Source organism: Girardinichthys multiradiatus, chromosome 22 (assembly GCF_021462225.1).
Source record: "Girardinichthys multiradiatus isolate DD_20200921_A chromosome 22, DD_fGirMul_XY1, whole genome shotgun sequence".
Taxonomy (NCBI): domain Eukaryota; kingdom Metazoa; phylum Chordata; class Actinopteri; order Cyprinodontiformes; family Goodeidae; genus Girardinichthys; species Girardinichthys multiradiatus.
In genome coordinates this window covers 20,080,729-20,344,843 of record NC_061814.1, presented here as the reverse complement: position 1 = coordinate 20,344,843, position 264,115 = coordinate 20,080,729, and the positions used below count along the sequence as shown (strand labels likewise).

The 264,115-nt window shown below is 39.4% G+C and overlaps 7 protein-coding genes and 1 long non-coding RNA gene across 11 annotated transcripts; 5 read left to right on the top strand and 3 right to left on the bottom strand.

Moving 5' to 3' along the window:
- Window positions 1–4,675: 4,675 nt before the first annotated feature.
- Window positions 4,676–14,484, bottom strand: LOC124859383 (indoleamine 2,3-dioxygenase 2-like). The gene is made up of 10 exons (XM_047352136.1): window positions 14,315–14,484; window positions 12,843–12,938; window positions 12,576–12,695; window positions 11,840–11,958; window positions 10,259–10,273; window positions 10,059–10,158; window positions 5,875–5,992; window positions 5,716–5,767; window positions 5,330–5,478; window positions 4,676–5,159 (listed from the first exon to the last, which is right to left on the bottom strand). Exons 1-10 carry the CDS (start codon window positions 14,402–14,404, stop codon window positions 4,789–4,791), a joined length of 1,230 nt encoding a protein of 409 aa, XP_047208092.1. The 5' UTR covers window positions 14,405–14,484; the 3' UTR covers window positions 4,676–4,788.
- Window positions 14,485–48,525: 34,041 nt separating this feature from the next.
- On the top strand, window positions 48,526–68,179 carry LOC124859351 ((E2-independent) E3 ubiquitin-conjugating enzyme FATS-like). Of its 2 annotated transcripts, XM_047352097.1 has the most exons (8): window positions 48,526–48,745; window positions 49,053–49,128; window positions 54,390–55,407; window positions 56,771–56,922; window positions 59,115–59,295; window positions 61,388–61,451; window positions 61,990–62,089; window positions 64,975–68,179. In XM_047352097.1, exons 3-8 carry the CDS (start codon window positions 54,687–54,689, stop codon window positions 65,002–65,004), a joined length of 1,248 nt encoding a protein of 415 aa, XP_047208053.1. In that variant the 5' UTR covers window positions 48,526–48,745; window positions 49,053–49,128; window positions 54,390–54,686; the 3' UTR covers window positions 65,005–68,179. The 2 variants fall into 2 exon arrangements, with proteins under 2 accessions (XP_047208053.1, XP_047208054.1); XM_047352098.1 differs by lacking the exons at window positions 48,526–48,745; window positions 49,053–49,128; window positions 54,390–55,407; window positions 56,771–56,922 and adding an exon at window positions 56,930–57,104.
- Window positions 68,180–70,394: 2,215 nt separating this feature from the next.
- adam12b (ADAM metallopeptidase domain 12b) lies at window positions 70,395–214,581 on the top strand. The gene is given in 24 exon segments (XM_047350627.1): window positions 70,395–70,772; window positions 70,775–70,904; window positions 95,003–95,124; window positions 101,754–101,827; window positions 146,618–146,696; window positions 149,922–149,998; window positions 150,750–150,939; window positions 154,772–154,837; window positions 155,621–155,692; window positions 156,115–156,284; window positions 158,915–158,999; window positions 161,346–161,494; window positions 183,111–183,288; window positions 185,841–185,930; window positions 187,147–187,342; window positions 187,424–187,532; window positions 187,855–188,053; window positions 192,993–193,070; window positions 195,188–195,296; window positions 195,540–195,726; window positions 197,372–197,480; window positions 198,925–199,179; window positions 210,047–210,222; window positions 213,100–214,581. Coding segments are annotated over 24 exon segments (3,192 nt in total). The 5' UTR covers window positions 70,395–70,529; the 3' UTR covers window positions 213,149–214,581.
- Window positions 163,508–164,656, bottom strand: LOC124858576. Its single transcript, XR_007035876.1, has 2 exons — window positions 164,412–164,656; window positions 163,508–163,802 (listed from the first exon to the last, which is right to left on the bottom strand). It is a non-coding gene; the product is annotated as an uncharacterized LOC124858576 (long non-coding RNA).
- A 1,418-nt stretch (window positions 214,582–215,999) lies between the features above and the next one.
- dhx32b (DEAH (Asp-Glu-Ala-His) box polypeptide 32b) lies at window positions 216,000–227,710 on the top strand. The gene is made up of 11 exons (XM_047351761.1): window positions 216,000–216,645; window positions 216,805–216,998; window positions 217,901–218,276; window positions 218,353–218,589; window positions 218,829–218,922; window positions 220,435–220,584; window positions 221,306–221,497; window positions 222,757–222,897; window positions 223,007–223,197; window positions 224,595–224,785; window positions 225,314–227,710. Exons 1-11 carry the CDS (start codon window positions 216,364–216,366, stop codon window positions 225,474–225,476), a joined length of 2,211 nt encoding a protein of 736 aa, XP_047207717.1. The 5' UTR covers window positions 216,000–216,363; the 3' UTR covers window positions 225,477–227,710.
- Window positions 227,711–229,039: 1,329 nt separating this feature from the next.
- Window positions 229,040–245,947, bottom strand: edrf1 (erythroid differentiation regulatory factor 1). Of its 3 annotated transcripts, XM_047351759.1 has the most exons (26): window positions 245,822–245,947; window positions 245,409–245,563; window positions 244,682–244,890; window positions 241,983–242,049; window positions 241,779–241,904; window positions 241,563–241,687; window positions 240,392–240,539; window positions 239,721–239,822; window positions 239,488–239,609; window positions 235,458–235,569; window positions 235,162–235,309; window positions 234,951–235,062; window positions 234,578–234,689; window positions 234,130–234,417; window positions 233,965–234,036; window positions 233,720–233,861; window positions 233,436–233,627; window positions 232,984–233,184; window positions 232,630–232,848; window positions 232,255–232,481; window positions 232,001–232,159; window positions 230,847–230,996; window positions 230,472–230,625; window positions 230,240–230,355; window positions 229,990–230,162; window positions 229,040–229,893 (listed from the first exon to the last, which is right to left on the bottom strand). In XM_047351759.1, exons 2-26 carry the CDS (start codon window positions 245,544–245,546, stop codon window positions 229,764–229,766), a joined length of 3,744 nt encoding a protein of 1,247 aa, XP_047207715.1. In that variant the 5' UTR covers window positions 245,547–245,563; window positions 245,822–245,947; the 3' UTR covers window positions 229,040–229,763. The 3 variants fall into 3 exon arrangements, with proteins under 3 accessions (XP_047207715.1, XP_047207716.1, XP_047207714.1); XM_047351760.1 differs by having other exon boundaries at window positions 229,990–230,159; window positions 245,409–245,937; XM_047351758.1 differs by having other exon boundaries at window positions 245,409–245,934.
- Window positions 245,948–246,652: 705 nt separating this feature from the next.
- Window positions 246,653–253,011, top strand: si:ch1073-143l10.2 (uncharacterized protein LOC565165 homolog). The gene is made up of 7 exons (XM_047351017.1): window positions 246,653–246,851; window positions 246,929–246,992; window positions 247,081–247,165; window positions 247,906–247,979; window positions 249,088–249,339; window positions 249,447–249,568; window positions 252,854–253,011. The coding sequence occupies exons 1-7, from the start codon at window positions 246,764–246,766 to the stop codon at window positions 252,934–252,936; spliced, it is 768 nt and encodes a 255-aa protein (XP_047206973.1). The 5' UTR covers window positions 246,653–246,763; the 3' UTR covers window positions 252,937–253,011.
- A 2,506-nt stretch (window positions 253,012–255,517) lies between these two features.
- On the top strand, window positions 255,518–256,611 carry tex36 (testis expressed 36). The gene is made up of 4 exons (XM_047351018.1): window positions 255,518–255,678; window positions 255,764–255,904; window positions 256,043–256,117; window positions 256,212–256,611. The coding sequence occupies exons 1-4, from the start codon at window positions 255,628–255,630 to the stop codon at window positions 256,530–256,532; spliced, it is 588 nt and encodes a 195-aa protein (XP_047206974.1). The 5' UTR covers window positions 255,518–255,627; the 3' UTR covers window positions 256,533–256,611.
- The last annotated feature ends 7,504 nt before the right edge of the window (window positions 256,612–264,115 follow it).

Sequence of the window (264,115 nt, the reverse complement as noted above, 5' to 3'; positions counted from 1 at the left end):
ACTCTTAACCTTAGCCATCTAGTGAATAAAGTAAACATTTGGAAAAAATACCATGGTTAAATTACCCCAAAATATAACTTTTTTAACCAAGAGCAAAATGCTGTGTTTGGATGAAAACTAACACTGCACATCACGCTGAACACATGCTTCCTCACCTTGAAACATGGTGGTGGCAGGAACATGCTAATGGGATGCTTTTCATCAGCAAGGAAACAATGCTGATGGGAGGATGACTGGAGCTAAACAGGAAAATACTGAAAGAAATTTAGGCTGCAAAACACTGAACACTGGGGCGGAGGTTAAAATTCGAGGAGAAACATGTAAACTTTAATCCAATTAAGCATCCTAGAAACACTCTCCATTCAATACAACTTAGTTTGAGCCATTTTGCAAATATACGTTGGACAAAGATTTCAGTGTATAGTTTTACAAAGCTAGTTGAGACATACCCTGGAAGACTTGTTGTGTAATTTTCAATGTAATTAGTTGCACAAAGTATTCACTCAAGAAGGGTGAATTTAAAAGCTCATCAAATTTTCAGATTTAAATCTGTGAACATTTTGAAAACCATCTATCATTTTTGTTCCATTCTAGTGATGTACCACTGTCTATATATAAATAACCACTCCACCACTAGTCTGGGGCTTAAGCTACAGTATATTCACATTATCAGTCTTTTGTGCTTTAAGTGAAATGGAGCTGGACCATGACAAGGGCTTAGCAGTTCTTCCCTCCCTGCTCTCTTCAAATGTGATTAATCTTCAATAGAGAGAAGAGACACAACCTTCAAGTATTGGAGGGGAGCAGCAGTTCCAGTCCATCAAACTGAGTGACCCCATCCAGCATCTATTCGTCGCCCTTATCACGACTGCTGTATCTCTCTTTCATTCTCCTCAGGATATTGCTTTAGCTTTTATTTTAACATTGTCTTCTTTCATTTTCCAACTTTCACTCTTTGCTCTTTTAAAATTGTTGGTTCTTTCACCATTTCACTTTCTTCCTAATGCAGTACAGACATTTTATCATTGTATGCAGTGTTGTCTATATCTAACAGGGACTTTCAAACAAAAAATTAAGTACAAATTTATGAGTCACAAAATACATTATCAGCAGTAGCTATTAAAATTCTGCACACCTGTTTTCTAATGCTTTGTTTTTGTGATGTAAAAAATTATGACTTGATTATTGAAACTTGGTCCATCTTGAAAAAGGTTAGTTCCACTTTTCTGTGAATGTTCTGTGAAGTTATTATCGGTAATAGTTCCCTTAGAAAGATGTCATATAACCATAAGGTTGTTGGAAAAGTACATAGGTCCTTGGACTGGTTGAAAGCTAACACCTAATCAGATGCACACCATCTTATTTAGCACTTTAAAATAACTCAAACTGAGACCATTGTTTCATGATTCTGCCCGCTGTATTAATCCTCCAAATCTGCTGCGACTCATCAGCACATTCAAGTTCTACTGAGAACTTTTGTATTTTGTATTTCGTGTGCTTTCCCTGCCTGATAGTTGTTTGACAATGATCCCCACGGACTTATGAGACAGATTGATGCATGAGTTTTTCTACCTCGCTAGCCTCCATCATTCAGAGGATTGAATAACTTTTTCAACAGCCTTACAATAATATCTATCAACTACAGGTAAGGGAACCATTAATTATCATAATAATTTCAAAATCTGTCTTCAAAAATCCACAGCAAACATTTTAATGTTACAATTATCCTATATAATTAAGTGAAAAACATTTATTAGAGGAACAAATGTGAAAAATAAAAAAACTCAACCTTGTTAAATAGGTAAACTCTTAAATAAATACTTTGTGGAAATGTTCTCCCTCCATAATCTCACCCCTGCCACGACAACCGTCATGTGATTTGCCAAAACCAACAGTCCTAGTACAACTTTGCTGAAAAGTTGTTCATTTGCGTACTTTAGTAAAAGTTATAGTTTGAGAGTTTACAAAGGTTTTAAAATAATGTTAAAAAGTATCAGTCAGCAGAAGGTTACAAAAACATTCACGGCATTACGTGTACAGTGTGACACAGTAAGGGCATTAACCATTAACATTACACAATATAAGACCTCACAAAAACTGGCCATTTCGACTAAATAAAATAAAAAGATAAGACTGATAGTGGTCAGGGAAGCCACAAAGAGGCCGACAGCAGCAGTACATGAAGTACAGGAATTTATGACAAGTACTTATGTTCAACAGTCTTTTATATTTTCTGGCTGGGTTGCAAAACAGAGTTCCTTTCTACTGAGGAAAACATCCAGGCCTGGCTAAAATCCCCCTAAGTCTTGTGGTCTGATGGAAAAAAAAAAACTTTTGGGCCATAAATCCACAATGCTTGACACAAAGGAACACAGCACATCCCAAAAATAAAACCTTACTGGTGGTGGCAGTGTCATGCTCTGCGGTTACTTTTTTTCAGATGGAACTGAGGCCTTTAAACTTGCAAGATACACATCACATAAGGTAGAAAAAGCTTTGAAATGATTTATCATGGTCTCTTTTTTGTATCGTAAAACCTTGGTATTTTAAGACAGATTTGTAAGAGACAGATTTTGAGAGCTACTGTACATAAAAACCTACCCCATGATATCAATGAATCTGAAGGGGGAAGAAACATGTGAGTCTGATAGATTTGTTAAAACACAAGAATAAAATAAATTGCAACAGCAACATTTTACTCCTTGAATGTCTGTTCTGTCACATCACTTGATCATAAATATAATTTAACTACAGAACACAGAGAAAGGCTGTTAAATTTATTTAGAAGAGTTAGGGGAAATTTGCTTTCAAAATAGTATGTAATCCATGAGTCTCTCTGTTTCTGAGGTTTATATTATGTCTGTTGGAGTGGATTAGCTTGAAAAACATAGCAGCAGCTAAAGTCAAGCACAAACAGTGATGACATGATGTAACCTAACTGTCTGTCAGGCTTACGGTTGCTAAATGAGAAGTTCATCTGTTCAGTTCCTCTTCTAGAACCTCACAGTTAATACAGTTTATTCTAACGCTCAAAAACTCCTACTGCATTGCAGCGCATGATGAGTTTACTGAGGCAAGAATTGACAAATACAACTGTCATATTTGAAAATTCCTGCAAATACAGGTCCTTCTCAAAATATTAGCATATTGTGATAAAGTTCATTATTTTCCATAATGTCATGAGGAAAATTTAACATTCATATATTTTAGATTCATTGCACACTAACTGAAATATTTCAGGTCTTTTATTGTCTTAATACGGATGATTTTGGCATACAGCTCATGAAAACCCAAAATTCCTATCTCACAAAATTAGCATATTTCATCCGACCAATAAAAGAAAAGTGTTTTTAATACAAAAAACGTCAACCTTCAAATAATCATGTACAGTTATGCACTCAATACTTGGTCGGGAATCCTTTTGCAGAAATGACTGCTTCAATGCGGCGTGGCATGGAGGCAATCAGCCTGTGGCACTGCTGAGGTCTTATGGAGGCCCAGGATGCTTCGATAGCGGCCTTTAGCTCATCCAGAGTGTTGGTTCTTGAGTCTCTCAACGTTCTCTTCACAATATCCCACAGATTCTCTATGGGGTTCAGGTCAGGAGAGTTGGCAGGCCAATTGAGCACAGTGATACCATGGTCAGTAAACCATTTACCAGTGGTTTTGGCACTGTGAGCAGGTGCCAGGTCCTGCTGAAAAATGAAATCTTCATCTCCATAAAACATTTCAGCAGATGGAAGCATGAAGTGCTCCAAAATCTCCTGATAGCTAGCTGCATTGACCCTGCCCTTGATAAAACACAGTGGACCAACACCAGCAGCTGACACGGCACCCCAGACCATCACTGACTGTGGGTACTTGACACTGGACTTCTGGCATTTTGGCATTTCCTTCTCCCCAGTCTTCCTCCAGACTCTGGCACCTTGATTTCTGAATGACATGCAGAATTTGCTTTCATCCGAAAAAAGTACTTTGGACCACTGAGCAACAGTCCAGTGCTGCTTCTCTGTAGCCCAGGTCTGGGGAATGCGGCACCTGTAGCCCATTTCCTGCACATGCCTGTGCACGGTGGCTCTGGATGTTTCTACTCCAGACTCAGTCCACTGCTTCCGCAGGTCCCCCAAGGTCTGGAATTGGCCCTTCTCCACAATCTTCCTCAGGGTCCGGTCACCTCTTCTCGTTGTGCAGCGTTTTCTGCCACACTTTTTCCTTCCCACAGACTTCCCACTGAGGTGCCTTGATACAGCACTCTGGGAACAGTCTATTCGTTCAGAAATTTCTTTCTGTGTCTTACCCTCTTGCTTGAGGGTGTCAATAGTGGCCTTCTGGACAGCAGTCAGGTCGGCAGTCTTACCCATGATTGGGGTTTTGAGTGATGAACCAGGCTGGGAGTTTTAAAGGCCTCAGGAATCTTTTGCAGGTGTTTAGAGTTAACTCATTGATTCAGATGATTAGGTTCATAGCTCATTTAGAGACCCTTTTAATGATATGCTAATTTTGTGAGATAGGAATTTTGGGTTTTCATGAGCTGTATGCCAAAATCATCCGTATTAAGACAATACAAGACCTGAAATATTTCAGTTAGTGTGCAATGAATCTAAAATATATGAATGTTAAATTTTCATCATGACATTATGGAAAATAATGAACTTTATCACAATATGCTAATATTTTGAGAAGGACCTGTAATTGTAAATACACATTTTTAGTCAACATTTCATAAATACAGTTTATAAAAATATTTTAGCATTGTCTGCACAACACAGTACAATATAAATAATTTACTTATGTTTCTCTTGATGTTGTGGGCTTTTCTAAGATCAGTGCTTTCTGGGTGGTGTTACGAACACTCTTGAGGAAAACCATGAGATTCGAGCCACCAGTTCCAGTGGTGTTGAGGGCAGTACCCACCCCACTGAGAGGGCAGCCCATGGATCTGGCACGGTTACCAGGCACAATGACATACTTGGCCACAGTATTGAGGTGATAGCTCCGTAAATCCACCAGCGCAGAGACGCAGGAGTTGTAGCCCTGGCAGAGGTCAGAGCTGGAGCAAGTCGTAATAAAATCTCGTAGCGATGGACAGACAGACAGAGTTTCAATCAGGTGACGGTGGGCAGGGGGCATGTAATCTCTCATGCGTGTCAGGAAGGCTCCTAGATAGGACGAATCAATGAAAACAACAGAGAGGAAACAGAAAGAATGAAAATAACAGCCTCTCTTGGAGCCATTCCTCACCTGGGAGATCAACTGACTACACAAAAGGCAATATTGATTCATGAAAGGCATCTAAGCAGGTTAAAAGTGGATGGAAATGCATCTTTACCTGTCTCACCCTCATGTTGGATGCATAGCAAAGCATCAAAGCATTGAATGGCTGAGCTCTGAGCTGCACTTCCACCTGACAGCAAAATTGGGTCATTGCTAACGCCTTCATACAGCAGCCCTCTTGGAAGCATGGGGTTATCTCGCCAACTAAAAAGTATTAACGTTTATTGAAAAGTGTGCTGTCAAGATGTCAAGATCCAGCTTATTCAATGTGGAATTAGAGGAGTTCTTTTTCTATTTAAAGACAGTGAAGCAACTGAAATGAGCACATCTGCAGAACTGAATTAAAAGGCAATATCTTAAGAGATCTGTACCAGATGAGAAAAAATGAAAAATCATTAATAACTTGAGTATTTAGGACATTGGAACAGTTTCAAAACTTACCCTGAGACAAAAATTCTAAATGTTCCATGAAATGCGTTTGGCTCCACTTGACCTGGATCGAGCACAAATCAAATCTTTTTAATTAGCCTCAATTTTGCCGCCTTCATAAAAGGCATATTTTTTTTTATTCATACTGAGGTAGCTTTAACTGTAAATTACTGTGCATGAGTTGGAAGGTTTCCTTCATCTTCTTCAAAGACTGTGTTACTTTGATTAGACCTTTCTGTATACCAATTAGGTCTGAGATTTTTATGGCGTGCATCACCTCCAGGGCCCCCTGGTTAAAGTTGAAAGTTTAGAAATTAGCTGGTATGTTACAGGAGAAAACAACACAGACACTGCAATGGAAGATAAAAAGAAAAGGAAAAGATAAAATTGAAACCAGATTTTAAATACACTGCATACAAAAAACAACCTTTTGTTCTGTATTAAATTATTAAGACATTAAATTAACCTGACCTCTTTTAGGTCAATATAGATTTTCAAAATCATTTCTATTTCTGAAAAAACATTTTTTTGTTCTTTTTTTAAAGTCAGAGGGTTCCGTACAATAAAATTAGTATGCCTTGAAACCATTTGGAAAAGCCCAGATGATGACATCATGGCTTTAAAAGCTTCTGTTGCCATTTTACAACATTTGAATTAAATTACATTGAGATATACCTGTGGATGTATTTTGTGTTATGATTCTGGCACGTCTGTTCTACCCTGTCTCCCTGGCTGCAATCAGCAGATGAAATGCACCTGGTGGCTGCTGCTGTGCAGTGCAATCTGTGGCATGCCATACACCTGTGTCTTCCCTGATATATACTGACTCTGACAAGCAGACGGTGCCAGATTTTCGAAAGCCATTCGTGTGAGTAGATATCTAGCGTTCCTGTCTGTCTGATCATTGTTCTTGACCTTGCCTTGCTTTTTGGATTTATGCCTCTCTGCCTGCTCCCTGTCGGACTGTTTGGATTCTGGTTTTGACCCTGTTTCCTGCATCTGGTTTATGCCTCTGCCTGCCCCTTGCCTGACGCCTCTTGTTCCGATCGTTGACCCTGTTTCTGTCCTCGGATTATTGAGCCAGCCTAGCCATTGGATTATTCAGCCTGGAGTCACTTCTTACCTGTGCTGTGGAGATCACTGCCTGCCGCCCACTGAGGTTTCCCCTCTGGGTTTCAAAGTTCTACTCAAGACAAAAGCAGTGATTCCTGGAAGCTGTGAGGAGTGTTACCTGTGTGACGTTTTCCTGTGGCTGAATAAACCTTTTAAACTTTCAGTACTGTGTCTGGCTAAATCTTGGGTCTGCCTTTTTCTGATCCGTAGCAGAAAAATCTGGCCAAAAAATGGATCCATCGCCAGCACAGCAGAGGCGCACTCACATTGATGAGACCTTTTTCCGGTTGAGATCCAGCATGGAGGAAATATTTTCCACATTACGTTCTGGCAATCTTGTCTCCGAGCCGCCACCGTCACAAAGGGAGCCACGCCTATCTCCGCCTGAGATGTTCAGGGGAGACCCAGACCAGTGTCGAGCTTTCCTAACTCAGTGTGAAATTCATTTTGAGCTTCAGCCATCATCCTTTCCCACTGAACGTTCTAAGGTGGCTTTTGTTATATCTCTGCTGGCAGGAAGGGCGAAGCAGTGGGGGACTGCTGAATGGCAGAACAGGTCTGCATCTTGTACCTTCTATGAAACTTTTTCCAAGGAACTCATTCGAGTTTTTAACCCTGTTCTTTCAAGTCGTGAAGCCGCAAGAGGCTTACTGTCCCTCAAACAGGGTGATCAGTCTGTCTCATCTTATATAATTGACTTTCATTTGTTGGCCGCAGATAGCCGTTGGAATGAGGCAGCACAGATGGATGCATTTATGCAAGGACTAAACGCAGACATCAAGGATGAGTTAGCAACCCGTGACTACCCCTCTTCCTTGAAACAACTCGAGGACCTGGCTGCTCGCATTGACATTCGGCTGGCAGAGAGAGGGAGGTGGAAGCGACATGAGGAGGGTCGCTCCACATTAACTCAGGGTCCTGCACTTTGGCATGAGAGAAGGAGTCAGTCACCTCTCACTGAGGAAAATGAGGATTGTGAGCCCATGCAATTGGGCAGAACCAAGATTACCCCTGAAGAGAAGGATTGTCGGAGAAGATCCAAGCTCTGTTTTTATTGTGCAGAGAAGGGACATTTAGCACTCAGGTGTCCATTAAAAAGGACAGGCTCAGCAGAGGAAGGGAGTTTTCTACTGAGCCGAAGTCAGCTAACTGCCTCCTCCTTCTTGTTTCCTGCTCATTTTCAAACCTCTTCCATGTCTTTCCAGGGGGCCGTGTTTATTGATTCAGGAGCAGACACTGAATTCATGGATGAAGCATTCGCCATTAAGAACAACATAAAGCTCATTCCGTCAGCTGACACACGTAAAGTGCTAGCATTGGATGGTCACAGCATGAACAATTCACACCTCAGGATGGAGGAAATTACCTTAACAGTTGGAGGTAATCATCAAGAGAATGTAACCTTCATGATCATAAATTCACCTGAACTTCCTGTTGTCCTAGGGGCCTCCTGGTTGCAGAAACATCTCTCATGCTCATGTCTAGTTCTCAAACCAAGTCTTGTTTTTTTGATCATGCCATGCCTGTCTTGCCTGCCCGTTTGTTTTGTTCCTGCCTCCTGAGTGTGAGTTTTTGTTATTAAACCTTTTTTTCACTCACCATCACGCTGCCTGCTCGTCTGCATTCTGAGGTCCTATATCAAGTAAATCATAACATTTTGATTCAAGACCTCAAATCTACTGCAACTGTTTGTGACATCACGGGAAAATAAAAGAAATGAAACAACATAAATGGAAGAGATTGTGTTTCAACCCCAGAAAAAGACAAAGGACCTTGTAAAGATGCTGGCTGAAGCTAGTAAGAGGGTGTCATTATCTACAGTGAAGCAAGTCTTATGCTGACTTGAGCTGAAATGCCATTCAGTGAGGAAGAAGCCATTACACCAAAAGTGAAATAAAAAGCCGAAATTACGGACAAAGACTTTTAGTTTCGGAGACATTTTCTGTGGTCTACTACAAGCTAACATTAAAGTGTGTGGCCATAAGATCTGGCTCTACATTTAGAGGAAAATAGGGGAAGTCAGAATACCATTCTAACATTAAAAGTATGGGCTTGGCAACATCATTATGTGTGGGTGCTTTGCTGAAAATGAGACTAGTGCACGTCAGGAGAAAAGAACCATCATGTAGAAAAATTGACCAGGAAGAACATTAGCCAGGAAGTTAAACCTTGAGCAGAAACGGCTGTTCCAATAGACAATGACTCCAAGCATGACAGCAAATTAGCAACAATGTGGCATAAGGACCACAAGGTCTTGAAGTGGCCATCACAAAGCCCTGATCTCAATTCTATAGAAGAAGGGCTGACAGGGCTAAAAAGGTGTGTGTGAGCAAATCAAAATAATCTACAAACCTGGCCCTATTCACAGGGCAACAGTAGAGAAGTGAAGATGATGCAATTCCCCCACCACAGCCGAGTAGGCGGTATGCTCTACATCCTGCTTAGAGAAGCAGGAATTAGAGTGGAGAACCATCTTTCGATGGTTCTCCACTCTAATAAAATGGGAGAAAAAAGGAGCACTTTGTTGCAAAATCATCATTCGATTCAAATGTCAGCCATTGTTATTGTTGATATCTTTGTCTTCTGTGGGTTTTAATGGCAGCCATTATGTTGTGCGCATGCTCATTGATTTTGACTGATTTTAGTCATACTGCGCATGAGCCAGGGCCTCCCCATAAGAAAGAGTTTCCCCATCTACTCGACAACAACCAGGACATTTTCAAATTGTTCTCAAATTGTGCCATTTTCAAAAAGTGGCACAATTTTGTTGTGTAAACAAACAGTAGAAACGCAACTAAACTGTTCCATTTTCCACAGAAAACACTGTTGTGTGTATGGACCTCAGTTACACCAGTTCTGTCAAGTAGAATGGAACAAAAGTCCAGTAAACAATTGTAAAAGGGCTTATGGAAGGATACCCCAAAGGTTCGAACCAATCATTCAGCTTAAAATCAGATGCTGCCAAATAGTAAAGAAATGTATGTTGAATTCTGAATTTAAAGAACGCTAGAAAAGTAAAAATTATTTCAACTTCTGGCTGAAGCAAATAGAAATAATTCTGATAATCATAACTAACTTAAAGAAGGCAACATTTAGTCTGATTTAATATCAAACAATGAGAAATAATTTAAGCTTTCTTTTAAATGGTGTATGGAAATATCTGGTTTCAACTGCAGATGGGTCAGGCTACGTTTCTATAAATTCATAAAGGAAAAAAGGAAGACTGACAGGAAAACACTGACCTTTAATCCTGAACTGGCAGCCATCTCCACCAGCAATGACACCAAAAAAAATCCTTTGCAACTCTCCCCTCCAGGAAAGGAAAAAATCAAGTCCATGTTCCTGTTTTAAAAAAATAATATTGACTCAAAATATCATATGAAATGATCAGCAAATGAAAATCACAAGTGCAACATAAAAGCATGAAAATTGTTAGACTTACCCAATTTCCATATCCCTAAAACAAAAGTGAAAGGTCATTGAAACATTTTTTCAGGTGGACTTTTTCTGTTGTGCAAAATGTTATTAGGGATGTCCCAACATGGTCCCAAGTACTGCCTCTTACAAACACAAAATTATAGTTATTGCACGTTATTTTTCTGCTCAAATCTGGGTTCCCTGCTTTGGCTTTTTCATCATTTACAAGGACATTCAGAGAAAGAGAGAAAAGGAAAAAGAAAGAAAGGCTAAACTTCCTAACATATGTGTCATGTGACCAGCTATGCCTGATATGCTCAGACATCCACAGACAGTTGTCGCTGTAGGTGAGAGATATGCAATTTATTATGTTTTACGTAATTCAAAACAAAGGACGCTGTTTCTGAAGCAGGAGAACAACCTTTTCTATAAGTTTGTTCTACACCAGAATAAACTGAAACCATATTGAAAATAATTTCCTGGCTGAATTGTCAAGTAATAACAAAACAGAGATTAAACATGATAACACACATTGTGTGCATTTTAGATAACACATTGTCAGAACATTATGGTAGCTTTCTTAACTGATAAAACCTGTGCTGAAGCAACACATTAAGGGGGGCGTGCAGAAACACCAGCTGGAACAAAATCCAACACTGTATTTACAAAAGTATTGGGTTACTCATTTAAATAATTGAATTAATGTGTTTTAACCATTACAACAGCCAAAGGTGCATAAAATCCAGCACCCAGACACATTTGAGAAAGAATAAGTCGCTCTCAGGGGCTCAATAGATTCCAGCGCGGGACCATTTTAGTATGCTTACCTGTGAAATACTGTATGTCCAGTCACAAAATTTCTTCACCATATATATTCAGCTGTTAGCGGTATCATAACAAAGTGGAAGTGACTGCAAACAACAATGATCTAATAGACGTGTCTGGGGTAGGCAGCTGTCAGGACAACAGCACTTGTTTGACTGGATTGTGTAAAGTGTGAAGTTTGGTCCAGAGTGTGGCTGTTTTCAGGGTTGGGCTTAAACCCTTAGTTCTAGTGAAATAAACTCTTTATGCTGCACCATGCCAAGACATCTTGGACTGTTTTCTGATATTTTTTATAGTTTAGGGATGGCACATTCCCTTTCTAACATGACCGCACAGCTGTGCAAAGCAAGGGTCATAAAGGCATGATCAACAAGTTCGGTGTGGAAAAACTTGCGCTAGTTCTTGTCTGACCTCACAAATGTGGTTTTGGAAGACTAGTCACAAATTCCCTTAAACACACTGTTAATTCTTGTTTAAAATGTCCCCTAAAAAAGTTGAATCTCATTTCGCTGCAAATGGTAATCTGACATTATATCTAATTCTTTGGACTGAGTATGGAACGTCACTCAAGCTTGCATGTGTGTATTGCTGTCAAGGAAAGAAGGAATAGAAAGAATTGGAAAAAATGCTGTACCTGATACATCACTGGTTGGTGATGTAAGTGTAATACCGATGTTTTATCATTCTGCAAAAATTCCTAGTTGGGACATCCCTGATAATTACAATACATTTTCTAAGAGTACAAATTTGTGGTTAAACATGTAAAAAAGATATTACTCACCCTGTGGGATCCTTTAATTTCCAGTTGGCTAAAACTGAATCTGCATAGGTCAGGATGGGTGGAAGGCCAAGCCTGCGTGATATTAGCCAGTATGGCCAGGCCAGGGCTTTGGGGAGAATCTGCCAAACAATGATTATACTAAACTTCAGTCAAAAGGCTAACTTACAAAACTGCATTTGTCTGAGGATCCTCAGTAGTTCCTTTTAGTTGAATCACAACCAATCTATACAAAGATATCCAAGAAGCACAACGAATCTGACCCTGATGACCCCTGTGATTTTTTTTCTCACTATGACCTAGTTTAAGTTTTCACTTTTACCAAAATATTACATATTTAACCACAATGCATAAACAAAATTTGACATTTATCTTCAAAGATTGTTTCACTTCTTCATCCTCTTGATCTCCTTTGTGAAGAAATCCTCAAGTCAACTGTTCTGCTTTCACTTTGTACAAATAATAAATTTTTGGCTTTTTGAGAAGTTAAAATAACATAGCATGCGTTCAAGAAAACACACCTATACAATAATGTGCACTGTAAGTCACAAACAGTCTAAATGTTAACATTGTCACAGAATTTAGCATTTTGACTTTAAAGCAATCCCCTTAATAGCCCACGCAGAAATTTTAGCTGGGACATAAATGTATGGCTGTTAGCCATTTTTCAACCTCTCATGGCACCAGTAAAGGAACTATAGCATTTCCACTATTTTTCTTGAGTGCAGTGGGGCTTTACCTGCGCAGGCTCATGTTGTCCCTCCTGCCATACATATCCCATACTGATGAACCCCAGGGCAAGGTGGGCCAGCCTGAGCTCTCGGTGGTTACTTAAAAGATGGGGACTTAAAACCGGCATCTGAATGCAGATCAGATTTAAAGGTATAACTACTCATTTGCAACAGTAAACACTGTATTTATTTATTTTTAAGGCTTATATTTTACAAAAGAATCAGTCTTTTGGAAACCTCGTAACTCTAATTAAAACAGCTTTCCTCACTCTTACCTTATGAACAAGATCTCGGAGTTTACGTGACTCAATCAAATGTGTCAGGTTATTTGCCAAGTCCAACCACACCTGATAATAATCTGGTAGGTGAGTCTGAAAGATGATAAGAATAAAATGAGTTGCTCATTGATTTCTTTTTGTTTGTGACTGGATGTTCATGTAGATTAGCTATATCATCAGTTCATGCTCGCCATGGTGTCTGACCTGCTTGTCAAGGAATGATTGGTGCTATCAGTCACAGACAGAAAACAGATTAATAGAAGTAAAAAACATACATTTTTAAGCAGGAAATCAACCAACTAAGAGACAGGGGGATGTCCAGTACATACAACTCTATAATCTAATGATATGCTTTTACTTAGTCTTTAGGAAAGGAAAGGACATTAGTTTAATTTAAGTAAAAGAAAGAGAGTTAAAATCATTAATCAGTCATTTTAACTATCTTCAGTACAGTGCCTTTTACAAATATTAATACCCTTACCACTTTTTTACAATTTATATTATTTTATTGAGATTTTGAGTAATAGATCAACACAATTGTGAAACAGAAGGTGAAAGAAATCTGAAAAGTGTGATGTACACATATATTTAGCCCTCCAGAGTAAAGATTTTGTGCTGCAGTCACAGCTGCAAATCTTTTGTGGTATGTCTCTAGATGGAATTTATCACCAATTCCTCTTTGCAAGATAGCTTAAACTTAGTCTAATTGCATAGACAGTCTCAATGACCTTAAACGTTCAAGTCGTGCCACGGGTTCTGGATTTAGGCCTGGGCTTTGACTGGGCCATTCCAACACATGAATATACTTTGATCTATACCATTCCGTTTTGTCTCTGGTACTATGTTCAGGTGCTTCGCAACATGTGACAACACCATATGACATTTGGCTGCACTGCATTTTGTTCAGAGGTATCAGAGTAAAGGGAAATAGAAATTCATCCAACATTAGTTGAGATTTTTCAATGTAGAAATTTAAAAACACATGTATTCCTTTCCTTTCACAATCATGCACTACTTGGTGTTGTTTCTTTTTTTATAAAATCCAGACACTGAAGTTTGTGGTTGTAACTTAAAAAAGTTAAAAGAGCATGAGTACTTTTATGACCACTGTAACTTCAGGGTAGAAACAAAAATGTTCAAATTGGACAGTTTGATTAAAATGAGCAAATTTTTGTGCATTACTGGCCGGACCCAGTCATGTGAAAGGTTCAATAGAGGCTAGAAGCAACAGGCTTCCATCAGATCAATACCCTTCTTTAACATTTCACAAGAACAGGCAAACTTATCTGTTTCAGGCTGCAGGAATTACATGTGCTGCTGACCAAACCCTTAGACTGAGGTGCCAGAAGGAAAATTTGGGCTAAATATTTTATAAAAATAGCCCTGCTTCTTAACGGTTGCTAATATTGTTATTCTTAGAGCATTTGCTGAATATCATTTCAATAAGAAAAGATGACAAGAAATCTTACCAGTGGCTCTTCAAGAATAAATCCGAGCTCTTCAGATATATCAAATGCATCAAAGTCCACCTGCAGTGTTTCTCTGTAGTTTGTCTCCATATGCTCTACCGAGTACTCCACTGAAGTAGGTTGGCTTTAAAAAAAAAAGTCCCTCTGTGAGTGTGACTCAAAGATATCAATTGTTAAAGTTGCTCTGAGCTTGCTTCCACTACCTTTGTCACATCCCTTTTTATCACACTCTCTCTACCGCAAAGAGCCAATCAGATTTCTTGTGCAGTAATGTCAGGAGTTTACAGAGCAAAAAGCAGAAACTCCGTTTTGTGATGTCAGCAGAATACGTTCCCATTTCACAGTAGCTGATTGAAGAACAGCAATTACTGTGAAATAGCAGAAAATGTTTAGATTGAAAGCATTTACTAAAAAAAAATGCATCACATGTATTTGTGATGGGTGATTAACCTTGGAGCGGCAAGTGATTAATACACTTTTAAAGTTTAGTGTGAGACCTCTTTGCACTAACTATACAGTTATTTCAGTTTTCAAACATTTTTACACATTCATTCATTCATTCATGTTCTATACCGCTTGTTCCACAGTGGGTCACGGGGGAGCTGGTGCCCATCTCCAGCAGTCTACAGGCAAGAGGCAGGGTAGACCCTGGACACGTCGCCAATCCATCGTGGGGACACAGAGACATATAGGACAAACAACCATGCACACACCCATACACACCTAAAGGCAATTTAGAGAGACCAATTTACCTAACGGTCATGTGGAAGAAGCCGGAATACTCGGTGAGAACCCACGCATGCACGGGGATAACATGCAAACATGGCTGCACAGTGGCGTGGCTGCACGGTGGCGCAGTTGGTAGCACTGTTGCCTTGCAGCAAGAAGATCCTCAGTATGACTCGCAGCCGGGGGTCTTTCTGCATGGAGGTTACATGCTTTCCCAGTGCAGGCGTGTTTTTTTTTTTACATTTTTACAGATTTCATTCAATTTCAGAGTAATTTATTATTTGGCTGTGTATAGAAATCACAATAATTCTGTTAAAAGGTTCAAATTTGAAAAGTGTTATTATAACAAAGTAAAGAAACCCCACCAATAAAATGGTAAGCCATGTAAAATCATAATGCAGGGTCAGTTGATGATGCTGCTTACATGCTGCAGAAAGGTCACCAACGTTCTGCAGAGTCAACAGCTCCAAACTTTATGTGGTATTCAATTACTTCTTAATCTAAATGCTTCCACACACCAAGACATTTTGTACAACCTCAGGCTCTCCACCTTGTGGGAAGAGTTTCTAGATGGTCCTTCCTAAATGTCCACCAGCGCACAAGGCAAGGTCCATAAAAAAATAGATCAGCAAGTTTGGCATGGACGAACTTTACCGGCCTGCACTGATTGAATTATAGCGTACACTGTGAACCAGGTCTTCTCATCCAACAACACTACCTGACCTCACAAATGCTCTCCTGGAAGAATGGCAAAAAAATGCTCTTAAACCTTGTGGAAAGCTTTCCCAGAAGAGTTGAAGCTCTCATAACTACAACGGGTGGGCTGATATCATATCAAACCTCATGGGTTAGGAATGGGATGTCACTCAAACTGAACTGTGTGGGGACAGAAAAGCAAATACAGGTCCTTCTCAAAATATTAGCATATTGTGATAAAGTTCATTATTTTCCATAATGTCATGATGAAAATTTAACATTCATATATTTTAGATTCATTGCACACTAACTGAAATATTTCAGGTCTTTTATTGTCTTAATACGGATGATTTTGGCATACAACTCATGAAAACCCAAAATTCCTATCTCACAAAATTAGCATATCATTAAAAGGGTCTCTAAACGAGCTATGAACCTAATCATCTGAATCAACAAGTTAACTCTAAACAAATGCAAAAGATTCCTGAGGCCTTTAAAACTCCCAGCCTGGTTCATCACTCAAAACCCCAATCATGGGTAAGACTGCCGACCTGACTGCTGTCCAGAAGGCCACTATTGACACCCTCAAGCAAGAGGGTAAGACACAGAAAGAAATTTCTGAACGAATAGGCTGTTCCCAGAGTGCTGTATCAAGGCACCTCAGTGGGAAGTCTGTGGGAAGGAAAAAGTGTGGCAGAAAACGCTGCACAACGAGAAGAGGTGACCGGACCCTGAGGAAGATTGTGGAGAAGGGCCGATTCCAGACCTTGGGGGACCTGCGGAAGCAGTGGACTGAGTGTGGAGTAGAAACATCCAGAGCCACCGTGCACAGGCGTGTGCAGGAAATGGGCTACAGGTGCCGCATTCCCCAGGTCAAGACACTTTTGAACCAGAAACAGCGGCAGAAGTGCCTGACCTGGGCTACAGAGAAGCAGCACTGGACTGTTGCTCAGTGGTCCAAAGTACTTTTTTCGGATGAAAGCAAATTCTGCATGTCATTCGGAAATCAAGGTGCCAGAGTCTGGAGGAAGACTGGGGAGAAGGAAATGCCAAAATGCCAGAAGTCCAGTGTCAAGTACCCACAGTCAGTGATGGTCTGGGGTGCCGTGTCAGCTGCTGGTGTTGGTCCACTGTGTTTTATCAAGGGCAGGGTCAATGCAGCTAGCTATCAGGAGATTTTGGAGCACTTCATGCTTCCATCTGCTGAAAAGCTTTATGGAGATGAAGATTTCATTTTTCAGCACGATTTGGCACCTGCTCACAGTGCCAAAACCACTGGTAAATGGTTTACTGACCATGGTATCACTGTGCTCAATTGGCCTGCCAACTCTCCTGACCTGAACCCCATAGAGAATCTGTGGGATATTGTGAAGAGAACGTTGAGAGACTCAAGACCCAACACTCTGGATGAGCTAAAGGCCGCTATCGAAGCATCCTGGGCCTCCATAAGACCTCAGCAGTGCCACAGGCTGATTGGCTCCATGCCACGCCGCATTGAAGCAGTCATTTCTGCAAAAGGATTCCCGACCAAGTATTGAGTGCATAACTGTACATGATTATTTGAAGGTTGACGTTTTTTGTATTAAAAACACTTTTCTTTTATTGGTCGGATGAAATATGCTACTTTTGTGAGATAGGAATTTTGGGTTTTCATGAGCTGTATGCCAAAATCATCCGTATTAAGACAATAAAAGACCTGAAATATTTCAGTTAGTGTACAATGAATCTAAAATATATGAATGTTAAATTTTTATCATTACATTATGGAAAATAATGAACTTTATCACAATATGCTAATATTTTGAGAAGGACCTGTACTGTGTGCAGTATAGTTTATTTAAAACATTATGTTAAATTATGTATATTTATTTAATGGTATTTTGGGTTGGGATTAACATCGGAAGTGAACTCCAGGATCTGCTTGATTGGAGTCAAGATTTAATTCAGCTTTATTTGCCAGTTATTTTTGGGACACAGTTTAGTGTTCTAGTGAGGTTGGGCCCTGTTTCAGCATTCAGTGAGTGAAAAGGACAGTACACCCTAGATATGTCATCAGTCAATTAAAAGTCTATTGGAGAGACACACAAGACAGGCAAACATACCAACCCTTACAACCAGTTTAGAATTGCCAGGTAACCTAACGTGCATGTTTCTGGAGTGAGGAAGGAAACCAGAGTACTTAGAAAATAAACCTACAAGGAGAGAACATGCTAACTCCATACAGAAATATTTGTATTGAGAATCAGACGTGACCTTTAGCTGTAAGGCAACACTGCAAACTACCACACCAGCATGTAGACCTATTATTGCAAACAAGCTGAAACAATTCACTATATTTCAATTTTGAACTTGGCTTAGGTCTCATTTTGTTCTGACAGAATATGACTTATTTGTTTATTACCATATTTTGTTATGATTTGGGTTTGTTTGGCTTGTTTGGTTTTGGGTTTTTTCTTTATGTTTTTCACAGTTAAGGTTTTGAATCTTTCTTCTGTTTAACATTATTATTATTCTTGATAGATTTTTTTCATGTTTCTGTTAGTTTTTTCTGGACATGCTTTAGTTTTTTCATCTCGTTCATATTTTGTCAAGTTTGATTTTCGGATCTGGTTATGCTTTTGTTTCATGTTTTTCTAGTTTCTGTTAGTTTGTGTTCTATTTCATCCCTACTGACCGCCAGAGGCGGTGCTTCAAGCACTGAATGATCATTCTTGCGCATGCGCAGGTCGAGAAATTAATAACAACATGGTCACATGTGACCTACCGGTGGCTCACGTGAGTCTATATAGTCACATGACCCTGGGAGCCCAGTCCCTTCTTTCTTCTCACGCGCAGGTTGATGAATGCAGGTGTTGACTTATGTTTGTAAGTTCCTCGTTCCTCTTGCTGCTTGCTGCTGGGAGCCTCGTGATTGTTTGTGGTCGGAGCTGCGGATGATTCTGCCCTCCAGAGGCTGCGCAAGCTGCCTTTTCTTCCAGGGTTCCTGGTAAGTTTGTTCGGCTCGCTGGTAGCGTTTTCTACTCGTGCTGAGTCCGTTCATTCAATTATACATTGCTATTCCTGATTGTCTGACTCGCCGTTAGCATTTTCTGCTCGTGCTGAGTCTAATTACTTTCTTCAGCAGTGATTGCTGCTCGCTTTGATTTGGCTCGCCAGTGGCATTTTCTGCTCGTGCTGAGTCCGTTTACTTTCGGCAGTAGTTTACTGCTCGCTTTTGTTTATTCCTGTTTGTCTGACCAGCCGGTGGCGCTTCTGCTCGTGCTGAGTCCTACGGCTTGTTGCTGTAACAGGGTCTTGACGGCGTTTTTTCTGCCCGTTCGACCCCATCTGTCCACTGGGTCATGGACAATCTTTGTTGTGCATCCTGTTCGGCTCCCCTACTGCCGGGGGATGGTCATGACATGTGCTCTCCCTGCCTTGGTGTTGACCATGTCAGGGAGGTGCTTTCACATCACGCCTGCTCTAATTTCAGCGTTCTGCCCCGAGCGGTGCGGTTGGCCCGGCTGTCCTCGGTGGAGCAGCCTGTTGACTGGACGGTCTCTGTCAAGCAGGATCCGTTGCCGCTTGGACAGGGTGCGGCCTCCACAAAACGGTCTGCTGAGGATGTGCCCTTGGCGTCTGGGAGGAGAGCCAAGCGGTAAGGGTCCCCGGGACTGTTCTCTAGAGTGGACCAACTTTCTACGGAGCTGGCCCAGATGAAGGCCCTCCTTCAGTCTCTCCGGGGGGATGGTGACCGCAGTGAGTCTTCCCCTCCTGAACAGGCCGGGTCCTCGCATTGCGAGGATGATGTTATTTCGGTTGCGGCTTCGGGCACCCTCTTTCGAGAGGCCTTTCTGGAATTGGGCTCCCGGACCTCAGGTTCGGGCTCCGGTGCCTCCCTGGGAGGTGCGAGGAAACCGGTGTCTGCAGCTATTAAAATGGCTCTGGGCCGTTTGCAGTTGGACGTTCCCCTGGCCCAGCCTGCTCCATCTAGCGCCTTCTTTAGGCGCCGTGATGCCAAGGCTGCCTTTGTTGTTCCTTCCTCAGCAGAATACGTCCAGGAGCTGCATGCTTGCTGGATGGACACAAGGGCCTTTTCCCGCCCGACAGCGGATGGCAGGACCCTGGCTGCCATGCACGAGGCACCCAAGTTCGGGTTGGGCTGCATGCCCCCTGTCTGTCATTGCCTCCCTCATTGTTCCTCCCGATGAGGCGTTGAGGACTAATGCCCGTTGCCCATGGCCGTGATGCCGTGTCACGGATGATTTGCTGTGTAGGGCCTACGACTCAGGTGCCTGGAAGGGCCGCATAGGGAACTCACTCTCCCATCTGATGTTGGGCCTCTCCTCTTCATTGGAGTCGGTTCCCTTGGACCAGTCAACTCAGGGCTTGTTGGACGCCTCTGTGCAGGCCTTCGCCCTGATGACGTGTGAGCTTGGACACACGCTCTCTACATTGGTCCATGCTCGGCGCCAGGTGTGGCTGGCGCAATCGCCGCTGACCGAGCCTTGCAGGAGAACGCTGAGGGCTCTTCCTGTGGTTCCGGGGGAACTCTTCGGTTCCGCCGCGCTGGAGGCCTTGGAGTGTACAGCCCAGGCCTCAAGAACACGGCAGCAGCAGGCGGGTCTCCATAGACCTCCCTGCCGGCCAGTTGCTGCTGGGGCAGCTAAGGACTCGTTCCGAGGTTCCCTCCCCCCCTCCTGTCCCTTTCTTGGGGTCCACAAGCACGGCTCCTAGACCGAGATCGACTAGGGCCCAAGGGGACCATGGTGGGGCCCAGGGTTTGCGCCCAGTTCGGTCTGCTGATCCCGGTCGGTGTTTCTCCAGGCCCTCCCGGGGCCAGGGGGCCCGCCGGTGATGTTCTGGAGCCGGTGGTGGGGTTTGTCTCCCCGGGCCAGCTCAGTTATTGGGCTGTTCACACCCCGGACTCGTGGGTGTTGTCCACTCTGTCCCAGGGATATCGTCTTCAGTTCTGCCGCCGGCCTCCTACCCCCAGCCGGGCCAAGATGACGGTCATCTGCGACCCGATGAAGGCTCGGGCCCTGGACCGGGAGATCTGCACCTTGCTGGCCAAGGGTGCGATTGTTCCGGTGGACACCCTGCGGGATCCCGGGGGATTTTATTCAGTTTATTTTCTGGTTCCCAAGAAGACCGGCGGTCTTCGTCCAATTCTGGACCAAGCACCTTTGCCAGGTTTTACAGGGTGAACGTTGCCGCGCCGCATCCTCTGCAGGGAATACTGGAGCAACCGCCTTCTGCGTCCCGCTGAGGTTAGTGGTGTTGCATCATCCAATGCTTGAAGCACCGCCTCTGGAGGTCAGTAGGGATGTTTTACAAATATATCTGTAAAGAATGAAAATGCCTAGGAAAAACTGCTAAAGCTAGCAATATTTAAACTTCAGAAAATTAGAAACCCAGCTGGGCGTGATCCACAGAAAGGAAACCACCAAGACCTCCAACGCCGAGTCCCAGTAGAAACAGCCTGCCTGACTGCCTTAGAGCAATCTTTGCTGTATCAGCATGACTGTTAAAGCAGAAGGTTGAATATTTATCACGATAGAGTGAGGTACAAAACCACATAAAAGACATGCGAGTTGTTTCATCCATCCAATTTCTATAACTGATTCTACAGGGTCATGGGGGAGCTGTTGCTTATTGGGCAAGACGTGTGGTACATCCTGGACATGTCACCAGTCCATCGCAGGGCAACAAAGAGACACACGGGACAAACAACCACACACACTCATACCCAGGAGTTGAACCCAGGACTTTCTTGCTGCAGGGCAACAGTGCCACCAACTGCACCATCGGGCAGCCGCAAGTTGTTTCCATTAAAGTAAAATACCTTAGCTCAGACCACAGAAAGGGCTTCTTACCTTCCCTTGTTCTCTTGTGGTGCTGAAAGCTGACGTATCATCTCTCCTTTTTTATTTTCCTCCTTTCTTAGATTGAAGTTAAATATTAAAATAAAAAGTAGGCAACAAAGCCACTTGCTTTAGGCTTCTGAGAGTCTAAAAAACAAAAACTAATTTAACTTTTTTTTATTCCCAAGCAGTTTAGTATAATTTTTAATGTTATTTTCCTACTTTAAATTTCTGGGTAACTGAGTAGCTTATAGTGAGGGAGACCACTAGGGGACTCCCCTTACACCCAGACTACAGGATATGTTTTACAGTTTTTGGTGTGTTCTGTTAATCTGAGTTGGAGATGAGTAAACGAGGTGATTGGATTGAGCTCCTGTGTCATCTTCCTTTCTCCTGTACAATTCATTTGTGCAGAACTTTTTTTGTTTGTCATTTTATGTTCATTTCTTTTGTGCTAGTCATTTAGCAGTGGATAAAAATCAACTAATTTGACTTTTAATTGCATTGATTACTAGTTTGCATTGATTATTCTTAAACATTTTAGTTCAAGCATTAATTTAAATTGATTCTAAATAAGATTAAACCCTGTTTGTGTTTGGGATTTAATTTGTGCTTGTACTCTGATAATTCCTGGGTTGCTAATTATTGTCACTCGGGTCTCTCGATATTAGTTCATTTCTTTGTAGTGGTTTCAAATTTCCTGTGTTCTGCTGTTTGAGCATTTTAGCTTTGGCTCATAGTTTCTTTTGTGTTTTTGTTCAGTCTCCCCTTCTCTCCCTTCTCAGTACTCTCCTTCAGCTGTTCAGCCTTACACTGATTAGACTCACCTGGTTTCAATGCCACTCTTCACTCCTCAGGATTAAAGCTCCTTGATTTACATTGTTCTGCTGGTTTATTCCATTACGTTTACCCATGTTTCATGCCCTGTTCTCCCTGTGACATTTAATGATAAAACAAAGTTTTCCTTTGTTTTATCATTAAATACTTATCTACACTTTACTGTGTCTGGTCTGCCTGGGTCCTCCAACAAACCCTATACTCGTACTCGTACTTGTCGTCTTCCGCTTATCCGGGACCGGGTCGCGGGGGCAGCAGACTCAGCAGAGACACCCAGACGTCCCTCTCCCCAGACACCTCCTCCAGCTTCTCCGGAGGGAGCCCAAGGCGTTCCCAGGCCAGCCGAGAGACATAGTCCCTCCAGCATGTCCTGGGGCGTTCCCTGGGCCTCCTCACCCTATCTCTAAGGGAGTGCCCGGCCACCCTACAGAGGAAGCTCATTTCAGACGCTTGTATCCAGGATCTCGTTCTTTCGGTCATGACCCAAAGTTCATGGCCATAGGTGAGGGTACGAACGTAGACCGACTGGTAAATCGAGAGCTTTGCTTTTCGGCTCAGCTCTCTCTTCACCACAACAGACTGGCACAGTGCCCCCATTACTGCAGCAGCTGCACCGATCCGTCTGTCGATCTCCCACTCCATTCTTCCCTCACTCGTGAACAAGACCCCGAGATATTTGAACTCCTCCACTTGAGGCAGGAACTCCCCTCCAACCTGAAGAGGACAAGCCACCCTTTTCCGGTCGAGAACCATGGCCTCTGACTTGGAGGAGCTGATCTTCATCCTAGCCGTTTCACACTCAGCTGCAACCGCCCCAGTGTATGCTGTAGGTACTGGCTAGAGGGTGCCAGCAGGACCATGTCATTTGTGAAAAGAAGAGATGAAATCCACTGGTCCCCAAACCAGACCCCCTCCGGCCCTTGGCTGGTCCAGTGTTCCACGGCCGGGACGAAAACCACACTGCTCCCCCTGAAGCCGAGATTCGACTATCGGCCGGACTCTCCAATACCCTGGCGTAGGCCTTACCAGGGAGGCTGAGGAGTGTGATCCCCCTGTAGTTGGAACACACCCTCCGTTCACCCTTCTTATAAAGGGGGACCACCACCCCAGTATGCCAGTCCAGAGGCACTGTCCCCGACCGGCACGCATTGTTGAAGAGGCGTGTCAACCATAACAGCCCCACAACATCCAGAGAGTTGAGGTACTCAAGGCGGATCTCATCCAACCCCGAAGCTTTTTAACCACCTCGGTGACTTTAGCCTGGGTGATGAAAGAGTCCAACCCCAGGTCAGAGACCTGTCCCCAACCCAAAGGCGCAGGGATGCGACCCTCTCATCCACTGGGGTAAACCCCACCAGGAGACAGCTGAGCTGGGGGGCAACAAACCACATACTTTGACAGTTTATTCTTTTATCATGTAGCTAAATGATGAAGTTCTAATATTCTATACATTAGTTAAATAAAGCACCCTGTAAGGTGTAAAAAGAGGTCTTAAGATGATGATTACATTTTTGATGTTACAGCAGCAATGTTACTGAGTTATTGTTTGTTATCTGCATGTCCAGTACACTTGAATATGTTCATTTCACTGTTCTCTGTAGTTGTAACTTTTGGTCACCAGAGGTTATGCCTGGTTCACATGGCAAGGTTTTAAAAGTGTCAGTTGATTTTCAAAACCTGGGAGACCCCACATGTGATAATAAAAAGTTGTAGATATAGTAAGTTTGGTTCCATAGTGTGTTGTGTATAGCCACATGGCAAGCACAACACACCACACACAAAACGATTTCCCTCGTGAACATTCAGATGTCAGACAGGATATCTCGCAAACCCTCCGAGATCAAACGTGAGTTCAGAGTAATTCCCCTCAGGGATTCCGTCGCCTCGCTTTCTGATCAGCTACACGTCACATTCAACAGGCTGCATGCTCGTTTGTCTTCGGGGAACACCCCACAGGGTACGATATCAGGCTAAGACAATCCAACATGTTGAATATCCCTGATTTGAGGTCGAAGCACTCCCGACATCCTTCCAAGCAGACTAGATCACTTTTAACACACAGCTGGAATATCATAAGATTATCTTTGGAGCCATCACGACGATCAGGCAGAAGGGGCAGATAGGGTCAAAAATAGACATAAAAATCCTGCCGTGTGAAGCAGGCATTAATGTTTGACTGCAGTTTCCCCAAGACTTAGCTGAATGCGTCTCTTGACTTCCTGTTTTCTATGCTTGGACATCAACGTTGATTTTCTAGGGTAGGTGATATTTTTAGACAAGAAATCAGTAAATATGTACCGTAGATATCTTGTTGAAATAGGTTGGCACATTTCCACTGAAGTGTTTAGCAGTCAGTATTTTAACAAGATGGTGTATTTCTTAAATGGATGGTGCAGAAGACCTGCATGTGCAGCACAGGTCAGCCAGTTCCTGCATGAGGGATTGTTGCAAAGTCAACGCAGTGACTGTCCACTGTCTCTACATGCTCATCCGGGAGGAGGGAATGCTGCAAGTCACTGACTGGATGCAATCTGCTGGGTTTCCTTAGATAGAAAAACTTTTTATCCAATTTGAATAAAAAGCTAACTCCGACTGCACTGTTCAATTGTTAGGATTTCTGGGAGTGTATGTACCTGACTGTTGTGAAGTGCCTTGAGACAACATGTGTTGTGAATTGGCGCTATATAAATAAAACTGAATTTAATTGAATGTAGTTGTGTAATCATCTGTCTCTTCCAGGTTGAGCTGTGATATTGCTGCTGAATGTACGTGTTTATAAAATAATGCATGTAACATTTCCACACGTCCTAAATGAGTCCTGTGTAATTTAGATCTTTCTATTTTGCTATGTATAGCCAGAGGCCGCTGCTGTATATCTTTTATTTCATTTTTTGTATTTCTGTTGTGCATTCTTCGTTTATAATTCTTGTTCTGTAAATTTTCCACAGTTTATCTTTTATGCCAAAGTTCAGTACAAGTCCATATTCTGGTTGTAAGTAAAGAGTTAAAGGGCATTTCTGTTTATTCTGTCTTTGCTGACAGTGAAAGATTGCACATTACAAACCCCATCCTGTGAGGCTAACCCACTTCCTCGACTACTATTATGTGATAGAGAGCTCTCTGAGAAAAAGATTCATGCTTCAGATATGTTTTTACAACAAGTTATGCAGCAGAATGATGAAAATTGAAATAATTTAAAGTAACTTACTTTTGCTTATTTTACTAAAGGAATCAAAATGCCTTATAAAAGAATGAGAAACACTAGCAGATGTTAACAAGTAAAGTACAGTTAAAGGAATAAGCTTCTCATCTGTTAACCAACAGTCTTTTGCAGGAACAACCTGTTAAGCTGAAAGTTGCTCCTCCGGCCCATAAATGTCTTTATATAGTCTAAGCTGACAATAGGCTGAAAACAATCATTTAGTTAAAATATAGTGTTGCCTGAGGAATAATCTGCATCTGAGGTTTCTCAGCTGTCACAGCTGTGTTTTTAATTTCGGGACAAAATAAACATGTAAAATTATGCCAGACTGTGTATTTTACTGTATGACATTCATTGGGTATGCTCAGATTAGTGTGGGTCTGTTTGGCCTGCTGATATTGTGGAGCAGTCTTGTTTTACAATGGAAAATAGAAATATCCCTTTGAAAACAAATGTGTGATGTCTAAAAAATACCCTGCAGCAAACTGATTTATTTTTGTTTTAAACATTACCCTGAACATAACAGAAAACCATTTTAACACACTGTGGTTAATCTAGTATATGTATTAATGGTTTGTTGCAAAGCAACCCAAAACTTATTGTGCATCTGCTCGCATAAAAGCAAAACATTCTACACAGCACTTTCTGATGGAAACTGTGTGCATGCATCCCTGTAACAGTGATGCCTTGTGTCTTTTTACACACAGACTTTTGTCACCCCAACACAAGTGATGTGTACGCATAGCAAATGGTGCAATGAAATGTATACGAATGATGGCCCCTGAGGCCATGAATAAATCATACACCTTCACAGTCAGGGAGTCTATCTAAACATTTCCCCCTCTCGATGATGGAATACACGGTGGGTATGCAAATTGTCATGCATTCACTGTATTAGTGGGTGTATGCGCATGCACCCAAATTAGACTGCTTTGTTGTTCCAGCTCCTGCTAATTGATTTAGGTTGGTTTAAACCGCAGCTCCTGTTCCAGCCCTCTTCCCAACACCAATTATCCTGCTCTCTGACACGTGGGCTGCAGATGGCTGTCCTGTCGAACAGCGCCAGGACAGGGGTAAGTGTTTCCTTGTGAATTATTGTCACAGTTTGCCACATGACATGTTCACTGTAATAAATCTCGCTCAGTTGGAACATGAGCTCTCCTGAAGAAAGGCCAGAAGTGTCGTGCATACACAAGAGGGATTTTCCACAGTCCTGCACAGAAAACAATAAAACCTCTGCCAACCAGCAGACAGTTGTGGTTAGGTGGAATTTAAGTCAGTGGTTTGTGTGAAAAAATTATGTTGCAATGGCTTAGAGGAAAAGGTTTTACAGTCATTGTATAGAATCAATCTGTAAAAACATATTAAACCAAAAGGACATTTACCTGTCATATATAGGGTGTCATTCAAATGCTTTTTTACACCCAATCAAGCCTTTATATCACAGCTGTGAAACCAAAGGAACAGATGGTCGTGTTACTGCCTGTTTGCCATGTTAGACTGCACTTTTAGCGATCCATTAATTTGTTCAAGCAATCGAGATTAGTAGATTCCAATCATAGCTGTAACAAAAGAGAATGTTTTACAGTTTCGAGTGATAAACAGGAGAGGAACAGGGGTGTTAGTATGATGCTGTCTTTGAGGACGAGACAATCACAGATCGTAAACTGTAATCCTGTATAAGCAGGAGATCGAGCTCACAAAACAAGATAATAGATGATTTTGGGTTCATGAGGATGAGATGAGACTTTATAAGTATTTTGTTTGCAGAAATAGAGTAACGGTTTCATAAAATGCAATCTGTAATCACCATAGAATATTTCATTTCAGGATAACTTGGCTATTTATTCTGGTTTTAATGCTTGTCTAACTCTGTGCTATGCAAATTTCTTCCAATGATGTAATTTAATATTTGAAGACAGGAGAGGATAGAAAGATGCATATAATTTCAAATGCTAATTTTCGAAATAGTTTGCATATAGTTTATTTCTATTTTTTTCGCTTTTAGAGTTTTCAATTAATCTGTTTAGCAGGATGATTTAAATCTAATCTCAGTGACTATTTGTGACTGTTTTGAATCTGCTTGCCTATTGCCAGCAGGTGCACTGTATATAAGGAGGTTCTGTCAACTAACTCTACGCTTACTGACAGATCGCATTTCCTAGTGACTTTTGTCACTATCTGCCTGCTTAGCAGTACAGGTCCACTGATGCTGTGTGTACATTCTGTACATTGCACATAAGCTGTGGATGCCTGTCTGCTTAATCCAGCTAGTTTGTGCACTTAGAAGCTTCTTGTTTGTGGCGTCTTGCTGGTGCTGGGGTGTGAAAATTACCACTCTTCCTCAGAAGAGCATAATACAACAGAAGAGTAGAAATTACTGGCGTGTTGTCACTGTTGCTGCTGGCTCAAAAAATGCTCCTCTCCTGTCCAGGTGCAGTAATCCAGCGTGCCTGATGGTGTAGATCAGGGGTGCTCATTAAGTCGATCGCAATCTACTGGTCGATCGCGGAGGCAGTACTGGTCGATTGCAGTGTGACGTTAAAAAAAATATTTGTCAGCCTATCAAACATCCCGTCACTTGAGTGACATAAAGGGCAACCATTCAGATGACAACTGAATTTTGAGCTTTAGGTCACCGCTCATGTGTAAACGACGGCGCTATCGCAGCAAAACAAGCTAGTTAGAGAATTACCTTCAGATTTTAAGTCCTTGCTAAAACATATAATGATCAAAATGACTGAGAAAGCTGGACCAAGTAAGAAGGCAAAACATATCACTTTCATACGGAATGGGAGGTGGACCTTTTTTTCACAATGTCATTTTCGAAGTGCGTTTGCCTCATCTGCCAGTCTACCATCGCAATACCAAAGAAGGGAAATGTGGAGCGGCATTTTCGAACTGTTCATGGAAAATACGACATCGACTTTCCTCCAAAAAGCCAGCTGAGAAAGAGAAAGGTGGAGCAATTAAAATCCTAGTTGTCCGGACAGCAGTCATTTTTCACTCAACAAATTTCAAAAGCGAAAGCCACCACCAAAGCATCGTTCCGGGTGAGTCACGCCATCATTAAAAACAATAAGTCCTTCCAAGACGGAGAGATGGTAAAAGAAGCATTCGTTGAAGCAGCTGACTCATTGTTCCGAGACTTTAAAAATAAGGCAGAGATATTATCTTCAATCAAAGCTCTTCATCTGTCAAGACATACAGTTACACGGCGCTGTGAAGCCATGGCTGAGGATTTAACCCAGCAAATGTGGAAGGACATCAGAGATTGTGAGTGTTTCTACCTGCAGTTGGATGAATCTACAGATGTGAGTGACACAGCCCAGATATGCATTTTAATTTGTATGGTGTTTAGTGATCTTAGTGCAAAAGAGGAGCTATTGACAGCACTTCCCATGAAAGAACAGACGCGAGGAGAGGACATTTTTCAGATGTTTAAAAACTTTATAGAGAAAACTCAGTCCCCAGTGTACAAATTGGTGTCTATCACCACAGATGGAGCACCTGCAATGGTTGGACGTGTTAATGGATTTATTGCAAAGTGCAGGCAGGACGATGCGTTCCCAGATTTCTTGAATTACCATTACATAATCCAACAACAAGCGTTATGCGCTAAAATGCTCAACATGAAAGAGATCATGGATGTGGCAACGAAGATCGCCTGTTCTATTCGAGCCAGATCTCTTCAAAGACGGTTATTCCGTGCACATCTGGAGAAGGCTGACTGCAACCACTCTGAGTTGTTGCTACGTACTGATGTGAAATGGCTTAGTCGTGGGAAATTCCTCCAAAGATTTCAAGAACTCTGTCCGGAGATTAAAGGGTTTTTCCGTGTATCTGGACATGCAAAATACAAGCAACTAAATGATGGTCAATGGCTGGTGGACTTGGCATTTTTAACCGATCTGACAAACTTGTTGAATGACCCTAACCTTGAGCTGCAAGGAAAAGACAAAACAATGACCAATATGATTAGCTCAGTTAACACTTTCAAATGAAAGATGCAACATTTAGCCTCAAAGCTGCAGCGCCATGATTTGGAAAATTTCCAGAACCTGGCATCAGAGCTAGAGACGCAAGGGAAGGCCCGTGAGCATCTTGACAGTGCAAGCTACTTGGAGCAGATGAACAATTGTCTGTCAGAGTTTGACAAACGCTTTCAAGACTTTTCTTTGCTTGAGCCAGTCGCTACATTCATGTGCTATCCTTTTCAGGAAGATGCTGAGGTTGATTCACTCGCATCAAACATTGCAGCACTGTTTCACTTGAACTCTTCTGGAGTGGAAGATGAGATTTGACTCTACAAACTGACACTGAACTGAAGTCGAGAGCTCATGGACAGTTCTGGAACTTACTCACAGAGGAAAAGTACCCCAACATGAGGAAATGTGCTACGTCCTTGACTGCATTATTTGGCTCCACTTATTTATGTGAGTCAGCCTTTTCCTACATGAAGATCATTAAGTCCAAATACCGTTCCACCATGACTGATGAACATTTGAAAATGTGCTTGAGGCTGGCTGTCAGCAGCTACTGTCCGGACTATGCATCCCTGGCTGATTCAATTCAGTGCAAGTCATCAAAGTAAACTCAGGTAATTACAAAAAATGTAAATAATTATTTATTATGTGTGTTGTGCAATATTGGCTTATTCAGTAAGGCAAGGTACATCAACATACATTGTACATACAAAGAATCCTTAATAAATTTGAAAATAGTTATATGTTTTGCATTTTTGTAGTGGGTAGGTTGATCATTTTGACTTGGTTGTTTTATAAGTAGCTCGCATGCTGAAAAAGTGTGAGCACCCCTCGTGTAGATGCTTCAGCTCTGCAGTCTTGTTTCTCTGTTTTGTTTATGTTTTCTTTTGTGCTGCTTTACTTTTCTTATTTGTTTGGTATTTTTTGGATCAGCTTTGCGCACCCTTTGCCACTTGTGGAGCTAACATGTCTGGCTCCTCATCAGTGGTGCCCCCAGGGGAGGAGCATATGTGGTCATTAAAAATCTTGGGGTGGCACACCAGAATCAAAACCAATGACTGACTTTGTAAAATGCTGTAATGTTGTACTATTAATAGGAACTATTAAAAACTATCATAGACCATTTGTCTGTTGTTTTGTTTTTACAAATTTATATTTCAGACTGACTAGAAAATAACATTTAAAGATTCACAGCCTACATGTAGCCCTTGACATACAAAAATCTCAGAAAAGAGTCTCTGATGGGTGCAGCTGTTTATTTCTCCTTTTAAGAGCATCAAGAACAATCCTTAAATTATTGGAACACTTCCAAGCACAGTGAAAACTAAAAAATAAACATATATAGATACTCATACAGTGTTTGATAAACAAGGTTTTAAGCATAACTAAATACACTGACTGTAACAGTGATTTCTTAGATTGACAAGGTTACTATCGTGGCAGGCCAGGTGATGTTTACTGTTTTTTTTTAATAAGCAGATTCAGGTATACAGGTAAGAGTGTTTGTACTTGTACTCGTCGCCTTCTGCTTATCCGGGACCGGGTCGCGGGGGCAGCAGACTCAGCAGAGACACCCAGACGTCCCTCCCCCAGAAACCTCCTCCAGCTTCTCCAGGGGGAGCCCAAGGCGTTCCCAGGCCAGCCGAGAGACATAGTCCCTCCAGCGTGTCCTGGGCCGTCCCCTGGGCCCCCTCCTGGTGGGATGTGCTTGGAACACCTCCCAAGGAAGGCGTCCGAGAAGCATCCAGTATAGATGCACGAGCCACCTCAACTGGCTCCTCTCGGTGTAGAGGAGAAGTGGCTCTACTCCGAGCCCCTCCCGGATGGCCGCGTTCCGCACCCTATCTCTAAGGTAGTGCCCGGCCACCCTACGGAGGAAGCTCATTTCAGCCGCTTGTATCAGGGATCTCATTCTTTCGGTCATGACCCAAAGTTCATGGCTATAGGTGAGGGTAGGAACATAGATCAGGAGCTTCGCTTTTCGGCTCAGCTCTCTCTTCACCACAACGGACCGGCACAGTGCACCCATTACTGCAGCAGCCGCACCAATCTGTCTGTCGATCTCCGGCTCCATTCATCCCTCACTCATGAACAAGACCCCGAGATACTTGAACTTCTCCACTTGAGGCAGGAACTCCCCTCCAACCTGAACAGGACAAGCCACCCTTTTCCGGTCGAGTACTGATAGGTATTATTTAATCAACTCAGAGGTAAGGAAAGACACAGAGTCAGTTTTACTTGCAAGGGTAGCTGTGCACTACAGACTACGAAGTATTAGCCCCCTCTCTCTTTATTTATACATGCTTGGTCACACACAGTTCAAACATCATTTAGAGTGGGGGTGTGTGTGTGTGTGTGTGTGTGGGGTCAGAAAGGTTAGGGTTCATGTGTCTTGATTTTAGAGAAAGGAGTGAGGATTGGTGCCAGTCCCTAGATGTTGCTGATAATAGCATAACTCACCCTTCTCTCTTATCTCTTTGTCTATGACATGTGGGGGAAGAAAGCACTTAGAGCAGACACAAGTGATAAACAATGTAAAAAGTCGTAAAACCCTAACAGTTCCCCCCTGTTTTATCACGAATAAGTCATGAGTAAATACATGTAAAATGAAACACTCTGTGTAAGCACAAACCCACAGGACGGAAAACAGATTATTTTGTGGGAAACACTTACACGGTCCCTCCGCCAGGCGACCACCAATCATGGCAGAGTAAAACAATAATAAAGCAAAGAAACAAAATGTAAGAATAAAAAGTAAAAGAATTAAAACAAGCCTTGTTCATATCATCATTGCACTTTTTCTCACTTCACTTAAACAGCAACTTCTTTCAATTTTCTGCTATAAGGTCATTTTATGAAGTACAATTATAAATACACTCAGGCATGGAAGATATATTCAATTACAACATGTCATAATCATCTGCTTTTGGGTTTAGTGTGGTGTCAACATTTACACACAGTATTTAAAGAGTATATGGGTGTTATCACCACTTAAAAGAGTTTGTGCTTTATGACCCTAGACCGTTCTCGGGTTCAGAGGTGAGAAGGTTACCTAGGAACAACATCTGCTCTTCCAAAGGCATCACCCTAACAAATGGCCTTAACCATTAAACTTCTGATAATGGCTTTTACAGCTTCCTCCACTAAAAGATGTTCAGGGGAGTGAGGTAACCCAATGGTCATACACTTTGGAACACTTAATGAAATAATTTCCATTACAACTCCTTCCTTCTGATACTGAAAGCAAACAGTTTTTTTCTCAAAGAAAACAAATTATTACAATGGCGGAAATGAACACATTTCAAATTTGGGCCATAATGATAGATATCAAGCAATAAACATGAAAGTTAGATAAAAGCATCCAAGATTTCCTCCTCAGAGTCAGTTTCGCTGTCAAAGTGGGAGAAAAGAATTTGGCTGACCCTCGCTGTCCAGGCAAAGGAGCGCCTAGTAGCCACCAAATATTAAGAAATTAAGGAAAATAAGCATCATGGCACATGTTTGACTGTCTCTCTGTTGCAGACGTCGCCAGTCCATCATCCAGAGAAAGGTTATGTGCAAATGTGTAGAGGTCTTCTATGTGTGTCTCACTGTGGTGTGTGTGCAGTGAGGCAAATGACCTTATGATTTCTAACTTTCAAGCAATGCGATGGCCTTAAGTAGATTCTGAAATAACGTTGCACTGCCCAAGGGATTATTGTGCCCTTGTAAGAACAGTGTTTTTCAACCACCTCTTCAATCACTCGCCAGTGATCAGCTTACAGTTCTTTGTCTTGTGGTGGTCCGCTGTTCTCAAACCTTTCAAGCCGTGGATGATCCAGCTGGAAGATGACTTGTCCTGGAAACCAGATGAAGCTGGAGGAGCTGGAGCTTTCCTGCAGCTTTCCTGGGTGACTAGTAGGATCTGATATGGGCCATTCCAGCCCTGGACTTCCTGTGTTCTCTCCTAAATTCTCTGAGCAGAATCCAGTCGCCAAGAATAAAGGACCGGAGGGTGGAAGTGGCTGTTTCTGGTAATGCAGCCGTCACCGTCTGTGAAACTTGAGAAAACACAGTGGACAGGTTTTGACAGTAACAACATCCTATCTTCACACAAAGATGTGGAAAAAAATTGATCTTGGAAATATCTCCATGTTACTTTATTCTGACATTCCCCCCTGTTGGCGCAGGGTCCAACCCCTGCGACAATCCAGCAAAAGGTTTAAACAAGAATGTTCTTGTAACCAAGATCACATTAGATAGAACCAAAGAAATGAATTCTGACATAACTATGTGTCACTATGAATTTAACAAAAGCAGCATAAAGAAAATCCAGATGGTTTTAACTGTAACTCAGTTCCATTAACAACAAAACACAAACTTCAGTTGTCGTACAGTTCATCAATATTTCACTTAGAAATAAGTCACATATCATCCTGATTTGTCTTGTATGAAGAAAAGTTTTAGATTAATGGACATCTAATGTAATTCAGATGCATAAACCCTACAAATTCGAATCTAATAAATAATTCCAACCAAGTATGAAATCATAACTCTGATTCTTTATGAGAAATATATTCCTTACTTTTGGCATATCTTGAACTGCCAGTTAGCTTAATGGCACGAGGGAAAACTTTCAATCTAATAAATCACCAATGATTCTGCATGCAAAACTAATTCTTCAAACTAGTTTAAACTATTTCATTAACCTTTTAATAGTAAAACACATAAATCTAAATGTCATCCTACATCCACAAAAACATGTTATTAAGGCAACAATCACTACAAGCATTTTGATTCTATTGTCTCTTAAACAGTGTTAAAACTCAGGAAGGGAGGTGCTGAGCGTTTCCATGACAGCAAAGGCATGAACCAACCTGGTAGGTGGGCGGAGTCAGGCAGAACTAACCTTTGATTGGCAGCCTATGGGCGGACCCACAGTTTCTTCATCCCATCCCATATTAGTGTAACTTAAACTGCAAAACTGTCAACATGCACCTACCTCAGAAACAAGCTGCTTCTTAACTCTCCTGAAAACTCAAAGTTTTAATCAATCTGGGATTTAGAAACATTATTCTAAACACGGATTATTGTTTTATGCAACAAATAAACAAACATTCATTCCAACAAAACAAACAAAACATCAAAGACAAACAAATGGCCAAATTTGAAGCTTCAAGAATTAAAAGACATTTTTAACAATCTCTTTTCAGAATATGTTTTCTCAACCATATCTTTTAATGCTGTAATTGATCAATGTTGTTATGACAATCTTCAGGATCCTTTTTAAGATGAGTCCACAAACTATTTAGAAGCACAGCAACAGTTTTCTCTTAAATGAATCCAAATTTACTGATGCTGAAACCTTTTGCTAATTCTTTGTACTGTATCTCTATAATAATAACTACAATCCTGAGAGTTATTGTTATAATTCTCTTTTTGTTTGGCTCAATTTGATCACAGCCGTATTGCAGAATTTCAAGTTCAAGAAGTATTTTAATTCAATTCAATTCAAATTCAAAGATACTTTATTGATCCCCGAGGGGAAATTAGAAAAGTCGGCATTGACATTTTTATGTTATACCCAAACTAAACTAAACTGCAGTGTTTGACTTAATCAGAAATTAAGATAAGAAGCTTGTCTCCAAACTGGACTTTTTCCCACATAGTGTTTCAAAAAAGAACAAACATCATTTTCTTTAATTTGGGCTATTTAAATTTTGAGAGTTGGGGAAAACGTATTACTAGAACCCCTCTTTAATAATCCACATGCTGATAAATGTTCCAATATTTTATCTCTTAGTAATCTGAAATTACCTTGTGTACCTTTGTACTCATATGTATTCCTTTAATCTTTAAACCCAAAGAAATCAAACAAGGAGACTGGAGTTTGAGCCGACCATCCTCTTTAGTGTTGAGAGCCTTTATTTCTTTTCTTTTCCTAAAATGAAGGATTTTACTTGTCTTGATTCTGTTATAAAAATCCTAACCTTGGTTCCAAAACTAAACTCTTCAACCCAAATCTAGGTCCCCAGAGTAGAAATTTTGAGTATTATTGCATTTCAAAGCCACCAAATGACTGGAACTCATCATTGACTTAGATCTGTTTTAATAGGTAATCGGTCTACCTTTAATTAAATATTATAATTTTATGGACCCAAAATCTATGGCTTACGGGCTTCAGGAGTCCAGGAACCACAAGTTGAGTACTATTGCATTGAACAATGGTGTTAACTTTCTGCAGAGATTGAAGGATTGGCTAAATATATTATTTCTGCTTGGACAATAATCAGATTTAAAATTATTAGTTCACAGCTCCTAATTTACCTCAGATCATTCTTTCTAAATAACCCCATTTTTCATTCTCATTTTAAAGGTTTGTTTTACCAAGGAAAATGTTTTTAATAAAACCAATTACTCTCAAAGTTTCAAAAGTTTTTAGCTGGTTATATCTTAGAAAACAAGTGTTTTAATATTCCTATGCAACACAGGACTGATCAGGTTTCCTTTCCTTCCCCAAAGGGAGAAAAAAGGAAACTGCAGAACCAAGCCTTTCATAGTTTTTGTCAGGACCTGATATAAGGTACAGTGTAAATCAACACGCTGCATGAATCAGAAGAGGGAAGAAAAACCTAATATAACCTCTTCCCAGCAGCTGCTGTGAAAAACAATGAATTTGTACTTTCCATAAGCGTCAGTTAACACTTGCGGACAAAAACTGCACCAAACTGTAAGTACTGTGTCAGAAACTGTATGAAGACCATCTGCAGTAGAACTAAGCTTGTTTTAATGAGGTCTCTACCCATTAGATTTATGGGATACAAACTCTGACAACAGAAAATAATACCTGAAGGAGAAACCCATCAGGTTTTACGCATGCGCTGGGTTTTAAAAATGCTCCTTCATGAGATCTGTCCTGAGAATAACATAGAAACACATGGTTAATGCTGAGTTTTGGAGATGTTGTAACTTCCTCTGCATTTTAATAACTTTTAATAACTAGAATAATTGACCCTGAATATTCCACAACAAAAGAGAACTTGTTTCTCTAAAAGAATTAACCGGAAAGTATCAAATGAGTTAAGTTATCACCCTTTTAAAGATACTTTTCTAACTCTAAAATAATATTTTAACCCGCTATATCTGTCAACGTCAAGCAAGCGTCACATGAGCAGCAGTTAATAAGCGTTCTTCGTTGCGGAAAATAGGAAAAGATTTATGCAAATGTGTGTGTGTTTGTACGTTAACCCCATCAGTTTCTAAATCGCTCCAGAGTCAGACTGTCACACAGTCCTCTATCAGTCCTAAAAACAACCAGGCCCTTCCCAGGTCTGTTGGTGAGACATTGAATCATTCTTTGTCCGCTTTTAACTTCTCCAGGAGGGAGAAAGAAGAAACTTTGCTCCGGTTTCTCTTCTACCCGCATAAGATGCTTTCAATATAAATCCAGTGTATCACTCTTCTGGCTCTTGCAAACGGCATGGATCTTTGTCCATCTCAGTGGGTTCGGGCCAGACTTCTTCTGAGTTTCGTTTTTTGTGGAAATTCACACTGCGATTTGCAACAAGCAGGCAGACAGGAAGGCAGATCTCTCTCTTTCAGGCCATGCTGGAGAAGCGTCTCTGGCGGAGTAGCCATGGAGAAGGGCAGGTTTCTAAATTCCAAACTCAAAAACGCAGATGTTGAACTCAAATCCCATATATGTGTGTATTTGTGTGTGAGAGAGGCAGAAGAAAAAGTTTACTATAGGTTCAGATTTTGCACAAAGAAATATTATCAGTCAGTCGTTCCCCATAACATGAACTATACTCCTTTCTAAAACAACTTTCTTTTCGACTCTCTAATGTCCCTTTTCACTTTTTTACCTTATTTTCCGACTGATTGCAATATTTAAGACAAACGAAACTTCCTTCAGGAAAGTTGTAACTTTTTTTTACTCATTTATACTCAAACTTCCACACTGTAAAAAACCAAACTTATCTTCCAAATTAAAGCACATTTAACACAATCATCCCCACTTTGATGTTTAGGAGATGATGGTTAATGTGTAATAAAAATAGGAAGAACAATAACATAGCACTCACACAGTTAATATTTTAACATATTTATGTCCCTTCAGCAATATGTATGGTCGACCTAGCTCAGTTTATGAGATCTCTTTATTATTTAACACTTAATTTAATTCCCTTCCGGCGGAATGTTACCAACCAAATTATCCAGTTCACTTTACGGCGCCTAGTCGTTTCTGATCTCCTTGCGGTGAGATCCTACCTAAATTTATCACTATTTCCTTGGGGCGAAATAACACCTTTCCAATGCAGTGTCCTTACGGCGACACACTACCAAACGACTTTTAAGTACTTTTCTTATTTCATTTCTATAGCGCTCACGCTTATCTCATGTACTGTATTTTAAAACTGTCTCACCTCTGAGTTGACTTTCAGGTGACTGTCGGATCTCCCGGACCCGCCCGGCATCGAGCAAGACAATAATCCACCGGCCAGATGCGAACGTCACACACCGGGACTTTCAGCCACCAGGCCTAGATGCGGCTGTGCGGCAGCGCTTAACTCGACGTCAGGCTGTCTCCGGAGATCCGCCAGTCACTGCAAAGAAAGATAAAATCAGTTTAGTTCTTATACTATCCGGCTCGAAGGACCAAATTAATGATAGGTATTATTTAATCAACTCTGAGGTAAGGAAAGACAGAGTCAGTTTTACTTGCAAGGGTAGCTGTGCACTACAGACTACGAAGTATTAGCCCCCTCTCTCTTTATTTATACATGCTTGGTCACACACAGTTCAAACATCATTCAGAGTGTGTGTGTGTGTGTGTGTGTGTGTGTGTGGGGTCAGAAAGGTTAGGGTTCATGTGTCTTGATTTTAGAGAAAGGAGTGATGATTGGTGCCAGTCCCTAGATGTTGCTGATAATAGCATAACTCACCCTTCTCTCTTATCTCTTTGTCTATGACATGTGGGGGAAGAAAGCACTTAGAGCAGACACAAGTGATAAACAATATAAAAAGTCGTAAAACCCTAACAAGTACCATGGCCTCTGACTTGGAGGAGCTGATCTTCATCCAAGCCGCTTCACACTCGGCTGCGAACCGCCACAGTGCATGCTGTAGGTCCTGGCTAGAGGGGTCCTTCAGTTGATAGAGTGAATACTACTCTATCATAGTATTCACTCATAGTTTGCAAACTAGAAGGAACTACAAGAATATTATACATTTTTGCTCTTCTGTTCAAAACAGAGTATCACAACTATTACAAGCAGACATTAACTGGTTAATTAGTCAGGCTATCATCTCCAATAGCCAGCCTATGACTGCCTCCAGCTACTTGCACATATGACTGTTTTCCATTAGTATCTACTCAGTGCGGTTCGACTTGGCTCTACTCATCTTTTCTCGGTTTTTAGGGTTTCCATTAGTAATGTTTTCTTGGCACCATCCCCCTTATTAGAACCTCCTTGTCCAGGGTTAAAAACGAGCTGAGTCATGCTGAGAATGTGACGCCAGAAGACTGTCGGTCAGGGATTGGGTAGAGGGCGGCATTGCTACTTGCGTCACTAGAGCAATTTCGTTGATGGGTGCTCACAGATACCAGCAAACACCAAAGCAATGTTGTGAGAAGCTGAAAGGTAATTACCGAACCATCAAGACCACAACAGCTGGAGTAGTTCAAAAATTCAAAAACAAACATTCAAAAATTGGAAATGGTTGACCAAATTGATGCTACTTGTAGGCATCCACCTGTGAGCAATAAGAACTTGGCCATTACGTTACTCGATTCCATGATGGATAATGTGAGTGTTTTATTACTTTAAGCATCTTTTTTGTTAGTCAGTGGTAAGCTTACTTTGTTCTGAAAGTAAAGCCGTTGCCTCCTGCTTGAACACAATATATAAGCAATCAAGTTAGCATCAATGTGCTCTGCTCGTATTTTACCCTCACTCTCTCATGTTGCAATACGTGTCGAGCATGCAATGGGTATTCCTCCATCTTACTTGAATTGGACCCTCCAAGCTCTCCTGCTGCCCCCACCTCTTTTGTAAACAGACTTTCCTATGTTGCTTATTGTAAATAGTTTGTATTAATATGCTGGTAGGAGGAGTCAATACTACTACCCTACCCGAGCATTTTAATTGACATTTTTGTTCATTGATTGCTCAATTTTAAGAATAAAGTCTCAGTCACCAATTAATAAAGTTTATTAATCAAGTTTTCTACATGACATAGTAAAGATTTATTAGCTTGCATGCATTAATCTTAAACCTAGTATCATGGTCCCCACAATGCCCTATATAAACATATAAGTGTTTGTGTGTGTGTGTGTGTGTGCCTTCAGTGCTGCAGGCACAACTGTCACAGGTGAAGAGTGTAACAAGCAGCTCCCGTCAAGACAAGTCAAACACACATCCTTGCATTTGCCTCGTGACTTGAGCCAGCATGACAGCCAATCCTGTCAGCCGTTCACCCTGCCATGCTTCTTATTTGTGTTAACAACAGATGCATGACTTCCCAGCAGAGAACAGGAGGACTACAAAATTTGATCTGCAAAGTTAAGGTAATTACTCTTCAACGAGTTATTGAGTCGATTGTACAGAACAGAATAAAGTAGGGTAGAATGGGTATAAAACAATCACAGCAATATGAAATTAAACAAAAAACACAATAGGATTTAATATGGACTCAACAGATTGGAAATTATGTAAGCAAAACCAGTAGTGTCAGTGAATTATGAAACACTTATTTAAATCAATAAGCTTTCAAAATTATGACTGTATGGATTGTACTTTCTTCTAAAGCCAAGGCTTGGCAGTACTTACATCACAGTTACTTTCTCTTTTAGGCAACAGTCAAAACAAGTGCTATTGCCCTGTGTGTTTCAACCATGTTTGCTTCTCTCCAAAAATGTTCAAATAAGCCTGTTCCTGCCATGGTTGTCAGGTCACTGTAGCATTATGCCAACTTCCCTGTGCTGTTTCACAGTGCTCTATGTGTGTAGATAAAGATGTGCTCTAGAGAGCAAATCAGTGACATCTACACCAGTTTACTCCAATTGCTATTCTTTATTATTGAAGTTGGAGTATCACAAAGATTTGTTTAGGGTGTTTTTCCTTAAAGCAAATACACTGGATAGAACTCTATTTCAAATAGGCAATTCAAAATAATTTTGAATAACGGATGAAACATTCTAGTCATGCTGACTACAAAGATTGTTATGCAGTTCATGCTCTATGAGCTGTTTGACTATAATACATGGAAACCAAGACTGATGCCAGGCTTTATATTAAAGCATGAAAATCTCATAAAGATTGAAAACAGTTTGCTGAGGTAAACGGCTGCATTGCAAAGGTCTACTTTCACGTTAGGAGGAAGTAGTCCATCCTGCCACCAATTGCTGTGCAATAATGCAAATCCTGCTTGTATATGAAACTTTTTTGTGGTTCTTTTGATTTTAATCACTGATGATTGAAGCACAATTACTCTTTAATTCAAAAGCTGATTTTAATAAAGTCCGCAAAAGAGCCTTGCAGACTTTCTCTTAAGAAACTATTGTGGTCTTACTTTTGGACACTTTAATACAATAGGTGCTTCCATCATCTGTCTAATTCAGGGCTGTGTTTATGCAAGTGTACAGCAGTTTGCAGTTTGTGTATCTATCAAGTATAATTATGAAATGAGGAACACAATTGTGAAATCAAATTCATCAAAAGCTAGCTGGTTTCTCGTTCTTTTTTTCAGAAACTCAACACGGTAGATGACAAGATTCCTGGTTTAATGTTTTTCTAGTAGGATTGTATTTATCTGTTATGATTCTGGCACGTCTGCTCTACCCTGTCTCCCTGGCTGCAATCAGCAGATTAGATGCACCTGGTGGCTGCTGCAGTGTAGTGCAATCTGTGGAATGCCAAGCACCTGTGTCTTCCCTGATATATACTGACTCTGACAAGCAGACGGTGCCAAATTTTTGAAAGCCATTGTGTGAGTAGATATCTAGCGTTCCTGCCTGTCTGATCATTGTTCTTGACCTTACCTTGCCTTGCCTTTTGGATTTATGCCTCTCTGCCTGCTCCCTGTCGGACTGTTTGGATTTTGGTTGTCGACCTTGTTTCCTGCATCTGGTTTATGCCTCTGCCTGCCCCTTGCCTGACGCCTCTTGTTCCGATCGTTGACCCTGTTTCTGTCCTTGGATTATTGAGCCAGCCTAGCCCTCGGATTATTCAGCCTGGAGTCACTTCTTACCTGTGCTGTGGAGATCACCGCCTGCCGCCCACTGAGGTTTCCCCTCTGGGTTTCAAGTTCCACTCAAGACAAAAGCAGGTTAGTAACTTTTCTGATCCCTGCAAAATCTGGAGAGACTACAAGTCACTAATCCCTCTTTCTGCCTCAGTGATTCCTGGAAGCTGTGAGGATTGTTACCTGTGTGACGTTTTCCTGTGTCTGAATAAACCTTTTAAACTTTCAGTACTGTGTCTAGCTGAATCTTGGGTCCGCCTTTTTCTGATTCATAGCATTATCAATTTGTGGCAAAACTACAGACCAGGACTCTCTTTAGACTATGATGTAAACATTCTACAAGCATTACAAACAGAGGTTTGTCACCCAATTGTCTTTTGCACATCAGCCGATAATTGATTCAAAAATCTGGTGTTGAAGATACAGTAAATGTAAAAAAAGTACACCTCTTTAAACTCTATGGTTTTACATATTTTATACATAAGGGTTTGGAGTGTGCTCGGTTTTCAGGATTCCTACACTTTTCCATTCTAAAGATCAACACTTCCAGTGTCAGGCTTTGTTTGCACAAATGTTGCCTTCTGCTGCTTTTGCACCTCTTGTCCATATATAAGCACAATTATTGGTGAAAAAAGTTGATTTATCCATGTAGAGTGAAATTATTTTTTTTTTTTCATAATCTGTGAAGTAGTGGTCTACTTTATGCATGCCCATTATTGTTTTTTTCAATAGAAAGCAAAGTTACAATGAAGCCACTATCACAGGCTTTTCCATACATTGTCTTTGCTCTATTTGGTGGCCTTATCCTGTTAGAATTTCAGAGCCTGTGTGGAAGCAGATGTTTCCGCAAACATTGAACATATTCAACATTGTCAAGCACACAACACGCTTGATTGATTTCTAATCATTCATTGTAACATCAACAACAAAGTATCAATCCTTCTATTTACATGCTTCCAGGTCACTCTCTTTTTGTTTTTATTTCGCAACATTGTAAAGCAGCACATATGACTGGTAAAAAATTGTACAACAAAAAGTGCATACACTGTTTTTACACTGACAGATCCTCCCTGACTTAAGCAAATATCGTACCAAATGTTGGAGGACCAATACAGAGTGGGCTGGACTGATGTGTTGGGTATCTGTCAAAATAAGGTCAAAGTTCCCCCCAATTGGTAAAGTGGGTGATTAAACAGTGACTTAAATAATTATAATTAACTAATTGTAATTATTTAGTGCTTTGAGCCCATAATCACAACACCAGAGGACATCTATGATTTGGATTCATAAGTAATGATTTTTGGCTGAGAAAATTCGCACTCGTACTCGTCGTCTTCCGCTTATCCGGGACCGGGTTGCGGGGGCAGCAGACTCAGCAGAGACGCCCAGACGTCCCTCTCTCCAGACACCACCTCCAGTTCCTCCAGGGGGAGCCCAAGGCGTTCCCAGGCCAGCCGAGAGACATAGTCCCTCCAGCGTGTCCTGGGCCGTCCCCTGGGCCTCCTCCCGGTGGGACGTGCCTGGAACACCTCCCGAGGAAGGCGCCCAGGAGGCATCCGGTATACAGGTCCTTCTCAAAATATTAGCATATTGTGATAAAGTTAATTATTTTCCATAATGTCATGATGAAAATTTTACATTCATATATTTTAGATTCATTGCACACTAACTGAAATATTTCAGGTCTTTTATTGTCTTAATATAGATGATTTTGGCATACAGCTCATGAAAACCCAAAATTCCTATCTCACAAAATTAGCATATCATTAAAAGGGTCTCTAAACGAGCTATGAACCTAATCATCTGAATCAACGAGTTAACTCTAAACATCTGCAAAAGATTCCTGAGGCCTTTAAAACTCCCAGCCTGGTTCATCACTCAAAACCCCAATCATGGGTAAGACTGCCGACCTGACTGCTGTCCAGAAGGCTATTGACACCCTCAAGCAAGAGGGTAAGACACAGAAAGAAATTTCTGAACGAATAGGCTGTTCCCAGAGTGCTGTATCAAGGCACCTCAGTGGGAAGTCTGTGGGAAGGAAAAGGTGTGGCAGAAAACACTGCACAACGAGAAGAGGTGACCGGACCCTGAGGAAGATTGTGGAGAAGGGCCGATTCCAGACCTTGGGGGACCTGCGGAAGCAGTGGACTGAGTCTGGAGTAGAAACATCCAGAGCCACCGTGCACAGGCGTATGCAGGAAATGGGCTACAGGTGTTGCATTCCCCAGGTCAAGCCACTTTTGAACCAGAAACAGCGGCAGAAGCGCCTGAGCTGGGCTACAGAGAAGCAGCACTGGACTGTTGCTCAGTGGTCCAAAGTACTTTTTTCGGATGAAAGCTTATTCTGCATGTCATTCGGAAATCAAGGTGCCAGAGTCTGGAGGGAGACTGGGGAGAAGGAAATGCCAAAATGCCAGAAGTCCAGTGTCAAGTACCCACAGTCAGTGATGGTCTGGAGTGCCGTGTCAGCTGCTGGTGTTGGTCCACTGTGTTTTATCAAGGGCAGGGTCAATGCAGCTAGCTATCAGGAGATTTTGGAGCACTTCATGCTTCCATCTGCTGAAAAGCTTTATGGAGATGAAGATTTCATTTTTCAGTACGACCTAGCACCTGCTCACAGTGCCAAAACCACTGGTAAATGGTTTACTGACCATGGTATCACTGTGCTCAATTGGCCTGCCAACTCTCCTGACCTGAACCCCATAGAGAATCTGTGGGGATATTGTGAAGAGAACGTTGAGAGACTCAAGACCCAACACTCTGGATGAGCTAAAGGACGCTATCGAAGCATCCTGGGCCTCCATAAGACTTCAGCAGTGCCACAGGCTGATTGCCTCCATGCCACGCCGCATTGAAGCAGTCATTTCCGCCAAAGGATTCCCGACCAAGTATTGAGTGCATAACTGTACATGATTATTTGAAGGTTGACGTTTTTTGTATTAAAAACACTTTTCTTTTATTGGTCGGATGAAATATGCTAATTTTGTGAGATAGGAATTTTGGGTTTTCATGAGCTGTATGCCAAAATCATCCGTATTAAGACAATAAAAGACCTGAAATATTTCAGTTAGTGTGCAATGAATCTAAAATATATGAATGTTCAATTTTCATCATGACATTATGGAAAATAATGAACTTTATCACAATATGCTAATATTTTGAGAAGGACCTGTAGATGCCCGAGCCACCTCAACTGGCTCCTCTCGATGTGGAGGAGCAGCGGCTCTACTCCGAGCCCCTCCCGGATGGCCGAGCTCCTCACCCTATCTCTAAGGGAGTGCCCGGCCACCCTACGGAGGAAGCTCATTTCAGCCGCTTGTATCCGTGATCTCGTTCTTTCGGTCATGACCCAAAGTTCATGGCCATAGGTGAGGGTAGGAACGTAGACCGACCGGTAAATTGAGAGCTTTGCTTTTCGGCTCAGCTCTCTCTTCACCACAACAGACCGGCACAGCGCCCCCATTACTGTGGCAGCCGCACCGATCCGTCTGTCGATCTCCCGCTCCATTCTTCCCTCACTCGTGAACAAGACCCCGAGATACTTAAACTCCTCCACTTGAGGCAGGAACTCCCCTCCAACCTGAAGAGGACAAGCCACCCTTTTCCGGTCGAGTACCATGGCCTGGGACTTGGAGGAGCTGATCCTCATCCCAGCCGCTTCACACTCGGCTGCGAACCGCCACAGCGCATGCTGTAGGTCTTGGCTAGAGGGGGCAAGCAGGAGCACGTATTCTGCAAAAAGAAGAGACGAAATCCACTGGTCCCCGAAACAGACCCCCTCTGGCCCTTGGCTGCGTCTAGAAATCCTGTCCATAAAAGTTATGAACAGGACCGGTGACAAAGGGCAGCCCTGCCGGTGTCCAACATGCACCGGGAACAGGTCCAACTTAGTGCCGGCAATGCGGACCAAACTCCTGCTCCGCTCGTACAGGGAACGGAGGCCCCTAATAAAAATTTTTTTCTGAATTATAATTTTTTATTATAATTTTGATAAATAATTATTAATCAAGAATTATAATCCTTACAGTATGTAAAGTGAAAACAAGCCTGGCTTGGAAGTTGTAACACCGGAAGACTATACATTACTCTTTTAAAAAAATATTTATTTTTTATTTACCTGGCGCCCACTTTATTACTTACATCTGTTTAATTGCATGTTAACAACAGTAGTGATTTGCCAATCAAAGGGTGGCAACTCTTTTGGCATCTAGATGTGGTGAGGACAACTTGCTGAAGTTTGAGCAGAGCATCAGTAACCTTCTGAAGAAAGAAAAAAACAATTCCATCGATGGCAAGTAACAGCTGTCTTTTTTTTACCTTTTCTGAAAATTTGGTACTCATCAGTATTAGGCAAAACTACAGACACGAATCCTAATCAGACCCTAATATAAAAGTTAAACATACATTACAAACAGAAGTTTCAGTCTCTTGCACATCAGCCATTAAATGAAACAGAATTATGGATTTTTTTTAATTAAGATCCAGACATTTGAAATAGTAAAAAGTTCAACTACAATATCTTTTTATATCATTTTGCATGTATCTTTTGGGTTTTGGGGATATTTTAAGTTTTAAGACGCGACAGCCTACCTTGGTAATCTGGCTGACTATGTCCATCCCTTGATGACCACAGTGTACCCATCTTCTGATGGTTATTTTTAGCAGGATAACACCATGTAACAAAGCTTAGATTATCTAATACTGGTTTCTTAAAAATGACAATGAGTTCACTGCATTCGAATTGTCTCCACCCACACCAGATCTCAATCCAACAGAGCAACTCTGGGTTGTGAGGGAAGAGAATATTTTTATCTTGGGTGTGGAGCTGACACATCTGCAGCAGCTCCATGATGCATTCATTGTAGAATGGACCAAACTCTGAAGAATGCTTTACACTTTTGTTGAATCTAAGCACCAAAGAATTAAAGCAGTTCTGAAAACAAAATTAGTTCCAACATAATATGTTTCATTAATTGATATCACAATGCCCCCTCTCCCTTTAGCCCCAAATAATGAGAGTCACTTGCTTTAGGGTCAGGTTACAGAAAGCTCACACAGATTTTGTCTGATCAACTTGCACAACAATTAAATTCATGCACTGACTGTAAAATTATCATTAGACATTAAAATGTAAGTTAGAGAAGTGACAATGCTGTAAGTCTAAGTTTGGTTTTGTTTCATAAAATGAACATTTTATTCTTAGGATTAGTTGATATCTAACTTATCAACACACATTTATAAGAAAAATAATATGTCAAGTTCATTACCAGAGTTTTCAAACAGGAGTGTTGGACAGGAAAAGAAAGTTTCTGGAGTAATTTTAGAAGAAGTAAAATGAGAAAACACCTAACAAGTTGAGATCAGAAGAAGAACAAGGGTGACCTGCAAAGACTTGACTCAGCTTTATCGACCAAAATGAAGGATGACGATGAATAAACTTTTAAAGAACTGCTGAGTAAGAACATTTTCCATTACATATCTGAAGGGGTTATCACCAAAGCTAGAGACAGAAAATACATGTTTTGCAGCCTGCTAATCTTCTCATCTTTGAGGACTTCCTATGTCCTCCTTAACCCTCTGCCAAATATATATATATATATATACAACATAAATATTATAAGCATATACCATAAGCCACTAATTACTGTTACATTATTTTATTTTAATTTAGCTCCTCTAAAATCCACCTAGTACTGTCATGATGTAAGGTTGTTTGGTGTTTGGTTTCGGGTTTCTTCTTATGTTTTTCACAGTTAAGGTTTTGACTCATGCTTTTTGTTTTGTCATCCTGTTCATGTTTAGTCAAGTTTGGTTTTCGGATCTGGTTATGCTTTTGCTTCATGTTTTTCTAGTTTGTGTTCAAGAGTCTGTTTTGCTCCAATCACGTTTTGTTCTGTTAATTAAGTTTATTCAGTTCACCTGCTTCAAGTTAATCTGTCTCCTTGCTCCACCTGGTTTTCATGCCATATATTCACACCTGTTCTGTTTAGTCTTTGCGGAAGCAGCTTTCACTCTCATGCTCATGTCTAGTTCTCTAACCAAGTCTTGTCTGTTTTTTTTTATCATGCCATGACTGTCTTGCCTGCCCGTTTGTTTTGTTCCTGCATACTGCTGAGTGTGAGTTTTTGTAATTAAACCTTTTCTTCACTTACCATCACGCTGCCTGCTCGTCTGCAATCTGAAGTCCTATTCCAAGTAAACCGTGACAGAACCGTGACAAGTACAATGCCTAACAGATATTATTCCGTTTATTCTGCGTGACTTTATATTCACATAGGCAGTACAATCCTGTGTGCATTTATTAATTTTTATAGTGTTGTAGAGCAAGCTTCAGATTAATCGCTGTGTATGAGCCATTGATCATTACAATGATTCCTTTTAGCATTCAAACACCATAACGGCAGGGTCACAAGAAGCGACAAGAGTGAAATATTTTTCAATTTTGTTACTCTTTTCCTTGGATAATCAAGTAATTTATCACTGAAAAAGTGTAAACAGTGTTCTTTACTGTTATTTTAAATCTAACCTACTTTCGCTGGGTTTTATTCAAGGGGAAAAAGATGAATTGAGGTTTGCTTCAAGTTTGCTTATAGAAACACTGGAAAGAATAAAAAAGTACATATAACCAGGTGATCTTTTTCTATTTTTAAATATAGATTTTTTTTTTTCTTAGCAGTGTCAGACAAGCAGAGGGCCTGTTAAAGGCTCTGGCTCCATTATTATCTGGTGCAGTGGGGACTTATTATGTAAGTCCTGAAACCTGAGTCAGTCACCTGTTCTGCTACCTGAGCTCAGGCCCTGGGGACGGATGAAGGACAGCCAGGCTGCACTTAGCTGAACACCATGGAGCTGCTGGGAGCTCCAGGAAAATCCCTGAAGGCAGTTTTTTAACCAGCTCAACTAAACCAGAGGAGTGAGTAGGAAATTAATTAACTGAGGAAAATCAAAAGTTACTGAGGTCTGTCAAAGATAGCTAACGCTTTAAACTTCCTACCAAGGATTTCTTTTTGATTTCTCAAGTAGCTTCCTTTGCCAGTCTTCTGTGGGTGACTTGAAATAAGATAAGAATAATCTAAATGGGTAATTTGTGTAAACATATTGACTTAACTGATGGGTTGTAATTTTCGTACTGAACCTCTGAGGGCTGAGAAGAGTTTCCACTGAAACTTGACAAATGATCTGGGAGCACATCTCACTCTGATGATCTGTTACACTCCTAGGTGAGAGCAGGACAGCGCCCACTGTGGCCTCTGCTGATGCAACTCAATATGTGGAGTGAAACAGCTACTGCTTGAGGTAAGCAGCTGTCTGTTTTTAAAGTATGGAGCAAAAATATGCAACAGTCATTTTTGAAAATTACTTGTCTAGTGCAGTTTCATTTAAAAAACATGACTTTTTTTTTTTTTATGATCTATATGGTTTTGTATAATTTTCACCTAATAATCTGCAGCCAGACTCTTAGGCTTTGCATAACGCAAGCTTTTGATTGTTTTTACATCTTTGTATTCTTGTTGGAGCTTCTATTATATGTGTATTATTTTAGTTCATTGGAATGATTTCCAGTAATGGTTATTCAGCCTCTGTTTATATGCTGTTTGTGTTACGTTTTGTCAAATTTATGCTTAATTTTCTTGTTAACCCTACCTGGATTTAGGTTTAAATCCACTTTCATTTCACTTAACTTTCACTTTTAATTAATTGCTTGCTCTTTAGTTACATTATTTACAATGATTTGCAAAACTATTCACACCCCTTTTCTCATGTTACAGCCACAAACTTCAATGTATTTTGCAAGGATTTTATCTGATTAATCAACACAAAATAGTGCATACTTGAAGTTGAAGAAAAATTAAACAAGGTGTTCGGTCCTTGGGGCAATATTTCTTCCAGCTTTGTACATCTAATGACATGCCTTTTATTCTGTACAAAAAAAGCTTACGATGTTTTCATTCAAACAATTCATACTGGAAGGTAAATCTCTATACCTGTCTGAAATCTTTTGCACCCTGTAACTTCACCCAGCTTACCTGCCAGTGTTGAACAGAAGTATCCCACAGTATGATTTTGCGAAAACCATGTTTTGCATGGCAAACAAAGTTCAATTTTCCTCTGGCCTTCCCACTGAGCCAGGCAGGCACCACCCACTTGGTGCACAGGCTGCCACAGCAGCCCAATGCCCAACCCCACCTGTCTGACTTGAATGAACAAATTGCTTTAACACAGAAACCATTATGTAACTAATCTTTATAACAAGGACTAATTACTTTATGCACTACATTATCACCAATATAATCCAACATTAGTTGGTCAATAAGGGGTTTATACAAGACAAATGCAAATCCCTGTCCACAAAATACTGTAAAATACAGACATTTGAACACATTGTTTTTGACCCCCCCCCCCCTTTCTCATTTCAAAACCTTTACAGCTGTTCAGTTTCATCATCTTGCATAAAGTGCTTCTGAGTGTCAGCAGCATGAGGATTTAATCAATCAAGGTTTTCATGTCTGCATTAATAACCATACAGTCTCATTAGCCAAATACACGACCTGGTATTTATAGATGTTTTTGGTTGATATCCCTATTTTTGCAAAGCTTTGACTTGTTGATACTTGTTTTAGCCGATTCCAATTTCGCATTAAAATTATATTATAATACGATATAAAAATGGCCTTCAAAGTTCCTGTTTTTTTAGCTTTCCTCGGTTAACCTGTGATTTGTTGTTTATATTAGATGCAAAATATTACTAAAGCAATATGTTAAAGCAAAGACAACATGATTTTAGAGTTGACATTTTAAACTACCATTAGCATCTTGTATTACTGAGAAGCACAGTTAGCACAGCTAACATTACTAAAACACCAGCCTGTGCATCTGTGGATCTGTATAAGATCGCTCCTTAACTCTGAGATTTTTAAAAAGCTGCAAACATTTCCAAATCATGCTCCATAACAGAGATGGAAAGCTCGAAAGCATAAAAGAGAGCAACTTGAATCTACTCCATTCAACCTTCCTGTTAACTGCTCTTGTGCATATCTCAATGATTTGAATAGTTTCCCTGTACATTCTCCGACTTCATTTAAAATACCTTGGTGGTGCTGAAAATACCTAACTTTAAATCTTCTCTCAATAATAGAGTCTCCCCGAAGTTTTCTGCATGACATGGTAGTACTTATTAATGGTGCTTTCACTGATTGGAAAAAAATTGGATCTTTGAGATTCTGGTCAGCTTGCTGTCAGTCAAGTTCAAAACTGCTACCAGCATCTTTATTGTCTGTTTGCTGATAAATTTCTTAGTATATTTCCCTCATATAACTTATCTCATAATTTTCTGTCTCTATTTAGCTCATTGTTTTTATTGATCAAATAAAACCTAAATTGGTGTGAAAAAGACCAGTTACTCCGTTGTAAGCTCGGTGCTCGACGGTGTCTGCCCTGCTGTGCCTGTGGGTGGGGGCTTGGGTGGCGTTGCACAGGGCCCTTGCCCTGCTGTCACGGCGCGCTGTATGGTGGGGGCAGAACGCAGCGGGGGGTGCTTGGAGCGGGGCTGTGTGTGGAGCTTGCGCTGTGTGGGTGTTGCTTTGTTGGGTCTTCGGGGGATGAAGCTCTCCTGTGGGAGTGTGCCTGTGTGTGTGTGTGTGTGTGTGTGTGTGTGTGTGTGTGTGTGTGTGTGTGTGTGTGTGTGTGTGTGTGGCGGGGGGCGTTTCATGGCGTTTGGGTTCCAGGGCATGGTTCTCTAAGTAATTGACTCTGTATACCAATATACCTGGACACAAATCAATTTTGAGCTGCCTTCTGTTTATTATAAGTAGAAATGAGATTTATTTTAATGAACTTATTCTCTTTATCCATCCACATCTGTGCAGGTGTTACTGCAAAACAGAGCAACACAATACCTGACTCTTTTTAAAACTTTTTCCAGCCAAACAATCTGAATTTGTTGTCTGGGTGTATCCAACAGCTGGACTTTCAAAGAAACAAATTTCAGCAACCAATGTTTTATGCTGATCATGATCCAAGAGCTTATAATTATTGATTTAGATGCTCTACCCAAACATTTCTTTCTAATTTCTGTGATGAAGTGGGGAGGCAAATTTGTAAAGTAGGCTACTGTTGTTGAAAGTAATGCTTAATCTTTACATTTTTAACATTTAATAAGAAAAAGAAGCCAGTATCTGCAGTTGTTTTTGTTTTTTGTTTTTTAGGAAACAAAGTGATAAAGTTTCTATTAGTTTTCTATACCTGCTTGTCCTGCAAGGTAGTGGAGGGGGCAGTGCCTATCTCCACAGGGCAGGAGATGGGGTACACCCTGGACAAATTGCGAACCTATCACAGGGCTTTATGTTATACAATATCCAAAATCTTTCTGCAATTATGCCTAATAAGATGGCTATGAGCTGAGCTGAGCAGCTGGAAGTCAGGAGGAAGCTTGTTTTTATTTTTGGAACATGATGAGTATGAATGAGGTATGAGCCCTGAATTAATATGTAATGATAAACTGGAGTAAATAATCAAATATTGCATTGTTGGCAGAAATACCGCTTTAGATATTTCATCACAGGGTGAGTGTTCATTTTGAAAGAAATTGTTGGCACTTTTTCAGGTACATCAGCTTGATTTTCTGAGCAGATTTTAAATGCAAAAAAGTCTTCTATTTTGTGACAACTGGAAGGTGAAGCATTAAAAGCTGTCACAGGTGATTATTTCAAAGCATATTTACATATTTTAACAATGTGATAGATTGCCCGGGGTGCTCACCAAATAACATAAGATCTGATTTCATAGTAAGATGATAAATGTTTTTATGCAAAAACCCCATGGATACTCTGTTGCATTATGAGATCAGACATTGTTTGCTTTAGGTGCAAATGATTATGCCTGAGGAAATTAAATGCTTTATTAGCAAAATACAGTTTAAAAGAAACATCTTCTGTCTTGGAAAAAAAAAAAGCCCTTTCTGTTGGAAAACAATTCGTTGTTATTTGTGACATTTGTTCCACTGGGTGTTTGGAGGAAGAACCAAATGGAGGAGGTTGAAGAATGCCTAAATATACACAGTGCCTTCAAAATGTATTAATACCCCTTTAATATGTGTTGTCAAACAATAACTAGAAACCTCAGTTGTGTATGTATGGGGGGGTATGTATGTTAGATAATGTGTCAGCTTAAATTGTCCTGTTTGTTAGTGTTTTGCCCTACGATAGACTGGCAATACGACCACTTCCCCAATTTCCCCTGGAGATAGTCACAATGAGGGTCTGCAGATATTCAAGTAGTATAGGAGGATCTATTGACAGAAAAACTATAAGAAGTCTCATTTATACTTTTACACAAGCCATGTAGGGGACATTTACAGCAAACATCTACCACGGCATATATTGCAAAGCAATATGTGCAGTGGAAAACTAAAACTGCACATCAATCTGTACACACTATTCACGTGAAACATGATGGTGGCACCGTTAAACTTTCGGGATACTTCTCTCAAGCAGGGTAAGGAAAACTGATCAGAAAGGATAACAAGATACATTAAATGGCTCCAATTGCATTGCAATAGTGAAGGAGAACCTGCTAGATGCTGCAAAAGATATTCTACAATAATCCGCATCCAGAGCTACAACAGAATGGTTTTGAGCAAAGCATACGCAAATGTTAGAATGGCCCAGTCAAAGTCCAGACTCAAATTTAAATTCCATGCCAAGACTTAGAAACTGTTGCTCACAGACTATCTATATAGTCTGACTGAGCTTGAGCTGTTTTCCAAAGAAGAATAGGAAAAAATGTCAGTCATGTAGAGACCAAAATACTTGCCACTGTTATTACACTGAAAGGTGGTTCTACAAAGCATTGACTTAGGGCGGGTGAATATAATTTCAGGCCATACTTTTCAAACGTTTTATATGTGAAGAATTTTAAAACAGTGCATTCTTTTTTCTCTACTCTTTAATCATACCATGTTTTTTTTTGAGTCCGTGAATTTTGGAGTCAGTCCTTGTAATGTGGCAAAATGTGGAGCATTCAAGTGGTATAAAACACTTCTGCAAGGCATTCCATGTCGTAATACATCCAATTTCTATTGAAGTTCACAATTCTGACAAGGTTTAAATAATTCATGGAGCTTTCATGGAATTTTGTGTTGTGAACATTTCCAACATTTCATAACAAGCACTTTTTAACAGAGACTGTTTGTTTTGTTTGGTTTTTGACAGTTCAAAATGCAAATTTGTTCTACAAGGTCAGCAGAGCTATGGGTTTAATTTTATCTTTGGACTGGTCTGACTTAGGGTTTTAACAACTGACATAAGAGCTGTAAACATGGCAGAAACTGAATACTTTTTGAAATAGAAAATCTGATATTTTCATTTTAAATGTCATGGATAATTTTCCCCACATGCTTTCCTTTATCATGACAACACCAACAGAAACGGAAATATGTTGAGCAAAAGAGGATATTATGGGTCCAAAGCAGTTATGTATTTTTAGTGTGTCTGGAGATTTTAGTTAGCATAGATATCAATGAACACATTGCTGTGACGCTGTTTTCTTTTCTTTTTCAGAGTGCTTAATAAGGTCATCGCTGCTTCACTGCACAAGAATGTTCAGTCATCTGGAATGAGGTGGGGGCAAGCAGCAGAAGAAACCGTGTCTCTCGGAGCAAAATCCAGCCAGTCTCCTGTTACAGAGGGGTGGTCCTTTGGTGGAGTTTTAAACCTGATGCGCCAGGCAAAACGAACAGCATTTTCTCTTTTCACTTATCCATTACAAGGACTTCTGCATCTATCCTCTTTAACATTTGATCAGCTGCTCCATAACTATCACTTTCCCTGAAAAGAAGAGCCTCATTCTAGTCACCAATGAGAGTCTCAATCATCCAGCTGGATCCTACCTCTTTAATGTCAAATAATTCAACACAAGGCCACTCGCCATCAAATGGATTGTCAGCAGGAGATCCAGGACAGATTAAAGTACAACTTGTTGGATGGAAACCAAACTATTTAGAGACAGACCAAAAGCAGGAAATGACAGATTTCACAGTATTAAAACCGTTCTCCTCTGAGCTTTTCTACAGGGTGTGCATATATCATGAGATGCCTCTGAGGACCTGTAGCTCTGCTGTGTTTTTGGACAAGTCACTTTGCATTTCACTCGCAGAACTTGCTGCAGGAACGAGAGGAGTTCAAGCCCCTTTGTACAGAACTGACCTGACTTGTCAGCTTGATGGGAAATCTCTACGCAGATCCACTACAAATAAGAAATCAGCCAAAACAAAGGAAGTTTACAGGAGAGGTAAATTCAACAAGAGCAATGGTCAAGAGCATAAATTGGATCACAGGAAGAGCCCATTATCCAATTGCCATGGACACGAGGCCAATCAAAAGACACCTGCTTGTGGCATTAACAGTAAGGATGACAACTCAGAAAAGCAGATACACAGCACTTCTTTGGGATTGTCATTCAGAGAGCCATCTGCCTTGAACACAAAGGCTACAAAGCAGAAGGGGCATGCAAATGAGGCAGCCTTCTTTGCTCCGAGCAATTTCAGGCACAGGAAGCTCACTTTTCCCTTTAGTTCAGGTATGAATTTCACCACTCTTTACTGAAAATCCAGAGTAACCGTTTAGTAAATATATATTTCACTGGCTTGAATGTCCTAAACCTAGGAGAAAACTTCAAGGCATAGCAGGGAGGGTATTTACGTGCCAAGCTGGTCTTAGAGTATGGATAATCTCTCTTTTTTTCCCTTTCTGCCTCTTAACTTTTTATCTCATATTTTGTTAATATACCCACATTCACCTTCCACACTGTTTCCATGGTGCTTTCATTTTGTTTAAAATAAATCCCAATTAGCGAAGGAACATGCTGACCTCAAATAGAGTTAAAGTGCAAACACATTCCATTATCCTTCTCGACTTCCTACACTTAAAATATAACACACAAAGAAATGAAATGACTGCTGCATCAGAATGACATTGTGCTGTTTTAGAATAGACTTGTAGACATTTGTGCTGAAAGTTTAAAGGCAATGCTAGAGGCTTACATGTTTAGTTGAAATTCTTATTTTGAGAACTCTTGTCCTTAAACAAGACAGGAAAACAGTGGTTAAAATAAGAATGAAAGATAAAGCATCATGAATACAACTTGAACAAAATAAGCTTAGAAATGTTATTTTGTTTTGGGATGCATCATCGCAAACACTATGCTTTCTTGATCTGAGCCAATAGTATATTATAGGCTAATTTACAAAACCTTGTAATAATGATGGCGAAGATTCAGCCAAAAGGACCTGACCTTTTATATTTGCTGTCTCATGAAAAAAAAACTGCAAAACACAATACTTTTGAATTATTAAACAGTCTCAGCTCTGCGTGGGATATTTAAGTTTTTCCCAGTTTTCACAGGACCATAATTTTTGCAGTAAATATGCCCTGTGAGAAAACCTCGACCAGTGACATCAGATGACAGTGATGCAGTACAACAAAAAAGCTACATGATCACTGTAGAGTTTTCAGCTGAGAGATATATGTTCTAAAAAAGGGACAGGAATGAGGTTACAGGAGCAGAATGGATGCGCTGCCATCTTTTACATTATTCATTGGCCACACTCATGTTCCCCCCTGGATTTTTTTTCTCCTGATGAGATGTGGGGGTAGTGTGTGTTTCTGTTAGCATTGGGGTCTGCTGGGTTCAGTTTGAGATCTGTTCTTAGCCATCCTTCTCAAGATAATTACACTTTGCAAGAAAGTCAAGTCCACTGTGAAAACGATGAGTACAAACAAGAGAGATGGAAAAGCAACTGAAAAATCTGTGTTTAGAAGCTTCTAAATGCATAATTATCACAAAGTTAACCAGCTTCTCTACACTTCTTAGTAGAAATTATGTTTTTCTTTGTAGTACTAGTTTTGAGTGATGCAATCTTAACTACTTTATTTGTCTTTAGTGATGATGAGCAAGCAGAGAGGAAGTCAAAAGACAGATGAGGAACAGGGAGGTGGCAAATCCACAGAACCTGATAAAATTTCCACTTGTCATCCCCCTTCACAGCTGCAGAACGATTCTGTGGGAGGCACTACCGAAACATTGAGCCTGAAAGTATGAGTCACATTTCTATACTTTTTTCTAAAGAATTCTCTTTCAAAGGAGCAAAATCTAAAATACGCTTCACAGGTAATGTGAGCAACAACAGCACTCTAAAGAAGTAAAAAACTGGAACTATGAGGACTTGTCGACATAATTTGTTGACTTTTTAACAGGAGATGGACAATTTTAAGCAGGTAGCACATTTTAAACTCTCATGATGCATCTTTTGTAAACAACACGTCATTTTAAAAGACTAAGGAGACCAAATATATGACATCCATGTTTAAAATTGAAAAAGTTTGCTATCTTCCATGTTTGCTTGGATATTTGTCCAACTATATGAAAACTGATATTTTTCACAAGAGAAAAATTTGCAGAATTGTTTAAAGCTTTTGCACACATTTCATCTCATATACATTTACTGACTTACTCAGAGGTTTTTGCTTTTCATACATTTTTTTGGAACAACATTACTTCAGGTCACAAAAAGCCTTTTATTTAATTACCTTTATTCTAGGTCTTAAAAATTGATTTACTTATGTTCTGTATTTGTATGTAGGTGTATGAATGAGTGTGTGCATGGTTGTTTGTGTGTTGCCCTGCGATGGACTGGCGACCTGTCCAGGGTGTACCCTGCCTCTTGCCCATAGACTGCTGGAGATAGGCACCAGCTCCCCAGTGACCCACTATGGAATAAGTGGTAGAAAATGACTGACTGACTGTTTTTGTATGTCATTTTCTTCTTCTATTTGTTTGTTTTTTTCTGTTTGCTTTTGTTTTTGAGATATTCAGTGATAATCATTCCTTCTGTGGAGTTCTACATAGGAATTAGAGAGTCGCTGTGGGTTAATAAAGCTAATAGTTAAGTTAAATATAATCTATTGGCATAATATTTTTTTTTTTTTAAGTTTTAGGGGTTCATTCTTTGTAGACAAAATTGTACCAAAATGGTAACATAAATAAAAAGATTTTGCTTTATTTTCGATTTGAACATTATGTCTTTCATTTGCAAAATATTACTGAGATTCAACATGTTACAATGCATCCCATTTTAAGTGTAAAATCAAAATAAAAAGGATAAAAGGAGGTATTTAAAATGTTTTCTTGTCTACTCAACACTGTACAATTTAAATGTCCCGAAGAGACATTTATCATAGTTTTGTTTTGATCCCTACAATTAAAAACAATTATTATTTTCTTTTTGTGTTTTTCCAAATCTGTCTTTACAAACTATAGGCCAATTTCTTTACTGTCTAAATGTTCAAAAACTGTTATGCAAACCTAATGGAAATAGTTATAGAAAAACAAAATTTGCTCTCCAAGAGTCAGCTTGGTTTCATATCAGGCAGATAATGAATTGTCATCTTTGAACAAAAGAAAAGTACATCTACAATGTTTTGGTACCAGTAGGGTCATTTTAGAGCTACAGGCTACAGTTAAGACGTTAAGCAACAACTGCTCTTTTATTGATCATGGCATCCCACCACAATCAGGACACATAGTGTTTATTTTATACATCAGTAACATATCCAGTGTTTTAGAAATATTGATAGATTTGGTTTGATATAAAAAATAAAAAAAACTCAATTCATTTAAATACAACATAAGTCATTTCATTTGGAAATAAAAGATTTAATAGAAATGCAAAGATTTGGATGAAACAACATTTGGGAAAAACAAACAGGTCAATAAAAACAAGCAGTTAGGGGAAATAATAGCATGGGTTAAAGGGACTTTGCCTAACCTAACAGTTTGAACTATTTATAATAGCTGATTAAATCAAATTCCAAATATCACAAAATGTTCTTCTGAGCAAAAAAAAACCAATAGCCTGAAATATTAAAAATAATTTTTCATGCAAAGAAAGAAAATCCTAATATGAGGGGTGTCCGTGTGGCCTTACTAGAAATGGTTTTTGTCTGTGTGTGTGTGTGGTTACTGGGGAACAGTTTGTGTGGGGAGCTGAAGAAAACTCCGAATATAAAGTGAACATATGTTCTTCATGAAATATAAAGAAGAGGAAGATGTTGGAAATTCCGTGAACATTTCTGTCACATATTTATGGTAAGGGGGAGGGATTGGATATGTCTAGGCTGAACTGTGGCATTCTATTTTATTTTCTTTGTTTAATTGCTATTTTATTTTCCGTCAAATAATTGTCTTTATATCATTTACCTGATTGAAAAAAATGGTCTCTTCTCCAGGAGGCTTTAGAGATCTTCAGGCCAGACTTCATTAGCCGATCTCAGGGTCGGATGAGGAGGTTAGACCAGAGGGCCAGGAGAAGGAAAGCACTGCAGGACTCAAATCCAACTTTATTGCAGGGGCTAACAGAAGATCGAGACAAGCAAAAGAGGAACTGTACTACACCAGATCCACTTAGTGGTAAGTACAGCTGAATCACTAAGACCAAAAAAAGAAGAAATAAGCTATTAAGAATAATATAATGTGACTCATAACACCAGCTGGTGTCTCAGTCTCAGTTTTTGTTTCACCACCAGTGTTGACAGAAGCATTGTCATATGATCAATATGTTGATCATATGACAAAGGATCCTAGGACTTTCTGGAATAAACAAGTACATGTGTTGTGTCTGTCCTGGTGACAACAGAAAGTAAATTGCTACCTAACATATTTAGAGCAGATGGTTTCTTTTCCTATACAACATCCATCTTTTATCACGTTGCATCACTTTTGCAGATACATGCATATTTATCAATTCTTTGGACAGCTGGGCCAAGTGTTCCTCCTTCAGCAGATGTAGATTTATAGAGACAAACAGATACCATAACAAATTATTAACAAACCCATGGACATGCCATGATATTTTCTTTCTTCATTTGGTGGAATTTCAGTGCTTTTGGATGGGAACAAAGGGACATTTTACATGTTATTCCCCTTTTAAGCAGTATTTCACTGACTTTGCTCTCTGGTGGTCATCATTCAGTACTACATGGATAGCTAAAGCAATTCTGTATCAATGGAGGCTTGACAAACAATTGAAAAGGAATGAACTGGAAATAAAACATTGAAAAAGCAGATAAAACTCCTTTGGCCTTCATAGGCTTATTTATCAGACTTGTATTGACCTTTTCAGACATTTAAATTATTTCCTTTTACATTGCTTTGTGATTGTGTGTCCTTGAACAGGGGTTAGGCTAAAAGCAACATTTGTGAAATATTATCCACCAATATAAGTGTATGAATATATATATATATATACACTTATATTTCAATAGCTTATTTATTAATTCAGCTGTATTGCCAATATAGTAATGGTATGAAGGATTTCTCTAAGTAATATGCAGTTATATATAGTTTGTAAAGATGTGTGAAAAAACTTTTATTTTATTGTACAAGTATAATCTCACACTGAAAATGTAAAGAAAAATAAAACAGATTTGTTCCCTTGTACAAAACAAATTCTGATGCGCATTTCAATGTAACTGAAGCAATTTTTATGTATATTCTAAAGTTAACCCATTTTAAATTCATAATCCATGACTTGCTGTTTCCCGATGTGATCTATAAACCCATTTCTTTTAGCCAAAAAATAGGAAAGACACAAAAACATGTCATTCAAGAAGGGCTGATATGTGTTGTTCTTCATAAGTCAGGAAATTTCAATAAGGACATAGCTACTCAACTAAATTTCCTTGTATCTTCAGTCAGAACAATAACAACTGGAACACAGCTGGACCTAACTTTATTTTGGCACTTTATCTCACAATATAATTTATTTTCCATAACATCAACATTCCTATTTTATGATGAGCCCATTGGAATTATATAGTATTTCACACATATACACGGGTGAGATTCTCACCCTACACCTGAATTAGGCGCTGAACAACACATGATTTCCATGATTTTGACAGAGTGCATAGTTATGTTACTATCAGCCAGTCTGTAGCTGCTGTCTCTGCTCAAAACTGTGTTTGATTCACACCTCTATGCAAATGAGGATGGTGATGAGTGATAAACTACTCTTCCACTCCAATTTAGGCAAATATAGGTGTGAGAAAGCTTTCCAGACAGGAATTATGACAGCTTGAACCTTTAGTAAAAAAACTGATTGCAGTATTATAGGAAATATAATTTAATAGACCCAGGGTGGTTTTAAAATGTGATGAAGGAGTAATAAAAAGTAGACCTTTTCACTGTGACCTCTGACTGAAGCATAGGGTCCAATTATACCCTTCTGCTTTTTGCTTCACATCATTCTAACACAAACAGAATTAACAGGACCAGGACAGGATCTGCGAGTACAAAGTGTGTTAGGCTGTGTGTGTGATGGTGGTTCAGTATCCCTATGTGTGTTTTTCTGCATCAGTGTGCTAATGGTGGATGGTGTTACAGTCTAGAATAGAAAACCCATCCATCAGTGTTTATTTACATATGCAAGCTTGATTTCCATATTAATTCCTCTTTGTTATTCCTGTGTGTTTGTACGGCTGTGTGGATGTGTGTGTCCTAGATAACCTTTTCAAGCCGAGGGAGAGGTCTATATCAGACAGAGAGATGCAGCTCAGGTCCAGACGGTGAGTTCTCTAAGCTAAGCCCTTGTCAAAGACTATTGGTTTTTTTCTCGTTTTTATAACATGACTGAACCCATCAAGTTTCCCTTTCATACATAGTACACATACACAACATGCATACCCACACATCCACATACTGTTGACATCCAACAAATATTTGATGCTTAGATATCCTGGCAGAAGATATGAGGTAACCTCCACATCTTATCTCTGTTTTTTTCTCTCTCTGCTTATCTGGCAAGGCACACCTGATCAGGTGAAGGCTTCCAATTGTAACAGTTTTTTTTTTTTTTTTTTCAAAAGCAACACTATCTGACTTTGAAGATTTAGCAAATTGGCAGCAGTTGTGCAAGTGAGAAAGGGGAGTGCATGTTTGCAGCCTGTTTATCAGTGGAACCAGAGTTTTATTTCTCAGGCTGTGGTCTTACTTGATAAAACCTTGTCTCCAAAATGCCAGTCTGTTTGCAAGGCTCAGCCACCCTTAGACTTGTGATACTATTTTCTTCTGCCCTGTATGAAGTTTCCTTTTTTGCGTCTGAAGGATTTACAACAAGCTGCCGGAGGTGACAAAGAAGAAGGAGGAGGAGGAAAAGAGGGCTGTATCTCAAACCAACAGACTGCGAGCAGAGGTCTTCAAAAAGGTAAATGGGACCAATCTGATAATCTGAATTTCTTAGGAAGTTTGATTACACCACATTGAAATGATCAGCTGGGAATTCAACGATCGATTGAGTAAAGTTTTTAGAGAACAAAATGGAAATCTATACATCAGTATCTCCTAATATTTGTGCCAGTTCCAGTCTTACATCCACATACTTATCATGAGCGTGGATCTATATTATCCAATAACTCTTATTAATGTTTGGCTTTGAAACAATTTACTACAACTGTTCTGCTTCCGGAGTGGAGAGATTTTACCACAAACAATTTGAAGGAACTCTCAAAACAAAAGCTGGATGTATATGTTTGAATTTATGGTGGTAGATTTTTCTTAATCCACACATGGTTTTACAGACATGCACAAATATAAGGTTAATCCATGACGACATCATAGAGCCGGTGGATGTTAGAGACTTTCCGTTTCTAGAATGCCCCACAGATGCTCCATAGGGCTTAGGTCTGGAGACATGCTTGTCCCGTCCAACACCTTTACCCTCACTTTGTTTAGCAAGGCAGTGGTCATCCTAGAGGTGTGTTTCAGGTTGTTATCATATTGGAATACTGCCTCGCGACCCAGTTTCCAAAGGGAGGGGATCATACTCATCTTCAGTATGTCACAGTACATGTTGGCCTTCATGTTTCCCTCAATGAACTGTAGCTCTCCACAGCCAGCAGCGCTATTGCAGCTCTAAACCATGACACTCCCACCACCATGCTTGACTATAGGCAAGACTAACTTGTCTAACTATGTCCTATGAAAAGATATAATAATAAAAATATGTATGAAGTGTAAGGATTGTACTTACTCTTATTAGAGACTGTGTATAAATAAAAGCTATAATAAGTAAGAATCAGTTTACAAATTGTCATTTGTGGAGTAATTGCTTTTTGCAAAAAAAGGATATAAACTGAAATGATCAATTACTTAAAAAGATTATTTTACACCAGCCAATTTCATAACAATCTTTCAGGAAAAATACAAAAAACAGATTTGGAACTTCAGAACATTGACTTGTCTGACTAATTTATTTATGCATTGGCCAATACAATATGAAGATATTTTGTTCTAATGACTTCAGGGTTGGTTTCCAACACTCTGATATAAAAGAGAAGCAAGCAGAGTAACAAAAAATACTCTCACATTTTAGAAATGTTGTATTGTATAGGGGCAGTTTAGTTTCAGTAGTGCATATCTTATATCCTCATAAAAAATATCTACAGTGTACAGTCTTTAATTAGATATTATTTTTAAGCTTTTGGACCTTTTTTAAGATATAAGAGACAGACAGACAGACAGACAGACAGACAGACAGACAGACAGACAGACAGACAGACAGACAGACAGACAGACAGACAGACAGACAGACAGACAGACAGACAGACAGACAGACAGACAGACAGACAGACAGACAGACAGACAGATAGATAGATAGATAGATAGATAGATAGATAGATAGATAGATAGATAGATAGATAGATAGATAGATAGATAGATAGATAGATAGATAGATAGATAGATAGATAGATAGATAGATAGATAGATAGATAGATAGATAGATAGATAGATGATACGTAAATACGTAAATAAAATACACTTATTTGGAAGATAAGGCATCTCATGATTTTGTCCACCAGAGGTCAGTATTGAACTGTTAAAATCTTGTAGTGCTGTCATTCAACAATGAATCATCAGCCAAAAACAATTAATACTGCAAAAAATATTTTTTCTTCTACATTAGTCAGAAATCCAACATTGTCCATTTTGATATGTATTCTGTAACTTTTTCTTAGATAAATAATCAGAATCAACACATGATCAACATAGTCCACCTGTAATTTCGGTTTCAGCACTGCAAACTATTACTGTTGTACTAAGGGTCAAACTTAGAATTATTAATAGGTATTAAGGAATATGCATATGGAGACTATTTTAAGACTATGTTTCTGCCTTCTCAAACAGACAGAGGAACTTGGGAAATGAATGATGTATTTAGGACATGCAGTGTCAGACAGATCCACTCTTTTTCACCTGCGGGTGAACCATCACTTTCTTTCCTATTATAACCTGAACAATGAATTTGCTGTCAACCAGAGAAGTGGCAAGAAATTCAAAAAGATGTTTCAGATTTCTCAGTGTATTTAAGTAATACAAACTTCAATGTGAAAGTATCTTTTTTTTCCATGAATTATTTCAGAATCATTTCAGTCACTGACTTGTCTTGTTTTAACTCTGAAACCTATTTTACTCAAGGCCAGATTTTCATTTGTAGGAACAGTGTCAAATCTACATTAAACCAGAGTTTTCCTTCAATAACACAGCTGGCAGCTGTGGACTCTGCTGAAGAATTGTTCATTTCTTGGAGAATTTTTGCCGCTATGATACCAGTGTGACCTCACCACCTCTCAAATGAAGCCATTAGCTGGGCCCTACCACAGAGATTGGGAGAAAAAGAACGAAGTCCTGCCGAACAAACGCTGTGTGATTAGGAGGACTCATTTTTATCCCACTCAGAAGGGGAGCCCAGCAAAGATTCACAGCGAGGGTTTGATAGCACAAGGTGGAGGGTGTGGGGTGTTGAATGCAGTCTGAAATTAGATTCCAGCTGTCGGGTAGTACATTTGTAGGAGTGTGATTGCACAGACGTCAGATAGCTGGCTAGACTTATTCCCTTTACCTATAGGCTTGCCACCCTCGGGTGGGTGATCTGATCGGTGTGAAAGCCAATTTAACGATGGTAGCCCTGCATGTGATGCTGAGCTGCTGCTAAGAGACAGAGAAAGGAAAGGACTGAGTGCTGATGGATGGATTTTGATCAGCCGATTGAAGGCACCTATAAGTAACATTTGTGTTTTTCTTGTCTTACAGAGACTTCTGGACCAGATCCTGCAAAGGTGAACCAGACTCCATCAGGCAGCTGCTTCAATCAAAACCACTGGCTACATATGTGTGCATTCCTTTGTTGGGTAGTGTCTATAAAACATCAAGTTAGCTCTTCACATTGTTGCAAACAGGGAAACTTGATTTTGTTTTTGTTCTTCCTAAAATATCTAGTTATTTTTAAACAGAGGTGGATTACCCAGGTTTTACCCATGTTTCAGATGCACAAGTGTAAATATCTTCCATCTAATCTATTCCTCAGGTTTAAAGTCCTTTTGATTAAATGCCAGAGAAAGTGTTGATGTGACTGAAGTTTTCCCTGGCTGTGTGAAGCACAAATTAACACGGCACGGCCTTTCTCCTCTTGTTGTACACTGGGCACAGTAGTGGTTAGTTGGCAGAAAGAAGGCCAACTAACCACCAGTTAGTTGGCCTTCTGCTTACAAGGAAAACAAGATCAGCTGTATGGAAATATTTCCAATCTTGAAAAATATGGATATAATGGTGTGGAAACTAAAGGTGTGCCACCCATCTTTATTACTAAGGTAAAACTGTCAAAAACTACAGTAAAACTATATAGTATATCGTATATATAACTATATAGTAGCATGTCAGTTAAGTAGCTGACTAAATACCATGCTAATAACAACTTGTTATACTTCTGGTGTTAGTGTTAGTCATCTCCAGTCAGAGCAGAATGACAATGGGTGTTTTCTTGAGAATTATTACTAAATGAAGCAGGTATTTATTCTATACCTTTCCATTTGTCTATTTATCAAAACTCACTAAATAAGTAAATAAAAAACATTAGTTTAACTGTAACATAAGTACATTCTTTTATTTTAGTAGAAATAAGAATAATTGTTGTTTTTCTGTTTTACATAAAAACATTTAGAACATGTTATACATTTTAGTTTTAAACGTTTATATTAAAACTATGATACGGTAAAACCATGGCATTGTTACCATACCTTGCAGTCTAAAGTGTTTTCTCGCTGAAAAATTTCTGGGATAGATTTTGGTATGCAACTTTTTTTCTGAATGAAAACTAAACAAAAGCTAAACAAAATCTCCAGCAGAATAACTGGAACTATGACCAAAAGGAAACTCTGAAAGGAGATAAAATCCAATCTAATAGTCTAATTCTTTAAATCTATAGGTCTTTGAAACAACAACAGTAAATTTGGATCCCATTATTTAGCATCAAAGCATTGGTTTGGATTTTGTTTTAAATAAGGTTCTGTGAAGTTATTATTGGTTAAAGGTTATCCTAATACAAAGTGGTAGAAAGATCCCACATCATTGTGAGCTTGTTGGAAAAAAAAAAAAAAAACAGAACAAACCCTTTAATTCTATTCTATCTAGTATATAGATAGATAGATAGATAGATAGTTTGGCATCAACATTATGCTTTCAATTGTAGTGCAAGTCTCACAAAATGGGATGAAACTGCAGGTAAAATTAGGCTTTGAGCTGACTGACCTCACTTTGTCTGTAGGACAGTTTTGAATTTCAAGCTAATCGAACACATGAGACACAAGGTGCCTGTGAAAAAAGGCCCTCTGTCACAGAGCTCCAAACCAAAGAAGACTTTGTTATAAGAGAGGAGGCTCCTAAAGTGCAGCCTGGGAGCCTTTTCCTCATATAGCCTGTAAAGGTGACAGACAACTCTGATGCATTTTAAACAGTGCCAGCTGGGACAATGAGAGAGTTAAACACACACACTTTAAACATCCAAAGTGTGTTGACAGAGTTTTTTTCACAAACACCACATTTAAAATATAATTGTGAACAATAATAAATTAATAAATCTGTAATATACAAAGACTGCCTAGTTATTTTAAGAGTTTTCATTTATAACCTTTTGGTATAGAAAGGAGTATTAATGTCTGCTTACATCCCTCCTGCCTGTGTTACCAAGAAGCCTGTTTGGGATCATTCCACTTTGGATAGCAATTTTCCTGCTGCCATGTAGGCAGGTTTCACTGACTGACAAGAGCTATAGCTGAGGAGACAGGCTCTTGTCAGTCGGCTTTTCTCTCTCTGAGGAACCATGGGTCTGGATGTCACATTATTGTCTCTGCATAATGTGGACTGTGCTTCTAGGTCCCTCCACAAGCTAGAATGACTCAACTGCCCTCAAGTTATCTCGCTTTTAAAAAGAAGACTTATAAGATAGGATTGACATAGGTTTCATCCAAAGACGGAGCCTCAGCTTTTTTTTTTTTGTTTATTTGTGGCTTTAGAAACAAATTAAGAAAAAAATCAAAGAAAGCCTTTGGTGAATGAAAAGGTCTGTTTAAAATATGCCACAAACTATGTAGGGGGAGGCAGAAGATTGAGGAAGAAGGTAACTTGGTCAGATGAGACCAAAACTGAAAAGCTTCATCTACATGTTAAACATTATGTTAGATCAAAAAATAGCAACACTGCACGTCACCTTTGACAGACTCTCTATAGAAAGATATTGTGGTGGCAGCGTAACCCTGTGGGTATGTTTTTCAGTAGGGTCAGAATTGATGGAACGCTGTATAAAATCTAATATAGGGCAACCCTCTCAAAAAACCGGCTAGATACTGCAAAAGACTTGAATATGAGTGGATGTTAACCAACCAAGAGGATAACCACCCATAGCTACCATGAGCTGGTTTAGATCAAAGCATATTTGTGTGTTGGAATGGCCCAGTCAAAGCACAGTCCTAAAATGTGATAGAGAACTTGCGGCAATGATGTTCACAGACATAATTTTCCATTTCGATATCTTTGCCCCTGCTCTGCATCCAAGTTGCCGTCGTTTTGAACTCATCTGGGATTTGGGGCTGTGCTTAAGGTATTTTTTTGAGTTATTGAGATGTTAATGAGGTGTTGCTATGGTTACACATCATAACAGATTTCCAATGGTACAAAGGTATCAGCAAATTCACAATTCTAGAATCAACATTTTTAATATATAGTTTTACGTAACACAGTTACCATAAATGGGATTCAGAGGAAAAATGTCATACTACATGAAAAACACTTTGTGTAATACATCAGTGTACATGCAGTGATTTCATTGTATGCAAGTATTTTCAATATTTTATGCAATATTTGTGTAAAACGAACATCTGCTGTTGTTTAAGTGCCATAGATCATAGAAATGGGAGAAACTGGATTGTAATTGCTGTTTAATTTATTAAAATAAGCAAATAAATCCTTTACGCCTACAATGTTTTCTAAAAAGTTTGGGAAAAATTTTTATTTTTTTTGTTATCCATTCTAGCACGACTATGGTTTAATTTAATCCAATCCATTGTAGGTCTGGCTGTATGTTTCTGATTCTTGTCCTGCTGGAAAGTCGGCCTCTGCAACATTCTTAAGTCTTTTGCAGCCTCTAACAGGTTCTCCTGCAGGACTGCCTGATATTTAGCTCCTTAAATGCCAAAAAGTTCAATTGTACTCTCATTTTACCAGGGAACCTTCTAGCATATGTTTTCCGTGCCCCCTGTATAACTTATGTAAAAGTTGATATAGGATTTCTTATGGTTTTTTTTTTTTTGTAAACACTGGCTTTCTTCTTGACACTTTTCCATAAACACCAGATTTGTGGGGTGCAGAACTCATGATCGTTCTGTCATTGGATTCTCCCACCTAAGCTCTGGATCCCAGATGTTCCTCCAGAATTTCCATGGTACTGCTTCTCTTATAAATGCATATCTTGTCTGAACTGTCAGCTTAGGACAGTTGTGCAATACTCTTTCCATTTTTGGAAAATAAATTTACCACTGGGTCATCAGCTGTTCAGGATAGTGTTTTGTGACCCAACTCTAGTTTAAAGTTCTCAGCAACGTATTGCTTGACCTCTTTGGTGTGATCTTTTGGTGAGTTGGCACACAGCTCTGCATTACAATGTCACCAGGTGACAAAAATGTTTCAAGCATTGGCTAAATGCATAGATCAAATCAATGCATGGATGTGCCATATTTTCTTTAGTTGAAGGAAAAAACCCAAACCTAAAGTCATTATTTTTGGACCAAAAGAGGAGTGATCAAGAGTCAGCACACAGCTTTAGTTACTACAGCTAGAAACCACAGATCAGGCCCGAACTCTGGGTGTGGTGATGGACTCAGACCTGAACCTAACATGAAGATAATTACTAAGTTGGCCTTCTATCGTTTGAAGAACACTTCCAGGATTAAAGGACTAATGTCCCAGCAGGATCCCAAAAAACTCATCCATGCGTTTATCTTTAGTAGAATTGATTACTGTAGTGTCTTCAAAGGTATGTCTAAAATGTCAATTAGACAGCTGCAGCTGATCCTGAACATTTGCTGCACATCTCCTCACTAGAACCAAGAAAGTAAAACACATCACTCCAGTCTTACACTGGCTCCCTGTATCTCAGAGAAAAGAGTTTAAAATATGTCTGTTAGTTTATAAATCACTGAATGGCTTAGCACCAAAATACATTAAAGATTTGTTATCCTTGTAACAACCTTCCAGAATCCTCAGGTCTTCTAGTTCAAGTCTACTCTGGATCCTCAGAATCACAACCAAACATGAAGAAGCAGCAATAAGTTGTTATGCTCCACTGCTCCACAAACCTCTAGAAAACTGCAAAAATGCAAAACCTGAGTTCAAATCAAATCAAAGTTAAAAATCTATTTGTTTACTGTTTCTTTTGACTGTTCTATTCAAACTATTAACAGAAACAACATTAACTTACATCTATTGTACAACTTTTCGTTCCTTTCCTTTACTATGCCAATGCTATGTACTTTTTTGATGTGTTTTCCTCTTCTTTTTTCCATAATGTAACCTTGAATTGTCTTGTTGCTGAAATGTGCTATACAAATGAACTTGCCTTGCCTAAAACCTATAGATGGTTAACTTTCACATCAGTACAACACTTTCCATTTATGAGTTTCTCTAGCATTTGTAAAGAGCAACTTACTATCAGTGTCACTCAGAAGCATTAGATGGTTAAATTACTCTTAGTGGTCTTTTCCAGACTCCCTCTATTTTCGAAATGCGCCAGAAAAACGGTATAATGTTCAAGAGCGGCAACCCACACAAAATACTTGCTGATTTATTTAAAATAATTTATAATGTGCATGAAACGTTTCTAAAGCATATATACAGCAGCAGAAATCTTTAAATTGGCTTCAAATTACCACTATTACCATAACCTTAAACCTATGTAGGTTTTTCTTAATATGTATACAGAGGGCGCGTTTGTCCACCTTTTCTGTGTGAACTCAAGCTCTCTTGGGGGCCAGCAGGGGGAGCCAATACAGCCGCATTAATCGCATATCTGTAGGGTCGGCCTGGGAGAAGGGTGACACATTTTCTGCAGGGAAGGATTCCTGAACCTAACCCATTTTAGGACCCAGCAGAATCCAAAGCGCACATGGTAAGATGTTGCTGCTCCGGCAAGTCCGCTGCTTCACCCTCTTCTCCTACATCCTCTCTCTACCGATCTGCTTGTTCTTCCGCTTTCTAACGCAACCCTATAATAAGAGACACGTTCAGGCAAAAAGCATTTATCTTGCAGGTGTATCTGTATGTTTCTCCCACGCTGTGGCCTGAAATATGCTGCTTGTTGCAGGGAAAAGTTTCTGACAACCAGCAGCTTCTCGTTGAAGTCAGTTTTTTTTTATTCATTTTAATATTTTCCCCTCTTAAATTACTGTGAACTGCTAAACCCGTCTCTAAATCAAGTCAGTTGGCGTGCAGAGTCTGGAGGCGCTGGACTGATAACCTATATCTGTGTGTTTGGAGGATTTTCTCCCCCCCCGTTTCATCCCACCAAGCACCGGGCGCGATGAGAAGCTGGAGCCGCCGGAGGAACTTTGCCTTTCTGGGCTTTGCGCTTAATGTCTGGTGTCTATCCACGGCCCTGGAACATGTCAAGAATGAGGTTTTCAGCATAAAGGAGGGTGAGTTGGAATTGGAATATATGCAATCAGTTTACATTGGATTAAATTGACAGTTCATTTCTGTATATAAACTCGATCAGAATGTTTTGCAAACTTCCTTAATGGGACATTTGTTGTGAATCGGGGCAGAATAAATAAACTGAATGGAAGGAATTGAACTTGAGGAATTGAGTTTACAACAAATCACTGGTAAGTCCCCTATAAAATATGTGCTGCTTATCAAAACTACCTCGCCCTACAGATGTAGAGCCAATCTTGTAAATGTGTGCAGTGCGGATCTCATTTAAGTTTTCTATTATATATTCAGACCCCTAAAGTTGCTTCTATGTATCTAGTAGTCATGTTGTGTACGTCACAGTTAGCGGAAGGCTGAAAGGATGCAGTTTGTTTTTGTAGATCCATCTTTGCGCAACAATAAAAGGAAGTCGGGCTGCTGTCAGATGAACAGATGAGTTTAACATCCAGGAGGATGCAGCTTCATCTCTGGCTTTCAAAACGTAAACCAAAACGGGATCTTTTTTTCAGATGTTCTAAATTTATTCTGCTGAATTGATAAGCCCGTGAAAACGGTGTGGGGGAGCTAGGCTAGAGCATTGTGGCACAGTGCAAATATTTCATGTGGCTGTGGTAACACGAGCAAATATCAAAGCTACAGACAGAAAATAAGACAGACTCAAATAAACACGAATTTCAGTTTCCTGTGGTGATACAGGCAGCTTTGAATATCAATGAATCTTCATTGTGTTTTATGAGAGTATAAAACTACCCACTGTGGAAATATTACAAGTTCGCACACGTAATTTATAATATTGTCATGTAACTGTTGAATCCAATGCAGCTTCTATAGGCTTCTCCTAGATTCACTGCATCACTACAGCATTATTAACTATACTGGTCAAACTGGCACCAGAAGCAAATGATATACAGCTCAGGAGGTGTTCACTGCTCACATCAACTCAGTGTGGAGTCTTTAAAGCTTTCACCCACAGGTTTAGTTCATATATAAATGCAAGGAACAAGACGAGTTTGAAAGGGCAGCATGAGTGCTGAAATAGTGCAGCCTCTTTGATGTCAGCAGGATGTTGGCTCTTGTTTATTACAGCTCCACTCCACCTGTGTGGAGATGGTTCCAGACTATCTATGGCATGCTGCAATTTAAGTGTCAGCAGTCAGGGCGGTTGAATAAAAGTGCCAAAAAGGACTAACTGGATAATTTTGGTTTAATTAGTTATTAGATACTAAATTAGAAATTTTACATGTATAGTATGGAATTTTGAAACTAAACAGGAATAGGAACCCTGTCCCTCAGTCACACCGTGCTGGATCCTTATCCCATGGTCAATAATTTCTGCAACAATACCCTAAAGGTGAATTTGTAAGTTATTGTCAGTCGGCATGCTGACTGGCCTTTACAAGGGCAAACCAAGTGTCTCTGGGTTTTTCGAAACACTTGGACCTGAAGTGAGGGTGTGTATAGAAAGCTTGCACCGTGATGCTTACTCAGAGATAGGCAGCCCGTCCTAATGCAATGGCACATGTTTGCAGTGTTACTGTTAATGGTTGTAAAAGGTACAAGATAGAAATTCGGGATTTTGAAGTCACCATGACAACTGGATATCCCTACTCAAGACAGAATAACCGCTTTAAAGAATTACTTATACCCATATTATTTTCCCTAATTGGTTTCTTTAACCAGACGGGCTGCACGGTGGCACAATTGGTACCACTGTTGCCTTGCAGCAAGAAGGTTCTGGGTTTGATTCCTGGCCGGGGCTCTTTCTGCATGGAGCTTGCATGTTCTCCCCGTGCATGCGTGGGTTCTCACCGGGTACTCCAGCTCCCTCCCACAGTCAAAAAACATGACTGTTAAGTTAATTGGTCACTCTAAATTGCCCTTAGCTGTATGAATGAATGTGTGCATGGTTGTTTGTGTGTTGCCCTGTGATGGACTGGCAACCTGTCCAGGGTGTACCCCGCCTCTCGCCCGTAGAGTGCTGGAGATAGGCACCAGCTTCCCTGCGACCCACTATGGAAGAAGCGGTATAGAAAATGACTGACTGACTGTTTAAAGAGTTTATCCTGCAGAGAGGCTATCAGATCAGGGATCATTTGTCGTCACTAACCAGTTTTTCCTCAGGTTTGTGTCCTACAATGAGCACACTCATCACATTGTTTAGCAAAGCAGAATGACCTACTAACACTTACATGTTCCTTTAACTGATACAAAGTGGGAACTGCTGCAGTTCCATTACCAGAGTGCAAAGGTAAAGCTAGGTGAATTTTTGGCATATGATCTGCTTTTCAAAGATGCAGTAATACAATATATAATAAAAAGCTGGCTTCAGGGTGTCTGAGCTAATTAAGCAGGGACAAAACATGTTATTCCGTACATTATCAACTCCCATTTTGGTATTAATGTGATGAATTTTATGCATGAAACAGGCTTTTCTGAAAATCAAAATCCTGCATTTTAAATTTTTGACAGATTTGTAACATGTTTTGAAAATGACGAATAAAGCAGATAAATCTGTAAAGGACGGTTTTACACATGAGGTATTAGAAAATCCATAAATAGATATTTATCCATAGTGGTTTGGCTTTACTGCGACATAAATCCGACACAAATGGTTACTTAAGCCAGATTTTTAATGAATGCCAGGCTGAACCAAACATGGACTAGTGTATGAAAATGTACTCTAGCTCACTGCAGCTTATGGAGATGAACTGTCTTCCTCTTTCATTGCCACCAACACTCCATCACTGTTAGTTCTGTAGCCCAAGCTGAAGTAGACAGACTGTTTTGCTGACTGATATTCATTTGCTTCAGTGCCAGCACTCAACTGCCAGCGCTCAACTGCAACCAAATACCTGGCCACATTTCAATAACTATTGTGTTAGCAGTTACTAAAGCAAGTGATGCATCAGAATTTATTGGCTTTTGTCTGCAGTCATTTTGAAGCTGGTGTATGCCTTTCCTATAAGCAGATAAAAATATGTTTTGTTAAAAATGTTGATAATAAATATTTAAATGTTCTTCATATAATCCTTTTAAAAGGCTTACACTCTATTGTGTTTTACAACCTAGTTAATTAAGTTTAGTTAGGTAAGTATTTAAGTATACAATCTAACATCTTCCACGACATGAAACTTGCAGAAAAATTTGTTCTGCCGAAAATAACTTTCTTTTAGCAGAGATCCTACAATCAGAATTTGATGGTCAATTTCTGATCCCCAGTTTTTGTAATGCTTTAACGATTGAGAATATAGGAACAGCACTGACAAAATTTGTTTTTATTCTTCATGCCATAAGTATTTATTAAATACTTGCTGTATATTAGTTTGAACGGAGGTGATATTACACAAATTACACAGCGGTTAACGGTGTTAGCATAGCTAGCATTACAAAGACAGTTTGTTCTGTGACAAAGTGACCACAATTGCCAAGGCACAAAAAGGCATGGAGGAAATTCTCAGCATTTACTTATGTTAAATCTTACTAACTTTTAGAGCTCAGTCTTCTCTAAAGTGTTAAAGCAACAAGGACAAACATCAAGTAGCTTGAGTTTCTGGGTCTACTTACTTTATCTCTTCATGCCTCTTATTTGTCGAATTTATATCAACCATTTTTCTAAGAATCAGATTTTTTGTCTATCTGGGTTGGAAACTCAATAAATAATTAGGGAGGACACTAAATGACCTGGATTAAATTTGAGGATATCAGGTGGTCAGACTGCACCTTCAGACACAATTAATTGGAAAGATTAGAAAGTCTTTGTTGTCTAAACAGACTGGCAGAGGAGAAATTAGCCTGTCCTGAGAGCCCCTAAAAGAGAAATTCAAGTACACGCTCTTGGGCCTCGGAGGTTTACTGCTCGGCTTTCAGCGTGCTTTTCTGAGAAGTAATTCAAACCAATCAAACTGTGGTGGATTGCTGACATATGATTGTGTAAAAAGTTCTGCTAAAACCATTCAGGGAATAACCTCACCCATGTTTATCTTTTTAATCGTTGGGGTGAATGCTGCTTGACATTTTGACCACAGACTGACATTGATTTGTCTGCCATGAGGGATGGACATTCACTGTTAGAAACATCTCCATGAGTTAAGCATCAGAGTTACAGATTCAACAAATGATATGGCAACGTGAGAGGACACAAACCAAGAGGCAGGAACTGTTCACAATGAGTGAATTAATGCCTGCGCATTGATTTAAAACCCTTAAGTAGAAGAGAGTGAACAATACCCTGGGTGTTTGACAGCAGAACTGTAGCTCCCACCTATAGGGCCTTTACAAACAGCAGTCAGTTGTGTTTGATCGTTGAGCGGGGATTCATTTCCCATTGGTCTACATCAGCCTGACATAAAGGGTGTGAAGCCACCTTCCTGCACTTGTGATAGAATGTGTTCTGCTGTGAAGCGTTCATATCTTTGTGAGAAAATTTGGGCTGTGGTAAAGAGAAAAATATGACTTTATAAGGCAAAAGAATAGAAATAAGGAATAGATGTCAAGGAGACGGCAACCCAGAGTCCATCCTCCTGCAACTCATCTGTAAAAAGCAAGCTGTGGACGTTTATGCTATAAATGGTGGACTGATTGTGGATTGGAGAAAAGTGTTTTTTGTATGTTTTCATCAATGAATGAGTGGCTGAAATTGCTGCACAAGAAAGAAAAAGTGTTTTCACACATAGACACAAACACATCATCATCATCTTTAAACCAGCAGTTAGTTTTTGTTCTCTTCTGACAAGAAGTCTAAAGAAATATTAGGTTTTGTTTGGATGAGAACAAGGACACAACAAGAAAGGCTAAGAAAATGATTCAGGCCTGACACTCACACTGCTGCACAGCAGGATGGACCGCTGGGTTGCCTGACATCAATAATTTCTCAACAGAAAGGTCACACACCTCTGTCAGTGTATTTATCTTAAGGTGTTGTTGATTGGATCAAGCCAAGCACTCCAACTATTGCCCTTTATATTGACGTGTTTGATGGACAGGATAGCAGCTCTTTTGAAAGAATATCACAAGAGGTAAACATGTCGAACCATGCAAGGTAGGGGTGGATTGGACCACTCTGTACTATGGGAGTACAAATACCTGTTTGTTTCCTTACACTTTATGTACATATACAACATTAACAGACTGGTGCCTTAGAAATGTTTTTACCCTCTTGAAGAAATATATAACCAGAGTAAATATAAAAAGCTGTTTTTAAATTATGACGATTTCATTTCTAAGGCAAAAAAAAACGCCTATCTAAACCAACCTGGTGCTATGGGAAACGTACAGTGTCTTGCAACGGTTTTCAAATCATCAATGGTCCCCCAGAGCACTTTAAAATCAATCATATTCAAATGGAAAGCACATTGTACCACAATAAACTTGCCAAAAGAGGGCCGCCTTAATCAGAGAGGCAGCACAGACACCAAAAGTAACCCTGAAGTAGTTGCAGCATTTCAAGCAGAGACTGGCGTCTCTGTCCATAGAACCACAATAAGCCCAACATTCCATAGAGACATTTTGTAAGAATGGTCAGAAAAAAATCCTTAGTGTTAAAATTAAGAAGACACGTTTTGAATTTGCAGAAGGCAGGTGGGCGACTCCCCAAATATGGAGGAAGGTGCTCTGGTCAGATGAGACTAAAACTTAACGTTTTGGCCATCAAGGAGAGGGCCATGTCCCAACATCCCCACAGTGAAACATCGTTTTGGTAAGATCATGCTGTGGGGATATTTTCCAGCAGCAGAGACTTGGAAACAGGTCCGAGTTGAGGGAAAGATGGATGGTGCTAAATACATGGATATTCTTGAGCAAAACCTGTGTCATTCTGCCTGTGATTTGAAACTGGGACGGGGGTTCACCTTCCAGCAGGACAATGACGCAAAGCATACTGCTAAAGCAACACTTGAGTGGTTTAAAGGGAAACATTGAAATGTGTTAGAATGTCATAGTCAGCCTTAATCCAATTAAGGATCTATGGTTAGAAGATTACTCTTCACAAGTGAAAACCATCAAACATGAAGGACCTGGAGCAGTTTTGCCTTGAGGAATGGGCAAAACTCCAAGTGGCAAGATGTGGCAAGCTCAAAAAGACGTTTTCAAAGCGACATGCAGCTAAAAGTTCAACAAAAGGTGTCTACAAAGTACTGACTTAAGGGTGGCGAACAGTTATGCATGCTGATGCTTTCTGTTATTTTGTCCTATTTGTTGTTTGCTTGTTCTGTAAATGAAACGGTGCAAAATCACAAACAATCTGTTTTAACTGCAGGTTATGAGGCAAAAAACATGAAAAATGCCAAGGGGGTAAATACTTTTTACCCCCCTCCTCCGTAGCTCCCTAAACCAAATAACTGTTTGTGTCTTCCTAGGTGGCAACAAGTGCCATCAAATTGCTTTAACCTTGACAATGAATGTGTTACATCACTTTGGAGGAATTTTGAGCCACTCTCTTTTGCAGATTTGTTTTAATTTTAGCAACATTGGAAGGTTTTCAAGCATGGCCATCTGTTTAAGGTCATGTCACAATAACTCCAGACTTTGACTAGGTCACTCCAAAGCTGTATTTAGTATTTTTCAGAGGTGGACTTGCTAATATGCTTTGTGCCATAGTCCTGCTGTTTAACCCAAGAGTACTTGGGCAGGTAACAAACTGATGGCTGGACCTTCTCCTTCGGGGCTTTAAGATAGAGAGCAGACTTCATGGGTTCCCCTAATTACAACAAAATATGTAGCAGCAAGATAGCCCCAGACCATCACACTACCACCACCATAGTTGGCTGTGCTATGATGTTATGTTTCAAAAAGTTAAATTTTTTCATTTTGCCAGGTCATAGAATATTTTCCCCAAGGTTTTGAGAATCATCAAGATTTTTGGGGGGGATTCTAAGATGGGCCTATGCGTTCTTTAGGGTCAGTGGTGGTTTTCACCTTGTTACTCTCCCTTGTTGAATTTCTTGTTGAATCATAAACACCGACCATAACTGAGGCAAATGAGGCATGCAGGGCTTTCCTCCTGGAAGAGTCATCAATGTGCTCTTGGAGTAATTTTGGCTGCCCAACCAGTTGTAGGAATGATTACCACTGTTCTGTGTGTTTTCCATTTGTAGACAATGGCTCTCACTGTGGTTTGCTTTTGTCCCAAAACCTTAGAAATGGCTTTCTAGCCCTTTCAAGACTGATAGATACCTATTACTTTTTATCTGCTCTTGAATTTCTTTGGATTGGGGCATGGTGTTTTGATGTGTTGAGATTGATGTTGTCAGACTGTTTAAGTGATATCTTGATTCTACAGGTCTGTCAGTGATCCGGTATGGGTGTGGCTAGTGAAATTGGCCTTTTGCCTTAAAAAAATGAAATCATCATTTGAAAATATTGTATTTACTGAGGTATTTTCTGAGGTCTTTATCAAATATAAAAATGGGTTTGTAGTATGAGCAAAAGCAAAAATAGAAGAAATATGTAAGGGGGGAATACTTTTTCATGGCGCTGTAGTTCACATTTTGTTTAAAGACTTGTTTTTTTTAATTTCCGGTTAGAGCTGCATGATATATTGAATAACAAGCATCACTGCAGTATCGTTGTATAAAATATTGCAATTGCAAAGAACTGTTTTATTTTTATTTTGTTGGGCAATAATGTTTGAAGGGGCTATATGTACAAACTGTTTGCCAACCTTATAGCCAGTTAGATGCGTTTTCACTGTTATTTATGCCCACACCTGACCTTGATCATGGTGTCTAAGATGCTAAAGCTAAGGGTTAGTGAAAGGGACATCGTGATGATGGAAAAGTAAGATTTTAAAAAGCATTATTTTGCTATAAATTTATAAGCTATAAATAAACAAACATTACATACGAATAAATAAAAAAATGTGTTGCCAGTTGATGCTGTTTATCCTTCCATTATAGCTTTGTTTATTTGACTTTGTAATGTTTGTATACTTAACCAGGTCAAAGGTCTGGGGGTTGGAAACTGAAAAGTTTAGGAACCACTGGAGGTAATTATGATGTAAATACATTTGAAATAATTTTAACAAATTTCTCTATAAGAAGCAACATATAAGAAGATATATAAAAAAACAAAACAAAAAGACTTTAATAAACAAATTATTTTAAGACAGAAAAGGTTTAACTGTTAACAATTTGACTATACAGTAGTGATTATGGTTTCAAAAATTGGAAGATAAGTGTCCATCACAAGGCCCTTGATGAAATAAACTAAGTTAAATCTGAAAATGGCAGTCCAGTGCATAATTTAGACAAAGTAGGAGTAATACTCTAAAACAGTTTTGTGTACAAAGACTTCAAAACCAGTAAATGTTGCTGTAAAAACCTGACTAAAATGGTTGGCTGAACTGAACTGACAGATTGACCAACTGATCTATGAAACTGTGCAGCCAGCATGGCTAGAAATCAATTTCACTGAATCTCATCTTTCTCACAGATTTCCTTTAGGTGTCACGTGTAATAAATTCCCATTAACTCCTCAAATCTCAAATTCCGCTGGCTCTGTAACATAATCCCAAAATCTGCACGAGACAAGAAGGGCATTGGCTTTTCCTCTGTTGCTCCCACAGGATGGGAATGGGACGCACAAGCAAAACCTCCACAATCCATCCCCAGATGTCTCATGTTACTAGTGCTTTCAGTGTGAGCCGATGATTGCTCTGTTGGGTCATAAAGAGGGGCATTTTCTGTTTGGGATGGATCTGAGAGGACCCTCATTCAGGATTAGCACTTTCTCAACTTTAGTGCTAATTATTTCTGTGTGTCATCATTTGGAAATTGAGTGATGTGGGATCTGGCAGAAGGATTGTCTGATGCATATATGCAATAAAGGGGCACTCATTCATAATACATTTAAAAGGATGAAAGGCTCTGATTCATTTTTCTGTTGGAATTTATCGTTCTTCGGCAAACATGTTCTTGTTTATTTAAGGCAATTAGAGTAAGGAGATTTTAGGAATGGGGTATAATTTCTTTTATTAAAATACTTTTAGGGTCTGATCTTCAGAAGTTTTGCATGTATGAAAAAATGTGCAAACTGGATTGCAATGCTGATTTACAAACCAGGTGCAAATCAAATTTCGTGTGTAAAATGTGCAGACCTTTTAGTGTGTTAGCCTGCATGAATATGCAAAACATGTGCTGAGGAGGGGTAGTGAATATGTTGGACAAAGGATGTTGAATGAGGAGTTACCAGGGAGGAAAAAAGAAAGCAAGGACCACAGAGAAAGAAAATAGGCAGAGGGTTTGTGTGACAGAAGCGGATGCTAGAAGAAGAAGCTTTTCTTCTGTTGGCAATGTGGAAATGACATGTCACCTGGAAAAGTCTTATCATGATCTTTTATCCAAACAGGTCATGTCCTAAGTTCTTTTTTTATCAATATACTGAATTAAGATTTATAATGGCAGGGTTGAAATCCTTGAAAATGTTTGAATTTTAACAAGGTGTTTTAAAGGTTTGGAAAGTGATTGATTTCTGTATATAGTCCTTGAAAGTGCTTGATATTCTAACTTCAAAGTTTTGTAATAAAGAGCACTTTAACAGTTTGATTAAAGACCTAGGCACAAAATGGAGAGCGATCATTTTGCCTTTTAATGAAGTCTCAGGAAGCCTTGCTGCCGCTCAGAGTGGGTTTGCTCTTTTTCGTAATACCAGCATGTGAGCAGTAGACATTACCTGATGAAAAGACCAGCCGCTGGGCCGGCAGCATCCTCTGGCATAGCTATGTAGCAGACCTACTTTGAGAACGTAACTGTATCTTGCTAGTCACACACGTCTCTCGTGAATGGGAGAAAACAGCATGCCAGGCGGTTGCCGTTTTAATGACTGCTGGTTTGAAAACGCTAGATACAAAACATGGTTCCTTCAACATATGCAAGAAGGACCTGCAGCTTTTCGCGACAGGAGTGTCACCGCTCTAGAGCAGTAAGACATAGCAGTGGGAGGGAAACTTAAATTTAAACTAGCTTGCAACTTCTAGGTATATTCCAAATTGATTGGTTATAGGATTGATCGAGCTAGGGCTTCATGTCATCTACTGTACTGTAAAATGTGCAACAACAAAACATTTTTATTGAAAACGCTAGTAAAGGCGGTTAGCTAATGGTTTAATTACGCAAAAATTATGTGGCTTGGCAATGTTTCGTCATGCGTGCTGTACCTCGGATGTCTTTTGGGCTCCTTCTGCCTATATGTCCATTTCATATTAATACCATAAGTTAGAGAATTTTAATCAGTTGCGCAGTATTTTAGATTGCTGATATGATCCCTTCATATAGGCAATGCTGTGCTGTGGTGATAAAGCTCAATAAAGAAAATGCTTACAGGGGTAGAGACTGCTCCAAAGTTTGGTGCTGGAAAAGTTTGAAAATTTACCTTGAAAATGCTTAAAAAGTGTTTGAATTTTACTGTGGGAAAAGTGTGCAAACCCTGTAATAGATATGAAATTAATGTTTATACAAGTCTAATTATACTAAACATATTGTTAATTCTGATTGATCCACAAAGATTACCTTACATTTTAAAACGAGGTTATCCCAATTTAAGGCTTATTATACACCTGTTGATCAAATTCCAAAATTGTGTGATGTTTAAATGTTCTCGTTTTCAATAGCCACTCATTACGTTGATTGAATTAGTGTACATTTAAAAGCAATTGATACTTTAAACACAGTTTTATTATTATTATTATTTTTTTACTTTATTTGTTGGGCCTGCATGGTGGCGGAGTTATAAACATTGTTGCCTTACAGCTGTCAGAATCTGTCAGTTCGGGGCTTTGAGTTTTGAGTTCCTAGTCTGTTTTCCCTATGTTCCTCAGTTGCTGTTTCAGTTTCTGTTTAGGTTCATCATTTCATATTTGCGTATAGATTACTCCCTAGGATTCCTGTGTTAGATGAGTTTATTTATTTGTCCTTATAGATCTGGTTCCTCTCTGTTTAAGTTCTGTTAGATGTTTTGTAGTTCCCATTGTCTCCCTGCGCACCTGTGTTGTGTTTGTTTGATTGTACCCACCTGATTTCTGTTGCATTTAAACCCGTGTTTTCTGTTCCCTCATTTGTCGGGTTGTCCGTATATCCTCCTGTTATCCTGTTCGTCTGTTGTCCCGTTATCAGCCCTGGTTCCTCAGTTTGCCTTTGGGTCCTGACTGTTTACTTTGCTTATTAAATGTTACCATCCACAATGCGTCTGCCGATGTCCTGGTGCCGCTTTTGTCCTCCAGAACCGCAAACTCTTGACAGCAGCAAGGAGGTCCTGTGTTTTTAAATTTCAGATACTGCGGCTTCCTCAACAAATATGCTAGTTCATACTATTTCATATCTACCTTGCTTTTGAATAGCACAAGAAGATATGTTGCCTTTTGTAAAAGATCTTCCAGCATCAGCTTTCATTGGGTGTTGTGGTTTTTTTGGATATGCTTAAACTGCTTTGGCATTTAGTTGTACTACTCAAATGTCACATCAATGACACCGGTTATTAACATTGCTTAATCTCATAATAGGCTATGGAAAGTCACTGTCTGCACTGAAGATTCACTAACCTCTACATTCCGAATTGTTGGAGTAGCTCCAACTGACAGCAGCCTGATTAATTCAACTGATAATTGGTCAACCGCTTGAGAAGAACAAGGTAGTGACATCAAGTAAAAAATAACATGCCCCGTTCCTTAGACAGTTAATCACTGAATTTTACACCCTTCATCCCTATACATATGCACTACACCAACATTACATTTCAAAAGCATTCCATATACTTCATGGACCTGATAGGAACGAATGCTTTACAAAATATACCCATTTTTTTATTGTGTAGACATTGAACATGCTTTTACATAAACTAACGGATGTGGTTAAATAAGAAACATTGTGACAAACATTGCTGCACATCTTCCCTATTCTCTTTCTCTTTACTTTTCTTGTCTGATTACTGTCAATAAAGACCACTAGCACGAAAAAATCTTAACGTAAAAAACAAATCCATACCTTTGTCATATGATTTAGGATGTTGACAAGTATTTCCTAAACCCGACTATGAGTTTTTACTGCCTTAACCTTAGCTGATAGCATGCAAAACTAAAATTAATAAATTAAAATTGAGGTCATAAAATAAGGTCCTATGTTTTTATGCTTTCTGAGGCATTTCTTTACCTCCAAGTGTGATGGATTTCCCTGCATTTGATCTTGCCAAATAATATTGTGATTGCTGTTTTGTCACCGCATTGAAGCCAAGAGGTGTTATTTATGTCTGAGGTGCCACAGGGTATTAACAACACAGCGGTATTTGACAGGCTTGGACTAAATAAGATTGAATTGTTAAAGCAGGTCTTTTGTTATCTCAGTCAAGATGAAAAATACATTTGTACTTTTTGTCTCAAAGAAGAGAAGCCTGTTCATATGTTTAGCTGATGACTTATTTCTAGTTGAAAGTCTTTTTTATTTGAAGTTGCTTCAAGCGCCACGCATTAATTCTAAAGCTGCAGAGTAGAGAGAACTTCAGAGAGCAACACCTCATCTCTTGTTTGAAATGTTAGGCTGGAAACATATAGAAAAAGCTGATCTGAAGCTGGACATATTTGGTATTTAACAGAACTGATTTATCAGGATATATTTAAAATGAGAAACTGAAAAGCAATACTTTTGATGTGCTAAAGAAATAAAAAAAACAACCAAGTGAACAAAGTTATGTATTTAAAATGTCTTACTTTAATCACCTCTAATGGAAGTTACTCAACAATAAAATAGTTTTCTAATTGTCTATTAGTATTGATATGACCAACTCTGACATCCCAGTTATGTAAGCTTTCAAAAGTTGCTCTCTGATTCATTTCAGTTGATTTATGTATATAGATTTTGTTTTGAGGAACAGCTCTGTTCAGACCTCATTCAACATTCTCTTTTTAAGGGGGCTTTTATGACTGAGGGCACAATTTAGATGCATTCCACATTCCACTATGTTTAGCTGAGGTGCGTTTTTTACGCTGAATCTGTCCATGGATGAAAGACTTTGACTAAAGTGTTGATGCAGCTCAATAAAACATTAAGACCATTTAATCCTCAGAATACTTCTATGATATACTGCAGAGCCTTGAGCATCAGGTGTAAGTTGATGATAGTTTCTCAATAGCAACGCTAGAGTGCTTCCTTACCTTTACTTTTTACATTTCTTGTCACATGCTTATAGTCATATTCAGTAATTTAGAATATACCTTCTGATGAAGCTCATTTGTCAGATTAAAAGTATCTTTTCAAAATAACAATCTTTAGGCAGGTATTAAACATACTTTTCATAAAGCCAACATTTCTGTATTAAACATGCTTTTTATTGGTCTGATGTAATCTTGTAGTCTTAAATGCCTTGTTTTCATTTGCTGTAAGTGGAAAATCACTATAATCAACAAGAAAAAATGCTTGAAAACATCAGAATGTGTGTAATTAGCCTAATTAATGTGTTGTACTTAGTGAATTGAGTTAGTGAAATAGATTAATTTACAATAATATTCTAATTTGTTGAATATGTCATGTTGGTCCTTTGTGCTGTAGAGAAGAAATTATTGTACTATTTGGTTGTTACTAGTGTGGAAAAACTAGAAATAGAAATAAATAATTAGGGATAAATTGTTTTTGACTCTAAAAATGGTGGTTGCTACAGAGCTCTTGGTCAACTCAAACATTCACTTGGTGTTCACATTTTTTTTGTTTTTAGGTGAATTTCTTGTTAAATGTAAAAATGTGGACATGTTTATTTAAGTATAATACTTTTTTTTACCTTTGCCTGATTTCTTCTCAAAAATTATCTTAATATTTCCAAGTATGATAAGAAATAAATGAAAAGTGCTTTGTAAATAACTACCATGCAAATGTTGCTTTAGACTAACCAGGTCGAGAAATGTTTCTGACGTTCAGCTGTGAAGCATTTATTTATTTTCTACTTTAATATCTTGGCTTCAAAAAATGTGAAAGAAACAAAAGAAAAGTAAGGAACAAAGATTGATATAAAATAAAATCAGGCCTGTAGATAAAACATGTCCATCAGCCACATGCCTTTGAACTTGTGTAAATTTTCCGGTTCATTCCCTCAGACGATCTCTGTACTAACATTAGTGATAGCGCGCATAAGCTGTTGCAAGGAAATGTAAAGCAGCATATATTCTGTTTCTAGTTTAGACCAAACAGAATGCAAATAATATTACTCAGATGCATTTTTCATCATACTGTATGTTTGTACAAATTTCCTTTATACCTAAAATGAAAGATAAATCCAATGATACAAGCTGCATTACTGGGGGGAAAAAAAGAAATAGGAATTACAAAATTAATGAGGAACATTCTTTGACTCAGAAGGAAAAGTATTATTCATATGTAGATTTTTATGCCCATTAGCAAGCATGCTGCTGAAGTTGTTTGTGTCATTTATGCACAGAGGAAGGTAGGAATCTGATAAGCTGCTGAGCTGGGGTTTTTAAACGTATGGCCTGCAGCAGATTCTTCCTTGTGTCCAGCATATAACCCCAATTCCAAGGAAGTTTGGCTGCTGTGTAAAATGTACATAAAAACAGAATACAATAATCTGCAAATCCTGTTCAACCTATATGCAATAGAATGCACTACAAAGGCAATATGTTTAATGTTCAAACTGACAAACTTTATAGTTTTTTTGGAAATATTCACTCATTTTGAATTTGATGCTTGCAACAAATTCCAAAAAAGCTGGGACAGGGGCATATTTATCAATGTGTTACATCACATTTCCTCTCAACAAGCGTTTGAGAACTGAGGACACTAATTGTTGAAGCAAACAGGTGCATTTTGAGCATTCCTCAACTTTCTCAGTCTTTTGTTGACTGTGTCCCAGCTTGTTTGAATTTGATGTTGCAAGCATCAAATTCAAAATATGTGAATATTTGCAAAAAACAAACAAACACAGTTTATCAGTTTGAACAAATATATTGTCTTTGTAGCATATTCAACAGCTTGAACCAATTATGCCAATTATTGTGTTCTATTTTTATCTATGTTTTACACAACTAAGCAGCTACTATTTTTCCAGATACTAGATGTTGTTAACCCAATTTTGGTTTTAATTAACAAAGATAAAGCTGATCACAGTGTGATCATGGATACTAGATTTATTTGCTGTTTGAAAGGTCACTTCCCTTTGGGTCATAGTTACAGATGTGCCAAACAGAACATCAAACAGCGTTAAAACCCTAAAATTAGACAGAGTTTTAGTCCAAGACCATAAAAGGACACTTACCTCACCCAATGAGGGCAGAGAACAGGGACCTGACTGAATTACAGTGCTCTAAAATGCTCCGTCATTTTTTTTTTTTAAAACTTAATTTAACTTGTGTCTTTTTCCTATTGAGAACACAAGTAAGAACATTATTTCACATGCAGAAAGTAGTACCTATTTCCACTTACTGTAACTTAAGAACTAATTCTCCTGGGATTTTTGCGTATACTACTATTGTACACGTGATTCCACATGTTAGCCATAGTTACATCTCACTTGTGTACATAGATTCTTGTTTCTTTAACCTTGAAGAATATGTCAGTAAGTAAATGATAAATGTTACACAGTATGAAAGCTATTAGTAATGATTGAATAACTGTTATTTGTGATAAGAATTTAGCTTTTCTGGTGATGTTATCTAGTGTAAACGAGTCAATGGATTGGGTTCTGAAAGGATTATTAATGATTTGGCCTAATTCCAGTAACTCAACAGAAGTCAGACATGTGGATGCAGCCGTAACCCGGCACCTTCTTCTTCTTTATTTTTATCCAGCAACCATATGGTCTCCCCAGCACAACCGTAAAAGAACATCCAACTGTCGTAAAACCCAGGACAGACAACAATGCCCAAAAAGTGTGTTACATTATGTTAGCTTGTCAAGGGTATGTTCAATGTTAATTTAGCTTTGATGCTAATCGCCGCTAAGAAGCTTAGGAATGCATTCAAGGTTTAGGGCATTTCATTGTTTAGTCTTTTAATTTAAAATGCAGTTCTGTCAAAAAGACCCTGACACATTAAATTCCTTGACTTTTGTATTTCCATTATTGTATTGTAGTGTCTAAAGCACTTCACTAAACACCATTACCCTCCCACCTGTTTCCTGCTGTTTTTACTGGACCTGTTAGCTGTCTGCCAAGCCATTCATCAGTAAGACTCCAGTGAGGGCTGAATCCTGTAGTACTCATAAAATTTAATTTGACACCCCTATATTATTTTTATTTGTAAAAAATCAAAAAGATAAGTCTGTATGCTTGTAATGTGTTCATAGTTCTTGTAATGTGTTCCTTTCTTTAACACTGTAAGAACCCTGACTTGTCCCCCGAGGTGCTGACGAGAGCCTTTGTAGCTGCGATGTTCTACAAAATGAAAAAGGAAAACTTCCTTCAGCGATCCGACCGGTGGGCCTACATGCAATCGGACAGAAAGGTTTATAAGCATCTGAAGGTTCAACTCGCTTTGATATCTTGTGGCGTTGATCCCCATCTGACAATGAGTGAGGTGCTAACAAAATCCTTTCTGTTGACATTTTTGTACAAAATCGGTGTAGACTCCCATTACTCCATTCATGTTCCAGGACACGGACAGCGATGAGGCAAGTGGGATCCTTGGGTCTACACAATCCTAGAAGGAAGCTTCTGTCAATAAATTTGTTTTCCTATATTACCTTTACCTTCTTCAGTGGTATTCAGCTGAAACATTTCACCTTACAGCCTTCACACTGCATTTTTGCAAGACATATTAATGATTCTAGTATAGTCTAAAGTAACCAAAAAATGTTGTTATTTTTATCAGGGACCTTATCTCTTTCGCTCTGGTCTTTAATTAAAGTTTTAAATAAAAAAGTCTTTAAATAAATTTTCTACAACATAAAAATGTTTAAGTGCCCAAAAACATATTGCAGTTGAAACGTGTGTGAGAATAAAAGATAGGAATGCAAAGTAGGAATGGTGAACATCTGTCTCCAGCATGAGAGTACAAGAGAACTCAAGAGACAGAATGGCAAAAAGTGTCAGCATAGGCTGTTTATTTTCCGTGGAACCACCTTGCTTTTCTGCTCCAGGGTTCCCTCACCTCTGTCTCTCTCTGAACTGGAGGCAAGTCAGCTTTTCTGCTCTAGACAGCAGTTTTGTCAGCTTTATGTAGGCTGTGTTTTTGGAATATTTTGGTGGTTCCTAACCTTGGAGATTCAAGCAAAATTATTAACTTGATGGTGAGTAAAACAAATGTAGCAACGTATGATCCAATCAAACACATTTATTGCAACTGAATCGTGAGAGAGTGATCAGTCCTGGTTCTGACTGGTTGGGTCAAGCTTCTTCTGTTTGTTATTATTTTCCTGTTTGTGCCTCTCTAAGAGTCAGCCAGAGTTTTAGTGAGAGGAGATGGAACCCCAACTGATCAGCCAGTCAGAGAATTGCTGGCATTGCTTGTTTTACCACATTGTTGAAACTAACCAGAGAAAAACAATAGAATGGAAACAAGCTGTCATTGGTGATCACAAGCTATAGTGCTGTAAAAAAGTATTTGTCCTCTTAGACGTTTCTTCGTTTTCTTTGCCTTTTTGTTTCACCTAAATTATTCGGTTTTTAAAAAACTTTAAAAATAGCCCGAGTAAATACCACAAGCAGGTTTTAAATTAGGGTTTTATTTATAAAGTGCAAAAAAAAATATCCAAAGCAACCTAGCCCTATGTGAAATGGTTATCTCCGTTCTTTTTAACTCATGAATTGACTTTGATTGACCACATTTTTTAGAAAGCCGAGTAAAATTTCAGTAGCCACATCGAGACCTGATCCCTGCCAGACCTGTAGAATCAACAAATCACTTGGAATAGGACCTGACTGACAAAAAAATTTAATATAAGATCTTGAAATACAAAAGGCTTGTCTTATTGTTCTCAAAAGCCTCTGAATGATCCCTAAGAGTTTGGGGAAAAAACTTTGTGGACTGGCAAAACAAAAGTGGGACTTTTAGAAGGTGTACTTATGGTTATGTCAGGCTTAAATCATACACAACATGTTAGAAAAAGAACATCATACTGGGAGTCAAACATGGTGGTGGCAGGGGGACATTCTGAGGCTGCTGTGCTACATCCGGACCTGGATGTCTTGCCATAACTATGGTAGAACCTACACTCAATCAAACAAATGGTGAAAGATAATTAGCTGCCATCAGTCTGACCTTAAGCCCCAGCATACTTAGGATATGAAGCAGGACAATGATCCAAAACACAACAGCAAGTCAAAAAAAAGAAGATTTTGGAGTGGCTTAAAGTTTGACTATCTGATTGAAATCTTGTGGCATAACCTTAAACAGGTAGTTCATATTTAATTTAAACAATAATGAAAAGAAGAGTGAGCAAAACTCCCCCGCAAATAATATAAAAGACTAATTTTTAGTTGATGGCAAACATTTGATGGCAGTTGTTGCTGCCAAGGATGGCACAAGCAGTTATTAGGTTTAGGAGGCAATTTCTTTTTTACATTGGGCTAGGTTGGTTTGGTAATTAAATTATCATTTAAAAACATAATTTAAAAATTGTTTCTTAATTCTGGTTAGCTTTGTCTGATAAAGAAATTTACTTGTTTATCTAGATAAAAATTTGAACCAAAAACAAAAGAAAAATAAATATTTTGGGGGACAATTATTTGTTCACTGCAATTATATCTTTTTGGCTGAAGCAGTATCGCATACTCAACATGTAATTTTTCTATTAAGTAAAAGAAAAACAGGGTTAAAGTTGAAAGTCATTTATTTAAAGTTAGAACAGATTTTCTTATAAGCTTTCTGAATTTCTAAATTATAATAAGATCATTCATATTTAAAAGACACCTTGGCATTTATTCACAGGCACCTGAGAAATAACTATTAATCATTACAACATAGCAAGGTCTTAAAAATATCCATATGTTTAAGATTCCACAATGCAATTTGCATGGAATAGGAAGTCATAATAATGAACTCTAAAAGTCTCGTATAGACCCTTGTACAAGCAGCTAAATGTGTGTGAAACGTCAGATCTGATACGTTTCTGTGTATTATGCTGGTATCATTTAATTACAATAAACTCATTAAGTATCTGAGAAATTTAAACGTACTAAAAGGTGTGACACCTCTAAACATTATTCAAAAGAACATCTCTTAGGCTTAAGAGAGCCCACCTCATCACAAAAGATAAATGACAAACCCTGTGCAGTCACACTTATTTCTTTACAGAAGCATGTATATATATATTAATATGCAGTGATCACTTAAACTCTTTAAACTCTTTAATCTGTTTTACAGTGTCATTTATATATTTAATAATTGTTTCTTTCTATCATATAGATAAGAATAGAGTACAATATAGATAGATAGATATACTGTACTTAAAATGAAACTAATAATACTGAACACAATGCAATAAGAGTACTCTGATTTTATATGGGATAGTCTGACTTTTCTTTTTGTAACTAAAGTTCTAACCATGGACTTTAGTCTTAGTCATCTTGTTCCATCTGTTTTGTGGGGTTTTCATGGACAGCTAAAACCAACAAACCAGCGTCAGCACATGCTCTGTTCTGCCATTAAAATGCAGGAGGTCCCTTTTATGTCCTTGTTAGCTTATTATGCACTGTGGAAAAGAGTCTGTAAAAAGAGAAGAAAAAGACGGAGAGTAGTGGCTTGCCGTCTTCATGTTGTTTGATGTCGTAACAAATGCAATTGGGATGACATGGGCGACAGCACTGAAGTTTTTCATCAAAGAACTAGAAGCCTCATACTTCAATAAACAAACTGCTCTCACCCACATTTAGATCTGATTTGTCATATATATGCTTTTGGCTGAGCACCACATAATCTTGTTGAAGACATACAAGAAAACATTTAAAATAGTATAATATTATATATATATATATATATATATATATATATATATATATATATATATATATATATACATACATAATATAAAAACTGGATTCACTATAAAAATAGCTTTTAACCTCTTAATCAGCCTTTGTTCAGTAGGCCTAGTTCATACAAAGGGGGAACTAAATGTTTCCAGTAAAAAACAAATCCTATTTCTTTACTTATACAGCATTTCACTCAGCTCTTGCTTTTTAAAAATGTGCATCTGTTAAATTAATGTGGTGAAATGGGTAAAACTGAAACTTCTAGGTAAAATAGAACTTTACAGACAATTAAATAAATTAAGCCAACAGATGTAATCGATGATGTTGAATATAATTGATCTATCAAAATCAATATTTTTAATCTAAACATCATTTTCATGTATTCATCCTTTTTATTTTCATTTTAACAAAAGTTACAACTGTTTTCTTCAAATGGGTGTGTGAAGAGAAGCCTCTGGCTGCATGTGGGCATGCTGCGTATGCCAGTTGCGTTCTGATCCAGTCATTGCTCAGTCTGAGCTAGAGCTTTAGAGCAAACACGGAGGATAGTGCAATTGTGAGCTGGGTTATAAATGTCTGTGTGAAGACTGTGCCCTCATTAAACCCTGTTTATTGAGTTGTAGTAATGCGTTGCGTTACATTATAAACATCATAACGATGTTACGGGAATGGGAAAAGTAATTAGGTAGATTACTCCGTTACTGAAAAAGTAACGTAGTTACTAACGCTGTTATTTTGTAACGCCGTTACGCCCAACACTGCTGAAGGTGTAGTGCAGCTTTCTTCACAACTTCCCCACATGTTATTAGGCTGATTTAAATAAATGGCCCGTGGCCTCTAAGCAATGGAAAAAGAACATACACAGTTCCCAGGGATTCCTATTACCCAGGTAAAACAAATCCTGGGGCTTTAAATCCTGGGGCTTTCGGTGGAAAACAGGCTAATATCTAAATTAATACATTTTAAAACAAATAAACTCAGTGGTGGTTCTAGAGCAAATTTACCAGAGGGAGCCGGGTGTGGCCAGTGTTTCTGTCATGGGGGCACATAACAAAAGAACAAAACAAAAAAATCAGGCTATATACCACCGTTTATTATATTAAGTGAGCCGCTTACTGCTCTGGAGCTGCAGATTAGAGACCTCTGATCTAGCAGTTGAAAACTGTGATCCTATCAATACAGCTGAAGCTAAAAGTGCAACACCTTAATTTTGAACTCTTTGTTAAAGTAAAACTGTAAAGGTCAGCCAGTCAGTCAGTCAAAGTGTAAAGGTAAAAAATAAAATTGGTCCAAGGGAACAATCAGTTACAGTTTCTGTGCCAGCTCTAATCATCATCTGAAATTGATTTAGGATTATGTCTTCAGTACAGGGGGCATAACATGGGCAAGGGCCAGTTATACAGGGGCACTGGCCCCTGTTGGCTTGTTTGCAGTTGCCTCCTGCAAATGTTTGTTTACATCATATTTTATGCAATAATTGCACAAGTCTATTGTGAAAAGTTTGTAAAATAAGTTTGTTGAAAGATCAATTGGAAAAATAATTGTTAGTTGCAGCCCTAGAACTACTTGTGAACTCTTAGATGCTGCATCTGCATTTCTGCTAGAATTTTGGAAAACAGGGTCCACATTAAACAAATATATCCAGATTTTTCTTTCACCTTTCAGGTTTCTTTTAATTTTGTCAAAGCAGGAGAGTGAAATCTCATCTCCTGACTCCCTCTGAGCTCCACTTTCCTTCTGTACTCCATCTCCTCCATGGGTTTGTATCATTCATTGGGCTTCAGAGGAAGCCTCCTAAGCCTGCTATAATGCAGACATGCTCAGTAAAGCCAAGGGGGCATTAGGAGCTTCGCCAGCAGTCAGTGGGAGAGGAGAGTTGAGGGAGGATTGGGAATTCTCCATATGTTTCCCACATCCTGCCCCAAGGTCCATCTCAGTTTAGTGTGTTTTATCCTTTTTTATACTATGTATATGTGCCTTAACATTGCGCTGCCAAGTGATTAGTCTTGTATGTGCTAATTACGATAACTGGCGTTTAACTTTGCTGATTTTACTGAGTAGAAGCAGAGTAGCAGAAGGATATGCAGGAAGAGATGCAATGCTTTGCAGAACTACAGGTCCTTCTCAAAATATTAGCATATTGTGATAAAGTTCATTATTTTCCATAATGTCATGATAAAAATTTAGCATTCATATATTTTAGATTCATTGCACACTAACTGAAATATTTCAGGTCTTTTATTGTCTTAATACGGATGATTTTGGCATACAGCTCATGAAAACCCAAAATTCCTATCTCACAAAATTAGCATATCATTAAAAGGGTCTCTAAACGAGCTATGAACCTAATCATCTGAATCAACGAGTTAACTCTAAACACCTGCAAAAGATTCCTGAGGCCTTTAAAACTCCCAGCCTGGTTCATCACTCAAAACCCCAATCATGGGTAAGACTGCTGACCTGACTGCTGTCCAGAAGGCCACTATTGACACCCTCAAGCAAGAGGGTAAGACACAGAAAGACATTTCTGAACGAATAGGCTGTTCCCAGAGTGCTGTATCAAGGCACCTCAGTGGGAAGTCTGTGGGAAGGAAAAAGTGTGGCAGAAAACGCTACACAACGAGAAGAGGTGACCAGACCCTGAGGAAGATTGTGGAGAAGGGCCGATTCCAGACCTTGGGAGAACTGCGGAATCAGTGGACTGAGTCTGGAGTAGAAACATCCAGAGCCACCGTGCACAGGCGTGTGCAGGAAATGGGCTACAGGTGCCGCATTCCCCAGGTCAAGCCACTTTTGAACCAGAAACAGCGGCAGAAGCACCTGACCTGGACTACAGAGAAGCAGCACTGGACTGTTGCTCAGTGGTCCAAAGTACTTTTTTCGGATGAAAGCAAATTCTGCATGTCATTCGGAGATCAAGGTGTCAGAGTCTGGAGGAAGACTGGGGAGAAGAAAATGCCAAAATGCCAGAAGTCCAGTGTCAAGTACCCACAGTCAGTGATGGTCTGGGGTGCCGTGTCAGCTGCTGGTGTTGGTCCACTGTGTTTTATCAAGGGCAGGGTCAATGCAGCTAGCTATCAGGAGATTTTGGAGCACTTCATGCTTCCATCTGCTGAAAAGCTTTATGGAGATGAAGATTTCATTTTTCAGCACGACCTGGCACCTGCTCACAGTGCCAAAACCACTGGTAAATGGTTTACTGACCATGGTATCACTGTGCTCAATTGGCCTGCCAACTCTCCTGACCTGAACCCCATAGAGAATCTGTGGGATATTGTGAAGAGAACGTTGAGAGACTCAAGACCCAACACTCTGGATGAGCTAAAGGCCGCTATCGAAGCATCCTGGGCCTCCATAAGACCTCAGCAGTGCCACAGGCTGATTGCCTCTATGCCATGCCGCATTGAAGCAGTCATTTCTGCCAAAGGATTCCCGACCAAGTATTGAGTGCATAACTGTACATGATTATTTGAAGGTTGACGTTTTTTTGTATTAAAAACACTTTTCTTTTATTGGTCGGATGAAATATGCTAATTTTGTGAGATAGGAATTTTGGGTTTTCATGAGCTGTATGCCACAATCGTCCGTATTAAGACAATAAAAGACCTGAAATATTTCAGTTAGTGTGCAATGAATCTAAAATATACGAATGTTAAATTTTCATCATGACATTATGGAAAATAATGAACTTCATCACAATATGCAAATATTTTGAGAAGGACCTGTATAGTATTTTATCACCTACTATATGACGTGAACTGACAAAAATAAAATGAATACAAGGTGTTGGACAGACATTTATTCTGCTTGCTCTTTTTTTTAATAACATTTGTTTAGAGAAGCAGCTGTGGCTGAGTTACTTATAAACTGTGCAAGAACATCCATTATTGATGTTGTGTCTGTCGCAGAGGTCCTTTGGGGCATAGCACATCTACTCCCAGAAACAAGATTGAGCTTTTACGCTTTCCCAGCAGCAGTGTTTGTAATTTTTAATAGTGCTATGAAATGTGTCTAAAGCTTCCTCATCTTTGTTGGCCTCATTGCATGATTGCAACAAAGAGCTTTATTGGTCAGGAGATATTTTAGAGATACATTGAACCACATTGCTGGCCACGGCCTTGTTTTCCAGTTGTTTGCAATGTGAATCTAAATTTGACATTGAGTTAATTAGATCATCTCTTTACAGGAAGTACTCCAGACAAGGCTAAGCAGCAGGAGGATGCAGCCAAACCACATCGCCATGAGACCACGGTACCTCTGATGCTGAAGGGCAAAGAGCGTAAACCTCTCAGCCAGCTCACCCCTGGGGTAAACACAATACCGTTTAGCAGCACATGCTCCCTGGCAATAAGCTGGCTCTGACTGGGACTTAGCTGAGCCAAGTACAGATGCCTGGCTTTTTGTCTGACATAACCACAGTGGATGATTCCCTCTACTGTTGCTTGCTTCCACACTTGATTGGTTCATTCAAATAGTCCCTTCATTTTTGCTTAATTTATTGTTCTTGATATGTTCCCTGTTGTGGTTTTCTTTTCCCTCATGCCCTTTCTTCTCAATTTGTGTGCTGAATGCGAGCTTGCCCTAAACACAGTGCACCCTTTGACGTTTTTCTGGAATTAAAGTCCCGGAATAGTTTTGCAAGTGCTGATATACCGCACTTTGCAACAGTATTCTTTCTAGTTGAACATTTTCCACATTTTGTCTTACAACTACAAACAGTAATATATTTGTGTGTGAAAATATGTTTTAGACCAACACAGAGTAGAGCATGACTTGTGAAGTGGAGCTGCAAGTTATTTGGAGTATACAAACCTTGCAGATGAAGAGACAATTCTTCTTTGCAAAATAGTCAAATTGAATGGAAAGTGTCTTTAAATGGCAGTTTTCAAGTGTTGTCACAGAATATCAATTGGATTTAGATCTGGACTTTGACTTGGCCATTGCATCTCATAATAATTATACTTTGGTCTTAACCATTTCAATGTAGACCTGGCTGTCCGGTTAGAAGGGTGAACCTCAGGTCTTTAGCCTCTTTAACTGAATTTCTTCCAGAACTGGCATTTAACTTCATCCATTTTTCCATCAATCCTGAAAGGTTTCTCTATTCATACTGAAGTAAATCGTCCCCAGAACATGATAGTGTCATCACTGTGTGTTACAATATGGTTGGTGTTTTCAGTTGGCCAAATAATAAGATTTTGCTTTAATCTGACCAGAGTACTTTTTTCTACATGTTTGATGTGCCCCCTACATAGTATGTTAACTCTTCCATAAAGACCAGGTTTGCGGAGCACACCACTAATAGTTCTATTGACAGAATCTGCCACCTGATCTCTGCAGCTCCTCCAGAGCTATGTGCATTCTTTGGCTGTGTCCCTGTTTGCCCTACCTGACAGTTTAGGTGGATAGCCATCTATTGGTAGGTTTGGAGTCCTGCCACACACATTCTCTTGGTCTTCATAATGCTGTTTGTTCACCAATGTTCTCTAAAAAAAAGCTCCAAGGACTTCACAGTGCAACAGTATTTATACTGAGATCACACACAGTCGGATTCTATTTTGCTAATTAGACAATGCAGCAATTGGTTGCACTGGACTTTGTTATGAGCATTAGAGAAAAGGGGTTTATACATTTTCCTTTAAACCCCTAGCCAGACACTATTCTACTGCACCCAGGCAATGAAGCCATTAAGTACAGCCTAACAGGTGGCAACATACATTTTATTGGGAAGAAGATAGAGGCTTTTTTTGTATATGTAACAAGTTTATATTGTGTAGACATGAAAAATAATCTCTAATATTATGCATTTCTGTAATCAGTTTGATTTTACAATTTGTTCCAGTTGGATTTATTTTTAAATCTTTATTTTGTATAAAACAAAAATACCAGTACATTGAAATATGTGCTTGTAATGTTGTAATGAGACAAAATGTTGAAAAGTTCAATGTGCATGATAACTTTTGCAACAGACAGTAAGAAAAATCTGCTAACGTAAATCCACCTTGCGATATCTCCCAATATCTTAAGTATTTTAACTGTATCACAATGTAGACTAAAAGAATAAAAAGTGCATACATAAAGTTAAAATAGTCCTTTCCCAAAATCTTGATTTGTTTTCTGGCATTAAAATGCCTGTCCTGCGACCTGACGCTTTAAAGAACGAGTTTGAAATTTGCCATCCGTCACTACCACTTTGAAAGCTCTCCTCAGAGGGGAAATGTGTAGGTGTTGAGAACTCCCTGAGCAGAAAAGATTTTTCCTGGTGAAGGGAAGTCCCCATCTGAGAGAACTGTTTGTTTTCAACCTCCTCTGCCAAAGTAGCAGTAGGCTAGTGATGTTAATTACATGAACATCACAAACATGTCACGTAGGCAAGCAGGGAATTGAAACTGAGCTTTATGGATTTAATTATTCACACATTTTCCACTACATTAGACGTGTTTTCCCATTGGCCGCTTCTGACACAAGGCATTTCTGTTAAGAGGATACATTCATTTTAGGGCCGGCTATCTGCAAAATGACCCTCCTAAATTAAACTGGCCACAAGGTCAACTGGTGACGGTCTCATTGGCGACAGCAGAAAATCCTCCTGGAGAACAGATTTATACTCTAAAGCTGCTTTGTGCGCCCGCAGGTTACTGGCGAGTCATGAAGTATGGCAGAATCATTACTTGCTGTCTTTGCTGGATGAGGGACAAAAGGCACATGGCTTCTCATTCAGCCATATGCACACAAACAGAGAACAAATGACATTTAGACAGGGCAAAGCTTGAAATAAGTAGTCAGTAATGCCAAAAAAACAGTTACATCTGAAATCTAAACTGATTATGCTTGAATGTCTATTTGCTCTTCCTAGTGCTTATATCTGACCAGTTCTGTCAGTGCTAAAAAAAGACAAACAACAATTTTTATATCTTCTCACTAAAGAATCGAATACCACTCCTTTCTTTGTTAGTGGGAGCTTCTGTGAGTCTTTGTGAGTTTCAGTTTGAGATTTCAGTTCTCTCTAGTTGGGTGACTTGGAAGTTAGGCTTTTACATTGTGTTCTGGGATGTCTTCCCTAAAATGTTCCAGATTATACTAGAATTACCTCAGTTATTCTCTGTTGCTTTAACCAGTTTGTGGAAAAAAAAGAAAATAAATATCTAAACAACCAGACCATTAGAACACACCGCATTTGAGTTTATTTGAGATTATTTCTTTTTTATTTTATTAACGCATCCTGTCCGACAGAGTAGCAATAGGAATTGCTGTCCGAGTGCCAAGAAGAAGCCTATGAGATTTACTTTCACAAGTGGAGCATTACGGCTATACACAATAATGCTCCCCTTGAGATAGATAGATAGATAGATAGATAGATAGATAGATAGATAGATAGATAGATAGATAGATAGATAGATAGATAGATAGATAGATAGATAGATAGATAGATAGATAGATAGATAGATAGATAGATAGATAGATAGATAGATAGATAGATAGATAGATAGATAGATAGATAGATAGATAGATAGATAGATAGATAGATAGACGTGGCGCAAAAAGGAAAAAGGGAGAGAAGAAGATAAGAATAGAGGAGTGAAAGAAGGATAAAAATAATACAAGATAACACCCTAGAAGACTACGTCTACACCTGCAGACACATATGTAAAAGGAGCAATGTTACTGAAAAGTACACAGTACTAATAAATGCAAGATGTATTTAGTGGCAACTGCAGCTCAGTAGAGAACATCTGTGTAACTGTTGACACTGGTAACCCCTACATCAGTGGTATTTCAAAGGGGATGTATCATGCTTTCAAATCCTTCCTTTTCACACATAAATCCTTCAGTCTATATAAAGTGGAACTGCAATGCTTTGGTTTGAATTACTTGTTGGTGTAGCTCAAAAGGCAACTCTTTTACCCCTGTTCTGAGATGCGTCTGAAAGCAACTTGTTTTGGTGTCGTCTCTTTAAATGCTGTTGAGGCACATCACACCTCACACCCTTCAACGTCAAAGAGCGTACCACTTTAACCTGTCCTGCCATTTTTGTAGTTTGAGAACAATTATCTAGCTGCGCAGAAGCAAGACAAAAACAGTAAAAAGAATGCTAAATATGTAATAATGTTATTGAAAACACGCAGTAGGGTTATGTCTCCAAGGCGCTAAAAGCAGCACACAGAGCTAATATAAGCAGAAGGCACGATGCTACTGCTATCAAAACAATGGCCAGGACGTCATATCAGCACACAATAAATTCATGTCTAAAATAAAAAATTTTGTCATTTTAGTGTTATTTGCAGCTTACCGCTTTGCTGTGTCCATCGTTTCCAAAGACAAAAGGAACTGAACAATTAATCAGATAAAGTCTTTTGGTAAATCCTTCTTGAAACTGGCGAAATAGGAATTTCCCCACTGATGTGAGAGGATTTCCATGAAAAATAAAACTTTGCACTTTGAAGAGGTTCTGAGGCTGGCAGGTGTGATGAATTGTGTGGGTTAATACACCCAACAACTAAACCAAACTTATCCTTTTTCAGTGTAGGCATACTTGAACCTTGACTACAAAATCGCAGCGAGAAATAAATATGGCAGATATGCATTCTGCAGCAAATACTGTGACGTAACAGTTGGAAACAAATAACAGACAATAGAGAAAACTGAACGAACCGGAAAATATTTGACCCAAACAGAATTTAAAGATATCTACACCACACCTGGACAGCCTTCATTCAACTTTTCTGCATTCCTACAGACTCCAAGTACACAACAAAATTTATTTAAAGGCTAAAAAGTTGAAATTTTATATGTCCCCTTTAAAGGGTACCTTAAACACACTGCTTCCTGTCATGACATCATGGATAAATCAAAATGATTCAAAGACGATATCAGGAAAATAATTTTGGACCTTAATTTTCATATGTCATTATTCATTGAAAGAGGAAGACACCAACACCCAAAACCAAAAAAAAAAAAACTGATTATAGTTTTAAAGTTATGCTGGGGAACAAATAGGTCTTCTAAATAAACAATGACCCTAAGCATACAACCGCATTTTTAAAGGTGTCTTAGGAGACTGAAGTCATTGTTGAGGATTGGCTATCACAAGTACTATGTGAGATATGAAGCGAGAACAAATCTGACTCGGTTAAACCAGTTCTGGATACACAAACATTTGAACTATGTCATACAATTTAAAAGGTTATTCCACTAAGGAAAAACAGTGATATTCAGTAAAAAGTTAATTTATTTTAGTAACTAACTTCACTAAGTGAAACACAGTATATAGATAAATTACGCACAGCATTTTTTGATTAATTACCTCAAATAACCCTTTATTAATGTTAATTATGATGATTTTTTTTTTTTTTTTTGCTTACATCTAATGAAAACACATTTTAGATTAGAATATTACATCATACAAACATCATTTATAATACTGAAAATTAGGCGTAATGAGAGGATGTCTAATACCTGCTTAAAGGCTGTTATTTTCCAAATGAGCTTTTAATCTGAAAAATGGGCCATATCAGAATGCATATTTTAATTAATTTAACATAATTGTATGTCTACACAGAAATAATTTTATGATACTAACTGACCTAAAACAGGAAATGTTTATTCTGATTTAATGTCAGACAGTGAAGAAAAAAAGGTTATGTGTAACAGCAAATGTTACAGTATTAGGGCCATTGTAGATGAAAGAAAAAACAAATAATGTGGCCATGGAGGTCTGAATTTCAGCTAAAAACTCAGAAGACATAACTTCAAGAAAAAGCTCAGAAATGTGTAAGTAAAAAGGTTTACTGAGATTATAGAGTCAAAGATTTGTGATAAAAAATGCCATAAGTCCTCTAAGAGTTAGGTAGTTAATTTAGGAGAGGAGCATCTGGATATTTTCCAAAGTGTAAGTGGTAGATCCGGGCTTTTTTCCTGTATTTGAATGACATCTCCCGCGCACAGACTCGATACAGCCATGTTGCAGTTTCTTCCTCACTAACTCAGGCATGTATTCCGGATCCCGTTCAACGTGTTCATGGCGAGTCTGCATCCGGGACACCCAACTATGAGTCGTGATAAGTATCATTGCACAGCCTGAAATTCATTTTTGAAAGTCACATTTTATAGATTCACTGTCTTCATTCATTAATTTTGAGCAAAATTTTGATATTGGCATTGAAAATCTACTGTCATGTTTGTATTAGTTAAAAGGTCATGGTGGGCATACACTGGTCTCCTTGCTGGATCAGAGCAGGACATACGGCATATGCACTAAGGAGCAATGACTGGAAATAGAATGAAAGTACACTTTTGGTTTGGGAATAAACGACAATATGGATCCATATCATGATGGATCTATTATTTACTTAAAAAATATTCTTCAAAGATGATCACCATCCAGTCTGATTGAGCAATTTTGTAAACAATAATTTTTTCACTCTCTAGATGTGCAAAGCTTGAACAGACATATTCTCAAAGACTTGCAGCTACAATTCTCTTCTCTTATTTAACCCAAGATACTGATTGCTTGTTTTAGACCCAGTGTTTGGTTAAAACTGGCCCGTCTCTGTCCTAGCAGCATAAACACAGCATTTGGATTAAACAAATAACCCAACAGATTTTATAATGTAATAAGTTACCTAGCAGTAGATGCTTTTGATGGTAAATGTTTGCACTGACTTGGATGACTAAATGTTCTTATTGTAACAGATTTTTTTTTTTTTTACATTGTAATGTTGTCATAGTCATAATAGAAAAAACGTTTGACTCAGTTTCTCTAATTTGTGTCACACACAGTCTGAGGAAGTGAAGGATGTGGAAGCTTTCTTCCTTTTCCTCCTCCACTATTGTGCCCTGTCACATCCGTGCTAGTGCACAGCCTATTTTCTTAAAGCTTCGTCCAAATCCAGGTCAGGGCACCATCTCATCAACCTTGGTATTGTTTTGTGTTACAGATTTATCCTGTGTCACTCCAGCTGGTGGTGTTTGCAGAAGGCGAAGAGCTGATCCTGTTGCTGGAGAAGAATGAGTGAGTTTCCCTGTGATTCCTATTTTTCATGTCAATTGTCCCTCTACAGTAATCATGACTGCTGTGTGTTGTTCATGCACAAAGCCAGATGACAGACATCTGAACACCATTTTAACCGGTGGTAAGTTAAGATTGTTTAGGACGAGAAGGAGGTGAAGAGCTATGTGGGTTGAGGCTTTGATATAGCACATTCAAGGAAGGAGAAATAATATGTCCCATATGTATTGGACTCTTTTCATGGTCCATTCTCTCTGAAGGGCTGAGAAATGAAAGCTAATGAAAGAAAAGAAGATGAAGTGAACTCAGAAAACATATTTGCTGACCTTTTCATTACTTCTCTCCTTTCATTGTTGTGGAAAATAATACAGTAAAGCGTGAAATCATGTAGGGTTCATTGTTATTCAGAAAAGCTTACAAACTTATTACAAACCATCTCATACAAATAGGAAATACTGATGTAGAAGCAAATAAAAAATGAAACGATAGCTTCAATGATTCAGGTTCTTGGGCTGTCAGTGTTTTTTATTTAGAGGGAAATACTATTTCCCTCTGATTCTCTGACATGCACATACTGACTCTTAATTAATGAACTTGATTCACAGGTACTGAAACTTACTAATGACTATAGAGAGTTTTGGCATGCACAGTTGGAATTTTACAAAGAAAAACTACTTTTGGAAGATTGACGAATAGTGCAACATCTAAGCAAATGAATTAGAGTTCCAGTTCTGTTTGGTCTTATTTCCCCTCCCCCGCATGCAGTCCAACTTTTTATATGATATCTCCTCACAAAATACACCTAAAACATTTCAATGGGTACCACTTTCTCTCCTTATTCTTCATGTGACCTGAAGTGACTGCAGTATCAGCTGTGGGTCATCCGTCACCAGCCGTCATCCGGCCTGTTTGCTGTCAGGCCAGATGTGTCGCCTGATACCGCTTCACTGGTTCAGCCAGCACAGAACAGGTGGTCCCAGGTGGTCCCTGACAACTGTCTGTTGTGGCAAAGGTGCATCCGTTCAGTCGGTTCAGAATAAGAGTTTCAGCAGTAATATTTTACGTTTGGGAACATTGGTTCTTTTCCAAATTTGTTTTTCTGCGTAATGCAGCAAAAAAAAAAAAGTGTGGAAATGAGATGAGAAATAATCTCCTCTTTTTTTTATTTCATGCTGTAACTTTAGGAGAATGTGACAAATTACCCATTAATAGAAGTGAGAGCTTTAATAATGATGATGAGATGCATCAAGTTTATGAGAACAAAACCTAAACCATATTTCAAGAAAATGTTAGGGAATATTTACAGTTCCAATTTCATTGTTTTCAGAAGTACAGATTCCAGATCACACAATGTTCGGGAGAATCTGTAATAAATTCAGGCCATATTTGCCAAGTTTATATATTGTGTTTTTCATGATAAGATTGATCTAATGTGGTCCTAATTGCCCAAAAAAACAAACAAAAAAAACAAACAAACAATGGAATGCTATCAATAAATAAAATACAAGTCTCAAACATTTGCAAAGAGTCTCTATTCAGTGTAGAATTACTAAATTAAAGTTAGTCATATTATTTTTGAACTAGTGGTCTAGTGAGTCACAGTATTCTCACAGCATTTATAAATCATTTTGTATCTTGACTGTCTCTATGTTCCTGTCTCTTTATTCTGCCAGGTACTTCGAATTCTGCCGCATAAACAGTTTTAAAGTGGTGGAGGCTTCCTTAACATTTATGTATATACAGGTCCTTCTCAAAATATTAGCATATTGTGATTAAGTTCATTATTTTCCATAATGTCATGATGAAAATTTAACATTCATATATTTTAGATTCATTGCACACTAACTGAAATATTTCAGGTCTTTTATTGTCTTAATACGGATGATTTTGGCATACAGCTCATGAAAATCCAAAATTAGCATATCATTAAAAGGGTCTCTAAACGAGGTATGAACCTAATCATCTGAATCAACGAGTTAACACCTGCAAAAGATTCCTGAGGCCTTTAAAACTCCCAGCCTGGTTCATCACTCAAAACCCCAATCATGGGTAAGACTGCCGACCTGACTGCTGTCCAGAAGGCCACTATTGACACCCTCAAGCAAGAGGGTAAGACACAGAAAGAAATTTCTGAACGAATAGGCTGTTCCCAGAGTGCTGTATCAAGGCACCTCAGTGGGAAGTCTGTGGGAAGGAAAAAGTGTGGCAGAAAACGCTGCACAACGAGAAGAGGTGACCGGACCCTGGGGAAGATTGTGGAGAAGGACCGATTCTAGACCTTCGGGGACCTGCGGAAGCAGTGGACTGAGTCTGGAGTAGAAACATCCAGAGCCACCGTGCACAGGCGTGTGCAGGAAATGGGCTACAGGTGCCGCATTCCCCAGGTCAAGCCACTTTTGAACCAGAAACAGCGGCAGAAGCGCCTGACCTGGGCTACAGAGAAGCAGCACTGGACTGTTGCTCAGTGGTCCAAAGTACTTTTTTCGGATGAAAGCAAATTCTGCATGTCATTCGGAAATCAAGGTGCCAGAGTCTGGAGGACTTGACACTGCCAGAAGTCCAGTGTCAAGTACCCACAGTCAGTGATGGTCTGGGGTGCCGTGTCAGCTGCTGGTGTTGGTCCACTGTGTTTTATCAAGGGCAGGGTCAATGCAGCTAGCTATCAGGAGATTTTGGAGCACTTCATGCTTCCATCTGCTGAAAAGTTTTATGGAGATGAAGATTTCATTTTTCAGCACGACCTGGCACCTGCTCACAGTGCCAAAACCACTGGTAAATGGTTTACTGACCATGGTATCACTGTGCTCAATTGGCCTGCCAACTCTCCTGACCTGAACCCCATAGAGAATCTGTGGGATATTGTGAAGAGAACGTTGAGAGACTCAAGACCCAACACTCTGGATGAGCTAAAGGCCGCTATCGAAGCATCCTGGGCCTCCATAAGACCTCAGCAGTGCCACAGGCTGATTGCCTCCATGCCACGCCGCATTGAAGCAGTCATTTCTGCAAAAGGATTCCCGACCAAGTATTGAGTGCATAACTGTACATGATTATTTGAAGGTTGACGTTTTTTGTATTAAAAACACTTTTCTTTTATTGGTCGGATGAAATATGCTAATTTTGTGAGATAGGAATTTTGGGTTTTCATGAGCTGTATGCCAAAATCATCCGTATTAAGACAATAAAAGACCTGAAATATTTCAGTTAGTGTGCAATGAATCTAAAATATATGAATGTTAAATTTTCATCATGACATTATGGAAAATAATGAACTTTATCACAATATGCTAATATTTTGAGAAGGACCTGTATCAGTGATGCTTTCTTGTGCTGCGTTATTGGTTTGTTTCTAGCTTCCCCTCACTGCATGACGTGCCTTTGGGCAAAACACTTAACCTCAAGTTGCCTAGTGATATGTGTATTGGTGCATGAATGTGTTAGCATTGAGTTTGTGGCTGGGTGAATGAGGCCCTAATGTAATAGCTTGTTGAAGCTTGTTGAAGGATCACCTGTTCCAAGGGGTGAAGCATTTATTTTGGGTCTGTAATGTTTGTTTCACTAGTTGTTTATGAGTCTTTTTGTATATTTAGATTCATTGCCCATATGCTTGGGCTTTATCCTAGTTTATGCTGCTATAAAGGCATTTCCTTATGCTTTTTTGTACCAGGCTTCCAGGCTTAAAACCTTTTTATAAAGTCTTATTGAGTGAGCTGCCAGTACATTTCACTGAAGTCATTTAGGAAATAATCCTGTAGTTTTTGTGCTTTTTTAGTTTCGATTTAGATTTATGTTAGAAATCACTTAAAACAACCCCCACTGCCACTCCATATTATTCTCTTTACTGTTCAGATAATTAAATTTGGTGGCATACTTTGGGAACATTTGTTTTCCTATTTTCACGAGGCCAATGGAAATGGCCGTGTCATGTTTAATATTTTAAAGCTTGACATATTGTACAGTAGAAACAAAGCAGGACAGATGCTCAGAATTGTGCCAGCAGCTGCAGCTTTGAAATAAAGAATTGATCAATGGCAGAGACTTGAAATGATTAATAGTGGTGGTATGGGACATTTCACATTAGTCTTGATTAAATGGTTCAGTAGCACTGTTTGGGTTACCAAGTGCTTCTGTGTATATGTAAAAAAAAAAAAAGAAAGACAAGAGAGGTGGAAAAGATATACAGCTTGGCCTAGTTGGTCAAGTACAGTTAGTTTATTAATTTGGCTCTTCTAGGTCTTGTAATATCTGAAATGGTTTATAGCTAATGTGTTTATAGTTTTGTAGTTTTTTTACTCTCTTCTCTTCACAATATCCCACAGATTCTCTATGGATATTATTTTTAAAAAGATTAAAAAGAGAGCTAACCTAGCTTTTATGAAGCAGATTTTTTGTGGTATAAATCTTTCTGGTATAAAACAAAGACCTGAGTATTCATTTTAAAAAATGCTTTTTTTGGGTTACCATTTAGGTGCATTTCAAAACAAATGTTTGTAAAATTAGGTAAAAAATGTGGACAACTGCAGGAGCAAAAACATAAAAAATATAAAATTAGCAAATAAACTTTAAAATAAAGCTATATTGATATAGATACACTAGTCAGAGACCTTGTAGTCGATTTCAGATCATCGATTTTATAAAGCTCTGACCTTCACTTGTATTGTGAGACTATTGTTCTCTTTCTGATTCTTATTATTTAAAAAATGCTTGGACGGGAGATGCAGTATTATCATCCAGACTCCCTAGCTTGCTCTCTAGCTTGAATAATGTAATCCTGCCGTTGCAGAAGTGGCGAGTCAAGTATTCCTTCAATTTTATCTCTTTTTGCTATTTAGTTAAAGTTCTTCTCAACATACAGTACAGACCAAACGTTTGGACACACCTTCTCATTCAAAGAGTTTTCTTTATTTTCATGACTATGAATATTGTAGTTTCACACTGAAGGCATCAAAACTATGAATTAACACATGTGGAATTATATACTGAACAAAAAAGTGTGAAACAACTGAAAATATGTCTTATATTCTAGGTTCCCCTCCTTGAACCACCACCTTAACGTGGTGGAGGGGTTTGAGTGCTCAAATGATCCTAGAGGCTATGTTGTCTGGGGCCTAAATGCCCCTGGTAGGGTCTCCCATGGCAAACAGGCTCTAGGTGATGGGTCAGACAAAGAGTGGTTCAAGAATCCCTCATGAAGAACAAAATATCGAGGCACGTGACGTCGCCCGGTACGGCGGAGCCGGGGTCCGACCCTGGAGCCAGGCCTGGGGTCGGGACTCGTCGGAGAGCGCCTGGTGGCCGGGTTGCTCCTCGCGGGACCCGGCCGGGTCAAGCCCAAACGAGAGACGCGAGGCCATCCCCCAGTGGGCCCACCACCTGCAGGGGGAACCGTGAGGGACCGGTGCAAAGAAAGAGGATTGGGTGGCGGACGAAGGTAGAGACCTCAGTGGCCCGATCCCTGGATGCTTAGGCTGGCTCTAGGGACGTGGAATGTCACCTCGCTGGGGGGGAAGGAGCCTGAGCTTGTGCGGGAGGTCGAGAGATATCAACTAGAAATAGTCGGGCTCGCCTCCACGCACAGCGTGGGCTCTGGAACCCATCTCCTTGAGAAGGGTTGGACTCTCTTCTACTCTGGAGTGGCACACGGGGAGAGGCGGCGGGCTGATGTGGGTTTGCTTGTTGCCCCCCAGCTCAGCCGTCTCGTGTTGGGGTTTACCCCAGTGGATGAGAGGGTCGTATCCAAGCGCCTTCGGGTTGGGGAGAGGTCTCTGACTATCATTTCAGCCTACGGGCCTACGAGTGGTAATGCAGAGTACCCGGCCTTCTTGGCGTCCCTGTCAGGGGTGCTGGATAGTGCCCCTCCTGGGGACTCCATTATTCTGCTGGGGGACTTCAACGCCCACGTGGGGAACGACAGTAACACCTGGAGAGGCGTGATCGGGAGGAATGGCCTCCCCGATCTGAATCCGAGAGGTGTTTTGTTATTGGACTTGTGTGCGTGCTAGTCACAGATTGTCCATAATGAACACCATGTTCAAACATAAGAGTGTCCATCAGTGCACTTGGCACCAGGACACCCTAGGCAGGAGGTCAATGATCGACTTTGTCGTTGTATCATCAGACCTTCGGCCGCATGTTTTGGACACTCGGGTGAAGAGAGGGGCTGAGCTGTCCACTGATCACCACCTGGTGGTGAGTTGGATCCGCTGGAGGAGGAGAAAGCCGGACAGACTTGGCAGGCCCAAGCGCATAGTGAGGGTCTGCTGGGAACGCCTGGCGGAGCCCTCGGCCAGGGATGTATTCAACTCCCACCTCCGGGAGAGCTTCGACCAGATCCCGGGGGATGTTGGAGACATAGAGTCCGAGTGGACCATGTTCTCCGCATCTATTGTCGATGCTGCTGCCCGTAGCTGCGGCCGTAAGGTCTGCGGTGCCTGTCGCGGCGGCAATCCCAGAACCCGGTGGTGGACACCAGTAGTAAGGGATGCTGTCAAGCTGAAGAAGGAGTCCTATCGGCTGTGGTTACCGTGAGGCCAAGCGTGCCGCGGCCCGGGCTGTGGCAGAGGCAAAAACTCGGGCCTGGGAGGAGTTCGGTTAGGCCATGGAGAAGGACTACCGGTTGGCCTCAAAGTGATTCTGGCAAACCGTCCGGCGCCTCAGGAGGGGGAAGCAGTGCTTCGCCAACACTGTCTATAGTGGGGGCTGGAGACTGCTGACCTCGACTGAGGACATTATCGGGCGGTGGAAGGAGTACTTCGAGGATCTCCTCAATCCTGCCATCACGCATTCCGTGGTGGAAACAGTGGCTGGGGACTCGGGGTTGGACTCTTTCATCACCCAGGCTGAAGTCACCGAGGTGGTTAAAAAGCTCCGCGGTGGCAAGGCTTCGGGGGTGGATGAGATCCGCCCTGAGTACCTCAAGTCTCTGGAGTTTGTAGGGCTGTCATGGTTGACACGCCTCTTCAACATTGCGTGGCGGTCGGGGACAGTGCCTCTGGACTGGCAGACTGGGGTGGTGGTCCCCCTTCATAAGAAGGGGGATCGGAGGGTGTGTTCCAACTACAGGGGGATCACACTCCTCAGCCTCCCTGGTAAGGCCTACGCCAGGGTATTGGAGAGGAGAGTCCGACCGATAGTCGAACCTCGGCTTCAGGAGGAGCAGTGTGGTTTTCGTCCCGGCCGTGGAACACTGGACCAGCTCTATACCCTCTACAGGGTGCTCGAGGGTTCATGGGAGTTTGCCCAACCGGTTCACATGTGTTTTGTGGACCTGGAGAAGGCATTCGACTGTGTCCCTCGTGATGCCCTGTGGGGGGTGCTCCAGGAGTATGGAATCGGGGGCCCTTTATTAGGGGCCATCCGGTCCCTGTACGAGCGGAGCAGGAGTTTGGTCCGCATTGCCGGCACTAAGTCGGACCTGTTCCCAGTGCATGTTGGACTCCGGCAGGGCTGCCCTTTGTCACCGGTCCTGTTCATAACTTTTATGGAGAGGATTTTTAGAGGCAGCCAAGGGCCGAAGGGGGTCTGGTTTGGGGACCAGTGGATTTCGTCTCTTCTTTTTGCGGATGACGTGGTCCTGCTGGCCCTCTCTAGCCAAGATCTACAGCATGCGCTGTGGCGGTTCGCAGCCGAGTGTGAAGCGGCTGGGATGAGGATCAGCTCCTCCAAGTCCGAGGCCATGGTACTCGACCAGAAAAGGGTGGCTTGTCCTCTTCAGGTTGGAGGGGAGTTCTTGCCTCAAGTGGAGGAGTTTAAGTATCTCGGGGTCTTGTTCACGAGTGAGGGAAGAATGGAGTGGGAGATCGACAGACGGATCGGTGCGGCTGCCACAGTAATGGGGGCGCTGTGCTGGTCCGTTGTGGTGAAGAGAGAGCTGAGCTGAAAAGCAAAGCTCTCAATTTACCGGTCGGTCTACGTTCCTACCCTCACCTATGGCCATGAACTTTGGGTTATGACCGAAAGAACGAGATCCCGGATACAAGCGGCTGAAATGAGCTTCCTCCGTAGGGTGGCCTGGCACTCCCTTAGAGATAGGGTGAGGAGCTCGGCCATCCGGGAGGGGCTCGGAGTAGAGCCCCTGCTCCTCCACATCGAGAGGAGCCAGTTGAGGTGGCTCGGGCATCTATACCGGATTCCTCCTGGACGCCTTCCTCGGGAGGTGTTCCAGGCACGTCCCACCGGGAGGAGGCCCAAGGGACGGCCCAGGACACGCTGGAGGGACTATGTCTCTCGGCTGGCCTGGGAACGCTTTGGGCTCCCCCTGGAGGAACTGGAGGAGGTGTCTGGAGAGAGGGACGTCTGGGCGTCTCTGCTGAGTCTGCTGCCCCCGCGACCCGGTCCCGGATAAGCGGAAGACAACGAGTACGAGTACGAGTATTCTAGGCTGTTCAAAGTAGCCACCTTTTGCTTTGATTACTGCTCTGCACACTCTTGGCATTCTGTTGATGAGCTTCAAGAGGTAGTCACCTGAAATGGTTTTCCAACAGTCTTGAAGGAGTTCCCACAGATGCTAAGCACTTGTTGGCCCTTTTGCCTTCACTCTGTGGTCCAGCTCACCCCAAAACATCTTGATTGGGTTCAGGTCCGGTGACTGTGGAGGCCAGGTCATCTGGCGCAGCACCCCATCACTCTCTTTCTTGGTCAAATAGCCCTTACACAGCCTGGAGGTGTGTTTGGTGTCATTGTCCTGTTGAAAAATAAATGATGGTCCAACTAAATGCAAACCGGATGGAATAGCATGCTGCTGCAAGATGCTGTGGTAGCCATGCTGGTTCAGTATGCCTTCAATTTTGAATAAATCCCCAACAGTGTCACCAGCAAAGCACCATCACACCTCCTCCCCCATGCTTCACAGTGGGAACCAGGCATGTAGAGTCCATCCGTTCACCTCTTCTGCGCCGCACAAAGGCACGGCGGTTGGAACCAAAGATCTCAAACTTGGACTCATCAGACCAAAGCACAGATTTCCACTGGTCTAATGTCCATTCCTTGTGTTCTTTAGCCCAAACAAGTCTCTTCTGCTTGTTGCCTGTCCTCAGCAGTGGTTTCCTATCAGCTATTTTACCATGAAGGCCTGATTCACACAGTCTCCTCTTAACAGTTGTTCTAGAGATGTGTCTGCTGCTAGAACTCTGTGTGACATTGACCTGTTCTCTAATCTGAGCTGCTTTTAACCTGCGATTTCTGAGGCTGGTGACTCGGATGAACTTATCGTCCGCAGCAGAGGTGACTCTTGGTCTTCCTTTCCTGGGGGGGTCCTCATGTGAGTCAGTTTCTTTGTAGTGCTTGATGGTTTTTGCGACTGCACTTGGGGACACTTTCAAAGATTTCCCAATTGTTCAGACTGACTGACCTTCATTTCTTAAAGTAATGATGGCCACTTGTTTTTCTTTACTTAGCTGCTTTTTCTTGCCATAATACAAATTCTAACAGTCTATTCAGTAGGGCTATCAGCTGTGTACTGTATCCACCTCCTGCACAACACAACTGATGGTCCCAACCCCATTTATAAGGCTTGAAATCCCACCTATTAAACCTGACAGGGAACACCTGTGAAGTGAAAACCATTTCAGGTGACTACCTCTTGAAGCTCATCAACAGAATGCCAAGAGTGTGCAGAGCAGTAATCAAAGGTGGCTACTTTGAAGAACCTAGAATATAAGACATATTTTCAGTTGTTTCACATGTTTTTGTTCAGTATATAATTCCACATGTGTTAATTCATAGTTGTGATGCCTTCAGTGTGAAGCTACAATATTCATAGTCATGAAAATAAAGAAAACTCGTTGAATGAGAAGGTGTGTCCAAACTTTTGGTCTGTACTGTATAAGTGGTGATCAGTATAAACATGTGTTGACAATCTGCCTAAACAGAAAAACTGGGATATTGTACATGCCATTCTTTCCAGTGGTGTTTTATGCTCTGGCAAATACATATCTTTAAGGTTAATGGTGCATATGTGCAACTGTGTATTGAAGATATAAAGATGACAAGAGTTTACTTTCTAACTGCCTGGACATTTATGTTTAAATACTGTAGGTTTGGCCATTTAGTCAAGTACCTCATTGCCAACAACTTGTTGCTCTGGGAAAGTTAATAAAAACTAATGTAAAAATAGTGCCTTGCAAAAGTATTCATTTAACTTTTTTACATTTTGTTTCAACTAAAATCCCCACTGTGTTTGAATTTTACGTGACTGACCAACTCAAAGTGGTTCTTAATGGTGAAGTGGAAGGAAAATGATGCATAGTTTCCAAAAGTTTTACCAAAATACCCCAGAAAAACCAGAAACATTGAAAATGCATTTTAACCATCCACCATGAGTCAATGCTTCATAAACCATTTGCAAACACAGCTGCAGGTAATTCAGGTTATGTCTCCACCAGGTTTGCCCATCTAGAGGCTGAAATGATTCACCCAATGTTCTCTGCAAAGAATTTTAAGCTCAGTTGAGTTGGAAGAAGATAGTGTGTGAACACCCATTTTCTTGCCACCTGTCCTTAGGTGTCTGAGTTTGACTGGCCCATCCTAAAACATGAGTGTGCTTTGATCATACCATTGTAGCTTTGGCTACATGTTTAAGCTTGTTGTGCTGCTGGAAAGTACAGCACTACTCCAGGGTCTAGCCTTTCCTCCCTCCTGATGAAAAACAGCATCCGTGATGATCCATGATGCTAAGACCACAAAATTTCAATGGGGGGCATTACGCATTAAGATAAAAGTTACATTAATTAACTACATTACTGCCATTCAAATGCAACATATGTCCGTTCCAAGTTCTTTGGAGCCCAAAGAAAGCACGCGCGAGAGGTACATTGGCTGACCTGGCCGGAGCAAGACGGACAGGAATGGAACAGAAAATTGGAGTAGCTTTAATATATGTTTTGCAATAGGTCACATTGATTTTTGATTCACAAAATTGTGAAGTTCTTCCAACCTCTTTAAGTCAGGTGCTCTCTGTAAAGCTTGACTATTTCTAATACTCTCTATTATTTCAATTAATATTGAAAGTCTTGGAGGTCATCTTCCTCTGAATCACAGCAATTTCTGAACTGACTGAAAAATTACTAAAACATCATTAAAATTAATACATTCCCACTGTGTATTATAGTTTACTCAACACATACTAATACATATTGTCAAAATGCAACTAGTAAAATGTAGTAGTATTTTTTCTAAATACAAAGAGCTTTAGCGTTCATATTTTACCTAGCTCTCTACAAATGACCCTGTGTTTTCTAGTGAGAACATTTCCTTTCATTCTTCTGTGGCAGGAAAGAAAAGAGGAAATAAGTCTATTGAAAACCCACGGCCACTTTTAAATAACGTCATTATGTTTTTGGCATAAACTCCCCATAGCAACAACTGCAGCATGTGTTTTTCAGAAAAAGAAGATGTTCCCCATTTCAACAATAAAGCCGTCGGGATCAACAGGTCTCTGAATGTGAGTTACACAGGGGTTTGAGTGGGATTTGAGCCTACAGCTACACTAAGAAGCATCCAAGGATTTCTGAGGAATTTAATTGGATCTTTTAAGAGTCTGAGATGAGGTGGATTGCATGTAACCCCCTTTCAGCCACACAATTTACTGTATGATGAAAAGGTTTTCCTTCTTGTATTCTCTAACAACTTTGATGCCTTGTCAAGCTTGACAAGAGGCACTTCTTCGTGGAGCTGGTCAATGCTAATGTTTGTCATGGATTCTAGACAGATGTGTACAGGCCAGATTTATCAGTTAGGAAGACAAGTAAATGCTATTTTTTAGCTGCATCCATGGCTGTGGCAATTCTTCCCTCTTAGGCTGTACATCTGCAGGTCCTCCTGCATATGCTATTGAGCTTATTTGTTTTGTCTTCTTCTTCACAAATTTCTTACTCCTTCTGTCCCCTTTCTGTTGCAGTCATTCCTTCCCTGTAATGTATAATTCTTTCCACCCCTACCTTCCAGTCTTTTATCACCACACAATCTAAGGCCCTGTCAAAGTCAGCCGGAGGGGAAAAACATTGGACCTCATGCTGCTGTTTGGTTCCAACACATGTGCACTTGGATTTTGTGCCAAGTCTCTGTATGGATTTTCTCCAGATGCCAGGACATTTTCCTATGGCTGTCACAATCAGTTCATGCATTATTAGCCTAAATACTGGTTGTCTATGGGAGAGTTGTATTAGTGGTTATGCTGCACTGTGCCTCATTATATATGCCAGTTATTCTCAGATTTTTCCATTTGGTATAAAAGTGTATGTGAAGTTATTGTTACATTTTGGAAAATTGACAGTAATGCATGACAGCTGGCTGACTCTGTAAGAAAAAACACCTACACTGATCAAACATAACATTATGACCTATAATAGGTGAAGAGAATTCCACAGATTTTTTTCTTCATGGGTGAGATATGGAGTTTAGACGAAAATTCAACTTGGAACACTCACCTCCACTTCTGGCTCCGTCTAACTACTCCACTACGTTCTCCACTCCAACCAATCAGCTTCTGGTCCACATTCCTCTTCAGCCAATCATCCCTCAAGGCTTCGCTTTAAAAGACCTTCATACGCAGAATCTCCAGGTCTTAAGCTGAGCTTCGACCCTCCTCCGCCCCATCTCCACCGTCAGGCTTCAAGCTCCTTCTGACTCCCTTAAATCCTCAGGCCTCCACTCCACCACCAGTATCAGGATCCTGGGGGGAATACTTCTCTAGTTCTAACCCTAAGATGTTCATTCAAGCTCATGCCATTATCAGCATCTATGTCTTCCACCAGGGTCCGAGCACCAAAAGAAAACAAACACCAGCTAATAAACCTCTCTAATTGCCATCTCTGTGTTTCTCTCATTTGTAAATCTTTTCAGGTTGAAACAAAGTATTAGGCAGAAAGTTAACATTGTGTGCAACCTTGTGGTAATAGATCTCACATCACACCTTCAGGGGATTAGTGGTCAATGCCTTGACAGGTCAGTTCTGTTTTGCAGCAAAAATGTCATGTAAGATTGATGTAAGCTTTCGTAAAAAAGATTTAAAGAAGAAGAACATGCTCAAACATTTTCAAGATGTTTCTATTAAATATAAACATATTTTTAGGCATAATATAAATAACATGAACATCTGTCTTAATATGGAATGCACTTCCATATGTCAATTTGATGATTGATCAATCATCAACAGTTTTATCATTTTAGGTAATGATATTTTAGTTTGTTAGCTTATTGCCTCATATTGAGTTTTTCTCCATATAGGGACATACACCGTCTTTGCATGTGCAATAATTGCAATTTAATTAGCTGATCCCAGTTTCTGTTTCTTGGCTGTAAATTCTTTAGATTCTTGAGATCATTTTTTATTTAAATCATTATTTATTTTCAATTTCTAGTTTTTGTTGAAAAACTAGAAATTGAGGAAAAACATTTAGAATTGAGGAAAAAAAAAGAAACACTTTCTCTATTATTGGAAGGCTGAAACTAAAGTCCCTAGACAGGAGGTTTAGGACAAATTAAATTTAATGAAGCTATAGTTCCTTATTGTTTTCATATTTTTACACTAATACCTTGAAACATAAGGTTGCAGTAGATAACAGAAAAATATATTTTCTGAAAGCCCTTCCTTCAAAATAAATTGCAACACAGATATAAGATGATAAAAAATAACTGCAGATTGTTACACATTTTTATTGTAACTAAATACCTTTATAGCTTCGTTATTGTCACTACATATTAAAAAACAAACTATATTTACATGTGGTACTTTGTCCATGGATTGTATAAAATCAACTGTTGCAATATTAACTGTGTAGATGGCCCAAATGACTAGGACTAAAAAGGAAAACATTATAGTAGATGTTATTAAGCTATAAAATCAGCAGCATACACCCCCCACAGATGACTAGTATTTTAACGCAGTAGCCTCCCTGTTGTTGCAGCCTGAATGAGCAGCCACCATCTAACTCATTACAAAAATCTTCTTTACTCAGTAACAACTTCCACACTCAAGAGTGTGGCTGTCAGTGGTACCTAGTAGTTTTTATGTGTTGTGTATTCACTGAATGGAAAAACATGCATTTTCTAGTTTCCATCTCACTGATCACAAATCAGGGCTGGTCTTGCATGAAATCAGATGATTCTGGTCACCAGTCAGTTTCTCTGCACATCTCTAGTATATGTTCATGTGTCAAGGGAGCTGAGCAGAAAAACAATGAATGGGTGCACATATCGCTTTTCTGCATCTTAGCAATTCAGTGCATTGTTTACAGTAAAAGTTTAATTCCACTTCCAGTAACAACTTTAGATATTACTATCTCTAAAAAAACATTGTGATTTATTTTACAAAGGCCCACAGTGTTCATGGCTGTTTTCTTGCTGTGTTAAAGTGTTGAAGTTGCAAACAGAGCAGATCACAAATTTTGTCTATTTAAATATGGATCTGATAGTGAGTCCCTCATCTTATTCCAGGATGAAATTGTAGTTGCAGTTTTTACTAAACTGAGAGCCGTCTGCTTTCTGGCACCTTTAATTAGTTGGCTGAAGGGTTTTGAGGATAATGCAGTGTCCTTGGGGAATATTGCCCAACCTTGAAGGACTCCAAGGAAGGGAGGGGGGGAGTCTCAGATGTTGCTAGAAGAGAAGATTAGGGTGCAAGGTTTCCTGATCAGAGGGATCAGTGGCAAATTACTTCAAGGTATCTCTTAGAATGGATCTCACCCATCTTGGTTTCACTTTCTCTCTTTTTCTGTTTATATCCCTAATTCCCTAAATGTGACATTGATTTTCTCGCATTACAGTTTTTGGCAGATGATCAGTTTTTGACCAAGTTGTTGACTTAGAATATTTGCAAAGGGAATTAAGGCATGCAAATCCAACCTTTGATAACATTTAGAAGTAATTAAAACTAATGGTACAGAATAATTGTTTTTGACAAAAGCAATGGTTTCACACTAATTGGCATCTATGTCATTACTTTGTGTGCCCCATTTTTGCCAATAGGATAACACTTTATGAAGGCTTGTGGAAGAGAAAAAGGCCACATGCCTTGTTCTTAGTTGAAGTCCCAGTAGCATTAATCAAACCCCACCTGTTCACGTTTGTGACAGTAGCAAAACAGGCATTTTCCTAGGATGCCTCCTAAAGAACTGGTTGGCACTTGAGATCTGCTAATGGTTTTTATGAAGGTATGGCAAGTTCAAGATGCCACTCTTGGCTGCAGTTCTTTAACTGTAAGCTGTTGAGATTTTCATCTCCCTTATCATCCACCTGACTGTGTTTGGAAGATTAAAATTGGTTATATATCATCACTTGTTTATACTTGATTGCTCATTAAAAGTTCCTATACATTCTAAACTTACAAACAGTAACATATGAATTATAAAAAAAATACTTCTGTTACAAAATGTTTTTATAGAGATTATTTAGAAAAAAAAAAAAAAAATGTGACACAAGTGATTTGGTGAAATATAGTTTAAGCCTCAGTTTTTCTCACACTGAATATAATTTTTCAGTTTGAGATGATGCCACTGCAATAAACATGAATTTATTATAAGGCTTTTTACACATCTTTACCAACACTGCCAAGAAATGTGGAGGTGTTTTATGTGAACTTACATAGCTTTAACCAACATGGTTGTTTAAATATTGTGTTGCATTATATCTAACATGCATTTTAGGGATATATCTATGTGAAACATTTGTATTTACCTCACTGTGACAATTTTACTCTTAGTAAAGTAGTTAAATGCTTCAACACATTAATGTAGAAAGTTAGCAGAGGGCATCAACTAGTTTTCTCTGCTATTTTTAGTACACAGCACTATGTATATTTGCCACAATTTGCCACAGCACTTATCCAGTATGATCAGATTGTACATCTTGTTTGCATGCATATGTTTATTTCTCATTCACACTGGGTTGGAACATTTTACAGCAGCTTTTAACCTTATATATACTTTACAGACATTAGTGTCCCTGCCAGGAGTGCGAGCTTGTTGAACACTTAGGAGCCTTTTGGTGGGAGTGCAGAGGAAATGCGTTTACTGCCTTGGTCACACATTTCCTTTCAAAGGTTGGAGCGTTTTAACAACAAACTATTTGATATACTCAGCATGGTGTCGGGGGGAAAAAAGTACTGTGTTAGTGTAGGGGAATAAAAAAAATATGTTTGAAATGATTCATAATACTTAGATCTTTTCTTTGGTATCATTTATCTGCATCAGCAGAAGAACGCGTTCTGCAGGGTGTGAGATGGATTACATTACCTTGCTGTACATAAACCTTTTTATGAATGACAATAAAATACATGTGTGATTGGTAGTACCCACTCTCCCTCCAATGCATTTATCTATGAAGAGATGCAGCTGTTAAGAAACAGTCTACAGGCAAATTACAGAACAAGGCATCAGCCTGCAGAAGTGTTATATAATCACTTTTCACGCTTAGCCTCACGCAATTTTCATCTGTAAAATCAGGTTGCAAAAGTTTTAATAAGAAATCCACTCCAACCTAGAACTTCCTTGTGTGTGATTCATAACCTGCAATTGCACTCAGAGCACAAAGAATAAGCTAGTTGTTGTTGTTGAGAAGTAGGAACTTCTCCACCTGAGACACCTCAGCCCAGAAAGGTTTTGAAAGTCTCGCTGGTGTTTATCTGGGTTGAGTTTCCGTGTCATCAGTCAGCGGTGGCAGATGAGAGGGAGTATTGAGATTTCTGCAGCTGCATTATTTTAGACTGGCATTATCAAGAACACTGCAGATACACAGCAGGTAATGTCTGCTTCCCCAAATTCACATGTCCCAATCAAGCATTGTAAAATTGTAAACAACTGTTAACAATTGTTGTCTATACCGCAGTCAAATTCCTTGTTTGTGCTCACAATCTTGGCGTAAATAGTGATTCTGATTCTAAACATAAGGCTATACAATAATATACACGTGCATCTCAATACATTTAAAGATCATGGAAAGGTTGACAACTAATGAAAATCCAATGTCCAATTTCTTAAAAAATTATAAAATTGCATGAGACCAACAAAGAAATTACTTTTATATACAGAAATGTTACCTTATGTTTTGCATTTTATTTTGACATTTATTTGCTGAAGAGGGACTCTGCATTGATGAATATTTTGAACAACAGAAATGTAAATGCACCCATTTATCCAGCCAAGGCTGATTTCCGTTCTTTGAACCCCCCTACCCAGATGGTATAGACTGAATGACCTAAAATTAATAAAGTAATCACAAAAAACTCAACAAAAAGAAGAAAACCTCAAAAGAAAAGAAAATTTTGTGGAAGACTGCTGATTTGGCAGTTGGCTTACAGACACCCTCCACAACAAAGGTAGGCTGCACAAAGACTTTGCTAAAGAAGTTGGTTGTTCCCTGATTCCTGCATCCAAGTGTACTGGTGGAAAGTTAAATGGAAGGAAAAATGTGGTTGCAAACATAGCACAAATGTCTATAACCACAGCCTTAAGAACATTGAAGCAACCTGGGCTTCCTTAACACTTCAGCAGAGCTACAGTTTATGGTCAGGAGGCGGGGTACACCCTGGACAGGTCGCCAGTGTTTTGTATTGGTCTTACGTGAACTAAAATTTTTCTGAGAAACCTGATTTAAGGTTTCAGTTATCTTTGAGGCGTAATTTAAAGTTTCAGTTATCTTTGAGGCGTAATCAAAATGACCAGAAATGAATACTTTAAATATATCACTCTGTGTGTACTGAATTCATTTAATATGAGTTCCCCCATTTAAATGGAATTACTAAAATGAATGAATGAAATATGAAATATAACCTACCAAACACAACACACAAACATTTTGTTTCAATTGTGATTAATATTGCGATGATGATTCCAATTCAATATATTGTGCAGCTCTACATGTTATGTGAACTGACTAAATAAAATGGTCAGACCAAATGACTGTTTCATAGGATCTCTGTCTAAAATAATCACAGTGACTCAATTTACTGGTATAGGACAGAAAATAAATATTCAACAGTTTAGCTGAGAATTTAGAGAATTAAGAAATATAAATATACTCCAGACAGTGACTTCCTCCAGAGTCTTACAAATTAAACTAAAAATTGAAGTGCTTATTTAATCAAAAGCACTTTGTTTTACCACCTGTGGTCTACCCAATAATTGAAATATCCGACTCAATACTCAGCTGCCATAACTTAAGTTACACTGCAATAGAATTGGCGACAGATTGCTCACCCTTATCCCTATGTTAAACAGATACATCAGTGCCAAGTGAAGGCTTCCATCTCCACCATGTTTGCAGGGTAATGGCCTGGAGAATGACAGATTGTATGCTATTATCTTATTGGAGAATCAGTGCAGCATCCATGAAAGTGTTAAGAGAGTGCTTAATGATGTGAGGCATTTTTTTAACAAAAATGGAAGAGGGCTGCATGTGGTCGGTTGGAAAACTGGAGGCTTATGTGTGTGTTGTGACCAGAGCAGCTGTTTATTTCTATGACAAGACAAAAGTTTATTTCTGGAAAGGTTTTGGAAAATCTCCATGTGTATACTATTTTAAAAGAGTCCAAAGATATGCAAAAGGGTTCAAGGATATGCTCTACTAGTAATTTGTATTTATTTTTTAAATTTTTTTTGCATTCTCAAGAAAAGCAGCATTAACAGACTGGTACAAAAATAAATGTGAAGGGAAGAAAAATGAAAGACATCTTTAATGTATTGTCTGCCTGGCTCCTAATTGCATATTTCCCCTGAAGACAAATACCATGGCTGAACAATGAACCTGCCCAAGGGAGACTCCATAGATTAATTGGACAGATAGAAACCCTTTGACATTAACATTTATGCATTTGTTTACTCTTTTTCAATGAATAATAATGGACCACCTCCCTCGAAGATCCCTAGTCCCTCATTAGTTCCGTTTTGTAGCTTGCTATGGATGGTAATATAGAAACATTTCACTTATGCCGCTGGTAAAGAAAAATTATTACCAAATGTTTTTTTTTTTTGCACAATTTTTGAGAAGCATTTAAGTCATCTTGTGCATATAATACTAGCACAATGAACTGTATGGATAGCAAGCTGACCTTGTTCTTAATTTGTAAAGAACAATTGTACAAAATATAGAAAATGTGGTGGTTTTTAAAGTTTTCCAATTATGAAGTGTAGACGATCTTCAATGGAGAGGTTGTCACACAGTCACTGTTTCTTATTTTAACAAGGCTTTAAAGAAAAATGCAAAAGTTTCATACTCCTTGAGCTTTTTCAATTGTTTTCTCAAGTTATAACCACAAGCATGTGATAGACCAAAGCAGGACATGTTTGGTAAACAAGAGTGTGCATTTGTATTCAGCCCCTTTTACTCTGATACCCCTAAATAAATTCTGGCGCAACTAGTTGCTTTACAAAAGTCACCCAATTGTTAAACAGAGTCTACCAGAGTGTAATTTAATCTCAGGTTAAATCCAGCTGTTATTTGAAGGTCTTTGTCAGAGAACATTACTGAACAAACAGCATCATAAAGACCAATAAGCACACAAGAGAGGTCAAGGATAGGTCCTTGGAGATGTTTAAAACAGGCTTAAGTTACAAAACCATATCCCAAACGTTTAACATCGCACAGTCCATCATGCAACAATGGAAATAGTGTGGCCCAATTTCAGATCTACAGTCCACAAAAGCTGATATGTAGGGCAAAGAGAGAAGCAGTAAAGAAGTGTGTAGTAACTCATGGGGAGCTGAGAGATCCACAGTTCAGGTTGGGGAATCTTTTGACAGAACAACTATAAGTTGTGAACTCCACAAATCCGACCTTTATGAATAAGTGGCATCGTTCTAAGAAAGCAATTTGAAGTCATTTAGCCAAAAAGCCATGCAGAGGACATCAAACATGTAGGAAGGTCTTCTGTTCTGATGAGACCAAAACTACCATTTTTGGCCTATATGCAAGACAATGTGTGGAAGGAAGCTAAAACTACACATCCACCTGAACACAATATCCTCAAGGTAAACCATGATGGTGGCCTTATTATGCTATAAAGATGCTTTTCTTCAGCAGAGAACGGAAGCTGATCAGAGTTGATGGGAAGATGGACACAGATAATGCAGGACAATCCTGGAAGAAAACCAGTTAGAACTTGCAAAATGCATGAGACTGTGGCTGAGGCAGAGGTTTACCTTCCAGCAGGACGACCCTAAACATACAACTGGAGTTTATACTCAGTGGTTAATATCAAAGTGTAGCCATTTGTTAGAATGACCCAGTAAATGTCAAGAACTAAATCCAATTGGGAAATCATGACTAAACCTGAAAATTGCTGAACACAGACCCTTTACATTAAATCTGAAAAAGCAAAGGAAAGATAAATGGGCATTAAATTCAATTTCTGGATGTACAAAGTAGGTTGAGACATACCCTGAAAGTCTTGGAGCTGTGATAGCAGCAAAGGCTGGTTCTGCAAAGTATTCATTTAGAGAATACACCCCACACTTTACCTATTTTTACTTATAAAAACTTCACAATTTACTTATAAAAACTTCACAATTTACTTATAAAAGCTTCACAATTATGCACAATAGGTTACCTTTTGCTGGTCTATCACATAGAATCCCAAATAAAATACACTGAATTTTGCAGCTATGACATGGCAAAATCTGAAAAGACGAGTTCTTAGAGGCACAATTAGCCAGGAGAATTAGTTAACATTTTTTAAAACATACTAAAACAAACAGATGAATCTATATATGTTTGATTTTTTTCTTAATGGCAGTACATAACACTTTCCATCATTTAGCCAAGAGGTGGTTTAGGTTGACTTTCATGCATGAGTGAAGATGGTGTTAGCATTAGTGATGACATTGATCAAACATGCATTGAGTGAGTATTGCACTAATAGCTTATAATATTAAGACTTTATGGTTCACTGCCTGCTCATGTTGCTGATGTTGGATCTAAGACTATTGAGTTACTACCATCATCATTTTGCAGCCAGCAGAATACTGAGCCCAGTTGTTTGGTGGATAAAAATTCATGCAGTTCTTCTCATGTTTTATATTAACAGGAGTATAACATTTAGCTGTAAGCTTGGTGCAATAAATACAACAGCCTTGGTGTTGCACTATGTAGATAGGACACAATCGCCTGGGGTAACTTTGCATTAGACGAGCAGGTTGAGTCAGCATTATTACTCTATGTAATGGGAAGTAAAACCAAATTTGTGTGCTGGTTTACTGGTACTGTATTTGAATGAGAGCATTTAGCTCTTACTGGTCTGACAAAGCATTCACTTTCAAAGGAGCTGGGGAATATGAAATCATTCCCTTTGTACAGTTGTAAGAAAAAGTATGTACACTGTGGGAATCATTTGATTGTGGTAAATATTCCACCAGCGTTGAAACGCTTCACTTTTAACAAGTCTGCTGTGCCTCTGTGCTTTGGTGGTTAACTTTGTGTTAAGAACAGAGGAAATTAGCAAAAGTGATGTAGCTTGCGCACAAACTGCTGTGCTTCACACCCAGTGTGGAATTGGCTTTTATTTGAAACATAAAAAGTTCAGGGTTTGAACAGCATTTTATTTGTTTTCTCTAACTTTTACCTTCCAACATTTTCTGTCAAGCTTTAAAATCTTTAAGCACTTTATAGCAGCAAAAAGCTACGCTTGTGAAGACGTATATTGGCAATATAAAACCATCTGGAAACATCAACAACGAAGTAACTCAAGACAATATGAAGGAAAAAAAATATTTATTGGATTTTATGGAAGGACTATACAGGAGTGGGGGAGGGCATAATCAAAGTATATGCAGATGTCTAACTGACTACCTAGACTTTGTAATTTAATTAAAAAGAGTATTGTGACCAATGTGTGACAGATTCATATTCTTAGTACACACAAACCCAAAATAAGTACTATGCCGACAGAAATGTTCTGCAAACTGTAAATGACTTGTCTGGAACATATGGAGATCATCGTGCCACGAAGGATTCTTCATAAAATTAAGGTTTCAGTTATTTTTGAGGCATAATTTAAGGTTTCAGTTATCTTATGAAGAACCCTGAGCATCATCTTCATGCGACTGTTGTACAACAACGTGTCTTGAATTGAATTGAATTGAATTGAATTGAATTGAATTGAATCCACATCTGTCAACCTATTACTCTGACAGGGGGCATTGCCATGCAGCATATATATATATGTATATATATATATATATATATATATATATATATATATATGTTTTCTTATTATTTCCTGACTGTCTCTTCCTTCAATTTCTAAAGGATAAAATTGTTATAATAAAAACATAATCATTTATAAGAATAGTTTGTAATTATAAATCCATTTTTGCTTTAAATTATATTTAAATTACATACTGTGACTGTGTCTTTGATTATAAGATTTTAATTTTCAGTATTTTATGTTTTAACCCACTGGCTGAATACAAAAAGAGGACAATTTCACTACATTTTTCACAACTTTTTTTTAAAACAGATATTTTGTAACAAAACTGAATAAAGGCACCAATGTTCAGAAAAAATGTTGACTAGATTTCAGTCAATTCAGCATTGTTTTGTTTCATGATTTGTGGAATCTACAGATAAGACCATATTAGCAATTAAGCAGTTAAATATTATTATTTTCTACTTAAATCTTCAGAATTTTCTGAAACCTCCAGAGAAAATCCTGAAATTTGAGTCTGGAAAAGTAGGGAATTTTGCTTTTAAAAATATGTAGGAACCATGTGCTCTACTTCTAAGTCTACAGGTCCTTCTCAAAATATTAGCATATTGTGATAAAGTTCATTATTTTCCATAATGTCATGATGAAAATTTAACATTCATATATTTTAGATTCATTGCACACTAACTGAAATATTTCAGGTCTTTTATTGTCTTAATACGGATGATTTTGGCATACAGATCATGAAAACCCAAAATTCCTATCTCACAAAATTAGCATATTTCCTCCGACCAATAAAAGAAAAGTGTTTTTAATACAAAAAACGTCAACCTTCAAATAATCATGTACAGTTATGCACTCAATACTTGGTCGGGAATCCTTTTGCAGAAATGACTGCTTCAATGCGGCGTGGCATGGAGGCAATCAGCCTGTGGCACTGCTGAGGTCTTATGGAGGCCCAGGATGCTTCGATAGCGGCCTTTAGCTCATCCAGAGTGTTGGGTCTTGAGTCTCTCAACGTTCTCTTCACAATATCCCACAGATTCTCTATGGGGTTCAGGTCAGGAGAGTTGGCAGGCCAATTGAGCACAGTGATACCATGGTCAGTAAACCATTTACCAGTGGTTTTGGCACTGTGAGCAGGTGCCAGGTCGTGCTGAAAAATGAAATCTTCATCTCCATAAAGCTTTTCAGCAGATGGAAGCATGAAGTGCTCCAAAATCTCCTGATAGCTAGCTGCATTGACCCTGCCCTTGATAAAACACAGTGGACCAACACCAGCAGCTGACACGGCACCCCAGACCATCACTGACTGTGGGTACTTGACACTGGACTTCTGGCATTTTGGCATTTCCTTCTCCCCAGTCTTCCTTCAGACTCTGGCACCTTGATTTCTGAATGACATGCAGAATTTGCTTTCATCCAAAAAAAGTACTTTGGTCCACTGAGCAACAGTCCAGTGCTGCTTCTCTGTAGCACCAGGTCAGGCGCTTCTGCCGCTGTTTCTGGTTCAAAAGTGGCTTGACCTGGGGAATGCAGCACCTGTAGCCCATTTCCTGCACACGCCTGTGCACGGTGGCTCTGAATGTTTCTACTCCAGACTCAGTCCACTGCTTCCGCAGGTCCCCCAAGGTCTGGAATCGGCCCTTCTCCACAATCTTCCTCAGGGTCCGGTCACCTCTTCTCGTTGTGCAGCGTTCCTGCCACACTTTTTCCTTCTCACAGACTTCCCACTGAGGTGCCTTGATACAGCACTCTGGGAACAGCCTATTCGTTCAGAAATTTATTTCTGTGTCTTACCCTCTTGCTTGAGGGTGTCAATAGTGGCCTTCTGGACAGCAGTCAGGTCGGCGGTCTTACCCATGATTGGGGTTTTGAGTGATGAACCAGGCTGGGAGTTTTAAAGGCCTCAGGAATCTTTTGCAGGTGTTTAGAGTTAACTCGTTGATTCAGATGATTAGATTCATAGCTCGTTTAGAGACCCTTTTAATGATATGCTAATTTTGTGAGATAGGAATTTTGGATTTTCATGAGCTGTATGTCAAAATCATCCGTATTAAGACAATAAAAGACCTGAAATATTTCAGTTAGTGTGCAATGAATCTAAAATATGTGAATGTTAAATTTTCATCATTACATTATGGAAAATAATTAACTTTATCACAATATGCTAATATTTTGAGAAGGACCTGTATATCTGCTTTTTGGTAAAAAAAAAAAAAAGGCGTGTATTGATGCATTTACAGGCCGATAAAAAGATGGATTTCTCAATTTTCATAAATTTAATGAACGGGGGGGAAAAAAATCTGATTTTTCAGTGTTTAAGTTGATGAGGAGTTGATGAAAGGAAAATTGACCGATTTTTAGTACTTGCCTAATAACTGATGCAACAACATTTAAAGCGTGTGTAAATAAAAACATAAAACCTCAGTTTATATTTAAATATTATTTAATATTGTGTTTAAATTTAAGTTATCCTTTAAAGAAAACCTTCACTCTCAGTACTGCCTCTCTTTCAACCTGAAACTATAAACTATTTGCAGTCAATAAAATGTTGTAAACATATAAGCAAACTTTTAAAAAAATGAAAACTTCTATTGAGGGTTACTTGCTTTTTATCATCTATTACATGCACAATCTCTGTGGCAATCAAAATGACGCGCAATGCAAGTTTGTTTGTATTGCACATTTCAGCAACAAGACAATATAAAGTGTTTTACATGATGAAAAAGTACAAAAAAACATAAAAAGTACATAACCTTGATATAAAGAGCTGCTGAAACCTGCAATTTCTGCTGAAACCTTCCAGTTTTCTGAAAGTTTGTTCCAGATAAAGGGAGCATAATAGCTGAATGCTGCTTCTCCGAGTTTGGTCTCCAAAGAGAAGACCTCAGTGCTCTGGAAGGTTGATACAACAGCAACAAATCTGAAATGTATTTTGGTGCAAAGCCATTGAGTGGTTTATGAACTAACAGACAGGAGCTAGTGTAAAGACTTCAGATCTGGGATGATGTGCTCTACACTTAGTTTTAGTGAGGACGTGGGCAGCGACGTTCTGGATCAGCTGCAGCTGTCTGATTGACATTTTAGGAAAACCTGTGAAGACACTGTTGCAGTAATCAATTCGACTAAGGATAAACACATGGATGAGTTATTTAAGATGCTTTAAAGGTGTTCTAAAGTAGCCCTGAGTAGGCTCAACCATACAAAGAAGTCAGTCAGTCATTTATTTTCTACCACTTATTCCATAGTGGGTCACGGGGGAGCTGGTACCTATCTCCAGCAGTCTATGGGCAAGAGGCGGGGTACACCCTGGACAGGTCGCCAGTACATCGCAGGGCAACACACAAACACTCATACACCTAAGGGCAATTTAGAGTTACCAATTAACCTAACAGGCATGTCTTTGGACTGTGGGAGGAAGCTGGAGTACCCGGTGAGAACTCACGCATGCACGGGAAGAACATGCAAACTCCATGCAGAAAGTCCCCCGGCCAGGAATCTAACCCAGGACCTTCTTGCTGCAAGGCAACAGTGCTACCAACTGTGCCACCGTGCAGCCCTATCTTGAAAATCAATTAATTAAATTTAATTATTTAAAAGAAAAAATTTTTTCATTAACAGACCAATTGAACATGAGGTTTCTAAACATAACTCTGGTTTTGTGCTCGAAAGGCAATTAGCCAATCAGAAATTCCAGTGTGTTATCACCAGACAAAGTTTCCTCCATACAGGGTATCTGCTTATTTGTTCAAATGCTTTTGCCGCTTCAGTGAAAGACCAAAATGGTAATGGGTGTCTTATTTTGGAACTGTAATGACTTTTCTCGTTTTTCTGCATGAATGTGTCGAGGGTAGGGGTTTCAGGGGTTACTGGAGGTAAAGAGAGGCAATCAAGGCAGGCAACCACTGTTGAGTTTCACAGTCTGCATTATTTCATTTACCAGCTGCTTTTGACAAGCTTTAAGATGGTTGTTGAGTCCAGCAATGTCTCAGCAATTAAAAGGACAGGATTTTTTATTGTATGTAACAGGTTATTAGTGTTGCATCTGGACTGGTATGCCAGACTTTTTAAAATCTACCAACTTAAAACCAATTGAATTTCCCAATCATGCATTCCTCTTAGTTTACAATGCTTCTAATAAGATGCCAAAGAAAGATCCCTTTTCTCTGACTGTAGGAAACATTGGATGAGGCAGCAATGCCCCTCTCCTACCTGCACACTCCCAACCAGCTGGCTGAAAGATGCTCCTGCACTTTTCCCTGGCTTACAATTTTGTCAATGTGACATTATTTCCATTTATGAAAATCATGGACAGTCATAGTATGGTAACTAAAGCAGTGCCACCTATCACTCTCATTAGGGTAACACTGTTTTCACAGTCAAGATAGAGCTCCTCTGATGATCAATGAGCCCTTGAATACTAATATTAAATCAACTCTTTCCATCAAAATGTGTGAAGATCAATATGTTATATTATTTTCTTGCTCTACTGTAATTGTTTTCTTAAAAATAATTAGATCATGGTATGCTTGTTTTGATTTTGGTTTATTGACCATGATACAATGAAAGCATGGTATTTATACTGCAGGTTATCATATCTTCAGAATCTCATACTTACTCACAGGTGGAGTCCTGGCAATTAAATGTATTAGAAAATGTTTTCCAGGAGAATTTGAAGGTCTAAATAAGAGAATTTGTTGGTGATTTTAATATTCAGTGGAGTATGTGTTTCATGCTTAAGGACTGATTAAAATATGCATCAATTTCAACTAAACATGAACAGTTAGGAGCTGCGGTCCAGCATGGTTAGCCACGATACATCAGTTTCCTTCCACTACCTCCTTTAAGAGGGATGCAGTCATTTTCTATTTGTCACTGAGTGTCAGCTGCCTTCAGTACCTCCCAAAAAAATAAAAAATCACACCACCTCTCTGGCACATGCTGTCTTTTTCTGCAAATACTTTATGTCAAACTGTATATATTATGTGCTGCACCACCTAGATTTTCATTTTCTGTGGCAACTAGTCAAGCATTTAATAAACCCATCATATGTTCAGTGATGCAGCTTGATACAAGACAATTTCTCTGCAGTTATTATTAAATACAGTTTTTTCCCCTTAGGATACTGTTATTTTTGGACTGTTAGATAGATTCCACTTGTCTGTGTTGTGCCATGATTTATCACTCACCTGTTTCTTTAGTGAAGAGGGCCTTCTTTCTCCCTCTGTGGTGTGTTGTATGGATATGATCACTGATGACTTGCGTGTGATAGCAAAGAATCACACCTAATAGCCACATTGCCTGAGGTTATACACATAGAAAAACTAAAGTTTTTGATTCACTTTGTCCCTTCCTGGGGACTAAAAAGGCAAAAGGGAAGCTTTTATTTGCATATGGGCATCAGTAGAATGAGGTCACGTTAGAGCTCCACTGCTGATCATCTGAATTTAACATAATCAGCTTGAAACAGTCACCAGCACATAAGTATCTGCAGTGCCCTTCTAGTTTATTAAATATCTTGAACAAATTTAATAGACATTTCTCTGGATTTAATTTTTGTTTGCTTTTTCTGGCATCTAAATGTTATTTCAGGACAAGCATCATAATCTGGACCTTTGTGAAGTTGCTGCAGAAGAATTTCAAACTGAATGACATACTTTCTCAGCGACTTTTAGCTTAGCAATAAGAGATCCCAACTCATTAAGCGGCTACAGTAACTTTGCTTTGGTTAGTATTTAAATAAGTTTCCCTCAGCAGCTTGCTTGTTTGATATTCATCTGCTGCCCGCTTGAGGGTTTCTAATGAATTTTCTTCTGCTCTCATTAATGTGACTTTTCAGCCTTGCTAATAGCAGGACCAGGACGCTTGTTTGGTCGGTCAGCGGGTCAGCTAAATTGGTTCATGCTTTCTACAGAACATGCTTTCTACAGAACATAACATAACTTGCATTCATCTAGGCAGTAGTAGTTTTTTTTATATAGATTATATGGCTCTCTGCCCTGGGTGGCCTGCTCTGAGGGTTTCTAGTAGCATACAGATTAATTATCTCATTTATACCCCAAACATGTTTTCTTGCATTTTACTGCATGTCCAGTCAATGGGGAATAAGCAACCCCAGTTATATTGCACTCTGTATGTACTGTTCAGAAATATGGTTGTTTTCCGTGACTGCTGAAAGATGGTTAAGTTGGTGTCTGATTAATTGTGATCTCGTGCAGATCACAATTAACAACACATGTAATCTCAAGGCACTAAGTCAATTAAATCCTAAATTAAATCCTAGTTATCAAACAATTCAGTCAATTTCAGTTTATTATTGAAATTGATTCAAAGGTTTTCTTTCTAAGGCCACCCCAGGATGCAGGTTTGACCTGTGCTGGGGGACATGGCGGCAGCGTGAGGTTGGGGGGTATGATGCGTTTCTTCCTGTGCCACACTGGCCTGGAGACTGCCTTCATGTCGGGTTATATGGCTACTTTGTAGGGGTGTTTGGGTGGCCTCTGGGAGCCTAGGCTCCTTTACCCCTACTGGTCTTGGGCACTGAGTGCTGCTGTACTACTCTTCTCATTATTGTAACATCTTTGCAATTCCAAGTGACAAACTAACACACACACCCACTCTACACACACACTCACAGGAACAGACACATACAGGTCCTTCTCAAAATATTAGCATATTGTGATAAAGTTCATTATTTTCCATAATGTCATGATGAAAATTTAACATTCATATATTTTAGATTCATTGCACACTAACTGAAATATTTCAGGTCTTTTATTGTCTTAATACGGATGATTTTGGCATACAGATCATGAAAACCCAAAATTCCTATCTCACAAAATTAGCATATTTCATCCGACCAATAAAAGAAAAGTGTTTTTAATACAAAAAACGTCAACCTTCAAATAATCATGTACAGTTATGCACTCAATACTTGGTCGGGAATCCTTTTGCAGAAATGACTGCTTCAATGCGGCGTGGCATGGAGGCAATCAGCCTGTGGCACTGCTGAGGTCTTATGGAGGCCCAGGATGCTTCGATAGCGGCCTTTAGTTCATCCAGAGTGTTGGGTCTTGAGTCTCTCAACGTTCTCTTCACAATATCCCACATATTCTCTATGGGGTTCAGGTCAGGAGAGTTGGCAGGCCAATTGAGCACAGTGATACCATGGTCAGTAAACCATTTACCAGTGGTTTTGGCACTGTGAGCAGGTGCCAGGTCGTGCTGAAAAATGAAATCTTCATCTCCATAAAGCTTTTCAGCAGATGGAAGCATGAAGTGCTCCAAAATCTCCTGATAGCTAGCTGCATTGACCCTGCCCTTGATAAAACACAGTGGACCAACACCAGCAGCTGACACGGCACCCCAGACCATCACTGACTGTGGGTACTTGACACTGGACTTCTGGCATTTTGGCATTTCCTTCTCCCCAGTCTTCCTCCAGACTCTGGCACCTTGATTTCCGAATGACATGCAGAATTTGCTTTCATCCGAAAAAAGTACTTTGGACCACTGAGCAACAGTCCAGTGCTGCTTCTCTGTAGCCCAGATCAGGCGCTTCTGCCGCTGTTTCTGGTTCAAAAGTGGCTTGACCTGGGGAATGCGGCACCTGTAGCCCATTTCCTGCACACGCCTGTGCACGGTGGCTCTGAATGTTTCTACTCCAGACTCAGTCCACTGCTTCCGCAGGTCCCCCAAGGTCTGGAATCGGCCCTTCTCCACAATCTTCCTCAGGGTCTGGTCACCTCTTCTCATTGTGCAGCGTTTTCTGCCACACTTTTTCCTTCCCACAGACTTCCCACTGAGGTGCCTTGATACAGCACCCAGAGAACAGCCTATTCGTACAGAAATTTATTTCTGTGTCTTACCCTCTTGCTTGAGGGTGTCAATAGTGGCCTTCTGGACAGCAGTCAGGTCGGCAGTCTTACCCATGATTGGGGTTTTGAGTGATGAACCAGGCTGGGAGTTTTAAAGGCCTCAGGAATCTTTTGCAGGTGTTTAGAGTTAACTCGTTGATTCAGATGATTAGGTTCATAGCTCGTTTAGAGACCCTTTTAATGATATGCTAATTTTGTGAGATAGGAATTTTGGATTTTCATGAGCTGTATGCCAAAATCATCCGTATTAAGACAATAAAAGACCTGAAATATTTCAGTTAGTGTGCAATGAATCTAAAATATATGAATGTTAAATTTTCATCATTACATTATGGAAAATAATGAACTTTATCACAATATGCTAATATTTTGAGAAGGGCCTGTACACGTTCGCAGTCACACATACACACAAACAATTCAAAAGGTTAAAGGTCACACAAACACAAGTTCATTTCTTTATAATTGCAATCTGTCTTAATTAAATGAAACAATTGAAACAAAGAACAAAAGAAAAAAAATAAAGGGCTGATTCATAGTTTTTTTAGATGTGTCATATTTGATTATCCCTAGTTTAAAATTCCAAATACTGGTGTAGTTGGGTCATCTGTAAATTCCTTATAGCACAAGACATGTTTCAAACAGATCATTGTTTTTCTATATTCTTAATGTTTCCAGGTTGTCATTTGTTTGGAAAGGTTTTCAGCATGAGAGTTGATGTGGAGTATGCGGTGTGGTTATTTTTGAGGGCGGGGGTACAGAAGGAGGGCCTCAGCAATCGTTCAAGAACTGTATCCAGATTATCAGAACCTGAATCTTATAGCCTCACCTAAAGCTGGTGAATTTGTATGCAGTGTTGGAAGCCGATGTAGTTGGAAGACCTGCGTCCTAGAATCAGATTTTACTCTGGCTTACATGCAACTAAAAAACGAAAAAAGGTGAATATTCACTCAAACAATAAAGGACTATTACATGTTATGTATTTAAATTAAGTTTAGAAGTCTGTCTTTTTCTGTGTTGGTTACTCTACTCCTTCCACCTTCACCCTTGTCTCTTTTCACTTTGCTGTGGTTTGGCTGGCTCTATACACCCCAGTGCACCCACCACAGCCTAGGGATAAACTGAGGAGACACCGAGCTGTATGTAAATCAATTTTGACTGTAGCTGTATGTGAAAATAGAATTAGGCTTTCAGCCACACCTCTTTAGATAGTCCTCTCCTCTTGATCTCATTCCCTTGTACAAGGAAAGACCTTTTATTTTAAAATGACATATTCTAACATAAGTAGCAGCAGCCATAGGAAGGCTCTGGGTTAGGCTTGTGGGGAAAGAGGGCCTTAAATAAAAAGTTAACAGTCTTCAAAGGAAGCAGAGAGGACCCATATTCCTCTCAAATGGTTTCATGCTCAAAGAGATTCATGCAATGGTGAATTATTACAAGAGGTGCAGCTCCACAGATATGTAAATATGTCTCTGCACCTTAAATGTGCACTGAACATTGAGAGAGAGAGAGATGATGTGAACAACACTGATGCATTTAAGCAGCAAGCTTAAATGATTATGCTGTTGTAGCAAATCAGTGTCTGTAAGATTCGATGTGTTCATCAAATTATGCTCATAAAAGCAAGTGTTTTGTTCAGTTCTTGCTGCTATAATTCTGGATATGGCAACAAGTCAGATCTGTCAGTTTGTTTTATGCCGGAGCAATGGGAAGAAGGATTTACTCTGCTCTGCTTTAATTAGTTTTTCTGCTATCTTTAGGTTGTATAGTCTGTACTTTGAGTAAGTAGTAACTAGTAATAGCTAGAAGGAGAACTAGAACGTGTGTGTGTGGTTCATGTGTGTGTGAGAAATCTGAGATCACAGGTTAAAGGTTTTACTTCAACCAGCCACATAATTAATGATCCTGCACAGAGGATGTGGGTGATTTGTCTGCTTCCAAATAGTTGATCATACCTAAATCTATAATCGAACAACTTAAGTTTACTAGCCCCCGTTAAACTTCTGCGAAACAATCAATAAATGATGTGATAAATTAATTTCCAGAGAAAGTAAATTAGCTCTGAGGAGCTATTTGTAAGGTGTGGAATTAAACAGATGGGAGATGATTTTTTTTAAAGCAAATAACAGTATTTTCAACCTCCTAAAGGAAGCTGCTAATAAGCCCGTCATCTATCACAATTAACCTGGGCCACTAATGTTGCATTGTTAATTGGATGAACATCATGCACATTCAGAGGCAACGAGTCATGTTGATAAAGACAGACTTTTATATAAATGTTGGACTGTTTTTCTAAGGAATGTTTACTATTTGTTATGCATGAGAAATGACTCACCCGCAGATTCTTAGGTTTTGTTTCTGAGACGAAATGCTGAGTTGCAGTTACTTGCAAAATTGCTAGTAACATTAGAATTATAAGATTTTTTCACACTGCAACAAAAAACTCCATTGTATTTTATTAGAATTTTATGTTATAGACCACTGAAAGTAGTTCGTATTTATCAAAGGGAGGAACTATGATACATGGTGTTAGAAACCTTTATAAATAAAAATCTAAAATGTGTGGCATTGATTGGTATTCACCCTTTAGCAATCAATGTTCTTTTCCTGAATCCTAGCATATTCCCCTAAGTGATCTAACTATCGAGTGCATCTAATAAATTTAATATTTAGCCATAGATTAATTTACAAATCTAACCTAAAAAGTAGTAAATAAATAAATAAATAAAGCTATAAATAAATTACAATGTTATAATATGTTTCTCTCTATCTCTTTAACCACTTTGTGTTTGTGGCCAAAGAGAGGACAACTGTGAGGGTCCAAAAAACTAGAATCTAATTGCTCAGGTCTGCTGGACTTGATGGACATTTTAGTGTTGGCATGGGCATGAAAGGTGGGCATATAGCTTTGCTTTGTGAATTTCCCCAGAGTTACTTTGTTTAAACTTGCTTCCTAAGGAAAAGCAACACTGGTTGGCATCAAAACAGAACCAAGCAAAAAACAGAAATCCTACCTTAAATTATGACCGTCACTCCGCCATAAAGATTTAACTATCCAAAAGATTCGTTAATTGCTAATGGGCAAAAATTCTCAATATTTTATAGTGTCTTGATATATGCATCTTTATAATAGTGATTTTTTATCTTCAGCTCATTTACCTAATCAAAAGCATTTGTTGAAGGCTACACTGTCGCATCTTGTAATGACTCTCCTTTAGAAAAAGAAACCACTTACCTTGGTCTTTACTCTCCTGTCAGAACGAAATAAATGAATGACCATTTAACAAAAAAGCATTTAGAGATGAACATGGCACATTAATATAGAACAATAAAACATGCCATCTTAATGATAAAACCAAAATAAATGCAGTGAATGAATGTAAATTCAACCCATGGTTGTGTTATAAATTTAATTTAGAAGACAACCGGTGCAAAGAGGATTGGGTGGCGGACAAAGGTGGAGACCTCAGCGGCCCGATCCCCGGATGCTAAGGCTGGCTCTCGGGACGTGGAATGTCACCTCGCTGGGGGGGAAGGAGCCTGAGCTTGTGCGGGAAGTCGAGAGATATCGCCTAGAAATAGTCGGGCTCGCCTCCACGCACGGCGTGGGCTCTGGAACACATCTCCTTGAGAGGGGTTGGACTCTCTTCTACTCTGGAGTGGCCCACGTAGAGAGGCGGCGGGCTGGTGTGGGTTTGCTTGTTGCCCCCCAGCTCAGCCGTCACGTGTTGGGGTTTACCCCAGTGGATGAGAGGGTCGCATCCCTGCGCCTTTGGGTTGGGGATAGGTCTCTGACTGTCGTCTCGGCCTGGGGGCTGAGCGGTAGTGCGGAGTACCCACCCTTCGTGGTGTCCCTGTTGGGGGTGCTGGATAGTGCCCCTCCCAGGGACTCCATTATCCTGCTGGGGAACTTCAATGCCCACGTGGGAAACGACAGTGACACCTGGAGGCGTGATCGGGAAGAATGGCCTCCCTGATCTGAATCCGAGTGGTGTTTTGTTATTGGACTTCTGTGCTAGTCACGGATTGTCCATAATGAACACCATGTTCAAACATAAGGGTGTCCATCAGTGCACTTGGCACCAGGACATCCTAGGCAGGAGGTCAATGATCGACTTTGTCATCGTATCATCAGACCTTCGGCCACATGTTTTGGACACTCGGGTGAAGAGAGGGGCTGAGCTGTCCACTAATCACCACCTGGTGGTGAGTTGGATCCGCTGGAGGAGGAGAAAGCCGGACAGACTTGGCAGGCCCAAGCGCATAGTGAGGGTCTGCTGGGAACACCTGGCGGAGCCCTGGCCCATGGATGTATTCAACTCCCACCTCCGGGAGAGCTTTGACCAGATCCCGGGGGATGTTGGAGACATAGAGTCCGAGTGGACCATGTTCTCCGCATCTATTGTCGATGCTGCTGCCCGTAGCTGCGGCCGTAAGGTCCGCAGTGCCTGTCGCGGCAGCAATCCCAGAACCCGGTGGTGGACACCAGCAGTAAGGGATGCTGTCAAGCTGAAGAAGGAGTCCTATCGGCTGTGGTAGGCTTGTGGGACTCCTGAGGCGGATGACGCGTACCGTGAGGCCAAGCGTGCTGCGGCCCGGGCTGTGGCAGAGGCAAAAACCCGTGCCTGGGAGGAGTTCGGTGAGGCCATGGAGAAGGACTACCGGTTGGCCTCAAAGCGATTCTGGCAAACCGTCCGGCGCCTCAAGAGGGGGAAGCAGTGCTTCGCCAACACTGTTTATAGTGGGGGTGGGATGCTGCTGACCTCGACTGAGGACATTATCGGGCGGTGGAAGGAGTACTTCGAGGATCTCCTCAATCCTGCCATCACACATTCCCTGGTGGAAACAGAGGCTGGGGACTCGGGGTTGGACTCCTTCATCATCCAGGCTGAAGTGACAGAGGTGGTTAAAAAGCTCCTCGCTGGCAAGGCTTCGGGGGTGGATGAGATCCGCCCTGAGTACCTCAAATCTCTGGATGTTGTGGGGCTGTCATGGTTGACATGCCTCTTCAACATTGCTTGGCGGTCGGGGACAGTGCCTCTGGACTGGCAGACTGGGGTGGTGGTCCCCCTTCATAAGAAGGGGGATCGGAGGGTGTGTTCCAACTACAGGGGGATCACACTCCTCAGCCTACCTGGTAAGGCCTACGCCAGGGTATTGGAGAGGAGAGTTCGGCCGATAGTCGAACCTCGGCTTCAGGAAGAGCAGTGTGGTGTTTGTCCCGGCCGTGAAACACTGGACCAGCTCTATAACCTCTACAGGGTACTCGAGGGTTCATGGGAGTGTGCCCAACCGGTTCACATGTATTTTGTGGACCTGGAGAAGGCATTCGACTGTGTCCCTCGTGATGTCCTGTGGGGTTGCTCCAGGAGTATGGAATCGGGGGCCCTTTATTAGGGGCCATCCGGTCCCTGTACGAGCGGAGCAGGAGTTTGGTCCGCATTGCCGGTACTAAGTTGGACCTGTTCCCGGTGCATGTTGGTCTCCGGCAGGGTTGCCCTTTGTCACCGGTCCTGTTCATAACTTTTATGGACAGGATTTCTAGACGCAGCCAAGGGCCAGAGGGGGTCTGGTTTGGGGACCAGTAGATTTCGTCTCTTCTTTTTGCGGATGACGTGGTCCTGCTGGCCCCCTCTAGCCAAGACCTACAGCATGCGCTGTGGCGGTTCGCAGCCGAGTGTGAAGTGGCTGGGATGAGGATCAGCTCCTCCAAGTCCGAGGCCATGGTACTCGACCGGAAAAGGGTGGCTTGTCCTCTTCAGGTTGGAGGGGAGTTCCTGCCTCAAGTGGAGGAGTTTAAGTATCTCGGGGTCTTATTCACAAGTGAGGGAAGAATGGAGTGGGAGATCGACAGACGGATCGGTGCGGCTGCCGCAGTAATGGGGGCACTGTGCCGGTCCGTTGTGGTGAAGAGAGAGCTGAGCCGAAAAGCGAAGCTCTCGATTTACCCGTCGGCCTATGTTCCTACCCTCACCTATGGCCATGAACTTTGGGTCATGACCGAAAGAACGAGATCCCGGATACAAGCAGCTGAAATGAGCTTCCTCCGTAGGGTGGCCTGGCACTCCTTTAGAGATAGGGTGAGGAGCTCAGCCATCCAGGAGGGGCTCGGAGTAGAGCCGCTGCTCCTCCATATCGAGAGGAGCCAGTTGAGGTGGCTCGGGCATCTATACCGGATGCCTCCTGGACGCCTTCCTCGGGAGGTGTTCCAGGCACGTCCCACCGGGAGGAGGCCCAGGGAATGGCCCAGGACACGCTGGAGGGACTATGTCTCTCGGCTGGCCCGGGAACGCCTTGGGCTCCACCCGGAGGAGCTGGAAGAGGTATCTGGGGAGAGGGACATCTGGGTGTCTCTGCTGAATCTGCTGCCCCCGCAAACTGGTTCCGGATAAGCGGAAGATGACGAGACAAGACAACCATGATCAGGTGAGTAGCTTAATGGAAAACCTCAGCTAGTATTTGTGCCCTGGAGTCACTTTGGAAATGTATTGTAATCATTGTCAAGAAATGACATTAACCTGTGTGTATGTAGACAGAACTTTATCAGCTCCCTTTGGCCAATCAACTAGCATGAAGGCAAGACCTCAGTGTTGGAATAGGAATCAAGTTTGTTTGGTCCCCTGGTAAAACAACTAAAAGAAAAGCATCTTTAATTGAAATAGCTTAATCTCACACAGAAAACTTTAGAAAAATCCAACATTTAATTGATTCAGTTGGTAAAAAACTAACATTCAGAAATAATGATTTTGACTAAATCAACAGTGACAAAATTATTGGTACCCCTAACAATAAATTTAAAATAAATCTACCTGATGCAATTAACAATAAATGAATCTGAGAAAGAGTTTGTTGGAAGTTCTTATCAGTAATGACTTTGTTTCCCTGGGGGTATAAATATAACGTGAGAAAGAGGCCATTTTCTTTTAGCCACTGGTCACTAGGCTGTATAAGGAACCATATTTTTATCACCACCATGAAGGATCCGAAGTTCATTGTTACAGAACAGCAGGAAAAAAAGTCATCTGGGGGTTAAAACTTTTCCATAACACCCACTAGCCTACCTAGTTACTTATTTTGCAGGTATGTCAGAAAAAAAGACCTATCATCACAGATCTAAACAAGGGAAGTTTGTAAGGCTCTACTTGTCCCACTTCATTCCCAATGAATGAATGTACTTGAAAGGTTAGGTTTTTCAAAAATGTTCAGCTTAAGTTTATGCTACTGCAATAAAATATTTATTTATTTGAAAGGCTTTTTAAACGTCATTTGCAAAGATGCCAGCAAAATTTTCCACGGCTAAAGTAAGACTATGATATTTTGCAGTATAGCTTGAATAACTGAGGATAAGTTACTGCATAGTTCATAGATCATACAGATTGAGACAGCCACACCCTACAGCACTTCATGAAGCATTTAACATTCTTTACAATGATTCCAGTTGGCAGTCTGAATCTAAAACTAGCATTTTCTTTCATGCAAGAACCAAAAAGGAAAAGCTTTGCAAATTCCCAAGGATTTTAGTTCCATTCATAAATTCCACCACCTGTTTCTTGTAAAAAAAAGATTTAAAAATTAACATGATGACTCCAAGAGTTTATGCAAGTAACCTACTGAGAACTTGGGCAATTTTCAGGCCTTCATTCACGTGTCATCAGTGTAAATTAGAATTGATCGGCTGCATGTTTATCTTGACAAAGATGGATATGGAGGTAGGTAATTTTCCTAAAAGCAATTAAAAATTGAGAGAGTATCAAGAATATTCCACTTTGTCTTAAATGTGCTTTAAAGGATTTAAAAAAAACACATCCCCACCTGAAGGGCGGATGACTCAGGATTTTTATCTTTGCTCGTTTCTCTTTCTTCCTAACACATGATGAAGTGAAAACCTTGTCCCTTTCAAAAGGTTCATACTGGTCCAGCAATTCCGATTTAATAATGTGCAAAGAAAAAGTTGGATGGTATGGAAGCAAATCGTTACCATATTTCAAATGAAAAAGCATTTTCAGAAATGCTTTTTCATTTTAAGAATGTGGCTGCATTGTTAGACTCATAAATGAAATTAGATATCAATAATCCTATTTGCATTTTAATTTTCTTCTTCAAGACTGCTCATTCTTTCACTTAATTAAAATGAAAAAGAAAAAGATATTTGAGATTTATTTTTCAAAATGTACCCCAGCAAATAGATACCAAAATAAAATTTGAAATGTAAAATTTGAAAATGAAAAAGCATTTCCAGAAATGCTATTCATTTTAAGAATGTGGCTGCATTATTTGACCCATAAATGAAATTAGTAATCAATCATCCTATTTGCATTTTCTTCTTCATGACTGCACATTTTATGCCATAATCAAAAAGAAAACAAAGCAGTCATTATTGTTATAGCCTCGTACTCGTCTCGTACTTGTACTCGTCGTTTTCCGCTTATCCGGGACCGGGTCGCGGAGGCAGCAGACTCAGCAGAGACGCCCAGACATCCCTCTCTCCAGACACCTCCTCCAGCTCCTCCAGGGGGAGCCCAAGGCATTCCCAGGCCAGCCGAGAGACATAGTCCCTCCAGCATGTCCTGGGACGTCCCCTGGCCCTCCTCCCGGTGGGACGTGCCTGGAACACCTCCCGAGGAAGGCATCCAGGAGGCATCCGGTATAGATGTCCGAGCCACCTCAACTGGCTCCTCTCGATGTGGAGGAGCAACGGCTCTACTCCGAGCCCCTCCCGGATGGCCGAACTCCTCACCCTATCTCTAAGGGAGTGCCCGGAAACCCTACGGAGGAAGCTCATTTCAGCCGCTTGTATCCGGGATCTCGTTCTTTCGGTCATGACCCAAAGTTCATGGCCATAGATGAGGGTAGGAACGTAGACCAACCGGTAAATTGAGAGCTTTGCGTTTCGGCTCAACTCTCTCTTCACCACAACGGACCGGCACAGCGCCCCCGTTACTGTGGCAGCCGCACCGATCCGTTTGTTGATCTCCCGCTCCATTCTTCCCTCACTCGTGAACAAGACCCCGAGATACTTAAACTCCTCCACTTGAGGCAGGAACTCCCCTCCAACCTGAAGAGGACAAGCCACCCTTTTCCGGTCGAGTACCATGGCCTCGGACTTGGAGGAGCTGATCCTCATCCCAGCCACTTCACACTCGGCTGCGAACCGCCACAGCGCATGCTGTAGGTCTTGACTAGAGGGGGCCAGCAGGACCACGTCATCCGCAAAAAGAAGAGACGAAATCCACTGGTCCCCAAACCAGACCCCCTCCGGCCCTTGGCTGCGTCTAGAAATCCTGTCCATAGCCAGTCCAGAGGCACTGTCCCTAATTGCCACGCAATGTTGAAGATGCGTGTCAACCATGACAACCCTACAACATCCAGAGACTTGAGGTACTCAGGGCGGATCTCATCCACCCCCGAAGCCTTGCCACCGCGGAGCTTTTTAATCACCTCGGTGACTTCAGCCTGGGTGATGAAAGAGTCCAACCCCGAGTCCCCAGCCTCTGTTTCCACCACGGAATGCGTGATGGCAGGATTGAGGAGATCCTCGAAGTACTCCTTCCACCGCCCGATAATGTCCTCAGTCGAGGTCAGCAGTCTCCCACCCCCACTATAAACAGTGTTGGCGAAGCACTGCTTCCCCCTCCTGAGGCGCCGGACGGTTTGCCAGAATCGCTTCGAGGCCAACCGGTAGTCCTTCTCCATGGCCTAACCGAACTCCTCCCAGGCCAGGGTTTTTGCCTCTGCCACAGCCCAGGCCGCGGCACGCTTGGCCTCACGGTACCCGTCAGCCGCCTCAGGAGTCCCACAAGCCAACCACAGCCGATAGGACTCCTTCTTCAGCTTGACAGCATCCCTTACTGCCAGTGTCCACCACCGGGTTCTGGGATTGCCGCCGTGACAGGCACCGCAGACATTACGGCCGCAGCTACGAGCAGCAGCATCGACAATAGATGCGGAGAACATGATCCACTCGGACTCTATGTCTCCAAAATCCCCCAGGATCTGGTCGAAGCTCTCCCGGAGGTGGGAGTTGAATACATCCCTGGCCGAGGGCTCCGCCAGGCGTTCCCAGCAGACCCTCACTATGCGCTTGGGCCTGCCAAGTCTGTCCGGCTTTCTCCTCCTCCAGCGGATCCAACTCACCACCAGGTGGTGATCAGTGGACAGCTCAGCCCCTCTCTTCACCCGAGTGTCCAAAACATGCGGCCGAAGGTCTGATGATACGACAACAAAGTTGATCATCGACCTCCTGCCTAGGGTGTCGTGGTGCCAAGTGCACTGATGGACACCCTTATGTTTGAACATGGTGTTCATTATGGACAATCCGTGACTAGCACAGAAGTCCAATAACAAAACACAGCTCGGATTCAGATCGGGGAGGCCATTCCTCCCGATCACGCCTCTCCAGGTGTCACTGTCGTTCCCCACGTGGGCATTAAAGTCCCCCAGCAGAATAATGGAGTCCCCGGGAGGGGCACTATCCAGCACCCCTGACAGGGACGCCAAGAAGGCCGGGTACTCTGCACTACCACTCGGCCCGTAGGCTGAAATGATAGTCAGAGACCTCTCCCCAACCCTAAGGTGCAGGGATACGACCCTCTCATCCACTGGGGTAAACCCAAACACGAGACGGCTGAGCTGGGGGGCAACAAACAACATACTTTGACAGTTTATTCTTTTATCATCTAGCTAGATGATGAAGTTATAATATTCTATACATATCTCTCAACCTCCCGCACAAGCTCAGGCTCCTTCCCCCCCAGCAAGGTGACATACTACGTCCCTAGAGCCAGCCTAAGCATCCGGGGATCGGGCCGCTGAGGTCTCCACCTTCGTCCGCCACCCAATCCTCTTTGCACCGGTCCCTCACGGTTCCCCCTGCAGGTGGTGGGCCCACTGGGGGATGGCCTCGCGTCTCTCATTTGGGCTTGGCCGGGCTGGGTCCCGTGAGGAGCCACCCGGCCACCAGGCGCTCTCCGACGAGTCCCGACCCCAGTCCTGGCTCCAAGGTGGGAATCCCAGCTCCGCCGTACCGGGCGACGTCACGTGTCTCGATATTTTGGTCCTCATGAGGGATTCTTGAACCACTCTTTGTCTGACCCATCACCTAGAGCCTGTTTGCCATGGGAAACCCTACCAGGGGCATTTAGGCCCCAGACAACATAGCCTCTAGGAGCATTTGAGCACTCAAACCCCTCCACCATGTTAAGGTGGCGGTTCAAGGAGGGGATTGTTATAGCCTGTTACCTTTAAATAATGATGTCATTATTGATTATTATTTAATAAACAGCTTTAGACCCATAACATAAGGTGATTGTATTTACTTGACATGGAAAATAAATAGCACTATATGTATGTGTGACGTGTTGAAAGGATGACGAAGATTTATTGCACAAACAGCCGGTTTATTATAGAGCACGAGCGGCTATTCTGAATTGTCACTCACAGAAAAATATAAATAAATGCTTAAAAATACACTGGATGCCACTGCCACAAATTGAGCTCGGCCCTGCTGCAATTCAATCAATTTCTCGGCACGTTTGCAATGTAATGCAATGCAGACGTGCACAGCACCTCCCACCGAACAAGATGGGTAGCTCGGTCAGCAGGGAGCTGAGGAAGAGCGGCTGCTGACGTCACTCTGCTGCGCCCGCAGCTTGGAATGCTTTTTCGTTTTCGAGTTCTGGGCAGTACTTTGCGGGCAGACCACGAAAACAAAAAAGCAATGTCTGCTTTGTTTTCTTTTTGATTATGGCATAAAATGTGCAGTCGTGAAGAAGAAAATGCAAATAGGATGATTGATTACTAATTTCATTTATGGGTCAAATAATGCAGCCACATTCTTAAAATGAAAAAGCATTTCTGGAAATGCTTTTTCATTTTCAAATTTTACATTTCAAATTGAATTTTGGTATCTATTTGCTGGGGCATATTTTGGAAAATAAATCTCAAATGTCTTTTTCATTTTAATTAATGAAGGAATGAGCAGTCTTGAAGAAGAAAATTAAAATGCAAATAGGATTATTGATAACTAATTTCATTTATGAGTCAAACAATGCTGCCACATTCTTAAAATGAAAAAGCATTTCTGAAAATGCTTTTTCATTTGAAATATGGTAACGATTTGCTTCCATAGGATGGGGGTAACTTTAGAGCAATGTTAAATGGAAACCATAAACATCTGATCCCCAGCAACATAAAACATTCAGTTCCACACCGCAGAGCTAAAATACAAGCAGCAAGGGCAGAGGAAACTCTTTACATACAAACCCACTGTAGACATCGGTGGCCCCATAAACTCTGTGTACCCTTGCCAAGGAGTTGATTACAGGGAGATTCCATCATGTAAATCCTGCAGCATTTCTACGGCCTGTAGTCTCTCACGATGGACTGTGCTGCCCTAAGCTGGCTTTTCCAACACAAAGATTTGCTTGGAATTAACCAAAGTGACATAAATCTTTAATACTAATAGAGGTTTTTGATTTAGCCTTTTTTAGGCTAAGTATCTATGTGTAATTATTGTAAAGGCGTTGTTTATTATTTTTGCAACACTGGGTCATTTTTACATGGTCTTTTTGAAGATATGCTTACTCTCTCACGTGTCATTCATTTTAATGAGGTGTACAGTACCGCACTTTTCAAAAATGATTACTGGCTGCTTGGTTTATCAGATTTGGTTTAGAGGTTGCTAATGACACGATAAGGCCCATTAAGGCCATATAAGTATTTAATGAAGTTAAATGTGTTAAAGCTTCGGCCACAGATGACTAATCCTATTCTTAACAACGTGTTAGAAACTGAGCTTTAAATATGCAGGCAAGATATGAACTGGTCTAGAAATTTAAAAAAGGGTTTTGATAATCTAGTTCAATCTAATGCTGTTTTTTGGGACACTGAGGCTGTTTTGGATGAAACAGCTTTAAGGGATATCTGTGATTCCCTTTGCATACCAGCCCCTAAATCCTCTCCATCTCATCTTCTGTGTTTGTGAGTTCTGCTTTGCACTCAACAAAAAAAATAGAACTGACTGCATCATTTCCCTTGGAAAACCATTCAGTCAGGTTTTTATTGTACATCTTTTCTTGTTTCATTTGTAGGTTTTTCACCTCTCTTATGTTTTTTGGCACTAATACACACATCCTGAGATCATCACGTCTGATGTCACTGTGATTATACAGCTGCAAATGATGGGTGTTCCTCCAACCCCGTTGTAAAGGCCTGGGGTGGGGCTCTCTGTGTCCATCTGTTCGAGCCCTGAGAAGGGAAAAAATACATAAACATAGTTTTACAGTGTGTCCACAGACACGCTCCAGCACAAGATTATAGTAGATTCAGCTCTCGCTGAAGGCCAGATGATTCAAGGACACATGAAGAATATTTTGAAAATTGCATTTTTTGTTCTAAGAATGCTTGAAATGCATATCTCACAATTTTTACAACTTTGCAGTTGTATTCAGGTTTGTAGCTCACTGTTGTTATATTAATTCTCATGAAAGAAATGCTGACAAGGCAGCAAGAATAATCTAAAGAGTTATGGCGTTACATATGGAACGGTGAGTTCAAGGAATAATGCATATCAGAATGTTCTTGCAAGACAAATGTATTTAAAGAAAAGTCTGCAGCTCCATTTTGCCTTTAATTTGACTTTCTTCTATAAAATGAAGCTCTATAAATCAGTTAATACAGTGAGGAGGAAGTTAAAAGAAATGCTGTCTGAGATCAGTAGCTTGGAGACCAAACAAACCGCCACCCTACAAAGGTGTTTAAAAGCTTTCTGTTGTGAACCCGGTCTGCATGTAGTTCCCCACAGTACCAAAGGGCCATTCATGACAAATACTTTAAGTTGAACCATGAATTTCTGACACATTTTGACATATGTTGTAATTTTTTATCCTGCTCTGAAGAGTATTGTTAATCCGATGGCCGCAGAGTTCAGCTAGCCCTCCAATTTCTGTATCACAGAGTGTATTGCTGAATACAATGTATTAAATGGCCATCCTCTGTTGAATGCCTTGCTTTTTTACATATAATCAGTCCTTGTTTAACTTAATTTAGCTGCACTGAAGCGTTGTAGCTGTCAATAGATCATTCCAATTACATCACCTGTTTTGCCTCTCAAACTCTATTAATCGGTCTCACAGCATGTTGTTTGGCCCTCAGACACAAGTGGTGGATGGATGAGAAGTTAAAACATTGATTTGGGTTGTTCTTCCCTTAAATCCAAGATTGGACTTACTTCAGAATCATAGGGAAATGCTGATACTCAAAGTGACACAAAGTTTTTTTGTAGCTGAGCTTCCTTGAGCTCATCCACGTTTCATGCATAGATTAGCTTTGGTGCAAAAGTGCTCATTGAATGTTTTTCCATCTCGCTGAAAAAGGGTCACGTAACCATATTTCATTTCCCCATAAAAAGGTTTTTTGTGTTGAGAAAGCAGTTCTGTGATTACCGTGAGTTTTCCAGACAAAACATCATGGAAGCTACATCACCATCCATATATGGTTGTACTTCCTGTTTGAGTGGGTGCACTTTAAAAATGCTTTTTTTGTCACAGAAAATTGATTTTTAAAATTACTGTTGCACTTCAAAAACCAATGGAAAGGCTAATTGGGTTTTATTTATGTTTCATACTTTCAAGATTTTTTGGCTTTTGCCTCTAAGATACTGTCAATAAAATTATTTCTGGAATAAAAATTAAAACAGCAAATAAAAACGTTTTTCCTGTGAATGACAGGGTTTAATTGTTGTTCGTTGATGTTTGTTCTCTTTTTCTTTCCTTCACTTCTCAGGGGTCTTTTTGCGAGCCACTACACTGAGACACATTACAGGGAGGATGGAAGTGCAGTCACCGATACTCACAACTTCACGGTACGCTGAAACTCCAGGGCTTGTGGTCACATCAAGTTGACATTGTGCAGTGCTCTGAAGAGACATTGTATAAAATGTTCAGGAAGACAGATTCCTTTTTTTTGTTTGGTTGTTTGTGTTTTGTTTTGGTGGGTTGTGGAATTTCGAAGGAAAGCCTTTTACATTATAAAATACACGGAATCCTGCACAAAATCCTGCATTTTTGGCTTAAGGTTGACCTAACACGTGTGATTGGAAACCCCCACCCCGTCAGCCATTGCAAACTGGATATCGTGTGGCCTATTTGATGAAAAGCTGTGTTTCATGCTTGTTGTTTTTCAGCCAGCATTGACATCAGGTTTTTTCATAAAATCCCCTTTCAGCTCAGAGCGTCTGTTTTGTTCTTCTTGTCTTTTTTTTGGGGGGGTGTGCGTGTGTGTGTGGGGGGGGGGAAGATTGTTCATTTTGATTCATTTTGAATTGATGGTGCTTGTCAAGTTTACTCACTGAGGTACTTGGCTGATTGAAATCAGCTCACATAAAGGAGCCAGACTATTGTTCTCTGGTGATATTTCACCTTACTTGGCTCCAGATTGCTGTTATTAATACAATTCAGCAGGGGAGAAACAGTTATTTGGTGTTACAGAAACCTGTGATTTATGGCATTCAAAAGTTCTGCTTTGTAACAACATTTGCCTTCTGGCCTTTTGTATCTCAGTTGGACTGAAATCACTGTGTTTAAGCGACCAGCTGTGAGGGCACTTTAACAGGTTGCTCACAGCTTGGAGTACAAGTTTTAGAGTTTATCTCTGAATGTCATTCACAAAGTTTGTTTCCCTCATGAACAGCTAACATGTAAATAAACTACTAAAAACATGTGAAATAAAATGTACCCCTTAGAGCTAGGATGGAATGTGCAGAGACAAGGCAGCCCTCCCACTTCAGCCTTATTTTCTTAAAGCTACCCCTAACAATTCAGTGGTGACATATGCGTTTGTCAAAAATGTGCTAAAAATAGTTCACTAATGATGGGATTCATACTGTGTTGCTCTAGACACGTTTGCTCATCACATCCCGCTCCTTACTTGGACTTGGTTGAGCTTCATACTCAACTGATCTGATGTGAAAAAAATAATGTAGTTGTCCATAAACCTCTCTGTTCTGACTTCAAAAGGCTCAGCCGAGATAAGGGTCAAAGGTCTTGTTTCCTTTTTGCACCTCTTGAAAAAAAATCTGCGTGATGTTTTCCTTTCTGAGAGCAGAGATAAACTGGGTCAAGCTTAGCAGGGCCTTTGTGGCTGTAATATTTTTTGTACTAATGGGTGTCATTACAGCAGCACCTGAATCACTAACCTCCACTTGGCTTTTCAAACAGAAGTGTTCCCTCTGAAGCTCAGTATGTTAAATAGCAAATAGACTATACTTCCTAGCAGTAGTTAAAGGGCTAGTTCAGAATTTCTGTAGTAAGGTTCTGTTAAAATCGGTTAATAATTTACCTACTGTAAATAACTCTCCTGATGTCTACATGTAGTATAAATTCAGCTTAGTTTGTCCCTAACCCTAACAACTAGCCCATGAGGGGTCAAAACCAAAGCGGACTTCTACCATGTTAAAACAAAAACTATCTCAAAACATGTCGATGCCATTTATGCAAACGCTACTCCATGAACCTTTAAACTATCATTAGTTACACTGAGCAGTTAATTGAAGAAAAGCCAATGATTATTTACATAACAAATAGAGCTATGAGGTGTTTGCGCTACCAACGATATTTCTTTATAAAACATGCTGAGTAAAAATTACATGGTAGAAAAGTAAGGCAATGTAAATTGAAACATTTTTATTTGACCTGCTTTTGCCTTTTACATTGTTTTACTTTTATATCAACTGCTACCATGATTGAAAATACTCAACATGTTCTGTTTTTAGTATGTGTTTCACACAGGAAAAACGATGGTGGTGCACCCCCACCTCCTTGCATTTCTGCATTAAAAAATGTGCATCTATTCTGTAAATAAGCAGCAACTGCACACATAACTACAATTTATGGCTCGTAAAACAATATTCACACCCAAGTGATATAATGCTTTTGGCACTGGAGTTGTTTTAACACTGTAGAAATCCCTCTTGGACTAACTGTTAGGTTTAGCCTAAAGGTCCAACGAATCTGGATTTGTACAAAATTAAGGCACAAAGAGAGTTATCTACCACAAATAATACTTTAAGTCATACCCTTTATTTAGACTGAGCAAACATTGTTTTATTTTGCTTCTGCTAGATTACTTTGATGGAATGATGCAGGATAAGATATTAGCATATTACTGCTTCATCACATGTTTGTCAGCTTTCCTGCTTCTCCCTGAAACTGTGCTGGTTGCATTAAGCCTGATTGTGAGGAGAAGGGGAGGAGAGACTGCTCTACAAAGCGTGCTTATTGAAAGGAGCATGAGTATGGCAGCATAAGCATACTGTCATTTTATCTTGTTTTCCTTTCTTCTTTTGATGTCAAGCAAGTGCAACATTCCCACCATAGGAAATGACAAGCATCTTTTCTTTCTTTCTTGTTTTTTTTTTTTGTATTTTAATTACAGTGTCTTGCAAATGGGTTTACACCTGTTGTACCAAAATTAAACAAGCAAAATGCTAGGGAAACGGATCCTGGACATCACTCTAACAACCATCTCTGCTTTGAAGAAGCAGGGACAGCTTCCTCACAGCAGGGACAGAGAAGCTGGTCAGAGTTTATGGTAAGATGGACTTAGCTAAAAGCGGGGCATTGCTGGACGAAAACCTGTTGGATGCTTGAGAGTAGTGTGGTGGTCTATCTTATAACAGGACAATAACACTAAAAATAAATCCATTAGAATGTCCTACTCAACGTCCAGGCCTTCATTGCAATCAAAAATCTGTTGCCACACTATAAAATAGGTGTTTTCTAAAACTCTGTTTCCTGACTAACATGAGCTATTTTGCAGGGAACAGGTGTTAATTTCATTTTCTAGATGTACAAAGTTGTTGGAGACAGTATTGACTCAAGGAGCTGAGTACAAATATGTACTGCAATATTCTGATTTTTACCTGTAAAAACATGTTAAGAATCATGTTTTATTTTGTTTCTTCTTCTTTCTTCATAAATGTAAAGTTCAATCAATATTAATACTTTTGCAAGACCCTTTATTATATCCAGAGGGATTTCTATAAAGTGTTTTTTTTCTCTATAATCTTATGGCTGTTTTTCTCTTTTAGAACAACTGCTACTACCATGGGGAGGTACGGGAGCATCCCAACTCTGATATAACCCTCAGTGCCTGCTCGGGCCTTCGGTGAGTGACACATGAATCATTTTGTATTCAACATGCATCTCACAGCTGCCCTTTAAGCCCTATTTGGTGCTGCAGAGTTTGGAGTTACTTAAGTCACTCAGCGCAGCAGCCAGTCATTCCTAAGCCTCCTTAAGGCTGTTATCAGTAAGCTGCTGTGCACCTCTCAGGAATTAAATGTCACGCAAATGTATTTGTCACAGAGACGTTTATTGTGTATTTGGTTTCATTTTGACACTAATTTGCATCTGACTGCTGCTAATAATAACACTTTGCAGTCTTTTTGAAGTGAGCGTTTACAAAGTTGTAAAATTCACAGCTTTATCGCCTCTCTAATTATTTGGCTTTGAAGCAGACTGTGTTTGGTTTTCCTTGACAAGCTTTTCTCAGCACAGTAGCTGCTTATGACATGAAACATTTAGATTGTCAGCAAGTCATATTTATGATTTGAATGAGTTGTAACTGCATTAATAAAAAAGTTTATATATAGCTTGTCATGTTTTAGTGCATCTAAGCTGAATTGCATATATGGTGGAGCTTTTATCTCCACAGGAAAATGTGACTTAATAAAAACACAATTCAGATGGGTTTTTTTTTTTTTTGGGGGGGGGGGGGGGGGGGGGGTAGTTGGCTTTTAAACAAAGAGCTGCCTCAGTTGTTCCATTAGAGACAGCCACATTCAATCAAGTCCTGCATTTGAGAAAGTGCTTGGACTTTGAAGTTTTATTTTCTTTTTGGGATGTTTTCTCTGCAGAGGCTTCATTGCACTTGAAAACAAGACATTTATTATCCAGCCTGTGTCTGGCCATGTCGCTGGGGCCCACTTCATTTACCGCGTGGAAAAGCTCAGAGTGACCCCTGGAGCCTGCGGCCATGGCTTTAATTTGTCCTCTGTTGCCCCTGAAACCCACATCAAAAGCCCTTTCCAGTCCTTTCATACAAGGGTGAGTTCACAGTGCTGTTTTTATTGCAAACCAAAGAATCATTATTTTTGTAGCATTTCATCATCAAATATTTCTGACAAGACTACTATGGAGCTTATGATTCAATATTAGGCATTTGACCAAGGGATTGGCGATCACACAGATTTGGAATGCTTCCCTCAAGGGTTAGCTTTGGATTTGACACTCAGTTTATTTGTGTTAAGAGCCCAGAATTGAGGGCCCGTGCAGATTATTTGGCTGATAATTTGCACAGAGCAGGTGCAGCATCCATCTGCCTCTATTTCCAAACATTAAAAACACTATTTGAGGCACTAAGTGAGACTAACCCTTGTAAAGAACTTATTGAACGCAGGGTTAAACAGTATCTCAATTTAGGGGTTCATAGAACAGAACTGGGCCTGCCTGAAAAGATGGGGTTTTGTATGCAAACAAAGAATGAGTGCAAGTTTAACACCCTTTGTGTTACATTTGAGCTTTTCTTCATTATATATAGCTTAAAAAAACATTTATCAAAAACGACAAAACTAGGGCTTCGAGCCTAAGAGTGATTCTGTTCTCTGTTGAGCGAGGAGAAAACACAGGTTCCTTTCTTAGCGAGGAGATTAGGTTGTCCCTGTTTCGGGGTTCTTGCTGTCTTCTAAGAGCTGTGATTGGTTATCAAAAGAAAAAACAAACAAAACAAAAAAACGCTCTGATGATAGAATTTAGAAATGTGTAAATCATGATGATAAAACTTACTGAAATTAAATTAATTGCACACACCAGGAACATGTTTGGACATAGCTTATTTACATTTCATCATTATTTTGATTAACTTTTTGTTATGGTTACTTACCATGCGTTTTCATACTGCATCTATTTCATATGAATAAATTTACTATCAATTTTAAAAGTCAGCATTTTACTGTGGTCTGCTTATTGTATAATGACGTTTAGTTTGGTAAAACGACCAATAGACGTCCATAGACGTGGAGCGTAGATAACCATTTAGGCTTAGGCTACTGACATCATTATGTAAAATACAGCAAATACTTATTTACATCATTTACATATTCCTTCTATGTAAATAGTGCTTAGATTATTGTGCTTTATCTTGTCTAGTTTGTATTTATATATATACAGTACTGTGCAAAAGGTTTAGGCAGGTGTGAAAAGATGCTATAAACAAAGAATGCTTTCGAAAATGGAAGTGTTAGTAATTTATTTTCATCAATCAACAAAATGCAGTTAATGAACAAAAGAGAAATCTTAATTAAATAAATATATGGTGTGACCACGCTTTGCCTTCAAAACAGCATTAATTCTTCTAGGTACACTTGCACACAAGTGAACTCAGCTGGTTGGTTGTTCCAAACATCTTGGAGAACTAACCACAGATCTTCTGGATGTAGGCTTTCTCACATCCTTCTGTCTCTTCATGTAATCCCAGACACACTGGATGATGTTGAGATCAGGACTCTGTGGGGGCCATACCATCACTTCCAGTCAGTCTTGTTCTTTTTTACGCTTAAGATAGTTCTCAATGACTTTGTCTGTATGTTTGGGTTCACTCACTTAGCATTTTGTAAATTGATAAAAATAAACAATCATCATTTATATTTCTGAAAGCATTCTTTGTTCACAGCATTTTTCCCACCTGCCTAACGTTTGTAGAGTACTGCATATATATATATATTTCTTTTTTTTTTTTTCAGGTTTTTACAATTTTTTCCAAATGTATTGTCCAATTTTTTTCAAATGTATGAACCCAAAGGTCCTGGGTTTGATTCCCGGCCATGGGTCTTTCTGCATGGAGTTTGCATGTTCTCCCCGTGCATGCGTGGGTTCTCACCAGGTACTCCGGCTTCCTCCCACAGTTCAAAAACATGCCTGTTAGGTTAATTGGTAACTCTAAATTGCCCTTAGGTGTATGAATGAGTGTGTGCATGGTTGTTTGTGTGTTGCCCTGTGATGGACTGGCGACCTGTCCTGGGTGTACCCCGCCTCTCGCCCATAGACTGCTGGAAATAGGCACCAGCTCCCCCGCGACCCACTATGGAATAAGCGGTAGAAAATGACTGACTGTATTCTTTATAACCATATAAATATTTACAATCTGTAAATATTAAAAAAATTCTGTATGATATTGTTTGTAATTTTCACTTTTTATTTATGGTTATTTATTATAGTTTCTATTACTTATTTATCCTTCCAATACTACCTTATTAGAGGTGCACCTTTAATCTGGATTCCTGCCAGGTCGAGCCGGTAGTGTTTTATTAATTCACTGATATTCATTGTACAGAAAATATCTCTCTGTTCTCTCCATCTTTCCGCCATCTTCCCTGCTTAAGACACTCTTAATCTCACCAAAAGTCCTCCTCGCTATTCCTAACAGTTCCTCACTTTAGGAGCTCTCTTAAGGTCTAAGATGCTTAGTGAATAACCTTTATCATACCAAGGGAAAATTCAAAGAAAAATCTTTCTTAGAATGATGTCACTTGGAGCTACTTTTAGTGTTAGCATTCTATTGTGAAAATGGGCCCTGATCTTTATTGGTGTTTCGACCTTAATGTAAACAACCACCGTGTGAGGGACACCTTTACTTCTTGATGAAGGTTCCTAGTATAATAATCTGAATAAGACATTGCATAGTACACGACTTGTCCACAAGTTAGTTCCCATGGGTGTCTAATTTAGATAAAAGAAATTACACCTTTTCAAAGTTTTACTGTCATTCAAGCTTAGGATTAATTGCTGGGAATCATGTTTCAATACATGTTTGGTACACGAATACAAATAAACACAGAACCTCTAGGTTTTCTTTGATGCTATTGTTTTATAGATTCTTATTTGCAGACATGTAGTTGTATTGATTGAAGAGGATCTGAACAGGTTCAAGTCATTTGTTTCTTCAAAGCTTTAAAAAGCATTTTTTACTTGAGTTTCTACGTTAGGAGATGACAAAGTGTGGACATTATGAACACTGGAATTGAATCAATGGGTGTTTATTCCAGCTTCTTGTTTTTTTGTGAACTTAAATTTAAAAACAAATACATTTATAAGTGTAAATATTAAGCATTTAAAACTATCTAGCCAAACTGTGCGGTCACATGATCGCGGGCTAGCATTCACCCTTGTCTTTGGTGCTGACAAATTATTTTCCTCAACTTCTATTGAACATCTGTCATGCATGTAGCACACGAGGTTTGCATCTATTATTTAGTCTAGGATGTAGCACTTCTGTGTTTGCATTGTAAAGATTGTGGCCACTAAGGTTAAAGGTTTACTGATTATTGATTACTTGCTTTTGTGGCATTAGTTTTAGTACATTACTAAATACTTACAGTGCACTGAATGTATGCATGAATGGATGTACACTGAAAACAGAACCAGTCAGACCTGACGAACATTGTTTGAGGAGCACCAGTTGTCTCATGGTTTTGTGCTTTACCTAGTTCAGAAGTCAGCAACCTTTATAGTCCAAAAAGACTTTTACTGAATAAAATCTGTCTACAGCCAAAACACCTAAATGGTCCATCAAAAAAGTATGTTTTATGAGCTTCTAGTGCACAGATTTTTATTTAATTTAAAGTAATATTCCAAAACCATTATTCACTTTTGCCTGGCCTGGTTAATCACCCCATTTACTAGCTTAATGTTCGCTTTGCAGACAGATCCCCGATATCAGTCTTCTCAGGTACATGTTGACAAGAATGCCAAAACCAGTATTTCCATAGATTATGAAATTATTCAAAAAGGCTTTTCAGATGTTTGAGGAGTTCAAGGTGTAGGTTTCTAATTGCACTACTTTTCTAACTTTTAACATTCCTCTTTTATTTTTCTGCCTCAGCATAAAAGGCATGCTCAGAAGACTACCAAATACGTGGAGCTGATTATCGTTGCAGACAACAGAGAGGTATTGTACCTGCTTTTCTGCCTAACACCATACAGCCACAATGCTTTGAAAACCCAGCGTGCCCTGATGGTATAAGCATAAGCATAAAGAAGCAAAGTAAGCTGCTGTACTGCAGAGCCAGTCTCTCTGGAAACTGCTAAATTTGGTGAGTGCGCAAAAACCCACCATGGCCCCGTGGCAGCAGTTTTTTTTTTTCCCAGTAGGAACGTCTGTTTTCAGTTCCTCAGCAGGGCAGACAGGAAACAGGACAAAGCCGTGCGGATATAGAAGAGTCTCCCGTAAGCACTGACAACCTCATTGTGGGGGTTTCCTCTTCTTATCTCTTTGCTGATGCCACTGAAATGAATGGAAAGTAAGGAATTGGAAAACCAATGTTAGGGATTTAATGTGATGTTCAGATTTGAAGTGCAGGTGGATCCACAGCAGGGTGGAAGTAGACGGTGGGAGTTTGCTTCAGTTTGCGTCCACAGCTTTGGTGTCTGCTACGTCTGCCAGTAGGCCTGCCAGTAGCCCTGCAGTTGCATCATTCGTCTCTTTAGCACTAGGGGATTTTTCTAGATGCAGATGGTCACAGCTTGACAACCTACCTAACACACAGAGTGAAAAAACATTGCCGTGGAATATTTAGAGCAGCCATTAATGCAAAGTGCTGCCTTTGCGTGTGCGCTGTGGTACTTTGTGGTCTTTAGATTGTTAAATGATGTTCTCCGTTATGTCATCACAAACCACCTGCTTCTTACGGATGTAAATTTGTCTTGCCGCTAACATGCAATTTTTTTTCAGTTTCAGAAACAGGGGAGGGACTTGGAGAAAGTCAAACAGAGGCTGGCAGAGATAGCCAATTATGTGGACAAGGTAAAACATGTTCTCCCCCTTTGTGAAAGAGGAATAAATCACTTCTTTTTTAAATAGAAAATCTGTTGGCAGCAGAGATTAATGGGAAGGGATGGTGTGATATATTAATTTCCTGTTAAAGCAGCTGCCTAAGATCTGAGTCAGAGCTGCGGATCTATTGCTAGAACACGCAGTAGGCATATGGATTTATTTTAGGAAAACACTGATATAGAAATGGAGAAGACGTACTCTGATTGTGTAAAAAATTATAAAACAGGAGATGTCTAAAGCTCACAGAACTCTTTAAAGCTAAAACAAAAAAAAGTGTTATGATACAGATAACAACTAAAGGCAGACATGTTTTATTGTGTTTTGCACATCTGTATGAAGCCTTTGGGACATTTTAAACTTAAACTGACTCTGCTTTGCACCATAATTCTCAGTTTTACAGGACGCTAAACATCAGGGTAGCTCTGGTAGGTCTGGAGGTGTGGAGTGACTCTGATAAATGTTCCATCACTCAAGATCCCTTCACCACCTTGCACGAGTTCCTGGACTGGAGGAAGGTGAAACTACTGCCCCAGAAGCCTCACGACAACGCTCAGCTCATAAGGTGAATGTTCAGCTTGACACTAAAAATTGATATCAGAAGAAAAAGAAAAAAATCTTTCTTTGCAATTTTTAGCAAAATTGGTTCATTTTGTAATGTCAGAGATCTACAATTGTTAACACTAAATAAAAAAGCCTTGATATTTAATCTTAACTCTAAAAATGGGAACATTTTAAAATAAGTCAACATTCAAAGCGTTATAACAATGAAAGACTGTGCAAAAATGTACAAATTTAACACATGCAGAAAACAAACATCTGGTTGTAATGAAATACAGTCAGTACTGTAGATGGTGATAAAAATATGTTTGATACACATAAACAGGATAAGAGGATTACTGGGCTTGGGCTGTAGAAAGTTGTATCAGAAATATTGACATCTAAGGATAGAAAAGGTTCAAAAGGATTGTTGGCCACCGCACCTTGGAGTCTTGGCTGCTGATTGGCCAGTATGAGTTATATAACAGAAAATAATTCTGGCCTTTTTTTTCAGATGCATGTCGTACGCAACCTAAGTGTGTCGTCCTAATGTTTTTAGTCATCTAAAAGTACATGCACATTTGTCAGACCAGGTGTGTGGGATGTATTGGGCAGCAAGTGAACATTTTCTCCTCAAAGTTAATGTTGACAAGAGCAGCATTGGGAAAGCTATGCACCTGGGCCAGAGCATTTCCAAAACTGCAGCTCCCTTAGGGGTGTCCTCGGTTGGCATCGATCAGTATCCAAAAAAAGTGGTCCAACAAAAGTGGGGGTGAATTGGCAACCAGGCTCTTTGAGGTTTGGTAGTAACAGTTACATTCACTGTATTACCTTTACTTTAGTAACTTCTGGAATTAATGTACCTCTAGGGGTAGTTTTTCTGCGCAACACTTTTTACTTTTACTTGAGTAAAATTTTTGACTACTCAACCCACTTCTGCCCATGGGGAGCGAAGGCTGGCCCATGTGGTTATTGGTGTGCGATTCTGCATAATCGCAGGTCAGTCAGAGTGTTCATGCTGGTGAAGATGTTCTGCTTGATTGATGTACAACTTTGGGACATCTCAGATCACTGTCTTTAGACTGAATTGACTGTAGAAGAATATAAAACTACTATATCTACAATATGGAAAGCTCCATGCTTTAGATAGAAAGTAACAACAACCCTTAACTGTTTTAGTTTTGATGTATATTTTGAGCAGTTACAAACATAAGTAGGAAAAAAACATTAATTTGCATTTTATGAATGAGTTTTGTTTTCCATTTAGCCTTGTTTCCATATGTTAGTACATACAGCTGAACAGTACAGTGCTGTGCCAAATATTTGGGTAATTCTTCAGTTCCTAATGATATGCATCTACAGAGCCACATTTTCTTGCAGTGTTTTAAAGGGATCTTAAGGGTACAGCGATGTAAAGGTCTTTCAGTGTTTTACTCTGCATACTGACTTGGTTTTCTTCTTTTTAAGGTAAACAACTCACTTTGTTTAGAGGATTGACTTTTATTTTCATATTATGATGTTGTGATTATGAGCAATACACTGCTCAGTGTTAAGATTAAACACTTTTATTTTATTTATATTTTATTGAACATTTCTTTAAACAGTTACAGTGGAGAGGTATCAACATATATACATCCATATACATTTGTTCCATATCAATGTTCATTTTGGCTTGTTGTGAAAGTGGTATCATCCTTGTTTTTATATTCACTCCATTTTTCCCATTTTTCAACAAACTGGTCTTCTTGCAGTCTCAGTTTATAAGTGAGTCTTTCCATCACATAGATCTCCTCCACAGTGCCCAGCCACCGCTCCACAGTTGGTGGTTCGTCTTTGTACCATAATCTTGTGATGACTTTCTTATTTGCAGAAAACAAGATTTTTACCACGTATTCATCTTCTTTTTGAATTATGTCGTGTGTAAGACACCCCAAATAGAGTGTCTTACATGATCTGGGTATTCCATAACACATATGTTATCCCAGTATCCAATTAACCTTAGGCCAGACCAAAATATGTGGGTATGGCCTACATCCATCTGACCGCAGAGTCTCCAGCACTGCTGGGAGCTGGTTAACATCCTCCTTCTAATCTTTGGGGTTATAAAAAATCTGATTATATTTTTCCAATTGAATTCTCTACAAACTTTGGAGCAAGTGGCTGTACACTGCGTTTTACAGATTTTAAACCATTCTTCCTCACTTATATGTTCCTGCAGTTTCTTTTCCCATTTTTCTTTAATATATACAGTAGATGTTTCCCTGCCTCCCATCAACCCCCGATACAGTACCGAAATAACTCAACATTTTTTCCGCTCATAAGCCTTCTGAAATGTTCCAATTATTGTACTTATTTTAGTTTTTACCTCTTTGTCATAGTAGTCTCTTATCTGTAAATATCGATATTGATCATGATCACCCAGTCCAAATTTTGTCTTCAAGTTCTCAAAACTCAGCAGCCTATCTTGTTCTAGCATTTTGCATGTCGCTGTAATCCCCTTATATGCCCAATAAGATTAAACACTTTATAAAAGATTACAAAACAACTCTGGCTCTTGAAGAGCATGAAGAGCAGTTTAAACAATAGCAATTCTACAAAAGACTAAAGCACACAGCTCCACCTCTATGACCATTGCTTTGCTTTCATCCTTTGCAGTGGAGTTTACTTCCAGGGCACCACTATCGGTATGGCGCCCATTATGAGCATGTGCACAGTTGAGCAGTCTGGAGGCATTGTCATGGTGAGTATTAAGCCCTGTCCCTTTACCAACCAACCCCCACCCCCTTTTTAACATAGCCTGGTTGTATTACTGGAGGCACTGTAAAAAATTATGCAACCTAACATAATCCAGCTGTGATTTACATGGGACGAGGTGTTTATTGTTTGATGGAAAGGCGCTTAAAGGTCCTCCAGAAAATCTTACCTAATGACATAATGATTTATGTCTTGGCTGACTGCTTCAACATTATCACAATCACACTTACATGAAGTTTAAACACTACTTTTGAAGCCCTGAGGTCAGACAATGAGATAACAAGGTGACAGCTGTCCAGGACGAGTGGTGCTTGGGTTGAAGGCGCAGACGAGCGACTGGATGCAGGTCTTTCAGAGCACTTAGGAAAATTAAAGTCTGGAGAATTTGAACACTGCTGCATTTACATTTTTATGAGAAGTGATGAATTGTATATTTCAGGTCTTCACAGAGCGCACATTGGAATCAGAATGGATTTGTATATGCTACTGTGCATCACCTCTACTACAGAATTACTGCACTATATAAATTTGCTTCTAGCTGCTGAGATCTGTGCCAAATCACAAAGTGGTTATCAGCCCAGTGTCATTATGACTAAGCCCAGATGTGTATACCCCATCAATAAATGGGTTTTCTGCTGGTTGTTGCTGTGATGAGGCTTATCCAGATGTTTGTCTTCCCCTGTTACTTGCATAGAGCAGATGGTCTGGATTGAGATTGAAAGGCCAAATAAGCAGTGGGAGGTCGAAGAGGAAATGATCTATTTCTCAAACCATACTGGACCATGTGTTCTGCCCCAGAACTTGTACTTAGTATTTTTTCCCACACAAATAGAAATTATTTTGCAAATATGGTTTGGCCATTTACCATCACAAAGGAACCAGATTGCTGCTTCAGAGTAATTATAGAAGCTTTTTACCATTTCATTCATCTGAATATTATTAGTACTTTAGTGGGATTAAACACATGCAATTTAGAAGCACGCCACGCTGATAAACATGCAACGGCTGCAGAGAGTTTTCTCATCCTTCCTGTTTCGAGGTGGGGTGCAGCTCCCATGACGCTGCTCTTTAATCAGAGGAGGAAATGGCTCATCGTGGCCTCAGTGTTTGACTGAAGACCGTGCTTTCAAAGGAAGCATGTGATTTTCTCATGTAAGTGCCAGAGAACCACAGTACAGTAAGATATACAGTAGTGGGTAGGTGGTCTTTTTTTTCTCTTGGTTTTGCAAATTAACATTTTTCACTCCTTCATATAATATTAATATGTAGTTTTTGTGGTATTTGCTCCATTTATCTGTAAGGTAGAACTATTCTGTACAGATTATCTGCATGTCATGAAACCATGACAGAAATTTAATTCCACAACTGGTTACCTTTTGAAGTAGTGAGGTTCAGATGCAATCCTTTTGCAATAAAGATTGTGGAATAGTCTGTTAATGTTGCGGCAAAACCGCCTGGAGCAGCCGCCAACTTTAGGACGGTTAGCAGCTGTTAGTTAGCTAGTTGTACTATTCTCACAGTTCTGTGTCGTCTGTCACTCCATGAGGATTTCTTTTTCTAACGAGAATCCAAAATGCTGCCAGACAAGCAATTTGAAACTGCACCACAAAGCAGGAAATACTTCATTTCAAACTTCCAAATAAGAGTCTCAAACATAGTTTTATATAGTTGCAACAGGGTCTCAAGTCAGACACCCTCTCATTCATATTCGGGCCTCATAATAATCACTTACACTTACTTTAACAGGCGTAGTCGTGCAGAAAGCGATTAAAAAGCGCTTTTCCAGATTTACTTTGCTTTGACGAGAAATGTTATGACCTTACTATACTGTGAGTTCTCTTACCACTAGGTCTCATCACAGTTTCAGAAAGCTTTGAACAATAAGAAGTGGGCGTTTTATCTACAGATTTTACCCCGTTTCAAATATCAGCACACATACACTATGCTGTTTTAATTTACTGCCTAATCCCAACCTCTGTCTGTAAAACTATTTCAAGATGACGCCTCTGTTCCTGTTTGGTCATTATCCATCTCTGTCTGTCAGGGAAAGGATATCTGTCTTTCTTATCAGTGGAGTCATACAAAGGTTTATGCAGATTCCTACAGCAGCTGTCTCTACTGGAAGTCAGCCTGATCAGGTCTGCAGTGGGAGTGGATTGGTAGATTAAATAAAGTTACCATGAAGAAAATGAATAACAGAAAACTGAAAGGAGAGGGTCATGTCGCACATTGCTTAAAATGTTCTGTTGTTTGCATGTTATTTTCACTCTTTTTGTCCTGTAAACTTCAGTTTGGCTAAATCTGAACACAATGGGTTGTCTTCTTGTTCCAGGATCACTCTGAGAACCCACTGGGTGCAGCCGTGACTTTGGCACATGAGCTGGGACACAACTTCGGCATGAACCATGACACCCCGGAGCGTGGTTGTGGCTGTAGGATGACAGTAGATCGTGGAGGCTGCATCATGACCCCCTCCACAGGGTAAGATTCTAGTAATGCTTTTCATCTACAACTACTGTTCCCAAAAGGTGGGAACACAACCTATCTGGATCAAAGTGTAAGATAGAATCAGAGAAATTGATCAATCAAAAACACAAATTACAAAAAACACATTCATAAAGCAGACAAGATATGTGTTCACAGTAGCAAAACTAAAAATACAAAATGGTTACAAAATGCCTTGCAAAAATATTCCAACCCCCTGAACATATTCACATTTTGTGACATTAAAACCACAAACTTCAGTGAATTTGGATAAGGCTTCAAGTGAGAAACCAATACAAAGTGCAGAGATACATAGTTTTTAACATTTTTTACAAATGAAATTCAGAAAAGTACGACATATATTTATATTCAGCCCATTTGATTCAGTACTTTTTTTAAACTCCCTTTCTCTGAAATTGCAGCAGCAAGTCTTTTGGGGTATGTCTCTGGCAACTTTAAATGAAAGTATTATTATTATTATCTGCAAAATACATTGACCTCAGTCAAGTTGGATGAAAAGTTTCAATAAAAAACAGCATTAAGGCCTTGCAATAAATGTTGGATTGGATTTGGTTCTGGACTGCTCTATTCCCATGTTCTAAAGCAGGGGTTTCCAAAGTGTTGCCAAATTGCCATTTTTGGCCCTTAGTTATTTTGTGTGGGCCCCAAACACAGTTCATGGATGGTACAAATTTGGCCCTTCAGCAAATGAAGCTGATGCACATGGACAGCTTTCATTTTTTTTTAGGAAGAAATTTTCAGTGACAAGTGTATATCTTCTTAAATTCATACTAGCCACAGTATTTTTCTTTTACAAACCATGTTTTTGTTGCTTTCATTTTAATACCATAGTAAGTAGGACTACAAAGACATTTTTACTCAATAACAGACTTGTGCACACACATTCATTAAACTTCACTAAATACAGAAAGGGTTTTTAAAGAAAGTTCTTGTCTTTGTTACTAGGAATAGACTAAAGACATTTTCTAAACCAAACAAATAGAAAACATCAGACCCAAAGAGCTAGGAAACTGTACACCCTTCTTTTGGGACCTACAATAATTTTTTTTCATTTCATAAAATATTGCATGTGTAATGTATCCCTGAGGAGGTAAAAAAAAAAAAAAAAGAATTTAAAATGAAATTGGTTGGTTTAGATTTGAAAAAAAAAAAAGTTTATTATGGCCCCTTAGTACTTTCAAATTGCCGATGTTGGCCCGTGGTGTATAAAGCCCTATATTTAGTTTTATTTATCATTTCATCAGCTCTGCCGAGGTCCCTATTGGAAAAAAAATAACTCCCCGCAGCATGATGCTGCCATTACGGTGTGTCACTGTTGGGGTGGTGTGTGCTCTTTGAGATATCCACAGCCCTGGACATAGTTATATACTAAACAATTAATCCTTAAATGTTTCCACAACTGGATTTACACAGAAATTATATTACTCTCAGAAAATGTTGTAAAGTCTGAAGGTCCTTAGTAGGGGTATCAGATTAAAATACATTTGCTTTTCAGATTTTATTTTAAAAAAAAACATCTACAACTTTCCTTTCTACACTATCTTGTGCATGATCGCATAAAATTCCAATAACATTGAAGTTTGCGACTGAATTGCAACAAAATCTGAACATTTTCAAGATATTTGAACCCTTTTGCAAGGCTCTGTACAAGTTAAAAAATACCAAAAATATGAAAAAACAAATGGCAGTGGGTTTTGGTTTTGTTTTGCATCTAATGGCCACAGAACAGAGCACGATCCATACAGATGAACTAGTTAAACTTATAGGTTCCTTATGAAACTTGCTTTCATGCCAGAAACTTTGGCTCTTGCTGTAACGCCTATGTTGTTGTCATTTTAAATATTTAGTTTTGTGTTATAGCATCTTTATTTTTTGGCTGCTCCAAAAATTGTAAGGTGGTCACATGAATGAACATGAACAACAAATGTTCATACATATATTCCACTGCATCAGAACAGATAATTAACCAAAACAAACTTGAGGAGATGCTGATTTTGCATCATATTTATGTGTACAAATTATTGCATTGTTGTTGTATGCTGATGTATGAAAGAATGCTTCAGAAAGAAACAGACCAGCACACACATACTTTGGAACTAGAATAAAGAAGCTGCCAGGGCATTCTCCACATGTTGTCTGGGTCTCTAAGATAACAGGGATCCTGCAAGCGATGGACTGTGTGGCTGCTAGTAAACAGCTAGCAGATACTGTAACATGAATCAGCAGCAGAGTACCAGATTTCATCCTTGGTCTGTTGCCAGTAATGTTTGTCACTTGGTGGGTCCTGCAAGGCAAAGATACATGCAATCAGAAGGATTTCCACAACACAGGAAACATGAAAATAAAACTGAAAAGCAGAGTTACTGGTATTATTTAAACCCCAGTCTACATGTGTCCCACACATCAATTATATCACTGGGGGATTAAATCCTTCACACATTTTAAGCAAGCTGTGGATTTGTTTAACTTAAGAACACATCAGGAAATATTTCCAGATTTTACTCTCTCACACGTCCTGCTGAAGCCTTACATTGGTTTCAACTAAACATTTTATTTATTGTTTTACTCAAAGTGGAGCTTTAGATTTAGTAAGGGAGATTATATATATTTATATATATAAAAATAATAGTAAGAGATCCTTTCATGGCTATTGCTGAGTATGACTACTACAGAAAGGGAAGAAGGTCTGAATGAAAGCCACAGTAGTAAACAAGAGTAAACACCTGGTGGGATTGTTTAGACATGCATTAATGAAAGGAAATGTTTCATTCCCAGCACCTTCCTCTGTTTGGAGTTATACTAAAAACAATATGTTAATGTCTGATCCAGAAATCTGTGAAAGATCTTGAATTTGCTGACACTAATTTATCCTATTATTATCAGTCTGACTCACCAGGGATTGGCTCTGCGAATAGGTCCGTCATTGTCTCCTTGTTCCCATAGCCTTGGGATCTTTTTCATACTTTACCATTTTTAGGTTATAATTTTCAAGTTAGGTTATTGTTTTGTTTAAGTCATGTGTGCCCAGGTCCAGTCTTTGAGAGCAACTATCCTGCAACCTTTAGATCCAACCCTGCTCCAACACACCTGAAACAAATTGCTAAATCAGCACATCATTCAGCCCTCCATAGACTCGGTAATGAGCCTTTCATTTCATGCATGTGTGTTGGAGAAGGAATGCATCCATTTATCTATCCATGTTTGGTGATGTGGGGGGGTTGCAGTTTGTCAACTGTCTACAATGAGGACATGAGGAAGAATTAACAAAATGAAGAAAAGAATAAAGTGATTTTTTACCATTATATCATAGCAAGTTTTTATAGTGTTTAGGTCCATAAGGGATAGATTACCTACACAGAGTACACTGCAATTCCTGAAAACAAATGTCAATGCTGTGTGTGTTTCTGTTTTTGTTTGTTTTTTGACTCTCAGTTTATTTCATCTGTGGGGTGTTCTGCTGTGGGTTACATCTTTGTACTTAATTGTTACATTTGGTAAGAATGAATCAGGGGTGCAACCAGGTGTCTGTAGAGAGTTCCAGTGGATGCTGTTAGTTTTTGACATTTCATACTTTTGCAACGTTTTATCATTTCATTCCCAAATCTACCATTCTTTGGCATTGGTCTCAGGAAGGTTTGTCCAAATCCTCACTTTTAGCTGTAGAATTTTTGAGGGCCACCCTGTAGCAACTGCAGAAACTCAATGAAATCAAGATCTTAGCAAGATCTTATCTTTGAATCTGCCTGGGACTTTCATTCTCAGCCGTTCACTGATATATTTATTGGTATGTGTTGGGTAGTTGTCATGTTGCAGCGTTCAGTTCTGCTTCAGCTTGAATTTTTTTTTTTTTTACAAATAGTCCCACATTTTCCTCACGCACTCTCTGATACATGGTAGAATCCATGATTGAGTCTATGATAGTGTCCTGGAAAGGTCCTATGTCAGCAGAGCATCCCAAACCATGACACTTTCACCTCCATGCCTCACAACTGGTATGAGGTTATATTCCTGGAATGCTGTATTTGGTTTATGTCCTCATGTCCGGATATTCTAATTTTAGACTAAGCTGTCTAAAGAACATTATTCCAGAAGTGTTGTTCTTTGCCTGTGTTCTTTGGCTAACTCACTCCTGCTTTCACGTTTTTCTTACACAGCAGTAAAGGCACGCACTTATTACCATATTATACCAACAGAAAGAACTTGTTAAAGGTCTCATGATGTTGGGCTTTTGGAGACTTCTTTTAGCATCTTGCAGTCTGCCCTGTGGGTGAACTTACTTGGACAGCCTGGGCATGTTGCTAGTTGTTTTGGATATCCTCCACTTGAAAAGTGTTTAGGGTACAGTTGAATGGCTTTTATCTAACTCTTTTGAGAGCCCTTTTAATCTTTCAATCTTCCTTCTGAAGGCCTCTGTCATAATCGGCCTGTGTTTGGGGTTTTTAATTTGTGTTTTGTTTACTTTCTCTGCACTGCCATGTTCTTCTCATTTTATTTCAGTTAATTCGTGTTTATTAGATTCATTCTGGTGTTTAAATTCTTGTTACGTCCCTTCGGTTCCTGTTATATGTTTTAGTTTATATTTCCTCATAGATCTGGTTTCTCCCTGTTTATGTTCTTTTGGCGGTCTCATTGTTTACTTATTTCTGTTCAATTGTAATTCCATATGAATTTGCCTAATGTGGCCATGCAGAAGTTATTTAGACATTTAATTAGGTTCACCCTGCAAAGACAGTTTTGACCAAAATGCTTGTATTAACTTTGGTCAAAACCTATACTAATTCTTTATATCTGTGGTTTTTTCCATGTTTTATATTGCCCGTATCTTCAAACTGTAGCAACCAATAGACCATTTGAAAAATCAGAAATGTTTTTTTTAGTAAAAGATTATAAAGATAATTTTTCTAAATGAATTACATTCTAATGGGTAACATGTTGAATGCTTAATTCCACTGATTCAGGTCTGCTCAATTTCATCCACCTCATGGACAGTATTTGAATTTTCATAGGTCAAATGACATGAAAGTAAACACAGATAAAATCCTGGCAAAACGAAAGTAATCTCCTGTTAATTTAACACATGCTGCGCTATACCAGCGTTAAAAATTATTAAAATCGTTCCTCAAAAACACAAAAACCAACATATAATGTTATTTTTTGTCAAACAAAGATGAAGATTTGATGGAAATGTTTGCAAAAATTGAAGTACACCCTAAAACCCCTAAATATGTAGAAAATCCATAAAACCCTAGACTATTAAGAAGGTGTTGTTTCTCTTCAGCATTAATTGTAAAAGTTGTTAAAAAAAATTAACAGAATCGTTGAATAAACTGCTGTTATCATAAGAACATCATTCAAATTGATATTTACATGCCAAATGGCAGAAGAAGGCTGTAAAAGGGTTGTTTTTGATGCTATGGCAACAGTCCTTTTTTTTTTAATAGGGGTATATTTATTTGAACAAAAGCTTCAGAGAGAGATGGACAAAAATGTTGAATACCCACATCATTCATTTTAGTGCAGGGCCAACACAAACAATGCCATGCACAAGGAGCAGAAAAATGACAGTCTTATCTTAATTGGCAACAATAAATTGTGCTTGTATTGACTTTTATGTAACAGAATAGGTTAATGAGGCTCAGGGCATTTATTCCTGCTAGTTTTGCATCATTATTATGAAATTAAACATGATAACACCTGAAAGAGATGATTTGTGACCTTTTATTCTTATATTCAGTCCACTGTTTCTTAATAAAAGAATTGAAACAATTCGATGTACCGTGATGCTCTGACATTTTGCAGGCAATTTTGTCTTGATGCACCGACATAGAACATCAATATTTTCCCATTTATTTAATATCATTCTAATTGTGTGTTCAATATTTGTTTATTTCAGTTTGTAGGATATCAGGATTTTATTAAGTTTTGGTATTGCCCAGTCGCATGCCAGGGAGAGAAACAAAATGAGAATTCTATTATTATGTTTATGTGCATATACACTCATGCAATCTTGTGCCTTTCAGTGCAGTTATTATTATCGATCCTGTGTTGATTGAAACTTGAGTTATTTTTTGCAGCTCCACTTATCCACGTATTTGTATTAAAATAATAGTTTGGCCTTTTTATTACTATTCTGTATGCAAGGAGGCTCTCTCTTCTGGTTAAATAGCTTATGCTATGAGAGTGGAATTGATTTCTATAGCAACTGATCAAATATTAACAGTGACATATCTGCAAAGCCAAGATGTTTGTGTGTATACAAACAAATTCACTCAAAGTGCTTTATATGAGACACATAATCACTGATGTATGTCCTTAAAAGGAACAAATAGATACAAATAGTATAAAGAACTAAATATTGTTATCATTGAGAATGTGTTGTGATCACAATCCCATATCACTTTACTCTGAAGTTAAACTTTACTTTGGAATAAGTTTAATTCAGCCTTGCATTATTTGTATTTTATTAATCTTTGGAAAAATAGAAATTTAAACATTGCAGTGCATACATGTAAAGTATTGTACAATATAAAGTACCACGACTGGAGACAGCTGTGTTGAGGACTGTGGCCTGTGGTGCACCTGCTCTACAACTAAGCCACAGGCAATTCAATTCAGTTTTATTTATATAGCGCCAATTCACAACACATGTTGTCTCAAGGCTCTTCACAACAGTCAGGTACATACATTCCAATTAATCCTAACAATTGAACAGTGCAGTCGGAGTTAGCTTTATATTCAAATTGGATAAAAGGTTTTTCTATCTAAGGAAACCAAGCAGATTGCATCCAGTCAGTGATTTGCAGCATTCCCTCCTCCCGGATGAGCATGTAGAGACAGTGGACAGTCACTGGCGTTGACATGGCAGCAATCCCTCATACTAACCTTGCATGTAGCGACAGTGGAGAAGAAAAACTCATTTTTAACAGGAAGAAACCTCCAGCAGAACCAGGCTCAGTGTGAGCGGCCATCTGACACGACCGACTGGGGGTTTGAGAGAACAGAGCAGAGACACAAAGAAGCACTGATCCAGGAGTCCTTTCTATGGGAAGGAAAAGTAAATGTTAATGGATGTAGCTCCTTTAGTCGTTTCACCTAGACAGAAAGAACAGATAAACTCTGAGCCAGTTTTCAAGGTTAACGTCTGAAAGAGAGCACATATAATTAGTTACAGTAAAAGCTCAGTCAATCGCCATGTCTAGGAGAGAGAAAGGGTTAAACACTAAAAGACAGGGCTATGTGGATCATCGGTAGAGGGTGAGCATTAAGTTGTTGCCAGCAGAAGCTCGGACGATTCCCCTCTCCAGAGAGGTGACACAGGTAGACACAGAGTCAGGCCAGGTGTAGCTTCTAGGAAGAGAATAGAGAGAACAAGGTTAAAAGCTGAAATAACAGCAAATAATGCAAAATTGGAGAGTAGTGTGAGAATGTAGCGAAGAGGGTGTAAAGTGGCCGTTATGTCCTCCAGCAGCCTAAGCCTATAACAGCTTAACTACACAGATAGTTTCAGTTCAGATTGTTTAGTTAAACGGCGCTTATTTACAACAATGTCGTCTCAAGGCACCCCACAAAGGGTCCCACTGATGGTCATTGTTATACTAAAAACCACAAGGATTGGGATACCTCTCTTTGTCAGACTGATCACAACCATCGGAAAAGAGAAGGGGTCACACAGGTAGCAGAAATGGAGGGTGTGTTTGCACCTCAACCATAACTGAGCCGGTTTAGGCTAAACCTGACTCCCCCTTACTCCAACCAACAGGGAGGGAGGAAGGCTCCCTCCATGATGACCTAAGCCACTCTAACTATAAGCTTTATCAAAAAGGAAAGTTTTAAGCCTAGCCTTAAAAGTAGACAGGGTGTCTTCCTCACGAACTAAAGCTGGGAGCTGGTTCCACAGGAGAGGAGCCTGATAACTAAAGGATCTGCCTCCCATTCTACTTCTAGAGACTCTAGGAACCACCAGTAAACCTGCAGTCTGAGAACGAAGTGCTCTGTTAGGAACGTATGGAACAATCAGATCTCTGATGTATGATGGAGCTAGATCATTAAGGGCTTTATATGTGAGGAGGAGAATTTTAAATTCTAGTCTGGATTTAACAGGGAGCCAATGAAGTGAAGCTAAAATAGGAGAAATATTATCTCTCTTTTTAATTTTCATCAGAACTCTTGCTGCAGCATTTTGAATCAGCTGAAGGCTTTAACTGCATTTTGTGGACATCCTGATAGTAAAGAATTACAATAGTCCAGCCTTGAAGTAACAAATGCATGGACTAGTTTTTCAGCGTCACTCCTGGATATGATATTTCTAATTTTGGCAATGTTCCGGAGGTGAAAGAAGGAAATCCTAGAAACCTGTTTAATATAGGATTTAAATGACATGTCCTGGTCAAAAATAGCACCAAGGTTTTTTACTTTATTACTGGAGGTAAATTTAATGCCATCCAGGTTAAGTGATTGACTAAGCAGTTTCTTTTTTAAAGACTCCGGTCCAAAGACGACAACTTCTGTCTTGTCTGAATTTAGAAGCAAAAAACTTAAAGTCATCCAAGTTTTTATATCTTCAAGACATGCTTGTAGTCTATCTAACTGGTTGGGCTCATCAGGATTTATGGATAAGTAAAGCTGAGTATCATCAGCGTAACAGTGAAAATTTATCCCATGCTGCCTGATAATTTGACCTATTGGAAGCATATATATAGTAAAGAGAATTGGGCCAAGTACTGAACCCTGTGGTACTCCACAATTAACCCTGGAGTTTAAAGATGATTTATCATTTACATGAACAAACTGGAATCTGTCAGACAAATAAGATTTAAACCAGCCTAGCGCTGTTCCCCTGATCCCTACAGCATATTCCAGCCTTTTTAAGAGAATATTATGGTCGACTGTATCAAATGCAGCACTGAGATCTAACAGAACCAGAACAGACACAAGTCCATTATCTGAGGCCATACGAATATCATTAGTGACTATCAGCAGAGCTGTTTCAGTACTATGGCACCCCTATAAAGTTCCACATTTAAAGGTTTAGATGTTTAGAAGTAGGATAATGATAAAATGCTGCACAAAACTATGTCTCTTGGGGTCTGTGTGTTAACCAGAGCAGTAGTCAATAATCATTAATAATGATTGTAATGCAGCTATATCGATTTGATAAGTTTCCTGACTGATAAACATAATCACTTTGAAATTTTGTCATATTAGTAAGTAGCTGCTTTTTATCAGCAGGTTTTTACCCATTGATTTTCTATACAAGCTTAATCGTTGCTGAGTAGTGGGAGGGAGCTGATCCCTATCTCCAATTATCAATGGGTGAGAGGCAATGTACACCCTGAGCAATGTATAACGAGGTTTTTGTCACACATAAATGTTTCAGATCACCAAACAAATTTTAAGCAGACAAAGATAACTTTGGCAAAAGCAAAATGCAGTTTTTAAAGCATGATTTCATTCATTGGGGAAAAAAAGCTTTCCAAACCATCCTGGCTCTGTGTGATAAGGTACTGTTTAAAATCCAGAGTTTGACAGGCTGCTTCAAGACCTTCATTTTAATTTTATTTTTATTTTGAGTGAGCCAGAGGTGGGCTTGCCGCTGCTCTTTGGATGTTTGGTCAGTAGTATAGCAGCAAAGCAGCACCAGACCATTACACTACCATCACCATATTTGACTGTAGGTATATTATTCAGTTTTTGAAATGTTGTGTTAGTTTTACACCAGATATAAAGGGGCACCCACCTACCATAAATTTAAACTCTGTCTCATCAGTCCACAAATTCAATTTCAAGTTTAGTAAAATCTCATCTTTAGGAACAACTGTAATGTTGGCCAAAGTTCTGTACAGAAAGTAGTGAGCAGTGGTTTTGGCCTGAGAAGTCTCCAATGGACCCAATTTTTGCACAGCCTATTTTAGTTTTCAATCATGAATGCAGACCTTAACCGAGGCAAGTAATGCCTGCAGTGCTTTAGATGTTGTTAGAGGTTATTTTTTGTGATCTCTTGGGTGTCCCTCCAATACCCTCTTGGAGTAAGTTTGGTAGGCAAGGCAACTCCTGGAAACATTAAGTACTGTTTCTTGTTTTTTCTGTTTGTGGAGAAAGGCTCTCACTGTGGTTCAAGGGCGTCCCAAAGCCTTGGAAATGGCTCTGTAATCATTTTCAGACTGCAAGATGTCATTGACTTTGCTTCATTCTATAGGTGTGGCAGTAATCAGGCCTGGGTGCAGTTAATGAATAAAAAATGTTTCTTACCAAAGTCAATCCATTATTGAATAAGGGGAACAGTTATATTTTCACATAGAGCCAGATTGGTTTGAAAAGTTGTTTTTCCTTAATAGCCAAACATTGTTTGAAAACTGCATTCTTTATTAAATTTGTTTGATGATCTGAAACAATTAAGTGTGGAAAAAAAAAAAGCAAAAACAAGGAATGTGTAAGAAAATCCATAATTCTGATAGTTCTACAAAGAGTCTTCCAATCTGGATGCATCTGTGTATAGAACAATCACAGTAAGAGTACTTCATAAATCCCAGGAGAAACATGTTATTGTAGTCGTTCAGTAATAAGTAATAATAATAATAAAAAATATCCATCCGTCCTGCCTACCTGGTTATCCATGCAGGGTTGTAGGGTGTGTTGCCTATCTCCAGCGGTTACTGGTCGAGAGGCAGGCTACACCCAGGACAGGCCACCAGTCCATCACATGCAACACAGAGACACACAGGACAGGCAACCATGCACACACACACTTACTCCTAAGACCAATTTAGAAAGACCCATTAACCTAGCATGCACATTTTTGGACTGTGGGAGAAAGCCAGATTACCAAGAGAGTCCCTCACATGTACGGAGACCATGCAAACTCTTTAAATTCAAGTCTGTGACCCAGTAAAAATAACAATAAAACACATTAGGGGGAAAAAACAATCTGAAAAGATGGAGTATAAATTAGGAAGGATTACGAGAAAAATAAGGTTCAATGCTCAGGGAAAACGTGCAACATTTACTTTTATCGTCACAGGATGATGTTTAAGGCCTTTACGCCATCAGTCCCATACTTCCTTGCCAGGGTTATTTCAATATTTTTCCACCACCTAGCTGTTGAGATTGCTGGTTTATGTCAATGTTTTCCAACCCTCGTCCTCAAGGTACATCACCCTGCATACTTTAGATGTGTCCCTGCTTCAGCACACCTGATTTCAATTGATGGTGGATTTTGCTGAATTCCAATAATCTGAATCAGGTGTCTTAAAGCAGGGAACCTTCTAAAACCTCCCAGGTATGTGGAAGGCTGTATAACTTCAAAATGACAATTGCAATGATTAGCTTGGTTGACTAATATTAACTGTTAGCAGACTGCAACCCCTGATATCATTGTAGACTGAATTTAACTGCAGCTCAAACAATCCCAAATGAAATCCAAATAAAATACCATTTTACTCTTTATTGCATACCTATTTGTCTTTAATAACTGTTTATGTCAGAACAGTGTTCTTACATGTTCCTTGTTTTAAATGTGATAATAAGGGTCAAAGATTACATATGGGGTCTAGGCAGTGTTGTTGTCTGGATCATATTAGTTTTGCAGGTTGATGGAGTTTATAGTCTGGACTTTTTCCCGGTGAACAATCTCAAAAATAAACAAATATGAACTTAGCAGGTTCAAGTTTGACTCAGCTATCTCCAAAATTGAATTTCCACAGCTATCAGCCTGAATTCTAAGTTTCCTGTTGACAAAAACCAATAATTTTCAATCCAATCTGGAACTCATTCTCTCCATCTCAAATAGCATTTCTTTTTTTCCATTTCTTTCTAATGTATTTATTTGATATTGGCAGCCTGCTTTGACCCACCCTCCTTTGTCCAGATCTCTTAGAATGTTAAACACCTCGTTGTGAAGCATTGTAGCTCATTCGACTGTGTGTGTGTTGTGGACACGCTGAGCCTAGACTTGCTAATGGAGTGGAGGACAGACTGCATCTAAATGACGTGATTATCAGTGACACTGCCAGCTGCAATCAGGGCCAGAGCGCACTGAGAGTTCTGCAGAGAGGTGCTTTATGCCTCGATAGACAGGCAGAGTGTGGAAGCTGTGGATTCATTTGTCTTTTTATCTCCACCAGTGGTAACGCAGGAGAGGAAACACAAAGGGAGGTAACAAAGGTACTGGAAGAAAAACAGTAGAATGTTAGCAACTGTGGAAGAATTGTTTCCTGTTCACGTGGAGAACTGTGACAGTTGTGTGAATCACAAAGATTAGTCCTGAGAGATTTCAATGAACAACAGGTGAAAACGTTAGTAGCAGTGGGAAGAAACACTTTGCAACAGTGTTTTGAAGTGGGAATTGGTAAAGTAAAACATGCTTCACAAAACCTTTTCCTGTGTCTATTTCTATAAGCGAGTAGAATCATGAAGCACAGCAAAGAGCCACTGCTGAACCTTTGTCACAAAAAAATGAATACATTTGTCAACATATCAGTGTCTGGCTGGACAAGGCAGCAGCCAAGAATCCAGTGGTAACTCTGGAAGAGCTGCATAGATCCACAGCTCAGGTGGGAAAATTATTTGTCACGATAACTGTTCTCATACTTGACAAATCTGGCCAAGAGTGGCAGGAAGAAAAAGGCTATAAGTCCTATTTTCAGTTTGCCACAAGCCGTGTAGTGAAGACAGCAAACATGGAAGAAGGGCTTTTGGTGTGATGACACCTAAATTAAGCTTTTTTGCCTTTGTACAAATGCTGCCTGTTGAAGAAACTAGCCCAGCACATCACTGAAAAAACACCACCCTTACAGTGGAGCATTGTGGTGACAGGATGATGCAGAAGGGGTGGTTTTCTATAACACAGACAAGGAAGCTGTTTAGAGTTGATTACAAAGATGATTGGAGCAAAAGACATTTCGATCTCAACAGAAGACCCATTAGTGGCTGCAAAAGATTTGGGGTTAGTACAAAAACTAAACTTACAGCCAGCTACATAGAAGGGTTCAGGTAAAAGTATATGTGTTTGATGCCAAAGTCTAAACCTAAATTGAACAGATAATCTTTGGCAAAAAGTTAAAAATTGATGTTCACCGAATGTCTCTATCAAATTATTGAAATGTATACATTATGCAAAGAGGCCTAGGCAAAAATTTAAGTCTCTAGATGAGAAAAAACTAGTGATAGTGATATACCCCTGAAGACTTGCACCTGTCATAGCGGTGCATGGTGCTGCTACAAAATATGAATACAACTGTATGCCACACTTTTAAGATTTTCTTTGCAAAAGATAAAATCAAACCATGTAGAATTTTCCTTACACTTCAAAGCTATACTCTACTTTGTGTTGGCCTGTCATAAAAATCCCCATTAAATACAATAATGTTTATGGCTATAAAGAAACGGGGTTCACAATAAGGCTCAAAATGACATTACTTTTTTAATTTCTGACATCAAGAACAAAAGAGCCGGCTAAGTAGAGGTTTGCAGAAAATGTAACTTGTTTTGTTTTGATTTGATTTTTCTCTGCTGTTTAATCACTACAAGCTTCTGTCAAAGTTGCGGGCTGACATTTGCTAAAAGGTCAGATATCTCGGCTGCTTAGCATGGACTAAAAGCATGTCAGTCTGTGGTGAGTCTTAGAGAACAATAGAGACAGCCTGATGTCAGTTTGAGGGACTGCAAATAGCAGAGGTTTTTATAGCCTTTGTATACTCAGTGCCACGCCTCATTCCCAATCCTGCTTCAGTCTTTATCCAAACTAATATTTCCTCATCCTCTCAACCCGCTTGCATTAAGCTCCTAAATGATACTGACAGGAAATCCATGAAAAGCTGCGTGGTCGCTTCGTCTCGCTACATTTTACGTTTAGTTTCTAGCTCACTAAGAAGAGAAAGCCTCCTTTAGTTTACTTTCACTTAATTGGTTTGGCTTCCCAACATTAACAGTTTCTTTTAAGGTCATTTCACTGCCTTTAAATTGAAAGGATATAAGTTGTAGCCATTTCCAGGAACAAAAATGCTGCAGCTAAGATAGCCAACACAGTTTGTTCTGAAAGTGGCAAAAATGCAGTTGTTGCTTTTGATGTTATCCTAATTTGACAAAATGTTGTCAGACCAATCAGTAGGCAAGACAGTCTCTTTTGATCCATTACTAATGGCTAAATCCTCTAAAAAGGAACTTATCATGCTGCATTTTCATTTGTGTGGCCGCTCGCCTTCCTCTGCTTGATTTGTTTTTGTTAATGCTGCTTCTAAATTGAAAAAATTAGTATTTGCAGGTGTATGATTGCCAAACATCGCTGAATCTCCAATCCCCTCGCTATAACCTAGTCGTGTTTAATAATGATAGAAATCAAACTTTGCCTCTGCTTTTGTTAAGAGTTTTGACTCATCTTTACCAGGTTCCCATGTTACCCTCAAGGCCGAGGCACCACCGCCGGCGAGGTAAACGAAGTGGATGGATGGTAATGCTGAAGTTTACCCTGATTCATGGTTATTGGCCATTAAATTTACTTTTTTTTTTGAGGATTTGTGACTCGTCATTTTCTGGGTCCAGTTGATCTCTGCCTGGTATCCTTGGTCGGCTTTGGCCTAGCCTGCCTCGGAGAAGTCTCCAGAACCTGCTGCACCATTGTCCCTAACAGGAAGAAGCCCATGCAAAGACTTTTATTCTTAGGGATTTCTTCAGCTCTGTGTGTCACTGAGACATGGTTGCGATTCAGTGAGGATAGTGCTCTATTCGAACTTTTACCAATGGATTGCTGCTACTTTAACTCGCCACAGATTTCAGGGAGAGGAGGAGGAACAGGGACTACAAAAAGGAGTGTGTTCCACAGTCCTCATTTTCCAGCTTTGAACTAAAGAACTGCAATGACTTTAATATTAATGTGTGTTGCCCTAATAAACCATTGATAAAGAATTTTTTAAACCTCATTGATTCTTTTAACTTGGTACAGTGAGTAACTGGCAACACACACGAGCACGGAAACACGCTGGATCAGCTTCTTTCATATGGTCTGTCTGTGTCTAACACTGAAATCTGTGACTCTGGATCATATGTCTGTTTTATTTGATGTTGCTTTTAAACTAACTTCAGTTAAATCTTTTGTATCTGCTCGATGCTGTTGAATGTTTTATCCTTCATCTGCCTCTCCGTTTTTACAGATTTTTCCTCCACTGTTGTAGAGGAGGTTATCTCCTGGTTTGATTCTTCTTTTAAAACAACCCTGGAATCTTTGGTTCCATTAAAAATCAGACAGCTGAAGTCTAAACCTGAGTCTTGGTTTTATGAGAGGACTTGTGCTGTCAGCTAGTTCAAAACGTTGCTGCCCAACTTTTACTTGTACTTATCAAAAACTGAACACATCACCCCTGTTCTGGCCTCACTCCACTGGCTGACTGTGCATTTTAGAGTTTATTTTTAAAATCTTGTTTTTCATTTAAAATTGTTTGAATGGTCTTGCCTCGTCGTACCTCTCTGAGCATCTTGATCCCTACTTACCTTCTCGGTCCCTAAGGTTAGCCAAACAGCAGCTCCTTCAGGTAAGAAGGTCTAGGAAAAAGCTTAGAGGGGGGCAGTTGTTCCTGAAATGTGAAATAACCTAGCCCTGCACATTGAGAGGTTCACTGCCTACTATTAAAACTCATTTTAAAACTATGTTTTCTTCGTTGGCTTTCAACCTCAGCGAGACTTAGTTTGACCTTGTTTGTTTTAATTGGTTTCATTGTGTTTAATCTTTTAGCATTCTTATGTAATATTTATGTCCTATATACGGCAGTTGGTAGTACTTTCTTAAATCTTTAAGATAATTTTCTGTAATTTTAATCTGTCCTTAAAAAAGGTGACGCCTTGTGGATCAGTCTTTTTTTTCTTTTAAACCTTTTTTAAAGGACACTGGTGTTTTATGTTCTCCATTAGATGAAGCACAGCTTGTAAAGCAGGTAATGTTTCCTATCTTCTCTGTGAAATGGTAGTTCCACTAAACTGCTTGTCAGTGAGGTGGCACCATAGTTTTTCCTCTCCGTGAAGCACAAATTTAGGAGCCCATACATCACTAATGAGATAAATGTCTTTATTTGTGGGTTGTTCCCAATAAAAGTGACTTATTTGCCTTTCAAGCAGTTACGACAGGCAGAATGGGTCTGACTAATTAGATTGTGCGTAACTGTTGAGAGCAGTCACATTAGTTCCACCTCAGGAAACTATACCTGGAGAGAGAGGCGAGCTCTAGACCCAATATCATCCTGGGAATCCTATACTCTCTGCTCGGCTAATTTCCTGGACAGCAGGGCACTCATGTAGCCACAGCTGTGATAACACACTGATTATTGTGTGTTTCTTGTACTTCAAAATGTGCACATTGGAGATGTCCCTGGTGGTTGGACAAATGTGGTATTTTCTATGAGAACCTAATAACCTTTTTGTTTCAAACTCCCTTGAACTGGGAACAAAATAAGGGGCATAATGAACAATTGTCCACAGTCAGCAGTTGTTTTAACCCAAATTTGAGGATACATGCTCACAGGTGTTTGGACATGATTTTTCTTCTGTATATCAGTTTATCATCATGTAAAAAACAAAATTTAATTTCAGTCAGCAATTCGGGTAATAGAGAGATCCTCACAGCGTCTCTGGGCACCCAGTCAGGCTGAGGCTGCATCTGTTACCAGGACTGTGTGAGCAGCTGTTACCTGGAGGAATGTTGGCCTCGGATTAGAGGTTGAGCTCAATCATCAAACTTCTGCTGAAACAGTCCATTAACGTCTCACAGTGGCTTAAGTATGTTCTGCTTTGAATATGTAAGGACACAGTTACCCTAGGCATGAACACCATATTAATTCAGGGTCATTTGTGATGTATTTTGACTGTTATTATAAATATACAGCAAAGAACATTATTGCATTGTAAAAAATATTACTGGGTGCTCAAATCTGAGTTTATTGTGAATGTTCTCTGATCCACCAAGGATCACATTTATATGTGAATGCTCAAAAAATAAACATACAGCCCTACTAATTTTAGATTAAATTTCCCCAAGTTGCAGAGTAACTGAACACTTTATTGTTGCCAACAATGAAGACCTGGTATAATCCTGGCAGAACATGTGACCCCTTTTTTTTAACAGAATGGGAAGATTGCATTCAAATTGGTTGGGTTTCCTGACACAAACCCAGCTGTTAGGTTTGGTCCATAAATGTTCAGTACGGCTGAAGTCAGGGCAATTCCAGAAGCATCCCCAACCAGTTTTGTTGTGTGTTTTGGATCAATTTTCAGCTCAAACATCCAAAGGTGTCAAAAATCTAAATTCACTTGACCCAAGCCTCTGGTGAAAGGAAATTGGTTAGGATGTTTAAGAACAACCCAGAAACCATCAAGGGTGAAGTCTTTCAAATAATGGAAGATGCTCGAACACCATTGTCACTGTCCACAGTAAAGTGAGATTATTGTTAACAAATACTGAGTGGTTGCTCACCTAGGAAGAAGTGCCTGTTCAAAAATCAACACATTCAAACTTAATTGAAATTTGCAGCTACCCACATGGACAAGCCAAATGCTTTCTGGTGAACAGTTTTATGTTCGGATGAAACAAAGATTGAGCTTTTTACCAGCAATGGCAAGAAGGATGTGTAGGCATGTCGAAGTGAGGCTTTCAGACCTAAGAACACTGTACTAACCATAAAGTATGGTGGGGGTAACATAAGTGGTCATAATAATTTAAATCATTCAAGTTTACTTGGTCACAGCCAGCACACAGTCAGTTTTACAATGTCTTAGTTGGCTGCACATAGGCCTTCCAGCCACTTGCTAATTTACAGAAAAAGTTCCCTTATGGCCTTTTCTGATAAAAGTACAATAAACCACACTTTTAAGAAATTAATAAGATATACATTATAAAGGCAACAAAGCTAAAAAAGAAAAATCACACACTTTCCAAACTATTTAGTAACACAAGATTAGTCAAAAAATTACTTTTTACAAATAGGATTGAGGACTACCCCCAACTTCATTCAAATCAAGAGCTAGGTGGCTGGAACTGGATAACAGGGTGTTCCAACAGGACATTGATCCTGACACACATCAAAAGCCCCTCAGTCATAATTACCAACCATGATTAGAAAATGGGTCCTTGCTATGGACACCAGGCAATTTAAAGGAGCTGCAGTTCTTTTAATAAGAATATTGGTCAAATTTCCAGCCAAAAGTGTTTAGTTTCTCCATGGTTCAAGGGATATTGACGCAAGCATTAGTGAGGGCGTTAGAATATATTTTCCTCTGTATGTATAATTCTGGCCCAGTTCGGACTGGTGGAAATCCTCAAAAAATTCAAACATGTCAGCCAAATTAATTAATACCAACCCTTAAAAAAACTGTTCAAATGTATAATTAAAGCCCAAATTAGGTAATATGGCATTCATGCCCATGAAGAGTTTATGTAAACTCAAGACTTACAATGTATAACACATCTTACAAAGGGCTGGTTTAAACTGTCTTTAAATGTAACATTATTTGCATTAGTTTCTGTTTTCTACTTAAATTTGCAGTCATCTTGATTCATCTTATTATTGGACCAGTGGGAGGGCTGTGTGGTTTGGATACTGCCCGACTGAGAATACAAGCTTTAACAGGATAACCTTAAGGAGGCCTGATGAAACATGTTTTTTTTTTTTCATATTCATACTACACTGAAAGGTGCATAGTCTAAAAAAGGGAGCTACCCCTCAAGACACACTGTTCTTCTCTTGCCTAAAGCAGCGTTTTTTTTGTGTTTTTTTTTTTACATGCTGATTTTACTTACCTTAAACTCATGTCCACATTAATACACCAGATGTTTCCTTTTTGATTCTAAAATGTCCAAGAGAAAGTAGATCTTTTAAACAGAAGCTACAATCATCCTTTTTCTTAACATAAAAGCATGTTTGTTTGAAACACACTGTTAACCTTTTATGGACATTTCACCTTTCTCTGCAGATATGTGCCTATGTTCCCTTATCAGCAGCAGGTCGTGTTATCCACAGCGCCCTCACTCTGTTCCCTGCAGTTGTTTAATCTGCATGGTCTGTCCCTGATGTTATGTGTGGGTCTCTAAGCTTAGGACCGTAAAAAAAACTCTTTGTGTGTGTGTCTGTTACAATGGTTTACCAGTGGATTATGTTAGTGGACACGTTTGGATAGAGACAGGTTGTTTTGGCTTCTGGTCAGTGGAAGATGAAAGCAGCCAACGTTTAAAGGTGGACAATCTGTGTAAAGTGGAGGCTCTGCTTTAACCCAAGGGTGGCTGTTAGAAGAAGATACTTTTGTGTTCTGTTTGCTTTGGAAATCTGTTTTCCTTTGGAAAAAAGGATTTATTTTCCATTGTATGCCTCCATCGTTATCTCCAGCACCCTCAGGAGAAGCCTGACTATAGTCCACTAACAACAGTGAAATATCCATGCAGTTGCTGCAACCAAATCCCCCTTAGGCAAAGGCGCAAACATCAAACATCCCTCCCCCCACCTCTGTCCACCGTCAAGCTCCACAAACATATTTTGTGTCATGTAGAAATTTCACAAATCTGTCCTGTCAAGCCTCAGGCTTTGCAGTCTCCACGCCCGAATACATTTGAAAACTTTAGTCAGTCTATCACTGCATAAGTACGTGTATGACATTTTTCTATCTGAACTTGAGTTTTTCAAGCATCCAAATGTCACATTTCCCTCCTGCGAATCCTCTCTGCTAATCAGCTGCCTCTGCCACCACACATCCACTACATCATGTGCACATGTTGAATACAAATACGGGTGTCATGATCAGTAGTGCCGGTCAATGGCCCCTGACAGGGGCTCCAAAAAAGAGGTCATGATTATTAAACATCATCAAGCATGCATATTCATATATTATAAAGTTAATGATGTCTTTTTTTTTACTTGTTTTTGGCAGGAAAAGGTAAATGTTCCCAGACCAAAAAGTAAACATCCATGTGGACCAAACATCCCCTTGTATCTGCAGGAAATGGTTTGGTTCTGTCTTAGCACACTAGACGGTGTCTAGAGCAGCAGTCAGTAGTTAAGATAGACAGTAATGACCATGTTACCTATAAAAATAATAAAATTGTGTTTTTAAAAAAGGAAGGAGAACATAGAGAAAGAGAAAGCTAGACTTTGATCATGATTTGGGTTTCCAGCAGTTCTTTGTTCTTATAGTTCTGTTTTCACTATTTGGAGATGATTATGTTATTATATTTCAATTAAATTTGATTAGAAGTGAAGTATTTCTTATGAGCTCTAAGTTGAAGTCAGAGCCAATTTTTCCAACACGTAAAAGCAAAGAAAGGTTTAGGATCACTGATCAGTTGCTGTTTGCTAAGCGTGGCTTTGGAAATGTTAAGTTGCAGGTAATAATAACAAATAGGGAAAAAACAATCAAATCTGAGGGCAGAAATGTATTTTCTGTTTTGTTATGCCTGTCTGTCTAGCAAGAATTGTTCTTGCTGTCTCTAGATCTAGCTTGCTTCTTCTGTTTGCAGTCAGTTATTCTCTGGCTCTGTGAGAAAAAAAAGATCATCTCTCTTTTTGTACACTGTATATAAATAAGTGGTCACAATTTTAAATCCACACAGGCTCTTTACAATAGAAAACTGACCTTGATCATTGTGATGACTTTGGTGCCGCCTGGCGTACATGTAATGCAGGAAGCTGCAGTCATATAGGTTCTGCTGTGTTGGGTTGGGTTGGCTTTGCCGGGCCATTAAACTTTGAGAGAAACTTTGAGCTTTCTGTGGGCCCCTGTATTAATATATTTCACCATCTTCAGAGACCTTGAGTTGCTTTGATGGTCTCAAGTGGAAAAGCTGTCTTTATCTGGCTCTTTGCAGAGAGCTTGAATGTGAAAAGTCCAGGTCAGGACCTCAAATGCCTGTTGCAACCCATACTCTCCTCTGGGGTCTGAGTGAGGAGGCTGTTTTTACACTGCTTGTATTTTTTCCAGGCACTGTACAATCCTCCATTCTGACCTTTATTTTTTTTTCCTTTATTGATCTTTACATAAATGTATCTTTAGGCGTGTATCACTTTGTTTCTTTAATCTGTTGCCCCAGAAATAAAACTATGTTTTTACCCTCTTCTCCTGTAGACCTTTTTGTTCTTATTGCCATTTCAAAAAGTTCCATCCATTAAACAAAATGGTTTTTTTTAAGTTTAGACTTAGTCATCCTTTCAAGAATATGATACGAGAAAGAATGAAACCAGAAACTGCATGCTTTTATGGTTGCAATTTTTATTGGGGGATGAAGGTGATTTTAAGAAATCACCTTCATAATAACCCTGTTCAGAGAGCTGCTTAAATGATACTTGTCCAGCCAGAATATGGCTCTTGTAAATGAGCCATTTATGTTTTGTGTAGGGCAGAAAATCCATTGAAGTGGACCTCATACAATGCCATTAGAATGGTAAATTTGTGTGAAAGGGCCTCTTGAATGAGCAAATCTACCAGTTTGTCATAAAAGTTGTCAGTAGTCTTAGTCTGTTCACCTTTTTTGGATACTTTTTCCTTTCTCTACTGTCAAATCTAACATCGAGCTGGATTATCTTCATCTCCTCTTTTGTTTTCTCACTCGGTTCCTCCTTTCATCTTGTAGGTACCCATTTCCAACAGTGTTCAGCACCTGCAGCAAGAAGGACCTTGCAGCCAGTCTGGAGAAAGGAGTGGGCATGTGTTTGTACAACATGCCAGAGGTCAAGGTGCTTTATGGAGGACAGAAGTGCGGCAATGGCTATGTGGAGGAGGGAGAGGAGTGCGACTGTGGGGAGCCAGAGGTAAAGTCGACAGCAAAGGCCTTCATCTTCACCTTCCTCAGTGGAGGTGATCAGACTCCTCCTCTGTGGTCATACAGAGTAGCTCTTAATGTAACTCAGATGGTGAAAAATCTTAAAGACTTCCCTACAGTGCTCTGTGAAAGTATTCATATTCCTAGAACTCATTTTACATTTTATCACACTAGGACCATCAACTTCGAAGTATTTTATTTTAGACCACGCAAGAGTAGTGAGTAACTGTGAAGTGAAGGGAAAGATAAGGTTTGTTTTCAAAATACAAATAAGATTTGTAACATGTGGTCTTCATTTGTATGTGTCCCACATAGTTCAATACTTTAAACCCGCTTTTGCTGCAATTATAGCTGCAAGTCTTTATGGGCATGTTTCTACAACCTGTGCAAATCTAGAGACTCACATTTTGCAATATTATTCACCTAAACAGCTTAACCTGAGTTTGATTGGGTGGAGAGTGTCTGTTGACAGCAATTTGAAGTCTTGTCAAAAATTTTGCATTTTAATTTAGGTCTGTACTTTCACTGGGCCATTCTAACATGAATATGCTTTGATTTAAACTACCCCAATGCAGCTTCCCTATCCCGGCTGGAGAAAAGCATCCCCACTGCATCCAAATTGCAAACACGATTTGTTATAGTTAGCCTTATTTGAAACCCATACTTTTCATTCCTCTTCACAATCAATTGCTCTGTTGGGGTATTACATAAAATTCCAATAAAATACATATAAGTGTGTGGTTGTCACAAAATAAGTTCAATGGTTATGAATACTTTTACCAGGCACTGCAAATCTGTCATTCGCAGTTACATGCTTTTGTCCTTTTCTATAACTATGCATGCACTTTTACCTGAACAAAACATTGGTTGTGGTTCTGTAAGGTATCAACCAGAACCTATAAAACTCTCAACAGCTCACTTATACATCCTCTACCAAATTAAACAAATTCAAATTCCAACTTTCTCTTGCCCTTGTTTTTGTCAATTTAAAGCCCATGCTGAAAAAACTCTAAAGCCCTTGCCTCCAGTGTGTTGTATATTATTTTGTTTACATATTGCTTTTCCCTGACCAGCTGCCACCGTGATTTCATTTTTTTGGAGGCTCATTAATCAAATTGCTGCCAAACTGTGTGACAGAGCAAGCAAACAAGTGGAATGCAGTCATAGCTTCAACTAGCGTTCTCTGGCTCTGCAGCACACATCCATGCTCACTTTTTCCCCACTCATACACACTGCAGAACCCTCTGAAATTTGACAGGAAAATCACATGTTCTCTTGCAAATAATCTTCATCCAACATTTATACCCTAATAATGCTAGTACATGTAGATGTAAAACCAATAAGACACAAAATCTTCTGATATAGTTGGGGGGACATTATTCAACATTATTCATTACTGATTATTCTAATGGTCTTACTATTAATTAGTAATTCATTTTATATATGTATTTTATAACTTTGCATGTAATATAATTGAGTTGATGAACAAACTCAAAGTAGAGTTCGCATTTTGCAGATTGGATATGAAATAACATTTATAAGTTGTCGCTACACCCTTTCAGAAAATATAGTTGATTAAATATGAATCTGATAGTTTTAAACAGCAGTGAGAGGCTAATGAATTTTAATAGCTTATCTTTCCAGACTTATGTACTCTGGAGAGACTAATATTGGGCTGATAGGCGGAAGGAGCATAAAATATAAATATAACACTTAAAAGTTAACATGGAGATTTCCTGACGTTAACAAGATGCGATCTGTTTCTCTGGAGAGACGTGTCACTGTTGATTGTTTTTAACTACAAAGCTGCACAGTCTTTGCACTGAAGTGAAGTGGTGTTTATTTATTCACTCTCAGATTAAATTAGATTGTGCAATTTGATTAAACTAAGTAGGATGCGGGATTGTTTATGGAAGCGGAGTAAGGAAACTCCGTCGTTTATAAATCAGTAGGTGGTAGGTGGAGTCATTCTGTTTGACCACCAGCAAACCAGCAATGCAGATTAGACTTTCCGACCATACCTCAAAATGACCTCCCGGATGCTCCACATGGATTGTTTGATCTGGCAACCCACATAGACCTGGAATTAAACAAGGAATTCAGAAAAGGGGCCAAAAGCTAAACAGAGAGGCTCATTAAACAACATTCACAAATTAGATATCTACAAATTCATATACTTCCATGCAGAGGACACAATGCAAAAGGAAAAAATGTTTCCTACGTAATTTGAACATAGAAGATGTGTTTGGGGTTAGAAGATGAAGCCCTCAGTTCTTCTTTCCTGTTATCTCTACCAACTCTTCACAGATGATTTCCATCTTTTTTTATATAAACCTGCTTTTTTGGGGTTAGTGTATCAACATAGTCCTCTTTAAAAGCTCTAACTATTTGAGAACTGCCTAATCTAAAACACATGGCTTAACTCAAAGGTCTGAAGGTCAGGGTGGGAATCTTCGGACAGGAAGTGTGCTCCAATGACCTGGATCTGTGATCAGGACCACACGCTGTCAGCTGGTTTGTTTTCTTTTCTCTGCACCCCAGGAATGTATGAACCCCTGCTGTAACGCCACCACATGCACCCTCAAGGGAGATGCCGTGTGCGCCCATGGGCAATGCTGTGAAGATTGCAAGGTAACAGTTTTCAGGTCTCCTTTCACTTTGTACTTTCATTTCAACTAAACTGTCTTTTTTGATGGAGTTTGAAGTTCTGAAAAAAATCTTCTAAGATGTCTGTAATTAACTTAATTTCTCTTGAAAGTTATTTACAAGCTCATAGTACTATGCTGATGTATTTTTAGTGACTTAGTCAAAAGCATGGTGTCATTTGAATTAAGGTTTTACTTTTATAGGCAGGTTGGAGTCAATTGATGTTAGGTTAAGATTAAGATTTGATCCCTTTTAACTACTGACATTTCAATTTTCATGACAAAAACTTGACCTGACATGTTTATCTGCAAATTCAAAATCAAGCCTTATTACATACATTCATGTATAAAAAATAGGACCCCCCACTTAATCTTCAGTTGCTCATGACTCTTCATAACAAGTCCATAAACAGGAATCATTATAAAGATTAGAAATATACATGAAAAGTTTCATCCAGCATTTTTATTTAAAATATTTATAGAAGTTTATAGTTTTTAACTATATTTACCTCTGAGATGGAGGTGTTAACATCCTTCACTCTCATGTTGATTATTATTAATCCTACTGCTCCAATTATTGAGAAATTCTGGTGAGAAATTCTTCAAGCAAGCATAAAGAAGAAGCTAGCATACAGTCACAACATCAGGCAGGAAACAAAAACAAAAACCCTATGATGCCACTCATTATTTTTAATGCAAAAAATACATATGCCTACAATCAGCCACAAAAAAGCACTGCAGCCCAGTATTGGAACTGTTTTATAAGAACAAATGAAAAAGAAAGCACCCTAGAACCAACTCAATTATGTAACAGTAAACTTCGAAAATAGACAGAGATGTTGGGTTTTTGCATATATATCTATAAATACTCATTCTAATTATTTATGAATTTGAGAGAGTACATGATCTGTGAAAGTAGTGTTCCTATATCTTCCACAAATAATAACATCTTCCGTTCCAACATTTTAGTCCAACCTAAAATAGGTATTTGACAACTCAAGGTAACATGAACACTAACATTCATTAAAATGCTTTCAACCATACCTAGTATCACGTATGTAGTGCTGTCTCAGCAGTAGTCCTGTGTCTTCTTTGAAACACTACATAATAAAATATATCCCAGGTCTGAAGCCATGAAGAGATAGATGAGGTCCACAGAGTTGAGTATGCTGAGTGGTTTACTGAACTGTTCATGACTGCAGCTCAAACTGGCTGGCACCATGTGCCGAGAGTCCAGTAACTCATGTGACCTGCCTGAGTTCTGTACTGGATCCATTCCTCACTGCCCTGCCAACGTTTATCTGCATGACGGACACGCGTGCCACAACGTCGACGGCTATTGCTACAACGGCATCTGCCAGACTCATGAGCAGCAGTGCATCACCCTGTGGGGACCAGGTGAACCAAATGCTGCTAAATAAGTCGGTCTGTGTTCAGGCTAAAGAATTCTTCACCAGATTTGTTCGTTTGTCATTGCAGGAGCTAAACCTGCTCCTGGGATCTGCTTTGAGAGAGTCAACTCTGCAGGGGATCCTTATGGGAACTGTGGGAAGGACCCCAGAAGTTCCTTTGCCAAATGTGATGCAAGGTAGAAGTCTGTTGCTGTACTGATGTAGAGAAGCTAGAGAGAATGAAAAAGCTTTACGTAGCATAATCTGCAATGAGCCGTTTGATGTGAAGCTCATGTGGTATTCAAACATAGTGGAAAATTGCTATCTGAGAAAGATAGTACTAAATGACGCTTTAAGAATTCATGAAAATGTAATGCTGTCTTGTCTTCTTATTTTTCTAAAACTGTTCTCCCTTTGGGTGAATTATGTAATCAAGCTCTTTATCAAGTGATGTAATTGCATTAACAATACAGTCTCAGTTGTTAATGCCTTACTTCATGTTTCTGTGCATTCATGCAGGGATGCAAAATGTGGTAAAATTCAGTGCCAGGGTGGAGCCAACCGGCCAGTGATTGGTACAAATGCTGTCTCCATTGAAACCAATATTCCACTTCAGGAAGGAGGACGTATTCTGTGTCGTGGGACACATGTGTACTTGGGTGATGACATGCCAGACCCTGGGCTTGTTCTAGCAGGAACAAAGTGTGGAGACAACATGGTGAGCAATCCATATATGAAAAAAGTTAGTTTGAGATGAACCAATCAGTAGGCCCGCTGTCAAAATCTGCCAATTTTTCCATGATCAGCGCTGATCAGTGATCAGCAGGCTAAACCCTGAGAAGTAAATATTGTTTTTTTTCATTAAATGCATTGAAACTAAGAACTACCACCATTTTGTGGTAAACAAATCAACGAACAGCATGAGCATTGACACATTTTATTTGGTAATAAAAGATAATTGCCAATTTATGACCTCTGTCACACTAATGTGAATCTGCTATTTGTTTCACTGGCTAAGAAAATGCAGTGGCATAGAAAAAAAGCTTTGATGTCACCTTACTATGCATTTGACGCTGTAGCCAGGTTTCTAACAATTTTTGGACATGTCCTAAATTCCACTGTTTGAGCACTGCAGCTCTCACATACAACATCAGAGCACATATGTGTCTTTATATTAAAGAAATTGGGCAGTAATTGACATTATATTAGATTAAAGACGTGGTAAAAGATAATTGTGACACAGAATAGGCATATTTTGTTGTTAAATTTTATAATTCTAAAGTTGCTCCGAAATGACATCTAAGGGGAAGTCTCTGGTCATTCATTGTGTGAGCATCAATGATAAACTGTTCAGGCAGAAGCCAAGTTGTGTTCAAAACAGCGTTAATATGGTGAAATGGTGCATTGCTGGTGGTGGCAGCAATACTACGACAGCAGCCGTTAGTCTGCACTACTTTACTGAAGTGAAGAGGATCAAAGCTGCCTGGATCAGAGCTGGAAAATTGACGAGGGACAGATGGGTTGGTCCCACCAAGCACAGCCAGTTGAGATGAGGTGAGGACTTTTGGGCAAACCGCTTCCAACAAGAAACCTCTGAATTCACAAGAGAAACTATGTCAGAGGTCGGTATATCTGACAGACGAAGGAGAATGTTGAAGCAGATGTCACAGCCACGCTGTTCAGAGCATCTGATGGGAAAAAAAGCCAAAGAAAAGGTTGTTGCTTGCTGCTGCTAAACAAATCAAGGCTCAAAAGTACATTTAGATATTGGTAGTTATGGTTAATAATGTTATTAATAATAATAATACCAAATTATTGTTATTAAAATAAGATAAATTACATGCACATACAATATATTTAGATAAATGTTTTTCTAAAGATCTAATGCTGCTCCATGCTGCTCAGCTTTGCCTCCGGTTGTTTCACTACATGCCGTATTTATGGTAACACTGGATTTACACTGTCTGCTCTGGTCTGGTCCAGCCGCAGTCAAAACTGCTTCATTTTTCGTTTTATGCATCCAGATATTTTCATGTGTTTTGTTCAACAATGGGTAAGTACAGTGAGTGCAGTGAAGCTACATTTGTTGATTAGTTTGATGCATTTAATATTTAATTGCTCGGTTTATATTACCTTTGTTAACCCAGTAACTGATCTAATTGATCTAATGTTAACAACTCTAATACATACATGTGTACATATAAATATATATGTGTATTTATTGATATAGCGAGATCTAGTCCGTCTTTAGTGAATTATTTAAAAAAACCTGAAGTTGTGCTCGTTCTGTTTCCTGGTGGTGAGGTATGATTCATGCATATTGACTCCGGTCGTGCCCCGGCATCCGGTAACAATAGACTCTGGTCAAATCAGATGGCCGTCTGCACGCTGCAGCACTTGTGCTCTGCCATCTGATGACAGCTGATTTTCTTCCTCTGACTCTGCTGCATCTCTCTCTGATAGTGACTGAAATACATCTAAAGAAATATCAGATTCTTCGCTGCTGTCTGTGTTGCTGGCCATAGTAGCAGCAGTCCGTTTACGTTCCGGGGTTCCCCCTTTACATCATAAAAGAGCGCAGAGGAGTAGTCTGGAAGTGCCTTTTTAGTGAAATGTTTGTATATCTCAACAACTGTTCATTTCAACGGCATGAATTTACTTTTTGAAATATTTTATTAATGGTTTCTTTCCATAAATGTAATTGGACTCATTTTAAAAATTTGATCTCACAGGCACTTTAAAATGTCTTTCCCACAGGGTCGGTCGATCACTAAATATATTCAGTATAGAAAGATAAAACTAGTGGTGTACATCACTGTAAAAGTAGCGTATCATATCCTGATGCATGAGAAGATATGCGGCACATCCTGGATTCTGATGCATACGCATCAATACATCAATATTCAATATTGAAGACACTTTTTTTTTTTCTTCATTTTTCTGATAATGATTTTTCGATATTTTGTTGAGACTAAAATCACAAAAAACCCTATTAAATTGTTCAACAAATGTTTTTGAATGAATAACTATCTTTTTCGGTAGTTATAATAAATGTCAGTCAACCCAGAAATGCCTGATCAGTGCATTTCTTATTTTGTTCTATTATCTACTGTGGAGTGTTTGTAGTGCTAAATCACTGTCATAAAAGAGGAATACGTGTATTGTTGTACCATTATTTCAGGCACTGAAGAGGGTTGAGCAGAGAGAAAGACATCTAATGAAGTTAACTCCTGAGTGATTTCAGGGATTTATTTTGTACATTTTGGGCTCCTGGCTGAACCCGCTCCAAAGGAATCAGTTATTTTATTAGGTATGCCTCTGAAATTATTCTTTAGAGCCACAGGCCTTGAAGCAAAACTACTTCTTAATTAGCTTTACAGAAGAACTTTCTTGTTCTCTCTCTTTGAGTTCATATGACATACAGCTGCCCCAAACCCCCGCAGTTTGGAGTTTAGCTTGTAAAAGGTCTTTGTAATTAAATCTTGAATGAACATTTAAGAGCTGGGGTATGAAAATGATTAGGTTGTGAGAAAAGGTTATTTAAATGTTGAGTTGACATAATAATAATCTAACAGAAACTGTGCACACATTTTTACATTAAGGTGCTTAATTGTCAGAAACTGAAGAGTAAGAAATCTGAGTGGTTTTATAATTTTAATACCGGAATTATAATCATTAAAGAACCAGGTGACAGGGTTTCATGGTCCTACTGATCTTTTCATTTACTCCTGTGTTCTCATACTTGCTGTTGTGCTCTTTATGCACAAAATGGCCATCAAGCATCCCAGCTTGTTTCCTGGCTACCGACTCCCAGGTCATGAATTCGAATGACTCATTATCTGGAAATGTTTATGTCCTGATGGTGTGTATTTGATGCCTTTGTTCTTTTAGAAAGGTTTTGGTGTTTTTCATACCAATCAGAGCATTAGACTGGTGGGACACAGCCTGCATTTCCGTGGCAATTAGAGAGGAAAATAAGAGCTGAAAACTGCTCACCTTAATTGAGGTCTTATTTTCAATATAAAAGCAACCAGCAGCCATTTTATTTAACCTGGATATTTCTTTGTTCTTAAAGATTCACAATGTTTTGCAGCATTTTGTTTCTTTGTGTTGTGGCTTCATACACTTTTTTGCAAATCTTGGGTTAGTCTATAAGATTATTGAAATTCCCATTTTCCATCATCCACAGAAAGCATCTATAACATTTTAACTATTATATATTTTTTGTAATGTTACAACCACTGTTTTTCAATGTATTTTATTGACAGACAAACACAAAATGCTAGCTCACTGTAACATAAAAGTGAAATGATACATAGTATATTTTAAATAAAAGTGTTTCATACATCCATATTCAGGCCTGCTCAGTCTATACTTTACAAACACTCTGTTGAACTGTCTTGTGCTGCAATAACCAGCTACTTCTTTGGGGTATGTCTCTATCAGCTTGGCCATCTGGAGATTGAAATTTTTGTCTATTCTTCACTGCAAAATAATTTAAGGTCTGTGAAAGTCAATTTAGTTCACAGTCATCTCTTGGTAGGTTTGTATCTGTAGCTATACTCTTTCCTTTTTAAAATGATTCAGTCAGTCATTTTCTACCGCTTATTCCATAGTGGGTCGCGGGGGAGCTGGTGCCTATCTCCAGCAGTCTATGGGCAGGAGGCAGGGTACACCCTGGACAAGTCGCCAGTCCATCGCAGGGCAACACACAAACAACCAAGCACACACACTCATACACCTAAGGGCAATTTAGAGTTACCAATTAACCTAACAGTCATGTTTTGGACTGTGGGAGGAAGCCAGAGTACCCGGTGAGAGCCCACACATGCACAGGGAAAACATGCAAACTCCATGCAGAAAGACCCCTGGCTGCATGCTGCAAGGCAACAGTGCTACCAACTGCGCCACCGTGCAGCCCTAAAATGATTCATTGAATATGAATTGATCTTCAAACCTTAGGAAATTGTTTCATAACCTAACCCTGTTTTAAATTTCACTAAACCTTTAAGCCTGTATGCTGTGTTATTGGTCTTCATGATGCTAAGATTCTCTAACTTTACAGAACAGCTGTGTTTATACTAGGGTGGAATTACACCCAGGTGGACTTGATATACTAATTAAGCGACTTCTGAAGGCAATAGGTTGCACAGTTTTTCACTCATTTATTTATAGCATTTAATTTTGTATTTTCAATGTGAAGAAATGTGAAAAAGTTCAAGGCGTGTTAATATTTCTGCTAGGTAGAATGATTCATACCTCTTGAACTACAACATACTTAATATTTTAATTAGTTAAAATATTAGTTAGGATTTTTAATTAAATGGAAAATCAGCAGGGACATTTTTCCATTATTTATTTAAAATACTTAATTTTAGTCATACTTTGTTGTATAATTGTCCTTACCTACAACATACATGTACTTTTTAACAACGACATCTTTTACTTGTGTATCATTTTAAATAAGCTGACGTCACAAAGAGCCATCTTTTGATGTCCGGCAGCCTTGCTTATTCCTTCAAATATTTTCGAACACAGATTTAACCGCTGATTAACAGTAGAGACCTAAATTAAAACTCATGAGGACACATTTCTTCTTCAATGAATTTCCATTCTAGTTCCTCTTGAAATGTTTAATAATGCTTTTCTCTTTATAGGTGTGCTTGAACCGGCAGTGCCAGAACGTCAGTGTCTTTGGCGTGCTCGAGTGCTCCGGAAAATGCAATGGACGAGGGGTGAGTGCAAAGTACCTTTTAGGCCAGTGCTTAGTGTTAAATTATGCAACATAGCGATGTTGCAAGCCTGGGGGGACTATGTACTGATCTGTTCATTCACATTAATGAAAGAGGTATACATTCAGGTACGCTCCCTCTCTACATTTTAATTGTAAATAATAAAAGAGTAACAGTGTATTTACAATGCAACCTGTTCAATCAGTCTTCATTGTTCCACTGACGTTAGATAGGTCCAGTTTAAAAACACTTATTAATTGTTAACTTCAAGCATTTTCTCTCTTGCACTAAGAAAGGGAGCAGTAGCAGTGATTCATTTGCAGTACATGTGTCCCTTCCCTGAAATGACCACCTTTATTTCTCTCACATCTCTTCTCAATAATTTAAAAAAAAGGATGCTTTTATGTTTTATTTACTCTGTTGTTTAGTGCTGTAAGTGCAGCATTCACCACAGGCTGATCTGGCCCACAGTAACCACTGATCTTCACTGTCAATTAAGTCAAGAGGGCAAGTGCAGTAAGGAAAAAAAGCTATCGCCTTATTGTGTAAATAATTAAACTTTTCCACAACATAAAAGCCAATCAATAAAACTCTTATTCTCTGCTACAAATAATCAGTAAAATTAATTTTTGCAAGAATTCTTAGAGCAATAAAGTGGTTAGATGTATCTTACCTCTTACAGGAAGAAATGCAGAAAAAAATGGACAAACCCCTCAGTGTAAGCTAGGGGAAGATGTAATTCTTTGAAGAATTTGAAGATTACTTTTTATTTGTTTTCTACCCCTTCAAGTGCCTCTTAACCCGATCACCTGGTGGATATGGTGCTTTATGCCTGGGGGCAAGGGAGGCACTGAGGATGTGCATCTGTGCTAAATGTAAATACTCCACATCTGCACGTCTGCCTCCTCATATATGCTCTCTTGTACTGACTGCTGCATTTTAATACTTCACTTGAGAATTCTCTTGCATAAAACATTTGGACCAGAAACCTGAGGCTTTATTGGATGGACTCTTTCACATAACTTTTTAAGTGTATTGCAAAACACATTTACTCATATTCCTTGAATGGGACTTTTTAGATTGCTACCGCTAACAGATTTCTTCCCAGGATTTCTTCCTAGGATCATCAACTTACCAGTTAGTTTTGTGTTAGACATGACACAACATTCTGGTCTCATCTGACCAGACCTTCTTGTTCTTGTTATGTGTGTCTCCTTCAATGCTTGTCACAACCTTTAAACTGGACTTCTTATGGCTTTCTTTCAACAGTACCTTTTTTTCTCTGTCATTCATTCATGAAGGCCAGATTTGTGGATTTCTTTTTATATGCGTAAAGGATCCTGTTATGATTTGTGGGTGTTTTGGGGTTTTTGTTGGTCTTATTTTTAGTTGGGGTTTGAATCATGCTTCTGTTTTCCTGGTCATGCTTTAGTTTTCGTATTCATGTTTTGCTAAGTTGTGTTCTTGGATTGGGCTTCTGTTTATGCTTTAGTTTCATGTTTTTCTAGTTATGTTTCTATTAGTTTGTTTTATTGGTTTTCTGTTTTTGTCTCAGTCACGTTTCGTTTTTATTCCTGCATCTGTCTGTCGTCTCAATCAGCTTCACTTGCTCCACTTGCATCTGTAATTAGTTTACTTGTTTCACCTGGTTCCCATTCCATTTATACACTTCTGTTCTGTTCAGTCATCGCGCAAACATTACATCTCATGTCTCGGATTTGGTTCATGTCATGCTTGCCTCGCCTGCCTGTTTTTGTTCCTGCCTTCTCTATTGAGTGAGTTTCTGTTATTCCAAGACTAAACTTTTAACCTACCGTCATGCTGCCTGCTTGTCTGCATTCCCAGGTCCTCCGTTTTACCACCCCGGACAGATCCTGCATCATTTCCCTTCCACTGCACAATTATGCCCTACTTTATGTTGGTCTGTCAAATAAAGTAGCAATAAAATACATTCAAATTTGTGATGCTAACCTGATAAAATATGAAAAGGTTCAAGGGGTATGAAAACTTTTGTAGGGCACTGTAACTGTTACAAGACACTGACTTTTTTCAATTGCTGAAAGGCAAACTAAATGACCCAGTATAGTGTATAATGTACTAAACATTTATCATTCTTGCAGGTGTGCAACAACAAGAAGAACTGCCACTGTGAAGCACAATGGGCTCCTCCATTCTGCGAGAAACCTGGCTTCGGTGGGAGCATTGACAGTGGGCCAATGAGACTGGCAGGTGGAGTGGGAAGTTTAATGTCTAACTTTTCTAATTTATGCAGTTTTTATTTATTTAATTTTGAATGAAATGGCTCTAAGTCAGCACTAAGTCAGGGAAAGCTCAAGGAATATATATATATATATAAATATATATTTATATATATATATATGCGTGTGTGTGTGTGTTTGTGTGTATGTAGCATCTTAGAGTTCATTAACTAGCTGTAACAGTCTTATGTCCTGTCATTGTTCTGTGCTGTAGATGTGCGTGTGTGTGTATTAATGTGCGTGTTGTCATATATGGCATCAGCCGACAGCGTGTCCATTACCGTGGCGGTCCTGGTCACCCTGGTCAGCCTCCTGGCGGCCACCGTCGTCATCTTTTTGAAGAGGAAAGCTCTGCTGCGTCTCTTCTTCAGCAACAAGAAGAGCACGTTGGAGAAACTCAGGTAATATGTGCACCTTTTAGAAGAATAAAACAAACCATACCAACTTTATTTGAAACAACCACAACGGAAACAAAGTGCAGCACATAACTGCTAACTAAAAAACATCAATTTACAGAAAAAAACATATATAAAAATCTGAAAAAATAAACAGAATAAAACCAGTTAAAACAAATAAGGTCAAACTAAGTCTCACTGGAGTTGAAAGCCAAATAATAAAAAAAGGATTTTTAAGGCAGGTTTTAAAACCAGACACTGAAGGCTGAGGAGTAACAATAGAGAAAGCCCTGCCACCTCTTAGCTTTCTCCTAGACCTTTGTTACTGCAGAAGCTGCTGTTTGGCAAACCTGAGGTACCAAAAAGGTAATAAAAATTAAATAAGGCTGCACAGTGGCACAGTTGGTAGCACTGTTGCCTTGCAGCAAGAAGGTCCTGGGTTCGACTCCTGGCCAGGGGTATAGAAAATGACTGACTGACATTAATGCCAAACTTTTCTGTCTATTCCCAACATTTTATAAGTGGTGAAATTAGTCAATTTAATCAGCTTTTAACTTTAATTTGCATTGCTTAATTAACTTGCAGTTGTTCTCGATATAAGAGGTAGCAGATCATTAATTTGCATTAAATATTGTAATTAGTACGAAATGAAATTGTTGTCTTTGGAAGATGTTCCTTCAAATAAACAGGAGACCAGCTGGAAGATGAAGCAAATAAAAAAGATTTTTGGCTGCTTACCAAGCATTCTATAGCACCACACGTTTCTTTCATATTAACATAAATGCAGTAAAACGATACAACTCATTTACGACTTGAATTAGTCAAATATGGATCTTTTTGTAAAGTCGGGCTTCTGGGAAAAAAGAACCATATAAACAAACCTGCATCAGACTTTGTACAATGTGATCTAACAGTAGCTGCATTAAGAGAAATAATTTACCACATTCCTGTTTTGGGAGTTCTGCATAAATAATGCTTAAAATGTAATATCCAAACATCAGCTTTTAGATCTTCAGGTAGAGCTTGTTTTCACCAGGTTTACTACTTTATGTTTTAATGGCCAGAGAGAGGTTATCTTTTAAATAATAGGAAGAACATTTGCTGGTGGGTGTCACCCTAAAAAATGGCAGAGTCTCCTAGAGCAATCAACGTTTATTTTTTACTTTTCATTTTTCGTTATCTGGCAACATAGCAGGAGATTCAGCATAGAACTAAATGTGACAAGCATTGAACATACAGTAAAAGAAACATTGCACCGAAGGTTTCCTGATAGAGATAGAAGTTACAAATCCTAAAGAATATGAAGGGATTCCAAATTTCTTCCCATTCTTGCATCAAAGCACACATCCCTAACTTTTATCTGGTTTTTACTAAGAACACAGTGCATCATAGGAACAGCTACTTTTTTAAGTATTTAAAAGCCAAATAATGGTTTGAATTTTGATTAAACTACACCAACCAAACATTTATTAAACTAAAAGAAATTGATTTTTAAATATTGGACCCAAACCCTTGGAGTCTGTCCAAATAAGACACACTCCAAACATTTGCACTTTGAAGTGTTTTAACTGAAAAAGAAATTTCATCTATCTAAATATACCTCAAATGTAAAAAAAAACAAAAAACAAAATGTAAATTTGATTTCTGATAGATCTGTGGAGGCAACCAGACCTACCAGCCCCATCAGGACTGAGTCCAGGTACAGACCCACACCACAACGCAAGCCTCCACCCAAACCCTCATCAGCCAATATTTATAAGGTGAGCTGCTTACTCTGTATATTTAACTATTTACTTTCTTAGAGCTCTTTGATAACCTGCCCCTAAAACTAATTTTTGAGTCATCATGCGGCCAGGTTTGTTGATAAAATAAGATCACAGCAAGCTGCAAAATTGATTCAGCCTCACCATATCTCAGGAAGGTGGAAATATTAATTACAGTGCTGTTGTTGACACGACATGGCCAAATTGTAATTGAGAGATGGCATCACTGAAATGAGTTGTAGGAGGTTGAAATTTGAACCCCTTTAATGTTTGTGATTTCGTTTTTCCTGCAAGGGGAGCATAGTTGATTGATTCAGGCAGTGGAAGAAAATAGGGTTTGATTTGTTTGCTGAAATTGATAAGCTTAGAGGTAGATTACTTATTATGTTGGTGCCTCAAAATAAAGGAGTGGACATTTATATGCATGAGCATGCATTGATCTGATATGAGTTTGCGTTTGCTTCTGTCTGCAGCCACTGAGAAAAAAACTTAAATCCAACGTCATAATCTAGTATAGAGGTTCATCCAGTTTATCTTTTTTATAGCTCACCAGAGTGAATCTTTGAAAAAGCCTATCCATTCTTATTATTCCGACATTAGCTGCCAGCCGCAAATGTCAGTCTGCATCACAGCAAAGCTCTTAGAAACATCTCCACTGCTGCGATGTGTGTTTGTGTATTTTTTTTGTCCAGCAGCCAAATCCTTTCTGACCCTTTAACATGCTTATTGGTAAACTCTAGCCTGAAAGAATTACAGCTGGTCAGGGCATTTGGTCAGAGTCTGGCTTTTACAAGTCCAGAAAATAGTATTCAGGTTTTATGTGTGACTTTGACATCAGCATTACACACAGAATACACGGAGTTTATGGCAACAATAGCTCCTTCAGTGGTCTCCTCCAGGAAAAAAGTGCAGATAAACACAAAAGCACGGAGTTGGGGGTAGTTTTTATGGGAAAGAAAAATAAAGACAGTATACACTTATTGGCAACAAAAGGTCTGCCTCAGGCTCTGTTCAGGAAAGAATCACTGCTAAATACAGCAAGACTGAACCAAGAGTACTTTCCATGTTAAATAAGACAACAAATACACAGAGTTACTGCGAGCAGTAGCCCAGTGGCTTCATTCAGTGGAGAAACAATGCTAAAGACAGAAGCACAGAGTGATTTCTATAGGAAGTAAAACATGAGGGATACAGAGTCAATGGCAGAAATAACTCATTTAATGGCCAGGTAATAGACATTGCTAAATATTGAAGCACTAAGCCATTTGTACTTTCTATGTCACTGGCTTAAAAATCAAATTAGGTAGTTTATAAGATGTAAAATTTCATGTGTACTTTCAGTTTGGTTGTACTCTCTGTGTTTATGCTGGTACCTTGTCAATCATTTAGCTTAACTTTTCAAATACTGAAAATCACTACTTTTCATCATTTTTCCTTTTAGCCTTCTTTCCTGAGTGCAGAGCCTCTGCTCCCTGCTCACAACTTCCACTCCCACAGCCTGCGCAGACTGCCTCTCTACCAGCCCCTGCACATCAGCCAGCCCATGCCCGTTTCTCTGAGCGTGGGCCAGCCCACCCTGCCTCCTCTGCCAACCCATCACCACCGAGTCCTGCCCAGCCACTCATCGGTCTCACCTCTTCCAGTGCCGCCTTTTCTCAGCCTGCCACGCAAGCATCCTTTGTACAGAGTGGAGCAGGTATGTTAGAGTAATATCAGCTATGTGAATTACTCAGATCTTCTTTCAGGGTTTCTATGAAGTCTGGAAAACACTGTGATTGAACTATTTTCCAAGTCAGTAAGAAAAATAGAGTGTGGAAAAACTGTTGTATTTCCTGGCTTTATTCTCTGTTCCATTGTCTAAACACTATCCATCCATCCATCCGTCCATCCATCCGTCCATCCATCCATCCATCCATCCATCCAAAACCCCATCTGCTGAGGATGATTACATGGTGCAGTTGAATGGTCAGCCGCAGAAAAAAAAGTCTATTGTCGTATTTTCTTTGAACACAGTTTTTATAATATACTGCTTAACCATATGACAAAACTTAATATTAGGATAATTTAGGGAAAGTAAAAGCTCAACATTTCAATACATTTCAAACCTCATGCTTTTATGTCCTGAATGTAACAAAAACCAGTAGATTAGAAAGTTTGAATTAATCTAAAACCTGCTGTGGTAATGTATTCAGTGGTAATGTAGAATATATGCAGATTGTACTTAACCTAAAATGGGCCACCTGTTTGTCCATTTTTTAAGGCTGCAGCTAAGCTCGCTGTGGTAGGTTGTGCTTGCCTGCATATCCACAACAAAAATTCAATCTGTCTCCCTCTTTGTGCCCCCTCTCCTGAGTAAAGCTCTGCTTTCTGTTGAGCTGGGGGGTATTGGATGCAGAGGAGATAATAAATCCATCTGTCTGCTCAGGTGGTGGATCCAAAATCTTGACCGGCATTGTTGTACCAACACAGCAATAGGAGCTGCTCTGGATGTCGAGAAATGAAATAGGCAGATGTGATATAAAAAAGGAGGAAGACGTTAAACCATTTAATTTTTGGGGAAGGAACCTAACAACAGTGCAGATGTAAAGCCAGTGCATTAGAGATTCACAGCCGCACGAATCATATTTATATTTATCTTTGACTTTAATAGTTTACATGAGCAGCATTAACTAATTATTTTTGCTTATATAAATATATAAATATTGTGTAACCCTACCTGCAAATAAGTTACAAAATAAAATATATAGATATAGATATAGATACAGATATAGATAAAGGGTGTCCCAACAGCTTTAAAATGAGTAATTTGGGTGTAATTTCCATTTTGGTGTTGCTGTTAGCAACTTCGCAAATTAGAGTTGATTTTATTTATGGCCACAAAAAGAAGCAAATAAACTCTACATTCAACTCTAATTAGCCTTATACAGGTCCTTCTCAAAATATTAGCATATTGTGATAAAGTTCATTATTTTCCATAATGTCATGATGAAAATTTAACATTCATATATTTTAGATTCATTGCACACTAACTGAAATATTTCAGGTCTTTTATTGTCTTAATACGGATGATTTTGGCATACAGCTCATGAAAACCCAAAATTCCTATCTCACAAAATTAGCATATTTCATCCGACCAATAAAAGAAAAGTGTTTTTAATACAAAAAACGTCAACCTTTAAATAATCATGTACAGTTATGCACTCAATACTTGGTCGGGAATCCTTTTGCAGAAATGACTGCTTCAATGCGGCGTGGCATGGAGGCAATCAGCCTGTGGCACTGCTGAGGTCTTATGGAGGCCCAGGATGCTTCGATAGCGGCCTTTAGCTCATCCAGAGTGTTGGTTCTTGAGTCTCTCAACGTTCTCTTCACAATATCCCACAGATTCTCTATGGGGTTCAGGTCAGGAGAGTTGGCAGGCCAATTGAGCACAGTGATACCATGGTCAGTAAACCATTTACCAGTGGTTTTGGCACTGTGAGCAGGTGCCAGGTCGTGCTGAAAAATGAAATCTTCATCTCCATAAAACTTTTCAGCAGATGGAAGCATGAAGTGCTCCAAAATCTCCTGATAGCTAGCTGCATTGACCCTGCCCTTGATAAAACACAGTGGACCAACACCAGCAGCTGACACGGCACCCCAGACCATCACTGACTGTGGGTACTTGACACTGGACTTCTGGCATTTTGGCATTTCCTTCTCCCCAGTCTTCCTCCAGACTCTGGCACCTTGATTTCTGAATGACATGCAGAATTTGCTTTCATCCGAAAAAAGTACTTTGGACCACTGAGCAACAGTCCAGTGCTGCTTCTCTGTAGCCCAGGTCTGGGGAATGCGGCACCTGTAGCCCATTTCCTGCACATGCCTGTGCACGGTGGCTCTGGATGTTTCTACTCCAGACTCAGTCCACTGCTTCCGCAGGTCCCCCAAGGTCTGGAATCGGCCCTTCTCCACAATCTTCCTCAGGGTCCGGTCACCTCTTCTCGTTGTGCAGCGTTTTCTGCCACACTTTTTCCTTCCCACAGACTTCCCACTGAGGTGCCTTGATACAGCACTCTGGGAACAGTCTATTCGTTCAGAAATTTCTTTCTGTGTCTTACCCTCTTGCTTGAGGGTGTCAATAGTGGCCTTCTGGACAGCAGTCAGGTCGGCAGTCTTACCCATGATTGGGGTTTTGAGTGATGAACCAGGCTGGGAGTTTTAAAGGCCTCAGGAATCTTTTGCAGGTGTTTAGAGTTAACTCATTGATTCAGATGATTAGGTTCATAGCTCATTTAGAGACCCTTTTAATGATATGCTAATTTTGTGAGATAGGAATTTTGGGTTTTCATGAGCTGTATGCCAAAATCATCCGTATTAAGACAATACAAGACCTGAAATATTTCAGTTAGTGTGCAATGAATCTAAAATATATGAATGTTAAATTTTCATCATGACATTATGGAAAATAATGAACTTTATCACAATATGCTAATATTTTGAGAAGGACCTGTATTGTGATCCAACAATAAGGTCTCACATGGAGTTATCTTAACTCCATACCTGGTTGCTGAGTGAGTCAGAGCTATTGTACGGTTCAGGACGGAGGACCCAGAATTTCAGCCAGAAACAGAATAAAAGTTAAACAATTTATTCAGGCGCAGCGCACAAATACTCAGGACTCCACCAGCCGGGAACCTGGGATCACTTAACAGAGTCCGTGTAGGACGGAGGAATCAGAATAGGCTCCTTTGCGGGGTGCGGTCCTGGCAGTCTCCAGACCGGGAGGATCGGTGCGGAACACGCCGCAGCCAGAAGTCGGATTGCTGACAGGGGGAAAGATCCAAGGCTCGGTAGTCAAGGGGGGGCAGTAACTGGGTGAAACCAGGGAGGCAGACTCAGGCAGACAAATCCAGGGGTGAGGCAGGAGGCTTTGGTCGAGAGGCAGAAACAAGGTCGTAATCCAGAGGCGAGAGACATCTAATGAGGGTCAGGCAAGGCAGGGAAATCCAAGATAAAAAAGTGGTCAACAACGTGGTCAGGCAGGAAGGAATGCTGGACATCTACTAACTGGTAGGTTTTCGAAAATCTGGCACTGTCTGCCTGTCTGAGGGCTGAATATAACTGCAGAAAAACAGGTGCATGGCATGATTGATTGCACTCCAGTGCAGTAGCAGACAGGTGAAGCAGATTAGCCGATTACATGAAGACAGAGCAGGCAGACGGGCCAGAATCATAACAGCTATATGCTCCACTTGGTACTACGATAAAATTTAAGATTGATTATATATACCCTAACAAGGTAAGCCAGCCAAGAGCTGAAGGGAATGTATCTAGTAGTTTTAGCTATGAAAAGTGCAATTGAGCAAAATATACAGTACAGACCAAAGGTTTGGACACACCTTCTCTTTCAAAGAGTTTTCTTTATTTTCATGACTATGAATATTGTAGCTTCACACTGAAGGCATCAAACTATGAATTAACACATGTGGAATTATATACTGAACAAAAAAGTGTGAAACAACTGAAAATATGTCTTATATTCTAGGTTCTTCAAAGTAGCCACCTTTTGCTTTGATTACTGCTCCGCACACTCTTGGCATTCTGTTGATGAGCTTCAAGAGGTAGTCACCTGAAATGGTTTTCACTTCACAGGTGTACCCTGCCAGGTTTAATAAGTGGGATTTCAAGCCTTATAAATGGGGTTGGGACCATCAGTTGTGTTGTGCAGGAGGTGGATACAGTACACAGCTGATAGTCCTACTGAATAGACTGCTAGAATTTGTATTATGGCAAGAAAAAAGCAGCTAAGTAAAGAAAAACGAGTGGCCATCATTACTTTAAGAAATGAAGGTCAGTCAGTCTGAACAATAGGGAAAACTTTGAAAGTGTCCCCAAGTGCAGTCGCAAAAACCATCAAGCGCTACAAAGAAACTGGCTCACATGAGGACCGCCCCATGAAAGGAAGACCAAGAGTCACCTCTGCTGCGGACAATAAGTTCATCCGAGTCACCAGCCTCAGAAGTCGCAGGTTAACAGCAGCTCAGATTAGAGAACAGGTCAATGCCACACAGAGTTCTAGCAGCAGACACATCTGTAGAACAACTGTTAAGAGGAGACTGTGTAAATCAGGCCTTCGTGGTAAAATAGCTGCTAGGAAACCACTGCTGAGGACAGGCAACAAGCAGAAGAGACTTGTTTGGGCTAAAGAACACAAGAAATGGACATTAGACCAGTGGAAATCTGTGGTTTGGTCTGATGAGTCCAAGTTTGAGATCTTTGGTTCCAACCACCGTGTCTTTGTGCGGCACAGAAGAGGTGAGCGGATGGACTCTACATGCCTGGTTCCCACCGTGAAGCATGGAGGAGGAGGTGTGATGGTGTGGGGGTGCTTTGCTGGTGACACTGTTGGGGATTTATTTAAAATTGAAGGCATACTGAACCAGCATGGCTGCCACAGCATCTTGCAGCGGCATGCTATTCCATCCGGTTTGCGTTTAGTTGGACCATCATCAACCCAATCGAGATGGTTTGGGGTGAGCTGGACCGCAGAGTGAAGGCAAAAGGGCCAACAAGTGCTAAGCATTTCTGGGAACTCCTTCAAGACTGTTGGAAAACCATTTCAGGTGACTACCTCTTGAAGCTCATCAACAGAATGCCAAGAGTGTGCAGAGCAGTAATCAAAGCAAAAGGTGGCTACTTTGAAGAACCTAGAATATAAGACATATTTTCAGTTGTTTCACACTTTTTTGTTCAGTATATAATTCCACATGTGTTAATTCATAGTTTTGATGCCTTCAGTGTGAAGCTACAATATTCATAGTCATGAAAATAAAGAAAACTCTTTGAATGAGGTGTGTCCAAACTTTTGGTCTGTTCTGTACATGAACGATCTGAAAACTTTTTTTGACTTAAAATCTTATGCAGTCTGGCAAATTATAAAATGTCTGTTAAATCTTATTATACTTTTTTTAAAACTAGCAAACTTATAAGTGAGTAAGTAAGTTAAATATTTGATCAATTTAAGACCTACCCTCAACCTCAGTTGTTTCAGTCCAACCCACATAAAATCGTCTAATTTTAAAATTAAGGTCTCATCATCTCAACATGATGTGTTCAGTCAGACAGTAATGGGGGGAAAGTAAATGATTCCAAGTCCGATTTTTTTTTATATACCATGCTTCATCTCTCTCTCTCACTTACCATGAATGAGGTGAAATACAGCAGATGTTTGTGGCATTGCACTATTCAGGTGGGGCTGCAGCCAAATGCAAACACACGCAAGTGTTAGTCTGTAGCTGTTGAAGTGAAGCTCCTATTCATAGAAGCAGCATCCCAGTGACTGTTTTCTGGCTAAACCCACCTGTGCACATTTTTAATAGGCTTATTTAATGAGAACATGTCTGAGGCAGCATAAACTGACAAAAAAAATATTTATCAGGGTTCAAACTCCGTATCTTAAACACTAAAAGATAGCATTCTATCCACCTGACAACAGCATTGGTGAAGGTCTAGTTTCTACCCACTTTGCCCCCCAATTTTATAACATATTCAGGTGCCTGAGTTCCTGCTCAACTCCTCTGTTTCTTCTGTGCATACATAAATGCATACATATATGTATGCATATACATATAATGTATTTATAGTATATTGCCAAAGTATTGGGTTACACCATGGCTGCAGGTGTATAAAGTTTGGTGTTGAAGAACCTTGACTGACCTCAACCTTCTTGAACACATTTGGGATGAATTACAGCAGAGGCTGCAATTCTGGTTTTCTCATATAACTATGAACACACTCCTATGAACAGGAGTGGTCTTTTTGTGCTGCTGATCAAGGTTTGACGTGCTGTGCTTTCACAGTTTGCATTACACTTACCTTGGTTATAACGAGTGGTTATTTGAGATGCTGTTGCCTTTTTAATCCTCTTGAACCAGTCCGCCCATTCGACTGTGGTCTCTCACATCAATAAGACATTTTTGTCCACATGAATCGCTGAATATTTTATCCCTGTGGTTGTAATAAATGAAAAATTCAGTAGATCTGCAGTTTCTGAAATGGTTTAAGTAGAGTAACAACCATGCCACATTATTCGCCATATCGAGATGCCAGAATATCTTGAATTGCTAATATATTATTGCCTCCTATGTGAACACGCAATTAAAACAGGTTTTAAATTAATGGATCTAGGAGATGAGCCAAGATTTTATTCAAAAATGGGAATCCCTGTGTTTTTCTTAATGCAAATATAGTTTCCTCTACTCACAAACAATGTTTTTTAAGTTGTGTTATTATTCAAGATTCACTAGACGATTAAATGCCTTTCAGATTTCTCGATAAGAGCCTAGAATTTTGCCTGCTCCTCAGATTATGAGAATGTTAAGTAATAACGTAAGTTTAAAAAGAAACATTTACTTTCCTTAAATTATTCTAAAGAAAAACTTGTTTGGCAATCTTTATTTATTTTTATTTTTTTGCTTGCTCCTGCTGGCCCCTAGCAAGATGCTGCCTTGGGCAGTGAGCCCTATTGGTCATCTCAAATATTGCCACTGGTGCATAAAACCCTGTTGCCTGCCAATATCTTGAAGCCCTTTTTGCTTCAATTAATCAGAAAGAAAGAGTGGAGACGGCATATGTAGGTCACACACACGAGGGATTCTGCTGGTATTTAACAGCAGGGCAGCAACGAAAAACACAACATAGATTTTTAAGGGTGTATTACAAGTTCCCCTGCTGCTTTTGCCTAAATGTCTTCAAACTGAGTGTGCCCCACTGATATCAAGGCATTTACTTCTTAAAGTTTAAAGAAAAACTGTTTGGCAGGGTGCCTAGGATTGTAAATAACAGACCTGTTTTTTTTCTGTCATGTTCTTGCTGAAGACTTATCAGATGCTGGAAATATAAATTAAATTAGCTTTGTTTATCTTCAGGTAAAGTGTTAAAAATGTTAAACTTGCCTGTGCAAAATGTCAACCCAAACAACTGCATATTTTCTATACCCTCCAGTTGCGAGGGCTGCTTGTAAGGCAGAGGCACAGCTACTCAGATGACAGTGCAATATTTGCTTTTGAATGGAAAAACGATGTAGATTTCAGTCAGCGTGTGAGGTTTTCTGCACACAATGCTGCTGCAAGCTCAGGTCATGGAATTGTACTCAGATTGATGTTTCTGTTCAGCTACATCACCAACGCAGGGGGTGGGACTCTGTTTGCTTGAGTTAATATTTCCACAGATTTTTATAATTGGATTACTGGAATGCCCCACTGTTTACCTTTAATTCCCCCTTGTGCTCACTGATGTAGACTTAGAGAGAAAAACAAACCTGCTGTGCTGATAATGAAGCTCAGTCTCACTCATTTAAGGGATTTTCTATTTGTACCTGAATATGAGAAGCTTCTGATTGTCAGTGGCACATTTTCAATTTGTAAAACCAGTTATGAGGCTTTAACGTGTTACTTTAGGCAGTCATTAATACAGTCAGTCATTTTCTATACCGCTTCATCCATAGTGAGTCGCGGGGAGCTGGTGTTTATCTCCAGCAGTCTATGGGCAGGAGGCGGGGTACACCCTGGACAGGCCGCCAGTCCATCGCAGGGCAACACACAAACAACCAAGCAAACACTCATTCACACACCTAAGGGCAATTTACAGTGACCAATTAACCTAACAGGCATGTCTTTGGACTGTGGGAGGAAGCCAGAGTACCCGGAGAGAACCCACACATGCACGGGGAGAACACGCAAACTCCATGCACCCCCGGCCGGGAATCAAACCCAGAACCTTCTTGCTGCAAGGCAACAGCGATACCCACTGTGTCACCGTGCAGCCCGCGTCATTAATACAACTGATGTAAAAAAAACAAAAAAAAAACATCTTTATATATTTAACAGATCTCTGCTGATGGATATCACAAGTTATTTATGAATGTAACAAAATTGTCTGCTCATACTGGTGTGTCCTCCATGATTGTTATAGCGCAGCAAAAGTATTCATACTGCCTTTTCCAAATTTGTCACGTTATAACCACAAACTTCAACTTTTTGCGATTTTACTGTATATGATAGACCAACACAAAATAGTGGGTAATTACAAACAAAAATCTATATATTCATCCCCCATTATCCTTACTCCCCTAAATAACATCCAGCGCAGCCAACTCCCTTCATAAGTTGCGTACTTAGTAAATAGAGTCAACCTTTATCGATTTCACACTTAGTGTAGAATACATACAGCTGGTCTATGAAGGGAGATATCTTATAGAGAACATTAGTGGAAGTGCAATTGGTACCAGTATGATTGGGTTAAAAAACCAAATCTCAAGCTTTGAACATCTTTTCTATCACTGTTCATTCCACAGCCTGACAATAACCATGGCAGAACTACAAATTTATCATGGTTGTCCACCCAAACATACAGACAGGGCAAGGAGAACATTAATCAGAGCCAGTCGAGAAACCCATGGTAACCAAATGAGCTGCAGACATCCACAGATCACATAGATGTATCTGTTGATATCTGTACGTAGAACTAGTAATTGTGAACTCAACAAATCTGGTCTGGAAGAGCAGCAAGTTTGTTGAAAGCAAACTATCAGAAGTCATGTTCACAGCTCCTCACAAGCCAAGGTGGGTACATAGTGAACATGTGGAAAAAAACGATCCGGTCTAATGAAAGATAAAAACAATTGTTTGATCTATATGCAAAACACTTTGTGTGGTGGAATCTAACACTATACATCACCCTGAACAAATCATCCCTACAGCGGAACATGATGGTGGCAGCTTCATGCTGTGGGGATGCGTTTTTTCAGAAATGACAGGGAACCTGGACTGAGTTGCTGGATAGATGGATGAAACTAAACAGAAGGCAGTCCTGGATGAAAACCTGTTAGAGGCTGGAAAAAGACTTGAGACTGGGGTGGAGGTTCACCTTCCAGCTGAACAACGGCCCTAAACATACAACCAGAGCTACAGTAGATTGGTTTAGATCTAATTGAAAATCTGTGGCAATAAAAAAAACTACTGTTCACAGACGTGCTTCATCCAGTCTGACAGGATAAGCTATGTAAGCGGATAAGCTAAGATCTCCACATGTGCGAAGCAGGTAGAGACAAAGAGACTTGCAGCTGTGATTGCAGATAAAGGTGTTTTTGTTTTGTTTTTTGCGTCCTATCACAACATTTCAAGGGTACCATATAGAGCAGATAGTTGCCTACATGTGCCAGGGCAGTGTTGCTCTACAAAAAATGATATCTCAAGACAGTATCCTAATTGCATGATTAACTTAATTAATTCCAGATTCAATCCATCATCAAAGTAGGAAGGCCACATTGGTGTTATAGTAACCTGTATATTAACATAGGTTGTACAAAGTATTTACTCAGAGGTGCTAAATACAAATGCACGCCACTCTTGGGCACCACTTTATATTGCCATGCCTCTTCAAATCCCAATAAAATATTCTGAAGTTTTTACTTGTGATATGACAAAATGAAGAAAAAAAATTAATTGGTATGAACATTTTTGCAGGGGACTCTAAGTATGTCTTTATTTAAGAGAAACAGTCAAAGATTTTTAGTTCAAATAGAGAAATGAAAAATCAATCAGCTGCATCCTTAGTTTTATTCAAACCTGCAACAGTAATGTTACATCAGCTTTTGTGGGCAACTTGAAGAAGATTAAAGGTCTCCTGTCTGCAGGGAACTTTGATGAATCAGTCACAAGCACCCACCGATAAGATCTGGCTCACAGTTGGTGTTTCCGTCACTAAGGGGTCAGCGAGGTTGCCCTGTGCAGACCAACAAGGTTCTCTCACCTTAAACTCTGTAAACAAAGTCTTCATGAAGCTCTTGTGAGACGAGCTAAAGGAGGAAATTTTCTTTTTAACTGCAACCACATAGTTGTAGCTATTGCTATAAGTAGAATATCTATATATCAAGAAATCAGAAAAAGCATAGTAATCCCACAGATATATCTCTCTTTGCAAAGTTTTACTTGTGAAAACTTGGCCTTGCTGGAATCCTGTGGGTCTGAAACAGGTTTTTAACGTCATTAGCTGACAGAACTGTCATGTTTTTGTTGTGTTTATATTCTAAGCCTTTCTTTTGCTCTGTTTGAGTGCAGATCATTTTAGGTTTCTCAAAACATTCGGGTGGATGTGAACAATTGTTTTCCTTTTTCAACATATGTGTCGTGTGTGACAGCAGCTGGACAGCTTGTAGCTAAAGTTTATCACCTTCTCACCTCCTCACGTAGATTAGTAACACGGTGGCACCTCATCCAGATAACCTTCCACACTCACAGCGCTGCCACTGAGGTGATGGAGGAAAGACGTTGGGGGGGAAGGATTTATCTCATGCTGGCTGTGACTTGTCATGGAAGATGCTGAGAACACACTGCCCTCTAGTGAAACATTATTTGGGCATCCTGCTGCTGCAACATACCTGATCCATTTTAAAAAAGGAAATCCTTTATATTCTGGGTTCCTTTCTTTTTGTCGAGATAAGGTTTGTCTTCTGTTTTAAAGTATAATGTTATGCAAATATTTAGATATCAAATACATAGAATCTTCATTTTCTTTTTCAGGACTTTGAGAAGCCCAGTCCACCACAGAAACCTCTGCCTGCTGATCCGTTAGAGAGGAGCTCTCGGCTTGGTTACAGTGTTACACCATCAGGGGCCCACATCCCAGGGACTGGAGCCATCCCAGTATCTATCCCCACGATTCCTATGTCTCCACCCAGCATCCCTTTACCAAACAGGTCTGTGCAGCAAAAAAAAGTCAAGTTCATTATATGTAGATATATATCTATATATATAGATATATATAGATATATATATCTATATATAGCCCAGATATATATCAAACGTTTTAGATACACTTTCTCACTTAATGGGGCTCTTTATTTTCATGACTATTTACATTTTAGATTCTCACCAAAGGCAACAACACTATGAATTATGTAGTAAAGAAAAAGTGTGATTTTTTTTACATTAGCCACTCTTTGCTTTGATGACTGCTTTGATCTCTTGGTATTCTCTCCTTGAGCTTCATGAGGTGGTCACCTGAAATAGTTTTCTAAAGAGTCCTGTAAGAACCTCCCAGACGTTCATTGAGAGACGGCCAAAGGTTAATATTTCAGTCATCACACCAATGGGCGGCTACTCTAAGGAATCTAAAATATAAAACATAATTAAAGTTATTTTACGATTTTTTGTTTGCTACATAATTCCATATGTGTTCATTCACAGTTTTGATGCCTTCAGTGAAAATCTACGTACAATGTAAATAGTCATAAACATAAAGGAAACCATTAAATGACAAAGCTGTTCTTAAACTTTTGACCAGTAGTGTACATACGTAGCTCTGCCTCCTGTCTCTTCCTCAGTGCCACTGTCTCTAAACCATACAACATTACTGGTCTCACCACCTTTCCTTTCAATCACACTGATACTCTTTTATCACACAACACACCTGACACTTCTCTCTACTCATTTCAACCTGCTTGGACATGTGTCTTTACCTCTTTTCCACACTCACCGTACTCTGGACTATTTTCATTGTACGTAGATTCTTACTGACAGCATCAAAACTGTGAATGAACACATGGAATTGTGTAGCAAACAAAATATTGTGAAAGAACTTTAAATGTTTTATATTTTAGATTCCTTAGAGTAGCCACCCTGTGCTGTAATGACTGAAATATTAACCTTTGGTCGTCTCTCAATGCATCCCTGGGAAGTTCTTTCAAGACTCTTTAGAAAACCATTTCAGGTGACCACCTAATGAAGCTCATGGAGAGAATACCAAGAGAGCAAAGCAGTAATCAAAGCACAGGGAGGCTATTTTGAAGAATCCAAAATTCTCTTGTCAGCCACAACCTTTAAACCACCCACCAAAAACTGACAGGAGAGCATTATTTAGAGAAACAACCAAGAGACCCATCCAACATTTGAAGGAGCTGCAGAGAGCCACAGCTCAGGTGGGAAAATCTAATAACAGTACAGCTATTAGTTGTGAATTCAAGAAATCGTGTCTTTATGGAAGAGCGGTAAGAAGAAAGTCATTGTTGAAAGAAAGAGTCATAGGCAAACTGGAAGTGTGTCTCCAGTCAGCTAAATTAAATCTTTTCAGTCAGAGGCAGATAACCAACACTTCACATCACCGTGGTAACAGTTTATGATTATTGATTATAAATATTAATCAAAATTCTAATTAAAAATCATAATTCATAAGTCATACATTCTAACCCAAAAGCATTTCTTACAAATAAAGATCAGAGATACACTCTGGTGGTGTGATTATTGGGCTCAAAGCACTTAATAATTACAATTACTTACAAGTTAATATCTGGATTAACTAATGGTGATCCTAGATCACCTTAACTATGCCTCACCCTGCCCAGACTAGAGACCCAAAATTCAAAGCAAAACAAGTTTACTTGGTGGGGAATTCTCTGGGAAAAGGGGTGCAGTCGAGTGGTCCTCCTTCAAGGAAGACATGAACTTGTGGCAAGTGTTGCGTGTCTGCAAACACTCTAAACGGTCAACTTCTCTATGAGCAGGAAAAATATGATGAACTGCTGCAGTCGACTGAAACAAGAAGGAAACGCATCTCCTTGGGAAACCTCTGGGTTTTCACCTTCGCCTGGATAGCGGCTTCAATTGGGATATGAATGAGCTTCTTCAGAAAGATTTCCAGCTTTGTCAAGCTCTTCCAGGAATGGCCAGTGTGAAGGAAAAGTAAACCCGCCTGCGAGCTTCTATTACTCCAGAGATTACCTCAGAGTATTGGCACACTACGGCTGGAAATGGCAGCTCAACGTTCGCTTCAGTGGGTTTTTATAAACTCCGGAGATGTCAGAGCTGCGTTGCCTGTTGTGCTGCATAGTAACAGTCGCCCTGACCAAAATGGCTGTGACCCAAAACCCTGAACACACCACGCTCATGGTGAAAACACCATACTCATGGTAAAACATGATGGCGGCAGCATCATGCTGTGGGTATGTTAAGGTACAGGACATTCCTAGAAGATAATAAGTAAAACACTGGAGACTAGAGCAGAGGTTCGTCTTTTAAAGAGACAATGATCATAAACATATGGATAGAGGTACAATGGAGTGATTTAAATTAGGGAAAATTCATGAGTTAGAATGGCCCAGTCAAAGTCCAGACATAAATCAAATAGACAATCACTTGCAAGATTTCAAAATTAATGTTCACATGTACTGTCCATCCAACGTGACTAAGTATGAGCTGTATTAAGAAGGACAATGGACAGAAACATATGTCTCTAGATGTGCAAAGGTGGTAGAGATATACTCCACATTATTTGCAGCTTTTGGCAGTGATAGGTACTTTTTAAAAGTATTGACTCAGGGGCTTCATAAAAATGTACATCACACCTTTCAGATATCTATTTGTACAAACGGTGAAACCCATGTATTATTTCTTCCACTTTATAATTATGCAGCATTTTGTGAGGATCAGTCACAGAAAATTACAATAAAATATTGATTTTGAACATGCATGTGGAACAGTTTAAGAATGTGAATACTTTTGTAAGGCACAGTGTAACTCAGATAATTAGAAAACCCAGTTCTGCTACAGTAAAAAATGGTGATCTTTATGTGTTTCAGACCTGTGCCAGCGTTGCCCTACAGACCACCAAAGACTCAGGACTGCTGAGCTCTTGAAGTGGATGAGTCGAAGAACAAAAAATCTCACAAGGAAAAACTTTCTCATTTTGCACTAATTCTTGAGATGAGACTCTGTTGGACCACGGAAGGAATTACAAAGTTTCTGGGAAGAAAGGGGATGACCATCACATCTTGGTGCTACACCTCTAAAAGGTGCTTTGCTGTCCTCACTCAGGTACCGATGAACTATTTATCTATTTAATTATTTGACTCTGCCAGTAGAACTGTGTGCACAGATGAAGAATTTTCCACAAGGAGAATTTGAGATAAAGAGGAAAAAAATTTAATTTGTTATATTTGCTTTACATTATTTGGTGGTTTTTGTACTTTTTTTTAAATAAATCCTGAAATTCATGATTCTTTTGTTACAACTGATTTCACTTGAGTGATGGAACTGTTGACAAAATCAAACTTAAATGAAAATTAAATTTAGCAGTGTTATTTATTTATTCTGTTCATGGGGTTTTCAATATCCAACATATTCTCTGGATTCTTATTTGTCACTGTTCTTGGAAAAGAAAAAAATAATCAGTTATATACAATAAAATACAGTTTTCAAAATGAAGCTGGATGAAAAATTATTCTAATTGGCTCACATGGAGGCACCCAGCTTCACTTTCATACGCGTCAGACAGGTTCTGACGTAGTGCTCTGGGCATGTGTTTGGATGCTCGACATGTTCTCCTGCAGAGATCAAGCATCGACGGACTGATCGTGTTCCAGAGAATTCTTTCAGCAACTAATCATCAGTGCTAACGCTGGTGTTTGTATGTTTAACGTTCACGCTTACTTTGTCCTCCATGCTGAGAGCCAAGCCAGATGACCTCAGCGCTGTCAGCTATATGTTTTACTGTTACATTGTTGTTGTTTTTTTCCCACTCTCTTGTTCTTTTATGATGTTTCTATTTGATTTTTGAATTGCTTGGCTGTTTATCCCTATGCATTTACAGCATTAAATATGTGATTTATAGCATTGTGTTGCAATTCCGAGCACTTTTCCAGTTCATCCGTAAATCCACAAAATAATTGAAGTCAGCTTCGTTTTTCTTTACAAATATGTACTGTTCTTTTTAGGAAAGTGTGAAACAGTCTGAATAATGGCTCACTGTTGGAAAATAAACGTTGAAGCTGTGTGAAGTATGTGGTAAATGTGTTTGCCATTTGTAAAAGTTGTTCTATGTTCATCAAATTCATTATAAAATGTAAATATTGTCTCTGTTACCATTTTATTCTTCTATTTTATTTTTATCTCTCATTTTTTTACAAGCACATAAATGTAAGAACTGCGCTGAGGTTGTTCCCCATTTATACTTCTCAGTGAGAAATGGATTTTTAACAGTTCAGCATTACAAAATAACTTTGAGCCCTGACTGTTGAATTCAGACCCCAAATAAAAGTTTTTTTTTCTGTGATGATAATAAACAAAGTTTGTTTTTCTTTTATTTTTAACTTATAAACACTACTGCAACAAATAGCTTGTTAAATTTATCAGTCCTTGATATGTTAGAGAAGAGACTGAAGAAAAGGTTTGTGGTTGATTGATCAACACTGCCACCTGCTGGATGATACATGTCTTACAATAACAAAAAGGTGAACTTAGCTCTCCACACACTGTTCAAATCAGCTGTAGCTTCAAGTTCTGCTTAAGACTCATATATTCTTCGCATTTCAAAAGACTGTCACAGAGAAAGTTTACAAAGGCATAAAAATCTAATTATTGAGTCAAATCACAGCTGCTGAGATGTTTGACACCGATATAAGAAATATTACAGGTGCATTTGAATAAATTAGCATATCACCATAGAGTAATTTTCTATGTAATTCAGCTTTTCTCCTTTTCTCCTAAGCACAGGTAAGACGCTTCTTAGAATTTAGTTGATACAGCAGTAATTAATCACAAGGAATGCCACGGTTGTGCCCCATGTCCATACATCTGTGTGTTGTGGCTCTTGAAGTACCAACCTCAGTCGCAGTCCACGCCTTGTGAATCTTCCCCAAACTCTGGATTGGGCTTTGGTTCACAATCCTTACAGGGCTGCAGGTATCCCCTTTACTTGTGCACCTTTTTTGACCACACATTTTTCGTCCACTTAGCTTTCTATGTATTTGCTCGCATGTAGCATATGGTGAAGAGGCAACTTTTTTAGCATTGGCCCTATGGTGGCTTACCCTCATATTGGAGGGTGTCAGTGTCTGACTGCAGGACAAGTGACGAAACAGTAGTATCTTCTATGATTATGTAGGCCAACAAAACATTTCTGAAATAAACTCCTTTTTTAGTTTTTATATATGTAATTTTTTTGAGAAAGGGAATATTGGCCTTTAATTAACTGTAAGTCCTAATGAGCAAAATTATCAGAAATAATCATTTGAAGGATCTCAATCGGTGTGTGATGAGTCTAAAAAATATGAGTTTCCCTTTTTAAATTGAATGAATGAAATAAAGGAACTTTTTAATGGTATTCTAATTTACTAGGATGTACCTATATTCCTATATTTGTTCTGCATTAATGTTAAAACCCTATCTAAAAAAGTACACTAAAAACAAATTTTGCAGTACATGACGTTGATGAAGATAGAATAAAACTGTTTCAATAAAATCTACATGAGGGACTCTTTATGTTGGGTTTCTAATATTTGAATAAATGTGACCTGTTGTGCAGGGTGTTTATATTGATTTTTGTAGCTTCTCTTATTTCTAATATATTTATTTATCTTTAATATAAGAAATAACAAAGATAGTGAGGTATTTTCACAATAATCCTTTAGAGTGCACTTGTATGGACATATTGTAAATAAAAGGAGATCAGAGCTAATCTCTTGACTTTGTGGCACATCCTCTCATCAGTAAGCAAATTAGTTTCTGAATTTCACCCTATTTATGCAAGTACATTTTTGCACTATGGGCAGACTGTGGGGGTTGTTATAGTGTTCATTGTAAACACCGGACCCGCTGAGTTTCTGCCAATCCGCTCAAATCAGTGTGTATGTGTGTGTCGTCTGCTGATGACCGCTCTACTTCTGGGATTAGCAGCCACATGACCGTACTGGGCTGGGCTCCCACTGATCCTTTCACTTGGCTTCACTTGCAGAGGCGGTCTCTGTTGCTGTCTAACAAGGTCCTGAGAGCTGGAGCTCTCCAAACAAAATCTGTGTGGACTTCGAAATGAGGTGGAGGTCAGGAGGACTGGAAGTTCATCTGTGATGGAGCAAGACATTATGAGTTTAAGTCAAGAGGACGGCTTTGAGGGGAAGTCTCTTTGTTGGTCAGACTCAGAGGCTTTGAGTCAAAGAGACAAAGAGTATGATGATATCCTGGAGCTTAATCAGTTTGATGGACTTCCTTATTCATCAAGGTTTTACAAACTGCTGAAAGAAAGGACAGAGCTGCCAGTGTGGAGAGCAAAGGGTGAATTTATGGATTCTTTGGCCAAAGGACAGTTTGTGGTTCTCAGTGGCTTTGCCAAAACTGGAAGAAGCTCTCAGGTAGTACCTTTGGATTATTTTAGATTGTACATCTCTATGCTATGGGCAATGGTTGAAGATATTATCAATACAAAAACAAACTGACACATTTTTAGGGAAACCAGCTCGTTTTCAGCTAACTTTTAGGCAATAACTCATCTCACTTTTGTTTTGCAACAGATTCCTCAGTGGTGTGCTGAATTCTGCCTCTCGGTCCAGTTCCAGCATGGTATGGTGGTGTGCACCCAGATTCATCCACAGCAGGCAGTGGATCTCGCTTTGAGAGTGGCTGATGAGATGGACATCAACATCGGCCATGAAGTCGGATACACCATCCCTTTGGAAACTTGTTGCAACAGTGAAACTTTCCTCAGGTGTGAAAAACATGGTGCTTCAAAATTTAAGAAACAGACCCAACTTTTTAAAACGTCTTTCCAAAAACGCATGGTCATGACACACACTGCTAAATCAACCCACCTTTTATTAAAACTCAGGCGAGAGGAGAACAAAAGGCTGGAGGGACTCTTTTCAGCATCTATGTCACAGCTGCCCGGCTCCCTGTCGACCCATATGTCACACTCTCCATGTGGGTGCCTCATAAGTTAGCTGGGGGACAAAGGAATTCAGCACTGTGGGGGTGGGGGAGATGAGACAAACAAGCAGTAGTAAAGAGAATTTGTAATAAAAGTCAATTTTTAAATCTAATTAAATACCACAAGTGATCCTGAAATGTTATAAAACTGTCTTTTATTAGGAGGCCATTCAAATGTGAGCAGTACACCTTTTATTGTATAATATTAAAACAATGCATACCTGAAAATGGCTTCAAACTAAACAGCCAGTCAGAAATTTACATACAATCATCATGTTATAATAATATTTGGTCAAAAGTACTTTAGCAAGTTGCTATCAGAAAGCTTGTGGTTTCATTCTGGCTGGATATTTGACCATTTTTATTTGACAGAAATAGTAGCTTTGATTTATATCGGTGTGTTGCCTAGCACAGATGCAGCTTTTTGTGGCCTCACAAACAGGAAATGCATTTTAAGAATTAAGGTGACACATTGTATCAACTGCCAAGCATGTTGGTGGCAGCATCTTGGTGTTTATTCAATCTTCATTAGATACTGAAGAAGCATATTGAAAAGCCCCAAAATAATTTTGAGTTTCATACCAGTGAGGAGTGACTATAAACCTCTAACTGTCCCTAAAACAAAACTGCCTTCATGATGCAACAACCGTGAATAAAGTTTTCATTTCTTCCAATCTGCCTCAGGTATTGCACAGATGATATGCTGCTGAGGGAAATGATGTCTGACCCTTTGCTTGAACGCTATGGCGTGGTGATCGTAGACCAGGCCCACCAGAGGACTGTGGCCACTGACGTGCTTCTGGGTCTTGTGAAGGAGGTTGCTCTGCAGAGGCCAGAGCTCCGTGTGGTCCTTCTATCAGCTACTGATCCAGGCCCCAAGCAGTTGACCCTCTTCGCTGGGTCAGTGCTGCCAGGGATCCACCTGGAGGTCCCAGAGGTTGGGGAGGTGGCATACAGCAGCACAGGTGACAACTACTTCTGCTCTGCTCTCCGTCTCGTGTTGGAGATCCATCGCTCTGGGGAGCAGGGGGATGTAGTTGTGTTTCTGGTGACCATGCAGGTAAGACACGACTCTAAACCACACTGGTGGTTTGAAAGTCTGAAAAACGTTTTCCTCTTTGATTATCCTCCATCAGGAAATAGATCTGGCCCATGACATGCTGTGTCATGAAAAGCATGGCTTTCCACCTGATCTGGGTGAACTGCTGCCAATAGCTGTGGATCCTGGCCATCCTGGGAGTCTACCAGTCTTTGGGGAGGAGGAGAAGGGCCAGACAAGAAGGGTGTTCCTCACACGTAGCCCAAATGAAGACTTCTTCTGGGCCGTTAGCTCAATTACCTTCGTTATTGATGCTGGGCTGGTAAAAAGATATGTACGTTTTGACCTTATTTCTTGTGTGTGACTATGCATCGATCAGAGATTTGTAGCCAACACCAATTTAGTAAAACTCTGACCTGTCAAAGTAACAGTGGTGTCCAACTTAATATCGGAAAGGAAAAAGCTGTAATTTACTGTTATGTGTTAGACTATTAAATTATTCATTTCTTGTTTTATTTTATTATTTAGGGAAACGTTGCCGAACCTCTGTAACTCCTTCTTATTGTGTTGCAGGTTTACAACCCCAGAATCAGAACAAACACTGTCATCATCCAGCCAATCAGCTTAGGTGAAAGTGAGTGCCGCAAACAGCTGGCTGGTCCAAAAGGTGAGCATTTAAATATGTAACTGAAAACTTTGGAAAGACCCTCACAAGCCTCTTCTTGGGTACTCTTATCTGGATAGACTCCATTTTGCCTCCAGAACCTGATGGAATTTAATATGGCTTAGACTCAACAGTTTCATAAACATTCCTCAGAGGCTTTAGTCCATATTGAAATGATAGCATCACACAGTTGCTGCAGATTTATCAACTGCACACCCATAAAGCAAATATCCTGTTAACCACATCCCAAATGTGCTTTGTTGGATCTGGTGAGTGTGAAAGCAATTGGAGAGTAGTGAACTCATTGTCATGTTCAGAAAACCTGTTTTCATTTAAGCTTTGCAGCACGCTGCAAAATTATCATCAGAAGATAGGCATGGTGTGGCTTTACAGCAGTGCACATCAGCAACGTTTCAGAGTGGGGGTTGTTAGATGACAGCTTGCAAATTTTCCTCAAACCACCCTGTATCCAAGATGGCGTATGTGTACCACCAATACCTGTTGATGAAGTATATTATGTATACTGTGTTGGAAGTACTTTGCATGTCCAACGGTCAAAAATAGGCCCAATTATGTCTTACGTTACATAGCAAATGCCTAAATTATATCTATTGTGATATATATATATATATATGTATATATATATATATATATATATATATATATATATATATATATATATATATATATTTCTATTTTTATATATATCTGTAAATAAATTTTGGCAGTAACGGATTAAATGATTTTCAGCTAGTACAAAGGGGCACCAAACGTGTCAAGAAAATATCCCCCATACCTCTACACCGCCACCAAGCCTGAACCATTGATACAATGCAGGACTGATCCTTGCTTTTACATTATTTACACCAAATTCTGACCCTACCATTTGAGTGGACAGCCAGAACCAAGTCTCATCTCTTCAGGACATGTGTTTTCCATTCTGTTATTATCCATTTTGGTTAAGCCTGTGCGAACCGTAGCCGTAGCCCCAGTTTCCTGTTCTTAGCGGACAGGAGCGGCGGTCAGTGTGATCATCTGCTGCCTGTTTGCTTCAAGAGTTGGTTCAGAGGGTTTTCGGACCATTATCTGTAAACCAGACAAGTTGTGCATGAAACTCCCAGCAGAACAGCAGGTTCAGAAATACTCAGACCAGTCCAGAATGGCATTTGTAATTTTAATGTATTCTGTACAACACTTTAGTACTTGTGTCAATGTAAAGTGCTTTATAAATAAAGCTGGATTGGATTAGATTGGAACCCTTCTGTCACCAACAATCATGCAATGTTCAAAGTAACTCAAGTCATCTTCCTTCACTGTTGTGAAGTTTGGTTTGAACTCTTCTAAATCTGCTTAACCATTATTAGATGACTAAACACATTAAGGCCACGTGATAGGCTGATTTGCAATTAGTGTTAACAAGCAATTGAACCAGTTTGCCAGATAAACCTGCCAGTGAATGGAAATCTGTAGCTGTGATTATCTAGATGTCTGTAAAATTACCATTTTATCCTGCAGGCAAGTGTTTTCGCCTTTACCCAAAGGAACAACAGCTTCCTGCAGAGATTCCTCCCCGTATAGTGGAGTCCGACATCACCTCCACCGTGCTCTTCCTAAAGAGAATGGAGATTGCTGGGCTGGATCACTGTGACTTTATCGACAGGCCAGGTGAGATTTATGTGTTCATAGGGTTAAAAAAAAAAAAAAAAAGAATATTTTGAGGTTTTTCGAGCAACTAAGCCTGTTTTTGTCCCTAAAATGTACTTATTGGATAACAGATTATATTGGTTCAATTACTTTTGTTCTTTGTTTACCCCAATAGACAGGAACACTTGTTTTTTTTAATTGAAAGGCAGTGAGCCATGCCCTAGCTGAACTGACAGCTCCTGTTCTATGAGCATCCTTTTAGAGCTGACCTCCTTCTTTGTGCTTTTGTTCTTGTGGATTTATACACAAAAACACATCACAAAACACACACACACACACACAGCTGAATAGACCACAGGCATGGCTGAGCTGGTGCGAGGGTGAGCAGATGATAACAGGCGGCATTTCTTTCCCTCTTGTATCGGTTTTCTTATTTAAAATAAGAAAAACTAATTTGTAACTTGAACCAGTTTTCCTTTTGCACAGCATTATAAGGCAGATGTTGGCAAGGATTACATGTTTGTAATCTGCTGCTGCACATTCACTCAGAGCATTCCCAGTAGGGTGCTAGACTTTGGATATTTAATGTAGATTTGTGTGGGATTAATAATCCACCCAGTTTAAATACAAATAAACGCTGTTATAAATCCGCTTTCCTTGGTTCATGTCAGGATCTAGCAGTTATAGAGTTCAACATTGGTCTTATTTTAACTCATGCAGACTTTTAAACATCTCCTTCCAGACCCTGAAGGTCTGATGCAGGCTTTGGAGGAGCTGGACTACCTAGCAGCTCTGGATAATGATGGAAACCTGTCTGAGATGGGCATCATAATGTCTGAGTTCCCTTTGGAGCCTCAGATGGCCAAGACTGTGCTGGCCTCCTGTGAGTTTGACTGCGTCAGCGAAGTGGTCATCATCGCTGCCATGTTAACAGGTGATATCTGGCATTTCAACAACAACCTAAAAAAAACACTTTGGACAAGTGCAAAACCATGCAGTCACTTACAGTACCTTGCAAAAGTATTTCTCAGTAATTGTCACCTTCTCTCCTCCTTCTCCCTGAACCCATAAAATAAATTTCTGTGCAACAAACTATGTTAGGAAAGCCAATTTATTAGTAAATCTAGTCAACCTGTGTGTAATATAATCTCCAGTATATTTTTTACTGTTCTGTGAAGTCCTCAGGGGTTGGTTAGAGAACATTAGAGAACGAAAAGGATCATGAAGACCATGGAACACATAAGACTAGTAAAGGATATAGTTGTTTAGGAGTTAAAAGCAGGGTTAAGCTCTGAATATCCCACAGAACAGTGTTCAGTCCATCATCGGAAACTGGAAAGAGCATGGCTTAATTAAAAACCTAAAAGGACATGGTTGTCCACCTAAACTGATAGCCAAGGAGAGTATTACCAATGCCTCTCAAAGAGTTGCAAAAGCTAGAGTGTAAAAAAAAGACATTTTTGAAAGAAAGCCATGAGAAATCATGTGGAGTTTGCCACAAAACAAATACAGGAAATATATGATAGAAGGTGTTCTGGTCAGATAAGATCGCAATTGTAACATGGTGGTGGCAGCAGCATGCTGCGAGGATGTTTTTCTTTAGGAGAGACAGGGAACCCAGTTATTACTGATGAGAACATGAATGGAGCTAGTACTGCAATCATGGAAAGAAATTTGTCAGAGGCTTCAAAATAATTCAGACTGGGACAGAGGTTCACCTCCCAGAAGGACGTCAATCCTAAACATACAGCCAGAGAAATGGTGGAATGGTTTATGTAAAAGTGTATGCATGAGAAGGGTCCAGTCAAAGTCCAGACCTAAATCCTGTTGAGGATACTGTATTTGGCACAACTTGAAAATTGATGTTTACAGACACTCTTCATCCAATCAGACTGAGCTTACGCTAGTTTGCAGAGAAGAACAGACAAAGATCTCAATTTCTAGATGTGCAAAGCTGGTGGAGACCTAACCCAAAAGATTTGTTGCTGTATTCACAGTAAACCATGTTTAATTTTACATCTACTTCACAATTATGTATGTTTGTCTCCCGCACAAAAACCCAATACAATCGATTTGTTTGTGGCTGAAAAATAACAAAACTTGAAAAAAACTTCAACTGTATGAGTACTTCTGCAAGGTACTGTCTGTGTTTGTAAGTAGGTTCTAAGCATTATCTTGTAATATCTTTTTCAGCACCCTCTTGCTACATGGTTCCTCCTCCTGAGCTAAAGCCAGAGGCAGCCCAGTGCCACATGAAGTTCCAACACCCAGCGGGAGACCACTTCACCCTCATCAATATCTTCAAGGCTTTCAAACAGTGTCAGCAAGATGCATGTCAGTTGAAAAGGAAAATGAATACTGCCACCACAGTACGCTGTATTGTTCACCCTTTACCATTTTACTCTGAACCTCACCTCTCTTCCTCCCTTTCCTGCTCTGTCAGCCTGTAATGAGGAGAAGTGGTGTCAGGACTGCTTTTTTAACCACGCCGCCTTACTGACGGCTGATGCTCTTCGGAATGAGCTCACAGACACTCTAAAGAGAATCGAGCTGCCCATCTCAGCACCTGCCTTTGGCTCCCGAGGCAACACGGTCAACATCAAGAGAGCCCTGCTTGCAGGGTTCTTCATGCAGGTCAGATATGGATGCTTTATTGGTGCACTGTATTTTGTGAACTGATTACGGTCAAATTAACATGTGGCCGTATATTATTGTGTAATCTGAATATATTCACAATTGCACTGGCTGTGTTCTTATTGACCTTTAAATCTCTAACCTAAAGGAACAAAAGCCTGGTATTTCTGGCTTGAAGGAAGGTTAAAAAATATCTTCTTGACAAAAACGTTACATAGAAAAAGAGAGATTTCCTTCTATATTTTTATACTTGACTAAAGGCAGTACACATTCCTGTTTAGATTTCCATTGTTACTGCTTTTTTGTCACACTTAAATGATTAAAATTATTAAACAAACATTAATATCAAACAAAGACAATGTGAGTTCATGCAATAATAGTTTGTAGATTAATCATTATTTAATTTATTTGGGAAATAAATCTATCCAAACCAACCTGTAACAAACTACTCACCCCCATTTTAAATCATGGATTAACTTTGATTAACCACATTTTCTGGAAATCGGACATTAATTTCCCTGCCACACACAGGCCTGATTACAGTTACATTACTGCAACACAGATCTTAAGAAATTCAAGAGCATGTGAGAAACTAGGGAGGTGTGTGGCATAGTGGTAGAATGGGCTTTCAATATCTGGAGGTAATTAGTCATTTTGCTTCATGTCTTCCCCCACTTCTCTTTCTGTCATTGTTCATATTACTTTGAATAAAGCACATCTATCACTGTGGAAAAGGGTAGAAAACCATTTTTATGGTTTTTGGATTTTACCCAAATCATGATCTCATTAATTAGTGGAAAGAAGCCATCCAAACCAGATCCAAACCAGAAAACTGTTCTCTGTTTTCTCCATTTGTTGATAATGGTTCTCACAGTGGTTCTCTGGAGTCTCAAAGTCTTAGAAATTACTTTGTAACACTTTCCAACCACTTGGGGTGATTGACTTTGTTTCTCATCTCTTCTTGAATTTGAGGTTTTGCTTTTTGACCTACTTTATTTTGTTAGACAACTGCTATATAGGTGGTTTCTTCTTTCTACAGCCAGGCAATAAAAAATCTTGGGTGTTGCAGGTGATATTTAACCAAAAACCATTTTTAATCAATTACTTCATGATTTACCAACTGGGAAGCAAATATTTTTACATAGGGCTGGTTGGTTTGGGGACCTTTTTTCCCTTAATAAATTAGATCCTCATCTGAAAACTGTTTGTGAAAACATATTATCTTGTTGATATCTTGGCACAGTATTGACTGTTTTCTTGTTGACATAGATTTGTTCTCTATTTGTTTACCATTCAAGTAAATTATAAAAGTATAATGCACTTTATGTTTTGTTCTGTCTCTTGTTTAATAAAGCTTTCTTATGCGGTGACTCTTGCTTTGCTCTGATTCCCCTCAGGTGGCTCGGGATGTAGATGGATCAGGAAACTACTTCATTCTGACTCATAAGCACGTGGCACAGATCTATCCTCTCTCTAGATATGGAGACAAGTGCCCCAAGCTGGACCTGCCAGAATGGGTGCTCTTCCACAAGCACACATTCTCGGAGGACAACTGCCTCCGCACCATTTCCCACATAACACCAGACGAGTAAGCCTCGCTAACTTTTCCCTTGAGCAGTTTTATTAATGCAATTAGTTTTTCAAAACTGACGATGTAGCAGATTGGTCTCTCTTAGTGATTGAGAGCACCCTGCAAAAACCCTGCGGTATCTTGGCTTTTGAAGAGGCTCACACTTAATCAGACAGACACATTCCCCTTACTGTTTTGAACCGTATTTAAAGCCTTAGTTTGGGATAGACTACTCATGCTGACTGTGGAGCGAGGAATTAAAATCCCGTTCTTTAGTATCTGCGTGTTGGAGAGAGGATTATGGTTTGCACAGATCCACAGGAATGCCGAGCAGCAGTTTAATGTAGAAATGTAAAGCTCTGTTGACTGTGTGATGCCCTTCTACATTTCATGATCTGTGGATGTTGATTTAAGCTCAGACACGCTGAGGAGTCTTATGTCTTCAAAAGTTGGTATCATTCGAAACTGAAAATATTTGCAGATCAAAATAACATGGAATCACTTGAACACTTTTATAGCAATTAACATTGTTCTTCTTGTTTGTAGGTTCATTGAAATGGCACCGCAGTACTTTTTCTACAACTTGCCGTCTAGTGAGAGCAAAGACATCCTGCAGAACATTCTGAACCACGGAGAGTCTCAGAACAAACGGCCATCACACGAGGAACCGCAGGAAGACCAGAAGTCTGATCGCTGCATTATACAGTGACTTATGGTTAAACCAAAAGCCAAGCTGCTCTTCGTTTACAGCATTAACACCATCTGGATAGCCGAACTGTCGTACTGTCCCAATATTCCAGATTTTTATTTCTAGCATTCACTTCTCTCTGTCTGTACCCTTCATTTCTTTTTATCAGTATTCTGATTTGATTTTAAATAGTAATATACAGTGCACTAGTATAAAATAAAATATTTAACATATATTTTCAGCTTTTTATTTTCAGAATTACTCACCTTGCAGGTGAGATATTTACATACACTCATCATGGTCATGAATCTCATAATTTCGTCCTTCTGAAGAAACCATTCTTTAATAAGGGTGGAATGACGATACAGCTAATCAATAATCATTATTATTAAAAGATGGAATTTGTTGCATAGGTTTACTTATTCAGGCTAAAAAATTATATATATACAGCCTCAAATATATGGGATTCCACACTATATTGCCAAAAGGGTTACCTACCCAGACCATTAAGTTAAGGGGTTCCGATCAAGTCTATTGCCACAGTTGTATACAATTCAGCACCTCAGCATGTAGACAGAGTCCAAAGACATCTGTGAAAGAAGAACTTAAGTACAGTGCAAAGAGAGATTTGTGAAATGAGTTTCCATAGCTGACATTAGGTGCATTGGTGTAAAACACATTCTCTAGTATGATTAATTATGCCTCCAATTGATGAGTCTGGTTTAGGCAGCTGCAAGAGCAACGCCTGATTGCATTGCATCAACTGGTGCAGAGTGGATTATGGTATGGGCCTTTTTCTTTTTTACTGGAGTTAAGCTTGGCCACTTACAAGTATTATTTATAAATGGTTTTGATGTGTTTTTGGTATCATTGTCCTGTTGGAACCAAGGTTTAACCATCTAGCTGTTGTTTTGAGGCGATGTTGAAGAATTTGGAGGTTGTCATCTTTTATCATTATTTGATATACCTGGACCACTGTTAGTGACAGTCCCCAGGTTGATGCTGCCACCACCATGCTTAACAGTTGGTACATCTCCTTGATTCCTCCAGACATTTATAATCATTGTGGTCAAACAGTTAAACATTTGACCCGTGTGAAGGGAAAACTTTCCCACTCCATTTTAAAAGACCATTTGGGAGGCTGCAAATTTCAGTTGAGGTTCAAGGTGTTACTTCAGGAGCTTGGGCTTGTTTAAGGTGGCACCACCCACGTCTACGTTGATTTCACTGGACAGTGACTGTGGTGTTACAGAATCTTCCAGCTTGATGGCTTGCACCGTGGTGGTTCCTGGGATGTTCCTTTTATTTGAGGTCAAATGCCTAAAATGTCACAATGATTCAACACAATCAAGAATATGTTGCTTAAAAGCCAGTTTTGCTAGTAAACCAACTAATTTGAATGAACCTTTTATTAAATTAACATGATAATATATCCAAAGATTGTTTGCGGATAGAAAGTGTGCAGCTCATTTAAAACTTGCTAAGAGATTTATCAAACGTATTAGTTGAACTGTATGTATATATTCAAACCTGTATAAATTAAACTTTTGCACTCAATTGTAATTAAAAAAATTAATAAAGTTACCTGTTGAATAATTAATCCAGTGAAAATAAAGCAGTTCAAATGCATATTTAAAAGAATAAAATGAACTACTTACACGTTCATGGGTGTATATAAACTTCTCATAAACATAATTAGTGTGTCCTTTCTGTTTATTTTTTAAATGGTTTAAAAGCAAAGTCAAGGTGTCATTTTGCTCACAGGTCTTGTTGAACCCATAGATTCTCCAGCCTTTTTAATTTGTTTCTGCATTTACTGTCCAACTATACCCTGCAGCACAGAGGGTCAAGTCTGATTAATGAGGTGCAGGAACAGTTTGTACACGCCTGCAGCTCCATCTGCTGTGGACCTACTTTGATGACAGCAGGGTCACGGAGTACAACCAGCACCACAGTGAAAATATCATGTCCTCTCTTCAGCTCCAAAACTGATGTGCAAGGACACCCAGTGACATTCTGAGAACACAGTGGTACGTTCGAAATCTGCCATCTTACATTTTATGAAAAGCCTATGCAGCTATTTTAGATCAAGTTGTCCATATAAAGAAACATACCTCTACTTACTTTACAAATATGGTCTAGTTATGAGGATCCAACAAAACATGCAGCTTCATTAAGCACACAAACACAAACCCTTGAAAAAAATTCAACTCATAATACAATTAAATACTGTTTTTTTTTTTTTACTTTTTTAAGCAAACCATGCAAAAACAAATATAGATTCACTATCATACATACAGCATTGTGGACACGCCAGCTGTTTGATTTTTGCATTGAATGTTGCTTAACTATTGCACAGTTTCTAAAGCAAATATTGCTGCTTACACACACACTTTTTTCACAGAATTATTGAATACAAAAAACACAACACAACCTGAAATGTACCTGACCCAGCGATAAATCACTTATCTCTTAGCCTTGATGAAAAGAATTTAGATTAAATCTGTTTACATTTTTCTTTGCTGTAAAATTAGAAATGTCAATTAAACTGGTTCTTGGTAGAGTCAAACTCAATCCTTCCCTACATATGAGCAAAGTCTACTTCGGTGATAAATTTAAATGTACAATTCTTTACAAAATGGTACAGTTTAAAAGTGGTGATGAAAACATCATTGCCAATATGCAGGTACTAAAATAAATAATACAGACAATAATAGTCCCTGCCCCTTTAAAAAACTTCAGCAGCATTGCCTGAGTTTGCGTTTGTTATTAACTGACACTATAGAGCTGTAAATGACAGATGTGTTAAAGGCTTTTCAGAAAGCCTAGTCAAAGAGCTGAGACCCAGGCATGAGCAGAGGGCTGTACTACACAGCGTTTCTAGCCAGCTTTATTGAGCTGAATGTCAAGAGTTTTCAGTATCCCAATGGTGGATCTGTTTGATCACAGCAGCAGGAGGGACTAAAGTCATAACTTGCTCCAGAGAAGGTTCAGTTTGGGGTTTTGGATGTGAGAAATACCACCAGGTCATTAAATCTTCAGCTAAGGCTACATCTAAGTCTTCACACAGTTGTAACCAAGTTTGATGACTCTAAGTCACCAATATAAAAGCTTTTGGCTGGACTATTAAATAACTAGCCTGACACTTATTGTATATTAAGTAACTCACTGCATTTCAAAATTGACAAAAAACCTCCAGTTTGGTGACATCAGGAAAAAAGTGCCAAGTGCATGACGTCACCATCCGACTAGTAAATAAAACTGATCGCTTAAAATGGGCCGTTTGTTTTATATTATTAAAAATATATGAAAAATGTTCTTTAGCTTTAACAAGGTTAGAAAATACATCCACATGTGTAAATCTGACAGTATATAGAACAGCTTTAAATGTTGATCAATTAAGTTACTTCAATATTACAGGTACATCTTCATAAATTACAACATCTTACAATTTTAATTTCTAAAGTGAAACTTGTAGAATATATATATATACTTATTTCACCCAGAGTGATTTATTTAAAACCTTATTTTTGGTTATTTTGATATGCATGACTTGCTGCTAATGATTTTTTTTTTTATTCTTGAAATTCAGATATTAATTACAGACAAAAAAAGAAAGGATTTTTAATACAGAAATGTTGTGCCCTGACTGATCTCCTCCATGCCACGCTGCATTAATGCAGAAATTAATGCAAAAGGAGCCCAGACCAAACAATGCAGAGTACATGGACATAATTGTCAGCAGGCTGAAAGCTCTGTATGAAAAATCTTTTTGTTAACACACTTTCTGAAAAACTGGTTTTTGGGTATTCATTAGCTGTAGGCCAAACACTTTTTTAAATTTAATTAATGAAATAAACTCTTTGAGGATCTTGCAATTTACTGGGATGTACCTCTCTAATAATACTGTTTATTTACTTGTAGTCACTAAAGGGATTTGAATATCATATGTGAAAATTTAAAAAATAAGAGTTCTTCTGTTTGGAGGCAGAACTCAAGACATTAGGTCATGACCTCAATAACAGGCATGGAACTTGCTTAACTGCAAAACTACAAAACCAATGTTATTCTCTTATTCGTATTGCTTTTTCATTTATCCTCTCCTTTAATGCAGCAAACCTGTCTTTCCTAATGAAGTATCAGGGGATTGTGTGGTTGCTTGGTGTGTTTTAAGTGGAAAAGTCATCTAATCATGGTACTCATAACCTTTGGGTGTAGAGTTAATTGTTGTTGAACTTGCTACGCTGTGTGCTCCTCTGGTCCTCTCCGTTTTTTAGCTGTATTTGTTTCTATGTTGTCACTTCCTGTTCATGGGGTCAGCTGCTGCAGGAGCTCGATGTAGAGCTCGACCCGATTGAGGAGGGGTGCGTCTTTCTCAGCGCGCAGCAACTTGGAGTACACGATTTTGTAGTTTTTTAACATGCCCTCGTCCTTATTGCTGTAAGCAAAACATAAGTGAGCTGGTCAGTGATGTGATGGACAGGCGGAAAATATGCGAACAAAGCACACGCAGGGTTTTAAGACTGCTGCTCACCTGGGTTTCCGTTTGGTTGTCGTCATCAGTTTGATCACTTGTAACAGCAGGAAGGAGAAACTTGGCTCAAACACACCAATTAACTTCAACACTTCCTGGAGGTCCAGTCCAGATGTGGAGTCACTGGCCCTATCAGGAGAGTGTGCTGACTCAGCAGCAGATGGTTCAGTCTGCTGCAGGAAAAAAGGTTTGTATGCTGTAAGCAATGTCTGCTGGTAAGAGCGAGTAATGGAACAAAGATTTTACTTACTTCTGCCTGCTGTTCCAACAGCTCCTTATGGATCAACTGGAAAGCATACCGAGTTTCTGACATTATCTCCATTGCTCCAATCAGGCTCTTCAGCTTAGCCACGCTGCTGCTCTGACCTTTAACAATGACACACAAAATAACTGTGGGAAGCTTCGGAATGAAATATCACAACGTTCTCTAATTTAAGAATTGAACATGAGTCCAAACATCGGTACGAGGAATGGTTCCCCACCTGCCATCGTAAACTCAGTGAAAGCCACCCTCTCCAGCAGTGTGCGCAGCAGCTCGCAGGGAGTATCTTTGAGGCTGAGGAATAAAGAGACAGCTTTGCTGTAGTGAAGCTCAGCCAGGCTGCGATGTTGCTTCCTCATATGTTCATCCCCCACCTGTGACACAAGTACAACCAGAAACTCAGACATCCATCAGCAAAAAGCAGCTGCCGCGAGAACGATGCGGACCTCTCATTTAATTATTTTTCCAGAGTTAGAAAGCTTTTATTTATGGCATCCAGAAAACTGTTATACGAGTCAGGAAAAGTAATCTTAGCAAAAGGAGTTATTTAGGCAAATTAGAACATATGAAAACAGTGACTAGAACTGTGTCTTACTTGGTTTCGGAAGCAGCTGTGGTACATGGAGGCCAAGCGGTGGTGGATGGTTGCAGCTCTGTACTGGTACAGCGGCTGCCGGGGCGATTCCGTTTGCAGGTCGCAGTATTTTAAGGACTTCATCATGGCGTCCGTCACCTCCCGTTCAATCTGGCAAAACACAAAAAACACATTTTTGAAGTGGAAGTAATACAAAACCATTAAAACCAGGTTGTGCATAGAACACGTGCATCTAAATAAATTTGAATATCATCTGAATTTATTATTTCAGTTATTCAATTCAAAGAGTGAAACTCGTAATGTACATTCGTTACAGTGACTTTTTTCCAGGTGTCTATTTCTGTGAATTTTGATGACTGGGTTGGACAGATGCATTGCTGCTAGTAAACAACTATAACTGAACTAAAATATCTCAGAAAACTGGAATATTACAAGACATTAACATCAATAAAAGAAAGGATTTTTTTCAGTTATAAAAAGCATATCGATGTGCTGTACCGTATATGCACTAACTACTGTGTTGAGTCTCCTTTTGCTTAAATTACATCATTAAAGCGGCGTGGCGTGGGGGCAGTCCACCTGCGGCTCTGCTGAGCTGTTAAAGAAGCTGAGGTTGCTGTAACAACATCCTTTAGCTTGTCTGCATTGATGGGTCTCTGTAGGGTTTTGGTCAGACCAGTGATATCATGGTCATCAAATCAAGTATTGGTAGTTTTAATGGTGTGTTTCGAAAAAAGGACTTTGGACCACTGAGGGACTAACCAGTCTTTTTTCTCCTTAGCCCAGGTAAGACGGTTTTGACTCTGCTACACAATTACCTCAAGGCTGCAATTTTCTATGTTGGTTGTTCACCATTTTCTACTACACTTTTTTCTACAACTTTTACCCTCCTTGTACAGGGTGTCAGAGCCCAATAGGTGGAAAAATGTCAAGACAGCAGTCTTCCACATGATTGTGCTGGCTGTGACATGCTCATAGCACAACAATAGCACGACATCTCTATGTTAAAATTCCCTTGGGTTACCTGAAATAAATTACCCTTTGATGATAGCCTAAATTACTGAAATGAGCCAGTTCATATTGTCAGTGTTCCTGAAAGGTGGAAGAAATGCAGCATTGTTAGGACAAGTCTGGCGTAGCATGTGTGGACTCACTTGCTCCTGGGCCTTCCTGGATAATGGTGCGTAGTCCTGCAGAAGCGTAGCCAGGGTGAAATAGGTGGTGGACAGCTCCCAGTTTACACTGTCCCATACAGCTGAATGACTCTTCCTGCTACCCAGTGCCCTCAAAGCTTGCAAGTAATAATCTATCGACTGAGGCAAAACAAAATTATAATAATAATACAAAGTACAAATGGAAAGAATTAGAATATATTAGATACGTTTTTGTAGAATCTCTGATATTAGACCTTGTTGTAGTAAAGGGCCTCATCGGGAGAGAACTCCCCTCTGCTCTCGTCGGCAGAGACAGGACAATGGGCCTGAGCACAGATCCTCATCAGCCTGCCTGTATTACAAAGCAGTAAGGCTGTGTTGGTGCTGTCCCTGATGGTCTCAAAGTCCTTCATTCCTTTCTCAAACAAGCTAAAACTCTTCCTCCACAGGTCCTGTTCTGCTGCAGACACCGACTTTTTTACTGGAACAGAAACAGAGACAAGTTTTGCTAATTATTTTTAATGTTTTCACTTTTTAGAAAAACATCTAAATAGAGGAAGCACGAAATTCGGCAAGTGCTAAACGAATAAATAGACGTGTTAATTAATCCAAAAGGTCTGATAATTTACCTTGTTTTTCCGTCTGCATGGCTGCTGCCTGGTTCATGTAGTAGACTCCCATCTCGTTGCGGATATTTCCCAGGCGTTTGAGCAGCTGGGACAGCTGATCGGAAGATTGATCTTTCAAGACCTCAGAGATGAGCAGTTCATGTGCCGCCTCGTAGCATCTACTACTAACAAACAGCTGGTACTCGGGGTCCATGGCCAGATCTGTTGCCATACTAAAATCTTATGAGAAGAAAGAAAGAGGATTAAAATATTGAATATTGAGTCAAAATCACACCAAAAACTTGAAATCCTTTTCATAGCTTTGTTGTAAGTGATACAGAGTGAAGGTTTCACTCTAAACCCCCTGAGACTGACCCTGGCAGCTGCTCTCTCTGTGCAGACTGTGCAGGATCTCCTGGTCCTCTATGGTCTGGTAGCTGTATTCCTCCAGGTAAGCTGCCCTGTTGCTGGCATTCTGGGCCAACATCAGCTGGATGTCCCCGCACAGTGAGAGGCACTGGCTGTGAAACTCTAGCACGTGTGGATGCAGCATTTCACTCACGGAACAGTAAGCATCTGGGGAAAATAATGAAATGAGAATAATGAGGAACACGAGGAAACCCTAGTTACAGTATCAATTCAGAAACCCTCATTAGGGTATGAAAGTTATTTCTTCACTTAATTTCCACTGTGCTTTACTCCTTGATTAACATTTGATTTATTGGATACAAATTACGAGCTAAATATTGGCAAAATCCAGATTATTGGAAAGAAACAAAAGTGGCAGTATGTAACTAAAAAGCAATAAAATGGATGAAAGTGCTAACCATAACACTGCAGTGAGAGCTTGATGTAGCGCAGGGCTCGACCATACTTCAGCAGGTTAGTGGCTGCATCAGACAGGACGTAGTATGCCTTGGAAGCTTTGAGGAAGAGCTGAAGTTTCATACGATGCTGCCAGGAGCCTGGGATCATTCCTGAGCGTGTTGGGTTGTTCTGGTCGACCTGCCTTGACCCCACTGGGCACATGTGGAAAATCCACAATTTCACCATTTAGGCATAATGTTTTTCTATTTCATTTTCTTTTGTGAAATAAAGACAGTAGACTCACCTCTCTCAAGAAGAAGAGAGATGCCTTTCTCCGAAGCTCCATTGGCACCTCCATCCTCATATTTTAGCGGGATGGGAGTATTAGGATCTGCAGAGGGTAGATCGCTCTCCTTCTTAATGCTGCCATCTACTTCTTTCAACCCCTGTGGATTACATTACAAGCTTTATTACATCTTTAATGTAGTTCTTCTGTGCAGGCAGATTGAAAAACACCTCTGTGAATTATGACATCATGTGAAAACTTGCCTTCAGTACATAGCTTAGGACATGTCTGCATCGCTCCTCTTTGTCTTGAGAAACAGGGAAAGCACAACTTGGCTGCAGAAATAAAAGAAAAACAATGCTTTATTTTTTGAAAACTATTTTTTCATCTTTAGTCTGAAAGAGGCAGAAAATAACAAAATAGCTCACTCTGATTTGGTGAGTTGATTTGTATTTCTCAGGTACCGACAGCTCCCCTACAGAGCGGATCACAGCCACAGCTTTGCTGTCGTTCTGAGGCCTGGAGCAACTACTGTAGGATCCGATCTCTTCCCCGTCCTCTGTCAGATCGTCATCCTCGCCCTCTTCTTCCTCCCTGTCTTCGTCACTGTTGCTGTCTTCGAAGCCACCGGCCCGCAGCGACTCGCCTCCATCTTCATCGGTTAGCTCGTCGAGCTGGAACAGCTCTGACAGCATGTAGTAGGCTGAGGCAATGATCTGACCGTGAGCAATCAGGGAAAAGAAGCAATTAGAACGAGTCAGGTTCCTTCAGGTCAAAGCTATTGACCTCCAAGTCAGGTGATTTCACCCTGTGCTTTCTGCTGGCTCTGAAAGCTAAAATGTAAAAAAAGAATGGGACGTTTCTTTCCCCACATACCTGAGGATGTTTTTCCGGATCAAGAAGTTTGAGGCAGTTTAGCAGCAGAGTTCTTATTTTGCCATAGTGCTTTCTGTTTTGACTTGCCTTCAGCATCAGGTTGCTGGCCACTCTGCACCCCAAAGACGTACAAGGACAGAATCTTAGCTCTTTGTTATATTATTTTCACCTATAATTTCAACTTTACATATTATTTTGAAACTGAACAGCATCTAAAGCTTGCATCTTTCCATGACATTTGTCAGCCTGCCCCCCCGCCCGCCAAATAAATATCTTATTTATATTATACACCAAGAATCCCCACAAAATGTTCCAATTCAGAAAGTAACTAAACAAAATCTAAAGAAAAATGGGAACCAATTAAGAAACTTACTTGTACAATAAAACAGCAACAGGTAGAGTGAAGGGATTCTGACATTTCTCTTCTTCAGCCTCCTCACACAAAGTAGTGAGATCATAAAGCTTCACAATGTCACTCCCACTAGCTGTGGATTAAAGACGTGACAGTAAGAAACATCAGATACACACACAGAGATGAAGCAGTTAACAGTTAAAGCAATTACATAAAAAGTATGTCCCCCCACCTTTGAAAAGCCAGTAGGTGTGACCCTCTTTAGTACAGTTGGACTTAAGGAAGGAGAGGATATTTTGGGCAATGTCTTTAACCACTCTTGTAGAGAAAGTCGAGTTCTCCAGATGAGGTATGTCTTCTGTTTTTATCATTTCATATTTCTGAAAGAAAAACCCATTAAGTGAAAAGAATTGAACAAACGTGTCAATATTGTTTTCAGGTTTTGTGTTCTATTGTATTTTAAAACAACTAGAAGTTAGATTTTAATATTTTGCTCAAGGCGTCGCTGACAAGCAAATGATAATTTACCTGAACAATGCCATTGACGTGAAAACACATAACCAGCTCTGGGACGTTGCACATGAGATTGTCGAGCCAGTAGTCGATTCCTGTCAAAATGTTGATTGGTTTGTTGCTGTCCCTGGAAAACAGAGAGCAAAGGTTCAATCTGGGCTCACAAAATGATCATTTAAATCAACATATGTTGCAACAATTTCTGGAAAATGCACCAAAAGAAATTGTTGAAACTGACTAGCTTTGTTATTGCGTACTTACGCACAAAGACCTTACGGCGCAATATTATATGCATGAGTCGGAATGTGCAAAAATGAACGTTGCATGAAAGTGTGCGGAAATCCATGCAAACGTGTCCCAAGAACGCAGTGGCATGTCCCGTTTACCTCAACTCATGATTCCTTTCTACTATAACAATAATTAGAATTATTCTAACTATAATAGTTGTGCTGGGAACAAACGTCAAGCAGGTTTGGTGCGAATGGCTGGCTTTTAAGGTGATGTTTTTTGTCTTCTGCTTTTTTTATGTGACGTCCTAAATGCTTTTAAAAGATTTAAAGTACTTCACATCATTTGTGGGGCGATAGTCTTCTGAATAGAAATATGGGAAGAATATTCACACCAACTATAACTGAGCTCAATGCATAAGCTAGATAACGCTGTTTGGATTTGACACATTAATTACTAAAGAAGTTTTATTCCAGCCAAGGATCATAATTGAGCTCTTACCATGTTAATGGTATTTAACCTTCTGCCACTCAATTTTTTAAATATATTGCTTATACTGGGGAAATTACTGTCAAATGAACACTGAGATCTATATTTCATATTCAGTGAATCTCCGCTTTCTTGCCATGGTTATTTGGACACATGGTAGGTGCCACCCGGCTGCTTATACTACTTTGCATTTGTATTTGTTGGCAGAGTCCCACGTGCAGCTGCGCAGAAGCTACGTCTACTGTGACATGTCTAGGCACAGGTTCATACATATGAATTTCTTTTGTGCGCAGCGAGTTTTAGAACTTCTCCCTACCTCCAAAGTTTAGTATGAAAGCTGTGCACTCTTTCGTACATGAGGGCCCAGATGAGGGTGAGTCAGTGAATAAATTAAAACATTTTACTTATTCTGACTCAGCCACTGCTCTGAATGTTCTGCAGGAACATTTGAAAAGGATTTTGTTTTCTAATAAGCACAAAACACTTGGATTAACATTAAAATTGTATTTATTCAGATGTTCTTACTATGATCAGTGGAATTAAAATGAAATCTGGTGCTCAAACAAAAAATGTTTTCAGTGCCCACCTTCAACCTTCCACATTTTGTCAAGTTTCAAACATGAACATGGATGAAGTATCTGAAAATCACTTTTTAAGTCTTGCCACAAAATCCTCAAACTGGATTTAGGTCTGGACTTTGACTAGGTCATACTATCACATAAATAAGAGTTGATCCAATCCATGCACTTGTAGCTCCAACTGTGTTTACAGTTGCTGTTCTGGTGGAGGGTGAAGCTCCATCCCGATCTCAAGACTGCAGCTTCTTACAATGTTTTCTCGAAGATAGTCCTGTATTTAACTCCATACATCTTTCCATCAACTCCCTGCTAAAGAAACTTATCCCCACAACATGATGCTTCCACCACCATGTTTCACTGTGACTATATTGCATTGAAGGTATTGTTCAGTAAGTTTCCACCACATAGCATTTTGCATGTAAGTTAGAAAGTTCAATGTTGGTCGTATCTGACCACTGTCTTCAACTTGTTAGATGTGTCCCCTACATCGTTGGCAGTGAATTGCGAATTGGGACTGTCCTGTCAACACATTCTCCCACCTCTGCAGCTCTTCCTGAGTACCAAGGGCCGCTTGTCTGCATCTGATTAATGCTCCTTGCACAAATTGTCAGTTTAGATTTGGACTTGAGTCATATTCATTCCATTGTGCGTAATCCCTGACCTGTGAGGTGTTCAAAGCTTGGTATATTGTTTTATAACTTGACTTGCTGCTCTCGGTGGGGTCAGACGCTTTTCCACTCTCTCCTTGATCCTCCCCCATCTTTTGCCCTACTTCAGCTTTTTGACTGTTTTTCTTAGAGCCTCTGTTCACATATCCTCCTAATTTGTTCATTATGGATTTGGTCAGCTGGTCTCTCAACGCAATCGATCAAATTTTCTCGACGGGAAGACAGGGTAAAGGGGAACCCTCTTGTCCAGACGGGATGTTCTTCTCCGGATACACAATGGATTCCTGGCAGCAGTGGAAGATTGTGTGCCTGGCAACAATATCAGTCGAGGACGTGGAAGATTTGTACATAATTGGATTTCTGATAACAGGATTTCTGCTTTTTGGAGTTGGCGGTTACCTGGCTTATTGAAAGATTCGTAAAACATCGGCAGCTGTTCAAAGCACTCCAAAGCTGCCTGGGATGTTTGAAGGGATCTTTAGAGCTCTCAGCACTCAGACTGATATGTTAAGAGAGCAGAATCGCAGGCTGGCTGCGTTTCCCACACTCAAAGGTGATATGATTTAATCTTGGAGAAAGTTGTTTGCTCAGGATCAACTGAAAGTGCCAGAAATTTGGCTATTTGGATTTGAAATTGAGAATGCCAGTAAGACTGCGAAGGCAGGTGGAAAATCACAGACGGCCTGAACCAAAACATTTATTGTTTGTCTAATTCAGGCGCCCCGATACGGCCTTCACAGGCTTCTTATCAAAACATTTCTCCTGGATGTTCTGTAAACACGACGCTCTGCCCCAGCAATCCCCCTCATCTGTGAACTGAACTGTATAGCTGTTTGATAAAACATCCATCTCTTCTTCAAGGACAATGGCACCTTCGTCAGTGTTGCACACATGATCATGCTAAAATATTGGCACCCACCAGTCCACCATGCCCCTGCAAAATCTTTGCTTATGTGTGTTGCTTTCCCATGCTCCTTATTTTTTACCTAAATGTGGATTTCATTTCTTCTCCTTTTCATAGATTTTTAGATTTACTAGTGAAAGGAAAATAATACTAGTTTCTTAAAAATTTGAACAAAAGCTGTTTTTACACCAGTGACTCAGCCTCCTCAGTTAGAACTCAGTGATTGCTTAGTTAAATTTCAATGGATGCAAATGACTATTATTAGACTACAACTGCATTTATACCAGCGAACCCAAGGATCATTCTCTCTTAGCACAAGATGCTTTCCCCTATATAGGACTTAATGATATAATTACCTCTTTAGAAAGATTGGTTTAGAACCAGCTCTTACCAGTAAAACCCAAAAGATTATAAATATTTTCTGTATCATTGTAATGTTGGCCAGAGATTTTTAGATTTCTCAGAAGGATTCATACATTTTTTGATTTCTTAGGATTGTAGTATCATTTGATTAGTTTTTCTGTATCTGTATCTGTGTTTATTTTCTTTATGATTGTATTGTAATTGTATGTACAGCGCTTTGAGTGTCTCATTACTGAAAAGCGCTATATAAATAAACTTACCCTACCTTAAGCATTAAATTTCTCCACAGCTTTATTCCAGACCCATCTTGTGTGTTCCTTTGTCTTCATCATGCTGTTTGTTCACTAATGTACTCTAACAAACCGTTGAAGCCTTCAAAGAACAAATGGGTTTACACAAACGCAGACTGGATTTGCTAACTAGGTGACTTGGGAAATCTGGATTTTATTAAGCTGTATCAGAGTATAGAGGTGAACTGAGCAAGCAGTTTTCAGCTGATTTTAGCAAAATAATACTGAAAAAAATATTTCTTTCAAGTTGTGAGATGGTGTACTACTTTCTTTGTGTTAAATACATAAACTCTCACTGAAAATGTACAAGGGGGTTGAATGCTTTGAATAGATACTGTATGTACCACTGATGACAGCCCACATTCTACAGTCAAACCATAAAACTTTATTTTCTGCTCCCATGTGTGCAGACAAATTTAGATTTCCTGACACAGTGGATGGCAATGGAATATTTTGTTGCAAATTAAAATATAATAGTTTTATCATCAAGATCTTTAATGAGATGATAAGAAATAAACTTCAAACCTCAGTCTCAGACTGACAGCAGGATATCGACCACCTCCGAAAATAGGCATGTTGGATCCCACCAGCATGTGGATATCCTCAAACGTCCACATGATGTTTCGCACAAAGTTGTTCCTTAAACCCTGTAAATGTGTGACATAAGAGCATATATAACAGTGTGTATATTTGGATTTCAGTCACAAGTTAACAGCTGTAGCAGGATTACATTATAGAAGAGTAAAATATTATGTTACCTGAATGTTTTCCCCTTCAATGAAGAGAGTAGGGAGGTTCTGCTCTTTAGGTACCGATGTCACCTGACCTAAAGCAAAATTGCTGTCGGCAGCACCACTTTCCTGCATGTTTAACAACATAAGCACTTTATTTTTGTAGATATCTCAGATAAGAATGTTTATATCAGCATTTCATTTAGATGAATTAATAGGCTGAAATTAACATGATACGTCAGTCAGTCATTTTCTACCGCTTATTCCATAGTGGGTCGCGGGGAAGCTGGTGCCTATCTCCAGCAGTCTATGGGCGAGAGGCAGGGTACACCCTGGACAGGTCGCCAGTCCATCACAGGGCAGCACACAAACAACCATGCACACACACTCATTCATACACCTAAGGGCAATTTAGAGTTACCAATTAACCTAACAGGAATGTTTTTGGACAGTGGGAGGAAGCCGGAGTACCCGGTGAGAGCCCACGCATGCACAGGGAGAACATGCAAACTCCATGCAGAAAGACCCCTGGATGGGAATTGAACCCAGGACCTTCTTGCTGCAAGGCAACAGTGCTACCAACTGTGCCACTGTGCAGCCCTAACATGATACGTTTCTGAGATTAATACTGAGCCTTTTCTTTCTAAAGGTAACTTTGTGCTGAGGAACAATCCTTAGTCCCTTAGTAGCTAAATTACCTGCTTGGGAGTATCTGTTTCCTCTGCTTCAGACATTGTGCTTATGAAAGTGGCAGGCCATGAAGAGCTGTACTTTTCAGCTCCATTCTCTTCATCCTCTTCAATCACATCTTCTGTTACAGGTTCTGCAGCTCCATCACCATTTATACTACAGGAAATACATGTTATGGTATAACATTTAAATAAATGCATATTCAGAGGTCCAAATAAACTGTATATTAAGGCCTAGTCCACACAAGGATCAAAACGGTATCATTTCCAAAACGTCAGTACAGACAGTACAATATTAGAAAACATGTGCGTCCACACGAGAGCATGCAGCACCACTAAAACCACTGTAGCGTGTATGCCAGGCCTATTAGTGGCGCTGTGACACTGCCACGGAAACACACCAAAGCAGTCGACAGAAACACCGGGCATGCGCAGACAACTCCTGCGAGGTAAACACAACAACATGACGGCTAATATGAACAACAGAGCTTCGAAGGAGAGCTTTATCTAGACTGATGATGAAGTCATGGTTGCAGAAGATTCTTCTGTAACTGCCATAACATGGCCAGTATTTGCCTTTGTGTGAACACAACACTGAACAGCGCCATGTTTGTTGTTATTGTGAGAGTGAGGCTCTTCCAATTACAGAGAGAGGTGTAGCTACGACATCATCATTTCAGAAAAGACGCTTTTCGCATGTACACATGGAAACACGAAATCTTTCCACTCTGGGACTCATATTCAAAAATGATAGTTTTCAGTCTCTGAAAACATCAGATTCATAAAAAAGCAACACCCAAATGACAAAATACCTTTGCAGATACACCTAAGCTCATCGTCGTCTGGATGGGACCCTTTCAAATCCGGTGTACATGCATAACGCGTCTATCCTCAAACGATGATGTCATAGCTCCAACTCTCTCTGTAACCTGCATGCGCCTCTTTGTCGCCATGTTGCTGCCTTTGACTAGCATGAGTTGTCTGGGCATTCTCAGTGTCTGTCCACTGATTTTGGAGTGTTTCTGTGGCTGCGTCACAGCCGCGGCATACATACTACAGAGTTTTCAGTGATGCTGCGTGCTCTCGTGTGGACGCACATTTCTTCTAAATCATTTTTGAAATGATACAGTTTTTGTCTACGTAAAACTAACTAATCTAAAAATAAAACCTAGACTACCACCTGTAGTAGAGGAACTTTGACAGGATGGCTTTCTGATACCAGTGCTCTTTGCTCTTCTTCTTTCTCTGCCATTTTTTATCTATTAAGCGCTGGTAAATCTCTTTGAGCCATGTCCAATCTCCCGTCTACAATAAACACATTATAGAATATAGTTAACAGATCTTATTGTGAAAATAGCTGTTCCAATGGAGCCTAATGAAACATGTCTCCCTGTACCTGAGAGGATCTTCTTAGGAGTTCTTGAGTATCCAGTTCATCTAGAAGCAATGTCCTTCCAACACGGTGAACAGCCATACTAACATGGGATTTGCTGTAGGGGATTTTCAGAAGCTTCTTGATGTTCTGAAGTAAACAGAAAACATTATGTTGTTTTGGCTATGTGTACATTTCAGAAACAAGTACCAGAAAAGCTCTACCAACCTCAGAATCTGATACAACATCCACGTCATCCCCAATGCAATCAATGAAGTCATAGGCCATCCCAAAACTGCAAAGATAAAAAAAAAGAATCATAATAGGAAGGGATTTCGCCAACTCCAACCTGTTGCACTGCATTCTCATTCAGCACTTCACCTACTCTGAGATACTTCATTTAGAAATGGCTGTTAGATGGTTAAGAACTCTTTGAATTATACAATGACAAGTTCTCGGATTCCAGTTACTACTAATTTAGTGTAAAGCTTTGTCACATATAGTAATTTTAAAACAGCAGACATCCAGTTGCTACTAAGTGACATATACAGGTCCTTCTCAAAATATTAGCATATTGTGATAAAGTTCATTATTTTCCATAATGTCATGATGAAAATTTAACATTCATATATTTTAGATTCATTGCACACTAACTGAAATATTTCAGGTCTTTTATTGTCTTAATACGGATGATTTTGGCATACAGCTCATGAAAACCCAAAATTCCTATCTCACAAAATTAGCATATCATTAAAAGGGTCTCTAAACGAGCTATGAACCTAATCATCTGAATCAACGAGTTAACTCTAAACACCTGCAAAAGATTCCTGAGGCCTTTAAAACTCCCAGCCTGGTTCATCACTCAAAACCCCAATCATGGGTAAGACTGCCGACCTGACTGCTGTCCAGAAGGCCACTATTGACACCCTCAAGCAAGAGGGTAAGACACAGAAAGAAATTTCTGAACGAATAGGCTGTTCCCAGAGTGCTGTATCAAGGCACCTCAGTGGGAAGTCTGTGGGAAGGAAAAAGTGTGGCAGAAAACGCTGCACAACGAGAAGAGGTGACCGGACCCTGAGGAAGATTGTGGAGAAGGGCCGATTCCAGACCTTGGGGGATCTGCGGAAGCAGTGGACTGAGTCTGGAGTAGAAACATCCAGAGCCACCGTGCACAGGCGTGTGCAAGAAATGGGCTACAGGTGCCGCATTCCCCAGGTCAAGCCACTTTTGAACCAGAAACAGCAGCAGCAGCGCCTGACCTGGGCTACAGAGAAGCAGCACTGGACTGTTGCTCAGTGGTCCAAAGTACTTTTTTCGGATGAAAGCAAATTCTGCATGTCATTCGGAAATCAAGGTGCCAAAGTCTGGAGGAAGACTGGGGAGAAGGAAATGCCAAAATGCCAGAAGTCCAGTGTCAAGTACCCACAGTCAGTGATGGTCTGGGGTGCCGTGTCAGCTGCTGGTGTTGGTCCACTGTGTTTTATCAAGGGCAGGGTCAATGCAGCTAGCTATCAGGAGATTTTGGAGCACTTCATGCTTCCATCTGCTGAAAAGCTTTATGGAGATGAAGATTTCATTTTTCAGCAGGATCTGGCACCTGCTCACAGTGCCAAAACCACTGGTAAATGGTTTACTGACCATGGTATCACTGTGCTCAATTGGCCTGCCAACTCTCCTGACCTGAACCCCATAGAGAATCTGTGGGATATTGTGAAGAGAACGTTGAGAGACTCAAGACCCAACACTCTGGATGAGCTAAAGGCCGCTATCGAAGCATCCTGGGCCTCCATAAGACCTCAGCAGTGCCACAGGCTGATTGCCTCCATGCCACGCCGCATTGAAGCAGTCATTTCTGCCAAAGGATTCCCAACCAAGTATTGAGTGCATAACTGTACATGATTATTTGAAGGTTGACGTTTTTTGGATTAAAAACACTTTTCTTTTATTGGTCGGATGAAATATGCTAATTTTGTGAGATAGGAATTTTGGGTTTTCATGAGCTGTATGCCAAAATCATCCGTATTAAGACAATAAAAGACCTGAAATATTTCAGTTATTGTGCAATGAATCTAAAATATATGAATGTTAAATTTTCATCATGACATTATGGAAAATAATGAACTTTATCACAATATGCTAATATTTTGAGAAGGACCTGTAGACTCTTTGTTGCACAGAAACACAGTCAATAAGATGGTTTGGTCAGCTGCAACAATTTCCTCCTTTAACGCAAAGAAGTATTCCTCGTCTAACAGGAGTCATGATCAAGTCAAGGTCTTAATTAGAACAGGAAATAGCACAGTGTCTTAGATATGTCAAGGGCATCAGCTCCAGCTTCACATCTCTCGAGGTTACAACACACAGGGACCTTTTGTTTCAATGACTGTGCAAAATACAGCTGGATAGTCAATTAAAAATGCAGGATTTTGCAAAAATGTAGAAAAGTGTAAAAAAAAAAAAAAACAATTGTATTAATTTTTGCATTGTGTTCACCTGGGTCACACATAGCAAACCTGGCATTAATGTATTAATGGTGAACGGTAGAGAGGGAGGATAGCGGTAAACGGGGGTGAGGTGATCACCTTCTTTCTTTCTGACTACAGAGGGATGTATTTTTTCCTCCTTTTTCCACTCTTGTGTTTACTGAAATTATGCTGATGCTACGACTAACTGGTCAGATAGGGATCCTTATAAGTCTGTCCTGCTGGACAGTGTGCACAGTGGCAACAATGCTGAATGTGGCATGTGATTTTAGCACTTTTAAATAATTTGTATTACTCTGATCACATGTTTTCTCCTTGCAAATGAATGCGTAGGATGACTTTGCCAAGTACATGAGCCAGCTCGCCGTGCACCTCTCACAACCCTTAAACATACATTCAAAGTTTCCATTCTATTAGTAAAACCACAATACTGAAAGCTAATACCTAGAAAAAGGTTTGCTTTTGCTGCTGGAGCCTAACACGGTGGTGCCAGCACTGCCCAGCTGGGCGTTTTCTCTCAACCAGTTGGCAGGTGGCAGCTTCAGGTCTGTCTTCTCCTGCAGGAGGGCATAGCTGGTGGGAGGTGGGGCAGCGGAGTACTTCACCACGGCACAGCTTTTTACTTCTCCGTTGCCTAAGCATACAGTCATATCCTAAAAAATAAGACAATTAAATAGATGAGCATGCCCGGTGTTTATAGATGAGGAATAATAACCATGTTCATGCCAAATTGATTTATTTGGCACTTTAAACAAGCAATAAAAAAATACAACTAACTAGCAAAGCAGTCAAAAAGGTCAAAAGCCACATAGAAAAGGTGAGACTTTAAAAGGATGGGACCAGACAATTTAGAAATGTTAACACCAACAATAAAACCTTAAAATCTATTTATTCATTTCATAATCTGTCAACATGTTTGACATGTCTACAGTAACATATTTTGCTGGCTAACACAAAGATATTTAACCAACTATAAGTGAGTATGTGGCTGCCATTTTGCTTTCATTGCTTGACACCTGATTATGGTACTGTCTGCGTTCCCTCAAAAACAGCTTTTAACTTGCTGCTGAAGGATGTAATTGTGAGAATTTCAGATGAAAACACAGTCAATACACACAGAATACTGTAATTAAACTTTTTTTTTTTTATAAAACAGAAAGCTGGAACTTACATGTTTGGTGTAATCTCCAATGCAAGCGGGAGCACCAAGATCCTCTTTTGAATTATCCATCAAGGGAATCCCAGGCTCTCTGTCCTCAGGTGGTGAGCTCATACTGAACAATTGACTCTTTCCTCCTATTTCTATCATCTACGGATTTTTACTAACTGGAAAACACACACATGATGACCCATGAAATAACTTTAGATTGTCTTCATAAAGTACGTAATAACATAACTGTATCGATAAAGTCAGTGATAACTCTAGAGTTAGTCAGATTGTCAAGCTAGCTCAACGAAACAGCATTTAACGTAAAACAAGTCTTCACAATAGCTAACCCACACTCAAACGATACGTTACTTTTTGTAATCTAAATAATGTATAGCCAATGGTCAATAAACAGGTTTTAGAAGCCTATAGCATACCTTCTTGCCATCTGCAGCTACTCTGTGTGCAGCTCTGTCACTGAAAACAAGCTAACGACAACTTCCGGCTGCACGGTAAAGCGAACTGCAAAAACTCCTCGTGTTTTTTTTTTTTTTTTTTATGAATTCCGTTTGCAATTTAACAACGAGAAAAAAGACAATTACACTGCTACACAGTAAACTACAGTCTTTATGAATGAGAATATTTTTCATAAAACACGATGTTATGAAAAGAGGCGTGAACCGGAAATAGATTGGGGAGATTTTTCTAGAAAAATTGAGCACCTCCTGTTTTGTTCTGTGAGGGCTTTTATTCTGAAATTCTTCCCAGACAGGAACATTTTAATTTGTATATTTGAAATGTATATTTGTGCATTTTAAATATCAAGGACCACAATCAAATCTAAATAAATGCTTTGTTTGATAAATATTTGTATATTTGTGCCACAGTCCATCATAAAATAACTTAAACCATCATTAAGGCCCTTCAAATAGATCCGAAGATCTGATTGGGTAATCTGCAGCCCAAAATACAAACCAATCATATGGCAGTATCAGCCCTGCCCACTCTCATTCATGATTTGCTGCAAAGGTAAAAAAATAACTTAGATATGTATTTAATAAATAACTTAAATAATTATCTGTAGAATTATTTATTTCATATATTTATTTCTAGTTTTATTCAAATTGCACTTTTTATATATACGTATATAATTTTAAGTATTATATTATATTATATTATATTATATTATATTATATTATATTATATTATATTATATTATATTATATTATATACTGGGACCTACATGCAGCGAATGTCACGCTGCATACTGAACAGGGAGGAGCTGTGGAACTTCGCTGCCAGACGCAAATTCTTCTGCTGATGACTTAACGAGTAACACGTCCACCAGGGGTGAACTGTGGGGCTGTTTATATGTAACAATGGAGAGCTGGAAGAATCATGTGCGAGCTCGACTTCTTCACAGAGACGAAAAAGAGAAACATCCATATGTTGGCGTTTTCACTAGATGTAAGAATAATTGCTCTATATTCCAGAGCTTATTTGTGATAATCACTGCCTTGGCATAATCGCCTGTTTCTCTCCAGTGTCTCAGCTGGAGGAACGATTTGAAATTCGCAAATGGATTGTGGAGGATATTCAATGCAAAAGGTTTGTATTGCATGTTAGCTCTTCATTTCATATAACTATTTATTTGGTTGTGTTTTGTTTTATTTATTTTTTTATAAAATAATTTTAGTTTGGAAAGAGCAGAGGTAGACGTTGGGAAAAACACCAAACTCCTTCAACTCCAGCTGAGAGAAAGTGAACACCTGGCAGACAAGGTGGGTTTAATGGGTAGCTAATCTTAAAGTTGGAAAACATACAGGTAAATTACAGTATCATCAAAGGGTTCATTTGTTTTAGTTATTCAGTTCAGACAGACTCGTGTGTATAGTCATTACAGACAGTGAGAGAAGTTTTTATTTCTGTTAATTTAGATGATTATCTCTTACTGGAAATGAAACAACAACAGTTCTCTGTGTGAAGAGTATTTCGTGCATGTATTCTCCCATTATGATGCCTTTCATGTAGGCTGACATTTTAGTATTGGAAATCATTTTATTTTTTTTTAAGTAATATTGTAATTTTTCTTGAGTAACATAATTTTTGTTTTTTCAATAACCCGTGCCATTGTCATCAAAATAAACAAATAAATGCTTGAGCCGAATGACAGTGAGTGAATAATGAATGTATTTGACTTTCACTGTAAAAAATCACATTACTCATAAATTGAGTTTCTGATGATATATAAATTTATTAGGACCTACACATATAAACTTGGGCATAGTGACCCCAACTGGTTTGTAAATGTTTTAGATAAGTATTAGACTTGAATAAAAATTATATGTATTAAAATTCATTCAAAGTATGATTTTTTTTTTTTTTCGCATATAATTCGGCTCACAGCACAGGGAAAGAACTTGACTACACTCTTCATTGTTTGATTTGTGCAGTTCCTGACCTTTAAACTGATGACATCTTCTCATAATCCAATAAGTCAATCCCTGTTTTGTCTCCCCAGCTGTCTCAAACTGTCTCAGACATTACCTCAGTCTTGTATGTGAAAGAAGCTGAGCTACAATACTGGCAGTCACGGTAATGTAGAGCCCATCTATTCCCTAACATAATGCAGCCTCTCAGAAAAATAAACATGCAGGAAATTATTTATTGCACTTGAAATTTATGTACTTTATAAAATCTTACAGTAGTTGTGAAGTAAAGATTGGCTGGATAAATATCTGAATACTAAAGCTTATAAACAATGCATGGGAAAAATTTGTTTCTATTAAAAATCAAATCAGTCTCATTAAAAAAGGAGATTGCAAACTGAATGATTATATTGCCTCTAGTCACTATAAGAATCAATAATTAAACGGTTAGTAATCACACTAACATAATGATTAATTAACTTACAAGGCATAAACAAACATCTAACTACTTGCAGAGGATTTTGAAAGGGTTAGAGAATAAATGAAATGGCAGGTTTCTAGGGAAAGGTAAACGCACTGTATATGCCCATAATTTCAATTTTCTAAATACCTGCCCAGAGTCTGAGGAAATGTTTGGAAGATATCATGGAGCTTGGCCCCCAGGAAACAGCCTTATGGGACAGAATGGGGGAAACTTCCATTTTGTGTCAGACTATCAGCTCTTTACTTTCTCTAACCCAGTTTGGACTTCTGATCCAGCTTCTGTAAGGTCTTTCAACCTTGTCTCTCTTTCTCAACCAAAAATATTGCCAGAGGTGGCTCACACAGGTGCTGTCTGCCCACTGAGTTTACTATGAGGCCAGAGGGCTGTTAGATGTTTGGCTGTTTCGCTCTTTCAGTTCAAGAATTGAATTGTAAGTAATTCAAAAAATTATCTTGCTGAAATATTAAAAAGCAATTTCTGTAAATGGACCATTGCAACAAATTTTTAACCAATCTGATCCAGGCCTAGCTAGTCCTACTGGGCACAACATCTTGTTTTGGCATGTGCTTAGCTGGTCTGAGCAGGTCAGACCTCATGCTGTCTCTCTCTTTGGCTTTTCACGGCATCTCCGAAACATGTCATGGCATAGTGGCATGACGTCTGAACCAAATTAGGAAAAATGATTGCCGTTATGTTTTAAACTTGTACCATGAAATCTAATATCTGAGGGTTAAGCAACAGTACTACAAGGAGATCAATGAATGACTGTTTCACCACTTTGCTTTTCCAGTGTGTCCCAATACCGCCAAGAGGCACTCGGTCTGGCTAAAGCAAAAAACAACTTAAAGGCAACCTTCTTGGAGTTTGAGTTCACCATGGAGTGTCAGTCCAAAGAGTTGAAAGCCCTGCGATCTGAGCAGAACAAACTGAAGGAGGCTTTGGAGCAGGCACAAAGAGACAAAGAGCAACTTGTGCAGCGATGGATCGAGGAAAAGAGTGCCGAAGCAGACCGGCTGAATAAACACAATGACATAACAGAAAGGTAAGAGCTACAAAATAACATCAATGTTGTGATCAAAGCTTGAGAAGCTATGATTTGTTCAGTGATATGTTATTGTTTTTTTTTTCTATAATATTTATTTTTACTAGGTGGCAACATCTGGGCAAACAGCTGAAGAAGCACTTCCGCAGAGAGAGGGGAACCCAGTTTACGCCCACATTTACAGTCGCAATGAATGGTGCAAGAGAAACATCTCAGTCAGTCATTCAGAGTAAGAGTACTCTCCCAGATATCAAACCTAAATATAACTCATTACAAGAACTTTCAATTATGTTGTCATTTGTACAGTGAAGTGAAAAGTTAGGCCACCCCATTGGATACTCGGTTTTTCTGATGTCTCATGTTATTTTATGTTTATCTCTTGAAAAGAGAAAAATTCAATTGCACTTGAACAACAAAAACAACTTTATTTTACTCTTTGTAAAAGGGGCGGCTATGGTTTAGGTGGTAGGAGTTTGTCCTGTAACCGGTGGGTTGCTGGTTCGAACCCCACGCTCTGTCTGTCTCAGTTGTTGTGTCCTTGGGCAAGACACTTCATCTAACTTGCCTGCTGATGGTGGTCAGAGGGCTCGGTGACGCCTGTTTATGGCAGCCTCACTTTGGTCAGTCTGCTCCAGGGCAGCTGTGGCTACAGTGTAGCTCACCACTGTCAGTGTATGAATGGGTGAATGCATGATTGTAGTGTAAAGCGCTTTAGGGTCTCTGGGGACTTGATAAAGCGCTATAGATATAGATATTAATGAAACAAGCTTTTTGTAGTTGAGGAAAAATAGCCAGTCTCACCCAGTACCGGGCAATAAAATTATTACAATATCTTATAGAAGAACAAGGACATTTCCCACTGGCCTGGCCCGCTCTGCTATTGCCAAGGGCCAGAACCAAAGGGTGCATCATTTTTTTTGAAAAATAAACAATCCATGCTGTTTGTTGTGGATCACTTGGGTATCTGACTAAAGCTCCCAGACTGAAGACCAACACCCCCCACCTCCTTTTTTTTCCAAGTCTGTCAGTCACAGCAGTGCAGGGATACACCGAAACAGCCAAAGAGGAAAGGAGGAGCAGAGAGAGAGAGGATAAAAAATAAGAAAACACTGGCCGCCAATGCAGTAAATAGCTGTAAATGAATATTTATTCATAATGGAGCAGGTAAGACACACCCTAGTGACAAAGAAAAATGCTAGTATAGCCTATCCAGCAGAACTAGCTTAATGAGGTTAGTTCCACTTTGAGGAAACTATGAGGCCAAAACAAACTTAATAAATTAATACTTTTCATGGCATACCTGTGTACATTGCTTATTTTTTCTATACTTTTTCACAAATAAAATTTTTTATGTAAATTATATCTCACATTCAAGTCAAACTGTCAAAGTAATATGTTGTTCTACTCAAATAACTTTATTGTCTTGTAAAAAGAACCAGTTTTGTGTACTTCTGACACTGCTTCAGCAGCAGCCCAGGCTGAATGAATAGTAATGGTGCATGTGTATCATGTGGTAGTCACTTCATGCCCAATCCAGTAATATACACTGCTCAAGAAAATAAAGGGAACACTCAAATAATACATCCTAGATCTGAATGAATGAAATATTTTCATTAATACTTTGTTCTGTACAAAGTTGAATGTGCTGACAACAAAATCACACAAAAATCATCAATGGAAATCTAATTTATTAACCATTGGAGGCCTGGATTTGGAGTCACACACAAAATTAAAGTGGAAAAACACACTAGAGGCTGATCCAACTTTGATGTAATGTCCTTAAAACAAGTCAAAATGAGGCTCAGTATTGTGTATGACCTCCACGTGTCTGTATGACCTCCCTACAATGCCTGGGCATGCTCCTGATGAGACGGCAGATGGTCTCCTGAGGGATCTCCTCCCAGACTTGGACTAAAGCATCCGCCAACTCCTGGACAGTCTGTGGTGCAACGTGGCGTTGGTGGATGGAGTGAGACATGATGTCCCAGATGTGCTCAATCGGATTCAGGTCTGGGGAACGGGCGGGCCAGTCCATAGCTTCAATGTCTTCATCTTGCAGGAACTGCTGACACACTCCAGCCACATGAGGTCTAGCATTGTCCTGCATTAGGAGGAACCCAGGGCCAACCTCACCAGCATATGGTCTCACAAGGGGTCTGAGGATCTCATCTCGATATCTAATGGCAGTCAGGCTACCTCTGACGAGCACATGGAGGGCCGTGTGGCCCTCCAAAGAAATGCCACCCTACACCATTACTGACCTACTGCTAAACCGGTCATGCTGAAGGATGTTGCAGGCAGCAGATCGCTCTCCACGGTGTCTCCAGACTCTGTCACATCTGTCACATGTGCTCAGTGTGAACCTGCTTTCATGTGAAGAGCACAGGGCGCCAGTGGTGAATTTGCCAATCCTGGTGTTCTCTGGCAAATACCAAGCGTCCTGCACGGTGTTGGGCTGTGAGCACAACCCCCGTTTGTGGACATCAGGTCCTCATACCACCCTCATGGGGTCAATTTCTAACCGTTTGTGCAGACACATGCACATTTGTGGCCTGCTGGAGGTCATTTTGCAGGGCTCTGGCAGTGCTCCTCCTGTTCCTCCTTGCACAAAGGAGGAGGTAGCGGTCCCGCTGCTGGGTTGTTGCCCTCCTACGGCCTCCTCCACGCCTCCTGGTGTACTGGCCTGTCTCCTGGTAGCGCCTCCAGGCTCTGGACACTACGCTGACAGACACAGCAAACCTTCTTGCCACAGCTCGCATTGATGTGCCATCCTGGATGAGCTGCACTACCTGAGCCACTAGTGTGGGTTGTAGAGTCTGTCTCATGCTACCACGAGTGTGAAAGCAGCACCAACATTCAAAAGTGACCAAAACATCAGCCAGAAAGCATAGGTACTGAGAAGTGGTCTGTGGTCCCCACCTGCAGAACCACTCCTTTATTGAGTGAGTCTTGCTAATCACCAAAGATTTCACCCTGTTGTCTTTTTCATTTGAACAACATCATGTGAAACTGATCATCAATCAGTGTTGCTTCCTAAGTGGACAGTTTGATTTCACAGAAGTTTCATTTACTTGGAGTTATATTGTATTGTTTAAGAGTTCCCTTTGTTTTTTTTTTAGCAGTGTATATCAATGCACATGCATTCTATAACCTTCTTTCTGAAGGAATCAAAAAGGTCTTTCAATCTCAAAATGGTATTTACACTCACTTCAACAGTCAGGATCACAGCAAACAGTTTAAACATGGCATATGGCTTTGAGTTGATGAGTAACCGTGTTTATTTATATTATTCACCTATGTGTAATTTTAGCCATTTTATGTGGTAATAATTTCTTTCTCCACCATGATTTGCATTTCTAAGATTACATTTTACAAAACATTTCAGATCCAAATAGTAAAAACAGACAGGTGGTCGCAGGGTGTCCTAATAATTTCATTACTGCACATGTTAACCTCTTAACATAATGGCTTCCAAATGCAATTTAAACTTTTAACTTTCTTATCTTGTCCTCAGGAGTCCATGACACTACAGGGGACGCTTGGGTAAAAACAGCTTCTCGCCATCAGAAAACGTCTGGTATCGCACTGGGATCATAGACATCATTGTAGTCACATTTCTTGATCTGTTTGTTTAAATGAAAGCATCAATAAAATAAAATGGGACATAAATGACCTAGTATTTTACTGTATTTAAAAATCTATTTAAATATTAGCCATGAGCTGTAAAATGCATTTAATTGTGTTATAGAATCCATTTATGAGTTAATAAGCAGCCAAATGTCTTTCAACATACTTCTAAAAATAGTGGATTAATGTCAATAATCACCAAAAATGTTTGGTTCATCTGGTCAATTTGATTTCTATTTTTAAAAGGCTTAACATGATTTATTTATTTATTTATTTAGGATTTTAAGTTTGTTAAAGGAAGCTTGCTTTGTAAACAAAAAAAAACCCAGTCCCAGAATTAAGTGTTATTATATTCTATATTATATATTTGTAAGCAGTAATGAAAATGAAGGAACATTAATTTCATTTTTTTGGGGGATTTTGTTTTTTATGTTATTTACCCTGTCGTTAACTATGCCTGGTATCCCTGGTAAAGACATGAAAAAAGCCTTAAAATTATACTTTACCAGTAAAAATTTTAATTAACTTATTTCTTATTTTATTCATTCGGTAAAAAAAAATCCCATGCTTAGATTTAGTTTATTCGGATGACGAGGTCTACCAGAGCTCCTCTGCTGTTAATGTTAGACCTTCCCTATAGGCTCTTAATAACTTATTGTGTAATAATATAATTAAGTTTGCTAATATTTAAATAGTTTTTGGTCTGTTAAGTATTGTCCTATGATTACCATCCCAATGTGGTGGTAGTTTTGGAATAGATGAAAGAGTGATTTGAGCACAGGCATTCTCAAAACAGTAACTTCTCCTTAAACTATGAGAATTTATTAACAGAAACTATTAAACTCCAAGTTAAACATTGTTCAGTAAACAAACTCTTTACTGGGCTAGAACAATTCAACTAAAACTAATAGCAAAATGAAGAAATAACCAAGGTTTATCATGAAGAATTTGGAAGTGAGGTCAAATTAGTAGTTAAAATTAATTAATGACAGCAATTGGTATGTCTTCAAACAACCAGTCACAATGCAAAATCAGAAGGTAGGCAAAACATTTTAATAAAATAATATTTTAAAGGATGATTTTCCAAATTGGAAGTCAACCTTTTTGGATAATTGATTCTTAATGTTGTTTTATCCAGCCACCATTATCTTAGTAAAAATAATATTTATGTAAATATTATTTGCCAAGTTATAAATCAATAATCTTTTGTATAATTGCTCTTATTGTTTTAACTAGCCATCATGTGGATTAATGGACTACTAAAATGGAGGTGAGGAAAGTCTATGAACTCACAAGATGGCCACGAGTCGTATGTAACTATTTGACTTTGCTGGCGCTAGCATTAGCAGTTTTGGCCAACAAAGGAAAGTAGCTTCTTTACCAACCCTTTCTTGTGCTCAAAATACCATTAAACCATTTTTTAAATATAGTCTCTCGCAAAAGTGAGTGCACCCCGCACATTTTTGTAAATATTTTACTATATCTTTTCTTGCAACAACACTGAAGATATGATGGTTTGATACCGTGAAAATTTGTCAGTGTAAAGTAGTCACTGTACAGCTTGTATAACAGTGTTTGCTGTCCCATTAAAATTACTCAACATGCAGTCATCAATGTCTAAATGGCTAACAACAAAAGTGAGTACATCTCTAAGTGAAAATGTTCAAATTGTACCCAAAGTGTCAATATTTTGTGTGGCCACCAGTAGTTTCCAGTCCTACCTTTCATTTGAGGATGCCTTACAAATGCTCAATAGGGCATAAGTCTGGAAACAGGCTTGGCCAGCCCAGCACGTTTACCCTCAGTTTCTTTAGCAAGGCAGAGGTCTTGGAGCTGAGTTGGGGGTCGTTATTATGTTGGAACACCACCTTGTGGCCCACCTTCCAAGGCATGGGATCATGATCTGCTTCAGTATGTCACAGTAAATGTTTCATAATTCACTCAATGAACTGTAGCTCTCCATAACCAGCAGCACTCGTGCAGCCCCAAACATGACACTCCCACCACCATGCTTGACTGTAGGCAAGAGACACTTGTCTTTGTACTCCTCACCTGGTTGCCGCCACACACGCTTAATGCAATCCAAACCAAATAAGTTGATCTTGATCTCATCAGACCACAGAACATGGTTCCAGTAACCCATGTCCTGTATATCATGAACTAATAGATGAGTAAAGTTCTTTATCTAGCATAATTTTTTTTTTTTTTTAAAGATACTGTAATTGGCTCATGATGTGCAATTCTTGACTTTTTTTTCTCAAAAATATGTAATAAAATGAGAAACGCACAATTCACTATTTTGTGTTTAATATAAGTTGTTTGCATGTGTTCTTCAATCTACATTTTTCATGTTGTTCTGGTTTTCTTTATGTAACTGCTTTAATGTGTTGCAAAGTGTCCCATATTGTTCAACACTACAACTTTAGAGAGAAGATTGTACAACATATTATACAAGTTCCTAAGTAAATGGATAAACAGCACTACTTTTCCCCTCTCTTTCAGTCAAAAATCCAGTTCCACAGCTCCATGGTGATCCGGTATCAGATTACATGTTGCTTGTTCCAGGTTTCCATGGTCACCAGAGTTTAATTTAGTTGCTAAGTTTGTGTTTGTTTTGTTCTGGTGAAACCATTCAATAGAGACATCCCAAACTGTGTAAAAATGGTAAAAGGTGGAAAACGTTACTTTGCGATGGGCAATGATGGCAAATGGGTAAGAAACATGACATTTTATTACCCTTTTAAATAATTGGATCCAAAACTCATTGCTTTCTGGTTTTATCTGTTTTTCTTTTTAGTTTGCCCATCCAGATTGTTCAGAAAATGAGTCAAGGCCTCTTGAAACTTGTACAACCACTGGAGCTATGCTGAGGGAAGTTAAGACACTGTTGCCTGAGGATTTGCACTTTGAGCCCTATCCTAAATGGAAAGTTCATCAGGTCTGTGTGCTCATCCGTGTTTCACAGTATAACCTTTGCTTAAGGGATTGAAAGTTTTTTTTTGGCTTACTATATCCATAAAATAAAAATATTTAATGGTTTTAGACAGCAATTTCCTCCTTTTCTGCTACTTTACAGCAATCCAGAGAATATCCATTCTCGTGCCATGACAACAAGAATGTCTTAAAAAACAACATCTCAGTCTTCTCTAATGTGAGTATTTATATAGTTTTAGGATATGAAAGATACATTTTAAATAATAAAATTCTTACCACATCCATATCTTTTCTGTGTTTGTGTACATCAGGGTGTAGGACGAAGGAAGTATCCTGATAACCTTGGTCAGAGCAAATCTAATTTTAGCCTGTGCCACAATTCAGATGAACGCTGCAGCGAAGAACCGAGAGGCAGCTTCTCTACGTACCAAACTGACTTCACTTCAGTGGAGGGTATTAATGTTCCAAACAGGACCAGGAGGTTCCCTCGAAACCACAAATTAAGGTCAGCAGAGGCCATCGTGGAGCAGGCAGGGGAGCAGTTCATGTGGTTTGGACAAGACAAATCCAACATCCCAGAGACTCTGGAGGTGCTGGGAACTGCCAACCGGTCAGCACCTTCAAAGACCTGACATATTTTACATTTAGGACGCAAACAATTTCACAACAAAAAAGTTCACCTGGCTGGAATAAAGGATTTGATCAATTTCAGTTGAAGGACTCTTGAGGACATACAGACCTTGGTAACAAGTGGTAATTCAATAACAACACTTCAGATGTTAACAAAAAAAATGCAAGTATTGTGTAATATTGTAATTGCAATTGACACAATTTGATATGCTGTCTTTAAAACCTTTTACTAAATTATATGTTAAAAATCCTCTGAACCCATTATTTGTTTGGGATTAAAATATAGTTTTAGCACTTTGCATTTACATTTTAGGGAAATGGTTAAATGGGTCCTCTGTTCATTCTACAATTAAACCACAATGATTTTATCACATTTAATAGCTGACAGATGCTGTTGTTACATGTTATACATAAAAAAAGCTTGAAACAACCTAAAAAAACTGTCCTGATTCTAAATGTCACAAATTAAATAGCAAATATATATTTGACAGGCTTCTTGTAACAACAGTAATTTGTTTAAAATAGGCCCTGTTTTGGGCTGCTCGGTGTTGTCGTTAGCACAGTTGCCTTGCAGCAAGAAGGTCCTGCGTTTGAATCCCGTCCTTGGCTCTTTCTTCTAGGAGTTTGTATGTTCTCCACGTGAAGGCATTAGCCCTCTCTGGATAATCTAGCTTTCTTCTAGAGTCTAAAAACAATCATGTAAGATGAACTAATCTCTCTAAATTGCCCTCAGGACTGTGTGCATGCATGGTTGTTTGTCCTGTGGGTCTCTGTGTTGCCCTGTGATGGACGAGCAACCTGTCAAGGGTCTACCCCGCATTTCCAGTGCTGTATAAATAGGAGACAATGAATGAATGGATGGATGTTCTTTGTTACTGTGTATTCTTGCCTATTGACCATTGAGACCGGCTTCAACTACCAATTAATAATTAATTCAGTTTATTCATATAGCGCTAATTCACAACAAATGTTGCCTATAGGCATTTTACAAAAAAGAGTAAATTCACCATAACATTTACAGTAATCATCCCTTTCATTATCACTAAAAGACATTAAATGGCAATTGGAAATCACAATTTAATGATCAGTTGCCCCTACAATTAGTGATTTATCTCTTTATTATTCTAGCTTATTAATGTATCATGAATCCATGGCGGTCATGAAAGATGTCAAAATACAGTTCCAGTTTAATAAGAATGCCTTTCTACAACATGACTCGTAGTACTGTTGTTTTGGTAGTTCCCAGGTTTGCCAGCTGGGGGCGGCAGATATGCAGGAGTTATCATTCGGCCTGCTGAGCCACAGGAGTCGCTCACTTGGTCAAGCTTCGTGAGAGATCTAATAACCAAAACCTCTGTGAAATGAGCCCGCTTTGGGAGAGAACATTTGTGGAAAATAATTATAAGAAGAATGCTGCTATTTTGATTTAACGTGTATCATCATGACGATATTACATTTAGGCGTGTGAAATACATTAAGCCTGATTTGAGTCATAATGGATGGGTTTGCTTCACCTTTGGGGATGAAATGGATGGATGTATTTGTAGCTCACACAAGAGGGGAGGAAGTGTGGGAGAGTTGTTGAACACTCCATGGAAAAAAACAGTAAAAGAGAGAGTCTGTGACCAGTCTTTCTAGTGGCTTCTCATTAGCGTTTGCTTTCACCAGATGCTTTCTTTCTCTAAGTGCTCACTGGGAATGGTGGCTTTGCTCACCAGCTTTCTTTCAGCTAATGTAATTAGCTCATCCAAGTATAGGATTAACCTTGTAGGAGTTTGTTTTGCTTTAAAAAAAACAAAGAATTTAAACAGTATTTAGCTTTATTTAATTGCATCCATGTTAAATTATTGCCTTTTAAAATTCATCACAGTCAAAAAGATTCCTAGAGGCAGCTGCAAAGCCACCATAAGTGTATGCTTACAACGGTCATGCTATTAAAAGTTATCAGTTTTGCTCTTGTTTTTGTCTATTCCTATTGAAAAATTACTCCAAAGAGTGGCAATTATAGTGCCTTGCAAATATATATATATATTGTTTTCTATTTCATTTGAACGTTTTTGTCATGTTACAGTCAAAAACTCTGAATATATTTTCGAGTTTTTATGTGATAGACCACAACAATGTGATACAAAATTGTGAGGTGAAAGGACAATGACAGGTAATGTTCTAATTTTCTGTAAAGAAACCCCATCTTTGTCAAGTCTTTTGTGATATCCACTAGCTTTGTACTTCTTTGCCATTCCTCTCCATCAGATTGGATGCAAAGCACCTGTGAAGACAGATTTCCAAGTCTTGCCACAGAATCCTAATTTCGATTTAGATCTGGACTTTGTTTGGGCCATTCTAACACATGAAAATACATTGTCCAAGCAATTCCATCTCTGGCTATTTGTTAAGAGTTGGTGTCCTGCTAAAAGGTCAACCTCCGCCCTACTTTCAAATCTTTTGCAGCCCCTACCAGTTTTATTTTTTCAGGATTGCCCGGTATTTGCTTCTCTCCATCTCCCCATCAACTTAAACCAGCTTCCCTGCACCTGGTGAAGACAAGCATGCCTGCTGTGTGATACTCCCACCACCATAGTTCACAGTAAGGATGGTATGTTTAGTTTGATTTGCAGTCTTTTCTACTACACAACAATTTGCATTTGCTGAAAACAAAATGTTTCATTTTGGTCTCATAAAACCAGAGCCCCTTCTTTCATCTATTTGCAGTTTCCCAAACATGGCTTGTGGGAAACTGCATACAAGATTGCTTGCAGCTTTTTTTTAGCCATGACTTTCTTTATTTTATGACCTAACCCTGCCCCTGCTTTAAACATTTTTACATTATCCCTGACCTGTCTGGTGTGTGTCTTTATGGAGCTCTTTGTTCATAATGTTCTCAAGGTATTCCAAGAACAGCGGTTGAAACTGGTTGCATTGGATTTTATTTAGGAGAATAAAAATAAAGCTGGCTGAATACAGCTGCAATATTCTTTCTTCAATTTAACAGTTATATGCTACTTTGTTATGGTATAATAACAAGAAATCCCAATAAAATACACAAACATTTGTGGCTGTAAGACTGTCAAATGTCATAAAGGTAAATCAATATAAATACTTTTGGAAGGCACTGTATACGCTGGACAGAAATATTCTGCAACTGAATGGAATAACTTGAACTACTTCTATGCACAGAAGTCTAGCAAATCATAAGAAACTCTGCAGCCTTGTCAGAATAACAGCAGGGCTTTTAATACATCTCATGGGAAGGAGAGCACTTAGGAGAGCATGCTGAAACATAATGTGAAAAAGGACCATATTGTCACATGTTCTGGAAGAGCTGTGTGTGTGTGTGATGTTATCCAGAGGCAGAAACCACAAGTATATGTAAATACACTTTGGTAGAATATCAAACCTCCTTCCAATGACAAAAGACACATCTCAGTAAACAAGCATTCAACCGCCAAAGCCTTGTACCTCATAAATATTAAATATGGCACTTTAAATACTACCTCTTTGGTGTTAGGAGGCTCTACTCTGGATTTTTCCTATTTGCTGATTTATTCACAGGTGCATGCGCCTCTTTGATGTGTTGGGTTGAGAGGCTTTGCACCTGTTAGAGGGAAAGAAAAATGCTTTGAAAACAAGAGGTGGATTTGCCAGACAGTCAAAATAACACCAACAGAAGGAAGATTTGTGTTGCCATGGCACATTGTGTGGGTGTGTATGTGCTCCTCTCAAAAAGGCTGCTGTGCTGTTTTGACATACTCTGTTGTATGCAGCAGAATTACTTGTGTCAAATATGACAGATTTAGGTTGTGGATTTTATCCACCTATTCATTAATGCTATGACCTGAAATAGAATTGGACTGGAGATGCATTGTTTTTTTATTATTCCACTAATTACAACAAATTTCTTGCTGTCTTGATGTTGTTCTCCTTTTTGTGTCTTTTCATGAGATGTCAGCACCTCAGACTTGCTTACAATGCTGTGAAAAAGTATTTGCCCCTTACAGCTTTATTCTGCTTTCTCTTTCGGTGTCTTTTGTCGCACTTAGACGTTTCAGATCATGAAACAAAATTTACTGTATAACATACATCATACAACCTAAGTAAAGTGGTTTTCAAATGATTAATTGAAATGTTCTCTAAACCAACCTGGCCCTGTGTGGAAAAAGTGGTATCCTCTTTTGTTTAATCATGATTTAATTGTGATTAATAAAATTTTTCTGTGGTGGATGAGTTCACTAGAAATTTCACTAGCCACTCCCAGCCCTGATTACTCTCCAGTAGAATCAAAAAGTCACTTACGCATAACCTGACGGCATGAAGTAGCCTAAAATATATATAAAAAAAAACAATAACAAATCATGCCCAAATCTAAAGAAATCCATTGGATAAGCAACAAACTCAGTGACATCTACCAGTCTGGAAATGGTTAAGAAATATTTTTTAAAGCTCCGGGACTCCAGGAAACCCCAGTGAAAGCCATTATCCACAACTTGGAGAAACGAGATGGATCTTCCCAGGAATGGCAGGCCTACCAAAAACAATTTTAAGATTTCACCCGGGAGGTTGCAAAAATAACACAGAGCAACATTTAAAGAACAACAGACCTCACTTGACTCAATGGAGGCCATTGTTCATGGATGAACAATAAGAAAGAAACAGGGCAAAAAATGCATCCATGGTAATGTTTCAAGTTCAAAACCACTGCCACCAGAATGAACACAAAGGCCCTATCTCATATTTTCCCAAAAAACTTCATAATAATACCCAAGATGTGTGGGAAACTAGTTTGGATTGATGAGAAAAAACTAAAACTTTCTGGAAGGTTTTCATCTTGAGTCATCAGGTTTAAAACTAAAACAGCCTAATATAAAAAGTACATCATACCAACAGTGAACCATGGTAGTGGTAGTATGATGGTCTAGGGCTGCTTTGGTGCTGTAGAAACTGGGCAGTGTGTTGTAACTGATGCAACCATGAATCCAGAAAATTCTGAAGGAGTATATCCAGTAATCTGCTGGACAATGATCAATAGCATACCAGCAAATCAACTTCTAAATGGCTACAAAAAACAAAATAAAGATTTTGTTGTTTTGTTTTTTGATACCACTACCTTATTAACAAAGTTACCAATTTCTTCAAAAAACCTGCGAGAACTAAATGTATCATGATAAAACCTTTTAACCTGTGTGTTTGTGTGTGTTTTTTAAGCATATAGAATCTATTTGGTTGAGAAAATCATATACATGACCATAAATGCCTATTGAATCAATGATGATAAGTAAAATTGTTACATTTTCAAAAGATACTGTATTTTTTTGCCCAACAGAAAACAAAACTTAATTTTCTGACTATATTTACTGTAGCTGGCTTTAAACGGTTCAACCTTCAAATAGCAAGGTCCAGAATGATCTTTGAGTTGATTCCCATAGGTACTATAAACTCAAACTAAGAGACTCCCTTTAATCTTTTTCAATCACTCCAAATCCTCATAGTCTGTGTTTTTTTCTGGCAGTAAGTTGGCTGGGGTCCCCTGGCAGCCGAATGGTCCTTGCTGGCATAGTGGTCAGAGACCCTCCAGAGTATGAGGATGGTGATAAAGGTGCCTGGCTATCTTGTTTAAACAGAAGACTAGATAATATCCCGAGAATATTCCCATCACTTGAAGAGTTTGCTCAATGGAGATAAGAGTTCCCCTGCTAAAACTTCACAAGGAGACTGTGTGTGTGTGTTTGTGTGTGTGTGTGTGTGTGTGTGTGTGTGTGTGTGTGTGTGTTGCAGGTTGCGGGTTTATTGCATATAAAGGGCACTTTGGAGTGTGTTAGCTGAAGCCCTGTCTATTTTCCAGCTGTGAGGTACGCCACCCTCACTTTAAGTGGTAAAAAATGGACTGCATTGAAAGCATGGACCTACCCGAGCACTAAATCACGTTCCTTCATGTATTTTTAAAGCCTTATACACAGATTGCATGCAAATTTCTGTGTAGGTGGGGAGAACAATCACATTAGACCTCTGTAAACACAGATCTTAAAGGCATTAGTCTGGTAAAGTATTTCACCAGGGAGATAACAAGATAATAGCTTATAGAAGGATGGATGAATTAATAATTCATAGTTTATATATAAAGGAAATTGATATGAATTTGCACCCACAGCAATTGCAGCAATAGAAGAATACATTTTGAATTGGGGTTGTACATAACCAATAAACAATTATCTTCACCTTATTGTCATTTCATTGTAAAGAAAATGGTTTACAACAAAACAAGATATTAACAAATCAATGTAATTAAATTGTTAAATTGGGTAGAGATATAAATATGAAAAAAAGATGAAGAGGGTTTGAAAAATCTCTGACAATGTTCAGACAAAACTATAATTTTTACCAAACTGTAACAAAACCATTTGTTGGGCATAATCTGAGTATATAAAGAAGACTTTAAGAAACAAATTATTTCTAAATTGCATAAAGTCATATAGTTCATATTTATAAACTAAGTTTCTAACATCAGGAGGTGCAGTGAGAAGAAGTATTTTTCTTTTTAGAATTTAAGGATGTTTTTCCCTCCATCCATCCTTCATTAACTCTGACTTACATCTCTATCCCTGCTGAAGAAAATCATCTCCATAGCATGCTGCTGCCACCACCATGTTTAATAGTGGGAACGGAGTATTCTGGATGACAGGCTTTATTAGTTTTCGCCCACTGTTAGCATTTTGCATGTAGGCCAAAAAGTTGAAATTTTCTCTTGTTTGACCATAGGGAAGTTTACTGAGGTTCTGATGGTTTATGCAAACAAGACTTCTTATAGACTTCTTTCAAGAATAATTCTCTTCTTCCCACCCACACAAAGGAGGTACAACTAATATTTGTCCTGTCAACAGATTTTGTCCCCTCCCAGCTTTGGATGTCTGCAGCTCCTCTAAATTTACCACAGGCCTCCTAAGTTGGCCCTGTTTCTGCAGGAGACTCCAGTGACCTTATTAGCTCACTGCAGTATCCTTTGTAAGGCCTTCCTGGACGCAATAGTCTAGATGGAGTTGCACTCTAGGATGCAGTACATCAACACACTCTCTTCCACAGCTCCATAGAATGCAGTAAGGATGCTAAGAGGGAGCTAATAAATCGTTACTTTTTAATTTCCTCATCTCACGTGTTTTATTGTAACTAATTACAATGAGATGCAACATATCTGTGCATCCCTCTTTCAAACTGCTGCCTATCTCTAGCAGTTTACAGACGAGAGTTGGGCTACACCCTGGACAGGTCGCCAGTCCGTCCCAGGGCAACACAGGGACACACAAGACAAACAGCCATGCACACACTCATTCTTCCTACCTAAAGGCAATTCAGAGAGACCAATTAATCTGACACTCATGGTTTTGGACTATAGGAGGAAGCCAGAAGAGAACATGCAAATTCCATACAGAAAGAGCCCAGGCCAGGAGTCAAACTTAGGAGCGTCTCGCTGCATGGCCTAGTGCTAATGACTGCGCCACCATGCAGCCAATAGGGTTATTCAAATAATTAAAATATATATAGTCTGTCTATCAAAATGACGGCACAATACCTAAAACTTCTTGTCCCAGAGACA

What these genes read in the sequence shown, in the direction of transcription:
- LOC124859383 (XM_047352136.1), bottom strand. Translation starts at nt 14,404, where the DNA reads ATGGAGACAAACTACAGAGAAACACTGCAGGTGGACTTTGATGCATTT. An exon ending in GACAACATGAGCCTGCGCAG is followed by an intron (nt 11,959 to 12,575) that starts GTAAAGCCCCAC and finishes ATTGTTTGGCAG; the next exon opens with ATTCTCCCCAAAGCCCTGGC. An exon ending in AACCTTCCAACTCATGCACA is followed by an intron (nt 5,768 to 5,874) that starts GTAATTTACAGT and finishes TGCTCGATCCAG; the next exon opens with GTCAAGTGGAGCCAAACGCA.
- LOC124859351 (XM_047352097.1), top strand. Translation starts at nt 54,687, where the DNA reads ATGAGAGTCTCAATCATCCAGCTGGATCCTACCTCTTTAATGTCAAAT. An exon ending in TACACCAGATCCACTTAGTG is followed by an intron (nt 59,296 to 61,387) that starts GTAAGTACAGCT and finishes TGTGTGTCCTAG; the next exon opens with ATAACCTTTTCAAGCCGAGG. An exon ending in GAGCAGAGGTCTTCAAAAAG is followed by an intron (nt 62,090 to 64,974) that starts GTAAATGGGACC and finishes CTTGTCTTACAG; the next exon opens with AGACTTCTGGACCAGATCCT.
- dhx32b (XM_047351761.1), top strand. Translation starts at nt 216,364, where the DNA reads ATGGAGCAAGACATTATGAGTTTAAGTCAAGAGGACGGCTTTGAGGGG. An exon ending in AACAGTGAAACTTTCCTCAG is followed by an intron (nt 216,999 to 217,900) that starts GTGTGAAAAACA and finishes AATCTGCCTCAG; the next exon opens with GTATTGCACAGATGATATGC. An exon ending in TTGCAGGGTTCTTCATGCAG is followed by an intron (nt 223,198 to 224,594) that starts GTCAGATATGGA and finishes GATTCCCCTCAG; the next exon opens with GTGGCTCGGGATGTAGATGG.
- edrf1 (XM_047351759.1), bottom strand. Translation starts at nt 245,546, where the DNA reads ATGATAGAAATAGGAGGAAAGAGTCAATTGTTCAGTATGAGCTCACCA. An exon ending in CATGCAGACGGAAAAACAAG is followed by an intron (nt 232,482 to 232,629) that starts GTAAATTATCAG and finishes TTTCTGTTCCAG; the next exon opens with TAAAAAAGTCGGTGTCTGCA. An exon ending in ACAACCAAACGGAAACCCAG is followed by an intron (nt 229,894 to 229,989) that starts GTGAGCAGCAGT and finishes TTTTGCTTACAG; the next exon opens with CAATAAGGACGAGGGCATGT.
- si:ch1073-143l10.2 (XM_047351017.1), top strand. Translation starts at nt 246,764, where the DNA reads ATGGAGAGCTGGAAGAATCATGTGCGAGCTCGACTTCTTCACAGAGAC. An exon ending in TGTTGGCGTTTTCACTAGAT is followed by an intron (nt 246,852 to 246,928) that starts GTAAGAATAATT and finishes GTTTCTCTCCAG; the next exon opens with TGTCTCAGCTGGAGGAACGA. An exon ending in CACAATGACATAACAGAAAG is followed by an intron (nt 249,340 to 249,446) that starts GTAAGAGCTACA and finishes TATTTTTACTAG; the next exon opens with GTGGCAACATCTGGGCAAAC.
- tex36 (XM_047351018.1), top strand. Translation starts at nt 255,628, where the DNA reads ATGGTAAAAGGTGGAAAACGTTACTTTGCGATGGGCAATGATGGCAAA. An exon ending in TGGGCAATGATGGCAAATGG is followed by an intron (nt 255,679 to 255,763) that starts GTAAGAAACATG and finishes TTTTCTTTTTAG; the next exon opens with TTTGCCCATCCAGATTGTTC. An exon ending in ACATCTCAGTCTTCTCTAAT is followed by an intron (nt 256,118 to 256,211) that starts GTGAGTATTTAT and finishes TGTGTACATCAG; the next exon opens with GGTGTAGGACGAAGGAAGTA.